Genomic DNA, 209,365 nt, shown 5'->3' on the forward strand with positions numbered 1-209,365 from the left:
TTGAGATTAGTGGCATACTTCACATCAGCAGATCCAGGAGACGTTGGCACCATAGAAAACGCAAACTTACAGAAAAGCAATAAAAGAGAAATTAACTTATTTGAGCCCTCTCCCACCTCTGAGACAGATAGATCAATAAAGTGCTGTAGTGCCGAAACCTTGACGACCGAGCTGTTGCGGAGGAAACTGGCAATAGGGAATTGTCATACTTCCCCCCGCCCTTCCCACGGCTCTGATTTTTCCCAGCACAAAGAGCGTTGGGTGCTAAAAGGATCTCACACTGATGAAGGTTCAAATTTATCGCGGGTAATTCATTCAGTCATCCCTTATTCAAAGAAGCACAAGACCTCAAACAGCAGAGAAATACAGTGAGAGTCCAGCCAATAAAGATTTTATTTGGATTGTCGAATGTGGGTATTACGCGGCATTGCAAATGTCTGTTCCTTGCCATTACTGCATGTTTAATTGAGCTGTGCGTGAGCGAGATGCTGCCAGAGGTTCCCTGCTCACTGACTTTCCGCTTCTGTCCCGAGGCTTTCAGGCATGTAGAGCAACACTGACTCAGTTGTTCAGCCGCATCGCCAACTGGGAATCCCTTTTGTTAGCGTCTGCGAGTTTGGTCTCTGGCTTGTGTTAGCCACACAGGGAGCCGTCAATGTAATAATCGCGGCATTAAAAGATTATTTTTGTAATTGGGTGGGAGGGCTACAGCTTTGTAGATCGCAGGTGCTGTACAGCAGACAGTCTTGTGTGGGGCAAATGGTTGCAATTCCCCACTAGCTTAATAACTGAGCAGTGTTGAGAGGCTATAAATGTTAGGGTCAGGGTGTCCTAGTAGTTGCCCCCATGTTAAACCACCCATTCCAGGTTCTTAGTAATGTATTTGAAAAATGGGTTTGAAACCCACCCCAAAATAAATTAATAAATTTTGGTTACTGATCAAGCATGTAGCAAAAATGACAAACTTGAACCCCCCCCCCCCCCCAGAAATTTTGCTTCAGCACCCCCGATCAGCTAAATTTACCTACCGCAGTGGCTGCAGGCTTGATCCATCCATCCATCCATCTTCTAACCCCTTTTTCTGGTCACAGCTATGAGGCAGCCTGGAGTTTCAAGCAGCACAATATACACACACGTCCACTCACTAACTCACACAAAAAAAAATCCAATTGTCCAGACCCAGAAAGCTCACTCTAATGATATATGTAGTTTATTAGACTTAATGGGGAATGGTCTAAGATAATTTTGCAGAATGACGCCACAGACTATGGGTGGCACGGTGGTGCAGTTGTTAGTACTATCACCTCATACTTCAGGAACCAGGGTTTGAGTCCCCATGTGTGTAGAATTTGCATGTTCTCCTTGTGTTATCATGTGGATTCCTCAAGGTACTCTGGTTCCCCCCACAGCCCAAAAACACGCTTAAATTGAATTTCCCGTTACCAGTTTATCCGAAGCTGTGAATGGTGTGTGAGTGTGCACTGCAATGGGTTGGTGCCCCATCCTGGGTTATTCCTTGCCTTGTCCTTGTAGCCCCCAGGATAGGCCCTGGACCCCCACAGCTCTGTATAGAATAAGCAGGTCCAGAAAATGGATGGATGGAGGTTGCTGAGCATGCTGGGAAATCTGAAGGTAGACTGATTGGCCCAGTGACATCTGAGTGAGCATAGTGCTGGGAGGCTGAATATATGCTTACATTTGCCAAAGCCTTTACAGTATCAATCTTTTTAGAAGAAGAAACAGAAATTGTAAGTTTTCAGCTATAATTCATGTAAAAATAGTCTTTTAGCACCACAGATTTTTTTGTATGATATAGAAAATTTAATAGAGACTAATAGATATCAAACAAAATAACTGCAAGATTAAAATTAATTGCATGATTTACATATTATTTTGTTGTAAGTTTTTTGTTAGTTTATAGGGTCTAAATAAGTGGCCTTGAATGTTGAAATGCTGATTCTTAAGATCTGTTTGAATCAGAAACATTTTGGAAATTTAACAAAAGTTCTTTGTTGAATAACAAAAGGATTGAGTGAGATTCAGTTTCCAAAACTGTAGTATATGACATATGACTGTGTAGAATACGCAAGATATGAATGACTTTAAGTCATCTCAAAAACAACAAGATGAACTGAGTGACTTTTGGAAATTTGCTCTTCAATTAGCAGTGCTAAAGAAAGGGCAGAATTAGTCATTTGATTGTCATGGATGAGAATCCAAACTCCCGTTATTAATATTGATGTTAGATCTCATTCTCATAGACATCAAAATAGTACAAACATAACGCAACTCAGAAGTTTCATCTCCATATAATGACCTGAACAGATGTGGTCTCCCGCAGTGTTAATACACTCACAGGCATTTCTTTGTCACAGCAGAAGTGCCATATTTTATTCTGGACAAATTTCCAGATGAGACCCGAGTTGCCTAGCTAATGTGCACGTTCACTTGTTGATTCAGCTATTCTAGTGATCCCATCGCCGTGGCCTCCAGCCTGGTCGCTCCTCCAGTTCCCAGGGCTCCGTGCTCTCGGGGTCAACGGCCGCGCTTTCCGGAGCCTGTGTGTTAACAAAGGCAGTTGGAGTGATTCCCAGGACCATTTAAAAAGTGGGCAAGTCAAGGCAAATGAGAGTAGGGGCAAGAATCCAACCAGAGGCACGCACACACAGATCCTGCCGGGTGGGGGGGGCGGGGGTACTCAACAATACAGCCGTTTGGTTCGACACACTTAACCTCCCCTTCATAAAACCCCCACATGCTCTAAAGCACCACTTAAAGACTAAACCACCTTGTTTTACACATGCCCTCAGTCACTTCTGTCTTGCTGGATGAAAGGCATGGGAAATGCCACTGGAATGGACTCGTCTGTCCACAGCACATGAGAAGACGGTGTTGTGTGTGCAAACAAAGTCTCTAAGGAGAGGTGACACAATTTAAAGCATCAGTGAGGCGAATGACATGAACCAAACTAAACCAAGAGAATCCCAAGAGGGGCTTTGTTACTGTTAGCATGAGTGTGGTACCGTAGGAAAGCAGTGACCATGCAGCATTCAGCCGCCTATATGTAACGGCGCGTAAGCCGTTGTGAATCAGCATGGTGAGCAACCATCGCCAACATACCGTTCATTGGCGCCGCCCTCCTCATTCACGCAGCCTAGGAATGACTTCACGCCATTTTTTAATGGACAAAGGAAAGTGTTTATTACAATCACCATTTATAGGTAAGGCTCAACACATTGTTTTGACCAAGTTTGCAGCTTGTTAGAAAACAGCCTACTGCTGAGGAACAAAATGGCCGACTTTATGCATTAAACTGTGTTAAAACTGCTCTTCAGTCCCACAAGTCAGCAAAGGTCACTACATTCTATGACATTATTCCAGTAGCAAGGCTTTGCAAAACTGAACAAAACTGAGCTTATACGAAATGCAAAGCTTTCACTTGCTTTAGGCTTCTGAAAACCCAACTTCTCAAAAACGAAGAACTAAAAATGAAACAAAGACTGTTTATGTGGAGCTGGACCCACTTTTGTTTTAGCTGTATTAATGTTCTAGCTTTATAAGAGTGAACCTGCTATGTTTCCAGCGTTGATCCATCACATGATGAACAGGACGTATAGCTCGACAATCAGCCTTCTGTGTTTTTAGCATAGGCAAGGTAAGGGACCTGTGTGGTCAGCTCTCGGAGGAAGTTAATTATCTGCAAAGTGCTACCATCCTCCTTGCTAGCCTAAGTCACATTTAGGTGTGTTCCCTTCTATCTACCACTTCAAATGTCAGATTATTGGAATCCTAATGCTTAGGACCACATTTAAGTACGTAAGTAATGAAACGCAGGCAAGCAATCTTGGTCATGTGACGTACATCAATGGAATTACAATATATATCAACCAGCATTTTACATTTACATCCACACTGTCGCAAAGCTTTACAGTAGCATTCATAGTGGTAATGACAAATAGGAAGACTCAGCTTCTTACAGTCGGACATTCATCAAAGACATTCATGACTCTTTCCTGCTACGACTGTTATACATCCACGTGGATGACTGAGTGAAGGGACATGTTAGTCCAGTAGCTGCACTGGTTATACTGGTGCCCTATAATTAATAATGCAGTGGAATATTGTTTTATATCATGAAGCCTTGGAACAAAGGAATTCTAATCGCTCTCTTTCACATTCACAAAATTCTCAAAATATCACATTGTGAAGAAACGCAAGACAGTTCTGTCCCAGTTCTCTAGACTTGCTCTTCGATTTTACGTGAAATTCTCGAGAACATTAAACACAAGAATTCAATGGTAGACACATCGTTCATTCCCATTGAAAATATTACACTGTTTCTCTGTGTTGTTTCTCTGTTGTACACAGTAAAGCTATTTCATTACCACGCTCTTCTAGTTAATACGCTAAATACTTTCCAGAGTAAAATACAGGCAACATTATTTTTGCATGGTGATTTTCAGCAAAGTTCAGCACTTACTTGCAATGTGCATGATGCATAAACTGTCTACGGGAATCATGTTTCTTAATTACAGTTTCTTACATATAACGTTTTTTTGTCATTTCTATTATAATCTAATATAATCCATTTCAGGGTCATACTTGGACTGTCCCAGGAAGTACAGGGCACAAGGCTGGCTGTCCGTCCTTTCCTTGGATGGAATTTCAGTCCATCACAGGGAGTACACTCACACACAAACAAACACACACACAATATGTGCAATTCAGCCAAACCATGTGTTTTTGGATTGGTGCAGGATACTTGAGGAAACCCACTTAAGCACATAACAGACTCTGCCCGCACGAAGTGCCAGTCACTGAGGAATGGCTTCGCTGAGAACTTCATTTCATTTTAATATACAGTAGAAACACAGCAGAGTAATACAGACCCACACCAACACGCCTAAGTACTGTACCCTGTGACCGTGTTTACTGCAGTATAAAGACATGCGTCTCGCATGGGCCTTGTTAAGCCATTCCAATCAACACCATCAGATCATTCCAGGTCACATGACTCTCAGTTCTCAGTGTTGGAATTTTCTGATGGCAAAGAGCGAGGTAAAGTATGGCAGGACCGAGTACCTTAACAGAGCCAGAGCCCATTTCTCTCATTGTCCAGTGTCCACAAGTGGTAGCAAATATTTGGACAAGGCTTGAAAGCACAGGCTGCTTTCTCGGGCCAAACTTCTTAGTGCCTTATGACATATTGCACAATTTTTGCAGAAAGCAAAACAGAAGGTTTATCTTTGCAATTCTAAGACAACGCAGAGTAGTATTTCAAAGGGCAGGGAAGTCACGTTCTGTTCCACTGTGTTCCTCCTTTGCCCAGAACCTCTAGTTTATGAGGAAGGATTTCAGCTGCGGTGGCAGAGAGCTGGGACCCCTGTTTCCTTAAACCCACAGTGGAAATTCACTGGACCGCTTCCCAGCAGAACTGGCGTTTTCTTTGAATATGAGCAACAGGAGCAAGAGCTTAACAATTGAGGAACATCAGATAAAGTCTATAACGTGGCATAGTCTAAGATGCATTGTTGGTTCTCCCTGGTCCTCGTAACATGCATGAGGGGTCTGGAGTGTGGTCATAGCCATTATTTTGCAAATGAGGGTTTTATAAACCATGGTCTGTTCGGTCACCTCCAGTCATATACTTAAAAAAAAAAAAAAAAAGTTTCTCAAAGCTACTTCAGAATTTACAACAGAAATGCTGGTCCTCAAGTGAAGAGCTCCTGCAGTCCTCCCTGCACGCAGGAACTACTCAGGCTGTTCGCCCTGTGCTTATCCATGATCTGGAGCACGTCATCCAGGATGGAGGGCCCCAGGTCTAGATGAAGGGAGAGCAGGGAGCTGGTGTGAGATAAGTAGGGCTGTTCTAAGGGATTGTCGAGGTCTTGGAGGTCGTTGTCTTGGTTTACTGAAGCCCAGGAGGTGGGTGAAGCAAGGGGGGCTGCTATAGTGGACGAGGCAGAGGGCAGCGAGGGATCCTGAGTAGGCAGTGGAGCTTTGTCATCTAGATGTAGCCTGGGAGGTTTTGGAGGCGGTGCCTGGGAGGATGTTTGGGGCTGCTCATGGGGGGGAGCAGGGGCTGAGGCGGGCAGCGTGAGAGCCTGCACCCCACCAATGACGGGCAGGGAGATGGCGTTCTTGAGCAGGGGCGAGTTCTCAGAGGGAGGCGGGTGGCTGCACACGCTGGCGGTGCGTGTGAACTGAAAGGGCTCACTGCAGTCACTCCCAGGCTGGCTCTGTCCGGGCAGTAGGTGGAACTTGCCCTGCAGGAAGGACAGGTCGCCGAACAAGTCGGTCTCACCACCACCGCTGCCGATGTGGATGGTGTGGCGGAAATCCCCCAGCGGGGGGCTGATCATGTCCGAGGACAGGATGTCCCTCAGCCTCTCCTTCTTCCCTTTGCGGCTGCTACGCTTCAGGTAGATAGGCGCCTTGGCGGACATGTTCGGAATCTGCCCGGGCCAGAAGGGGGCAGCGTCCTCGGCGGGCGGGCGTATCTAAGCAACACCAGGGCACCTCGATTCAGCCTGGGCCCGTTTTTGCCTCTTGGTTAAAGTCCACAGAAGGATGAGGACAGATGGAGGCTTGAATTCAAAGGGCAGGCTGTACCATTGCGCCTGCCATACAGTACAAGGAACAACGATAAGGCTGCAGCGGGAAAGCGTCAAACTTTCAGTAGAACTCAGGCATCCAGTAAGGAGAATTTAAGTTCAGACAGCCATAGAGCTGTAGAAGGTAACTTCTGCAGACAGTAGAATGGTGTTGTGAGCAAACTGCTTGGTCTTCTGTGGAGAATTAATGACAAGGCTGCATGACATGGTTAGCCTTCCCTCCCTTCATACCAGGGGAACTTCCTAAAAGAAGAAAACAACAAAAAAACACTTCACTTTAGCAACAGATTATAATTTTGCTGCAAAAATCCTGAACTGGATGCAGAAAAGAGCTAAACTAATAGAAAGGACAAACAGTTTGGATCTTTATATAGTTATTGGTTGCATTCCTGCAGTGAATTACTTGAATTCATTGTGCCAAAGTGCAACACAAACTTACATTGCAACACGACTAATTCTTCATCACAGGTTCCTTCGCTCCCTGGGCCCTGATGAAAATGTGCATAGTCATCATGCCCACTGAACAACAAGCCCGCTTCTGTCTCTTTGCCCTTCACTATTCCTGTGAAAACACCATCCGCCCCACCAAGACTACCAGGAAAAGATGCACAACTGCCAGTCTGTGGTCTAACAGCCAAACGGATACACAGACACACCCCTCTAGCTTCTCCCAGCCAATAGGAGCGACTACCTCAGATCCATGTTACACAGTGGCATCAGCTCAGGTGTCAGACAGCGCACGGCAGTTACTCAACCCCGCTACCTGTCCTGCTTCTGAACTCTTGGCCTCGGGAGGTACACATTACTCAATGGGAACTCAAGAAGCCTCAGAGAGAGACAGAGAAACAGAGAGAGGGGGGATGGAGAGCAGAAACACAACCCCCACCATGAACAGAATGTATCAATCTGGAGTGGGGCAGCTATAATAGGCTAAATGCTGCAGCGGTGCCCGGTGTTTATACCCAGATTAATGCACCAGGAATCAACAGGCATACCAGACAGGCAGAAAACCACAGAAACACTGAATACATTTGTCACATTCCTCATTGATTACATCACACCCCATCACACCCTTGCCAAGACAAAACCAGCCTGAGGGAGGGTCTAGCTGGAAAGTGATTCTTTTTGTCCGATTAGTTTGTTCGTGGAGAGCTCAGTCACGCACACACAATTCTCAGGAAAAACGTCTCAAGCCAACGCAGAGCCCTTTCTAGTAAAAATGAAGAGCTGGGGTGTGTGTTCACTGGAAGGGAGGTCATGTACGGGCGTGAGTGACTGTTTGTATGATACGCAGGGTCCGCTGTCCTACAGCCTAAAGCAGCCGCCCGGCTTATCTGACTTCGCGAGGAATGTGGCGAAGCCGAGAACGGCTGCTTGATGCCTCACACGACAGATTAAGGCAACATTGTGGCTACAGAGGCAGCGACATCCATAACGCGCCACTTTAGTGGAGTCATCAGGCGGAACAGATAACTGTTATTGATGGGTAATAACCTCAGTGACACTCCGGCATGACCAGGGTAGCTTAATTATGAGCGCTGCGTCCGTCAGGAGCCCGTAGGGGGCGCTGCCAGAGGCCTGGTTATAAAATGATGCCTTTACGCACCGTGGCGTGTTCTGTCTGACACAGCCCGGCATTATCTCTCTTTCCCCTCACACAAGGACAGATTCCGTGCATTCCAACGGTTTGCTAAGAAGTAATAATTATGTCAAGTTACATACCCGAAATGAAAGATTTTACTGCTGCTCTGCAACTTGTTTCCAGCTCAGATGGAACTTTGGGCCAGAGTCTGGGTGGTTGGTCTCGATCAGCCCTGTTACCAGGAACCATCCCAAATGCACTGGGTTCTGACCCACTGGCAGTTATAGGATCCCAGCCTAGATACCATACCTATGAATTATTATATATTATATATTCACTTCAAATATCCTCTGTAAGTTATTTGGCTACATATTGCAGATGAAATAGTAGAAACAAGTATTTATTTAAAAAATATGATTACTCTGTTAATCAATATCTTCTATCCATCCATCCATCCATCCATCCATCCATCGATTTTCTAACCCCTTATCGTTTCCCAGGCAGCATACAGCACAAACCTGGACAGGATGTCAGTCCATCGCAGGACACATACAAGCACACACTCAAACTGTAAGGATACCAGATTCCAATTAACTGCATGTTACAGATACATATTGAATAAACATCTATCATTTAGTTTTTTACTATATGTTGAAGCAGACCCTTATAAATTGTGTCACACAAAGTTAAACAGTAACTCAGTCAGCACCCCAATTAAACTTCATTAATTAAAACTAATACAAAATACACCATCATCGCTTAAATTTATTTCAATTTGCAGAAAAGGGAAGGCTGCATGTTCATTTTTCATTTTTTGCTGCTTAATTTCCACACTCGAAAGTGCCATCAATAACCAAGCCATCGCAACATGGAAGTAGAAACAAGACATTAAGCCGTCTGACCTCCCTACGGGGCGTCGTCACAAACCGAGAAGGGAGGCTGCCCCAAATGACCCTGAAAATGGCTGTTTACTTGTAACTTATCCAAACAAAGCTTAATTAAATCTCCATTATTTACTACGTGAAATAAAACTAACGGTATTGGCTGTATTGCTCCGGTCTATCATGCCATGATGCAGTTGTTAAAGAATGCAGGGTTTCACAGATGCTAACCCGGACATATCGCTTTTCCTTTGAAAAAGCTCTGCACTCTTCTTAGCACGACATTCCCCGTGGGTGGTGAGTTATGTGTATTTTATGTTAGATAGTGTTGAAATTTAATTACTAGGAAAGAGAAGATGCTCTATTTTGATCCCAGAATTATTCTGCCCTGAAAATGCAGCGGTGCACTTTTGGAATCCCCTGAACATCTCTGGGGATTTACTCTTTTTTTCCTGAGATATAGGCATCTGTTATTTTTCTGCAATAAATGCCTGAAGTGAATGTTCTGTTCAGGCACAAATAAGCATAAAAACGTAATTAGATCTGGAATGAAAGTCAGGGTGATGAAGACAACGGCATACAGCAGATACGCTACAAATCTGAAACAAACTGAAAAAGTACAGGCCTACCGAGTCTCCATAACGAATCCTCTCACAGAAAGCCAAGCATGACGTTAGATTAAACTGACTTTGAATGGTAAACAGGCGTGCAAGGGCACAGATTTGTGTATGGACAGTAGGGACAGATCCCTATCGATATTATGGGAGCAGCAAGTGTGTTCAGGTGGGCCGGGGGTCTGAAGCTGATTTACCAATGCTGAAACCAAACCTATGCCCTTGCATTAAGCGCACTGCCTTTGCAGCACTATAAACAGACGGAGAAAGCGTGTGGTGTCACTATCGATTAAGTGGCACTGGATGCTCTTGCAGAATCCAGAAAAAAATGTGGGAAATGGGATGACGTGCACTATCGTTTTTTTTTGTGGATTTTAGGGTGTCTTCAAAGCAATTAAAGTAGATAAATCCAAGAGTTTCTATGCTGGTTATTGCAACCAAAACACAAAGTCATGGACAAGTGGCCCCCTGAGCCATAACCTGAGTGTCTGCATCACAAAAATCCCTGCAAGTCAAAATAACCGAGATCTGAAAGTAAGGAGACGTAGCATCCCGTTGAAACTACACAGGGCGGCTTGTAATCCAGTGTAGATTTATACCAGAAGGAGGGTGCGACGATGAACAGCAGGCATGTCCAGCAGTGTATTCACGGTACGGCTTAGTTGAATTGTTAAATGAAGAATAAGTGAAAGCCAATGAACACTTCAACCGGCCTACTTAAAGGAAACGGTTTCGAAAGAGACAAAAAGACAAAACACCTTTCCACAATAATACAATAACGATCATAATTAAAAATTGTGACACTAGATGGCAGCCTCCTTCCCCTTCCAAACCGTAGAAGTTTTGCTAGTTAAGAACTATTTAAGCGAAGTTTAAACACGCGATAATAGATGATTAGAATCAGACAGAAACGGTCGTACTAATCACAAAAAGTTGTTTTATGCTAGCTAGTTTCATTTGCTTTTAAAGAATTGTGATTATTCACTCGGTAATGAAAATTCCAGTTAATGCACGAAACACGTGCACGGGATTTTTTGCATGCTTGGCACCACAGAGATCGCTGGATGAGGTCTGGGAATGTCATTGTCAGGACAGCACGGGCTGCGACAGTGAGCCGGGAACAATGCGCTTACTGTCATCATTCAAGCCTCCCTATCAAAAGCTGTGAGAAACGTAACGTCCCCGACCGTGGCCGCCACCCAGGCACAATGAGACATGAAACTAGTGTACTATTTTAATAGAGCGTCTTGAAACTGTGGCCAACTTACCGAAGACATTTAGAATATTATTTGCCTTATGTATGAATCCTAGTAGATAAAATCAAATTAGTTGCACAGATAGATAGATAGATAGATAGATAGATAGATAGATAGATAGATAGATAGAAAGATGGATAGACTGATCATTTGACACTCAATCTTCAGCACAAATTTTTGATCTTTGACGGTCTAGAGTCATTTGTCATTTAAGCAATGGAAAACTTATTATACACCAGAATGAGATCACATGTCCATTTACTGTTCATAGGTCTCATAGAGGGCTGGCCCCCCATCCTGGATTGTTCTCTGCCTCGTGCCCATTGCTTCCGGGATAGACTCCGGACCCCCCGCGACCCAGTAGGATAAGCGGTTTGGAGAATGGATGGATCGATGAAGTCTCATAGATCTAATAAACAGTCATAACTAATCAACAGTCAACTAATCGGAAGAATATCATCTTTTCAGGGCTCGACGCTTTACGGCATTCTACATAAACATTTTAGGACAGTATTTCTGAATTGTAGGAAAAAAGGACTCTTGCGGCTATCAATCCAATGTGGTGAATATATAACTTGGAATTTTATGACAACTTGAGGTCTTGGTAAAGCTTTATGTGTAAAGTGCTGAAATACAGTTTTGCTTGCGCCCCTTTGCTACAGCTCCTTTGTTACTGTCCGATTTAGGTTTCCCATCAATTACCGTTTAATTTATTTATACCCGAATATCACATCACTTTCTATGCTAAAAGCAGATTATAATATTTTAAAGGACTCGTTTACCTTTGTACTCCTACAGTAGTATTCCTGAGTTGAAAGTCGAGGTTTGACTCCATATGTTGTATGAGGCACTCCATACGCTGACGCGAGCGTTATAAAAACGTTTCTTTCAATTTGACACCATAGCACACTGAACAAATGATGATACAGTTGAATTGGATACCTGACTCAAACTCCTCTCTCCTTCGTGGTTTTAAAGTATGCAGCGCATACTAAGGCAGCATATAAACTGCGGCATCTGACTGTGGAATTCTTTCGTCTACATCTGGATGAGGCATCAAGGGGTATTTATATTTTTCACAATATGTTTAATATATGTTTCTTTTTCCTTCGGGTTTCCTTTTATTTACATCAGCCCCTCTTGCATTTCAGAAATGCTGCTTTAGATTAAACGAAAACTGAATGACGTACTCAGACTTAAAATAGCGATAATTATCATGCTGTTCCTTTTATAAGATACCAGAGCTTTTTTTAGTTGGGGTGCAAATGTGTAGGCAATATTGATAAGCACAAGTTTGCACTTTACATACTATTGGATTTGCTTTCCCATTCCGGATCCTTACACTCCACACCGCATTTTCCTACTTTCTCGCAGCACCCGAAAACGCTTCCTTGATGCTGGAAATTCCAGCAGCGACGTATAGCGGCAAGTCGCGTGTCGTTTGTCGCACGCGCGGGCGCAGCGTATCGTCGCACTGGGCTCTCTGCTCGTGTACCAGTTGCGTGCCGTTTCTACACCGTTACTTGGCGTCTCGCACTCGTCTTTGGGTAAGTAGTCGCACATGTAACCTTTGAATTCAACAACTAACCAGCCCATCTCTAACTTAGTTCTATGGTGTGTTAATATGTACAGGTAAGCTACTGTATGGATTTCCATCCATCCATCTATCCATCCATTTTCCAAACCGCTTATCCTACTGGGTCGTGGGGGTCCGGAGCCTATCCCGGAAGCAATGGGCCTGTATGGATTTATTTTTTATTTTTCTGGTAATACAATGTAGTTACCGCGCTGTTTTGAACTACGACACAAGAAGAGAGAAGTAGGCTTATTTACCGGTGTAAAAGATTTGGCATACATGCAGACACTGGTAAAACGTACAGTCTGATGCATGAGAATTTCTAGGCCCCCAGACAAAATACACCCCCCGCCCGTCAAATTTTACATATAATTTTATGTATTCAAGGGTCCTCAGTGGAAGTGCTGGCTCCCCTGAATTCGCCAGGGTATCCATGCCCCCATGCAGTGTTTAGAACCGCATTCGACCCGTTATCTGGCCGCAGCACGAATGTAATTCCGTACCCGGCCCGACTCGTAACAAATAGATTCCGAGGCCCGAATCGAATCTGAATAAAATGTTATGTGATGTCTTGGAGGGCGCCCGTGGGAATAGCTTACAAAATTTAAAAGAAGCATTTATTATCCATTTGAAATGTAGGCCTACGGCTCTCTCTCTCTCTCTTTCTCTGTGTGTGTGTATGTATATATATATATATATATATATATATATATATATATATATAGATATATATATATATATATATATATATATATATATATATATATATAGATAAATAGATAGAGGGGCGGCATGGTGCCGCAGTGGTTAGCATTATTGCCTCATACTTCTGGGACCCAGGTTCGAGTCTCCACCTGGTCACATATGTGCAAAGTTTGCATGTTCTCCCCATGTCATTGTGGGGTTTCCCCCCACAGTCCAAAAATATGCTAATTGGAGTTGCTAAATTGTCCGTAGGTGTGCATGTGTGAGTGACTGGTGTGTGAGTGTGCCCTGTGATGGGCTGGCCTCCCATCCTGGGTTGTTCCCTGCCTCATGCCCATTTCTTCCGGGATAGGCTACGGACCCCCTGCGACCCAGTAGGATAAGCGGTTTGGAAAATGGATGGATGGATGGATGTTAAAAGCTGTTTTCAGTATATGATCTATTAATAACCATGAACAATTTACTCATTCAGAGCATTACATGGTAATGGTTGGTACATAGCCAATCCCTACCAGTCATCCAACTGTCCAAATAGTGACTTTCACATCCTCATGTTTTTTAAAATCTAAATTAGGCTACAGGTCTCTTGAATGTCAAAAATACTATTCTCCCATTGGGATATCAAAATTAACGCATTTGGCAATACAAAGAAAGTAAGACACATTAACAAGTTAACTTTGACAGCGCTACATGCATTTTTTAATAGCAATAAGACTAATGTCCATCTTAGTAATTACCAACACCCACCCATTATCTTCTGAGGGGGTGCCGACTTAGCAACTGCCACCCACCACCCTCACTCCAGAAGATATATGCTTCAGAAAAAAAAATTACATTTATTTTCTATTTGACAAGTACAGACACACTATCAGAAAAAAGTCCCAAGTTGTACCTTTGAAGGTACAATTACTTGTCACTGGGGATGGACCCTTAAGGCTCTGCCAGTTGTTCCCTTGCTGTAGGTAAATGTACCTTTTAGTTTACTTTAAGGTGAAGAAATGGACTCTGAGGAACACTGTTGTGCCATTAGGGCAGTGGTTCTCAAACTTGGTCCTCAGGACCCACTACCCTGCTTATTTTCCTGCTATCCCTGCCCTACACACTGCTGATTACCTGGATCAGGTGTGTTCAGTCAGTCAGAAGCTGAAAGACAGCTGGGACCTGTGTGGGGGCAGGGATAACACGAAAACAAGCAGGGCAGTAGGGCCCGAGGACCGACTTTGACAACCACTGCATTAGGGATACATTAATGTTGTTTGTACCAAAACTCTACCAGGGCTACACCCTTTTTTCTGACAGTGTACATTGAAATCATTTAGAATCAGAATCAGGTTTATTGGCCAAGTGAGTGTGTGGCTCACACAAGGAATTTGTTTCTGGCAGTTGGTGTCTCTCTGGTACATTACAATACAATAGATCGGTTTAGTTCCCACATTTCCCATCTTGCTTTCTTTGTAAGACAGACACACAAATAAAAATGAAAACAAGGCTTCGTGTCGAAGTGCAGGATTAGCCACTTATCAAGCATCCCTGGAATATTTTTCATAGATTATGGGCCTTTCTCAGGGGCCCAGTGGCTATGGAACTGTCCTGCCAGCCATAAAACCTGAACCAGCGACCTTCCCATCACGTGCAAAATGGTTGGCAGAGGTGGGAATTTGAACCGACATCTCCAAAAAGTCTGGAGTCTTAATCCAGCACCTAAGACCGCTCAGACACACTACCACTGTATACCAGTAAAGTGTCACATTTAATAATGTTTGATACTCAAGCATGCAGCTGGTCAGTTTCACTATGATAACAGACACACTGATGAAGATCTGCATTCACAACACTGGTACAGACTGCACAGTATACCTACACACTGAATGAAGAACAGGGTGTGCCCATTACATGCCTGCTCAGCAAAAACAAACAAGAAAATGATTGGTATTCCTTCTGAAATGCTGAATGGTCACTGGTAATCCAAATGAAGAGCCAAAAAACAGACCTAACAACATAACTATGCACTTTAAACTCTGACTTTATTGGCAAAATGAAGAAGTTAGATTCAGCACTGACCTCACGTCAACAGGCAACACAACTGGCCTTCCTGACTTGCATGAACTATCTACAGGGATAACTAATGTCCATAAATGCGAATGGTCCAATTATTTGTGTCCTACAAGAACAACATAATGATGACAAACGCATAATAAAAACAACCCTCTTCGTTGTGCAACATCCGTTATCTATATGATTACACCCCCTCAAGATCTATATTTAGCTCATAACTTTCATGCCAGCACAGGCAGATTGTTGCTAAAGTTTCTTAAACTACATAATTCTGTCAATTGAGAACCATGTGTAGAAATAAATATCGCATGTTAGCTAGAGTAGGCTGGATTAGGGGCTGGTATGAGGTAACCTTGGGGGAAAGGTCTTCTGTGTCCCTGATTGAAGCCAAAAAATTTCCGGAGTAAGGTTTTTCCTTCCAGGCTCCTAATAAAATGCAGATGACTGCTGTAATACCTCAGTTCCAAGTTTGCTATGGATATAGCGCTTAACTAAAAAGCCTGAAAATAACCCTGAGTCCCAGCTGCAATGTGCTGCGCTGACTCATGGAAATGAAATGTAATAACCATGCTATGACATACATGAATACAGATGTACAAAGAACCCACATCTGGCATACAATTAAAGACAAAAAAAAACACGAAAATATTAAACAAGTACAGTATTCTCATTCAACATGCACATAAGGGAAAGCCTATGTTATTTACGGAATGGTAACAGTTACATTGTGACTGAGAAAAATGTGCTGTAAGGGTATTGGGGATCATTTAAAATGTACGTTATTTCAGATTTAGACTTTTCCAACCTGAAGAGTATAACAATTTAAATGCCTATAGCTTTAGAAAACAGAATGATACAACCTTAATATACTTGTTTTCAGGTCAGTTAAAATAACTCAAATTTGCAGATTCTACTGAAGAATGCCTGCAAGATATTTGAAAATTTTCAAATATTGTGATATTTTTTAAGCAAAAAAAGCAGTTCAAAATGTAACCAAAATAAACTATGGCCAAACAGTTTGTATGGAATACAAAATATTTCCAAAAAGCAAAAGATTTGATGATCAATTCTTGTTTGCTTTTCTCCTCACTAATTTGTTTTATCGCTAAGATAAAACTGCAATAGTGATGCTTTCGAAAATACTGTCAAAATACCATATATCACAGTATAATGTCCAGACAGTATGATAGTAAGAAAATTAGAGGTAACACCTTACTTACGCGGGCACATATAATGTAGTAGCACACTCAGTATTAGTTACATACTGATCCCAAGTTCCCATCATTATTTTAAAGTATTTTAATTATCATTATTTATCAGTATTTTAAATTCCTCCTCTTATATTGTATTTTTTTTATAACTTGTAATATGCTGGTGTACTGCTGCTGGAAACTAGAATTTCCCAGAGGAACCTTCCCGAGGGATTAATAAAGTTCTATCATCCATCCATCCATCCATCCATCCATCCATCTATCTATCTATCTATCTATCTATCTGTCCATCTATCTATCTATCTTAATCAGTTATAATGGTTCAAGTATTTCATGCAGGAACTATATCAGCTATATCATTTGTTCTTGAGTAGTAACTGAGGAACTAAGCTGTTTGTGCCACCCAAACCTAATTTAAAATCAGCTGACTGTCGTGGTTCTTGCAATGTGACATTTATATTTGCATAACATGCATTGGCGATATTAATATTGCACATCTTGCAGGCCTGCACTGTCCACTGCACTGTGATTCTGCAGTGCGTGACAGGAAATCCATGACTGTGGCACCATAATACATAATAGATTACAAAAATTACACTTTATGGACATTTCCTTCGTACGGCATTTGGAACTGGATAATAAGGTTGTAAAAACGTTAAGCTTAGTTGTGATAAATTCCGTCTGTATATGGTTTGGAATATACTGCACTGCTTGAAACACAGCAGGAAGTGAGAACTGGAAAAAACACTCAAGCACACTTTTATATTGTGCTGTCAGCCATAGATTCTGTGATGTTCAAGTTTACCAGAGTACCATTGTGGGATTCAACATGTGGCATGTAAATAGTCTGGAATATGTATGTGTTCCTCCACCTCCCCAGTGGGCCCCCGAAATATGTATACTTTGAAACCGATTTTAAAAATACAACCTCTGTGTCTAAAGAGTTCAGTTAATTAGAGTAGGGCTGTTAATTTGCATTTCATATTTTAAACACCAGTCTGCATGTAGTAAAAAAGTTACATTTATCTTTTAAACAGAACATAAAGTCAGAATTTGAAATAAGGTTCCTGAATTTCAAAACAAACCACATGACTAATTAAAATTACTTAATGTAGAACTCAGTTAATTCTGGCAGTAATGTAACTCCATTGTGTGGTAATTGGCCAGATCCCTTCTGGAAACACCCAGCTTATTCATATGAAATGTTTACCGAAATACTGTGGTATGAAACTTATTAAAGTTCACGGTCTCGTCTCACGCCTACTGTGTTTATTACTCAGGTCAGTGCTATGTGAAAAGAAACACCAGATTTACTGGGCAGCTCTGCCAGTTCTCATCTGAGATTTCAACAATGTCTTGAGTACAAGCCTGGGGCACAACTTTCAATCCATGGATAGAAATGACAAGTAAACAGAACTGAACTCTCAGCTCTGTCTTGTAAAATTGGACATTTCTATTGTTTTCAAGGTGACGTTAGAGTTTGTATTCATATGCTTTTGTGAATCTTTGCATTAATTTAATGTACAGCATAATTTCTGGTTCTCAGTTTTATCTTGAAGGCGACTGCCAGACTGGGGGTTTGAATCCCACCCACAGTCTGTGTGCGTGGAGTTTGTGTGTTCCTATCACGTCTTATCTTGTGTGTCCCTTATCAAATGAGCTTCCTACCACATTCCAAAAAAACAGATAGGTCAGCTGCAGTTTCTAAATTGTACACAGCTGATATGCGTGAGTGACCTGCGATGGAGTGCCATCACATCCAGTCTGTCTCTGTCTCAGTGCTCCAGCTTCTCTCTAACCCTGTTCAGGATAAGCAGTTTGAAGATGGATGGGTTTTTCATATATCATTAAGATCAATGACATGCAAAATGTTTCATCTGGGATACTCCAGCCCCGCATCCAAAAACATGCTCGGGTTGATTGGAGTTGCCAAATTGCCTGTAGGTGTGTATGCGTGAGTGAATGGTGTGTGAGTGTGCCCTGTGATGGGTTGGCACCTTGTCCTGGGTTGTTCCCTTCCTTGTGCCCTTTGGTCCCCGAGAAAGGCTATGGACCCCCAGCAACCCTGGATAGGATAAGCCGCTACAGAAGATGGATGGATCGATGGACAAATAAAATATTTCAATAGCTTTTCCACTGAAGTCATCGAAAGGATTAAGGTGATTGTAAAATATATTTACGATAAGTGGAGTGCATGTGTGAGTGAGTGAGTGAGTGAGTGGTGTGTGAGTGTGCCCTGCGATGGCTTGATACCTCATCCAGGGTTATTCCCTGCCTTGGGAATATGCTCCAGACCCCGTGCAACTCTGAATTTGACAAGTTGTTACAGAACATGGATGGATGTAATTACAGGGATCAGAAACTTAATTTACTAAATTCCCTTGTTGAGAGCAATACTAATTTTTATTACTAATAGGCCTATAGGACCAGAACACCTCTAATTTAGATTATATGTTTTAAAACAAAAACTTAATAAGATTCACGCGACAAGGAAGAGAATATGCTTAACCCTACTTACAGGAATCATAATAAAGGTTATAGAAATTATCCAGCAAAAAAATATTGGAGTGTTAAGTAATTATAGTAATTGAGAAATAAGGAAGTATGTTACCTTATTAGCTCACGGCAGTGAGTAACATCATGTATTTCAAAATTCGGATTCCGAGCAAACTCAAATAGATTAATTGGCGCCCTTGTCGATTAATCAGTTGATCGGCAATACTGGGGCAAAACGAGTTTCTCCACAGACGTACATGCAGATGGTACAGTATTGTTAGGGGACAAGGTATTCCATACTGGTGTTCACAGAGTTTTGATACATTATAACCAAATAATAGATATCTGACTTTGCCAAATTATAAAAAAAAACAACAGGTGCACTTTGGACCGAGCTTTTTAAGACGCTTAGAAGCTTCAAAATGAATGCGTCTTATAATATGAACTGAGTTAACATAATTTTAAAACGTAGTGCGAAACTGAAAAGCAGTCCTGGCTACAGTAAAGGCGGCTTAATTACAATCTCCTCCCCGAAGCCTTTCCCTGGAACTTTCCCAGGACGTTTTGGCCACAGCGCTCGTTCACGCTCTAACTTTTGCGCTGGACTGGGCGCAGTATCTGCGTGCTGCTGCATCAGTCACAGCGATGACGCATGCGGGCAGGGAAAGGCGAGAAGCGCGAGCCGCCGCGGTCATTTCGCGGCACCCACGCCTCTATATTTCAGTAAAACAGGCTACAGGATTTTCCTCCCAGGCGAGTAAATAAAAGCACGTCGGGCGATCCCTAGGGATCGTCAACCTGTCTATACATGGCAAACGTGTCCATGGGAAGACTAGTCTGTGTCCGTGGCCAAAAAAATTGTTTTGAGAAAAAACTACGTAGGTTACGTTTTTAAATACTACGTCCGTGGTATAAATTGCATTATAATCACATGTCCGTTAGAATTCGCAATGGTGTTGACCCCTGGCAATCCTAATTTAAAACAAATGCAAAATAAACGAATAAAGACAATTTATGTTAGGCATACTGGCTAAAACGTTTTTCTCATAAAAGATTATACGAGTTTCCAGCCTAGTCAGAATGTCAATGTTCTGCATTTATTTCGCGTTAGCCATTTAAACCTCCGCATTTTAATGTTTACCGTGATGTATTAGTCATGGAAACTTGCAAAAAGAAAGTTTGCTGCTGTCCGAAAAGAACTCAGACTTTGCGGTTCATATAAATATAACATTAGGACAACACTCACCTTTCATTTTACTTCTCTCCATAGTGCACTCTTGCATGCTGCTTGTTCCCGACTACTATCCCGTCTGGGAACCTGATGAATGCGACAGTTCGAGGAGCGTCTAGTCCCCCCGCCCAGTCTTCCCTCCAAGCGCGTTTAAACGGTCGCTTAGTAACAGTCTATTGTTAATAAGCTTTGGGCATAGAGAACGAAGATCAATAGCTTTGTCTAAACTGCCACGATTGCACCGATGGCAGTGCGGGCTGGGACCGCTTTTATTAATGCAAACAATTCGCTACGTGAATAGTAAATGTAATTCGTTTTCTTGGTGTCCAACATGCGCTTGTTTATACTTTACACATTATTCAATGGATGTGTCAAAAGATATACCAATGCACAGTTCAGCCTTTTTTTAGTTGTGTCTGAATAAACCCTCCGGACAAGAGAAACTATAGACAGCCAAGTGTGACCTAATCGTTTTAATTTTCCACCCGCCTTTTTTTGTCACTAAAAGAGAAATAACTTCAGAGTCCAACAAAACAACTGAGCGAACTTATTAAAAACAGAACCGAAACCGAACAGGAACATTCTAAAAGGACCAACTTTAACTTTTGTGAATGGTTAAGGAGTGTAAAATTATTTTTCTTATTTCCTGGCGATTGGCTAATAGATGACGGCCAAATGTTGGAGCAGCCTGCAGAATAGGCAGTGTCCACTCCCAGGGACCTGACCTCACTTCACAGGACAACACTTCTGACAGATCTCCTCCCAATCCCCCTGCTCCAACACGCAAGATTTAATACATTAGAAATGTCCCAAATGCAGAATTTCTTCACAGCTAAGGAATGAACAGTTCAGCGTTAATTGAAGATCAGTAATGCATATCAGACTGAAGTCTTCAATATGACTGGACATTGTTGTTGTATGACGATTTCAGTTAAATCTAAGAAACTACTAACCTCCATGTTTCATCATTGTAATACTAAGCGAATGGTATTTTTTCCACAACTAACTATCGCTATGAATTTAGTGATGGGAAATGTAGACGCGCCGTACATGCGATGGTCCAGTTCACTTGGCTTCTAAGTTTTTGGTTAAATCTGTTCGTCCACAAGATCTAAGTTTTTTTCAGGGCACATGAGTACTTTGGCCCTGCGATGGGCTGCCCACCCCCATCCTGGGTTGTTCTCTGCCTCATGCCCATTGCTCCCGGGATAGGCTCCGGACCCCCACGACCCAGTAGGATAAGCGGTTTGGAAAATGGATGGATGGATGGGTACTTTAATCATAGAAGAAAAAGAAACATATACAGTTAAGTTTTGGTATATATACACTTATTCTGTGTTGTCTAGGGTATGACTTGCTTACCATAAAAATTTGCATTTCGAAGAGGTTACCTGTTCATTAGCTGCAAATTTCATCAAGGACTTCATTTTCAAGGCACCAACCAAACGTAAAATCAAAGTAGGGAAATCACTTGCATAAAAAAATATGCAAAATAGGAAAATAATTTATTGAATAAGCTACAGAATTACAAAATATCCTAAATATGGATATCTTTTTACAATATCGTGCCATTATAGAACTAAATTTAAGACACTTTATCTGGTGTGCCAATGGGCTTCAAGTACATTTGCCAACATTGTTTACCAGCACTGCTGGAAGTTTAGTAAATTACACCAACACATGCTTCACATGGACCACAGATAGCAATGTTAACATGAGCACACAGTCTTTTTCAAGGACGAAAGATCACTTTGATTAATGAGAGAATGCAGATCAGATCTTCACCACCTGACAGGCCAAACAGGGACTCTGCCTCTTCCCATCAGCGAGCGGAGGACAACGTTTTATGAGCAGCCTTCCATAAGTCCCACCCACCTGTCCCTTAGTCAGTCGGCCGGGATTGATACACACACAGCCAATCACATCCTGAAGAACAGACAAGAGGAATGGTTAACTCAGAGCAACTTTGTAATACTATTTTGTGCTTTAAGGGATGGATTAACTTAAATTTCGCAACAAAAAAGTGAAAACTAAGCCCAAATGCAGCATGTACTACAGCTAATATCTTTTGGGAAAGCATCATTCAAGCAAGTTTGAGAGTCATACCTTAACAAAGTAGCGCAACTCAGAGGGTACAACCAACACATCAGGCGTGAGAGGCAACTGGCCATAATACTGGAACTTTTCATAGTCCAGGTTGACCTCCTCTGCTGGAGGGTACAAGGGGTAATAGCTGGAGAAAGAGTGCAGAAGATGACATAACTGACTCAAGAAGTAATGAGAAACAAGGCCATGAACTACTCATCCTGAGAGATGAGGCCGTTGTCCCTCCACACATGTCCTGCTCACCTTCTCTGTGTCAGCATGTGCTTTAGGATGCGTGTGAAGCGGTCGGAGCCAGACACGCTGAAAAGCACAGGTTGGGGGTGAGTATTTGGGTTTCAATTCGTCTGGGAAGATAATTAAAAAACAGGGCTGGTGTGGCCCAAATCCTCCCCAGGCCTCATACCTGCTGATCTCCTCAGCCCCCATGTGGAAGAGAATGTCCGTGGATGTGAGGCTGAAGGTCACGCCCTCCACGAGCACCGTGCAGGGGTCAGACACCAGGGAGACGCGCTAAAGGCCAAACACATACACACACAGACAATGCAGATGAGCTCACTCCTGTCACCTCCAATAAACATACACAGCCAAAACATCAGTGTTAATAAGCCATAAGCCAGCGGCTGTCCAGTCGGGTACCACCTATCCTGTCAACATTATTCCTAAATTGCTGGCATTGCTCTGCTGACTTTCTCATGCCATACTGCACCACTGGAGCAGACACACACAAAGGCAGCACTGGAAAGGTCCTCTTTGCCTAGGAGCTGCTGGGACTCACCTCCATGTCCTCCTTGCTGAGATTAGACGAGGTGAAAGGCGGCTGGGGGTAAACAAACAGGTGGTGGACATCTCTCTGGGATGGCACGAAGACAAAATGGCACCTCAGACTGCGGGGTTATGGAGGGAGAGAGAGGGGAGAAAAGAAGAATGAAAAAGGATTACAAGCAAAACTTAAGCAGATGGAGGAAATTTATTTTTTGGCACTAGTGCACTTGATGCTGCTTAAAGACTCAATTTAAGTATGAACTTAAGCATAAACCTACCCTCTCGTTCCCTCTAATATACTCTTCATACATCTGGAGAATAAATTTTCAAATGTCTCTGTCAGTTGGAATTTCTGTAAGTGAGAAAGAGAAAAAAAATGCTACTATTATTCCTTTAAAACATTTTAGAATAGTTATGGTTCAGGTCTATGCCTTTCATTTTAAAATACTTTTAATAATGTTTTATTGCAGTGCAATAACTTTTGTTTATTCAGATCTATTTAGTTAATTGAGTTCACGCCATGTATGCAGCTGGGGCTATACTCACGGGGAAGCAGAGGTTATCATTTAAAAGCAAACAAACGAACAAAAGCTGAGACATGAAAACCTCAAAATACATAAACAGTAAGATTCCATACAAAGTATAAAATTCTAAACAAGGTGCGTTACGGTGGATGTAGTTAAAAACTCCAGAACTGCCCCTAGGTTTAACCATAATAAAAACATCCTATTTTGGGATAACAGCATTAAAAGATCCATGAACACGTGCCTAACTGACAAAGAGCACTGACATGTGGGCCACAGAGGGGAGGATTCCTCACCCATATGTAGAAACATGAGCGCGAGTCGGCTATGCGACGCCTGCTGCAAATGATCAGATGGCAAACTTACTTTAAACCTGACAGTTGCTCTGTTTGCAACAACAGGGTTGCTTATTCCAGTGTTTCCCCAACTTGGTCCTCGGTAAACCCCAGACAGTCCACGTTTTCCAAAAAGCGTCGACTGTCTGAGGGCCCTGGAAGACCAGGTTGGGAAGCATAGGCTTATTCTGATCTCATCGTGTCTATTTGAACATTAAACCCATGGGCAGGGAGATGAGGTGAAGGAAGCAAATCTGCCATTTTTATGATTCAGCAGATGTTGAAAATATGCCACCCATCCATATTAGATAACTGCTTATCCAGTACTGAGACTGAACACCCTGGTTGGGCTGCAGGTCAATCCACAAGGAAAATATTCACATCCGAATTTACGTAGCTGTTTGTGCTTGGTTGTGAGTGTGCCCTGTAGTTCATACCGGGGTTTCATTTCAACCAACCAGCCCAGTATTTTATCACTCTTTATGTTCAACTGGTCGGTTGAAACAAAATCCCAGTCTGGACTTTTACTCTCTGGACCTGAATTACCCTACTCTGGGTATGTCTGCCAAAGGAGTACAAGATGCGATAAGTGACAAGAAGCATTCCAGGGTCTCTCCATCACTTATTTTCTATACCCACTTGTGCAAATGGCAAGTGATGTATCATTCAATAATAATTCAGTATTGACGCTGGGCAATCAGGTCCCTTCCGCTGAGATTGTGTGGCCTACCACTTCATAACTGAATCTGTTCCCAGATGTTCTGACCTACATAATCCCCTTCACTTACTGTTGACCAGAGCAGCAATGTGGTCAAACTAACATACTGAAAAGACATTTTTATGATGGTGCAAAGAGGAAAGCCACTACGCTGTTCTGTATGATGATCCATTCCGCTGCTAATGTTTGTTGCAGGAGATTGAGTAACTGTGATTCATACAAGTAGCACAGGAAGTGACAGGAAGACATAGGTGTCACCACTGCAAAGCCTACAGTTCAACGGATTTTCCGTTTTGGATGTTTCTGATCATGTGAAAACGTAAAATAGCACCAGGTACCAACACCTAGCAGAAAATCACAATTCAGCCATAAAGTACAAGCTACATGTCTACAACGAAACAGCCACTAAACTAGAGTCAGACAGCGTCTTCTCACATCTGGAAGGGCTCTTACCTCGATCTGCTCATGTTTAGAGTCCACAAAGGGGCCAAACTGCAGGAGAACAAGAGCAGGGAAGAGGTGAGAAGAATTCAGGCAGAAACGCTAAGACGCACAGAAGGGGTGCACACATTTGGAGCAGTCCGCCACCCGCAGGATGCTCACCAGGATGCACATGTCTGGCTGGTCCCGGACAATGATGCTGATGAGGTCGATCAGGGGGTCATAGCTCAGGCTGTCAGAAGGTGTGTATGGTCCGCAAGCGACCATGACCATCATGGGGTCACACTCTGAAGTGAGCGAAGACAACCAGTTAGTTCACCTAGCAACATGAGTCATGCCAAACCATCCTGTAAGAACCAGAGGGTTTGTAGCTGCAGTTCAAGATCCACAGTCCTACATTGTCCAAAAAATCCATCCTGTATTTCCAAGTTCATATTATTAAGTCCATAACCATGGTAAAAAGAAATAAGCACTTACACAAGATAACGATGCTAAATCCATAATAAATAACATACAACCACTTTACTAGGTAAACATGCTGATTTAAGCTAACAGCTTGCTCCTCTGAACAGTGGCTTCAACTGAGCACATAAAGCATGCAGAAACAGGGTCAGTCACCATCCCATAAGCAGCTGCTGTTAAGGAGAGAGCTCAGAAGGGAATAGCTAGACTCCTTACAGCCAAGAGGGCGGCTACAAGTGCAAACACATCAGAAATCCAGAAGAGAAGTTTCCAGAACCTTGTTGAATCCATGCCAAGTATTCAGATTGCTGTGCAGGCAAAAAGGGGTCCAACTCAGCACGAGGCAGGTATACCTAATAAAGTGGCCACTAAGTGAACATATATATATATATATATTCAGCTGTATTTTGGTCCAAAACATCTGATAAGGCACGCAACAGGTGCACAAAACCGTACAAAAAAAACTATACACTGTACTTTAATATGCTGCACCTTCCAAAAAGTGAAAAGTTTTATTGAAATACTAATTTCTTTCCTATACCACAGTTAAAATCCATCTATCGTCCAACTGCTTATCCTGGTCAGGGTCACAGGGCACCTTGAGCCAGCCCCAAACAGTGAAGGGCACAAGGCTGGGGTTTACCCTAGACCAGGGGTAGGGAACCTGATCCATGGAGAGCCGGTGTGGGTTTTTGGGATGACCTCTCAGGCAGCCAATAATACAGCAGCGATTCTCAACTCCAGTCCCTGGAATCCACTGTTATTGGCTGATTGAGAGGCCGTCCCAAAAACCCTCACCCACACCGGCTCTCCAGGGATCAGGTTCCCTACCCCTGCCCTAGACAGTATGCCAGTCCATCACAGGGCACATGCACAAGCACATACAGTGGGAAATGAATACCAACTATTAGCAACTGCATGCCTCTGGACTGCAAAAGGAAACCACCGCGACACAGGGAGAACTTGCAAACTCTGCACACACTAAAACTAGACAAAAATGCAGTCGGAGAACCATACATACACAAAATATGGGGAAACGCAATCTCTCTGCTGCCTCACCTTCTGACATGTCCTGCTTCTCTTCATCCACAGAATAGAAGGGCAGGGGCACCCCCTGCAGACCAAGCCGAGACAAAACAAAAGTCATACACAAACGCAACTACAATGGGGGCCCTGCATTACTATCAGGGAATGGAGGAATGGAACCTGCCTCATACAGTTTGGTGGGAACCAGTCGGTTTCCTGCAGTGTTCATCGCATCCATGATGAGCACCTGAAGAAAGAAGACCTCAGTCACCATCGAGCAGCACCTAAGTGATGCAGCCTACATGTGACAAAGACCGTCCTATACTTCATATTTGGCACAGCACCGCAAACAATTCTGGTACATTCACATATACCGGCAATAAAGCAAGTTCTGATTCGGACTTTGACTCTTCTAAACCAAAGATCTCAAACACAGGTCATCAAACCTCTTACACGCTTTATGAACTACAGCTATAATACATATATAATAAATATTTTAATGATAATGAAGACTACTGAAGAAATACACCATATGACCAAAAGTATATGATGCAACGGCAGCCATTCTGCACCAGTACGCTCACCACACAGCAGCTAAGGTGGTGAAGGGGCTGGAGAGAACTCCAGGCTGATCATAGGGGATGATCAGGAGGATGATAGGGGCACAATGGGAAATTTTAGCCTGGACATCGGGGTACCACCCATATTCTTTCGAAAGATGCCCAGGGATCTTTTATGACCTCAGTGAGTCAGGACCCTCAGTTTTATGTCTCATCCAAAGGGCAGCACTATTACAGCATAGTGTCCCCATCACTGCACTGGGGCATTGGGATCTACACAAACCTGCTATTAATGCTTTTGGCAGGAAATTGTGTAGTTGTATGCTTAATTATACCTGCTGCAAAGTTTGAGCCTTAATTAATCAACTCCTGTAATTAATAAGGGTCTCCGTATACACTGATTACACTAAGACCTAAAGTATCATTTATTTCATATATGTACGTATGACATATGCCAGCATTTTAGCAGGAAGTGAACAGAGTTTAGCATTTGATGACCTTGCATGTCAGTATTTCCCAAAGATCAGTACAATTCCTTCTGCAAGCTGCTCCCTCTAGATCTTAACAGTTTAGTACCTTATCCTCTGCCATAACCGAGAGGTCTGTGGATCAGTTAACAGATCATCATTACCCAAGGCTTCTCACCTGCCCTGGGAACAGCGAGTACTCCTTGAGCTCGGACAGGTCCACAGGCACCGGTCGCCCTCCTCTCTCCTGCCCTGGCTCCAGCTGCACGGATTGGGCGTTGAGCTTCCCGTTGCTGTCACAGCACACCCGCCCCAGGATGGTCAGTGTGTCCTGCAGACAGCCAAAAGAAGGCACAACCTTAGCTAGACACTATTACTCCATTAAAAACACACAAAAAGAAAAATTAGGTATCCGATGGACGTCTTTTAAAAAACTGGAGTGATCATTTTAGCTCTGACCTGGTGTGGCTGAGGCTTACTTGGAGTGTATGTGTGTGTGTGTGTGTGTGTGTGTGTGTGTGTGTGGGGGGGGGGGGGGGGACAGATGACCATTTATAAACTAAACAGGATCAAGAGTCTTTAAGGACCACGGAAATTAAGTGACATAAGATCTATCACTCTGGAATACAGCAAAAGAACTGGGACAGGAAAATACCTGTGTAGGTACTGAGACCGAGGAGAACTCTTCAATACTGAAGTGGGACTTCAGTTCTTCTCCTAGTTCTTCAACCTTGTCACTCAGGACTGAGGGGAAATATGTGCACATGCAAACATTAGATTCCAAATTGTCTGAGAACAACTGCCAGAGAAGACCGAGTCAAAGCACCATAAACCACAAACATGTAGCAGCCAGCATTGATCTCCAGGGCCACAGAATCCATTCAGGACCAAACAGCATGTCTGACAAGAAGGGAACTTGCACGCCGATGAAAATGTCCATGGGACTAAGATGTTAAAGGATCTTCTTCATGCAGAGGATCAGATTTTCTGCTTGAAAGCTTCACCGGCTTCTATAGACACACGAGGCCCAATTTAAAACAGCGACTGACCGGTACGGATGTCTCGAAGGTTCTGGAACATGAACTTGTAGCTGTTCCTTAGCAAGTTCTCCTGTCCCTCCAGCAGCTCCACCCGTAGCGGCTCCTTCCTCTTCTGGCCAGTCCAGCGGGTGCCCTGAACCACACCAAATGTGGAGACCACCTCTCCGCGAGCCGCGCGTGAGCTGTACTTCTGAGAGGGGGTTACACTAAGTGGGGGGAGGGAGGGGGTAGAGAGAGGGAGAGACCAACTGTAGAACAGAGGGTACCAGCAGAAGCATGTAGGAGAGATGGGAGAGAGAATATCGGAAGGTGGAGGGGGGGCGGGTACCTGGGAGAGAAACTGGCGGGTGAGAGGAGCGTTCGGGGGCTGGTCATCAGTGCTGCACTCCTCTTTGAACGAGGATGCTCTGGGGTTGTCAGGGCGCGTTTCTGAGACCCCTGAAAAACACGCAAATCGACACATGCATGTCATCACACGCTACATCTCTCCATTACGTCACAGCGTCGGGGCTCTGTGTTGATGTAAATCCTCAAAGTCTGTTCAAATTACAAGCACAAAATTAACAGCATGACTAAGTAGACGTCAAGCACAATTGAGCTGGGCTATTTAATCATCCCCACAGTTATGCCAAGCAGCCTGGTGCTGGCTGAGTGACGTGCAGCTCGGAGTGTTTACAGAAGCTGAGGGGGCCTGAGTTGGCAGGAGCGTTCTGGATGGGTGCATTCCTAAGGCACCTGGGAACACTAGTGCGAGAGGCACAGTGGAAAGCCTGTCTGGAAGTGAACAGCTGAAGCAGAAGGCTGAAAACTGATGGTATATACACACACAACATTACATCAACATATCTGTGTTTGCCGCTTCAATGTTAAATCTGTTTTTCGACACTTAATTCCGAGTTAAAGAAGGCATTAGCACGTTAACGTTCCATAAGGAGATGGAACTACCCTGCAATGGTGTCAGAGCAAAACAAATGCAAAGCAACAGTGACACCTACTGACTATACATAAAGATTGTTACTCAAATGATTATTACTCAGCCATCCGTTTATGCCAGACTTTGCACAACTTAAAGTTAAAACTTTTTAAAACCTTAAGATCATTATGATTGCAGGTCAACACCCATTTCACATTCATACTGGCAATAAAGTATGAAGGATTTGAAGGAAAATTCAGAGTTCCAATTTAAAACAATTTTAAATGAATTACTGTGCTCTGATAAAATTCTGACCAGGCTACACCATTTGCAGTTAATGGTTAGCGGGTATTGGTTTCATATTGGTTTTGTTTTACAGTTCTGTCAAAGCATAATTAATATGTTTTTCCCAAAATACATTTAAAAGTGAGACTTAAATTAATGCAACTTTATAAATATACAGTAGCCCCCATATACATGGGTGATACGTCCCAAGACAACGGACAACCTAAACCATAGGTAACAGCAAACCATCCGCAGACCCCATGTATAGCCTGATTTTCATGCACATACATATGGTTTAATTGATAAATTATGCATAGTAAGACATTGCCAACATTAAATACAGTAAAGTACATTGTACATTATTTTCTAATACTGTACAATGCTGCACTCCCTCAAATGATGGGGATTCTGATGTTTTAGTCTAATTCGCAAGAGAACAAGGCACAATTACATCGCTACAAAGGTCTGCATGTTCGCAAAATCCTGCAGCGGATGGTTACGAAGTATACAGTGAGCAAAACCTATCCAAGGTTTGATGTTTGAATCCTGCCTCCGGGTCTGTGCAAGGAATTTGCATGGTTCCATTCACCGGCTGAAAGGTTGCACATTCCCTCTGGTGTGCGTGCCAGAAGATGGACTAGTACCAATTACGTAAAGAGGCATGTATTGAACTGTTAGTGCATGGTACCAAAAATGAAACTCATGCTTGTAGCAACTGCACAAATAAACTTTCCTAAAAAAAAAAAACACTTTTGGGCGTGCAGAGGACCTCACCTTGGCTGGGGTGGAGTACGAGTCCAGTAGGTTTTCATCTTCTTCCTCAGCTTCAATCCTAATGATGAGGAGTTAAGGAAGTTTTGTACCTACATTCATCCACTTTCGACTCAGGGACTAACGACCTAAAAGAGGTTTGGGTGGCAGTATGCCGTGGTTGGCCATTTAATAATGTCATTCCAAACTGTACCCATGGCTACACCCTATCCAGTTAGTTTATTTTGATACTGTTCTCTAAGAAAACACTTCAAAGGGAAGTACAGTAACCAAAGAGGATACAGATCTTGAAGTGAGTTTACATCTCGGATTATGTTCTTCGGTTCTGCCTTCTTAGATGTGTTCTGCTTTTTTGTTCTCTTTCTGAGTACCTGCAAAGCAAAACAAAAACACACCAAATCTTTTTTACATGATTTTGTATAATAATACTGGTTCATAAAACATTCCCAAAACACTGAATACCAATCACAATTTCTGTCAAGTGCATACCGCGATGCACACTCTCACACTCGTTTTGCCTATACCATAACCACAGCCGGCTCACCTCGTGCTCAAACTGCTCCAGCGCATCCAGGTTGAGATTCACTTTTCCCCTGGTGGTGCTATACGCTATCCACTCTGCGGTGATCTCGCTGATCTGCAGTCCATGGCAGAGACACTGCTCTTGCACTGAGGAGGAGACATGGAGGCAGTAATGGACAGCAGATGAGAATAATAGTGTTACGGTCGTTTGAAGTATTTCTTAAACGAGGTGCCATTTGTTTATACTAGATTAAGCTATATCGAATCTTCATGCGAGACTGGGTACATAAATCATTACGTTATTCTTAAGAATAGCCCATATGAAAAACTTAAATCTCAGTGAAAAAGACTTACTATGTGTATAGACATTTTCACTTTTCCCGTTGTTTTTCCTCACCCATTCCGAAATAATACGGTTTTTAAAGCAATCATATCCCCCAGCCATAAATACGTTCAGCCATGTTATTTACGTGTTGATGCAAACCATATAGTTACCTATTTTTTTCGAAATATACAATGGGATTAACTCCATATGTTTGCATAGTGACAAGATAATTCTGCCCATTTGGAGAACTTTAACTACTTAGAGATACATTTACGTGACATGTAAGATACGGAACTTGCACTTACTTCGCTCCAGTACCGCCTCATCCGAAATCGCAATACCGAAAAGGTCTAACTCCTCCTTGAGACTTTCCACATTGACCGCTTCCATCCCTTTACACCAAAATAACTAGCGAACTATCAAAGTAGTCAGGCTCTTATGAGAATCCAGAAACACTTGCTGGTAGCTTTTACTAGTAATATTCATCAACTGTCCGATCTTCGGTACACGAGCTGCTAGCTAAGTATACTCCAAATTTAGAGCAATCGTCAAGCAATGTGTTTAATTGGAAAACACCAAAACGAGGATGTTAACCACACAAACAACGTGTAACTATGTATCTTAGTTAACACTCTATAAAATAAACAGAATATAAATATACAATTACAATTCCCTTCTGTCCCTGCTGTCGCTAGAAAAAAAATCCCGCCATCGCTTTACGGCAGGGGCCTGACAACCAATCAAAAACGCCCTCGTGCTTAAAGAAACGCCCCCAAATGAATATCATTTTAGTTCATATGTAGAAGAAGAATATACAGTGTACAGCCGGTTTTTAAAGATATTTTTAAGTTTAATAAACTAATACATACTTTGTAATAGTTCTGATACACACAAATCAGGAAATACTGTTGTTAACATTGATAGTTAACTAATAGTGAACTGAACAATGCAGACACAGGTTATGGAGAAGGCCTTTGTTAAACGACCAAATTCCTTGCAGCATGCTAGTCTCAGAGCAGTCTCCCAGAACGCAACATGCTAGCAGTCCCAGTCAAACATGTGCAACCAGACTTGGTCCTCCTGTGGTAATGAAACAGAATGGGTGAAACTCAAAAAACACCACAGACAGCTAAAGTGTTACATACAGAAATGCCATTTATAACAGAAATAAGGCTTTTAAAAACACAATGCAATTAATCTAAACATTCTAGTCTCAGGGGGCGGCATGGTGGTGCAGTGGTTAGCACTGTCGCCTTACACCTCTGGGACCTGGGTTCTAGTCTCCGCCTGGGTCACGTGTGTGTGGAGTTTGCATGTTCTTCCCATGTCGTCGTGGGGTTTCCTCCGGGTACTCCGGTTTCCCCCCACAGTCCAAAAACATGCTGAGGCTGATTGGAGTCGCTAAATTGCCCATAGGTGTGCATGTGTGAGTGAATGGTGTATGAGTGTGCCCTGCGATGGGCTGGCCCCCCATCCTGGGTTGTTCCCTGCCTCGTGCCCATTGCTTTCGGGATAGGCTCCGTGCACCACGCGACCCGGAAGGATAAGCGGTTTGGAAAATGGATGGATGGATGGATGGATTCTAGTCTCATACAATGCAATCACCAGGTTAGGGGGTCAGATAGAGTGTTGACTGGGTTAGTGCAGGTGATCCATGACAGCTGCAATGCACCTCGTGGTTGTCTTGACCCAGAGAACGAGGCACAGGGTCGCTGCACGCTGTGTGGGCCGTGGCAGTGGGCTGAGGTATGTCATGCTGGGCTGTCTTCCAGGGATCCGTGTATGTCTGCTTGTGAGCTAAGGGGTGTGTGCTGACCCCGGCAACTCGTGGCTTCTTCCCAGTAGTGGACTCACCACCAGTCTGGCTGTGTGAGGCTTCCAGATCTAACTCTGCTCAACAACACAGTAACCAAAGCACAGCATGGATGCCCAGCAACAACACAGAGCTCGCTTTTAGCTGTGTCATGTTCATTAGTATTAATCTGCCACTGTTATACTTGTAAATTCAAATGTTTCTCATTGCAGAGTTACCCTGGACGGAATGCCAGAACATCACAGGGTATATGCACGCACACTCTGGGCAATTCACAGATGCCACATAGGTCTACGGACTGCCAGAGGAGACCCATCCGAGACCCACCCAATGGAAGAACATGGAAAATTCACACATACATAGTGTGGAAGTTGGATTCAAACCCCCACCTATGGAGGTGTGATGTCAGAGTCACAAAGGGATATCGCAACACAGTCATTTAAAGGGAAATTTTAATGGAACATGTTAAAAACAATATAATTTTTTTCACATTCAGTCAGTTCATATTCCCTGTAAAATTGATATTGTTTCCTCCCCCTCATTCTTATTCATCCGTTGTATATTTTTTTACATTTATTTCATACTGCTGTCTCTAGGCATAATATTTATTCTCTTTTGTCATTCAGTTAACACCATGCATCTGTATTGGTTTTTCTCCACTGATCTGTCTGGGTAGTTTGTGCCATTGCACCTAATCCAGTTTTCTCATTTTTCTTATTCATATACATATTATGTTGCTGGTTGTTAATGTGTGAATAAAGTTGATTCAGAGTGTAATACGTTCCTATTGTGACTTTAACCAAGTGTGCGAATGTCAAAACTTGTATAGAGTTTGTGATGTATAAAGAACAGTGAACCTCTATTGCCTCATATCCAGTGCTCACCTTTGTGGTCAAGAGCACCAATCAAACTCCCTGAACTGTCCTCCTGCGTCAGTGCTGCATGTTTATGGTCAGAACTGTCCACATCACCGTCTCCTGATTCCCTCCGCAAACACTGGTATAAACACATAATTCATAGTACCCAATCAGACATGATTCGTTTATATTTAAAACGTGTAGGATAACTAATCTTTCATGGATTTTTTTTGACAGCTTTTAAATTTTATTTAACAGGAAAGTCCCTGAAGACTTTGTTGATTGATTTGCTCCAACAGGTAGAGCATTCAATGCCACGCAGGGATGTTATACATAACTGTCTTTGAAGAAAGCAGTTTACCTTATTGTTACATTTGCGGCTAGGCATGAATCGGTTCTGTGTGACATCCAGGAGAGCCTGCTTCAGGGTGATACCCAGCTCCTTAGTGTCCTGCACCTATAGACCAGTATCAAGACACAGGCACACAGATACACTAGATCACACAAAAAGGCAGAGACTCCAATCCATTTAAACCTCCATAAGGTTACGTGATGAAATAATTGGATGAACAGAGGAATTTGACTGAGACTGTACTGGCACTTTTGTGATTTGTTCAAACTCTCCCAAAGCTTTTCATCAGCCCTGAAGACTCTCCCAAACTTTACCACTGTACTTGCTCATTGGTTGCTCTGTAAAAGTACCTTCATGCTGTTCAGACAGGTGGTCCTGAAAGCCAGGCTGCTACTGCTGCTCACCACACTGGACAGCGAGCTAAGGATGACGGGGATGGCAGCCTGCATCTTTGCCTGAGCCTGGGACACCAGACAACCTTCATTTTGAAGTTCAAACCATCTCCAAACTTTCCTGCTTGTGTGTCTCAGTGGGTTTGCCCACCTATGTGTGAGCAGCGGACACATCATGATGACATAGACACTGTGGCAGACTTGCCTTTTGTCTCTTTAAAGAACCACTCAGTGTGCGCTGGAGAAGAGAGTGTAGCGCTGACTTCACCGTCTCCCGGTTGTGCTGAAGAATCCGGTCCAGATTTTGCACTAGAAGCTCCTCACTGGCTAGTAGGGATTTTAAAAACAACAAACAGGTTCAACTTTATAAAGGGAAAACAGTGAGTCTAGATTATGTACTCATGTCAACTGCCCTTGATAAATTTCTTGAAAAAAGACACTATAACACAGTGGATGGTTTGACACACATGCAATTACTAAAGAGAGCAGGTGTGGAGACAGCAATCCATAAAAATCAGGCTCTCAATCATATGTAGAAAACCCAGTCCATAAATACAGTGTATAAACACCAGACCCCCAGTTCAGATGTGGGCACACCAGTCTTATATAGCAGGTGGCTGTCTCACCAACAAAATCAGAGAGCTGTGAGCAGAAGGGGTCGCTGTGCTGGAGAAAGAGGAAGAGGAGGAGAGTCTGGCCCACAGCTGCACTTCGCTCGCTCCCCTCCACAGTGTAGATCATCTCAGAGAGCAAACAGCCTGCAAAACACAAAAGACGGTGCTGCAGAATCAGCACTATCAAGGCCAACTGGTGTGGTACAGCTGCAAAATTAGAAACCTAAACTTCATGTTACACATTCATGTTGAGAACCATTATGCTACAAATTACTGACAGCTTCATTGACAGTGCAACTGTAGTTAATAATGATTTGATTAATTCAGTTATTGATTCATAAATCAAGATAAGAAAGCACCCCATCAATATGTCATTTGATTCCCACTCTGGCAGTATACATTTGTACCTTCTGCAGAGTTTTCTGAGCATCGTACTCCAGAGAGACCAAACTCGTTCCAGGACAGTAAATGTGTGAGATCACGTAGGAAGCTCAAGGGATGCTCTTCAGCATCACACAACAGGGGCAGATTGGAGGGACCGTAAAGAAAAATGTGGATATGATTAAGGAACATGACACATTATGTACAGTAGCTATAAAGCGGTGATTGGTCTAGCTGTCACTATTTATAATAATAAAGCCAAATATTCTATTCGAAAAGAAGGTCTTTTCGTGCTTTTAGAAGCTGTACTCAGAAACCATTGTTAATCAATCAATCAATCAATTAATAAATCATTAACTGATTAATTAATTTCAATACAGGGATACAGAAAAGGCTAAGAACACACATGCATGCCCAGAAACATGGGCAAAGTGCCAGGAGAAGGATATGCGTATGTCAACAAGTTGGGCTGGCCAGTTAGGATTCTGAGCCACGCAGGGGCTGAGCGCCGCGGCAGGAAGGAGGCTGGTGGTGCCACACAGACCCATCTCAACCAGAGAGTGAGGAAGCAGCAGGGGGGAGGCCTCACCCAGAACAGGGTGCAGCTGGGTGCACTGACCACTAGGGCCAGCAGGGGGCGCAGGCCTGCAAGCCACACTGAGCCTTAGCCTTAGCTTTACTCGCTGATTGAAGTAAACAATGTTTTTACCTCCAAAATAAATAAAAATCATTTCAATTATTTGAATCCTGTACATAGCACGTGTAACTGCTATAGTTAAGCAGCAGCTTACTCCTGTTGGATATGTGGTCTATATGTGAATAAATGCTAATAATAGCACAATAATACCAACCCTAACCCTAACCCTAATGGCAACCCAAAGACAATACCACCAAATATTACAAAATAGCCAGATGAACTACCTTAAAACTTTAAAAATTAATCAATTTTTAAGAAATTAAGCAGCAAAAGAGATATGCAAGCCTCACTGTGTTTGTTTATTCTGATAATGAACCGGGATAGGCTCTCGACCCCCCGCGACCCAGTAGGATAAGTGGTTTGGAAAATGGATGGATGGATGGATGGATGGATGGATGGATAATGAACACTGCCAGCGAGGCACTCACAGCAGATAGAGGGCGCTGTCCGTGCCTATGCAGCGGCTCAATAGTACAAACCTCCTGTCCGCCCTGCAGCTGTGGTAAGGGAATCAGGTTAAGCAGAAAACATTATTAGACATGTGCATTTTACTCTTTTATTTTATATATATATATATATATATATATATATATATATATATATATATATGTTTATATAAACATATATAATTTTATTTACTTTATCTTCTACTCAGACCAATGTTTAGTTTACCCCTCCTAGCTCTCATTTCAGATGTAGACACACACACATATAGGCATTTAAGACGAAAGCTTGGGGTTCATATGCAGGGCCAGTCGATTCATCCGCTGCCTCTGGAGTGTTATGGGGGTTAAGGGCCTTGCTCAGTGGCCTAACGTTCATGAAAATCAGAAAATAGACAACAACTTACCGATAGATTTTCTGGTATATGGCTTCATTTAGTTTGAAACTGAAGTAAATTTCCACCTAAGAAAAACACTAATCCCGATAAGTCATGCAAATGTGTAAGACTGTCAAGCAGAGGTAAATATTATTTTACATTTGGCTTTAATGTTTAATAGCTGTTGTAACAGTTGTATAACTGGAATCTTACTTGTGCATGGACAAGGCTGAGTCGGTGTAACAATTGTTCTGTCTTCAGACAGTCTCCTTCGGAAACCTGACTCCTTCCATTCACCTGGAAGATCATAAACATACCAGACATGTGGATGTGAAATTATGCTATATGCTAATTAACAATTTAAAGCACTGGTCTTGTTACAACCGGGTAGTGAGATTTACTCAATGCAGCAAGAACAACGAGACTAAAATTACACATTCTACAGTACATTCCACAGTAAAAATACCTACAGAACTGTGACTGAGTCACTATGTCCACAAGAGGGCACCACACTCTACCTGTAAGCAGTTCTTTCCATTTTTGAACTGCATATCCAGTAAAAGTTCACAGTGACAGTGGAATCTCAGAATAACACACAATAGAGAATTTAGAGATGCCAGTTAGCCTAACTGCATGTTCTCACACTGCAAGAAAAAACCCACAAATCATAAGGAGAACATGCACATTCCAGAAAGACTGTGCAGAGGCAAGATTAAAACCCTCAACCCTCAAGGAGGAGGGTGACAGTGCTTGTAAACTGGTGCACATAGATCTCATAACAGCACAGTGGACAATTTGAGGAAGAAATAACCTCAAAATTAACTGCGAAGAATATGTGAGTCATAGTTAAAAAAAGATTCCTAGTATTTTCCCCCTAAACAGCCCAAATCATCAGGTATAATGAATTGAATGAGAAAACTAGTCTTAAGCAGACAATTTTATAATTATTCATAGGGAATAACTTAATATTTTACATGAAATTATAGGTCCATAGAAAATGTTGTAAAATGTATCACATAAGCGCGGTGATGTGGTGTTGGTATCACACTGCACATCATCCAGTAGGGATGAATATATACATTTCTAAATGGAGTGAATGTGTCGCACCAGACAAGCCAATTCCCCATAAAAATTTAAGCTTGTAATAATCCATTCAGGGGGTGTCCATTGATCTCATGAAAATTGTAAAACAATATGATGCAAAAAACCATATCACTGTTGAGTATATAATTGTGTTTGTACTAGTGGTTAATACAGGTAGCACTAACTTTGGTTTAGTGACTAATAAAATTAGCATTTTTCCATTGTTTTCTAGTGTTTGATGTAGGCAGTTATATGTTATTGCCAGGGACCACTTCACCATAATCTTTTAATATCGTAATATTAATATTTTTTACCACAAGAATTCATGATAAAACTAATTTGACAATGGAATTCATGTATAAAATGAAATCTTTAAACTTTGATCAACATGAACATGAACATCGGGCTTTCAATTTACATTACTAATTAAGAAACCTCATAGGTAAATTACTGATTTTTGTGTAATTTGTGTGACAATCCATTTCAGGTCCGCATTGCAGCTGGGACTTTATGAAGAAAATCAGCTGAACGAGAGAAAAGAGGCAGACATGGCAGAAGGATCTCACTGGAAGACAGCAGGTTCTCTCTAAGCAGTTTGGTTCAAACATACCTGGAAAGAGATGTGGAAACGAAGAGGTCCACATATGTCTAAGAATTCACTAAGCTGCTCTGGGTCAGCAGGGGAGCCTATGCAGATGGATGAATCTAAATTCTGCGTCACCTCTGGTACACAAAGAAAGAACAGTGCAAAGACACTATGGAATAATGTATAATGCACCAAAAAGCACTTTCATACTTAGACTTTTTTTCACCTACTCCATGAACGTTCAGCATTCCTGAATCCAAAATCCTGTCCATTTACCAATACTTTTCAGTTAACCCACTTTGAATGTCATATAACTTTGACGTTGTTGAAAAAGAAACTTTCATACCACTTACCATCATGACAATTTGCTTCATACAAGATATACAGTATATAAGAATTCCACCATCGTAATCTTTTGAGATTAAGGCTTACCACGCTGAACATCTTCAAATGTGCATCCTGAGCACCAGTGACCTGCCGCTGCAACTGAAAACCATAAACGAAAACAAAACTGAATCCAATCCAGTTCTGTCATATAACAATAAAGGTTGCCTAGTGCTTTCGCTTTAGTTAGATGGACAGATATTTCACCATAAATCACCAGCTTCTTCTTGTACCTGTGCCACAGACATGGTCAGAGGGAGATCCGCTGGTCTCTGCTGACACCGAAACCAAAAGACCTCCTTTCACATTTCCTGATGCCTTCTGCTTCTTCTGGGCATGATGTACCGTAACCATCAGTAGCCTGATGACCTGATAAACAGGCAGACCTTCATGGTGAGCTGGCAAGGCTAACAAATCCTGTTAAACGTATAATTAGTTCTCAAAATCTCTCTCTAAATCTCTACAAAATATACCCGTATTAGTCACTTTAGTATGTTAAGGTAATTACTTTTTGAAGTTCATTAATTTAAGAGAATCTTCGGGAGAATACATATTCCATGGATTAATGGCGCCCAAAATCGACCGACATGTCAGCCGAAACTTAAATACGTTTCATATCAACTGCCCTTTACATAGGAAACGAGCTACTTAGACACCAGAGTCAAGTAGGTCAACCAGAGGCTCCTTAATCTGTCTTTTGTTGTAAAACTATTTACCTAAATGTAATTATATCGAACGGTCGGATGAAGTCTGAAAAACTAGTAATCGATAATGGCCGTCACCTCAAAACAATAACAAAAATGTTATCATGCCACTCTAACTACCTGCATACCTGCTTCATCAGGGTTAACATGGTTTACTATTTTTAAATTCAGGCTGTAAGTTTAATATTCTTCCTCCAAATACGCAATGAGAGAGAAGAGACTTGGTAATGAAACAGGTTACCGGCGGGCTGTTTGACGGAAGCCCCGCTTAGCGGGACCTTTCCGCCGCACTGGCGGTGCTCATATCCCGCGAACCTTTTATCCACTATAGGAATCTACAAATATTAATACTTGTCTTAAATTTCCATACACGTGAATCCACTTGTGGAACGTTCGCTAGACTGAAATTGCTCAGACATAAATGTACTTTAATGACAGGACATGCGCTCTCACTCCAACCTTAACCCACGCTTTGTACTGCTAAACATGAAAAATTAAGTACGTTTACCCCCCACTGACAAAACATTAACACACGCCTCACGCATGTCTTGTCATTAAAGTACATTTATACATATAATGACCTACCAATAGAAAATAATACTACACGGAAACGAAAGAGCTTAGAACAGCAACTTCTAGGACACCTTGCATACACCATATATTTTTTGCGTTAGGAAGTATTAAGCGTAATTTTCAGTGTGCTGTCACCTATATGCAGTCCATTATTGTGATCTTAATATGTTCCTGGTTGTCAGACAGCTATATTTAAAAGGTAAAAAGTGACCCATTATCTGCTATTTAGCTGTAATTAACCAACAAACCCTAAACCACTGGATCTCCCCTTCCTGGTTTAAAACAGAATATATTTAATGGCACAGTATAGTCTGCTCATAGAGCTGCATTTCACTATATACCCTGTTAACGTGACAAATCCCTTTACTTGACTCATAGGTTGATGCTGGCCTCGATAAAGCCGTCTGTGAAGGCGGTGTTCAATTCAATTCAGATGTTCATTCAAATAAACTAAACTGTTCACTGACTAATGCTTTGAATAGCATTAATTGGTCAAAAACACTGAAAGAAAACTAAATCAAGTTTGCTAAAACATATCAGTTAGTGATGTGTAGAATTGTTTGTAGTCACAGCCCAAATATATTACACGGCTATGGTAACCTAAATGACAGGGAAGGCTTACAAAAAAAAGACAGGTGACAGATTTCTAAGACAGCCTAAACTAGATCCTGTCGGAACAACAACAGCATATTCCCCAGACAGCCCCGTTACCCCCACCCCACATCTAATCCTTTCTCCACCCACATCCCGCAACCTCTATCTCACTAAGATAAGTGTGTGTGGCAGCAGACCATTCACAAAACCATATGTATTCTCAGTCCTGAGAATACAATGATAAGAAAGTTTAGGAATACATTGACATACTAATACAAATTTCAGTGATAGTTAAAACCCAAATTAGAGGCAGAACATAGAGCATGGGACATCCATCCATTTTCCAAACCGCTTATCCTACTGTGTCGGGGGGGTCCGGAGCCTATCCCGGAAGCAATGGGCACGAGGCAGGGAACAACCCAGGATGGGGGGCCAGCCCATCGCATGGCACACACACCATTCACTCATGCATGCACACCTACGGGCAATTTAGTAACTCCAATTAGCCTCAGCATGTTTTTAGACTGTGGAGGGAAACCGGAGTACCCGGAGGAAACCCCACGACAGCATGGGGAGAACATGCAAACTCCACACACATGTGACCCAAGCAGAGACTCGAACCCAGGTCCCAGAGGTGTGAGGCAACAGTGCTAACCACTGCACCACCATGTCGTCCCAGCATGGGACATAGCTTAGCAAAATGTTTAAGAAAAGAAAGGAGATTCACACTCATATTTAAAAATTTATTAGACTATATATATATTAGCCATTGAGACGTGTAAGTCCAGTGGTTTGCTCCAGTACTGTAGCTGAGTCATTAACTGGGACTGCAGGGTCTTCTTGGTGGAAGGTTCACACTGGAGGGACATGGCGTGCAGGATGTCCTTGTTTGTGTCCAGTGATAGGTGGTACTGCTGGGTGCGCCTGGCCATCTGAGTGTCTTTGTAAAGTGTCTTGGCACTGATGAAGGAGCTCCAGCGAATGTGCTTCTTGTGGCCTCCCATCTACAACACGTCCAGCACCAAGTCTTGGATGGTCCTGTTTTGCTTAGAATATTAGCTATTTCAAGTCAGGATGGTCTAGAATGATTAATGATATTTGTGTATAAATGCTTTTATGTTTGTTTTATCATTTGTTGTGTACAGTGCCCTTGAGTGTCTTGAAAGGCGCTTTTAAATAAAAAAAAAATGTATTATTATGTGAATATTTCCTTTGCATGTCCATTAGAGTGCCTTGGGACCTGTGATCTTATTGGCCATGTTTTCTGTTCATTGACGGGCAGTGGGCTGGCCAGCTGGGTGGTGCTCTACATTCATTTGGTGAGAGTTGGGGACCAGCAGAGACAGCAGCGGAACAGGGACCTGCACAGGTAGTGGGCAGCTTTGCGCTTAGCCAAGATGAAGAAGACCGTGTTCATGATGCTGTTGCTCATGACGATGCACTCAACCAGGTAGTAGAGAGAGATGGAGTGAGTGACACGCAACAGCAACCTGGGAAAGAAATCCCGGATGATGGTGTAGCTGCAGTAGGGTGCCATATAAAGTTTATATATATTTTGAAGGGGATTCCACAAGGCAGTTTTTTTTAATACAAATCTGATTCCTCCATGCTCCATTACCCCCATGCTGAAATTAATCTTATTATTTAAAGTACTGACATCTCTTGCCGATAATAATCCTTCGTACACTGCAGAACACAGCTTTGTCGTGTGTGAGTATGGGATCACCTGGATAAACACTTTAAACATTAACATCAAAACATTATTTAGAAACTGTGGTCATGATGACCTGCACATCCTGCCGTAAATGAAAACACTTACAGAGATAATGAGGAATCAACTTAAATTGGGATCAATAAATTGCAGAACCGAAATGCAAATTAAAGTAGATAAGCAGTAATGGATACAATATTTCCAGATGAACCCTCAGAGGAGACAGAATGAAATCACACATCCCTCTGTGCATAGAAAACTGAATTATTAATTGTATTCGTTAAAATATTATGTCACAGAACTTCTGCAAATTTGCATGATCTGGGTTTGACAGTAGGCAGGGAGACAGCTGCGGACCACCAGTGCACCAGTGTTTTTCAGATATTTGTCATCAGATCCTGGATCGCAATGTAACAGCAGGGACACTGAGTTCTATTTACAAAGGGCTTCTTCTGCCTGGTTATTCCCCCATATATTAATCCACAGATGCAGGCTTTTAATAAGACGCTGCCAATAACCTTGCTTTCCACCACCCAAAGGATCCACACTTTCTGCCACAAATATACTTAGATAAATCCATAGTTATTTAAGGGTGATTGGCAACACACATCGACCATGTCAAAAAGAGCCATCCATACAATTTCCAAACCGGCTTATCTGATGCAAGGTTGCTGTAAGAGGCCTAGACCAGGAAACACAGGACACAGGGTGTGTTCTGGATGGGATGGCAGTACGTCACAGGGCACAAGTTAAAACAATAAAAAGAATAATCTTACCCTTTAGAAAGAAAGTCACCCAATAGGGTAAACTGATAGTTGAAGGCTGGATCACGGTTATAAAAAAGCTTTTGTACAAAATACAGTGGATGCATTGACCTATGGTGCTGTAGGGCAGCGTGCAACATAACAGTAACAGCAATATGTAGAAGACGTTGCATAAGTGAGACTAGGACAGGCTGCCAAACTATATAAACCCTGGATGCCTTCACTGTTAATAGTGAGGGGAAGAAACTGGTCCAGTCAACATACCTTCAATGACAATGGGCGTCATATAGGTTAATTGACTTTACAATTATATCATTATGTATGATATTTCATAAATTTTTGGATTAAATTTATAATTGAAAGTGAAGCTGAGAACTGAAAACAACCCATTTCTCCATTTCAATTGCATGTGAAATTCAAGTAGCTTTTAATTATTGAAAGACATCCATCTTTCACTCGCTTATGCAGCACAGGGAGCCTGTCCCAGGCAACACAAGGTACAAGGCTGGGAATCACCCTGGACAGGAAGCCAGTCCATCACACACACACACGCATAAGCCCACACATTATGGGTATTTTGGAAACACCAATTTGCATGCCTTTGGACTGAGGAAAGAAAACAGCAACCAGAGGAACAACACAAGGGACTGGGAGTCACATCACCAACCCTGGAAAGGCAGCAGTGCTACCCTCTGTAGCACCTTGACAGCTCTGTTTTGAGGAGATAAAACTGAAGAATGAAATGTGAGAGTAACTTAAACAAATGCATTTAATTTTGTTCAAAGTGCTAGGGTATGAGTGTCCTGGGACACAAGACATTTAAAGTATGATTTGCACTACAGTGTGTTGACGTATAATCCAGCTACAAGATTCAGAACTGCAAAAACGCAACAATCTGGACTACCACACAGACCTGTTTACCACTGTCCTAAGCTACATACTGCATTTATTTTCAGCCAAACTCAATAATAAGAAATTATCCAGCTATATAATTGCAACTGCAAATCACACAGGTCTGTAGATGGCAGTTTCTTTCCATATTTTGTCATTACACACCAGTTAATGGAACTGCTTTATATACTGTTTCATAAGAAAAAAAGTAGGTTTAAAGGATTTTAAAAATATAATCTCATTATGAAAATACTTCTATACATTTTTAATAGCTAGATTTTTTATTACCATATTATGGTGACGGCAAAATAGTTTTGGGATATAGGCTAGGAACTGAGAAAGGTCATGCAGAACATTCTCATGAGAAATATATTGAACATTTTGGCTAAATCACTTTTAAGACTATTTTTGAAACAGAATTGCTTAGCATGTTCAATACTTTATAACAGATGATTCATAAATGTGAGTAAAAATATAATTCCTACATAAATGAATTCACCTGTCCAACCAGGCAGGCATGCACTCTCAATGGGATGTCATCATGTTATATAGAATTCTGAAATCTCACTCACACACACACACACACACGATTCAAGCCCAGTCTGAACATCCATAGATGGCAACTTACTGCAGATCCGGGGTGTTGTTAGGCCTATTTTAGGGGGGGCTTTAGCCAGCCGCCCCCGCCCCCAAATAACTGTATTTATTGGTTTAAGTAAAGAATAGTTTGCCATCAGCCGCCCATCCATATCTAACTACACCCCCGCTGCCGCAGGCATTTAAAAGCATTCAAAGCAACACCCAGAGTAAATCTAATCACACAATGCGCGAAAGACAAGGGGAGCTGCTCAAGCTTCCATTTATTTTGTCCAATTTGATATAAGTATACAAGTAGACAGTGGAAATGCTACATAGCACACTGACATATCGTGAGGTCTGACATTACCAATGTATCTACAAACAGTAGTCTTTGAAATATATAACTAGCAGTAGTAGCAATAACTAACTAGTAGTAGAAACAATAACAAATTGTAGCAGTGGCAGTGACTCAGGGTAAGTAAATTAACAACAGAACTTAGATGACCATACTTTTATTCAACATTTTTTTGTAAGAGGTTGTCTTGTTATGATATAAAATATCAAAGCAGATTTTCAGTTGAAAACTCAAGACATTTTCCAAACATAAGACCTTTATATATTGCTTAAATACAGTAATTTTTCTTTAGTTTCACACTTATCTCAGGAATAACAAAAGTGTTTATCTTAATAGTTCATGAGTTAGGATAATATTTTCACACTACTATTGCAAAACATTCCCTGGATCTCCCAATCTATGGTAAGTTCTCATTCTTCTCCAATCAGAACACAACAGAACATACATCAATCTCCCAACATCTTAATCCTGAGCAGGGTACTAGGGGCAAATCTCGTCAGGTGCACGGGCAGCAAAGCATCCATAAAGTCACATTATTCCTGAACAATCAAGCTGTTAATTTTATGCCTGTTAGTAAAATCAGCCATGCTTGACTCAACAGCTTTCTCATCCAGGATGAAGGGATTCTTCTCCGACCACGTAGAATGCTCATGCTCATTTCTAGCATGAGTTAGGCATTTATGTCGAAACCTAGCCAACAAGCTAATAAGTAAATATTCCAAATGCTAGAAAAATGACATTATAAGCAGACTGAGAGCGCGAAGCAGGAACTGATGGATGGTGAACATCTGTGTTTGAAGGCCCCTTCCCCGGAAGCTCAACATCTCACTGAAGCCAAACCTCATGAGCTCAGTCTCTCCGGACAGACTGATGAGGAAGCACGGCTCATGCTTTTGCTACGGAGAATGGAAGCTGTGGCCGGCCTTTACCATGACAGACTGAGTACTATCAAATTACTGGTTGAAGGCCAGGTACACTTAGAGCACCGAACCCCCACCATTGGTAGCACAACGGATGAAGCTGAAGCTTTTAGCGGGGATTCTACACTTTCATTCTCAATGTTTTGCCTTGAGAGCTAGATTTCCTAGATACCTCCTGTTTGATGTATGATTTGTATAGTGCATATGTACGTGCTGTTGTCTTTGCATCAGATTTCTAGTTCACCCCCGCCCTCATATTTCTCTTAGCTCAATTAGAAAAAACATATGACGCATGAATTATAAAATTAAGGGCATTGAGGAATGTGTGGCAGCCTGATGCTGGATGACACTCTACCTGGTCCATCTTCCCAGGCTTCATAGCATCATCCCATTTTGCTTCTGGAATCTAGAGGGACACACACGCATCAGGAAGAGTCTGGCCAGTGAGAATTCATGAATAGGCGTGCGATCATTCCACACAAGGAAGACAAAGAGGGCATCTTGCAGGGTTCAGCAGTTATGTCCCTTAGACAGACCAACCATCTCTATACCCGTATCCACAAGGGCTTGCCCAGACATCTCAACCTCCAAAGAAGGGACACAAAAAAAATGTCTACAGACAGTACTGCACCTCAGCCGCTGTTATGCTATATTCCTGGCACTGACGTGCGTTTTAAAATGAAAGATTAACTATAGCTAAATCTTTACGAATTATTTGTTGTAAAAACCATCCACTGAAAATGAGCCATGATCTGCGCAAATGTTTTTCCAAACCAAACGTTAGATCCCAAAAATAAATTCCCAATGGATTCCTTCCCTGGGACAGTACTTTTCATCATTATACATTTTTAGGACAAATTTTCATTATTTTTTTTTTATTTTTAGTGTTTAACAGAATTAACTCCCTGAAAGACAGCTGAAAAAATAGCCAACATTTTTACATAAGGAAATGAAAGCGTTTCAAATCAGACACCAGAATCACCCCATATCATTACTATTTTTGCAATAAGAAGGGTAGTTTTCTCAAACAGACCCACAAAATTAACAAGCCAATAACTGCTTCAGTACTAGAATTTCTAATTTGTTAAGTGGAGGCGGGACAATTATATGAAATACAAAAGGATAAAATACAATAAAATTACATTTCCGCTGTTTTTACCAAACCCGACACTGAATATTCTCCATTCCTGTCATTTTTAATGTTGTTCTTCAATAAAAACAAACAAAACCTGAACAAACTCAGAAAATGTACCGGCGACCTACATGTATTTCTGAAGTTCGGTAAAGTTTCACCAGCATCTCCCCAGACTTACGAACATTTTCTTAAAATTAGCAAAAAAAAAAAAAAAAAAAGTAAATAATATTTATAATTTTAATCGAAAGAAACAATCTCCTTCAGACAATTTTGTGACGAGAACACCGGAACAGGGCCATGAGCACAGGAGCTCACCATCAGGCTGATTATATTTAGAAGTTTAGCTGAAGACACCCTAAAACTAAACCTCTTATACAACTTGAGTAAAGTTGTCATTGGTTGGTTGCTTGTTAACATCTGGCCAATGACGGTTAACGCTACGGCTGTGCTAATGGATAAGACAACAAAATGGATCTGTATGTGTTTCCACCGAGTTCACTCTTGGCCTTACTGGTAGTTATTCTACACCTCTTGATTTCTCCCCTGATGAAGCTCACCCATATAAAGCTGTGCCCTGACTGTTGACCTTTTACATAGTAATAAGACGAACAGAACCCAGACTATTAAATCTTACAGGTCCAATGAAGACCATACAGATAGAAGGAGTATGGATTGGGTGTTATGGTGAGAGGATCCTGTGGACAGAGACCATGAGGAATCTCATCATGTTTCAGAGCCAAACGTTCTCTTTCTCTGTTGAGCTCCTCGCCTGAAGTGTGTTTGGTCTCTACTTCTTCTTGCCGAAGAAGCTGAAGCGCTTCTCGCGATCCCGCTCCTTGCCGTCCTTGTTGCGCATGGTAACGCTGCCGGCTTCCGCAGAGGTGGGGGAAATGGGGGGCATGGTCATGGCTCGGGTGAGGACCTTCGGGCCCATGGGGGACTGGTCTCTGGGTGCCTCTGTTGCCGTAGTGGACGATGAGATGGACTGGATCCAGGAGCTCATCTCAGCCTGAGTTGAAGGAGAAGGAAATATGAGGAGCATCCTCACTACCACCCTACTCTCACACACAGTACGTCATCAACACTGCCATATATACAATTATATGAACGACAGATGAATAACAGAAAACCAACAATACAGAAGTAACCCGTCACACACTCGAGGGTGTGGCCAAGGCTGAACTGGCTATCCAACCAAACATCTTCTCGGTGGTCCCATGGGTATATGGGCCAGGGACCCCCAGGTTGACAAAATTTATCGTGAGGGACCCCAAAATCCAGGGCCGGTTTTTAATCCAAGTCCAATCAAAGACAAAAATGGCTCATATTACAGGGAGCAAACACTTCAATATACAGGTAGTGTAGTTAGCTACAGTATGTGAATCTATGCTTTGGGTTGAATGATGATTGCAGAAGCCTGATTTAGTAATTAATCTCCAGGTCGCCGGATGCCAGGTCGCACAGAGCATATGTGGGGTTATCCTGAGACATGCTCACAGCAGTAAACTGTACCTCTATTTAAGGGAGGCGAATTCCACAAATTACCTCCGCTGCCTGATGCCTATAGATTCTGATAGCTCACAGTCGCCCAAAAGATTGACAAGTTATGTTTTGTTAATCTCATATTTTTCATTGATACCTATAAATCATTTAGCAATATTTACCTCGTCTTTAGCCTGGAACAGGTACTCCTTTCCATCTGCAATCCTGTGGTCAGAGAGAGGGAGAAATGTAATGCCAAGAAGTTTATGCATATTTCTGATGCACCAACATGGCAACATGAGTAGTTTAATACACCACTAGGCGGCCTGTGCTGGACTCAAGCCCAAAGGAAATGTTAACGTTAAATGTTAACCAAACTGAAGCTGGGTAGGCTACTTCATATGACATCGAGAAGTACATACGTAACTTAATACATACTTTTGAATTCTGTAAGACTCAATAGTATTACCAGGAAATGCATACTCATGTCTAATTAAAGAAATGTGTCTACAGTTATTTAGCAGACACCTTTATCCAAAAAGTCCTAGAGTAACTGGGGGTTAAGGGCGTTGCTCAGGGGCCCAACAGCAAAATTGCACTGCTGATCCTGAGATTTGAACCGGCAACCTTCTGATCACAGGCACAGCATCCGAACCCACTGAGCCACACACTGCACATCTGTCTCTCTGTCTGTCAACCAATCAATGTTATTTGTTTGCTTGTGTAATAATGCAGAAGATCAAAATGTACTCCCTTGTTGGATCAATGACGTTCTACCTGATCTCATTTTCATGTTAATCTGGAGTAAAAGTGTGTCCTCTCTGCTCACCGCAGCTTGAAGACATTCTTCCTCTTCTTATAGTCATGCGCCACCTCACAGCTGGCGTGTGTCAGGCTCACGGGCTCCTCCCCGTGGTACACTACCCCGCTGGATGCACTCTTGCTGTCCTTGTAGAAGCCCAGCCTGCCCTTGCGCAGCGTACAGTAAACGTTTTGCCAGGACCTGTCCATGATGAAACAATTAATATGCAAGTGGCCTGCTGGGAAACATGTAACCGTTAGACATATCCACATCCTGCTGAATCGCTGCCTGTTCAAACGCTTTACATCTGCACATACAGAGCAGTATTCTGTACTGATGGCCAAAGGAACCATTTTCTGTATTCTCTGACCCTAATAGGTAACACACTTGGTTTGCTTTGGGCCATGCATTGAGCATTTTTTGAGTAAAAAGCACCATCTAGTGGTGTCAGAAACTACAGCAGATGGTTCATTAAGCTTAATTTGGCCATCACTATTCAATTCAATTCAATTCAATTTCTATAGCGCTTTTAACAACAGCCATTGTCACAAAGCAAAGTGGACTTAACCGGCCCGACCCTATGAAGCAAGCCTGAGGTGACAGTGGCAAGGAAAAACTCCCTCTAGCAGGAAGAAATCTTGAGAGGAACCTAGTCTTGGAAGGGGACCCCATCCTCCTCTGGGCGCCCGGGGAGCATGAAACTGTATTTACATTGACATTAATTTTAGTCCATATAGTTTTAAAAGTCCCAGTTGGTTTCATTTAATTACTAGTATTCTGAATGGCCTGTCAGAGCCCAGCACAAGGCTCTGTGACTAACAGCTCATAAAGTGCCCTACAATTCAGGCCCTGCTAGGGAGAGAGTGTCTTTTCTCACCTGTTTGCGGCCTTCTTGTTATGTGACTCCATCTCCTGTTTGCGACACAGCATGCCTTCGATGCCCCCTGGGCTGCCTGCCTCCGCGGGGCTCCTGCTGGGCTCCGCCATGGGGACGAGGGCTTCCTGGCGGATGGGGGACGCTCGCCCGCCATCGTGGCCAGGCCCATTGACAGAGTCCATCTCCGATCCCTGCAAATCCACGAACACATGCCAGCCACATTCACTGGATTTATTCACTGTAACTGAGCCCGAGTCCCCTTTCTAATCCACAGTACCTTCTGCCTGTTGTTCATTATGATAATTACGCCCAATGACAGGCAAAGAAACAAACTCAAACGGATGCATAAATATATGGGGGGCGGGCCAAAGGGGTTTGGCTATTTTTACTTGAAATAAAATTTCTCAAATTATTAGCAAAGTAAACATGACCTCCTTTGATGACATGGTCAGTAAAAGCAGCTCAAAGGAATCAGAGCTCAGGACCATGGGGAAGCTCAGTTATTCCAGTCTGAAGATCCACTGGATTTACCGGGGCATCTACTCAATGACCAAGACTGTAATCTCCATAGACTGGCTACTAAAAAGCTCCCCACAGTCCCCCTTAGCCAAGAAAGGGTTTCTCATTTCAGTTCAGGTCACCACAGTTATAATGACACTAGTTGGCAAGCTGAAGAATGCAGAATGACCACTAAGAACCTTCAAACAAATAAGGGTCAGCTGTGAAATCTGGATTAAAAGCAGATTGAAAGTGGACTGACCTAAAACAGAATCTGAATTGAGAAACACCACTGTGTCTGAAAAGCATCAAACCTCCCCTGTGGTGAACCTCTGTAAACCTACACAGAGGTACAGTTCAATACAAACCAAAAGGTGGTTTTACAATTGACATTTCCCAGGATAATTAGAGCAAGGTTTGTAATTGTAGACAGTAATCACCACAGAGAGAAGATTGATTCAGCTCGGCATCAAAATCATCCAGCAGAACTATTTCACTAACCACAGCCTAGTCAAATCAACAAGCATATATCAACAATCCATTTAAGAAAGCTATGCTAGCAGCAGTGTAAAAAGAAAAAGTGAAACCAGGGTTTTCAAAAAGACCTCAGCAATGAAGCCACTAAACTGAAAAATAAGCAAGGCCAACATGTCACACATGCTTTGTAAAACAATAATGCAGCGGTAACCAAGGTATACTGCCCCCTCGCAGGTCACAGAATGGTAGTGCAGCCAATTAAGCACCCTATGCAATGGGGGAGGGGCTTAAGCAGGCTTATGGCTAAGTACTCACAGGCTCACGAGGCCCTGGTTTAAAGTCAGCTGTCTTGGGCAGTGACAACGACTGCAGGCAAAAACACAGACTATATCACAGACAATAACAGCGATGTCTGTGAACACATGTAAGCAGAGTTCTGCTGACCATTAGTCGATCATGACGGTTCATGTATTTCATACATTTCATATATTTGCTCATGGTTCGATCTTGGGCTGTAACTGAGTAGCTTATGCTATTTGCGGTTCCTCATGTGAAGTGCGCTCAAAAATAAAAAGATATATTGTCGAAAATTTGTAATGGATAACCGAAAAACTAAATTGTGCTAAGGTGTCCCAGAAATATCTTTCTAAATGGAATGCGAAGCCAGAAACCTTCGAGCTTAAAATGTGTGAAAATCTGTCTGAGAAAGAGAAAGAAAAAAAAAACTTTGCAGTGACAAATGGATCAAAGGTTAAATTATTCCGAAAAACACTGAGTCACAGATTCAGGAGTCATTTTTACCGCCCACAGCGTCTTGCTTTCGGGCTTAAAGGGGTTAAATGTGTCAGAGACAGAAACACAGCATAGTGTCGTTTTACAGCCTGGCCTGTGGTGATTCGAGTGATTTTACGTTAAGGCCCAAAGCAAGAAAGGCAGCAGTCGTGAGACAGGATCATGCTCCGCCTTCACAGCGCTTACCAGGGATGTGTCTTGATCGCTGTAGACACCATTCACAGGCACAGACTGGTTCAGAGTGGTCTGGTCCAAACTAGTTCTGCAGTGGGATATTAATGCAAAAGTGAAGCGACGAGTTAAAATCTAGTCCTTCATAGATATAGGTATCAAGTGAAGATTATGACCGCCCCCCTCCCCAATTTTATTTTGGAACAATCCTCACCTCGCAGCAGACAGGTGCTCCATGCTATCCTCAGACTGTACCACTTCCTCCGCAGGTGGTGGTGTGGGAGGTCGCCTCGCTCTTTCCTCTTCCTCTTTCCGTCTCTGTAGTTCCCGCTCCTCAAGCTTGTTTAAACAACACACACAAAGTCAATAAGTCAAGAAAATCCTGCTTGCATTTACCTAAAAAAGAACAGCGGCATGATAAAGTTATATGTTGTCCCATTCATTGCATTCATGGCCTGTTTATCAGCAGTGTGGTTTATATTAAATTCTGAGTGTTTTTTTGGGATGGGGGGGGTGGTGGCTAGTGGGCGCCGTCTGTTTTTCTCTGAATGGTCTGCATGCCTGCAGAGTCGCTCCCCCAGCCTACCGTAGTGAGTTTCTCCAGCTGCACGAAGCGCTCCTCCCAGCCGGCGGCCAGCTTCTCGAAGGCCTCGTGCCGCTTGAGGAGGCTCTCCACCTCGTCCACGTTGGAGCCCAGCTCAGCTGCCCGCACCAGCGGCTCCTGTCCTGCCAGCCAGGACTCGGCCACTGAGGAGTCACGCCCGAACTGCAGCACCTCCAGCACTGTGGTGAGGGGGAGGGAGTGGGGGTCATTAGTGTGCAACGAGGAAGGAGGGGTACTGGGTCCTCAAGGTAGGGGACACCGGAGGGGGGGTGACAAAGCTATTAATGGACTTAACAAGCTTGCTATCACACAAGCACAAGCACACACACACACTTGTATTTATGTTTTGCAGGGACTCTCCATTCATTTCTATGGGAAAAAATCATAATCCCAACAATAACATCCTTAACTCCAACCCAGCCCTAACCTTATCCACAAGTAACTATACAAAATACGAGACTTTTGGCATTTTTTAGTTTTTTGATTGCAGTCACAGATTTTTATAAAATTGAGTTTCCCATTGTGGGGACCGAAAAAGATGTCCCCACAAGGTCAAAATAACAGGTTTTTATTACTACATTGTGGGCACATTTGTTCCCCATAACGTAATACACACACACACACACACACACACACACACACACACACACACACACACACACACACACACACAAGCATGTTGCTCACCAATCTGAAGGTAGTCCATCTTCTCCTGCCACTTGTTGTTGATTTCATCTCGTTTCTCCTGCAGCTGGTCCAGTTTCTCCTGCACCTACAGCAGGACAAAGATGACGGTCCTCTTACTCCTCAGCAAAAGGTGCCTACTACCCATCCACTGAGAGGTGCCCAAAACAAAGCTTAACCACAGTGTTTGAAAGTAATGAAACTCTTTTCGGCCAATGTGTTATTTAAAATAAAACACCCTAAGCATTTCGACAACAAGAATCAAGGAACAACGCGGCCAATTCTTGTTAAAATGAGGACACGGCATTAACCCCGAAGCGGTGCCACTAATGTTTTAAACTAGAAATAATTCTCTTTAACATAAATGTACTGTTCTTAATACACTGCTTAATACAGTACAATGTATGTGAATAAACTAGACAATAAGTTTTAGGGTTGAATTTATGTGTTTTGACATAATGTGGCGTCGATTTGTCGACTACGGAGTCTTATTTGTGATACTATAAAATAATCTTTCTAATTTAAATAAAAGTTCATCTCTAACACCACATTCCTGATGTTTCGTTACATTTACATAAATTTAGCTACATTTGGCTAATCCATGGAATAAAGTACTATGACTTAAACGGTGTACGACAAAATAGTATACATTTTTAAACCAATAAAGTTTAAGGAATAAAACAATTAAACTGTATTTTGTTAGTTTATTTTAAATAGGTTGTACCGGTTTATTTAATTACATTTAATAACTGTAGGAACTAGTGAGCAACATTTAGCAACAAGTATCAAAACATTTGTAAAAACTTTGGTAGAATAATGCCTTAGTTATTTTAATAAACAGGTACCTTCAGTACCATATTTACACAGGCTCCTTATCAGCGGTGGATCTATGGGATGGCCAGAGGAGGCCATGGCCAGGCCTAATAAATATGTGGCCACCCCTGTTGACACCCCATATCAAAACAATAGAAACAAAATGTGGATTATTTCATTTTCTAAGCGGTACCAAAGAAGAGAAATGGTGTGGCCCGGCCACCCCCTTAAATATAACTGCCTCATCATGGCCACCACAATCGGAATTTTTTCAGCAGGCCCATCGCTTGCTATGTAACAGCGTGTGTTTTTACTATGCAAACAAATGCTATTAAACTACAAGTAACACCACAGAAGTAGAGAAGCGAGTTTTTCAAATTGAAGGTTACCGTGGTAACCATGACGTCAACATTCCGAAGGTGATGTAAGCAGAGTTCTGCTTCAGAACAAATCGGTCATCGAACAAGACGAAGCTAAATATGAAGCTGTCCTTCTTAAACTGCTTTAGGCCCCCAGTGGTGGCAGAGGAGGTGGCAACGTTGGAGGAGATAGATGAGACAAAAAACAAAATCAAGGAGATGGAGGCTACCATTGGGGCATTTTGGATGTGCCTTGAGGTGGAACTGAGAGTGCAGTAGATGGAGGCAGACCTGAAGGCGGTGGTGGTGGAGGTGGTGATCAAGGCAATGGAGGAGATTACGGAGCATGACATTAAGACAGCAGTGGAGGACAATGAACATAATTGTTCAGTCAGTAATACTTATTGTTTATTAATAAAATGTACATAGAAAATAAGGAGAGTGTGGCATTTTAATTTGGATTGTTTCATCATATGATGTCAGTAATTTTTAAATGTCTAATAAATGAGATTACATACACATTCTACACTGGAAGGACACTGCCAAATCCAGATTCTGGGTTAACTGAAATCGTGAGGTTTTTACAGTTAAGGAGCAAGATAGGCTTCTTGGTTTTAATGTTATGGACTCTATTTGCTTTCTGGGACTTTCGGGTAGTACAGTTCACGTGGGACAGAACATTAAAATCCTGACAGAACTAAATGGAAAAGAAGCAGGTTAACAGAGAATCATGTTCAGAACGGGGATCAAGCCTTCAAGTCAGGTCAAGTCAAAACGTAGAGAAATATTTCTTCTAAATAGAAACATAAACCAAAAGACTTGCATCTTACAAATACTCATCCTGGTCAGAGTCACCTGTATCATAGTCCAAGGAGCTTAGGCCACAAGTTAGGAAGAAAACTCCATGGATGGTACACCAGCCTGATGTGGAGAACATGCACGCGCACCAACACTATAGGTAAGTTAAAGATGCTACTTAACCTTACTCAATGGTTTCCCTCATGTCCCTTAAATGTATCCAGAACCTGTTGCCCAACCCCATAAGACAGGTTAAGTGGTACCAAAGGCGGGACTTAAAAGCCTCCCTCCTATGATGTCATCACTTATGATTGACAGGTCCAGCTACCAGCCACCCCCCTTCCTTCCAATCCCCCTCCTTCACTACAACCCTAGCTAAAATTAAAAAATTAAAGCTTGTATTAAAACAATGGTTAGATTTGTTAATGTGATATTTCGAGGGTTTATAATTTATGCTATAATAGCATTTAGGGCTGTGCAGCACTTTTAACATTTTTAAGCTAAAGTTCATTTATTTTTGAAAGAAAGAAAAGCCAGAAAACATGGCCGAACGACACAATGTCAGAAGAGCAAATGCTAAGTTTAAACAGCCACAAATATTTTAAGACAAGTTTTAAAAAATGCAAAAGCCGTTATCAGTTTAACAATTTATTTCAACTTAAATAAAAAAAGTATTTCACCAAACGCGAAGATCCACTGCCCGACTAACGGCATCCAAGCAGGCCCGTGGCTCTGGGTTCCGTCGATGCCGCACTAACAACGCCCAAGGCAGCCATTATTCTACAACGGAGCACCCAACAAGCGTCCTCCCAGTTCGAACTACGTGCGAGGACGGATACACGCGCATGCGCACTGAGAACACGCCCACTCACATTTCAAAATGGTGACACCGACGGGGACACATGTGGCCCTGTTATTTCAAATAAGACCCATTAATGAGCAGGAGTACTTCTTGGCTGGATGAAAATGTGGGCGGGGCCACTGCTGCCCTATCACAGGGGGGCTTATAACTTAAACAGCCTCAGTAGGAGCGGGGTTACTGGCTTATCGGGGTAACTTGTCGGATTTAAGGTACCACAGTTTAAAAGGACTTCATATTCGTTCACTTACATTTTGCCAGACTACCTTAAATCCGACAAGTTACCCCGATAAGCCAGTAACCCTGCTTCTTACTACAGGCCACAGGGCTAAATCGGAAAGGGATACGGAAAGCAGGAACTGAATGGCTGCATAAAAGAGGAGCAATTTCAGTCACTTGGGCTGAAGTTTTCTATAAAAAAGCCAAGCAGGCAGAACCATAGAAGAAACCTCATGAAATAACTTTATGTAAAACAAATTGAATTTGTTTCTCAAATTCAGAAAAGATCTCTTGCCATTTACAGCTAATCACATTTACAGCTCTCTCACATAAGAATATTCAACACTGTTTTTGTGCTACCTCTTTGTTATTGATACCTAAATATACAGTCGTTTTCATAACTTTCACTCCACTCTTCATGTACGGTTTAGATAGTTGGAAATGAAAAATTTCTAATAGACCAAAATACTTCAATACCACTCACACACACACATATGTGCCCATAATTCAGTAACTGGAAGATGATCCTACATAATCTACATAATTACACGACCTATATGACATTGCAGGAGGCAGTCAGGTGGGGGCGCCATACAGGATATCGACAGGGCGACGTCGTACCTCGTCAGAAGCGTAGTGTTTATTTTTGATGAGCATGCTGCCCATCTCATGGCATGCGGCAAAGCTGTCGGATCGGGCCTCCATCTCAGACTTTATGTCCTGATGGTTGGCGATGACCAGGCCAGCTGATGAGACATCCCTGGGATGGCAGTAGGGAGGGAGACAAGAGCATTCAAACCTCACTGAACGCGTGTATTTCGGGTTCTCTGTAGGGCGGCCAGACCCGTGAGAGCCTTGTTACCTGGGGCTGTCATGGGCATCGATCTGCAGGTTGACGCCGTCCATCCAGAGCATGAGGTCGCGTACCATGTTTAAGAAGCGGAACTTCTCCACCGTGTCCAGCAGGAGGAGCCGGCGAGCCTGGCTGGCTGCCTGCAGGGCCTCCCAGGCCTCTGCCACGGCACGCTCATGCTTCTCAATGTCCTCCGCCTTCTCTCCGGCGTATGCCTTCTGCAGCCGCTCTGCATCTTCCTGCACCTGCCGGACCTGTAGGAGGCGCCGTGGAGTTTGTAAGCACGTGTCGTGTCTATACTATTCATTCCTTTCTGAGCTGGCCTGGCCTCCTGATACCCATGTTGATCCCTCAGTCGACAGTCATCGATTCTGATATGCCAGAATATATATTATAAATATTACTTAATACAAATATTCATAAACATTAATCCAGTACAAGATCACTGCGAGCCCAGCATGTCCCAGGAGAAACAGGGCATGAGGCCGGGGTCACCCAAGAAGAGACAGTCTCACACCCACATACATACTGACAATCACACACTTCTGGCAGCATAGTATGCCAATTCGTCTAGCTGTATGCATTTAGACTGTGGGAACAAACATGGGGGATTCCAACCCCCATCCCTGGAGGCCACACTGCCACCCAGTGTTCCTCCATGACGCCCAATATATTAATCAGTGGCAGCTAAAGAAGGCAAGAAGATAATACATTTTATATTACAATAGTGCATTTTTCCAAAAAAAAAAGAGAGAATACGACTTTTCATGGCAATTTTGCAGTTACTAGTTTTATAATTTAATATAAAAAAGGAGGTACTATCTCCTCTACTCCTATGGACTAGTCAACTTTGATATACTACATATTGTTATAGCAATAATAATAATAATTTCAACAAATAATATTGATGTTCTAATTTAAACATTATATTGATTTAAAATACAGTATTTTCTTACATTTCTCACCAAATTTCCCACAAGCAACAATGTTATGTGAGGTCAAAGGTTATATTGGGCCAAAGGTGTGTTAGTCAGGTGATGGCAGGTAAAGTAAGCGGGAGACGGACCTGTCCGCTGAGGGCCTGGATGTCGTGCTCGGAGGCGGTGTGCTGCCGGTGCAGATGCTGCACGGAGTTGAGGTCACGGCCCAAATCGGAGGGTAGCGCCTCGTGCTTCTCTCGCACGCGGCCCAGGGCCTCGCGGGCGTCCTGGTGGAAGCGGTGCAGCTCGTAGGAGGCGGCCAGCATCTGCGTGCGCGTGTCCATCAGCTCCAGGAGATCAGCCCAGGAGTCGTTCATGCTGTCCTTCCACTCAGCCACACTGGCGTTCTCTGGGTGGCCTGACTCAATGAGCTCGTCTGCCAGGGCATTGACACTGTCCACACGCTCCTGTCCGATGGTGCTCGTGTCACGGGCAAACTCACGGAATTTGTCCCGCAGCATCTGAATGAAGGGAATTGGGAGGATGGGTGGAGTCATGGATCTGAAGAAGACGCCTCAACGTATTTTGAACGACTGTTTGCAAGGCAAAACAGGTTAGAAATCGAAGGAAGGTGGAGCAAAAGTCATAAGTCAGAGTCAAGTGAAAGTATCTTTATTGTCATTGTAGCTCTGTGATGCCTGCATCATACACTGAGATGAAATATTGCTCCTCACTGGTCATAATGAAGGAAAGGAATGAATTGTATAGAATGGAAAAATGCAAAACATATAAAGAGGGCTCAAAATTGAGCTGGCCACTCGCCTGGCTGGCTAATAAAATACTGCATGCTGGACTACATTTTTTAATTTATTAAAAATTTTTTTTTTTTTTTTACAGTTTTTCTTAGATATAAGAAAAAAAACACTGATTGGGTGGAAAGAGTGTGCAAATGGCCAGTGGACCTATGAGATGTAACTATGAGTAAAAGTCAGTCTGTTTAGCAGAGGGGTGACGGTACCGTGACGTGCTCGTAGTCCTGGCCCAGCTCGTGGGAACCGGCCACCACCTCCCGCTCGGCGATCCACTGCTCCAGGTCGTCCACTTCCCGCTTGAGCTGCATGAGCCGCAGGCGGTCCTGCAGGCGGGCGCGGCGCTCCTCTGCCAGGTCCTTCAGACCGGCGTACAGCTTGTCCACCTGAGCTTGTCGGAGCGTGATCCGCTCACTGAGTGGGGACAAAAGCGGAGGGATGAACCGTGGGAATGGTTATAGAAACAGCGATCAGAGGTCATACCGGGGCGGGGCCATATGGGCACAAAGTCCAGCTGAGAGCTGACTGGCCCCCAGAGGACCCCTTCCCTGTCACTCACAAATTCAAAGCATATCAATGGTTCACCACTTTGTATCCTATAATCGCCCCTGGGTCATAGTGATTCAATGACTTCAACCTAGACTGAACGTCCCACAGTTGATTATAATAGTGAATTTGTAAGCAGGAATGAGAAGACAACAAATCCGACACACACACCTCTCAGGGTGCTCGCTGGTCACCATGAGCCGGCTGCTATTAGCCAGCTGGTGGATGGTCTGGGCATAGTCCTCCAAGGCCTGCTCCAAGACCTGGTGCTTCTTCACCATCGCCAGGGCGCTCTGCTCATCCTACAAGTGCAGGAACATCCAATTAGCAGCGGTACACTGAGCAGCAGCCCAGAATAACTTTGCGTTTGGCCCTTTGGCCCCAAAAGCCGGACAGCGGACACTTGATAAGAGAGCCCTTCATGAGCCTGACCTCCCAAACGCTACCCAAAGCAATTAAAATCCAATTCCTGGATATACGGAGTCTCTCGAGTACAAGACTGGAGTCATTCAGAAAGGCTTGTAGAACCTTGCGACATGGGATCAAAACGGGAGGCTTAATTAAAACTCTTGGGATTTAACAGACTGGGAAAGTTGCTGGCTCACATTAGCCATTTTGGATTCGCCGAGGGGCCGAACGACAGGGAGAATAAGAGAGCTGGAATGCACACAGCATGTCGCCTGTCTGCTCTCACACCCTCGCTCCAAAACATCAAAAAAAGCCAATTAATGTACCTCCCAAATCTCATCTTTAGCCACAACACTTCATTCATTTAAGCAAAATGAGCTGAAACTGAAGTATTTGCTCATTTTAACCGAATTTAAAGGTATTTAAAGGTCCATGGAATGGAAGTCTTGAGTGCAATTGTTTTAACTCGGCATAAATTTTACTGTATTTGAACTTGGCTATACGAACAGTATTAAAAAACACTTACACAACCAAGAGCTCTTTGGCAGACATAACAGCACATTGCACGATGTTAACAAAGATTGTAGCATTAGCAAGAAGGTCATCCAGGTTTACAGGACAGCTTCCTTTTCTCGATCTTGTTTTCCGGCTTGCAGGGCTTTTCACACGGACACTAACCCACCCACCCGGGACCGGGGGTGCGTTTCCCAAAAGCTCCCTTTAGGGACTTACATGGTTGGAACTGTTCAGTTGCATTGTTCCCAGAATGACCAACTTTGCTCAGCTGGCTGGAGTGAGATGTAACACTTTTATTGCCTTGGAAACAGTCTGTAGGGTATTTAAACTGCCCCAATGCTTGTTGTGTCGCTTAAGTGCCCCAAGTAAGTTGCTAAAGTTTGCAACTCTGCTTTTGGGAAACGTAGCCCGGAATGATCCGAAGCCTCCAGGCGCTCACCTTGGCCTTCTCCTCTGACATCATGTGCAGTTCCTGTTCCCCCATCCAGGCCTCCGCCTCGGCGGCGTCCGCGTAGAACTGTTGGGCATTCTGGGCTTCTGCCAGCCGGCCATGCCGCTTCTCCGTCTCGGAGATCAGCGTCGCCCAGGAGTCGCGCAGTTCGGCCAAGCGCTCCTCCAGGTCAGTCTGGCCCTTCTCGGCGAGAGTCATGGAGTGCCCGTGGGCCTGGATGTCATCAATGCGGGGCTTATGGCCTTGGATCTCCTTCTGCAGGGTCTGGAGAGGAAGAGAGAATATTGACCCTCTACCATGATTAAAAAGAACCTTATTCATTTTGGGGGCGTCTGCTTGTTTTCCCGCAACATGTCTACATTAACTGGCTCTCGCCATAACGAGACTGAACCTCTTACCTGGTTTTTCTTCATGAGAAGCTGCACACTTGGTAGGTCTCGTCCATGATCTGTAGAGGTTGCCAAAGGCATCCTTTCTTTGACCCACAGCTAAAAGGAGGAGGAAACAGTGATCCTTCAGGCATTAATCACACTGGTATTTAAGCAACTGGGCCAAAAGTACAGTTCTGTGTTGCTCACAATCTCGTCTTCCAGGTCACGGTTGAACTGGTGGGCCTCCTTGGAGGCCAGGAGGAGCTGCCGTCGTTGTCTGATGGGTTCAGCCAACTGGGCAAAACTCTCGGCCACCTGCATCCGCTGGCTGTCGACCTCCACCACGCCGGCCTCCTCCTGGGACATGGCCTGTGCCTGGGCCTGCAGCGACTGCACCTCTTTCTCTCGCACCTCCATCTGGTGCTCCAACATCTGCAGAGGTCAGGAGCAGATATAACCGTGGAGTTAAGATCCATTAAAACTGTAAGCCCCACAGTTCCCACTGAACCGCAGTTATGACTGTAGTTATATTTAGACAATTCCGCTTCAAAGCCCTGCCCTGTTGTGGTCCACACACCTGTTGCTTCTTCAGGAGGATGTTGACGCTGGTCAGATCTTTGCCAAAGTCGTCGCTCTGCACCTGGGAGGACAGGTTCTTCAGCCATGAGTCCAGGGCTGAGCAGCTCTGTGTCAGGAGCTCTGTCCTGTTAGCATCAAAGAGGCACTGCGCCTTGGTGCGGGTGGTAGCCTCCAGCTCCTCCCACTGCTGCTGGAGTCCTGCCAGGGTCTGATTCACCTCTGGCTCCAGTTCTGGCTTCTCGCGCACCAATGTCTGTCCTTCCTGGAGACATTAAGGCAAAAAGGGGATGTGCTGAACAGTACCGAGTTACCTACAGAATAAGTAACAATTAAGATACAGACAGGGTACCCTGTCGATCTTGTCCAGCCAGTCCTTGTTGGAAGCCAACTCAGCCATGAAAGCCTGGTGCTTCTGCCACTTGCTGTGGAGGTTCCTGGCTTCATCATAGGACATATCCTGGGCCGTGAGCATCTTCTCGTTTATCCAGAGACTCAGCTACATAGGAAACAAGGTTGTCATGCATTTTCAAATGCATTTATTTTGCTTACGAAAGCTTCAATTAATCTTCACCTTAATCCTTTTTCATGGTATTGATCTTAATCTTTTATTAATGGTAAAAGAATACTCTGGAAGGTTTTAGTACAGCACCGCCTGCCCCTAAAGTGACAAATCATGAGCCCTCTTCCTCTAGTTACCTCTTGACCATCCTCCAAGAAGTGCTGAAGCTCACGATTGTCCTTCAGCTTTGCCAGAAGCTCACTGGCATCTTTTTTGTTCTTTGCATACCTGAGAAAGGACAAAAAGAAAGGTCTCCGCTAAAGATGGAGATCACTCAGTCCTTCCCCGGTTCTGTCCTGTTCTTTCGTTTGCTACCTGGCCTTCACACATCGTTCTCACCTGGCTTGGATGGAATCCACCTTCTCTTGGATCTTGTCCGTATTGGCGTTGCCCGTGTTGACCAAGTGCAGCCCAGTGTCTACAACACTCATAATCTTCTCCTCGTTGACCTCCATTGTGTTCATAAAGCCCTCGTGCCTTTTGATGGCATTCTCTGCTGCCTGTAGACTTGAGGGTGTTTCTATGTGGGACAAAGTATATTCCTGGGGGAGTAAAGGATTTATGATCTTAATATTTTACCAGAAACCAGAATGACACATAAAATCCTCAATGTGAACCAACTGCATGCTTTAAATTCACTCTCTGAATTCATTTCTCACGATACTACTTGAATCTCCCTAAGGAGATCCCCTTGCTAAACGGCCACCTTTCCCATGCTTTCCATATCTGTCACTCCCACCTCCCGCCACAGCCCTCTGACCTGTCGGTTCAGGAAACCCTCAGCCTGCTTGGCATCCCTCAAGAAAGTCTGGAAGTCAGAAGCCTGGGTCAACAGATTCTGACGATTCTCCCACATGCGGTGCAACTCATGCCAGCCGGTGTCCAGTGCCTGTAGCCTCTGGGCCAGGAAAATGTGCTGGGCATCCGTCTGGCCCTGGGTAACCTCCTCACCCAAGGCCTGCATCTTTTCATAGTCCTCTTTGTAGTTGTCCACCTCGTTCTTGATGGTCTTGTGTTGCGCCAGAAGGCGTTCAGCCTCAGCCAGAGAGGTGGGACTGTCCTCAGACGCCACGGCTGTCTGGGTATGGGACAACCAAGCCTGGAAGTCATCCAGGTCCCGCAGGAAGCCTTGCAGCTTACTGGCCTCACCCAGGCTCTCCTCACGTCCTTTCATGGTGCCATTCAGCTCTTTCCACACATCCTGGATCTCCAGCAGCCTGGCTTGGATCTCGTCACCTTGGTCAGGATGTTCTTCGGCCAATTTCTGCGCCTCTTGACACAGGTCATCCAGTTTGCCCTAAAATAAAAATCAATATTATCGCTATTATTTTGATGATCCAAACACGCCAAATATCATGCTAATGCTCTAACTATAAATGCTAAATGTTAATTCAGGTTTAACAGTTCACCATGGATGGATGAGCCTACCTGGATGGCCTCTAGATCTCGCTCCATGCCCGTGAGCTTCCGCTGCAGGGCCATGACACCAGCCAGATCATTACCCAGACCTTGGGTGGACTCGATAACTTTAGTCTTCTCCTTCATCCAGCTCTGGATCTCATTGCACTCCAGATGATAGTTCTGGATGTTGAGAGCAGAGTCTAGCGCCTGTTTCCTCTGGTCAGCAAGCTGTTGGAAGTCCTTCCACCTGTCCATGGTAGGTAAGGAAAGAGGAAGACCAGGTGTGACAGAGGAAGACAGAATGCGAGCAGCATATGTGATGCATGTGCGAGTGCGCCACCTGGTGTTGAGCTGGTCCTGGGTCTGGTGGATCTGGTCTTTGCTGCAGTGGTCTGAGTTCAGAAGCTGCTGTGCCACCTGGTTTACATCATCGATGCGTGTCGCTATATTATTCATCTCCGGCTCCAAAGTCTCAAACCTGCAACTCACACACAGGAGGAAATGAAGTCCTATGTCATATCATTTATCTCTTTACTATTCGTTGATGAAGATAAATCCAATCCAGTATCCCAACAAAAGAAAACATGAAAGCAATCAAGTTACTGCTGAATTTTAGTGGTGAAGCTAAATGGCTTGGCTCTGGAATCAGAATCCGTCCTATGCTGCCTGGAATGGCAATAACTTCCACTGAATCATTCTCTTTGCCTTGCTCTCACCTCTGCTGCACCACCTCCAAGTCCTCCAGCTTGCTGGGAATCTCCATGCTGTCCAGCCACTGTTCCTTCTCCCCGATCCAGAGTTGGCAGGCGCCCGCTTCATTGAACATACGGTACAGGGCCAGCTCACCCTCCAGGGCCTTACGTCTCGCGGCCGACAGGGCCTCCAGTTCCTCGTAGCGCTGCTCGATGGCTGGCAGCCGGCCCTCCACCTGGGAGGGGGTGGGGACAGGCGGTAGGAGAACAATCTATGAATATTCTCTCTTCAGATTTGGCAGAACAGAGGAGAAGCCAGGAGAACGATACATATGCAACCGCTCCTAGTTTAGCAACTGAGTTTCGTTTCAATGATCGTATCCTTAAGAGAAATGGTCATTAAGTGAAAATTACGATGCCCTAGTCATACTTCAGCCTTCCATACTCAATTTCGTTGCGTGTGCGTTATCAGATGTAAAAAATTTGGAAAATGCACCCATTGTTTGGTAAATGAATTTTTTTTTTATTAACCTCATATTTGCAAATGGTCGTTAACTGTGGTAGTCGCTAAATAAAGAGTGGTTGCACAAAATGTCACATGCTAAAATGAAGAACATCAGCTCTGTGGGAACAAATTATTGAAATAACAGGGCTATTGTTGGTTGTGGTTTTCAGTTGTGACTGCAAAAGCTCTCAGCTATGGCTGCTTAGCCTGTTAGCTCTTAGCTTAGCACTTAGCTTGCCTCTTGGTCGCACTTGGCTTACTCACAGTCCCTGGCATGCTAGCATGTTGGCTTGCGGCGGTGCTAACCTGCGGTGAGTTGGCATGGGCGGGGGGCAGGGCTGCCGCCTGCTCGTGCAGCGAGTCGATGAGTGTGCGGTGGCTCTGGATCTCCTCCTCCACCTCACGCTGCTTGCGCGCCAGCGTCTGCGTGGAGAACTCGTCGTGGCCCACCTCCGTGCTGGACACCCGCCGCAACGTCTCCAGGATCCAGGCCTCCATGTCATTGGCGTCCGTCTGGAACTGGTGCAGGGCCACGGCCTCCTGGAGGAGCGTGTGCCGCCGCTGGGACGCCTGGAGGGAAGAAGAGATATGAACCATCCAATCAAGACACATGCAAGTTATTAAAGGTTAGGAAAACCCCTGTGCTAAAGAAGATAAGTGTTATAAAAGAACTGCGGTCTCATCTATCACAAGATACTGTGGATTCTGGTAAAAGATAATTTACCATGCTCAATCACTAAATATATTCCATTCTTACCTGCTCCAAGTGGGCCCATTGTTCTCGAATGTCCTTTATCCTCTCCTCAACCTTCGGGGCTTCAAAGTGTCCCTCCTGCACCATCATTTATTTATTACTCTATGCAGTACTAGATGCTCAAAGCTAGTCACAGTCATGGCGAAAATTCCGTTCTCTGAATGGGTTTCCATAACTACCTGCACCAGGGCCTCCCCGGCGGCGATGCTGTTGCTGAGTGGCCCGTAGCGGGCGGCCATCTCGTCGCGGAAGGCCTCGTGCTTGCTGAGCAGGTGCCGGGCCGAGGTGAGGTCGCGGCCGCAGTCGGCGCCCGCCAGGATCTGCTCCTGCTCGCGCATCCAGGCCGCCTCCTCGCCCAGCTCCCACAGCACCTGCCAGAGGCGACGCGAATCCTCCAGGCGACTCCGGCGCTCCGCCGCCAGCTGGACCAGCTGCTCGTAGGCCTGGCCCAGCTGGGACACCTTCTCGCTGACCAGCGCCGGCTCGCATGGCTTGTAGGCTGCGGAAACATTTCCGCGCATGTTCACATACACAGAGAGCAATCGTGCATGCCCCTATGCTTCCTGTGTCATGCACGTTTCATGACACAGCCCAAGATTTTTGGATGAGTGGGACTAATATTGGCAGGCAGATTGACCTCCTCATGTCACTTACCAGGATAAAAAGTTGGACTGATGGTGGTTAAGGGCCGAAAGCACTGATATTGTCCCCAGTGTGACTGACCTCTAGGTTTAACCCATTCAGTGACAGAGAGCTGGCACTTGTTAGATGGTCTGTTTGAGGAGAGCTACACAAGGTCAGCAAGGCTTCTCCATATTTTGACCTTCTTCTAGTATTTTGAGAGTTTTCATTCAGCGTTTGAGATTGTGTTTTCTTTTGCTCTGCCTAAAGGACCTTGTCCCCTGTTTGCCTGTTGCTTTATAAAGCCTCCTGTCCCCGTAGCCTGCTGTACATTGACCTGCATTTTATCTGCACTGCAGGTCACTACACCCACAGAGGGTGACCCTGACTGGGCAGCTGGATGAGTGTGCGGGGAGGGCGTGTGACCGCAGGACGTCGGCTGGTGCTCACTGGGCTCGCTGCTGGTGAAGCGCTGGGCCGCGGCCTGCACGGCCCGCACCCTGTCCGCCTGGGCCGAGATGTCTGCCTCCACCAGTGTGTGGGTCTGCAGCAGGTCCTCCACGTCATACAGGTGCTTCCCGGTGTCCTGGGACTGTAGGCGCCCCTGGAGAAGGGCAAGGAAGGCACTGTTAAGGACACATTTCCAATGTGTTCCTGAAATACTCTAAAGCATTGTTTACTCAACATGCCAGTCCTCGAGAACCTCCTGACAGTCCATTTTTGCTCCCTCCCTGCTCCCTGCACACCTGCGCCAAGTATGCGGTGTCCTTGATCGGCTAGGAGCTGAAAGGGGGCAAAAATGTGGACTGTCTGGGGGTCCCCGCAGGACTAGGTCAAGAAACGCTGCTTCAAAGGGTGTGGAAAAACTGTTGGGGAAACTCAATTCACAAACCATATTATTTCCAGCAACCATACAACACACCCATGTATTTTGTGACCTGACCACTAGCCAACCTCATATATCTATTCAATATCTCGTTCACTTTTTTAACTAATTAAGTTAATTAATTAAGCGAGCTGGTGGTGAAATTTAATAAATACATAGAATGGTTCGGGTGCCATTGAAGAGAGGTTTGGGAACTGAAGTGGTGTTCATCTTGCTATCTAAGTAGATATCAGTAACTTTTTGGAGAACAGAAGACATTTTTACTAGTTTTTATTGTGTTACTCGTAATCTTCATATGTTCTTATGTTAAATTAGATTTTTTTATTCTAAGAAAATGTGCACCTACTACCCAGATAAATAGCGTTAAACATTTCTTTTGAGTGCCTAAGACTTTTGCACAGTACTGTACGTCTTGTCAGCTCTTCAACAGCACATGTGTTTGAAGTATGCCGCAAAACTGAAAACTGAAATCTCAAAAGAAACTAATAGAACTCAACAAATGTATAAACTGACAAGGCATTCGAGGCATTCTTATATTCAGATATTACATTGCAGTTTTTTATAATTCACTTTTTTGGGGAGGCATTGGAAGACACCAAATTTGGGCGGGGATGTACAGGTCAGATCGCATATCAAAATCCCCATTTTATCTACTACAAAACACAAAAAGACTTTAGTCTGGTGTAGATTTCTCTTGCAGTCAAAGTAAGGTGCCCCACCAGGAAGTGATAGAGTTTCAGTAGATTTGTTTAAAAGCACTTCCTGTTTAAACCCCTTGTTCCCGCCCACTTCCTGATCCCACTCGTGGCGGTTCTGTTACCTTCATGTCGGCCATCCAGTCCATGACGTAGCTCATCTCCTGCAGCAGCCTCTGTAGGTCGCGGTGGGCCAGCAGCCTCTCGCGGCGCGCGGCCAGCAGCTCACGCAGATACTCCCAGAGCCGCAGTACGTTGTCACGCCGGGCCAGCACGCGCCGCACGTCGTGGTAGCTCTCTGCCTCCAGCTCGCGCGCCACTGCCTCCACGGCGGCCACACGCTCGCCGTACGCCATGATGTCTGTCTCGATGGCCTCGTGTTTCCTCGTGGCTGCCTCCACCGCGCCTAGGTCCACACCAAAGTTATCCTGGCAGAAAGGACCAAACATGACAAAGGACTGAGCTTTTAATGAGGCTTCAGACAGTTAAGGAAATACCACTAGCTAATTTCACTGCATCTAGCATATCTCTATATCATATTACTTTTGAATGTTAAATATACCGTCTGATTATTATCCACAGAGATGTGCATTATCCTCCAGTTTCCAATCCTGCCCCTAAACCTAACCTCAACCTTTCATCTAACCCCGAGCCTAACCCTAACCCTCCAGTTATCTACCCTAACCCTAAAACCAAGCCGTGATTTATCTACCCAAAACCCAGGGTCATAATTAGAGATGAATGGAGTCTTTACAGGGCGATGGCAGACTAGTCATGACTTAAGCCGTTAAATACACATATTATTTAGTGGGTCTAAAATCATTTTAGGGTTGTTAAAGCCCCCCTAAAACAGGCCTGATGAAGCCTCTGCCAAAACCTAACCTTAACCCCTAAAGTTACCAACCCTAAATCTAACCCACCCATCACCCACCCTAACCCAACCCTAACCCTCTTATGCCTAAGCCTAACCCTACTGTCTTATTCCTCCAGCTACCCTGCCCATAAACTTGCATCTGCTTTGTCCTTCCAGTTGCTATAAGGAATGACCTTGTTTACTGTAAAGATGTTTTGCTAATGGCATTTACCTGGGACACCAGGCGCTGGTTCTCACTCAGCCAGGTCTCCCTCAAGGCTGCCTTGCGATCAAAACGGGCCGCCAGCATCTCCAGCTTCTCCTGGCGAATCAGCTCATTGCGAAGCGCCAGCTCCCGCTCATGCTCCGCCTTCTCCAGCCGCTCCCATGCCTGGCAGCCAATAATGGACATGGTCTCAGGACCCTGGCTACCTCCAGGCCAATCAGAGCACAGATCTGTGTGTGTGCTCTTTATCATACCAGCCACACTGTAGATTACGATAACTGCTGATACCTTGTTGATGTCAGAGATTAGCTTGCCCTCCTTTGGCATGTAGACCTTTTGGTTGTTGGCTCTCATCTTGCTCTGGATGGTGAAAAGCAGGACCTCCAGGTTTCCCTTCTCTGTGAACCTGTCACACAGGTCCATCATAAAGATCTTATTCAGATCTTCTGCAGATCTCAGCTGAGATCCGGACACTTAATGAGTGAAATGATCAAAATCTCCACGTCCCCCCCATATATATTTTTTTCAGCAAATGTGGGTTAATGTGCCTTTTTTGCAGCTGCACTTACTTGGGGGGCTTCTCCACAGTGCGGTAGGTGTTGAAGGCTTGCAGCTGGTTCTGCACACCGGTCAGGGAGTTGGCCAGTTTCCGGTCATTCAGGGTGTGGATGGTCTGCTCGATCCACTGCAGCAGCTCCGATGCCAGAGTCTCGTATTTCTCCACCAGCTGGTCGGCCTCAATGGCGTAGTCCAGCACCTGGAAGGCACATTACCCAATGAACTGACCCTCAAAAACCCATATTCACATGCATCCATCCATTTTCCAAACCGCTTATCCTACTGGGTCGCGGTGGGTCTGGAGCCTATCCCGGAAGCAATGGGCAAGAGGCAGGGAATAACCCAGGATGGGGGGCCAGCCCATCGCAGGGCACACTCACACACCAGTCACTCACACATCCACACCTATGGGCAATTCAGCAACTGCAATTAGCCTCAGCATGTTTTTGGACTGTGGGGGGAAACCAGAGTACCCGGAGGAAACCACAAGACGACATGGGGAGAACATGGAAACTCCGCACACATGTGACCCAGGCGGAGACTCGAACCCGGGTCCCAGAGGTGTGAGGCAACAGTGCTAACCACTGCACCACCATGCCGCCCCCCCATATTCACATATACACATATAAATGGAACCTAGGTGGAATAAAGCAGGTTGTTGGTTCAACGCAATCAATAATGCGATTGACTTGAACTCAAGGCTTTCATTACCCCCCAAGAGCAGAAAATAAAAAGGCTCACCTTGCCAATCCTTTTGCCCTCCACCGCCAAGGCCTTCATCTTAGAGAAGTAGTGGTAATAAGTGGCCACATAAGTGATGATGGACTTCTCATCTGGCTGGTCCACGTTGACATCTGTGCATGAAGAAGGACTTTAACTTAACACATGCTCCCGTCTTGTGCTTTTGCAAAGTATGTGGGGAAAACCAATCGCACTCCAAAACACCAGCTCCAGCCTTGTACGGTATCGGGTTTTCCTTAGTCTATTCCGACTCTGAGGGATATTTACAACATATGGCACTAAGAAATGTCTTAGAGACTCTATACTTCATCTTCTGGGGACATTTTTTCAGTCCCCACAAGAATAACCTAAATTTTATAAAAGCCTTGAATGCAACTGAAAAACCAAAATAGGCAAAAGTCTTGTATTTTGGTTGGTTACTTATGGTTAAAGTTAGGGCTGAGTAGGGGTTAAGGGTGTCGTGATTGGGATTAAGGTTTTTCCCATAGAAATGAATAGACAGTCCCCTTTTAGATAGGCAGACCAACTTGTCTGTGTCTGTGTGTGTGTGTGTGTGTGTGTGTGTGTGTGAGCGGGTACACTTATCCTTATGGGGACACAATGTCCCCAAAACGTGATAAATATCTGTTTTTTTCCAGGAAAAACTTATGGGAAACTGGTCCCAATAAGGGAAAAGACTATTTAATAAAAATCGGTGACTGCTATGAAAAAACAAAAAAATACCAAAACCCATGTATTTCGCTTGGTTACTTATGGTTAGGGCAGGGTCGGGGTTAAGGTTGTCATAGTTAGCGTTAGCATTATTCCCATAGAAGTGAATGAGCAGGTCCCATAAGGATAGGTATACCCTACATGTGTGTGTGTGTGTGTGTGTGTGTGTGTGTGTAGGTCAGAGGTAAGAAGCCAGACTGACCCTCGGGATCCAGCAGTTTAGTCAAGCCCAGCTCCTTGTCCGCCAGGTTGAACGCGTTCTGCAGGTTGTGGTGTGCATTCGACTTCTTCAGTGTGTCGAACTCTATCAGGTCTGGCCTGGGGGGTGAACAAGCACGTCTCTTTAATGCAAACCTCTTTATTCTACAGCTTCTCCGATCTCAGACATCCAGTTCAATTCTATTCAACTGTATTTATGTTGCACTTTTAAAAAGGAGCATCATTTTTTTTAGCAAGTACTTTAGCAGCATCCCCAGAAGGTGCTTTCCCACCAAAAGTTCAGGATCCTACCTCCTAGGCCATCTTGACCAGGAACTTTTGTAGTTCCGGGCCACACTCCTGTCTCGCTTTCCCACAAACAGGAACTTACAGACTACATTAAATGCATTAATGAATACCCTAATTAATTCTGCATGGGAAAATCTGATCAAAAACGGCCCACTTTATGCTAAACGAGTATGGGAGATACATGGATTGTGCTGTACCTGCCAAGGGGAATCAAGAAATCAAAAAAGCGGCGATGGCGTGTGACGTCATTCACGTAACAAAACTGCAGACATGACAACCTGATGCCTTTATTTTGATATCAAGGGGATTTCAACCACGTGACCCTGCATATCTTTCAAGCGCAGTATTTACCACATTTCTCATCATAATCACCCACCTATTAATTTATCTATCACCTCCAGATGTCATAGTTATTCTCATACAGAGATTGTTGTATGTGGTTCTGTATACTGTCTATCTTTGTCTTCTTGTGTGGTTGTATAATGTGCAGCCTAAGAAACAAATTTACTTTGGGATAATTGTCTTCTGATTCGGATTCTGAAATACAAAACTGCAATCATACCAGTAACCAGTAGGGGGAGTCTAGCCAATACTTCTTTCCTCACATTATGTCTTGTGTCTTTAATTTTTTAGGCCTCTCCCCACACAGGTCATACGGCAGCCAGACAGGCGTTACGCATGGGGGCAGACTCAGAGGCCGAGTGATCACAACTACTCCAGCTGGCACCTGGATGAGGTAAGGCACTCGCAAACACTAATCCACACCACACACAGATCGATTTCTGTTACATCATCTCAGAATGCTGGTGGCCAAATCTGAACCTGGCAAAAAAGGCCCTTTCTGGCAACAGTGGGAGAAATATGAAACTGTAAACCTGTATTCCTGTAACTGTAAGCATATAAAGGAATTTAACCTCTGTAAAGTAAAGAGGAGGAGGTTGGATCACCTGTGTTTGTGAACAATAGCGTTGAAAGCCAGGCCATCCCTCCAGCTGGTGGTGAAGTTATGGATGTTGACATTGGGGTACCTGCAAGCAAGGGGATCACGTTGTGAATAAAACCCTAGAACTTTAAAAAAAAAATCATTTTAAATAAAAATAATCGAATATCGCAGGACTGGGAACCAGGACTGGCACCTAGCCTGAATGAACGTCACGCAAAATAAAGCTATGCTTAGTCACAATGCATTTAGTTTGAAAAGAAGAGTTTTGCTCTTGAAAATAATCATTTGAACAAAAAGATTCACAAATATGTAAGGAAAAGTTAAGACAGCGATATCATCATCATCTAGTCTAGCCAGTCCAGGATGCTGCACGTTCATCGTTCAAGTGCACGTTGCCATTTCAAAATAAATTGCTATGTTATGCACATTAAAACGCAAACAAGAAAAACTAATAGTGCAGTACAAAGAGCTTGCATGCTTGTTCGTCCTGCGGCATGCGGGCTTCTTCCCGCACTCCAAAAACATGCAGATAGGAAACCTGGCATCTCTGCATTTCAGGGTGTGACTGTGTGTGAGAGTGCGTGTCCTGTGATGGACTGGTATCCCATTCTGAGTGTCCCCAGCCTTGTGCCCTGTGAATTCTGGGATAGGTTCCAGGATCACATGACCCTCGACTAGAAGAAGTGATTACTGACGCTGGATAGATGGGGAAAAAAAAAGATCTCCACTTTCGTACCCTGCAGTTTTCATCTGACACCACAGCAGAAGAGCATCTTTGGCTGATTTCTTCTCCTTATTGTCCTCGGTCTCCACACTAATGTCCTGAATCTGAAAACAATTATTTGGAGAATTAAAATCCCTATTAAAAGTGCCAGATGAGCAATATAAACATATCACATGCCTTGAAAAGGTTGTCTTTGGGTCAGCTGGTGGCTGGGTATGTTTGCTGGTTTGAGAACATTAAGTTTGATTGTTCTCATCAGACACCCACCTGCAGAAATGTCTATGAACTGCAAATTGCCATGGATAAAAATGCCAGATAAGCTAAATAAATGTAGCTCCCATTCTTTTGAGAATTTAAATAAGCAGAAAGTAGGATTTATTTGCTGATCATGAGAATGGCCAGCTACCTGAAAGCGGAGAATGATGGTCCAGATCAGGCCCAGGGTGAGCCGGTGGTTGCCGTCTACGATGTCGTGGGAGCCCATGTTCTCCAGGTGGACCTTCTGCTCCTTGAGGAACTGCAGCGCCTTGTCCACGTTCTCCAGGCAGTGGATGCGCATGCGGCCCTTCGTGGGCCGGGGCTGAGGACCACAGGGAAGTAGAAAGAGGGCCTCATGGAGACCTCAGACGGTTTTGCCACTCAATTTACACACTCATTTTTTTTTTTTTTTACATCACATAGTCTGCAGATCTACGGCCAAAATGGCAAACGTGGCTTAAAAAGACACAAATGGGGCATGGCTCCCTTATTCTTGGGCTAAAAGACATAGTGATCAAACAGCAAAAGTGATGCCTGTGCTATCACTCATGCTGAAAAATATGTAGACACTGATCACATGACACTGAAAAAGATAGAAAGTGAGAGTAAGAGAACAAACGGATCAAACAAATGGAGAAACACTGAGCATCAGATAAGAAGCCACAAGCATTAAACATCAGATAAGCATAAGCAGATGCATGGAGAGGGAGATACTGACCAGCTGCTCATTGGACAGCACCTCCAGCAGGCGGATGAGCATGCGGCCATCGCGGAGGTCGGTGTAGAGGTCGCCGATGCGGCAGGTGACACGGGACAGGTGGGAGTTCACCCATTTGGTGAAAGTCTTCTTTTGAACGGCCTCACGCTCATCTGGGTATGAGGAACATGAGCGGGTCAGCTGGTCTCTGTACACTATGTGTACTGCTAATGAACATGCATGAACATTACCACCGCAAGAACATTATAAACGCCTGAGAACAAATGCGCATGAAAATCCCAAATGTGGGTGAACATTAAAAATACCCATAAACACTACAAAAGTCCATGAACATCAACTAGACATGAACATTACAAACGTGCGTGAACATTAAACGTGCATGAAGATTCCAAATGTGGGTGAAGATTACAAATAAACATGATTACAAATGTATATGGAGATTACAAACGCAACTGAACTTTACAAAGGCTTATGATCACAACTACAGTAACATTTTAGTGCTGCATTAGTGCATTTTTGTGTCGCAGCTAGAGGGACACTCCAGCCTCTGCTTTTCATGACCTATTCATGACGACTGACGACATGTGCAATCACTGTCGCAATCAAAACGCACACTAGCAATTCATTACATTTCCACCACAGTGCCCTGTTCCCTGAGGTGCCCCCATGGCAGGTGGGCTTCTGCTCTTCTCTGAGTTCTATAAAGCTTCTGGGTTTATCACCACATACCCCCCCCGCCCCACCCTCATTCACCGAATGCAGAAACCTGTCAGATTTCCAAACCACGGCCAGGAAACATTTCAGGATATTACCAGGGAATTACTGGTAGGGTTGAGCTGCATTCCATGTGGATGTGATCATGACACTCACATCAGGGTCACACGCACATCAGGAAGCTACACGGCGCCCCCAGTAGGACAACCGATGTTAGCAAAGCCTGTGTTAACAGACGCCCACATTCTCCCCCTCAAAGGGGCGCTAATCCTTGCCTGACTTATGGTTCCACGGGGAGGATTAAATAGCCACTTGAAGAATTATGGAGCGCTTGACGACGGAGCGGCTTCTCCCAGTCACACAGTGACGGGGCTGACTGGAGTGGAAGAGGCCAGGGGTACCATGAAGGTATCCAGGGAGAAGGTTTCTGCAGCTGCCCACCCCCACAACTTGTAATTCACGCCAAGAGGCAGCCAGAAAAGATGCAGCCAAAGGCCCCCAAGGGACCCTGCTCCGGGGTGAGGGGGGGATTGGCAATTTAATTCACAACCAGGGCACATCCTTTGCTGGGGCATGCCAAAACTCCCCACCCCCCATGCATGCATGAGAACCCACGCGTATAAACGTAAATCCTCACGGTGAACGAAAAGTGCTGGCACCTTATTTATTTATTTGTATTTTAAGCAGATTAAGTCATGAGAAAATGCCTTTTTGTTCAATGTCATCATTGCAGAGAACCGTCATAAAATCAGGAGAACAAAAGGCATCCAGACACACGCCCATGTCATACAGAGAAGTCAGATCCTACTGTAGGCTACAGATTAGTCAGCTGTTGATGATGATTTATTCGCTGCCTCAGAAGATGGCTTATGCTAAAATCAATGGTCCTGCTAACTGTTAATACATTGAATAAATCAACAGATTAAAATGTCCGATTTATCTGCCGAGCAGCATTAGAGCAGAAATTTTGTATGTGGAGTTCGCAGGTTCCTCCTGTTCTGTGGGTTTCCTATTTGATGCCTGTAAATTGCCCATACGGTGTATAAGTCCGCTAATGGACTGGCTTCCCATACAGGATGTAGCCCTTACTTGTACCCAATAAGAAGTTCAAAGATGGATTGAAACAGGGTTCAAAATCTGGGAGTCAAGTGTCAAAATGGTTTGCATACCACCATCTAAAAAAAAAAAAAAAAACAATATTATCTGAATCCACCATCCAAGAATTGTTGCATATTTCATGCCCTCATCTCCGTTCTGCCTGGACTGTTGCATCATTAGATTAAATCCACAGTATATTGTACTAGAGTATCACATGACTGCAGTATCATCTTCGAGAACATTCAAAACCTGTTTTGCAGGAAAACGCCTGCAGCGAAATATGTCAGTTATGTTGCGTGATCTGTGACGACCCCCTCCCCCACCCCGGCCACTGCCCGGAGACTCCCTACATAGCTATTAACCCAACAAACACTTGACAGGGTGTCAAAGCCGTTCATTACCCCACAAATACATTTTGGGGTAGAGGAATGTCTCTCTACGGTGAACAGTGTTGTTCGCGTAACCTCCGGACATTCACATAAAGAATGCAAAAGCTTGCTTTCCTTTCGCACACAAATCGCCATTTGCGCAAACTGATCCAGCTACTTAAACCTCATCTTAAACCCCTAGCCAGAACCTCTAATCCCGACCCCTAGATGACTGCCATTTATCTGTAGGAATGTATCTTCAGTCTCAATTGCACACATTCTCATCATAAGCAGACAAGGAGCCACTTGAGCAAGACGTAGAGAAAGACAAGCACAAACAGAACTGAAGGAATTTCATTTGGCATCCACAACCAACGCAGAGCAGGGCGGGTTTTGTCTTAAGCAATTTTTTCCCCTATTTCAAAGAAAGAAAAAAAACACGCTTGCTCTGCTCAGAGTCGAGGCCATGTGTGCGCCGGTCATGGGCAGGCAGAAGGGCCAACATCGCAGTCAAATAATTGTGCACAGAGATGGTTTAAGGTCAGCAGCAAGGTGGCAGACGATGAATAAGAAACCAAACTCTTTTGTAGGACAGGGGACCCTTATCCGATTTTCTGAAGTGATAACAATGAAAACAGAAATACGGCCATTTAAAAATAGTCAGACGAAGAACGTAAGTTTAAAGCAGGCTGTAGAACAAAGTGAAAAAAAAAACACAGTAAAGACAAGTGTACCCGAGTACAAAGCTAGGGGAGATTCCTAAAAATCGACAGTGCAGTATTAGTGCTTAGCAAATTTTAACAACATGAGAAAAATCAGCACCTTCATATTTTGGGAGATGTCTGCTAAATATCGAAACCAAAGGGGACACATAGAGTGTGTCTGGGAATGGCAGTCAGGGCTCCATGAAAGTTGTGTGGAATCAGCAGATAACAGCACGAGTGTCCACCCCTAAACGCAGATGTGCAAAGCCAGCTGATTTAAACCCTCTAGGCAAAGCGTGCCCAGTGATTACGCTCCATCACAAACTCCTTTGCCACATGGTAATTATCCAGTCTTGTAGAGAGAGAGGGTTTAAAAAAAAAAAAAAAAAAGAAAAACACCTGAATAATGGTCACCTGACTCATAGTGCCAAGACACTATGATGATAATGCCTCTTCCCAGTTTTCCCACAATAGCAGATTATTAAACTGTTCCCAGATTTAACCCTTTATCTGATCCTCTGCTGAGTGGAGCGGAAGGTGAAGTGGTAAAATCATGGTTCCTGCAGCTGTGTAAATTCTTGGGGGTACAGCTGGGGCAAGGCAGAAAGACAATAGCGATCTTTGATTCAATCGCTCCTGTAGCTGGACTCCCTGGTGGCAAAGGCAGGTTACAGAGCTGTGTAACAGGCACCTAGGATACGCCTTGACTGGTAAAACTGGTTCCACACACACACACACACACACACACACACACACACACACACACACACACACACACACACACACACACACACACAAATAAGCGGCATAGGTGTCATTTGCCTCTCTTGCTATGGCATGACACTAAGATTAAGAGAAAATACTTTAGAAAGATTAAAAACTGAGTGCAGTATGAGAAGCACATAGTGCCCCACGTCATCTAAAGCGTCAGGATAGATGTTAAAACCATGATGCAGTTTCCCTGAGGTGAAATCCCATGACAGCGTGTGCTTTACCTGTGACATCAGAGTCTAGACGAGGCTCGTCCTCTGTGAGGGAGACTGCCTAAAGACGAAGACCCTGGCTCAAAAAACACGACCGGGGGCTGAAGAAAGCAGTTGTGGTTTGAACTAAATAAAGACTAGTGGTTTTGGGAGTCATTCAGTTTCAAAACGAGATTATTCACTCTGAGACCTGCGCTGAGGTTCAGAGAAAGGTAATGTGTGCCCCCAGCTCATTTATCAACAGATACAGCGGATGACGACATCATCAGAAAAGGCGCTGGGAGAGTCTATGCTTCAGCCACCTGTAACCGGAACCAAGCCCAGAACTGCCGTCAATGTTATGCCTGAACACACTAAATGAGCGCCATTCATTGAATGTGCCCATATTTTATGGTCGACGGTGAACTGAACAAATCAGGTTGCAATGGATGAATGTGAACGTTGGCATTGTTCGCTCTGGCAAGACTGAACAACACGCCCAGCAGAAGTAGCAATAATAGGCTAAAATTTTACTTTTACATTGTAAGTTTTAAGGATGCACTACAGGCACGAGGAATGCACTAGGGATGCACTACAGGCACGAGGAATGCACTAGGGATGCACTACCGGCACGAGGAATGCACTAGGGATGCACTACCGGCACGAGGAATGCACTAGGGATGCACTACCGGCACGAGGAATGCACTAGGGATGCACTACCGGCACGAGGAATGCACTAGGGATGCACTACAGGCACGAGGAATGCACACAAGGACTACAGGTACAAGGAATGCTCTAGGAACGTAGTATAGTCAGGAGGAGCACACAGTAGTACAGTACCAGGCAAACGTCTGGACACACCTACTGGAAATCATTTATTTTTTTAAACAAGATAACGACCCTAAGCAGATCTCGAGGTTATTTTTAAGAGTCTAAAATTTGAGAAAACTTATTGCTGAATACTTCTCTGGGTCATTGCAATATGTGTTATGTATTACTTCATTGCCTCAAGGACAGGTGAAAGGTTTAGGTTCAGAAAGCATAAACCCACACCAAGATTTTGTTTCAACCAGCCAGTATAGACTCTCATTCACAGAGTACTCAGTTGGTTGGCTGAAACAAAATCTGGGTCTGGATTTTTACTTTCTGGACCTAAACTTTCAACCTCTGACCTCATGGCCATTTACAATAAGGTGAATAACCTTAAACAAACGCATTAAAAACAGGCATGTCCAGACTTTCAACTGGTACTGTAACAGAACAGTAGCAAGTACAGGTAGCAGTAAGAGAAATATAAAAACAATTAGATATTTTATGGGACAAGTTCTGTCAAACATCTGTACATTTTATAATGGGGAATTACCTTGTATTAATTAGATGCAAGAAAAAGAGTGGGGCTAATATACACCCTCTGACATCACTAGGAAATAATGTTCCAATTTGTACTGGAATTCCATGAAAAGTAAAATTATTATGGACTGAGTAGATAAATCACTGCCTGTTAGACTTCACTTTCTGAGTTCTGTGTTCAGGAAACGGTTCCACACTCAGTACTGACTCATGTCACGATTACAGTAGATCTCACCCATCCATTCTCCAAACCAGTGTTTCTAAATCCAGCTTGAGGTCCTGCAGTAAGGCCGCATTTTTGCTTCCTTCCAGTTCTCAGTAAGGAGCAAAAATGTGGACTGTCTGGCAGGGAGCTAGGAGGAAGCAAAAACATCTGTGGGTCCCCGAGGACCGGGCTGGGCTCCAAACGCTTATCAGTGCAGAGTCACTGGGGGAAATTAAAAGCTTAAGATGCCTCCAATGCTGATAACCATGTTCGGCAGATCTCCCGGCATGGTTTCTATCACACCGTAGCTAAAACCCTTTGTGCTTTCCTGCTTCATGCAGCCGCCGTTCCTCCCAGGCTTAATGGAGGCTGGCACCAAGCGCACGCGCAGCCCTGCAATTCGAGCGTCCGCTGAGAAAAGACGGAGCCCTCTCACACAACTAAACGGCAACATCTGAAGTGGATCGCACTATTATGAACCTGCCTGGGGGGGGGGACTGCCTTCATGTCAAGATGAACAATTGGACCATTCCAGCTGGGGCTGGTTGTGTCGTGACAGAACCAGGCCTCGGGGCACAGCAGGAGGTAGCAACATGACTGCAGGATACTCCCTCCTAATCCAGCTCACCAAGGGAAGATCATTGGCTAGAAGCTGCAGAAAGTCCCGCCCACAGTGTGGCACGTACCAAAATGGGAAGGACCTGCGGATGATCAGACCCGAGCGACTCAGCTGCTGCTGCGGTATATAACACCCGCGAGGCGCTGACTTTACAAAGACGCCCACGCGTCATGCCTGACCTGATTCCAGCAGAGCGAAATGCAGTCGTCAGAGGAGAGCCGTTACGAACCTGGACTGAGCTGTTGGGAAGCCTGCCGACTGCCAGAACTTCTCCGTCTGGATCTTCAGTCTGGTTTATTCCCCACTTTAACAAAAGCCACTGCAATATATTCAGGATGACGAAGCATGTGATTACGTGGTACCACAGTTAAAGTGCTGTTCGCCGATGGGCATAGCTGGACGCTGTGGGGCTCAGCGGGCTTAGCCTCTGGGCCTGCGATCAGCAGGTTGCTGGTTCGTGCCTCGGCAGAACAGTCACATGTCTGTGGGCCCAGGAGTGAGGCCCTTAACCCCCAACTCCAGGAGCACTGTACACTGGCTGACCCTGTACATGTTTGTGTGTCTCAAGGTCAAGCAAGATGGAGTAGATGAAGAGAAGCATTCCAATATACTTGAGCTCATATAAAGAATCATTTCAGTTTAAGAATAGTTCAACAAAGGTCACCCTCCTGAGAAAAAAAAAAACAGACCCTCATAGGTGATGGGTGTGTCTGAGGTTCAACTTTGTTGAAACCCCAACAAAGCTGAACATAAGTGTTGACACTTAAACAGAGCTGCCCACTGCCTCCACACCCCCAGGACTTCATTCAGCCCAGACAAGCCACTTGCCAGAAGCCGATTTACAAGGGTGCCACAGAGGTCCAGGCTGAAGATCCGGGCCAAAGACAGTGCTCAGTTTGTTTCCCGGATGAGAAACTCACCTCGCTGAGCTACTGGGGGAGGGGGTGTCACAGCTCGTTGGGTACGAAAAACCGTCTCTAAATGAACCATGACTTAGTCAAAGGGTTATGGGAGTGCATATGTAGAAGTGTTCCTCGTTAAAAAAGAAAAAAAAAAAGTAATTTACATTTAAAGCGACAGGACAAATTAGACAGACGTCTGTAATCCTTCAGAGTCATGAGGTCGTCACACCTCACGGTGCCATGGCGTGCAAACCGGAAAACTTTCCTAAACGAGCCGCATTCCTTGACCATGAGGGTCTGTCATGGCTTAGTGGGCGGGGCTGTCTGGATGATATTGGTGGCTGGTGGGGGGGGGCACAGGGCCCTGAATGAGGCCATCTGTCTTAGGGCCAAAAGACAACGGTAATTCATTATAATTATACCGGATGGTGTCAGGATGGACAGGTGAGAAAGGGCCAGGGGTGTGAGCGAGGCCAGGGCGGGGCCATTCCAGCCGTAAATTTCCCTAGGGGTGGGGCTGCCGCAAACAGGAAATAGACCGGAAACGCAGGTGCAGACAGACTGCAATAATCTGCAAGTTTTTCCGCAACGCTTCGCTGCAGACCCAGTGTTGTGTCGCATGGCCGACCGCCCCGCCCCAAACAACCACAAAGGTTAGAGTTACTATGGCGATGCACACAAAGACAGAACGCGCGGCGATAAGGCCCAACGTCATAATGGACGCAAATATCTTCATGGCAGATGCGACAGGCTTGGCTGGTGCCATGCCAAGGTGAACCAGAGGAACAGGATGGCAATTAAACTACGGCAAAGTGAAGCCTATAAAATTCATCTTGTTTGCTTTTTTTATCTATTGAAGAAAACGTCACATTAAATTAAAAATAGAAAGGTAAAAGGTAAAATGGATGCTTGGAGGAAGAAGGCAGGTCTGCTGATCTATAACAAAAACCACATCACTCCAGTCTACCGAAAACCAAACTAGCGTAGAGTCCTGCTTTCACAATCGCTGAGAGGCGGCTCAGGATATGCTGAGATACAATTAAAATGAACGGAATGCAAACGGGGCATCTTGTTTGTTTAGCTTTCATGTCATGGAAACCATTTTTCAGTAGGGCCTTCTGGAGCACACCTATAATTGAGCCATAATCTCATCTGGAAGCTCTTTTCTTCAAATAGACTTCCTGCAACAACTGTTATTACTGACTCCGGCAATGACACTTATCACTGTAAAAACACACATACACACACATGCATATTAGTATTCATATTTTTGTGGGGACTCTCCATTCATTTCTACGGGCAGAACCCTAATCCCAGCAATGACGACCCTAACCCTTATCCAGCCTTAACCTTAACCATAATTAACCAAGCCAAACAAGTCTTTTGGGTATTTTACTTTTTTGATTCCATTTAGGGGCACATTATTGGGGGGTGGCATGGTGGTGCAGTGGTTAGCACTGTTGCCTCACACCTCTGGGACCCAGGTTCGAGTCTCCGCCTGGTTCACATGTGTGTGGAGTTTGCATGTTCTCCCCATGTTGTCGTGGGGTTTCCTCCGGGTACTCTGGTTTCCCCCCCACAGTCCAAAAACCTGCTGAGGCTAATTGACTTGCCAAATTGCCCGTAGGTGTGCATGCGCAAGTGAATGGTGTGTGAGTGTGCCCTGCGATGGGCTGGCCCCCCATCCTGGGTTGTTCCCTGCCTCTTGCCCATTGTTTTCAGGATAGGCTCCGGACCCCCTGTGATCCAGTTGGAAAATGGATGGATGATTCCATTGACAGATTTTTATAAAATTGAGTTTCCTCTTTTTCCCCACAAAGTAAAAAGTATCAAGTTTTTTACTGCACTGTGGGGACATTGGGTCCCCGCAACGTAATATATAGAAAACCACACACTCACAGAAATGCTAACTGAACACTCCATGTAGGGTTAGGGTTTCAAAAACATCCAATTCCTATGGAAAGTGATCCTAATTTATGACATCACACAGGTCCCAATCACACCCTCTCCGCAACAAGCAAAAAGCCTCTTTTCTTGCCGCCCACCCCGCGACCCCCACAGCTCAGATCTCGCCCCGCAGCACCTGGCATGTGAGGAACAAAACAATTCCCAGGGGCCGATTTCACACCCCGCCCAGGCCCTCCAGTCTCGGAAAGAGACGAACACGGAGAAGTATTCGGTCATAGGAGAGCACACCTTCTTTCAGCTTGAGATCATGCAGCGGAGTAAAACAATCCTTCATGAAATGGAAGCATCAGCAGCAAGATTTCACTGTAACCATATACAAACACGCCGGCCTCATTAGCTTTGCCTGTTGACTTTTAGACCATTTCTGAAATACTCAGGGGTAGAATGTGTGTGTGTGTGTGTGGGCGCGCTGAAGGGTGCTTACAATCTCCATGTCTGTGGTCTTCACTAAAATAGCAGTGCTTCTTCCTCCAGCCCTAGCGGTTAGTGTACAGATAAGACAGCAACCTTTAAAGCACAGCGATGGCGAAAGGCGCTATATCCAGGCCTTTTCACAGACCATTCCATGCCCGTTAGGCTACATGCAGTGGGTGAAACGCGCCAACGCCGGCTTGTGATCAAACAGACACCAGGAAACCAGAAAGAGGGCAAAACACCAGATGCCTTTAATGAGGACGAACAATGGCGAGGCTGAAACACAGTGAACAACCAGTAAATGAGATTATAAAACTACTGGCTGTTTCAGTGTTTCTGCAGGTTTCAACAAGTTAAATTTAAGACTTTTTAAGATCATTATGATTGCAATTTAAGACCTATTTCAGGTCCAAACTGGCAATAAAGTATGAAGGATATAAAAGAAAGTCAAAGGACGAGAAAAACTTCCAAAGTGAATTATATAACTTTTTTTGGTGAGAGGACAGAGCCATGATAGCCTACATGCCACATTGGGGTGTGCTCCCATAAAATTCTAATCAGGCTACATGTCTTGCACTTAATGGTTAGCGGGTATTGGTTATATTTCGGCTTCTTTTTGTAGTTTTGTTAAAGCGTGATCAATACAGATTTTTCCAAAAACACATTTAAAAGAGAGACTTAATGCAACTTTATAAAAGTAACGTTGACTTCATAATCTAGCCAATTTCTAAAACCTGTCAAAATTGTATTTCAAAAATCTTAAGGCTTAAAATGCAGATTGTTGGATTTTTGTCTTTTGAAGGAGCTGCGGAAACCCTGTGTTTATCACCAAAAAGTTCCTTACACCCTCATCACACGCTGCTCCGCTGGGCATTAGGATGCAGGCAGTAAGTGGCAGGCAGACGAGCTCTTGGGACCCATTGACACACGCCATCAGACCAGCGGTGATGCCAGGTATTAATTACATATGTGATCTGAGACATCGTGAAGAAGTATAGACCAGGCTGTAAAGGGCTCTGTGGAGATGATTTCTATTAAATGATACTGCTATTCAAAAAGAGTACAAATATGGACCTTCAATGAAATATTTATATTTGCGTTTTTCGGGAGGGTCCAGTGACTCTCTGATGAATCGCTATTAGATACTTCAGTTTCCTCCCACAGTCTAAGGCCAGTCAGGCTAACTGGTGTGTTGAAATTGCCCAGTCTGTGAGTGTATGTGCCCTGAAGTGGACTGGCCTCCGGTCCAGATATCTTATGATATATTTATGCTTATTAAATTCAGTTAGCGGAACACGCCACATGCGACTGTGTGGGTAAATCCTGGCAGCGATAAGCTGGGGGTGAGGAAAGAGACAGCTCAGCAACCACGACGTCTTTTGAAAGAGCAGATATTGTGGATAAACAAGGTAGAAAGATGTGGGTGGTGTGGTGGAGCTTTTTCCAATTTAAAGTCAGACATTTATTAAATATAAAGACATCTTATCTATACAGATTGCTAACTTTGGGTGTCATAACACACCTGTCATTAAAATTTTAGGGACGCTACAAATCTGTTTATCAATTTATGGGCCTTAATAAATGTTCATATGGCATCGAAAAGCCGGTGTCCAGACAGAGCATTACGCCCGTCATCTGAAGCCCTAGTGATTACTGCGTATACGCCATATAATCACGATGTGAGAGCGTGTGGCCTTAGTCCAGGGCGTACCCCAGCCCTGCGCTGCCCCCCCCAAACCAGATCCAGGATCAGAAACAGAAGAAAGGATAAGAACTCAAACACAACTCCATCCCTTTATGAAAAGCCGCGTTCATGTGGACAAGAGTGCGCCCAGCAGAGCGGGTGGTTCTCTGCTTATCGCGCACTGCAACCCGCCGCGTCACCAACGCCAGCGCTGCAGGGAAAAGCACGTATTTACCACTGTCCCGTGGGGCGTGACAAAAGGTAAATGGTGACATTCACCAGGGAAAGCAGAGAGCGTCACCCAACAGCTTCAAATCCCTAAACTAACAGCAAGGGTCAAATGGGGCGAGGGTGTTGAGCCACACTGTGGATGCAGGCAGCGGAAGGGCACGAGAGGACGAGGTAGGCCCCAGGCTGCGAAAGAGTCCACCCCGTGCTGAGTCAGGCCCACCGGAGAGCTGAGTTTTGCCCCTGTACTCCTGGCTTATCTCCCCCCCCCCGCTGATATTGGAGAGGACTGCTTGCGTGGGGGTCAGACAGGAAGCCCGAGCAGAGATCGCCCTGCTGCTGAACCCGCCGGTGTCGCAACATCCCCACCATGAGGCCCAGACAGCAGGAGCCACAGGAAGGCAGAGCAGCATCTAGTTATCGGAGGGGGGGTCCAGGGACATACAAGAGCACTGTAGCACGTTACCGCTCATAATTTCTGTGGAACTCAGTTACTGAGCAGGGGGGAGGGGGGGTTTGATCCACATAAAGCACATGGGAACTGGGCAGTGAGCGAACACTTCTGATTTAATATCATAAGCCAACAAACAAACAAAAGTTGATCGCCGACCCTAAGAAGGATAAGTACTTAGAGGATGAATGGATAATTATTATAGTGACTAGGTAGCATATTCACTGTCATCTCATACCTCCAGGGATGGGGGGGGGGCATGCAGTGTGTGTGCAGTTTGCATCTTCCCCGTGTGCTGAGCAGGTTTCCTCTGGCCACTCGCGTTCCCTCTCACATCCGGAATTACGCAGAAAGGAAACCTGCCATTTCTACTTTTCCCACAACAGTGTAACTGTTTGCGTCTTTCCAACAAGGACTGAGCCCCAAGCTCACCGTGACCCTGTGCTGCATAACTGCTTATAACACTGCTTCCCAACCCAGTTCTTGGGGACGGACAGTAGGTCCATGTTTTTGCTCCTTCCGACCTCCCTACCAGAGAGCTGGGGGAGGTTCTGTGGGTCTCCAGGACCAGATTGGGCAACACTGGCTTATAAAACAAGCATGATTCCATAACCACTTATCCAATACAGGTAAAAGGTGAACAATAATAATAAGCAGTAATCAGATGACTATAATTACCATAGTTATCGCCTGACCTTTGCTGACTGCATCCAACTCTAATGAAACTGTCTGTTCAACTTTCTCCAACCTCACACTCTCGCCTATGTTGGGGGTCATTCACCCATTGGCCTGCCGCATTTAATCACGAGTATGAAGAGCTGACCCGAGGCCTGTGTTCCCCAAAAGGTGCAAAGTCCACATCTGGAAAATGACCAGATCTTCTGCTGATCCCTAAAAGCATCCGGCTAGAAAGCTTTTGGGAACCACTTCAAAACAGTGCATTCAAGTGAAACTGAAATCGATCGTTCTGAGCAGGGGAGTCACAGCAGTCAATAAAACAGGCATGCTGGACATAAGTCTGCTAATGAGGTCACTGCCCCCCCCCCTCAGAAAAGCAGTAGATGTAGTCATCTGTAGTTAGTATTTACAGCACCCTCCACAATTATTGGCACCCCTTGTAAAACCATTTGTGAAAAGGGTTAGAAAAAAAAAATCTACCTTTCAGTGCTGTAGCTTCATCTCACATTGAAATTTTTTGAAAACCTCTCTTTGAAATGAATTTATTCAAAAGAAAAACAAATCCTTCATCAAGACATAACTATTTTTAACAATAACACCCAATAACAATAACCACGATTATTGGCACACCTGGGAATTATAGTGAACACAATGTAACTGAAGCACGTTTTTCCTGTAAATTGAACATCTTTGAGTTGACTGTTGGAGTGAAAAGGAACCTCCAAGCTGTCATCCATGACTTCCTGATTAACTGGGGTACAAACATGAGGTGACACAGAGGCCAAATTCCCTTAGTCATCCATAAACATGGCAAAGATAAGAGAACATACGAAACTAATGAGGGAGAAGTGTGTTGACCTTCATAAGTCAGGGAATAGGTATGAAAAATAGCTACTCGCCTGAAAATGCCCATTTCTACTGTTAGGGAAATAATAAAAAAGTGGACAACAACTGGAACTGTTACAAACCTGCCTGGAAGAGGACACAAGTTTATTTTTCCTCCACATACAGTAAAGAAGATCGTAAGAGAGGCAAAAAATCCCCAAGGATCACTGGTGGCGAATTACAAGACAAAGTAAAATCTTGGGGTCACCTTCATGCTAACAGATTATTTGGATGGTATGCCAGACAAAAAGCTTTTTTGTCAGTTAACCACAAACACCTGGAGTTTGCGAAACACTATTACAACTTTGACTGGAACCAAAATTCAATGGTCTGATGAAATAAAAATTGAGCTTGTTGGTAAAAAAACATTCAAGGTGGGTTTTGGTGTAAAAAGAAGGATGGCTGTAGTAAAAAGAACCTTATCCCAACTGAAATATAGTGGAGGTTCTGTGATGTGGGGCTGATTTTCCTCCAAAGACCCTGGAAACCTTGTTAGGGTACATGGCATTATGGGCTCCATGAAATGACAGGACATTTAAATTCAAAATTTTGCTGCCTGCGCCAGGAAAGTGCAACTGGGCCTCATTGGATCTTCCAGCAGGACGGTGATCCTGAGCACATGTCCAAATCAACACAAAAATGGGTAGCTGACTGCAGAATCAAGCTTCTGCCATGGCCATCTCAGTCCCCTGACCTGAACCCCACTGAAAACCTGTGGGCTGAGCTGAAGAGGAGAGTGCACAAGAGAGGGCCGAGGACCCTGGGTGATCTGGAGAGATTCTCTAAAGAGGAATGGTCTCAGATGCCCTGCTCTGTATTCTCCAACCTTATAAAATCTTATAGGAGAAGATTCAGTGCTGTTATACTGGCAAAGGGTGGTTTTACAAAGCATTAAATGCAGGGGTGCCAACAATTGTGGCACATGTATTTTTAATAAAAAAAATATTATTTCTTGATGAAGGATTTCTGTTTATTTCAATAAATTGAATTCAAATGAAAGGTTGGATTATTCTCATTTTTTGTGTGAGATAAAACTACTTCACTCGAAGGTAGATTTTTTTCTAACCCCTTTTACAAATCTTTGCAAGGGGTGCCAATAATCGTGGAAGGTGCTGTATATCAGCATGGTCATTGGGAGCAGGGAGGAATATGGAGTGACATTTGCCTGAAGTGTAAAATGACATGTTAAATTATTAATAATAATAATAATAATAATAAAAAATCGATACTTTATTGTCCCCGTAGGGAAATTGTCTTTACACAGCTTGCTCTTTTTTCATAGAGGAAGTTGTCTGCGAAGGGCTGCCACCCGTAGCGGCGCCCAGGGAGCTGGGGGTTAAGGGCCTTGCTCAAGAACCCACAGTCTGAGGCGGGGTTTGAACCTGCGACCTTCTGATTACAGGCACACAGGCTTTAGCCCACAGAGCCACACGCTGCTCCCCTAGCCGATTTCACAATTGGGCTCTTAAAGAAAGAGCCCTTTCCCACTGTGACGCGTACTGTACTTTTGGTACTTCAAGATAGTACCAAAGTATGTTACTTCAAGGTGTTGGTTTTCCACTGGTGTAGAAACTGGTACTGGTTCTGAATGACATCACAACACGAGGCTGGTATTTTGTACTGAATTTGAAAAATGGATGTAGTATATTATAGGGTTGGATGTGCATTATTGACACCATCATTTCATGTTATACATGTGCGATTCGTAGATCGCTAGTCAGCTAGATTAAGATCAGGCGTTTTCTTACTTTCAGATCAGTACGGATTTTATAGTGCAGGGAAGTTTCGCTAAAACATTTTTAGTCTGTCATGGGGCAAAAAAAAAAAAAAACTTGGCAAGTTTAGCAATTTCAATGATTATCCCTTATCATGATTATGTAGTATACATATTTTTTTTAAATATAACATTAAAGTTCACCTGCACTGCGTTTGCATGAGCGCTGCATGCATTCTCTGAGACAATCACAACCATTTTCATCCTTGCTGGTGTAAATCACTCCTAGAGGTTTGTGAGAAATCCATGTTTGACTTCTCTTTTGCTTTATAAATTCCCCAATATTTATTACAACAAAATCACTTTGCAACAGTTGATCTTGTCGTCTTTGTTCTTCCGACCAATTAAGTTTAATTTCACAATCTGAGCTTGAATCTCTTCATTTGTCCACACATCCATTATTATTACTTCTATTATTTTTTTTCCTGCGTTTATCATTGCTTTCTGTGTTCGTAACTTGTTTCAAGATGCTGCTTGTATTGTGTTTTTGAATTATGCTATTTGCATAACCAAAATCGACAAAGAAAGTGTTTGGAATTCTCACCCCAAAGTACCGAAGTACCAAAAAGTACCCTGGATGGTTTGATACTTCAGGTATCGGAACCTTCGCCATTCATCCTTTTCCACTGACTTCCAGACAAGCACTGAAAGCACTGTGCCGAAAAGTATACCTGGTGTGATGGGGAAGTGCCCAAAAGTGAAAGTGTGAGTCTGACCACCAACTGTATAGGGAGAGGACAGCTCAGGAGCGACAGGCCTGTTTCATGGTGTGCAAGGGGAGACACGATTCGCCACCACTGCACACACACCCAAAGCACACACTCCTCAACATGGCACCCGGAGATGAGGAATCGGCTTGAGGAGGCTGAACGTGAGTGCACAGGGGCTTGGTCAGGGAGAGGGGCTCCTCAGAGCGCGATTCTGCGATTCGCTGTCGTCGATACGGTCCTACAGTTATGGCAGGGGGCTGCAGCCCTCCAAGCAAACACCCCCCCCCATCGTAAAAGGACGCTTGACAGAAAGAAGAAGTTACAACATCGCTGAAGCACTTCAAAGCTTCGCAAGACAGATAAATCTATCATTTCTGCCAAAGACACTATCCTTTGCGACCGGAGGTAAGAAACGACCGCAGAAGAATTACACTGCAAATTACTTTCTGGTATGCTGCCCCCCCCAATCCCCCACCCCCTGACAGAGACTGCAAATATTTTTCAGTGAACACGACACGCAGTTTCATCACCCAGTACTGCTGCCCTTTGACCTGCCCTATAACTAACCAGAGTGGTCACAGGGGAACCCAAACGCTGCGCTCAGCGGCCTGCCGTCAGGAGAAACATATGCAGCCATTAAGCTGAATTTAATGAACAGAAACTCATCATTAAACATATTAAAATCGGTCTAATCTGACTCAAAAGCCCCAGGCGATCAATGTTTGCTGAAGACAAGACTCTCTTTTAAAAAATCTGCCTTTGACAAAAGTCACAATAAGAACTGGTGTGCGTGTAAATATATAATAAAGCTTATAGCCATACAAGAGATCCAATGGATAGAGAAGCTAAATCCAAATTCAGATAAATGCATTGTTTGAAAGTGCGTATAAAGTGACTGTGACAAAGGTTAATTTACAGCACAACCTGGGCAGACGGCTTTCAATGTGCCGGTTTCTTTTTTTTTTCCGAAACACTGCTTGGACAGGCCTCAACCCAACACCGGGGTTCAGATCAAACTCTAACCAGTCTGCAAACACCCACTTGAAAAGAAAAAATAAGACACACACACACACACACACACACACACACACACACACACACACACACCCCGTTGGTGTGACTCACCCCGCCAAACGACACGGCCAATGTGGCCTGTTTACAACATTGAGAAAATACCACCGATATTGCCCCTGACTGCCCAAAACGTGCCCAAAAATTCATTCTGCACACAAGTATGAGGGTTTACTAAAAACAAATCAGTATAGTGGGTGAAACAATACAGTCAGAGTACAAGGACAGGGGCGATAAGGTGTAATGCGAGTGGTTTCCGTGCTCGGCCTCTGGGCGAAAGCTTTATCTTTCTTTTGCTAAAACCTCAGTGTCTTCCTGCTTCGGCTGATAAAACTCACGACGACTCAACCCCGCGGTCCAAGATCAATCCCGCCCCCCAAATCAAACAGTCCACCTCCATCCTCCTGTGGATTCCGCGCACGCTCTCCGGACCCGGCCGAACACTCACCCTGCAGCTGCTTGAACCTGCCCTCCAGGATGTTGGAGTACTGCGCCTGGTTGATGAAGGCGGCAGGCGACAGGCAGGACTCGCTCGGCTTCCGCTCCAACTCCATCTCCTCTTTCCCCCGTCAACCAGTCGCTGCGCCACACCTTCGTCTGCTACTTTCCCTTCTTCTTTAAGCTTGTTTTTCTTTTTGGTTTCCCTCCCAAAGATCTACAGGTGTAGGACGGCCCTCTGTACACTGCAGATCCCGAATGCACAGCTCTGCATGCCTCCGCGGGCAGCGACTGAGGCCCCTGAGGTCAACGCGTTACCTTCTCCATGCGGTCTGGATGCAATGCTCTGCTTCGGCCGCAACTGTGTCGGCGGCCGCCCCCACCACGTGGAGGAGCGCAACTCCACCAGATATCAGATCTCCAGTGCCTGCGAAATGGCAAACATGACCGAACCCTCCCTCCTTCAGAAACGTCCTCCCTCCTATCCTTTGCTGGTCTTTTCTTCTCTTTTTTTTTATTATTTTTTTTATTTTATTATTATTTTTTTTAAAAGTGCTGCTCAATCCCTGGAGGGAAAATCCAAAAATTCCAGGAGGAATGCCTCCCTCTCCTTCTCCTCTCTCAAACCCCCCTCCGCCACGAAAGCCACGAGCTCCTTCGCCCTCTCGGTCTGCTCGGAAAAACACGCGCGCACACACAGAGATGCACGCACGCGCGCACACCTTGTTTGAATACGCAGAGAGGCCGTCCCAGTTCAGCTCAGGCAGCCGGCTGCACAAACCACACCCCTCCATGTCTATTCGAGCTGACCCATTAGCATAAGGTGAGCCTGGGGGAGAGTCGGGGGCAGGGTTGGGAGGGGCCATTCCGAAAGGTGTCACGCCACAAACCAAGGGGCTGGTTCTGCAAGCAACTCTAAAGCCGAGGCATTGAGCTGTGTACGGAAAGAAAGAAAAAAGAAAACACGTTTTTTTTCTCTCTCTCCGACTTCCGCCCCCCTCTGTGGGACATCAAAGAGTTTTGCTGGGGTAGGAAGGAAGTCTTTGCAGATGGCACGAGGGCTTCAGCACCAGCTCAGAAGCAGCTCTGGAGGCCAGGGCCCCACTGCAATGGCAGACATACCATCTCCAGCTCAAACTGGGAGTCAGCAAGGCACAAAGACTGTCGCCATTAAAGGCATGTAAAGACCCCTGAATGGCTGTAACCTTTGTTATTCGATTGGCTCATCCACAAGCAATTAAAGTAAATAGTCAGAGTAAATACCTCCCCCACATATCCAGACAGACAGACTCTGGCAGACCGCCCCCCCCCCCCCCCCCCCCCACACACACACACACACACACACACACACACACACACACACACAAGCTAGAGATGATAGGCATGGACTGGATTCCCTGACAAGACTCGGAACACGTGCAGCAACAGGATGTGCACAAGTGGCCATGGGCCAAAGGCCGACTCAGAGGACACCTAGTGTCTGTCGCAAGAACTGCGGCTTTCAGATTCACACATTCCTGCTAATCCTCCATGAGGAATCACCCCCGGGACACGACGGCGCAGCATTGCACACCAGTGCTCTGAAGTACAGATATTCAGGGTGCGGCTCTCACCGTGGCCCAAACTTAATTAAAGCAGCTACACCACTATTTACCAAGTGCGCTCTTGTTTAATGACACGCTACACGATCAGTTAACAGCAAATAAGGCCAAGATTCACACAAACTGAGAACAATGCCATGCTGTGCATTCTGTGTCCATTCTGATCCCATCGCGTGTGTAAAATGCATTTTGAATCTATGCAAACACATGGTTTTGCAATGAAACAAATCAGCGACTTCATCGGCTAGCAGACAAATTTTGCTAAGCGCTAAAATTAGTAAGAATTCTACAATTAAGTTAACTGTTGCTTTCTGTGCAGCCTACGGACGAAGGAAGGAAATAACATAATGTGTCTTTTACTGTCTCTGCCCTGATTAAGCGTATTTTCTTGGTTCTTTTGAAGCAGTGCGGGCTGTTCACTAGCCTTAGAGGCAGCATTCTCACTAGCTAGGCTACCTCATCATAACCTCATCCTCGCCATTTCATTTTAAGCGGTTATTCATAGATCTGCAGCTTCCACTGCACTTAACCGAATCTTCCCTCCTTCTGATACCTTGGACTTCCTTTTATCTCTTCTCATTTTAGCTTCTCTTAGCAAGCTTGCGGTTGTAGCTTCCGAATCCCCCAGAGCTTAGCCTAATACTTCTGTAATACGGTACTTCGGGAAAAGTGCATAAATGTTCAGCTTTTCATATCTGCAGTGGAGTGGTGCAGTGCCAGTGATAGGAAGTTGGTCGCTTCAAATCCTAAGGTTGGCACAGTGATTTCCTCACTGCTCCAGGGACTATCTGGCCCTGGTTTTGCAAAAAAATGTCCGTCACTTGGGAAAAAATCGTGTGCTAAATAAATAAATGTAATCACAGGAAACGTGACTGAAGCTGCAAACTGGTGCCTCTGAACTGGGCCTTGAGGTTTCAGCAGTTTCCAGTTAATGAGCATTATTTACTATGCTGAATGCTGCTTAGTGGCAGAGGGTTAGAACTGCGTTACGACGAGAACAGGTCTTCCTTAAAGAGTGCAACACAACCAGGAACACAACAGCAGTCATATTTCAGCTCAGGTAAGCAGGGATGGGAGGATATGGATGAGATGACAGCGAAGAGACAAAAGCATGAAATCAGGGGGGGAAAATGATCAAATTATGCGGTTTAGGGTAACCGAGTAGGGGGTGGGGGGCTCAAAGTGAGGGCCCAGTTACAGGAAAGTCCGGAATGGTGCGAGCGAGTGAAAGATTTCCCAGCATTCCCAAAACTCCCACATAGCTCCTCACTGTGGGAGCGAGATGTTTGGGACGTTCTCAAACCCAGCAAACCATCCGTTTCATGGAAACTCCAACAGAGCCCCCGCCTTCAGCCAGTGAATGGACGGCCCTAAGGAGGCCGAACGTGATTAATGGCAGCGCACACACTGCGAGCGAGCATGAAGCTGTCCTTCTCGTTACAGCTGGTTTTTAATAACAATAATAATAATAATAATAATAATGTTATTATTCAAAGGAGCTTCACAGCTCGATCCTCCACAATCTGGGTCGTGCTCAAAAGTACAACCGCAGAGCCATCGCTGAAATGCTCAGGACTGGACTGGGGTACAGCAAGTTTCCGAGTTAAGAATGTCAGACTTACGGACAAAATGTACTTACGATTGTGCTGCCATAAAGCCTATTATATTAAATATCTAAGTTAAAGAGAATGGTTCACTACTTTGTCACATCATGTTCTTCTGCATAATGGAGGAGAAAATGAAAGTCTGCAATAAAATATTATATATATATTATATATTATAATACAACTTCACGAAAGCCTCTTCAAGTATGCAAAACATCTTTTTTTTTTTACACAGTACTATGTACCTGCACAGATTCTCTCTCTTCAGCACAGCTCTGTATGTCGTTATTTATTATTACTGTATTTTTATGAACTGTATTATGTTTTACAGGCTTTGTGTAAGTGTATTTGGAAGTGTTTTATATGCACAGAAAGGTAAAATATATACTACATACTGAGATAATTATTGCAGTAATTGATGCTAAATAAAAACCGTATGTACTTGTTCACACAAATTCTACTTAAAGACAGATTCTGGGACCGGATCTGGTTTGTAAGCCAGGCACTGCCTGTATTCATACTTAACCCCCCATCCAGCCCTAACCCTAACCCCCCCCCCCAAGCACTCTCACGCACACACATGAACCAGGTGTGTCAAAGCATCCATGTGTGGAAATTCCTCTCTGATGGGTCGTACTTCTAATAAACTGTTGCGCTCACACTTTAAGGCCGGCGTTAATGCCTCCCCCCCGGGGGGCTCTGCCCTGATCCATTGTGCCCCCTGACCTCATAAACGAGGCCCCAGAGTGGAGAACAAGAACAGGCACAACAAACCAAAATCCCACCACCCCCCCCAACGGCTGAGGAGGTCTGCTAAGAGATGGTGCCATTACCGAAAGAACGAGTCCAACGAGGAGATAAATGCTTATCTTTGAGGGGCCGATGAGTCTGAGCATGCAGCAGAGAATGGAGCCTTTCTGAGAGCGAGATCGCCTTTGGGGCCAAACGGACGGCAAATGAAAAGGGGAAGAAAGCAGAGGAACGAGAGAAGAGCGGAGGTAATGAAAGTGTAGCCGCTCGCCCGAGGACACGCTGTGGGGGGGAATGGGAGAGGGTGGGGCGTTATCCTAGGGAAGGGTGACGGGCGGGAGAGCGGGAAAAGGCTGAGGATGCATGGCGTGAAAGGAGAAGCGGCAGCGGGAGGCTCCGTCAACAGGCCCAGGCCGCGGCACAAAAAAAAAAACAATCTGCCCTTCAAGCCTCAGCCTGTCCGCGGGTCATACCATCCCAGAGAGAGTACGGGGGGGGGAAGGTCTCTCACGGCAGGGCTTGTTTTGCTGCTGGGATGGTTGAATTTTTGCTAAAACGGATGGATGTGTCAGTTTAGATGTCAGGAGTGCCAACAGATGACTATGAGGGACCTTCCTGACTAGTAAGTTCAGGCATTCAGCCATCAAACCCTCCCAAGACTTCACCTCCTACCCCATTCAGGACCAGTACTTAATCCGGTCTTATTATATATATATATATATGACTAATTTGTCATTACATTGTTTGTGCCAGAATATGTTTATTTTGTATTGTCGTTTAGCTGCCATTTTTAAGCAAAAGACACACACATATAGAGCTGAAAACTTCACTCAGTCTATGTAGATGAGGCCCTTTATCCCGAAAACTATTCTGGGGGGGGGGGGGTGCAGATAAATGCTGCAGATAAAAAGCGCAACAGTTTATTAGAAGTACGACCCACATATATATATACACATATATATATACATACATACATATATATATATATATATATATGCGCGTCTCTAAAGGAGGGAGATGGTGGTTTAACCATGCTGTTAAACATGTGACCAAAACACACAAACCCTAATATGCGAAATACAGTTCAGCCCAAAATTCCATAAGTATAACATGCTCACAGAGTCGCCCCCACAGCCCAACTAACACAGGCAGGAGGCTGTACGTAGTAAGTGGCACAGGAAGGAGATGGGAGTTGGGTGACCACCTAATGTCAGCGAGGACACTATGACTTTACAAAGTACTTTGAAACTGAAAGACTCCCATGCTTGGCTAAACAGTTTCATTCTTGTGTTTTAACAGGTTTGTTTCCTGGATAGATTCATCCATTAACACATTAATATTAGTGACACATACATGATCATAGCAGACTGACCAATCAGCACACAGCAAGAACCTTTGATTGAAATGGTAGTTTACAAATCCTGTCCCAGCTCAAAGTGTCCTCCCTAACAAGGATTTTGTGGTAAAGCTTATTTGAGAGACGGAAACCAACAAGCAAACCACACAACTCAACCACATTTACAAAAGATAAAGGGGGCAGGTTTGCAACATCATCTCATCGTTGACTACAAACACATTCATTCATAAGGTCAGAAGAGGAACCGACTAGTGTACTTTGTTCATTCTGCAGTCAAATCTATCCCTGACATCTACCTCTATTATCTAATATGCAGTCAATGCACAGTATGAACTGTACCATGAAAAATTTTACCATGTTGAAAACACCGCAGAATATCTAACTGCAGTGATGGCAAAATGAAGCCTCATGAACCATTTGCTGTATTTTTTGACCCCACTAGATGGTGCTCTTGGTTTGCGTTGGGGCATGCACTGAACCTGAATAGAGGTATAGAGAGCACCATCTAGTGGTGTCAGAAAACACAGCAGATGGTTCATGAAGATTCATTCGGCCATCACTACTTAACTGATTAAAGATATGATTGGCAGTAGCAAGTCCTTTAGATATTACTTTTAAAAGTCGTCTATTTTACTTAATGCATTGCATAACTGAATGATTCTACTGCCTACGCACTGACTGACCCACATTCCAAGTTAACTTAAGAGCTGATTTGGCAAGCTACAAAAAAACAAGAATTGTTAAACTGCTCATTACAAGGAATATGAATCATCACTAAAATATATCAGGAAATACTGTGGTATAATTTTAGTCTGTACTGCCGGAGCCCCTTTTAAATATAATCCTGCTAAATCATCAATACAGCCTCCATTTTTTGTCATTTATAAAGGGGCAAATATTTAATGGTTTGTCTCCCTCTGCTGGAAGTTAAAAGGAACTACAACCCAATGTGTCTAACCATTCGGTGTCATCTATAAGGTTAAAATATAATTTATTCAGACCCACTTAAAAAATTTATATCCAACATATAATTATGAAGGTTTTAATAAAAGTCATATTTTTTTACTGAGCTCTTGCAAACGACCAACTGGTTTTACCAAGCTAAAGGCTGCTAATAGTTATGTTCGCTGAAATTCCACGCTACAAGGAATTCGACAAGGACAAAAACACCAGCATGTGTGAAAGAAACTGGGCGGTCGTTTGTATGGAAGAGGGGGGGGATGAGCTTTCGCCACCCAGCTGTCGTGGGGCGTGTCTCTCTAAATCAGCTGTTACTCCACAGGACAGACATGATGCATGTGATATCGAACGCGGGTTTTCTTAGAAATGTATTATTATTGTTACATTGTATTATTATTGTTACGTGTTGATACACCACCAACGCCCCAACCGTCTTCGAGGTTGCATCATACCGCTAAAAGAATTATACGAATTATTACAAGAAAGTATCGGGAAGCAAGGGTGGGCTTGACTGTGTCCTGTGGTCGTTTCTTTGTTCAAAAACAGACATTGTCCTCTAGCACATGGGTGCCCAAACGTTTCAGCCCACATTGCCAAAAACAAGTGCCAGACACTCGTCATTTTGCCGGCGGGGGGTGGGGGGGGGTTGGTGTTTGGGGTTTCCCCTTGGTACATTTTGCTGACCAGGACAAGGTCCCCCTCAGTAGATTTATTGTAAATTGACCCGTTATGATTAATATGCAAAATTTCCCCCACATTTTTCAGTTTTTATAAACATACTCTGGAAATCATTTTTCGACCCCTTCCCCCAATATTTTTTGTTTAAATGACGCATTGTAATGTCTCAGTATTTAGGTCCTTAAACTGCAATAACAGTCATTGCACATAAAGCTGCTTGGCTGCTCATAACTGTCCTGTGAGGGTGAATGTGAACAAAATGGTGCCGGGGGTGGGGGGTGGCAGGGTGAGTACCTGCCAGGGCCTTGATCCGCGAGCGCTCGAAGAGGCGGGCCGAGCTGTTCTCGTTGTCCCAGTCGGCCTCCGATGCCAGGTCCCAGCGGTTGTTGATGTCATTATACTGCTGCTGGATTTCCAGGCTGTCGAAGTCGGTGGGCGAGATGGTGCTCATGGTGTCCGGTGTGGGGGGGGAACAGTCATCCACTCTGGGGAAACAGATCATTTCATTCTTCTAGCTCTTTATAAAATACACACTTTTCTACATGCGACATTTACATTTATTTAAATGAGGCAGATGACAAATCACGAGCATTCGGTTGTCAATTTAGGCTGCTGCTTTTCAGCCCCCAGCCCCAAAATAACATCGCTAGAGACTCGTGACCCCCACCTTGGGAGCCCCTGGGCCCAGTCACCAGTGACCGGCCAAAAATGTGTGCTGGATGTACAAAAAACGCTTTTAGGCAGCCTGAAATCATGCCCAGCTCTGAAGGACACGCATGCAGACAGCTCACAGACACTTTCAGTCAGTAACGATGTCATTCAGGAACATTCAGCCCAAATAAACCTATGGCCAAACCCTAATGATGCGCTCATTTCAAACTGAATGAAGAAGCCTACATACTGAACCTGTCGCTGAACCCAGAAAGAGACAACGATAAAATCCCAAGACGACACATCACTACCTCCTATGGGAATAAAGCCAATTACATTCAAAGAACAACATTCAAAGAACAAAGGTGACCACATTCGCAAACGCAAGGAGGATGACATTATGCCAGAATACGCGACATTCGTTTAGTTTCATTACTCAACCTTCTTTATTGCCGCGCTCGGTGTGATTAAGAGACAGGCCTGGTCAGCCAGGAAAGCAGGCCTTCACGCCCGCGAGCATCCCGGCGCCGCATCACCGCGTGTGTGAAAGTGTTATGGTGTGAATGTCTGCTCCTGTTCAGAGGACAGACGGGGGAGAGGAGGGAAGAGAGGGGAGTTGCAGCCCAGCCTGGTGGAGGGGGGGAGGGCATGGGCCTCAGGAGTTGGCAGGTCCCCATGGAGATTCCCGGCATCCATCCCGCTGGTCTTTAGTAAACCCTTAGAATTAGGCCTAACACACGGAGTATCAAACCTTATGCATCCTCGACAGGTGCTGCCCCCTGGCTAATCCCCTGCCCTCCCTGCCTCCCCCACACATCTGCTCGCACACCCTGGCGGCTGTGACAGTCACTCATAATCACAGGCAGACGTGGCACAGAGTACCACTGATGTATAATAAACAGCCAATTCTGAGTCTAACTTCCCCCCCCCCCCAGACTGTGACTCTTCCCCCTAAGGAGAACCAAGCGTAACTTGGCTGGGATAACTGCTACATGAAATGTGAAAAGTCCTAAGCCAGACCTTTGGCATCTTAGCAACATGAATTAACTAGACTGATAAATCTTCCTGATCATTAGATCGTCAGTTTAAATCCCCGGGTTGGTATATTAACTTCAGTGTCGGGCCCCTGAGCAACAGTTGCCTTGGCGATTCGGACCCTCAAAAAATGCACATCGCTTTGGATAAAAACACTGGGTAAAAATATGTAAAACTGGATTTCTAGGTGTGTTTTTATGAGAATTTCTGTTTCGAAACACAATATCCTCAGTGGAAGGATGTTACTTTAGAATAACACACCAATTTAAGTAATTTTTGGTGCATTTTCCCTGAACCTAAAATGAAATGCATCCTTTCTTTAAATAAATCGTATTATATCTTATAAACTCTTCTGCCAATTTCCCCATTCCTAGTTTCCCTCTGGCGATCAATAAAAGTACCTTGACATTTCATTTCAATTTGCATTTTTTTGGCAGTAAAAGCCAAGGCGTTCTGATTCTATGATTTTACAATATCAGTAAAATATTGAACGGAACCAGTGGAACTTCGCAGATTGAAAGCACGCGATTGGAGGCAGAAGGTTTTGGGAGGCGGAGCCTGAAAGCCTTGCCCCTCCAGCTGTGCATGGACCCTCCCACATTCCAAGGCTGTCCAGACACGTCGCTCAGGTGAAATGTTGACAGGAAGCTGCCCTAAGCATCTGAGCGTGTGTTTGTGCGTCCCCCCCCCACCCCGAACTCCTGATTCCCACACCCCACGAACAAACAAGGTTAGGTCACGCTGTAAACAGCTGGCAGGACCACTGAAACGTGACGAAGTGGATCACTAATGATGTTTGTTTAGGGAGTATAAAGGTTACTGACACAGACTGCATTCACAAATGTGTTTATACACACACATACACTCTCGGCACCACATACAAATCCATTTTAAACACAGATTACTACAGGCCAGGTTATCTTCAAGGTCTGGAGGCCATATAAATGCCAGGATTCTGCAATTCCTACTTAACTTTTTTTCTAGACCCAAAATGACCAGCTCATCCCTGCAGGAGGATGAGAAAGTAAACGAAAAACAGCCGAAATTCCCGATCCTCACTTTCGTCGCCAACATTCACATGGCCTCCCCAAATCAAGTCAAATCAAATCAGGAAAGCCCACCCAGGGGAACCTAGAGATGGCCAGAGCAGAGACAGAGGTAGAGAAGAAAAGGGCTGCGTGCTAACAGAGAGCGAGGGAGAGAGAGCGAGGGAGCAAGGGAGGTGCTATAAGAAGGAGTGAGACGGAGCTGAAGGCTCACAGTAAAGTTCATAGATCACAGTGGGATGTGGGACATCTCACAGGAAAGGAGGAGAAGGAAGAGGAGGAACCACAGCGACACCTTGAGGAGGAACCACATGTTGGAGGTATCAACATGAATGTACGCCGTCAGGAAAAAGTACCAATTTGAGGGTACAATTATTTGTCACTGGAGCTGTAGTCTGAAAATCGTACCTTTGCTGGGAGTACGTGTATCTTTGTTTCCTGGTCTAATTTAAGGTACAGAAATGGACTCTGAGGAACATTTCAATACCATTGGGGATACATTAGGGTTGTTTATGCCTTGGGGAACAAAACTGTACCAGGGCTGTACCTTTTTTTCTGACAGGGTAGAGAAATCAAAAAGGCATGGACTGCAGAGATGCCCCCACCTGAACCACGTCACCGAGTGCGACGTTTGAGAGGTTCCCAGACACACAGCATCTTCTCACTAAAGGAAAGGCAGCCATTAGCTAACAGAGAAGTGGCCTTCGGAGGAAGAGAAGATGCACCATGAATAAATTACACAGATCGTGCTCGAACGGGACGACGGCGATGCAGAGAGAGATGAGAAAACAGGAGGAGGGAGAAACTGAGCCAGAGGAGAGGCAACATTGGAACGGCTGTATTTACAGCTGCCGGAATCAGGTCAGGAATCGGGTCACAAAGAACATGAGGAAGGAGCGGCCGGCACCGCTAGTCCGCTGCCCCACGTTAATCACCCAGCTCAGCACCCCCCCCCCCCCCCCTCACCGGTTCCCTTAATGGACAGGTAATATGAGAAGTGGGGGGAGGATATCAATTTTAAAAGATTAGCGTTGTGCTACAGTGTAGCTTCAGGGCCAGATTAGGCACAGAAGTGGTTCGAGTGATACAGACACCTTTAAATCGGAAAGGTGACCCCCGGCGTGTTTATCACACCCTGCCTTGTCAAGCCGTCCTTGGCCGACGCACCTCTGACCCCCAAAACAAACCAAAAAACCGGCCCTGCTCTACCGTAGCCACTGGCGTCATATGACAGCAGACATTTCTGCATCATCATACCCGAACCCAGCTCTGTTACAGAGGGATCCCAGTCCTATGACTGGCGAGCGGCGTGACTTTAGATCCGTAATCAGGCTGCTGTCTACCCTCAGCTCAGTCCCTGTCTGCTACTTCCAAGCAAACGTTTCTGCTTGCAGCTAAATGTCACAGAGGAAAAATTAGAGATCACTGCAGAAGGACACAGAGAAGTCATGACTTTGGCCCGTGCTGGGGAGTCCTCAGTGCTCTTTGCGGTGTTCCGCCTTTTCCTCTTAAAACATCACAGAGGACAGAACTCTGCAGAAACGGCCAGATTTCTGACAGAAGGGCCAATTCCCCAAACTCCCAGCTGGGCTGCTTCAGAATAAAAGCTGCCTCCCCTTTACCTCCAAAGGATACGACGTCACGCAAACACACCCATCACATACAACCGTCAGGATTCATATATACAATTTCCGCCTCAGTACACACACCACTAACCATTTTACATTTTATTTATTTAGCAGAAGCTTTTATCCAAAGTGATGTATATTTTTGAGAAGGCGGGGTCAGCCGGTCCCTGGAACAGGTTAAGGAGCCCAATGGTGCCCAATGGTGAAATCACTTTGCTGACTCTGGGATATGAACTAGTGACCTTCTGGTCACAGGCACAGCTTCTCCTTTCACTTCCCTGCATGCTTCAAAGATACAATCTGCATCCACCTTGCCTTCCAACCTATTCAATTGTTCCGTGTGCCGAGATGGGCCACTGCAGATCAGTGTCCCGAAGCAGAACGTTACCCATCTACACTCAAGATTTTAAGGTCCAGACACCTCTGTCATCAAATGTGGTCCTCACCGCATTTCAAGCCATGCTGCAGCTACCAGAACCGGCCCAGAATGCATCTGGGACCAGCCGCTGAGAATTTGCATTCCTGATATGTGCCAGCAGCGGGTATTTCAAGTTACACAGTCCCCTCATTTGCTGTGACCTATTGGCATGACCTCTACAGGTTTCAAGGCTATCAGCCAAAATTTCTCCTCTACCAGATCCTGCACCTTTAGAACTTTCCTCAACCTGCAGCCCATCTTCCTCCTTGGTGCTGTTGTGCAACACAATTCCACGGCTGCCCCTTTTATTAAACATTTCCGTAAATGATCATGGAAGCTCCCAATCTCATTCACATCAGTGCTACAGGACAACATGTGCACACATGAAGGCTCTGTTTGTGTGTGGGTGGAGCATCAATCTTGAGAATCAATAACTGAGAGTCCAAACGTACTTCAAACAATGTGGAATACTTCATAATTCATACAAAGCTAATACTAAAACAAAGAGATACTACAAGGCTTTTCCCCCAAAAAACTACAAGCCTTAATAAAGTGTATTAAGAGTATGTGGTATGGAGTTTGGAGCAACTTCCGAAAGTTCAAACAGAACAAAGGAGAACCATAAGCAGTGAGACTCTGCTGACTAAAAATGTCTTCAGGCTAAACATTAGAATGCATCCTTTTGATATTTATTTGCCACATTTTGGGTGACAAGCCTCACAAGCGCACACTCAGGGGACACTCCAGAGAGACACAGATAATCAAAAATCTGGACTCAGCTGCATTCAGTAGTGATGGTCAAATGAAGCTTCATGAACCATTTGCTTTATTTTCTGATCCTACTAGCTGGTGCACTCTGTTCAAAAAAAGGGCTCAAGGCCATGCCTGAAAGAAAACCAAAAGCACCATCTAGTGGTCAAAAAAAATACAGCAAATGGTTCATGAAGCTTAATTTAGCCATCATTAGTATTCATTGATTCAGCCACTAATGTCGCACCTTCGGCCGGGAACAGAACACTTAGGGTAGGCCTTTTGTAAGCAGCAGTGAGAGCGCCACTTCTGAGTCTCACGTATCGTTGGGAGGAGTGTCACATGTTGGCGGCAGACAGCCTGCAGTATTGCATTCATGGGATGCCTGAGCGCCCACTGGACCTTTGCACACACAGACACACACAAAGGCCCTCTCACAAAAGACCCCAATTTGCTCACATACACATGTTAACATTAACTGTAATAAGCAGCTGCCACTTGAGTTCTTGGAAATTGTAACATGCTGTGCTTAATAAAAGCATAAAAGCTTTGCCTGCTTAAGAATTTAACATAACACAAACTAAACTTAGCAAGTGTTTTGAGCCCATCGAATCAAGAAACCAGCACACAAGTACTATCATTGAGACCTCCTGTGTTTCAGTCAAGGATTCTGAAGGCTATGGTACTCTACTAGTGCATCTCCCCCTGTTTACACACTGACCATGCAAGCCCTCAATGCATCTGCTGATCATAAAAATCCTCTCCTTTACTGGGACACTCCCCCCACAAGATAAGCAGTTGTAAGATGAATGAATGTATAGTCTGGTAATTACAGGGAGTCTGGGTCTGCCATCCCCTCCAGTCCCACACTTATTTTGTTCTGCTTGTACTTTTGTTCCTAGTCTTTTCCTAGTGTTGTTAGCCTCTGTGTTTGGTAATGTTTCCTAGTTCCTCTGCTAGTTAATTGTGATGTATTCCCCCTGTTTGTTGTTATCGCATGCCCATTATGATTGGTTGATTTTGTAATGGTCCACACCTGCCCCTTGTTAACCTTGTTGTCCGTGTTGATTTAAAATCTGTTAGTAGCTGTGGTTATCTCCCAGTCTGTTAATTTTTGGTTACTATTTAGTTAAAATTTATATACAGAAATCGATAGCCTCCCCAGTACCTACTGTATACCGCTGTTCCAAACCCCTTGATCTGCATATATCTGTAACAGTAATTGCTTTTCTGCTAGACTGTGTTGCAATTCAGGCTGTTAATATGGTCAAATAATCCATGGTGCAATATAAAGGGGATTATGAATCTTATTGCAGTCTGACAGTGGACTCCAGTCCCACCAAGAAACAATTAGGTGTCTATTGTCAGACTTGCCATTACTCACTGTGTCTGGGGGGCTGAGTCACCCATCGCTTGTACTGGGAGTTTTATAAATTGCTGTCTACCCCCCCACCCCCAGCAAACCCAGAGCCAGAAATCAGTGCCACCCCAAGAGCATCTAACACGTCTGTCTGAGGTTACACTCCTTTATTCTCGCATCCCGCAAAAATACCTTCAGGTTTTTTACATATGGTTTGTTGCAATCCTGTCCACCCCCTGCCCGCCCCCGTGCCCTGTTACCCAACGCTTGACCAGCCACCTGGGTCTGCCAAAAAATAGCCCACCAGTTAAATAAAACAGGGGTATCATCGGAACCCCCAAAAGGAACAGGGAAATCTGGCAGACAATGCACTGAATAAGAAACAAATATAGTGTGAACAGGAGCGTCTGGGAGGCTCAAAGGAGCAAGATAACGTGCAACGTCTAATGAAATAAAGCTTCTCCTTCGTTCATATTCATTTGCTGTACACTGACCCCCCCCCCCCCCCCCCCCCCCAGGGGTGTGCGAGTGTGGGGAGGGGTCCAACTCCAATGTAAACAGCTACAGCACGACTCGATAGTAAGAGGACTACACTCGGGCAGGTGCTGTATCGTGGGATGAATCTCCTACCACACCGGAGGCACGAAGCAGGAGGGAAGAACACAAGATGTTTCCCCGTCTACAGAAACAAGACATCTGTGTGGATCACAGTGAAACACTAAGCTCCGAAAAGGACCACTTTGTGGGTTGTGGGAAAATACTGTGCTCCGATCCCTACACCCCAACCAGGAGCGCCAAATGAGGCACAGCTAAGCACTGCTTCGATCCCACCAGAAGAGAACCACCGTATGGACCACAATGAAACTGCCATCTAGCATGCTCTCAGCCCCCTGTTGTACCGCAAATGAATGAATCACAGTCCGTACCCCTCCTGAGGCAGCACACCTCAACAGACGTCTGCAGACAGCCTGAGAGAGCAGCAAAAACCCTCCGCAGAAGCAGGGCCTCACCAGAAGGCTGCTTAATAATTAACAGCATCCGTTTTCGACACAAATATCAGACGAGCTACATGTTTTATTAAATATTAGTTGAACAACTTAAAAAAACAAAAGAACATGGCACCACTGGATTAAAAAAAAGAAATCCCTAAAATAATTAGTGAGAGGGTTACGAAATACAGCCAAAATTTTTAATTTTGAAACCTATATAAAAAAAAAAAAAAAAAAAACACATTTGAAAAATGACGGTGGTAAAAGTATACAGCTTCTGCAAATGCTTCAGCGGAACATTTGAGTCATTACATGTACTGTTTATTCTGTACAATCATTTTCGCTCAATCTCGTGGAGCCAATAATACTTGAGTTAACTGTTAGCTTAAAATTCAAAGCTGAAAAGTCCAGAGAAGCACTAACATTACATCAGAAAGCTGTTCTTACACGCTCCTTGAACACATATGTATAAAAGACCACTATATAGGATATACATGCACACAACACAAATGAGTGACCTGCTACACTGGGCCTAAACCTAACCCACTACCTGCCTGCCATCTATTGTAAATTATGTGCATTAACTAAAGTTTCCCATTGAATTGCCCTGAATTACTCACCACTACCACTAAAACAAATAAGGAAGGTGTAAAGGCACAACCACTAGATTGAAAACTCCGCTGAATTATATTTTACAGTTTGTTTATTTAGCAAACACCAAAAGTGATGTTCGTTAAGAGAATGCAGCTTCAGCCAATCTCTGGCATAAGGGACTTGCTCATGGGCCCAATAGCGAAATCACTCTGCAGACCCAGGGTGACCTTCTGATCACCAGCACAGCATCCTAAACCACTTTGCCACACACAGCCTCCTTGAATGTTAATCTACAGCAGTGTTTCTCAAACCGGTCTTCGGGAACCCGCAGACAGTCCAGGTTTTTGATCTCTCAGAATTCCCCGGGACCTGGGAGGGAACAAAACCACGAACCATCTGGGGGTCCCCGAGGAAGGGTTTGAGAAACACTGATCTACAGCACTGTATTAATACCTGTTCATTTTAAGACTGTAATACAAGAGTTCTTGAGAAGGAACCCTCCATCGCTGCCACGACTGCCTACAAACACACTGTGGGCATTCATCGACCTGCCTCTCTCCGGGGCAAGAGCATTAGTGTATCTTACATCTCCCACGATGGGCCAGAGTCTCCATTTTCATCACCACCGGCCTCTGGCGCCCCATGCAATGATAATGTCTGCCGCCCCCCCCAACCCCCACCCCACAGATGACATCTCCTTTCTTAGTCATTTACACAACTATGCTGCTGTGATGTGCTACCAAACTATCCCTAATTGAAGTGTTTCTGCTTTCCCACAGTACAGCACTCATCTAGGCTAAACTACACAACTGTACGATCATTCTTCCAGTAGTTCAACAACAAATCCAGCTACTCAGATCCTCAGTGGACCACATCCGTCTGGCATATTCCCTGAAAGACCGAGACTCCTATCCAGGGTTCAGAGAACCATGATGACATGATAGCAAACACACACACTGGCCACCAGCCGTAAAACAAACAAACTAGAACATACCTCTGCCGAAGTGTGATCCTTCCTTAACTACGACGTTCCACAGAAACCCACAGGCCTCAGTCAAACACAGACATACTTTCTGGAGCAGATTAGCTGATGCGCTACATTGTTGCAAATAACTAGAACTGCAGCTAACACAGCACCGGGAGAATTATCCTTCTTCACCAGTTTTGACCTACTGTATGCAAATGGAAAGGTAGCTGAGTTTGAGGGAACACATTTAAATACCAAGTTTCATCAAATGGATTTTATCCTTAACAGAAAAAAATGTGTTTCAAGGGTAGATTTGTTTTCTATAAAGCTTCTGAACCACAGAGATCTGTTATCTCCTTTTTCTTGTCCACAGCTATAGAATGTCTCCGGTCACCTTGTTTCTCAATTTCCCTCCAAGATGTATTTCAGTAAAGTTAGAAGCTGCATCGTTACATTTGTCTATAATATTGGCACCACAAAACGATATAGAAAATCCTCATCTTAGGCAAAACAGCAGCTCCCACAGTTAAAAAAATGGTACAGCCCTGGTACAGTTTTGTTCTCCAAGGTACAAACAACACTAATGGTACAAAAATGTTCCTCAGAGTCCATGTCTGTACCTTAAAAGGTGCATTTACCTTCAGCTAAGGGTACAATTGCCACAGCCTTTAGGGTAAAGCCCCCCTGTAAACTTATTGTACCTCAAAAGATTAATACAAATTAGTACTTTTTTCTGACAGTGCAGTAGACTAACAGACACATCATCAGATAACATAAGGGCCTCTACAAACATGCAGCCCTCAAAAGAAGTTTTGATTTGATGCCATGACCCCAGACAATAATGAAAATACATTAAATGTAATGCAATGGAATGAATATCCTTCAACACAACAATTGTACTAATTGTGTCAGGCTCAAAACTAATTTGGTTAGTATATTAAACTCTTGGCGAAAAGGTCTCCACAGAGCAGCGTATCACTAAGTCCATAACACTACGCTACCCCATTTCTCTTTGCCTAAGATCTGCCAAGCTCTAAACTAATTATGGTGCTGTTACTTTCAAATACAGATTGCCTAAAATAGTAAGAAAGAGAAGGCAAGTCCTTAAGCGCCCTGAAGAATGAGTGTGTCCATGGATCCACTATCTACTAAGGACAAGCTGCTTATAAAGATTTGGCTCGGATATGTTTCCGAAGCAGCTGAAACAGACCATAACTCTTGTCAAAAAAGTAACCATGATATCCATTCAATCACATCTACCACAAATGGTAAATGAATATGTTAACAAAATTACATAAAGGCTTGGCGTAGATGTGTGCCCTAGTGCAATATTTTACTTAATAAATCTGTAATAGTGCACAGTGCTACGGTTTTAAAACAAAGCTTTGGTTCCATATAAAGTAGTTTTGTGCAATCTTATCAAACAATAACTTTCATATAAGCTAACACATAATTTGACACTTTAACAGGATCCAGGTGCAAGAGGGGCTGAAAATATATTAAGTTAAGACGTATACCAGCTTGCCATTCCGAAATATTTTGTGTAGTATCTTTCAATGAATGTGCTAATTCCGTGTTTTAAATAACTTAAGTTTTAAGTAACTTTCAATGAAATTGCGGCAATTCTGTCTTTTAAGTTATACAGACAAATAACCTTCAAGTATTCACCGACACCATGAAGGACTTCGCTACTACACCCTGAACAAGCGGATGAAAACAATGCAGGATACTAAAAAGGAAAGAAATTATCGGTCTGTAGTAAAAGAAGCGTATCATTCTGTCCCATCTAATGGAAACCGTACCTTACTGAAAAAAGACATCACAATAAAATATCGTCTTATAAGTAACCTCGACGCAGCCTAATATTCAGATTCCACTAAAATTAACTGCGCAGGTACTTTAGTAACAAGTTTAAAAGCACCCTGTATGCTGATGTTAAATCAAAGACCCCCAAATGAAGCAATCTGCACAGATACCTCACTACAATGCATGTTAAACACCGTACAGGAATCAATGTACAATTAATACACATCTTCAGAAATCAGCAATCCGCATACTTGTTATCTGGTCAGTTAAGATGATGGTCATCAACTGACACAAACTAAAGGCATTATGCATCTGCTTTACTAGGTCATTCACATAAAAGTGTTAATCTGTATTTTAAAACTTGGGTATTCTATCGAATATGTACTAAAAATTTGACTAATTAACGTGCAATTAAGTCCATTAGTCCACACAAATAACAGTCCGAGATGTGACTCTAACCACTTCAACTAGTAGCCATATCGGGCGATTTTACCATACTGCGCCGCTAACCAGTTAGCCGTTTGGCTACCGAGCACTGTAATGATCTACAAAGGGACAGATGGATGGACGATCCGCCAAGCGGGCGGGCACGGGGTGGCAAAGCAATCTGGTTATTGCAATGATGATTTCCATATCTGTTAGGTGCATTTCAGAGCTGGCTTGATGCCGCCCTAACGGGAGGATTATAAACGTTACCGGCACCGAAGCCGCGCGCTCCAGGGCTCGGGCCAGCTGTTCGCGGCTGCCCGTGAGACTGAATGGGGGCTCCGTCTCCACACCTTCGGGCAAACAAAGCATGCATGGAGGCACGGTGCGCTACCCACACCGGCTATTACAGTGCCACTGGGTAAATGGGAAAATGACGGGGGGTGGGATAAAAAGTACATGATGCACGCTGCACATTTGCGATTGAGACCAGTTATATGGGGATCAGGAATCAGCCTACCTCCGATCCACCTACCGCACGATTCCGCGGCTCTTTTTGGGGGTCGCTTGGGTAGCTAGCCTATTAGCAAACTAGCAGGAGCTAGAGAAACAATAAAAAAATCCTTTCGTCTTTTGTCGCAAAAAAATAAAACATTGGTAATAAAAAATTAAATCTTGCGAAAAGAAATTCGGACGAAATCGTCGACTCTTCTCAGTTAATGCATCCTTTTCACATGGCAGGCGACGCAACAAGGCACGTTCCCAAACATTCATCCATCGATCTCAATGCAAGGCAATAAAGCGGCGGCAGCCTGGCCGATCGAGCCCCCGCCTCTTCCCGATCAATCGGCGAGGTCTCCTTTTAGCAAACGGGCTGCTTGCTCCCCTCTGCTCGGACGGGAAAGGGGAATGGAAGGGTGTGAAAGAGCACTTAGCGTGGAACGGAGAGGCTGACTTCCCTCCGCACTCAGCAGGCTGCTGTTTGTGGGCGTGCGGCTGGGACCCGCTCTCCTATCCAACTGCACGTACTTAATACTTCGGGTCTTATTTGTCATCCGACTGTGTTCACACCAATAATGTGCGCCTTATACTACGGTAAATAATCTGCAGCATTGATGATATTACGGGGGAGATAGTGAGGCATTACTGCCATTAATATAACACAGAACATTTAACTTTGTATTTTTATTTGTTTTATTTTTCCTTTCCCCATTTACACATTCTAATTCTACAAATTGTTTTGCTGTGTTTTATTAGTACCAGATTAATATGATTGCCTGCGCTTTCCAAAATTAGTGTATGCTTTCATATGTTTGGTTATTTAAGTGCTATATATATTATTAAAGTAAATGTGACTGTCCTAACGCTGGATTTGTTCTATGCGCAATTCTTTTGCTACTTATCTATCCATTCACAATACTTTAGGGGAGACGAAACAAAGGGCGATCATGTATTTTAGAGGATGGGGTGCACAGTGTGCATAAATTAATGGGTGAAATCAGTCACGACCTGTGATTAGATTATGATTTAAGAAGAAATGAAACGTGCTTCCCAAGCGTTTCAGGTATTTATAGAAGATACCAGAAATTAAGTTAAGAAAGGATAATTTGCGAACTAACAACTGAAAAGTGTAGCAGAGAGGAACATCATTCATATTCCATGCATTTTTGGCGCAATAATTTTCATTCGTATGCATTTATTTATGAGGATATGCCTTTAACGTATTTAAAGAAAGCTTGCATTTAAGCTTTGCGTTAACTCCAACGCAAAAATGCATTTTTGTAAGGTGTACATTAATAAAAGGTAATTTTGTGGTATCGTTCAGTAACCTGTACCAACATAATATTTTCTTCTGATGTGGATACATGCAGCAGAGCACTGTATAGAGGAAGACCATTTTGCAGTTTTTTTAGTGACGCTCTTCATCTGGGCTTCTTCATACACCCCCAGAGCTGCTTGTCAAGGTGTGAACACAGTGTCACTCCAAGATATCGTGATTCACTCAGTCTTTTCCTCAGTCATATCAGATGGACTTGCCAGCGTTTTCTCACCACCTACACAATCTAGTGCCTGTCTGCCCCCCATAGAGGACTCTAGTTCAACAACAATTTCTTATGCTGTTTTCTGTTTAACCGCAAATTGTTTATCTCTTACTACTTCAAAAGTTCAACCATTCATTTACATTATAAAGATATATCCACAAACAGCCATTTCCTAAAGCCCTTGGGTAGGTCACACATTTTGATGCCTACCCACTTCATCAGCCCCCCTCCCCCAACCCAAATTACCAGGCACATAATTCACTTACCAACTTTACAACGCACAAAGATTGGGGAAGGATTTGCTCTGTCCCTGACCATTGCAACAACAACTACTTTCATCCAAGATGCAAACAAAATCCAACCAACCCTCTACTGCTCATTTGCATATTCTGCTCCCACTTGCTGTACCGTGGCTTGAAATATATATTCACACACATCTATTTATACCAGTATGAACAATGAAGGCATCCTTCTCTATACTGCCCCCTCCAAGTGGCTCAGTCCCCAACATCTACTCAGCCATAATCCCATATATGGGGTTAGACCAGTGTAAGTGCTCCACTGCTGACTTAAATCTCAATAGTCCTTGTCTGCTGCTATGACTGAGTGCTAGGGATCTCCAGTAGACTGACATGACCCAGATACAGGGCGAGATGGTGGTGATGTAGCGCTACATGTTGCTGGCGTGTGAGAAGAGGAGCCCTATGTCTGGTCCCGGCACATTAAGGACCGCTTCCTAAATTGGTACCGTACTTTAGCAATGGTGCAGTGGGGCACGAGACCAACCAGAGGAGTCATGTTTGCTCGGTGCAGCTTCGACCTTTTGGAGAAGGTTCATTATGCTGACGAAGCCCCCAGTAGAACCCCAGTGTATGGGTGACCTCATAATGCCCTGGACCTTCTGCACAATGGACCAGCTGTAGGACTGTGTGGGGAGAGCTGGTCACTCTCTCTCTTTTACTCACCTCAGTGCTGCCTGCTCCTCTAGGTATTCCAGTAGATGACATCGAAGCTCTCTGAGTGGAAGATCGTAACAAAGTTTGACTCCAGAATAGGGAGGAGATAAATCTAGTCTTAAAGGGCACCTCTTAATCCTAACACACACATGACTGCAACCCTTCTTTTGAGGTTTGCAGCCCTAAAATTTATCAGTGGCTGCAATGGATACGCAGATTAGAGTAATCACTGCTCTCAGTCATCTTCTTTAAGATACAGTACTGTGCAAAAGTCTTAGGCACTCAAAAGGAATTATTTAACGCTCTTTATTTGGGTAGTAAGTGCACATTCTTGGAACAAAAAATATAATTTAACATAAGAACATATGAAAATTGGGGGTAACATAATAAAAACTAGTAAAAATGTCTTCTGTTCTCCAAAAAGTTACTGATATCTACTTGGACGGCTAGATGAACACCACTTCAGTTCCCAAACTTCTCCTCAGTGGCACCCGAACCATTCTATGTATTTATTAAATTTCACCACCAGCTTGCTTAATTAATTAACTTAATTAGTTAAAAAAGTGAACGAGACATTGGATAGATATATGAGGTGGGCTAGAGGTCAGGTCAAAAAATACACGGGTGTATTGTATAGTTGCTGGAAATAACAGGGTTATTTTAGCAGAGGGTTTGAAATGGCGAAGCTGACACACTTTGTTAGGCGTAACAGCATAGTTTTACACCAACATGACAGTTATTTAAACATAATTTTTTTTGGCTGCCTAAGACTTTTGCACTTCGGTACTGTAGAAGGTCACTATTTCAGTATTCAGAACATCAATATGGAATGTGGTGCTTACGGTCACTATCACATAATTTGCGGTGTAAAAATAAATAAATATCACCTGAGATGCACTTTAAAGGGTTGGAGGAACATCTGCAGAGTCTCTTCAGAAACTGGAACCTGACACTCTTAATGCAACTTCGTGACTGATGTATAGAAAGGCTGTGTCTGGCTGAACAAAACCATAAGAATACCAGACAGGCAGCAATATAACTGAAAGCTATAAGTCATTACCTTGGCTATGTAATTTCACATAATTTTTCATTCATTGGAAGCTCAGTTTAGCTGCACTTACAATGTACTATCTGCATCATTTTTACATCACTTTGGACAAAAGCTCCTGCTAAATAAATAAATGCGAATGTCACTCTTGCAACTCGAAGACCATTTCAATAAAGAAGCACACAGCATTTCTGTTTTTATTTTATTGGTTTCAAATAACACATTATGCAATAGTTCTAGAGTAATATCACTGCTGTTGAAGTGAGGTTTTCAGAATGGCACGCTTTGTTATAACAGTAATCTCAAGCATATATGGCATTGCCTTTTCTCCTGCTTTCTAGCCTGTGACTCCATAATCCTGTTAGTCAGTCAGTGATTTACTTCACAAAGCCATCAGACGGTGCCGCCTCAACACTCAGGACCGCTGGGGCTGGTGTGCAGTGGTGAAAACACGTCAGTATCTAGTGGTAAAGGAGGTGAACTGCAGTGCAGGGATAGCGTGCTCGTTAGCGAACGTGGCTTTGTCGATGCGCGACATGGGACTCCCAGTATTCCTCAACCAGTCCTTCCTGCAAACACAGAGAGGAAGGCAGAAGATGGATTTCACTGACCATATGCTTCTGGCACATATTACACAAATATCCTGAAATGTCACAATCACATGGGTTTAACACTTGGCGTACTGTGGGTACAAATAGTATCGGTGAAAGCCCATGTGGCACCCTAGGCAAGCTTCACTGCCGGTGCCCCCATCAGCAAACTTTACCGCTCCATTTAACTTTGTCTCAGACATCAGCAAATGCAGCTGCCTATATTGTCTAATAGATCGACCAGCATTGAGCACGAATCAATCAACTGCTACAGAGAGAACTTCACGTTCTTGGCCGAGACAGATAATTTATGAAGGATGTATTTTTAACTGATTGCCAAGAAAAAACGTCACTTTTTCCCCTAATTGATTCAATCTATTAATTTCACACCCAAGAATCAACACATGCACATGACCACCAATGTCAGCAAAAACCTACTTGACATCTCTGCCATCGTCCGGGGGGCGGGCGTTCTTCAACTCATGACCTACTAAGGATATTTATATTTCTCCCCTGTTTTTTTTTGCCGACCATCTCTCTTGGATGACCTATTTGTGTGTGCACCCCCCCCACGCACACACCCCAGTCTCCCTCTGTTTCTTTTCCTCCTTGATGGGACTCTCAGGGACACTGCCTGCTCCAGTTTGAACTTCGCAAACACTCAGGAGTAAAAACCAGGACAGTGAAGGTGGGGCTTTGAGAGGAGCCCTCCACAGCCATTGGACAGGAGAGCGATGCAGCTTGACGGCGATGAATCGTGGTGAGGGGAGACGGCCTATGTTAGCGAGAGCCCTGAGAACCTCTGAGGCTGTCTACTCGACGTCTGCTTGAATTTATCCAATTGTTCTCAAAAATATGTCACTTGTACCGCACTTCCTCTTGCCAGGTTCTTGCAGCAAGGTAGCATCGCATTAGCATTAAACAAAAATTACACATGTAATAAAATACTCTAATTTAGAATTACAACTTAACTTAAGTCACTTTTAAGTCAGAAGGCATCTGCCCAATTCAGAAGTTTCAGGGTTACACCAGGCCTGCCGCCAGAAATACATTTTATGGGGCATTGTTCAACTCTAGCAATAGTTGAGGGTGGGGGGATAGCCTTCCCCCATAGAGGGAGGTTCTTGCTCATATACAGCTTACGGCAAACCTTAACTATTGCTGTAAATAAAAAGATATACATTTCTCTAGCTAGCAAGTGTTTAATTCAATGCAGTGGTGGAACAATTTAGCTTTTTATGTCAGTGCAAAGTTTGTTAGCAAATTTAGGAAACATTTAAAAAATAGGGAAATACATGATTCAGGAATAGGAAGGGTTGCCACCCATCCAGGAGTTTCTGAGACCACACCGGATTTTGGTCATCTGCCCAGGAAAAAACGAATTTCATTCCGGGACAAGGAATGTCCCAATCAATTTCCCCATCAAACCCACCTAAACAAACCTTTGGAATGGTGTTGCTGTGTGCACTACTTTTGGTCAATGACTGGCTGTCCAGGATTTTACGGGACTGAGGTGGCAGCCCAAGGAAGAGGATACGGGTGCCCTGTATTAGTTTCCTTTCAACTCAATTAAACAATTATTTTGGAGATGTGGCTCCCTCTAGTGGAAAAAACAAAAAACAGCATTTTAATTTTCCTGATAATGCAGTACCAATCACATGTCAGATTTCTGTTAAAGAAACGTGGCTCCAGCCTGCTATTACATTAAAACCTATGTGCATACTGTCATCTAACTGTACTGTACCTAATCATAATACATAGCTATTTACTTGATTAACACAATCAAAAGAATAAACGAATACTCACATCTTTTCCACAGTTTCCTTCGGACCTTGGATCTGACCCTCCACAGTGTCCTGGTTGGTGTTTCGCACCCAGCCGACCAGCTGCAGTCTTTTTCCTTCTTGCTCTGTATACTTGTTTAATTTAAAGGGGATGTGTTTTTTTTTTTTTTGGGGGGGGGGGGGGGGGGGGGGTAATCAAGGACATAGAGTACATGGGTATAACAAACAGCTGAAAGAAATATCGATTCAGTTTTTTCCCCTAATTATTGCTACCATTACACACTAATGTTTATCTCTCCAAATAAGCCACTGACGACAAAACAAAAACAAACAAACAAAAAACAAAACAAAAGAGAGTGAGAGACGAGTACCTTTCGGAAGAAAACACCTGCGAAAAGCACAGATATGAAGAACCATAAGCTTTGTATGTAAGGCCTTTGTGTTCTGTCAGTATACAAAGTCACATCTGTTCAGTTAAGCTGAAATGTTCTCCTAATATTTACAACCGCTACTCAGGACCCCATATACCAAGCATTAATATATATTTTTCCCTTTCGCTGAAAGGTCAAGGTTATTTATGTGTGATTCACTTTGTGATGTTTCCCACGTTGAATGAATTAAGTGCCTTATTCTCATTCCGCCTATCATCTGAGCCTGGGTGGCAGTCAGAATGGGCATATTAAGTTGCATCACACATTAAAGGGCAGATAAAGGCAACCTGTACACTGACATTTTCTTGGGGTTGTGTGCACAATAGACTTATATAATAAAACGACAGCCAAAAAAATCTAAGTATTTGAAAATGATAGCAATACATAATATTACCAATATTACTGCAACTGCAAAACATCTGATCACGAATTGTTTCCAAACTTCTATTCTGAATCATGTTATTTTGGTGCGTCATTTTGTATAAACGCTAAAAACTGCATATATTAATGGGTACATATCCATAAACATACTATATGACTGGTCCATTAACTGGAATCCCATCCGGATAGTACCTCACCCATGTGCCCAGTACTACCTGCGACAGGCTCCAGGCCCCACTGCAAGTCTGACACGGATAAGTAGTTGAAAAATGGATGGATATCTGGTTTTGACTGCAGAACTTTATTATGCGGGTATGGGCATTTACTTTTAAAATATTATATATAAGACATTACATCTATTTATGTGCCTTGCGCTCGTAGCCTCCGGGATAGGCTCCGGACCCCCCGCAGTCCTTAACAGGGTAAGTGGTTTCAGAAAATGGATGAATGGATCTATTTATGTATATTATGCAAATAAATTCTTTGGCAAAATCAATACTGGGAATACAACTGTAATATCGTAATGTATGTGCCTGTTGGTAATAAGCTTTCGACTTTCTGTAACGTTTACAAGCAAGAATCAAATGACAAATTGTGGCCACATTCCTATTAAGGAATGATTTTTGGGGCCATGAATGATGTGACATGATACTCCGTAGTCTTTCCATGCTATGTCTACGTATACGTAGGTTTCCTATTCAAATGTTGCGGTTACGGCTGCAAAAAATACAATGCGTAAACCATGTAACTTTTTTTAGTTTCAGTGTAGCTGCTCTCAGTACAATTTAACATTGGACGTGGAACATTTTCCCAGAATAACTGATTCCGTCATTCGGGTTTCTACTGATATTAACAAACTGCGGGAAACTAAATTAGGCAGTAAACATTAACAGTAAACGCCTTACCTTGCACTTCCCCGAACACCTCGTAGTCCACGGAGATCAGTTCCGACATTGCAGTCTGCGTTGAATGAATGGAACTGCGTATTGATAATGGTACACGTGCGATGCCTTTCACGGCCAGAGGAGGCAGCTGCAGGATTCCTCCCTTGAACAATACACCGTACAGAACGCGGCCTATAATCTGCGTAGCCGCGACCATTGGAGCCACAATGGCGACTTTTGTTTATGTCCCGCCTCTTCCGGGTATGACTCCGATAGTGCCCAATCCTGATGAAGCAATAACATCGGAGGGGATTGTTCAGTGACAGTCAGCGTTCCAGTTTAGATAGTTCAGTGTAGGAGTTTGGCGCAGTAGTATTCGTTAGTACATCCGTCAGTTTTCTAAACCCGCTTGATTGAACATGAATTTAGGATTGCACAGTGCCAATTTTTCTACAGTATTAGATTTTTTTTTCAGTGGCAGTTTCCTAACGTATTTCCTAAAAATAAGGAGTTGTACCATATTGTAGATTTTACATTCCCTCATTTTAGACCAGATGGTAGCAAAGCTCGGTGTTGTTAAAAATACAATCCACGGAATCAGGAACCAGGCTGATGCTGAGTAACTTTTGAATGAGTTCTGAAGAGGTGTGAAATACATTATTTATAACATTTATGTAGCAGACGTGTTCTAGGGTTCGTGGGCCTTACAAACAGTGAAATTACTGCCAACCACTCGATTTGAGCCGGTGACCTGATCAGAAGCACAGCATCCTAACCCACCGAGCCACACACTGACATGTGACAGGAAGCAGAGTTACTATGCTGAGGCACATACACAAAGTAGTTACGAACGAGCAGTTTACTATTACAGCTTCAACTGGGAGGAAAACATTACATTTATTGTGAACCCGTAATTATGTGAACAATCACATTCTATATCCTCACTTTAAAGTCCAAACTTTTTAATATAGGTTGGTTTTATTGTTATTCAAAAATAATATTTTTGAGTATTATACAAGAAAGTGCCATTAATTAATAGTATACATCAGAGTGACAATCCAAAACAGTGACAATATTACAACGAACAAGGCTCTCTAAAAGAAAAGGCAGCATTTTGAATAGGGACACGGCGTTATTGCTCCTACTAGTCACACAGCTAGTGAACTTAGATCTTCTACTGTTAATAGTACAACCTGAAAAGGAAGCATAAAATACACTTATAATACGCATATAATATTCTCACGTATAAAGTATAGAAAATATACGTGTCAACCACAAATGTTTAACTCTAAACTGCAAATAGGCCTACCGGACTGCAGAATAATATGATCAATACACTAATTATTACAAGATTGGTATGCAAATTATACAGCAATATACAAAACCCGCAGAGGCAAACGCTTGTTCCCTTACAATAATGGCAGGTGAGTTTATACCTCTGCGTGGCTGGGATCCGGGTAGTCGCATACGCCCTTTGGGAACACCGTGCGTATCAGCCCTTTCACCTCCTGCGGATACACGTACGTGGGACGATTCCGATGGCTTTTACCACAGCCTACTTTATGCTTGAACTGAATGACAGGGAGGGTTAAAATGCAGTCTTTCCGGCTTAAAGGCAAAGGTTATCGTGTCAAACAAAGGTGATTAGGAAAGAGGGAGCGCGTCTTCCCGTACTAGTTCGTGGTGGATGAGTTTATAGGTCTTCTTCCGCCGGGCTTTGTCGCTCTTTAGCCGCGACGCAGCGCACAGCAGTGAGGCCACCCACCCTGGGACACTGAGAAAGGAGCAGACTAGCATTATTACTATTATTATTATAAGAACGGTTAAGGGGAAAGAAAATTCAACGTATTTCCTTCATACAGCTAATAACGTGAAATGTAGCAAAAACGACAACATACCTGACAAATAAATATAAACAGATTAAACATAACTTGAACGATATCATCTTAATAGTACAAACTGTAATAAATTCTACAAACAAAGTTTACGCAATTAACTTTTCCGCAATAACTAAACCAGAAATGATACATTGAGTATATATAAGAATATAAAATAAAGGAATATTTTTTTTCTAGACTGAATTGTTTATAAGGTATCGTCCTTGGTTTTTTTTTGCCCACATGTATCATGAAAATTTCGGGAGTATAACTACAAATTAGTTGTTTCTACTCGAATGTACCCGAACGCCCTGCAACACTCCGCATAAAATTCCATATCGCTGATGTCTTCCGCCGCCTTCGCAGCCATGTCCTCTCGTTACTGGGGGGGGGGGACACTTACGCTCTATTATTATAACGGAGTCGGGATTTGAATGTTGCGCGCGCTTACCCACTTTGATACAGTATCATAAGGGTAGGCTGTTCGCGCCGGTGGGGGATTTTAACTGAAACATAAAAGTCGCAGTGCTAAAGCAAATTTATAAAGCATTAAAAGATATAATATATTCTTTCTGCAAAATATGTGTGCTACACAGAAACATAAGATGAGAGATATGATATTCCTGATCCAACTGAAAAATTCTGTAATTATAAACAGCCCAGCACTGGCCTGTAGGCCAGCATGCATAAAAAACTCATTAACCGGGTTATTGCACAGAATTTGCCGAATCTATAACCTCTCTTTACAGGTACAGCACAACAGTTAAGTAACAGTTAAATATTAATTTTATTTGTATTTACATTGTTCAAACTGAAACATTTTGTAACTGGCGGCAGGTAGCGTGTATATATAGTACCTGGACTTGGCAAACGGCACTTTCAGACGGGTTTGGCGTGAATGTTCAGGCATACCAGAAGTATTCGAGGTTTTGCCGAGTCTTGTCAAAATCACCGCTGTCTTTGATAGCCATCGCGTCACCATCAGGTACGAAAACATTCAAATGTATGCTCGTTTATTAGCAAGTATCCTGTTTATTACACTACAACCATCATGAAATACTGTTAGCATTTTATGTAACCCAATAAACTCCAGTTGATTATATCTGCTTATCATACCCGTTTCCGCAACGCGTCTGCATTTTGCGTTACTTAACTTTGTGTATTTGTAACTCTCTTCTGATTTTCATACTTTTATATAGACTTTTGCGTTTGGTAAGTATTCAATACATATTTAATATATAGGCTATGTTTTTCTTATGTATAGACAGAAGGTGACTTTCCATTAGCTGGGAATAACTGGGGCGGTACTTTAAAACAGGAAGCGTGTCGAATTGAAACTTGGTAGCTGGTAGCCTACAGCATAATAGTCATCCTGATGCAGACATATTCTTATGCTTATTCGAGCTTCAAGTGCAGTCTTTAACTGAAGATACCGCATTCACAACCTCCAATGGATAAAAAAGGTATTCCTCATTCTTCTGACACACCATCTGTAATCGTGTTTTAGTTTGCAAACATGATCCCTAACATCCGGCGTTATGTACCAGCAGATTTTGATACTAAGCTTAAAATTTGATACCTGCAAAGTTGTAACCATACATACTGAATGATATAAAAAACTCAGATTTGCGATCAGGCATAATTCGGAATTCTATAACTATAGAATATTTTTTTGACTATTCGCCGATAAATTAGAACGTTTATTAACATAATATTTCGTGTTAAATTGTATTTTTATGTGTTATTCTGTAAAGGACTATTAACGCGGAATCACGAAATAAAAAACGACTTAGAAATATCGTGTTACAAATTACTTTGTTGCTCAGCAACTACGTTTCCCTTGCTGTTGTCTGTTTTAGTTTTATCTGATGTGACGTGAAAGCACGCGTCACGTGGTACGAGTTGCATAGGCAAATATAGAAGTGCAGTATTTTGAATTGCACGTAATAAACTATTTGTTTCACAGAGATCTCACACAGTGAGCTCAAAGCCCTCATAGGGAAGAGTCCAGATTTATTGTTGATTGACGTCCGCACCAAAGAGGAGGTGGATAAAGGAAAAATTCCAGGATCTATCCACATGCCAGGTGAGTTGTTATTACTATTATCGATTTATTCGATGCATTTCAACGAAATGGTAATGAGTTTGTGTTCCCCCCCACAGTGGACTCTTTAGAACGTGATCTAGCCCTGGACCCAGCAGCCTTCCAGAACAAATTTGGGGTTCAGAAACCATCCCTAGATGCCCCACAGCTGGTTTTTCACTGTCAGTTGGGCCGCCGTGGGGCCATGGCTGTGGAGAAGGCACATGCCCTTGGGTTCACAAAGTAAATCTTCATTTTACTACTAATATATGACATAAAAATTTTCATGTTCATAATACCTTGATTCCTGTGCACTTTTCATATTATTTCATATACAGTTCATACATGTAATAGATCCAATCATCCATCCACCCATCCTCCACAACCGCTTATCCAGGACAGCATCACGGTCATATGAGATGTAATCTAGTAATCATAGCGCTGATCATTTCTGCTTATCGTCTTTTCAGGGCTCGTAACTACGCAGGAGGGTACAAAGAATGGTCTGAGAGAGAGAGAAAGTGATTGAATCAGAACGCGGAAGCACTGCTGCCTTTTCACGGAAAGCAGCCCGACAGTTTGCATCGTTAAGTCTCTGCTTTTTGTAGAAGAATGGCAATTTCAGTTTTATTTGTACTGTGAAGATGTACTGCTATGGTAGATGTTTACAATAAAACATTCTCAGGGTCGGGCAGTGTCTCTCTTTGCTTATTCCTGTGTATGTTATATATGAAATAAATGAATGGCTTTCTCTTGTTTATTGCTCAGTTTCATTCTGGGAATGATGCATCTAGTTTTGCACACTGCTCCAACAAACAGTGGTCATCTCATTAACCTGTTGATAGGAAACCAAGGCTGAAGGATGCTGTCTCTTTGAAGTATGCATCACCTTAACCTGTTAGTGGCCAAAATCTGATTTTCATGGTATATTCCTTAGTATGACAGAACAGGTGTTTTCAGGCAATGCTTATCTGAAATGTGCAGAGATGTCTGTCTCCATGTTATACCGTCTGCTTTATCAGCTGCTTCGTAAAAATAGTTATGACATTCAAACATTTAGGGTAACTTGTCAGTTATATATCATGCATTTTTTCTGGAGGATTCAAATCCTAATTTGTAATTTTTGTAGTTAAAAGTTTATAATAAAATCACATGGACATCATGCCTAATTGCCCTAATGAATTTTCAGCAGTACAGTACATCACTACCATACTGCTGCTGTGTTCCTTGAAAGACTAATACCAAAGTATCAAGGATACTTAGAAGTCAAAACCAGAGTGACTCTCTTTAGGTGATGGTGATGCATAATGTTGTCATGAGTTAAGTTGCTAAGCGACTTCATAATGAGTACAAACTGCCATATGGGAAATATGCAAGTCATTGTAGGTATATGAAAAGTTAAATGATGTAAATCATAAAGGCATACAGGGATTTTACTGAATATCAAGACACCATTGGTGTAACTAATGCTGGAATTGTTATTATAGGAATTATGAATGTTATTTCCTCTGATGACCCATAACACATTTGGGTATTGGGTCTTAGGTCTGTTATAGTTGCATTTATCCTCTGTAGAATATGGTGAAATAGTTACATTTCTGGGAATATTCTACACTGTATCTGGTTAATCCTACTTCTGAATAACATCTTTGTTAACACAGTACTTTTCCCGGTCCTGTCCTGGGCCTGCCACTTGGGGCCACTCTGCCCCAAAGCTAAAAGGTAATCAAGTATCGGGCAGCCATGCTGAAATAACGTCTGGAAAATGTTTCTGAGATATCCAGCGTACTGACATTCAATTACTTTAATCCACTTATAGTTCCTTGCCTCCAAAACCTGCACCATCATTACTGCACACCACAGTCTTCCAAAACAAAGCACTTTAAACTTTAACTGTGTTTCTCATTTGTACTTTTATAGGCACTATATTTCAGGAGTAATACGATTACGTCCTATCCAGGACTTTGTTTTCAAAACATTGCCATTCTGCACTTTCCCTGATCTCTGATAAATAGTTTCTATCTAGTACATTAAGTAAACTTTCACAGACTCATTCACTGATTACTTTAAGGTCCGGCCAAAACCTTTTCCTTCATTCTGGCAGACAGATGGCAAAGATGTGAATGCTATAACCAGAGAAGCCAGGCTAGTTTTCAGTCTAGACAATGTCCTTTTGGTCATTATGACCGATGGCTCCAAGCTGCAAGAAAGTTGTTATTCACAGGAAGGTATGAAACTGGCAGGTTTTTCTGGCTGACTGCCTCTGCGTAGCCCAACTGAACCATCAGGACTTACGAGTTACAAACCAGACAACTTTAGTGTGAAAAGATAGCAGGGAACCATGTGCCAAGGAAACATATATTCACATGGAACAAAAGGGTCATTATGGTATGTTGCGGTAGCTAAGATGACAAAATAGTAAGTTCTGCCTGATTGTAGAAAGATGAAAGCAGCATGGAATATTGCCTTGGTTAAGTGTTGGTTTCTTTTGAAGCAGAAAGGAAATTTTCTTTACGATGCTTTAAATTCTTAGGGGAAAAAAAAAAAAAACACAAAAGCGTCCAATTTGAAAGTCGAAATGTTTTCATTTATTTTCTGTTCCTCAAAGCTTCTTGTGTCTGGTTCTTGATTTCTCCGTCCTTGATTCACACAAAGTCAACTGAGGACCTACCAAGTTTACTTTAACTGCTACAGTAATTCCCAGCCCTGAACCAATTTGGTTATTTCCAAACACACAAATCTTCAGCGATTCCCATACATAACTCCGTCGGATCATTCACCTGACTCAGAAGCTTATGCTTTCTTTAAAATTAAAGCTGTTTTTTAGAGTCAGGTGGATAATCAATATTGTTATATCAAGATTTTCCCATTTAACATTCTTTTAAACTTTTTAACATTACAGCAATCACATTTATAGCAGTGCTTATAATAAAAAAAACTGAATTTTATGAGGACGAGATGTTAAATGTAAACAGAGAATGACTAGACTGGGAATAGTGGGAGTTTTCTGTTCAATCAGATCGGGTACCTGCTCTGTTGATAAGGGATCTTATGGTTTAAGGAGTTGCTGATGCAGAGCTTTAGATTGGAATGGGCAGGGACGAAGTTCCCAGTTGGATGAAAGTATCTTATGCACAACTTAAAAGATGAAAGTCACGAGATGAAAAGAGAAACACCGGCATTCAGAGAGAGGTACCTTTTCCCTGAAAATGGTGGGGGGGGGGTACCTGTATGTCTAATATCTTGGGTATCTCACCATCCAGTACAGGCCAGTCAGGGTGAATGTGTTGTAACATGAGACATACTGACATGTTTCAGATTGGTTAATAGGTGAAGCGACTCAGGCAAAGGTGAAATTGCAAGGAGTTGCCATGCTGCAGGTTATCCCACTGATCTGGGAAGGAAGAACGTGATTAAAAAACAGGAGGAGAAGAGACTGAAGGAAGAGGAAAGAAAACTAGCATTGATGGGCCATATTGGTCATTGGACTTTATCTTATTAATGAGTAAGGCCAAACATATCTCATGATAAACTTTTATATTGAGGAATATAAGATTAAACTCAAAAGGGGACTTAATTTGAAAACCAAGGCTGGATTTAAGGTCACGTCGCAGATGGCAGAAAGCGAGGGAAGAGAGAAAACGGAAAAGTCCACAGAAAAGGACAGTGTAGGCTAGACAACGCGGGGCAGGGGAGTGTGCCCCATGTTACGACGCGTGCGGACGGACACAAATGTTGGGTCTGCGGGCCGGAACGAAGCCAGACTTGCAGAGGCACTTGAAGGAGCCCACAGTGTTGACACAGCGGGCGTTCTTGCAGGAGTTGCGGAGGCCCAGTTCGACACACTCATCGATATCTGCGAGGAAGAAAGCTGGATGTGAACTGGACCACGGGTCCATGTGTATTGATTCTTACTATTCACACCAACGAACTAGAGCATTTTATATCATTTACATTTACACACGGAAGCAATAATATGTAGAAAACAACAACAAAAAAAAAAACAGCACATGAATGTTAATTTAGACACACTATGCTTTACTTCCAGATCAATTATTTTTATTATCTATTTTATATATGGTCTGCATTTTTTCATGCACTTGAAGCCAACACTTTGGGACCTCCAAATCCTGGTAAACAACGGGAGTCTCGCGGGTATAACCGTGACAACGGGAGTCTCGCGGGTATAACCGTGACAACGGGAGTCTCAACCAGGGACGGATTATGGGTTGTGTGGGCCCCTGGGCAAAACGTTCACGAGGGCCCCCCCCCCACCACCACCACCAGCACCACCACCACAATTCAAGGGCCCTTGGCAGCCAAACGCCCTCCCTATAGGGTCAGGGGCCCTTGTAGGCAGAGGATCAAAGAATGTAGGCCCTCTAAAATAGACAAACGAAAATACATTGTTGATAAGCGTTGCAAATTGTTTTGGGCTAGGGGCCCCATGGGCCCCCTGTACCCCAAGGGCCCCTGGGCAGCGGCCCCGCTGGCCTGGTCCGTAATCCGTCCCTGGTCTCAACATGTAGTCAAACCATGAGACTTGACACTTGTGCAGTTGGAAGGAAAAGTATCACACACTGTGGCCTATGCTAATGCTAACTTGCCTGCGCATCGCGTCCTGGAGTGGTCCAGCCGGAAGCCAGGGTTACACTCACACATGGTGCCCAGGTAGGAGCGTACACAGCGACCGTTGGCACAGCTGCACTCATCCGAGTCCTCCTCTGAGCTGTCACCTTTTCAGCAATGGTATTGTGTCATTTCATTTATTTTAATAGCCAACAGTGAACAGTGAGGTCAACAGTGAAATGCAGCGGTTAACATATCTGAAGACACCCCTTCGCAGCTAATGCGTTTGACATGACAAACCTTTACCTGGCTTGTAGTTGGAGAAAGCCGCCAGGAAGTCCCCTTCACCATCAGAGTCCGTTTCTAGATGCATCTCACAGAGGCGACTGAAGATGACTGAGGAGAGGCACAGAACCAGACGTCACATGGCAGGGAACTTGTAGGCTTTGGGTTTCTCCTTAAGCCAAGACTTCATACTCAATCCCAACTAACAAAATGGAAGCTGAAGGAATGGCCAACTGATATGATACTAACAGTGAGATGTGCTTATAATTATGGTTCTGCTAGAACCCTACATATCACTGAATCACTTTATTAGGCAGATAACATTTTGCCAACGATGCCTACATAAACTTTTGTTTTGTCTGGGGGCACTGGATTGTGTGAGGATTCCTCTGGGCAGGACAGCATAGAGAACCATGTGGAGGAAGAACATGAGCAATATGGATCTTATTTGGGTATGGAAGTAGAGATCGGTTTCGAGGAACTGTAGTGAAGCAAAAGCACAAAAATCTCAGCATTAGCATGGGGGGAAACTCAAGATAACAAAATGGATATAGGGTCTTAAAAACTGCTACAGTGAGGTGGGGGGTTGTTTGCAGATGCAGTTGCAAAAAAAACTCAGTCTTATGTGTTTGGGTACAAGCAGGGCCGAATTTACGAGTGTTGGGGCTCTTGGGCTAAAGTCATTGTTGGGTTTCAACCTAACTGTACCTAACGATGTCTGCTGTAATCAGAAAAAAACTGGGGTCCCCTGTAATTTGGGGCCCTGGGTTACAGCCCAGGTTAGCCTGTGCTTAACTCCCACCTTGGGTATGAGGGGCACAAGTGAATGAAGGTGCTCCTCGACTGATGCGCAGTGACAGAAGGCAGTAATGAAATCAGGATGGCAAGTACAGGCAGTAGAACGTCTGATTTACGTGGAACTCGTACTTATGGATGGATTCCCATAAAAGATTATTATGTTAAAACTTCGCGTTAAATGCAATAGTTGGTAATAATAAATGCACTCACTGCTTTGTGATGCTCCAGAAAAAATTGCGTGGCTTCAGCGGTTCTCAGGGTCAATGTACAGTACAGCACCATTGCGTATATCGTTACTTTTATTATTACTCAATATTATGTGCTTTATTTTTATTTTTTTCAAGTTGCCTACAAATTCGACTTCAAAGACAGCAGTAGGAAATGAAACTTGTTAGTAACCTGGGGATTGCCTGTACCAACATAATATAACTACCTTCACTGCCATCTGTTAGGTGCATGTCTCTCAACGGGCAGGTAAACGTGAAGCAGCTACGCAGGAACCATGATTTGCTGCAGGAGTGTTATTGGGAGGGGGGATGAGGTAAGAATGTCACAAATGTGGTGGGGACCTGAGTTCCTCTGGGGGCAGATCCGGCACTCGGGGCCCCAGCCACGGCCGTAGTGGCAACAGCACTCGGAGTAGGTCACCATGAGCCCGTTCTGCGGCATGCTGCAGATGAGGTCCTCGTCCACCTGAAGGAAACACACGTCCTTGTGGGCGGCAGTGCGGTCTGGGGGAGAGAGAGAGGGAGAGAGAGAGAGAAATCAGACGGTCGGCCTCAGGCTCAGCAATCACTTGCGGGCCCAGAAAGCACTACCACAAGGGGGCGGTGTCTGACACCTTGAACCTTATCTACCAGCTGCCACTCCGAAAAGAAACGAGTTAATATAGCGCCTTTCAAAATTAAATAGCCAGACCAGGTGGTTAAATTCCTCGTGCATGGTTGGACACAAACCAGAAATCAGACCACCTACTACCAGATGACAGAAGTAAAAAAAAAAAAACATTGGGCCCAGATAGTAGAATGGGAGACTTCAGAAAAGCCTACGGTACAGATTTGAACACAGTTTACACATATTGAGGGTGATGAATGCATATATGGGCTGTGTCCAAATTCAGGGGCTACATCCTTCTAAGGTAGAGGTTCTAAAATGTCACAGTGGCGTGACAAGGCTGTCCCATTTCTAAGGCTCCCTAAAATTCAGCCTAGAAATGCATCCTTCTGCCTGCTGGATCCTTCACAGCCCAAGCTATCCCAAGATTCACTGTGTGGACCTTCAAAAGGACACAGCCTACAAAGGCTACATAGACCGCATCCATCGAAGGGTGCAGCCCCTGATTTCGGTCACAGTCACAGACTGCATTAGGTGAGCATGGTAGCTGAGTGGGTAACACTGTTGGCTCCCAGTTCAAACCCCACCCGTATTGTGTGTGTGTGGAGTTTGAATGAAATTCTGTCCTGGGTGTACCCCAGCTGTGTGCCCTATGCTACCTGCCATAGGCTTCAGGCTCCAGGTGACCCTGATCAGGATAAACAGCTGGAGAATGGATGGACGACAATAACCCTTGACAGACAGACATTCTACTGTTACTTTAATAGAAGTATTAGAACAGGCCTCAAAGCAGAGGGCGGGACTGCTGTGTACCGTCATTGGCTGGTTTATCATAATGAAATCCAACATTAACCAATGGGAAATGGTTTAAACCAGTTGGAAACTGACAGCACTGACAGCAGACTTTTCTTCATCTTTTCCCTCTTACCCTAACAAACTAGGTGTTAATCTGTACTGTTTTATTCATTTTATCTTTCTTTTCATTTCATCCCAGTCTGGACTTTTACTCTCTCGACCTGAAATACCCAACAATATACAAATACTTGTATGTATGTATGTATGTATGTATATACAGCATCACTAAAATCACTATATAAAAAGCCCATTGAAGATAGCCCTTGGTTTCACTAACTGTAAAAAGTTGTTTAACCCCAATTTAGGCCATAGGTTGCCTTTAGTGGATTCTCTGGTCTTAAATACAGCATATTTCTATGAGCAATAAGGGGGGAATATGTAGGTAAAAATAGTTCATGTACATTTCTATCCTGACCTAAAAATACAAATGGTGGGTTGCTTTTAAAAACTGAACGCATCACATTAAATATGTGGCTCGTCTTACTTGGCTAGTGTACCTGTCAAACAGAGAAGCATTAACAGTGTTTTGGCACATTTACAATCGGTTAAAAAAATGAGATAAATATATAGTACTGTGCAAAAGCCTTGAAAATGTTTAAAGCTATTTATTTTGGTAGAGAGTGTACATTTGCTAAGAAAACAAAATGACAATTTAACATAATGTATGTAAACTAACAGTAATACAATAAAATCAAGAATTTCTTTCTGTTCTCCAAAACATTTATGATATTTTGCTGGGTGGCTAGATGAACACAGAACTACGAGGAGCTCTAGTGGTCAAGTCAAGAAGTACTTGTAGTGTTCAATGGTTGCTGCAGATCCTCGGAGACTTTAGGAGAGGTTTTGAATTGACAGAGTGTGTCATAATTTTACACAAACATAGAAATCACAATTTTTTAACCGCTTAAAACCTTTGCACAGCACTGTATTTTCCCTTCCTTCTTGAATACAAGGTGAAAACAGCTCAACACAATAGGAGAAAAACTTGCTCACATTTATCTGGCCAAAATCTCACACGCACACACTCGCACGCATGCACACGCACACACACATCCATTGAGGGACGGCAGCAAGGAATCTGCTACTTCCTGTTGCTCTGCAGGCCACTCAGACTAACGCGTCACAGTTCCGCATAAAGCCGACGGCCTCCTATTCCCACCCCCCAAAACAGCCTCACTCCACTCCAGTCCATTTCTAGATTATCATTAGCAATCCGATGACCTGCCAGTTAAGTCCTGCCGAGCGTCTCAAGATATACCGCTGCCAGAGCCAAAAAGCCAGGAGAAACTGTAAGCGGTCGTTACATTCCAAATCCAGAAACCGCGACAGAGGAGAGAGGGGCTTTGTCACGTCCCGGCGGATGGATCGCATGCAGTTACTACTTGAATTCTAAGACCGAGAGATGCTGAGCAGCGATTGGTCATACCCACCGTCATAGACGCACTGTCTGAGCGCCGCACTGAAGGTGAGGGGCTGCGTGCAAATACAGTGAAAGGAGCCAGGCGTGTTGAGACACACTCCATTCTTACAGTACGATGGGTCCTGGCATTCATTCACATCTGCAAGGATCACCACAGAAACGGGTTACAAAATAGTCAACAAAGCCCCCTGAGCAAATCCAAGCCTCGCCAAAAGCCACATCATGGGACAACAAGGCTGGGAAGTGACCAAAGACAAGTCACTTGCAGAGTACTACTATGTTTGCACTTCGCTATCAACCCAACTAGTTTGATGCATGTTGAAGCCAACGTCCAGGAGATTGATGGGAGGGGCAGATGAGCCAGCAAGGGTTTAATTCTGCATGACGTATCCACATTTCCTAATGCAGTCCAAGGAATGCTCATGATTCTCGAACCTGCAGCCACTTTGCACGATCACCGTCAGTCACTGTCAGTCACCGACAACGGAGCTTAGCGTCCATCCTAATGTTTTATTACTCAAGTCAAAGATCCCTTTCCTTGCAAATTTCCATAACCAAGTTCCAAGACAAATCCTGACTGGATGTTATGGACGCTAATACAATGGCAAATGTCGTTACATTCTGCTGCCATATGTGCTGGAGAACATTGTCCAAGATTGGGTCTGTAAGGCTGTTCCCCATCTTCCTTTCACCAGACTTCCAATTGAGATCATTAGGCTCATGTTATCTTCTGCTGGCCTGCATATGTAACTGCAAATCAAGGACGAGTGTAAATGCTTTCTAAGAATTTCATCAGGTATTTGAAGATGCAGCCCTTTAGACAAAAGAAGGTGATCACCTTGAGCCAAAACCTATTTTCCATCAGTTAATGCCGGACAGTTTAAAGAGATCAATCAGGGAAAATGTGTTCAAAACATATCAAACAAAGGGCTGATTCAAACCATGTAATTTTCTACTATACTGATGCTTGTTGGATCCACAGGAATGACAACAGCCATAGCGCAAGGGAGCTCTCACACTGACCCAAAGCGGTTGCTCATACTATTGATCCAGAGAGTTCAATGACCTCCCCACCTGCCTGAATTTTGGACTTACCCCCTTGCTCCTCCGGGGGGATGCAGCTGTTGCGGTTAGTGGCCAGGGTCCAGGGTGGAGTACAGATGCAGTAGTAGGACGCCAACGTGTTCACACATCGCCCGTTTCTGCAGTTGGCCGGATCCTGGCACTCATCCACACCTAAGCCACCACAAACCCTGTAAGTAAGCTCCTCATGGCTGGTGTTGTAAGGCATCATTCTAGACGGGACACTGCACGGTTAAAGAGGGTCAAGCATGTAGAAGTATGACTTTCAATGGATCCATAGCCGAATAAGTGGTCTTGCAGCATCTGTATGCAAATATCCACCCTGAATCAAATTGCGTGGCTGTTTTAGATTTACTAGAAGGACCTGTTCAAGTTGAGTTTTTAATAGTAATTTCGCTCACCACACAGACAAAAATCCCATCAGAGAGATAAACTGCATCATAAACTATTAACCAAGAAATTCATAGCAGAAAACACTCTGCAGAAAATAATACCTTGTCCTTGAGCTGTTTGTAACTAGCATGGGACCCAAAAGCCTACAAAACTCACTTAGTGCGCCAACAGCAATCCGAGCAGGTCCTCCGAGAGGCCCCATACCAAGCTGTGCCAGGTGTTTCCTTTAAGCACTTCAGTATCATGCAACATTGCCCGTGAGAGGTAGTGCTGATCAGAAAGTCATTTGGAGATCGAGATATTGAGCGTAAACAATTGAATAGACCTAGGCAAATGAGGTTTCTCAGAACCTAAAGCAGTAATATGCGTATGAGTACATTCTTTTCCAATGTTTCCAAAAATTACTGATAAGCTGGTGATTTTAACAACATGTAAAGGCAGCAGAATGTTTTTTCTTCCATTGCTGTAGAATAGGGGTGGCCAATTTTATCCGCAAAAGGTCGGTGTGTATGCAGGTTCTCACTGCAACTCCCTAATTAGGTCACTAATTAGAGGACTGATTGGCTGATTAGTCCTCACACATGAGTCTGAACAGCTGACCTAAAGGTTATGCCAAAAATCTGCACACACACACCAGCCTTTTGCGGATACGATATGCCACCCCCGCTGTAGAAAGTAGGCCCTTTTTCTTCATTGGTTAAACCTGTGTTTTAGTCTATGATTGATCATAATTCAGGGTACAGGTGACAGCCATCAAGAGACACACTGCTAGGATTGCTGGTCAATGGGGAATACAGTTGGGCAATGCAAGCGGTGCTACAGGCAGTGAAGACAATGGGCGGCAGAGGGAAAGCCTCTCTACAGTTCTGAGGTTGCCAGGTGCTCAGAAAGTCCCCAGACAAACTGACCTGTGAAAACAGGCACTACACACTTCTTGTTGGAGGTATCGGGTATGGAGGGGGGGTTGCACGAACAGTAGAAGGAGCCTGGGGTGTTCATACACCGTCCATTGGTGCAGTGAGACTTGTCGTGGCATTCGTCCACATCTAGTTGAGGGGGAGTAAGGGACCAGATGAAAAACGCAGACTCAAGAATGTGACTTCTTGACATTTCAGTCATCTAATAGTCTAACTCTTACTAACAGCAACATGAAATAAAACACAAAACATTGTGTATCACAACTATATCTCATTGGTAAATACTGGAGTGTTTAGAATCTAAATGACAAAGTGACCCAAATGACTACGAGGATCCAGACCTTTGTCCTTTAAAATAATAAACGTATTCGGCCCCTCATGCTGGCCTTGAAATGTGTGATCTTTGGTGCTGTGGTAAGAGGTTCTGCAATGGCACAGACCTTCAGTTGTAACCATAATGTTACAATCGCTACATCTATGTGGCTGACTTAGTTAAGTAATGATACACTTAATGTCCAGAACAGAAAGGGAGACATTCCGATTTTAACATCACATTGGTACATTGTGACGAATATAGGACGACGGTAATGAATGTAACTGCAAACCGTTGATGTTTCGTGATTTACCGATGCACTCCAGCAGGTTGCTGTCATAGTAAAAGCCTTGCTGACAGTAGCACTCGTATCCAGGCTGGGTGTTCATGCATCGGCCCTCTTTACAGATCTCATTGGCAAAGAGGACACACTCGTCAATATCTGGGGAAGGACACATGAGTGTGTGGAATGGACATCAGGTTGATCACGGAGACATATTTCAATGGGGTTATAGCCATTACCTGATCTGGGTCCTATTACTATTTAGTATCTGAGGTTAGCCCCGCCCCTTCTCTTGCTGAGATGTAAATGACAAGCTCAGTTCTGACAACCAGGAACACAGAGGCACCTCACTGCCATCAACGGAACCATCCTCAAATGTCATAATCATTAAATTACAGTGTTTTGGGAAGATTCACTTTTTCAGGTCATACCTCGATGGCCGGGCAAGCCGTACGTCATGCTGTTCTCATGGTAGAAGCCTTTTCCAACAGGACACAGAGAAATGAACTCCGCTACACAAAAACACAAGGGAAAGGTCGAGAAAGAAGCAGGTAAGATGCCAAAGTGAAGCAACAAAAGACCATTCTGTCTTTTTTACGCATTTACGTTTGGGTCACTATCAATTACTCTAATAGAGTTTCATGGTTAAATCACACAGGAAGGTCTGGGGGAGCAAAGAAGGGGTCCCAACTGCGACAGGCATGGGTGCAGAGCAAGGTCCAGAACCTAAGGGTGCATTTCATGAATTTGAGGGGACCCATGTAAGCCTGGGTCTGTGTGGTGACCTGCATGCTATGTACAACATGACAATCGCAGCAGGAACCACAACCGCTCAGGGCTTGGGACCATGTGGTGATGCGCAGGGCCGGGCTAGACAGGTATGAGTGGTGGTACCAGAGTTGTGAACAGGACAGGGGTAGATCTCGCACTGGTCACCCCAACCCATGCCGATAGAGCAGCAGCACTCCTGCTTGGTGATGTTGGTTGCTAGGACACTATCGCAGAAGACCGTGTCATCCAGGTCCAGGTAGCACTCTCTCTTTTCTTCGACATCAACCGCAATCTCTGCAGCAGAAAGGGTGGGCGGAGATAACACAGAAGCATTAAATACTACCATTCTTCTAAATTTGGGCACAAAAACAGTACTAGATGTTCTTTTCAGAAGTACCTGATAGCTCAGATGAAGAAAAGAGTACTGTTGACAGAGAACTCTGGGGACGAAGAACGGGAACACAGAATGCAGAACACACAGTACGAACACAGAAGTAGAACAAGAAACCAATCCGCAGAACAACAAGGAGGAAAAATCGGTACTAGAACAGAGCCACCAGGTGACAGTAGAGCGGTTCCACATACTCTCGCAGCTGTGTTCGTCTTCGGAGCTGATGTAGCCCTCGTTGCACACGCAGATGTACTTGCCCTGCAAGTTCTCGCACACGCCGTGAGGCTGGCACAACCCTCTGTCCTCCGCACACTCATCGATGTCTGTCGGAGGAGAAATGCAGACTGGTTAAGCATCCGGCACACAGCGATTGTACGACCTTCAGATGGTAACCTACTGCAGCATATGCTCCTTATAACGCGCCCCAATGCACAATGATTTTTGGAGGATGCTGACACAAACAAAGCCTCTGACCCTTAGCGGTTAAATACATCTTTGCGAAATATCATTAAGGTACACAAAGTGCACTATTATAACCTTGACGTAAAAAATGAAGAACTGGACACTCAGACCATGAAGGTTTGCCAGCTGGGTTACAGAATATACATAGTCAGCTCTTCCACATGAAATTCACTAAAATCGTGTACTAAAATACATATAATGAATGGGAAAAATAGGGTTAAGGGAATATCACTCCAAAACTTATCAACTTACGGTTTTTCAGGAACATATTAGTCGCATTGTAGCAAGACTGACTGTATATATGAACTGCCTTTTTGGGAAAGTAATATCACTGCACTAGTCCACCCTATAAGCTTGCTAGTTACCGCGTTGACCATTACGGCTATGGCTGTGAGGGCATTGACATACAATAAAGAACAAGTAAATAGAGAACAGATTGGCAGAAACATTCCATTAAGAATTAAATGACTGCACCTCTGGCAGGAGGTACTGAAGAGAAGGAAGTTTACCTTCACAGCGCCTGCTGTTGATCAGCTGTAAGCCGTTGGGACACTCGCAGCGGAAAGAGCCCATGGTGTTGATGCACTGTCCTCTCAGGCAAAAGTTATGCCTTTCACATTCATTTGTATCTAAAGAAAAAACATTCACATGCTAAACTATGGCTTTGAGGTTCACATTTAATTTCTGTGGCTGATGTCGACAGACCTGCTAATAAGTAGGGATGCATCAACACTGATAGCGGCACTGGGTATTGGGCCGATACTGTGTTCATTCGCTCATACTCGCAAAAGTTGTCAGATACCAAGAACTGATACCACTTAATTGCAACATTACATTAAAACTCAAAGCCACTGCATTTTTGCTGCCTGACCAGATTTTGGCATCTAGTGATAGGGTTGTCAATAAGAAGGGTAAATGCAGGGAAGACCGGCATTGGCAAATTGAGAGTATATGTGGAGGATGTCGGCAATTTGGACAAATGTTAAGAAAAGGGATGATGTCAGAAGTCAAGCAGACTGTAAGCTCTGTTCCGCTAAAATGTCAAGAGGAGGAAGGGACAGCACGTCATATAACAAGCAATTTGATCAAACATCTAAAGGAAAACCAGAGTGCAGAGAACATGGAGTTTGCTAATGCTAGCAGAGAAAGGTGGCAAGAAACTTTAGCGCAAATCCGGGAGAAGCAAGAGAAAATTAACCTGAAGCGCTATTTATAATCTAACATTAAGTAATTAAATAAGTTATTTAATATTACATATAACTAATGCTTCAGGTTCAGTCAGCAATGTAAGCACGCTTTCCTTACTCCTATAAAAAAAAAAAAAAAAAAAACCCGCTACCAAGTGGACCAATCAGAGCTCTTGCGGTCTGAATCGCTGTGACATGTGGTTACTTTTCTGGGAAGGTGCATGCGAGGCTACGGCATAGAGTCCACGGCTACATCGTACGTCGATTCGAACCAGAAGTATAAACCAGCCTTTACAGTCACACGTTAAATGAAACGCATGCATCTATAAGGTATAAGTTAAGCCTGATGTTGACTTGCATGTCAAAGAATGATCACAGTCTCTTCCACAAAGCGAGGCAAAAGCCTCGAAATTGGTACTCGGCCTCGGCTGATACCCAAAGCCCAGGTATTGGTATTGGGACAGATAAAGTGGGATTGGTGTGTTTCACAAGGGGGCAGTATGTGGGTCAGTGGGTCAGCACTCAATGCCTTTGATCAGGAGGTCAGAAGTTCAAGGCAGATTTCAATATTGAGCCCTTAAGCAAGGTCCTTAATGCCATTTGCTCCTGGGGGTAAGTGACCCCACATTCTCAACTGCATGATGCTTTAGATAAGAGAGTTAATTAAATAAAAGTTTGTAGGATAAGAAAACTGGACCAAACACTAGAAGGAACTCCTTCATGCATTCCCAAAAGCTTGACACAAATGTTCCGCTCAGTTGCTTCTTCGATGCACGGTTTAATGGACAAATGAACCTCCATGCCACTAAAAGCAGGACCAAGTTGCTAAGTGGCATTAAATGTTCATTTCGAATACCGATACTAGCTGGAATGGAATCTGGGAAAACTGTTTGCCCCCCCCCGTGTTAACAGCAGCAGACGAGCTTGGGAGACCTTCACAATGGCTGCCCTCCTGAGTTGGCTGGTACCCCAGGTGACACTGGCACAGGAAGGAGCCCTCTGTGTTCACACAGTGTCCGTTAGCGCACAGCCTGCTGTCCTCGCACTCGACGATGTCTGTGGAGCAGAGAGGCAAGGTCATGAGCGTGCAGAACACCATCAGAGCAGAGTTTCTAGCAGGAAAACCTGTCTTCCAACCTGCTGCATTTTTGTTGGATGGGTGTCATGGCTACGAGGTGGAGCAGTAATAAATCAATCTTTAACCAACAGCAGTCAAAGCTATATAGGGGAGCTGCGTGTATTAAGGCTTTAATATTTTAAGGAACAAAGATGGCTCTTCTTCAGCTGGAAATCAGGTGACGTACCCCTGCAACCCTTGCTGTCGGTCTCAGGGACGAAGCCTTCATTGCATAGGCAGCGGTACGTGCCCTGCAGGTTCTCACACCGCCCGTGGGGGCAAATGCCCCACTTCTGGCACTCGTCGACATCTGCGGGTGTCACAAACACCACAATCAACAAGTAGAGATTCAAGCTGAAATAACACAGGCCACACATACAGAAATGGGGATTTCGCTCAAGATCTTTGGAGGTTCAAAACAGACTGTTGTGAGGGTATATTGCTATCTGTGTCTCAAATCCTAGTACTCAATGGCCCCCCATCTACTTAATTTGATGCTACCCTAAATGATCGATTTCCTATTAAATTTACCCTTCAGAAATCAGTTTCTTCCGATTGGTAAAACATGGAAATGTCTAACTTGAGATTTTTTTTTAATTACCCTTCCGCTGTCTTTCTCATCTGCTGTTTTCAGTGGCTGTTTGTCAGCTTGCAGATTTAGATCATCTGAATATGGTACCAGGAAAAGCTGACTGGATATGGGCTCTTTAGAACCAGGCCAGGACACCCCTGAACCAAGTAGCCAGTGGGAACAGGAATCCACAGTGTTGACACACCCCTTCATTACCGACACGAGCATCTTCAAAATGTGCATCAAAACAATCTGGGGCATGATTGAAATTTGAGAGGCTGATTTCTGACAATCGGGCGGAGCATACAGATCTACTCTGGGGATGTGAATTCAAAAGAACAAAGCCACCGCTGATTCAGATATAAAATGACCTCGATTCTCCCACACATGGTATTAGCAAGGCCATGAGCTCCGTGTACAAGGGGCCCGAGTTAAAACAGGAATGCAGTTTTTCTTCCTGCATCCACCAGATCAAATTGCAATTCCAAACTTCTGACCGCGTACTAAGATGACCAACCCACCCGGACTGTTTAACTGATTCAGATAAAAATCAGTTCATATTTCCATTTTTTCTTGTCACTGAAAGAAAAACAGAACTGCATTACTGTACTGTACAATCATGTTTTACCATGACTGACTAATTTTGTTTTAACCCTATAGAGGCTTGGGGTGAGTGGAGGTACATATTTTTGCAAGCTAACAGCACCATGCAAGTCTTAAAATATAAAGATGTTGAGTGTCAGATACCATGATTCCACAGCTGATACACAAAACACAGATACTGAAGATGGTCATGTGTTTACAGTCTGAAAGGAACAGATGACTCAGATAAAAACAGGCTGGATTTATACTGGGGACAGACGGAGACGGTAAGTATGATGGATTTAGTGAACACATAGGTGCGACGGATAGGGATGCAGAATGGAGCGAAAGAAGAAATCAATGAAAGGACACTGGAAGGAGACAGACAGTGACATAACAGTCTTTCTTGGAGATTTTAAATGATCAACATGTTGCCAAAACAATTTCAAAAGTAAACATGTAGGAATTAATGTACTAGGTAATTCAGAGTAAGAATTAGAACTGAGAGTGACAGGAACTAGAATCGAGGCCAGCTGCCAAGGAGCTGGAACGGAGGAAGGAAAGAAATGTGATGAACCTGAAAGATCTGTTTCCTTGCCCATCACAGCTGCCAGCTATGAGCTGATGTAGCAGAGGAAAGATGCTACTGTCTCATTTCTAATGCACTATATCTACACTGGTAGGACGCTTGGCATCAATTAACCTAACGTCACTCAATTCAGACGAGACTGTTTAGCTACAGGTAATGCCCGTTTTTGTCTTTCTGGACAGTCCAGTACTCTGCAGTCTGCAATCACAAGCATTTTCCACCAGGATAACAGAAGTGTTCTGGTTCAGATTCACTGTACTGGGGTCAGTAGGAGCCCCGGACCCACCGAAGCAGATGCCATCTCGAGCCTGGTGTCCCGGCAGGCAGGGCACACACTCGTACGAGCCAGGCGTGTTCTCGCACTGCTCATTAGGGCACGTGTTGGGGTTCAGGCACTCGTCAATGTCTGCAATGAGACCGTGTTAGGGAAGAGCAAAATTGACACACGTCCGGAGCTATTCCAGGGTCTTTCGGGCAGAGTTGGGGTGGGGGGGACAAAGGCAGGTGACAAGTCCACTCATTTGGTATACCTATGCACCGTGCCCCATCGTTTATATCAGCGTTCCTCACCCCAGATCCCAGGGCCCCCCCCACAGTCCACATCTTTGCTCCCTCCCAGCTTCTGACACAGTTGTACTTTTTCTGTGACCAAATTTTTAGTGAAGGAGAAGGTAAGAACATGAACAAGCATTTAACACAGAACACAAACACCCCCCTACCCACCTGAAACAGCATCCTAAATAAAAACAGATATAAAAATCCGTCACCAGAATAAAACGCCGACACACCCTGCCCCAGAGAGACTGCAGCTGAAGGCCGAAGGAGAAAATTACAATAGTAGAAATTGTGAAAAGCAAACAAAGTCAGACAGAGAAGATCAAGAGAGACTCAGTATACAGCGTTCTTGTTTGCTTGATTGATTGATTGAGCTGGGAAGGAACAAAATTGTGGGCTGTCTGGGGGTCCCAGAGGACTGGGTTGAGAAATACTGCTTCATATAAGACTCTCTTTTGTCTTGCCCCAGAAAGTCTCATTACGGAATCCCTTTATTTTTCCTTGTGCTGATACCAAAGCAGTGGAACTTCATTGCAGTTCCTATGTCACACGTAAGGTAAGCAGTCCCCAGTGCCGTCGCCCAATCCACAAAACCACAGGTAATTCCCCTGACTCCCTCTCCCAGCCCCGGGCTCTGCTCAGCGTGACCCCCATCTTTACCTTCACAGGCTGGCTGCTGCGGGGACTTGTTCGTGTAGCCTTCCAGGCACTGGCATTTGTAGGACCCTGGCAGGTTAATGCAGTGCCCGCCCTCTCGGCACATCTGGGGATGGTCGCACTCGTTGATGTCTGACAGACGCACAGCCGGATCATTCCGGGGGGGTCACAAGGGTTAGGGCTCACAAACTACTGTGCGAGCTACAATAGCTTCAGAACACAAAGCTACTCCTCTGCGGTCGGAATCTTTGAAAACCAAAAAAGTCTTTGAAAATCAAAAGGGTATTTTACTTGCACTGCTCATTCTGACATTCTGTTATGCTAGAAACCAGTTACTTTTCCTGTAACAGTCACCACAAAAACCACAAAACCAAACAAAACAAAAAACGATCTGTCTGTTTATATTAACATGAGAATGAATAACCTAGCTGAACATTGGCAGTTTCAGCAATAAAATCGAAATCCTCATATGTTATGGTTTCATTTATACTTGGGTTTCATTAAAACCCACAATCATTAGTAATACAGGGTTTTTCCATGACGACAATATCAATTCATTCATCTCATTGATGTCGCACTGATATTTACATTTTCAGCTAGAGTCCTTGTGCTTCCATGCTACAGCAGCACGATACCACATTGGAATGCAATCGCAATTATATGGTTGATGGGCAATAATTACCAGGGACTTAGATGGGGGACGAAACATTTGTCTGGACACAGGCTTTTCGGTACTATGCGAACGTATACGTACGCCCACAATTTGGAAAGCAGATTAGTAACACACCTAAAATATTAATGAGATGTGCTTTGTGATGCCCAAAAGTTAATAATCTGCATAAATTCAGTGTATCCTTATTAAATTCCGTTAGCGGAGCACGCCACATGTCCCCGTTCTAGTAAATCATGGAAGCGATAAGCATTGAAGCGGCGGTGAAGAAAGGGACAGTTCAGCAGCCACAACATCCTTTAAAGAAAGGAGATATTGTGGATAAACAAAGTAAAATCATGTCGGTGTTGTGGCGCCACTTTTAGCAATTTTCAGTCCGTCATTTTTATTAAACGTAGCAAAATTATACAGATTATTAACTTTTTGGCGTCACAATACACCTCCCATATTTTAGGCACCCTACTAATCTGCTTACCAAACTGTCGGTGTAAGTAAACAACTGTATAGTACCGAAAAGCTGGCATCCGGACAAATGTTTCAACCGTCTAAAGCCCTGGTGATTATTTTACCTGCGCCATATAATCACAATGTGATATTATGCAGCCCCACTCCACGCTCTGGTATCACAGCCCATCTAGAGATGCTACTGAGTCAGAGGCTGTCTGAAGAAGAGATATGACCCATGGTAGCAATCCATGACTCAAATGCACCTCGAAGACCAATGGAAGCCTTTAGCCAGGGAAAGCTTAGTTCAGTGTTTTCCCAACCCAGTCCACAGGGAACCCCGGACAGTCCACATTTTTGCACCTCCCAGCACAAATGTAATCAAGAAATGAAGAATCCCATATACTTGGTATAGGTGTGTTGGAAGCTGGGAGGGAGTGACAAGTTGGACTGTCTGGGGTCCTCAATGACTGGATTGATAAACACTGTTGTAGCCACTGAAAGTCTCAACCAAGAAGAACCTCATATGGTCATTTCACAATTAATGATCATGCATATCATTATAAGCGTCATTAAATGGCATTACTATGGTACAGCGAAATCATAAATAATAAAAATGACCAAATAATACCAAATAGCATGCCATTTGTGAATAAGCAGTCCTGTAAAACTCTGATGCAGACAAAAATTAGCCACGCTGTAGCTACACAGGAACAAGTTACTGTCCTGCAGCTACAACAGCTCCACAAAGGAATACATTTAATGGATCGATAACGTTACTATTTCTAGTGCAGCGGTGAGAAACCAAGATGCAATGAGGCCCCAAGGACTGGTCAAACTCAGCCATCTAGGACCCAAGTTCACCTGGTGCTTCAGCTGCAGAAATATAACATAAGAAGCTGCAGGCACACTGGGCCTCCATGATAAATACAACAATATTAAGCTAAAGATTTCCAGGCCAGGCAAGAAACAGCCACAGGGTGACCTGGTTTTTCAATGCTTCAGTTTTTAATGACTGAACCAGCAGGATTGGCACGTCTGAGCCCCAGTCTAGCTGGAAGCCCTGGTGGGCTACCAGCCAGGTCGTCACTCACCAACACAAGTGATCTTCCCCTGGTGGATCATCACCTTGTAGCCTTTGTTACAGCGGCATCTGTAGGAGCCTATATTGTTGATGCACTGCCCCCTTCCTGGACCACATGGGCCTGATTCGCATTCATCTTCATCTGGAGGGGCAGAGGAGGCCAAGCTAAAGCTGGACCACCAATAACATTAGCAGCATGCAGCACAACAGCATGGCTTTGTTATGGAAAACCGAGAAACCAAACAAGTCTGTGCATCATAACAATTATAGTCTTGCACGAATGTTAACTCATTATTGCACCAAGACAGTAAAATGTAAGGTCTTTCCACAGCATTCATTATTATATGCTAACCACCTGGCTGTAACTAACAAAAGACTCTTTCATTAAAGAAGCCACTAACAGCGAGGGTAAATGTAGCCTGTGGTTAGCATCTTATGGGTACTAGCCAACGACAATATATTAATTATGTACCATCAGGATACAGAATTTTTAGCACTGTGGAAGGTTCAGAGGTGCAGGACAGTAGGGTTCAAACACACAAAAGGACTTTATTACACAAAAAAGGGACAACTGTTTAAAAAGGAGAAACGGTAAAAGTAACTAAATAAAAACCTCATAAAGTACATAGAAACTGAGCAATAAAACTCCAAGATAACTCAAGCCACTGTTGGGCCTTCCTCAGGGAGTGCTGGATGCCAGGCCAACTCAGCTGTCCTTATTTAGGAGCCTCACAGATCACTGAGGCTAACGAGGGGCAGCTGGGCTCCTCCATCTGCTTTACCTGTAGGCACAGGGCTGGCGCTCATGGTAACAAAGGCAGGTCCAGCTGGAAGGCATTACTCTACCGCCTGCCGTCTCACATCTCTCTCTCTCTCACACACACTTTTAAATATCTTCAAGCTACACATTTTAATACATGTAAATCGATTTTTCGTAAAACGTGAAAAATCAGAACCACATTTTTCCTCTCTTACGCACAATTTTAGTTTAATAAAAAGCAGTTTTCCAATATAAATGCAACTTATTAATGGGAGGGGCGAGTGGATCAGCAGGCTAAATGTCTATGATCAGAAGATTCCCAGTTGGAGCCCCGCCCTCAACAGAACAGTCTCATGTCTGTGGGCCCTTGAGCAAGGCCCTTAACCCCCAGCTCCAGGGGGACTGCAAATTAGCTAACCCTGTGTTGTGACCCCCCCAAGCTATGGAGAGCAAGATGAGGTCAGCAAAGAGAAGCATTACAAAGTGCTCTACTTGTGCAAATGGCAAATAAAGTATGGTTGTTAATAAAAAGCAATATTTGATTGCAATTTCCATCTAGGAGATAATTATGGTCTTTTTTTGATTTAAGTGCTTCATCTTGCTTGATTTCAAGCAAATGTCCTCCAACCTGCATAAAGTCACAGATTTACACACACAACAGAAAAAGAAAATATCCCAATACATGTATGATTATGGCGTGAAGAAAAGCAGTGTTATTGTAAAATGACTGGTTTTCTTCACACCATTTTCATGTAGGCATGTAGATTTTTCTTTTCTGAATTATAGTCAAAAAAGGCCATAATTACCCCCTAGATGGCAACTGTAATCAAATATTATTTTTTGCCCTGTCTCTCACTCACACCGCAATCCAACTCTTACCCACGCAGTTCTTCCTCTGGCTGTGGGGCCGGAAGCCAGTGTAGCAGTGACAGCTGAAGCCAGCCAGCGTGTTGACGCACTCCCCTTGGCCGCAGATGTTTCTGTTCTGCCGGCACTCATCGGTCTCTGCGTGGAGAATGAGATCAGGTGAGAGGTCAGGTCACATGACCCAATGTGTGGTCACCTGACCCTGCTGCGGCCGGCCCGCCTTTCTCCCAGAGTCTGCGACACTCACGTGGCAGCTGTGTCTGCACGGCCTCCAGGGGGCTGGTATCCCTCTCGGGGGGGACCTCCACAATGGGAGGGGGTGTGGGTTTGGCCCTGATTACTGTTGGAGTGGAAAGATGGGAGACGTTTTGCTCAGAAGAAAAGTCACAGCCAGCTTTACTCCCAGCAGAGAACTAGCATGTAGGACTGGATCAGTGTACAGCCAGGAAAAATAATAATTTTCTCTAAAAAAGAGCAGCCAATCACCCTCTTTCTCATGGGTATTCTGTTCGCTGATAACCAGCAAACCCCTCAGACACCTACTTGGAACAGACCTCTACCATATTTCTCCATGTGACTCAGGCAGCTGACAGCGGACATGAGTGCAGAGCGGTGAGCTAACCCCCCCAACGGGGCCGATCTTGCAATCCCTGGCCCTTCTTGCAGCACACTGGGGATTGGGCCCAGACCCCAGTATGTCGGTCTCATGCACCACCACAAACAAGCAACAACACCTCAACACCCAGATAAGCAGAGTCGGGGGTGTACGGTCTTATTACATCACAGTGCAGGATAATGGGGCTTTTTAAACCATCCATCCGCTTTCTATACCCTCTTGTCCTATGCTAATAAATCTAATACTAATAAAACTATTTTGTGGCCTATCATATTTTATCTAAAATATTTCAAAAGTAAGTCTTTTTGATGATGCCAAATCACAGTCCAATTCACACTAATTAAATGTCTACACAACACAAACTACTGTACAAATGCAAAGCCCTACTGCTGCGCTAAATAGTTCAATTTTCCATGTGCTTTTTTTTTTCTTTGATTGAAAGATGCATCCAGCTGTTTCACATTAACATTAGTGACACATGCATGATTATAGGAGATTGACCAATCAGCAGACAGTACGATCTCAGTGCTGAAGTGGAATCCAGGTCCTTTTAATTGAAATAGTAGTTTACAAATCCTATCCTAGCTCAATGTGTCCTCCCTGACATGGATTATCTGGTCACCCTACTAATCTGAGAGCAAGTCTATATTGTGTCTTTGCAGGATGTGAGTGATTTAGGATCTAACTACACCAATTGAAAATAAACGAGATAAACACTACAGACAAAAAACAGAAAGAGAGAGATGAGGTAAACCACCAAAGATTTTTGGGAACAAGATGCCTCACAAAATTCATATCAGATATAGGTTTGCAGCAAATGGGAATCATGGCTGGGGGGTGCGGGGGTCTGTACCTGGGATACGGGGTCCCGGGGGACTGGCTGTGAGGGGCTGCACAGGTGTGGTCATCTCTACAGCTTCAGGGGGGAGCTGTGGAGAATCAGCGCACAGATCTTTATAAAGGTGATGTGACACGGCCCACAGACCAAACCAATACAGACTCCACATCAGAGGTGGATAGTTCAGGTACAGGAAGAACATCTAGACTGTGACTCTTTATACTCAACCAGTTGGTTGAACCAAAACCTTGGTCTGGATTTTTATTTTCTGGAACTGAACTATCTAACTAAAACAAACAAACAAACAAAAAAAATCTAAAAAAAAAAACTCAAAACACAAGAAAAAGAATAACTACTTACTTTTAATTGGTAATACTAGTACTAAAAGATTATAAAAATTAAAGCATGAATAACATGCGGAAGCTTTACTGATAAATAAGTAAGTAAATAAGTTCTTGCAAGTAACTATCCCAGATGAGACGCTGGTCCTGGCAGGAATCACTGCTTGTACAAGCTTGACTGCTGAAACCATAATGTGCTTGGAGCTCCGACAGGTGAACGTTCCATATGGCACTTCCAGGACAACCATGTGCTATAATATCAATCCAACTTACTGGTGGAAACTTGACTTCTGCAAGAGAGGCAAGACAGGGGAGAGAATAAAAAAAGTCATTTTCCACACTTAATTTGCAACACTGTACTATTCTCACAACGCAGTGCTCAGTGCTGTAGGAAACGTGAAGTACGGATCGATTAGGACCAGAGAAAGTTGTTCCTAAGCAGCAGTCAAATATTTTGTGGGCTCTGCAACCGCGTGGCTTTGAATTGGACCATGCCAGAAGTCCCTGGTCCAATCCAAACGAAATTCTTTGCCTACGACTGTAGGAGGCTGGAAGGTATACATGCTAGTTTTGACATTCTTTGACCTATGAGTGCAAATCACCTCACCATGAAACGCCAACTGGAATAAACATGAGAAAAACAGGCATGCTAAATGGCCCACTGTGACCAAGAGGTTTTTTATTGTAGGTGGATATCATTACACCTCTGGTGGAAATTTACAGACACGAGTCGCCATTTCGTTCTGCCAGAGAACGAAGCTTACATTAATCCTCTGACCTCCTTTCCCAACTACATAATTCTGTGGTGAGACTCACATGTCAACAGTCTCTGCTTCTAACCTGTACTGTCACCGGTTTCATCTCCCTTTGTATGTGGGGGAGTCTACAGTGCATTTTATGATAAATTCAACAGGTTATTAATTAAAAGGTCAGATTCGGTACATGTGTATAAATCCACAAGTTTATAATAAACTTTTTTTAAAAACGCCTTTCAAAGTTTCCACAATGTTTCAAATCGTCCCAGAATGCAACTGTGTTCGGGTCGGTCTGAGGGACCATGTGACCTGAGAGGGCCCCGCCCACCTGGGTGTTCCAGGGCAGGGGGCATTGGCTGTGGCTGGAAGGACAGCGTCTCCCAGTAGCTCTGCACTGTGTAGCCCTTCCCTGCAGGGCAGATCTTTTTGAAGAGGGCTGGGGAGAGGAGGGGGGTATTTTACTGCATATTCATCACATTTTCATGGATGTTTCCTTATTTTTAACCTCTTAATTTATTGGCTGTAATAATCAAATAGAGACAAAAAACCGATTATTGAGCAAATTTGACAGAAGCTCCTAAGGAGCGAGGAAGCGAAACTCCATCACAAGCTGCAAGTGGCGATGTGATGACACCCCGAGGCCAAGGAGATAACTGCCCACCGACCTGTGCCATCCTGTGGGCACCTTCCGCAGTCGCTGCCCCAGGCCTTGCCCACAGTGCAGCAGCACATCTCCTGGGAAATCATAGTAGGCAGGGCGTGCTTGCACTGGCCCTCCTCGTTCACCATGCGAAAACAGGGACCCGACTTGGCAGGGGGCTCTGCACATGTGGGGGGGCGGGGGGGGGGGAATTCACGATGTGTGGAAAGGAAATTTAGAAAATAATAAATGTGACAGCAGAAGTGCTTAAATCTCAATGTGGCCAAAATAGATGGACTTTGCATGGGAAAAAGAGAAAGTGAAGGCTACACAAGACACTGCAGCCAGACGCAGAGCCGCCTCGCCACTAATGAGATGCACACATGGCAGCGGAGCGTCGTCACGGCGACTCCTCTGCAGCCATTCCTCACCTACACAGCGCGTGCGGTCCAGGACGTAGCCCGGCTTGCAGGCACACAGGAAGCTGCCCTGCGTGTTCAGGCACTCGGCGTTGGGGCAGACCCCCTGCATGGTGCACTCGTTGATGTCTGTGGGAAGTCAGGAAAGACAGAGAGAGAGAGAGGGAGAGAGAGAAGGAGAGAGAGGGAGGGATGGTGAAATACACTAAATAACAGACATAACTATTTGATTTCCTCACGGAACCTAAACTGGTGTACAGCACGTTACCATGGCAGTGAGTGCTGTTGAGTCTCTTGTAGCCGTGCGGACAAGCGGAGCCATAGTCCTCGATGATGGACAGCTTATGGACTGCAGTGTCTGGAGGAGTTTTGAAGGAGAGGACCTGAGACAGTGGGTCGTACAGAACCAGCTTGGGAATTTAAAAAATTCTTACTTTTTTGCCATCTGCCCCCCAAAAAAGAAAGACATCAATAACAAAAGCCACGGGAGATTTTCGATAAAATGGCATGGCTGAGCTGCACGCGTGTGTAACCAGCTGCATTTTTCTGACTTTGAAACAAGTTAGGAACAAAGAAATGTGGGAAGGGGGCTTATCTAAGATGAAGGCCAAGTTTCCAGCTGGGACAAGGCCTCAATCCAAGGGATATTTCTTAATTTTTTTGCCTAAATGCAAACATTATACACCGCACAGAAATTCAATTTCCAGGCCGTGCCGGCACTACCCTGGGGAGCGTGGAGAGGAAGCCAAACTACATCAGGGTAAGAAGGCCGTCACTCATCCTTCCCGGAATCTGGAGAGGCAGACTTTCCAATGTCTTTACGCACTGACGACTCATAAATTATGTAAGTATCACTGCGCCTTTTCAAGCTGGTAAATGAGTTCCAGGCATAGGTCTGGCTATGTTCTGACTATGTTTAGGTGGGTGGCCAGTCATGCCCTATATGGGCTGTACCACTTACTCCCCAGGCACGGGGAGAGGTATTTAAACATTTTTCAATAAAAACAAAACCCCAGAAAGGCCAAAATACTTCTCCTTTTCCTCTGTGGATAAAAACAGGCAAGTTAATGATTAACACATCAATTAGGAATTCACCCCCTGGGTAATGTTTACATGAAGACAGTTTAGCCTGGGGCATGATTTGGTAGGTTGGGGAGGGTAATATAAGTCAGGAAATAAGGGCCGCTACTCACAAGGCAGCTTGGGGCACTTATGACATTTGTTTTGCCCCCAGGACTTTCCCACGCTTCCACAACAGTCCTCCTGATTGGTCAGCCCAGGCAGGGGGTTACTGCTGCACTGAAACACATGAGGCAGGGAAAGCCAGCAAAGCAGTAATTAGCTCGTTTCATTTTGAGAGAAAACAGTATTTTGCTTGTTAACATACGAGCAATAAAAAAAGAGGAAATGCAGTCTTTAAAAGCATATGCAATTTTACATCCATCCATCTTCCAACCGCTTATCGTGGGCGGGGTTCACTGGGGGGGGGGGAGCTGGGGCTGCTCCTAGGCATGGACAGGATTCCAGGGTGCAGAAACACACAAACACACACACGCACACACACACACACGCACACACACACACGCACCTACACACAGACACTACAGGCAGTTTCAAGATATCAATTCCCCTAACGCATGTTTTTGGACTACAGGACGAAACCAAAAGGGCAGAAGAAGCCCCATGTGACACAGGGAGAGCATAAATACTCCACAGACGCAGGGCAGGGCAGGATACCAACCCTCACCCTGGAGGCGTAAAGCAGCAGCATACTTTTATTTTTGCATCACAACCGAAATAGAAACTGAGTATCAGCCTCATTAACAAGAGCAAAAACTATTCTTTTCCCGAGTTTTGTGCTGTTAATTTTGCATGAAGTGATCACCAATTTACCAGAGATATAGTCCTACTTTTACTCAAAAACACATCTTTAAAGAATATATATTTAGAATACAACAGTTCTTTTGCTACAACATACAACTTTCATAAAGTTGCAGATATGTTTTTGACAGAAAACATTAACTACATTATGCTGTAAAATACATTAATACCCTTTGTGGAAGTTAAGTCCCTCATATGTTACAAAGTATTTTTGTGAATATTAAAAACAACATTCTGCCTGTAATGGAAAACAACGCTACAGGTTGTGAAATCCAGAAAACCAGAGCTAGATTGTGTAATAGCGTCAGAGTCAAGCAGTAAAACAAAGCTGCATGCAGATGCTGTGATGCTACAAACCAGAACACATACCGTCAAAAAAAATGTTTAAAAAGTCACATTCACTCACTCACTGTACTCACAGCCTGCTTGGGCGTGGTCTCCTGGAAGCACCGCCCCCGGGGCTTGTGGGTCTGTGGCAATTGGCGGGGTCCCTGCTTCCGTGTGTTCTTGGCCTCCGATTGGTCCAAAGGATGGATGAGGACAGAAGTGTCCGGATCATGGTGCACGCGCACATTAAACTGCACTGGAAAAACAAAGGGAGATGAAGGGGGACAGGGACAGGAAAACAGCTAAATCAAAGAGAGCAGAGGAACGTGGACACTTTGTGAGGGTCAGGAACATGACAGGTCATCAATGAATACACACTATATGGACAATATATGGTATTGGGATACCTGGCCATTACACCTACAGGAACTTTTATGACATCTTCTAAATCCATAGGCATCAATATGGAGTTGGTTTCCCTTTGCAGCTATAACAGCTGCCACTCTTCTGGGAAGCCTTTCTGCAAGATTTTAGAATTTTTGCCCATTCATCCAAAAGAGCATTTGTGAGGTCAAGCACTGATGTTGGGCATGAAGGCCTGGTTTGCAATCTGCATTCTAGGTGTTTGATGAGGATGAGGTCAGGACTCTGTGCAAACCAGTCAAGTTCTTCCAAACCAGACTCACCCAACTATGTCCTTGATTTGTACTCCAGGACACAGTCATGCTGGAACAGAAAACTGCCTTCCTTCCCCAAACTGTTCCCCCAAAGTTGGAAGCATAGACTGTCCAAAATGTCTTTGTAGGCAGAAGCATTAAGAGTTCCCTTCACTGGAAGTAAGGGGCCTCGCCCAACCCCTAAAAAACAACCAATCTTTGCAGCTGGCAAAATGAAATCAGGTAGGTAATGTTCTCCTGGTATCTGCCAAACCCAGACGTGTCCGTCAAACTGCCACACAGAGAAGCGTAATTCATCACTTGTAAGACCACGTTTCCACTGCTCCATAGTCCAGTAGCGGCATGCTTTCCACCTCTCCATCCAACGCTTGGCATTGCACTTGGTGATGTGAGACTTGCATGCAGCTGCTTGGCCATGGAAGCCCATTCCATGAAGCTCCCAGTGCAGAGGAAGTCTGGAACTCTGTAGTTATTGAGCTAACAGAGCATTGGTGACTTTGACACACTATGTACCTCAGCACTCGGTGACCCCGCTCTGTTACTTTATGTGGTCTGTCACTTCATGGCTGAGTTTCTGTTGTTCCTAAACACTTCCACTTCTGGATGACTACCTTACAGGAATATCAAATATGCCAACAAACTAAACTGGGACTACTGTAAGTGGACTTTGTCTAATCATTGATGTGGACTCTTACTGGATCTTTTGAAAGTAATGCAGTGATGCTTGCTGCACTGTTATGGTCTTTTCTAATCATTGATAAAGATGTGATGCATTGATACAAGGTGATGTCACCGATATGGATTTTATAATCATTGACATGCACTTTATTACTGATACAGACTTGTAAGATGTGACGTGTTGGTATGTTATAATGTCACTGATATGAGAATAACTTCACCTCACATGGCCTTTTTCTTTTTTTTTTACTTACGCCATTTCAGACTGCTAAGTTCATTGGTTTAAACTGATTTTCATTGTATACTACCACACAATGACAAGAAATTATCTAATATAATCTAACCTAATCTAATCCAATCTAATCTAGATTAGATCGAATCAAATCTAATCTAATCTAATTTATAGCTGACCGTGGAATATCTACCAGGAAAGAAATTTCACAAACGGACTTATTGCAAAGGTGGCATCCTATGACAGCACCATGCTTGAATTCACTGAGCTCTTCAGAATGATCCATTCTTTCACAAATATATAACCTATATATATATAACCTGACTGCATGGCTAGATCCTTGATTTTGTGCACCTGTGGCAAAGGGCCTGAGTGAAACACCTGAGTTTGCTGATGATTCAGAGGTATGTCCCAATACTTTTGTCCATATAGTGTATATAGTGTATGATCAGACAGGTCAGACAAAACAGTCAAAGCAATACATGCAAGTAGAAATAAAACAGGATTTTATTCTATAAGTGGCTACAAGATAAATGGATGGACGGATGGATGGATGGATGGATGGATGGATGGATGGACGGATGGATGGATGTGCTCCACCCTGATAAGTTATTATGACACCGAACACCAACAGTAAGGAGTTTTTTTTAGCCATTTTTTGATTTTGATTCGGTCCAGTGAACGTTAAAAATATTCTTTATGGTCCTGAAGAAGTAGGCAAACTACTGCCATACTTAGGTAACACCTGGTCCTGCTCTGCCTTTTTATGAAACGGCAGAACAAAAGGAACCTTCCAGAACAGTTAAGCTCCCTCGGAAAGAGTAGCATGCGCGCTGCCACTAGGGACCACCTCTTTGCCGGGCAAAATGAAGACGTCCTCCATGACTCCCTCCCTTGGCAATGGGGGTTGTTTTGTTTAGTAAAATCTTTTCAGACTGTGGTGGGGGGGGGGAGAGTCCCGTTTTTTTTCCCTTTTTTTTAATGGGTCTGAAACAGAAGATCTAGATAAAGATCAAGGCAGCTGCATTTATCTGACAATTTAACAATGGTCATTTAGGCCATTTAATAAAACCAAAAAAACAAGGTTCATTAGCTTTAATTGGTTAACTACTAATTAGCTGGTGTTTATACTGCATGGTTTGCAATAACAAAATCAGGTAAGCATAGAAATCTTAGATAAAAATAAAAATATTTGTAATCAATGAAAGAACTTGTGTACATTAATCAGCTCTATAAAAATATCTGAAATACATGCATAAATGTGCAATAATTTTGGTTTTGGAATTTGTCTACATATTTAAAAACCATTTTGTATGTAACACAAGCTATCATCAGTCTTTTTTTGACAGTCAGGTATATTGTAATTCCCAGCATGCACTTTGCTACGATCCAGGCTTCTCTCAGCCGCTACATAATGCCAAGCATGCAAGGCAATTGGGAGGTTATAAGGAAGGTAGGACCACCTCCTCTGCTTTAACGTAAACACCACAATATCAGGCGTTTGCTAATATACTCAAAATGATTGAAACTGCTAAATGTGTAAATGCTCCATAGACTTGCAAGACAAATCAGAGCAGAAAACAAGCACCTGTTTCCGAATCAGTTTATTAACTGTGCAGTGATGTGCAACATGAATTCACCAGGTTTTTGGTGGAATTAGCTGTCATGTAAATTAAAACTGCATCTTGGGAGTACCTTCGGAAGAGTGATGCCCCGCCCCCTGGGGGAGGGGCAGGGTGAAGACTGAGTGCGTCTGGGCCATGGGACGTACGGGGCCAGACTGCTCAGCACCGCTGGGGGAGTCGGGCAGGACCTGCAGGGTGTAGGTGGGCAGCTGACTGCCCTGTGCCCCCTGCACTTTGGGAGTCTGAGCCAGGGGGGTCTGACAGAGGCGGCCTGTAAATCCGGGGGGGCACAGGCAGTGGCTGCGGGAGCTGCAGACACCCCCGTTCATGCAGTGGTGTGGGCACACCACTGGGGGGGGGGGGGAGAAGAGGTAAGTGCATCTGAAAACATCACATTGTTCCTCACCAGTACCTCAAAATATCTTAAGCATATTTAATAATAATAATCTATTACACATCTCGACTTACGATGGGGACACATTCGGAAGAATCCATCGTAAAGGGAAAAAAAATTGTAAGTCAAGTAGAAATATGATATGATTTATATAGCAAATAACTACTGTCACCGAATAAGTAAATAAATAACTAACTAAATACCAGTAATTGAAAAGCAAACACATGAATACAAGTTAATTCAGTTAATAATAAAAAAAAAACATCGTAAAGTCAAAGTATCTTAAGTCAAGCAAAGCGAAGTGCATCTATATATAGATTCAATTACTATTACTAATTACTAAAATTACTCAGTGTTTGAGATGCTTTGATTTATGGCATCGGGTGTCTGTTGAACTAGCAAGAAAACTACTGATGCTAAAAATGAATAAGATTAGTATAAGTTTAGAAAAGAGTCCAGCATGAGGTTACTGGGTTCAGTGTTAAAGTGGCGTTTCAGATGTTAGGCTCCCTTACAGACCCCCCATAAATATATGGGGGTAAAAATGAATCTCTGTGTGTGACCCGGGCAGCGGAAACCAGAACATCATGTCATTTTCTACACCACACACTGTCCACAAGCGGCAGCTATCATCAAAGGGGAAGTCTGGGGTGAGATGGGGCTGCTTTCACATTCTGGAAGGCAGTTTGAGGCTGGAAAGGCCTGGGTGTATCTGCTTACTGAGCCTCTGTTTGCTGTAACAGTGACAGGAAGGACAAAAACTGAGTGTGCCTATGCAGGCCTATCAAACAGCTCCGTAGGGTCAGGATCACTGAGAGTAATTCATCAGTGTTAAGCCCTCAAGTTATGTCCTCAACCTGATGCTAAATGTATATATTGGGGTCACAGTAAATGTTAGCGTTGTTAGACAGCTTTAGACGAGTCACCTGTATCTAATTGGGAACAGTAATATATATGAGTTTAGAGGTTGAAGGAAATTAAGTGGGTTTGTATCTTAATCGAGATGCTCTGATCCACAGACTGATTTTGAAGGCAAACTGGAACAGTTCAATTGTGTAGAACAAAAGACATTTTTAGGTAGTTGTGGGGTTGTGGGGTTAATGTGTACGTTTCTGTTGGAAGGTCATTGGTTCGAATCCCGTCGGTGGTGGTGATGCTTTGAACAAGGCCCTTAGCCCTGTGAAATGCCCCATGGGTGATAAATAAGTGGCCTGACCCTGTGTTTGGACCCCAAATTTTGCTCTCAACTGTGTATGAGCAAGATGGCATATGTGAAACATTCCTGTGTACCTGTCTGGTACACAGGAATAAACAAATAAATAAATAAATAAATAAATAAATAAAGCATCATTTCAACTAGATTTCAAATTGATGATTATGTCCACCCTCACAACCATGCTGAGTAACTGAGGTACCTGTTAAGCCGTCTCACTCAGAAGGTAACAAATACACTCGTTCCCCTGGAAAGTGTGTCCGCAATAAAACATTGACACTGCGTACATTTTACAGGATGATATCACGCTAGGTACTGTAATCCCACCGTGAATCTATCTTTCTTAATTAGTAGATGCTTTTACCCAAAACATTATTTTTTCAAAAAGGCAAGGTCAGCCAATTCCCGAAGCGGTTAGGATTAAGGGCCTTGCTCAGGGGCCCAATGGTGAAATCATTCTGTTGACCCTGGGACTGGAACCAACGACCTTCCTATCACTGACACAGCATCCTAATCACTAAGCCCCACAGCGCCCCCATCATCCTTAATATTCAGTTGTAAGCACCACAACCATATCAGCCCCATTCAGCATAAACGTGTTTTCATATTACTTAGCAACCAGTGAAAAACCATTTTACCATCGATATAAGTGAGTGGCTGCCCTCTGCAGCTGTACTAGTGACAGGGGGTGAGGCTCTGCCTTAACGGAGCTCCCCGGGACACACAGAGGACAATGAGCGTCCTGATGAAACGGGGCAAGACCGCAGAGAGCGGCAGCCAAGCCAGCATTTTGCTTCCCTTCCCGTGAGGAACGCCGACCACAGACCTGATGGGTGGGTCTCTGGCAGTTACCACCGGGAGCAAAAGGGCCACTGTTTGTGGAGGAAGAGGCATGGTGCCTTATGGGAAGGGAGAATGAGGAGAAGATGGGGAGCAAGGAAGTGCGGGGAAGAGCTTAATGAGGAAGGAGGAAAAACTGATGGGCGAGGGAAGGAAAGAGCCATGTAAGGAAGGTATAAAGAAACAATAAGGTAAAGTATGATAAATAAAGAAGATGCTTGTGGTTAAAGCATGAGGAATGCAGGAGGGGGGGGGAAATGGGTATAAACAATATTACTAAGAGGAATTAGCCCCCTTGTCCTTCCTCCCTCACAGCAGGGAAACAGCAAGACTTTGCATAATATCTGCCTTGGGGGCGTGTCTGTGTAAAAGCTGACTCCCCCCCCCCCCTTAAAGGCACAGTGCCCTGTATTTGTGCTTCAAACTGCCCTTACGTGCAAAGCACCAGCGATCGTCATACAACCACCATCTGACTGACTCCACAGTGCTTCTCCTTTAAGGCCAAGATGGAGCATTTGAACACAATACATAGGTAATCCCTGCACTCCCAATGCATAAAACTGCTAAGAGATATTGCAAGGAAGTAAACATCCTGATTGTCACTTCCAGGTTCTTAAAGAACAGATATTCACCTCTACAGGGCCAGACATCTGGAGCCCAGTGAGACAAACACTTCAACCCCTGAGCCTTGTTCAATCACCATCAGTCTCCACTATCTGGACCAAAAGCAGAAATCCAACGGACAGTGATTGGATTTCTCCATCGTCCAATCACACGCCATGGCCGGCATCCAATCAGTGTGCTGCTCTCTATTACTGGTACACAGACAATACTGTCAGGGCTTGGGAGCATGGATATGGGGGGACAATGAAGTCATGTACTGTACACATGTCTGTCTGGTTTTGAAACTCAGATATAACCTTTCAAATATATATATAATTTAGGCTTATATTAATAAAGCTTTTTGATCTGCATTAATTATGTGTGGGCCATTTTTTGTGATTGTTCATTACATCATTCATAATGATGTTACAAGAGTTACCGGGGCACGGGGGTAGGTGCCCCCCCACCTCAGTTCCACAGGCCATGCCTGGGAAGGAAAGGATTATGACAAAATGAGGAGCTACAGAGAGCTGGAAAGGTCTCCAGATGACTGACTGCTGCTGAAAGCCCATCATAGACGATTTATAAAACACTTCCTGGCAAAGTTGTATTTTTTCCTTTTTATTGTTTGAATTTATATTTGCAAAAAAAATCAATAAAAAAAAATATATATTTTTTAAATCCTTGGTCCAACATCTGAAAAAATCATGACAGTAAGGAACGGGAAGATGAAGATAATTAATTATGCAAATTCTTACAAAAGCTGCGTCACGCCACTGCATGAGATACGTCCCGTGATTTAACAGCTGCAGGTAACCCTGAAAGGCCGCACTTCTCAGAGACGGCCACACTGCTAACAGCTGGAAATAAAAAGCTTTCCAGTGCTGTAAAAAGCAGAGGGCTACGATCAGACAGAGGCCCCCCAGTGCACTCCGCATCACGGGCAGCCAGGAACTACATTCCCACTATGTCAAGTATTTATCAGTGAAGGATGCAAACGGGAAGGGAGCCTCCAACAGCTAGAGAGGTGAAATGGCTGAATGAAGAAGAAAAACACCCAAGCAGGGACACTACAAAGGGGGGGTGATGACAAGAGTTTAGTCCCTGCTAGCTGGTAACCCTTTTCCCAGAAAGGGAAGAGCTTCGAGTGTGTTTTGTTCTTCAGCCTCTGATGAATGTAGCATCAACAGACAAACAGGAACATAAAGGAAATACCTACAGCCTGCAGACTAACGGGCTGATAGGGACAAAGCCAGATGTGCCGGTGACCACCCCAGTTATAAGAAGCAATAATGGACTCACTGTACATTCAAAGTGACAAACGTCTTTGATAAATCAAGGACAGACAATCTCCGGACCAACTGGGAGAGGTCAATGATCTTTTACAGTCAGTCAACATTGGGATTCAACCCCACGACCTTCTGATCACTGGCAGTGTCCTAACCCACTGGTTCACACACTGTCCCATTTTCTAGTGATTTTTCTTTATATATAAATAACAACAGTTTGCTCGTCTATACACAAAAAAACCCAATAAAACAGCTGACTAAAATTCCTGAACATAAATTCCTCTCTTTGCAGATTTGCACTCAGCATGAGGCTGGAAAAAGGCCCTCTTAAGACGCCCCCCAGACCCCAACCCTTCCCCACAGTACAATTCCCTCATGAACGATGCCTCCACTGCAGTTTTAATGATACCCGTAAACATGCCACATCTTGAGCCGGCCAGTACTGTACATACAGTTCGACACTCATTTTCAATGAGCCCACATTTTTTCCCACCATTGCATAATTACTCCCTGCCAGCCTTCCAATTACAGCCGGCGGTTCTCCACATTGTCACTGTGCACTATGGAACATTTAAGAAGCTGTGTACAGTGAGGCGTGACCCCCCCCCCCCCCTCCCCCCACTGGTAAAGTCGCTCAGCAAATACAGCCGCTGTGGTGGATGCGGCAGACTGGGGCCAAGAACTTGGCTCGCTGACCACCACCCCCCACCTCCCCCCCCCAAAAAAGAGGGCTAATGTCAATTCATCATGTTGGCTGCCTGGAGATAAGTAGCTAAGGAGCGAAAGGTGAAATTTCAGCATCCCGGTAAGAGTTGGCAGGTTCTGCGCCGTCATACTCAGGAACGGGTGTCGGAATGGGTTTCTCTGCCAGATGTTACAGAATGACAGCACAGCTTTTACCGCAATAATGTTGAGCAGCCCCCGGGGGGGCGTAGCCCAAGTACACGGTACACCTGCACCACCAGCCGCTGCTCCTGACCGGAATGCAGGAGCCGTGTACCAGACGTGAACAGCAGGCACTTCTTGGAAACTTCACATTCTCCAGCATTCCCAGGATCCTTGAGCAGCACGGTATTCCATCTTAAAATAGGCAAGCGGCAGCTACGTCTGGCTGCTCTCCTCGCCCCCCGCCCCCCACACCCCACCCTTCCAAACCCCCTCCCTTGCACTCTGCTTTGATTAGTCAGAATGGGATAATAACTATGATCAGAGTTATCCCGGCCCCCTCACTGCCTCGACTTGCTGGGTGGTGTTTACTACGCCTCTCTCTCCCCCTCCCTCTCTTTGCCCCCACTCGAGTGCTGATTGCAGCACACCAGGGAATGCGCCGTTGCCACGGCATTGGCGCGAGGCACAGACTGGTCGTCAGGCACCCGGGCGGCATCTGCACAGGCCCAGCCTTCTTAACGAGCCGAGAGTTTCCGAGGACATGCTGCGATTATACTGGGCCCGTATAAAGCGTGTGCATCAAGCAGGCTTCACTCACCATGGAAACTCACTGCCACATTCACTGATTAGATGGGCAGCGCAGGAATGGAGATGACAGTCTCTGATTACAGACGTGAGCACAGACAGCTTCTGTTTACCATCTGGGATGAAGATCAGACGGTTTGCGGTTCCGTAATGCTTCACATACTGTCATCCTACATAAAGGTTAACATTATATTCTTGCATTTGTATTTCGTTAGCATTTATCCAAAGTGACATACAACCGAGCGTCACACAGTCCCTGGGGTAATGGGGTTAATGACCTCACTCAAGGGCCCAACAGTGACATCACTCTGCCAACCCTGGGACTCGAACTAGCAACCTTCCGATTAAAGATACAACATGCTAACTTGTCGAGCAATACACCACCCCCATGTAGGTCACCCTTGTGAAGTTGAGAGGCCTGTACGAGTTCCCAAACGACCAAGCTAAAATGGCAAACACATGCAATGGATGGGATCCTCTACGCCTCTCCACCGCTGGATAAGATCTAGAGATCCCTGCCTCAGGGGTCTCTCCCCTCCCTGCCCCCCCATGCAGTCATCCGTCTGGCAGGAGCCAGCGCTTACATTGATGTCGCTCCAGACTCTCCACGCTAAACCCAGCAACCGCCTTTTATAGTTGCCTTCCTGAAATTCCGCTACAATGGAATGTGAAATTACACGCCTTCTCAGAAAGACTCCTCTCCTTCTCTCTTTTTTTCACTACAGATTCGATAACAAATGCTTCCAACATGAATGCAGTGAGATGGCAGCAGTTATTAAACACGCAAATCATACTTTTAAGCACTCGCACCCGTCACAGTCCTTTTTAATAATGAATAAGCAAAATATTAATTTCTATGTTAGCGAGGTGCCACAGAACTCTGGACTGATTTGATAGATTATGCTCACCTACCATTACGGCGTCTATATACATATATATATAGACACGTTGTAAAACTTAATGCCAACACTGTAACACCTACTGTCAACAATGCAATAGTCTAATGTGGATATTTCACTGATTTAACACTAGATATTTCACACTATACTATGGAACCTTCTGTCCAGTTAATCGTAATTAAATTTGTCCGCAGAGAGTTGAGTGTTTAAATTAGCCCTGTCCTCGCTGGCTCGCGCCAACGCAACCCTTCCTGTGCCGCTGCTGCGCGTGTCGGCAGACGGATTTCCTTCTCGCTGACTGATTGGCCTAAATTGCCTGCTGGCGCCCCCATATCCTCAGCCGGCATTAAAGCCTCATACACCACCTGTGTAAACACTGAGGTGTAAGCCCACATCCACCGTACAGCGCTCACAAATAAGGCGAGATGTGTGAACTAGTCTATACAAGAAGCTCTGGAGGGAAAAAGAAAACCAAGCACGCTACAAGCCCCCACATAAAAAAGTTTGTGCGAGGGTACAAGAGGAGCGATTACCTGATGCGTTACGGTAATTTAAAACACTGAATTTTTGTGTATTGAACTATATCTGCAGAAAACCGTCGTTTGACAGACTGCTTCATGTTATAATGCTGATACTTTTGCTGTTAAGAAATGACAACTGGCCATAACTGAAAAACTAAAGGCTGATAGTTTGCAATTCATGACATATCAAAAAAAAAACAAAGAGTGCCCATCACTTTAGAACCAAGAATGCTGCATTACAGCAAGACAACAATCTCAAGACCTGTTTTCGAGTCGATATATCGGGAGAGAATTTGCAGTGCTGAATGTCTTAAGCAAGTGGGAGTACAGCGAACGTCCTGTGATGTTCAACAGGACACAAATGCCACAGAAAAGGGCAGCAGACAGGGAAGCGCAGAACGAAGAACCGGAAGACATGAGGGAATGAATGACACCACGTTCCACAGACACAGGGTGAAGATCAGCTCATAGCGAAGGAACAGCAGGGGGAAACTGTGCGTGTGGATTTCTATGCTGGACATCTGATCCAGGAGCAGTATTCCCCAAGATCTGGCCCTATTCAGCTAGAAAAGACACATATACATTCACTGCGACTCTTCGGTTGCCAGTGCAGAGGGTCACTGCTTAGACCTGCTGATCTGGTACAGAGACCGTCACCAACGACCAACCAGAGACACCAAACCATCCATAATGTTGACCTCTCAAACAAGAGCAAATTTAAAGTGTGATGTTTGTTGTTTAACTAAAATACCTTTTAGTGGGATTAACTAAAACACCACTATATGGCTCATGCCACTATCATCCCCCTGGATAGTACATGTACGGCGTCTCAGCATTTTCTCCAGTGAAGGAACTCATTCTGTCAACATCATTGATGCTTTATCGGTGGGTTTATTGGCCGATTTCATTGGCTGATAAATACGTCAGTCATGCCCAATCACCTATCAGAGTCTGGAGGCCTGCTCCTCAGATCCACAGAGAACTAACATAAGGTCCAACTTCTCCGCTGCAGCCAATCTAAGGGATGTGTGAGAAAGATAACATGAAAGCCCCATTTGGCTCACAGTGGCAAGCCGACAGGCTGTGCCGAGCACCCAATGACATCACGCTCATGGACTGCCAGCGATAATGCCAAAATTCTCTGAGGAACACACAGAGAACGTCACATATTATCAATCAAAACAATAATTAAACTGCAACAAGAAACAAGTGTAGGAACAAAGAGAACTCATTTGACATAAGGCAGCAGTTATGGTATCTGTGAGTCATTTAAGCAAACAAAAAGAAGGGCATGTGCTCTCCAGAACCACAGAACAAGACCTTGCTAATGCCCAGCAATTTTCGCTCCGCATCTGTGCCTTTTCTGCCTTGCCCCCATCATAACGGGGCCCCTACCCCTGTACGGCGGGTTGTGGAGAATCAGGATCGCTGCCCCCCCCCGCGCGCGCGCCGGCTCTAACAGCACGATGTTTGTCCCCTTCGCAGAAACATCTGGGCAGGACAAATGAGGGCGTTTGTTGGCCCGAGTCACAATTACCGCGTCTCCGGGGCGACACACCGCACTGCTGCAGGAACAAGCAGAGATCTGAGCCACGACGGATGTGAGTGCCCTGCACGACGCCCGACCCATCCAGAGAGGAGAACCCGCTTAAAACTGAGGTATGAATATCGCAAATCAATATGTAAAAAACCCAGCAAGATAGCAAACTAAAAGAGAAACCCAGCATACTGTATATATGAGTTGCGAGCCCCAGTACTTTCACCTTTAGTTACTATTCAGAGGATGTATTAGAAGCACTATACAAATACACAGCACTACACTAGTGTAAGGATGTGGAGATACATCAAAAAGACGATGACTCACTATCTTCCCAGAAGTATGGGGGGGGTGGCAGGGGGGAGGAGGCTGAAAACATGCCAGGGGCTCCTGGCGTCATGGCACTGAACCCATAAGTGACCACCACACTGGAAGCTGTGTGAGTTACAGTAACGACCTGGAAAGACATACAGACACGAAACTACGAAAAACTTTGACACATGACCCATACAGCCGTACGCCATGCTGGAAATGTCTGCACACTGTGTAGACTCCTTACTAATGTACAGCTCTACTGCAAGCGACAAGTCTGGACTCTGCTTCTGCATCAACTTTGTAGAGGAAGGCATCACAATTAATGCATCACTGTGGTCGCAATTTGGTTCAGAAAGCAGCCGGGGGACAATTAAGTGACAAAATACTAAAAATTACACCGATTATGCATCTGTGGATAAAAGTAAGCTGAACGAAGGCTGGAAATCAGTCTGTTAAATGGTCTTCTGATTTACAGATATCCGTTTGCAGTAACCAAGGTGCGTTGTTCCCATAGCAATGCAATGCAGTCCATGTTGGCAGGTAGATGAAAACCTCAAACCAGGTTTAATTCAAATCTGTCATCCTTCGTCTTCATGGTGGTGAAAAGCTTCGCAGGTACATCACTCTGAAGCACAGCTGTCTGGGGACAGACACAATCAGATCTGCGATTTTAAAGAACCTGTCAGCCATCTTTGACACGAGAGGTCACCGCGGCGTGAAGACACAGGAGGAACCAAAGAGAGGCTGGTTAGTAGCACGTTAACTTCTTGGTTACAAGACCTCGCTTACACTTTCCATTCATAGGACCAGTGCTTGGGAGGGGGCTGGACTTTTGTGGAGTTTTACCACAAAAAAAACCATAAGGGGGATGAATTAAAGGCAGAATTGGCAGATGCAGAGCAGGTTTTCTGACAGCAGTGTGTCTGCCCAGCATTTTTAGACAACATTACATTAATTTCTTCAGAAGATGCTTTTTTCCAAAGCAACAAAGGTGAAGAGAGTCAGGGGTCAGCCAGAGTCCCTGAAGCGATTGAGGCTAAGGCCCTTCCTTGAGGGCCCAGTGGTCATGTGGTTATTCTCCCAGCTGTGGTGTTTGAGCCTATAACAGGGGCACCAATCCCACACCCACTGAGTAACATGCTACCCCACGTAGTTATTGCAAACTTTTGAGTTTTGCTGTTGGTCTTTAGATATTCTTATGTACGACAACACAGGCATTTAAATTCTTAAATTCTTTAATATGTACATCGCAAAAGTTAGCAAAGAGAATGTGATCCGTGCTGAGAGCCAGTTTACTCCCAGCACTGATGTCATCTACGTCCAAGACCACAGTTTGCAAAGTGGGCAAGTAGCTTGCAGCATGACTCAGCTGGGGGCCGTAATCGCCGAACACGCCAGGAAGCAGACATCTCTGATCTCACGCACGCAGGATCAGAGAGACGCGAGCAGAAAACCTCATTAAACAAGGCAAATGAACAGCAAGCATCAAAAAGACCTCACTCTGCTGTCCCTGTGGAACAAATCCACACAACTGGATGTAAGCCCAGTTAGATTCACCCCACAGAGTTGCGGAGACTTCACATGCAGACCCCCATTACAGCTATTGGACTCACTCTGTACCGTACATCATGTACAACTTACAGACAAACAAAACCTTCTAGTCAAATAACAAAAAAGCAGAATTAAAGCAACTCCTTGGATTATTTTAGTAACTGTTTAGTAACTGGTTTTTCATAAGGAGAATGAAGGGGCAGAATATGTTTACTGGTTGCCACAAATATACAATATATGGACAAAAGTATTGGGACACACCTCTTAATCATTGAATCCAGGTGTTTCATTCAGACTCATTGCCATAGGTGTATATAATCAGGCATCTAGCCATGCGGTCAGGTATATAAACATTTGTGACAGAATGGGTCATTCTGAAGAGGTCAGTGAATTTAAGCATGGTGCTGTCATAGGATGCCACCTTTGCAATAAAGTCATTTTGTGAAATTTCTTCCCTGCTGGACAGTCAACTGTAAGTGGCATTATTGCAAAGTGGAAGCGTTTAGGAACAACAGAAACTCAGCCATGAAGTGACAGACCACATAAAGTAACAGAGCGGGGTCACCGAGTGCTGAGGTACATAGTGCGTCAAAGTCGCCAACGTTCTGTTAACTCAATAACTACAGAGTTCCAAACTTACTCTGGCATTAACCCCAGCACAATAACTGTTGGAAACTTCATAGAATGGGCTTCCATGGCCGAGCAGCTGCATGCAGGACACTCATCACCAAGTGCAATGCCAAGCGTCAGATGTTTGGCAGTCTGATGGATGAGTCTTGGTTTAGCAGATACCAGGAGAATGTTACCTGCCTGACTGCATTGTGCCAACTGCAAAATTTGGTGGAGGAGGGATAATGGTATGGGGTTGTTTTTCAGGGGTTGGGCTCATCCCCTTAGTTCCAGTGAAGGGAATCTTAATGCTTCAGCATACAAAGACATTTTAGACAATTATATGCTTCCAACTTTGTGGGAAGTTTGTGGAAGGAAGGCCCTTTTCTGTTCCAGCATGACTATGCCCCAGTGCACAAAGCAAGGTCCGTTAAGACAAGGATGGGTGAGTTTGGTTTGGAAGAACTTTGGAAGAACTGGCTCACACAGAGGCCTGACCTCAACCCCATCGAACACCTTTAGGATGAACTAGAACAGAGATTGAGAGGCAGGCCTTCATGTCCAACATTAGTGTCTGACCTCACAAATGCTCTTTTGGATGAATGGGCAAAAATTCCCACAGACAAACTCCAATATCTTGCGAAAAACCTTCTCAGAAGAGTGGCAGTTATAGCTGCAAAGGGGGAATCAACTCCATATTAGTGCCTATGGATTTAGAGTGGAATGTCATAAACGTTCCTGCAGGTGTCCCAATACTTTTGTTCATATAGTGTAGGTCACTTGCACAGGGCATGTAGAAATTAAGACTTTCACACCAGTCATTATGACTGGACTGATCTTCACTGTATTTTGGATGAGACCAAACATTTTCACCAGCCAGGAGATGGAGCTTCCGTCAGCTGAGCATGACAAACCCAACCCTGGCCATCATCGAGGCAAGCTTCCCTGCACATTTCCCCGCTAGCTGTTTCATCTTATAAATAAACTTCCTTTCATTTTCTTTGCCATGACACTCTAGTTTATTTTTGCACAATTTCTACAGCGAAGTCGAGTACGTCCACAACATAATTAAGAACTCGAAAAGAAAATATCTCGAGACTCCTTTATGTGGGGGGAAACAGGACCAAATAAGGAATCAATAACAAATAAAAAAAACAGATACTTTTATCACAAAATATTTTTCACGGCTCATCATATCCAAGCGAGTGGGGGGGGGGGGGGGGGGGTTACGATTAAAGCACCAGTCAGCTCTCAGTCCCGGGCAAAAGCCGCTGCAGTGCCCTCGGTGAACAGGCGACCGCGTGGCACGATTCCGCGCTGCACGCCGTCCCACACAAGGCCAGGGTGGGGCCATGCTAGACTGACAATCTGCTGAACAAGCAGAACCAATGTGTCACTGTGTCTCTGTGGTGGGCATGGAGGAGGGACTGCATTTTGACCCAGTCAGATTTAGACTTTCATTAACAAAAACCAGGTCAAATTAAGTGCAGCATAAAAAGTATAAAAAATAAGAACCCTGGCGTGCGTTTCAGTTTTCCGTTTTCCTTAGAACAGTCCAGTACTCCATCACAGCCCTAATAAAATAAATTAAATTATGAAATATTAATTGAGGACTCACTGTACAACTAACTGCACTCTAAACATTAAACAACTAATCCTACACAAGAACATTTCTTGAAATACATAATCATCACAGAAACTGCTTAAAAATGTTTAAACTGTGCCCCATTCATTTCATTAGAAAATGGCAAACCTGAATACACCTAAAATTCATAAATGTAATCAATCTGCAACGTATTTCAGTTAAATCGATTTAATATATTTGGCAGATATATTTGGTTTTTAAGAACCCAGCTTTCGGGATGAATATTAAAAAATGTCAACAAATTTTATAAATGAGCAAATTATTATATAACGGATTGTAAATTTAATGCATGCAATCTTGCCTATTATAGTGATACCGGTCGACAATCGGATAACTGTCAGTGTCCTTAACTGAAGCGTGTAATGAGCTTATTGATTTGACAATATTTCATATTTCGTGAGTTTCCAGTTAAGAAAAGCATTTATTTCAAAAAGCGAAAGCATGACCACAAAATAAAAACATCATTTCAAGTCTGCTCTACGCCAAGACCTGCAGTACAATTACAAGATAAAAAGTAGTTACGATTTTTGATGAGGTATAACAATTTAATTAGAACCATAATCAGACCAGTGCATTTTGCTTTAAAATGCGACACCTTGGATCCCAGTTATATTAAACCTTTCCTGGTGCAAAAAAAATGTAAATGTTTTTTCCCATTTGTTTTATTATATTTGTAATATTTATGTCACTTTAAAGATTAAAGTTTTATTACAGCAAAACAGAGCGCCCCCGTGCCCGCAGCGCGCCCCGTGCTTTACGCACCCACTCTGAAGCCGGGCCCGGTCAGCGTGTCCGTGGAGCGGCCGTTCTCGCCGATCAGCGTCGTGTTGTTGCCCTGCTCGCAGGTGTACTGGCACTGTCCCTTCAGGCACGTCCGCTTGCAAATCAGCGGAGCGATGACCACCTTGAAGCGCTCCAGACCCGCGGGGCGCTCCGCGCCGCACGCCAGCCTCTGGACACCCAGCCAGATGAGAAAGAGATGGGAGATGGTCAGAGGGGGCATGCTGGCATCCTTATCGACTCCGCGGGGCCGCGGCAGAGTGAAGGGGAGGCAGCGCACGGAGCCTGAAAGGTGCCCAGCAAAGACGTTTTCTACCCGGCGCCGATCACCTCTTTTCGCCTTTTCTCCCCAGTTAAAATTCGCTGCGCCACGGCGGAAAAAGGAGCAGCCAATTCGCTCAACTCGCCTCTTAAAAGGTCGAGTAGGAAAACAAAGTTTGCTTTTTTTCTCCTCCCCTTCAAAAAAACACAAACTCTAAGTTGCGTCTTTACGAATAACAATGCTTCGACGCTTAAAAAGCATTAAGATATATAAAAGTGATCCGAAGAAGTAGAAGTGAATCATCTAAAGTTAAATGGCCCTTCTTTGGTCGTTATTTTTTCAGCGTCTTATTCTGCTGCCCGGGATGGCTGGAATGAGCGTATCTGAGAGTTTGGCAAAAAGGGAGAGAAGAAGGAGAGAGAAAGCGAGGGAGCGCCGGCGCTGCGCCGCGGTTCGGGGGGACTGGCGACGAGCCAGGCAGCGGGAGTTTAGCTAGAAGTGGTCCTGTTGTTGGAGGGATTCGGGGTCTCCGGCCGCCTTCCCCTCCCACATCAGCAAACGATAGTGACACAGCTGTGCCTGTCACTCTACGATGCTGATTTACCGTCATCACCACCTTTAAGCGGCCATTCCTGGAAAAAGGGGTTTATGCTGCTTCCTGAGCGAACCCAAACTGACCTGCTTGGGACGCATAACATTATTTCACATACTTTAAAATTCATTACTTTTTTTTGTGGAAACAGTACACTTTGGTGGAAAAGTACAGTAGGCCTGTGCATCTTAATTGCAGAGACATATTAAATTATTATTATTATTATGCATTTTGAGAATTCGTGGTTGCATTAATATTCATTCAAAGTGCTTCATGAAATTGAAATAGGTGAAAACATTCACTTATTTACAGTATGCAGGAATTTAGGTGGGGAGGTCAGTTTATTAAACCCAGGAATAACACAGAATGCAAAGGTTGAGTCACTTCCTCCATGAAAGTGAGAATGTTTGTTTTCAGTCGCTAAGGAAATGACAGAGCGGTTCTGGAAAGACTTCACAGGCTGTTCTTACATTCTCTGCGTTTTCTAGAGAGCTGTCCGCTGCCAAATCCCTTTCTCCCTTGCATGCTCACGCACGTGCGCTTACACACACATACACTCTCACAGGCTTGTTTCCCTTGGCTGCTGTTTCAGCCAGAATTGTCAATCAATCCTCGACATTTAAAGTCTTCAGTGGTGTGTAGAAGCACCACACTGATGTGGGAATTATGAATCCCCCAGTGAAGCCAGACACCACGGCTATAATACCAGTCACTGCACTGCACAAAAAATAATCACTATAGAAAAAAAATGCTTTGTGGGAGAAATGAGAATTACAATTGTGATTGGTTTGTCATTAATTACACTTTAATATGTTGGTCAAATTTCCTTTGTTCTCCATGATGTAACATGCAAACTCCACGCATGTGTGTGCACGCTGACAATGCTCATCGCTGGCTAATCTGCACGATTGCAGTTTTATCATGCAGCAAATGTCATGTCGAAAACCAGTTTTCATTGCTTGTGTAAAATGAGAAGTTTTGGACTTAGGATAACTACAGTGTATAAGCCCTTTGTTTGCGTGAACTTGGCTGCACTGTGAGGGTCGTGGTAAATGTGTGATGTCATCACCGTGATGCAGAACAGTTGAGTGTGACTGACCTGAACCCAAAGGGCAAACAGCAGAACGGCTCAGCTGACCGCAGTGAGTGAGTCAGAGCAGGAGGGGTCAGCGACTGTTTGCTTTGCGTCCCGTAAAAGGCCGTTTCGGAGACCTGATGGACTCGCTTCTGTTCTGTCAGTTATTCCCAAACAGAGTCACCCTCAGGAACAGCCTTGCAGCCATGACTCAGCTGCGAGGTGTCGCTGTCTAAGAGGCTGCCTCTGACGGGTCATAGGTTCCAGCTTTTACAAAACTCTGTAATCCATGTCGTGGCCTCCCTTACCAACACAGGGGCAGGAGAGACAGATCTTGCACTCAAAAGTATTGAAAACTGGATGGACGGACAGACGAACTAATGGACGGACTGATGGATGGATGGATGGATGGATGGATCATAATTGAGACTGGTGATGACAGAGGCTGTAATCGATCAGCAATTTAATCTACAGTCACCTTTTATTTTTATCATATAATGAGCAGCAGTAGAGTAGCCTTATGGATTGAAAGACGAAGCGGATTCTGAGCTTTGTGATTTGGGGTCTAATGTTCTCTCTGTGTTTGTGTGGTTCTCCTCAGGGTTCTCATGTTTCACCCTACGGACTAAAAACAGGAACTTAGGCAGTTGGTGTCTCTAAATTGCACAGTGTGTGTGTGGCCTGTGGTGGACCAGCATCCGTTCCAGGGTGTCCTCTGCCTTCTGAACTGTGGTGTCTGCACTGGGCTTCAGACGAAGTGTGACCCAGTACTGGGGTCCAGCTGGATGGATTGGCACTGTGCTACTTCCTTACTTTCCTAATCATGGATCTACCTGCCAGTTGTGAAGAGGAACAGACTAATCTATCACAACACAAACGCACGTTTAAATCTGATCTTCTCATCACCAGGGGACATAAAGTCCTCTACATTTTATGTTATCAGTCACAATGCAGACACCATGGAGTTGAACTCTCATAGTTTCCACAGTGGTAATGTAATATATTAAGTTACAGCTGTATTACAACTCATGACAATGATGCTTGTCATTATGCCGTTTACAGCTAAGACATTCTCCCTGGTGCCATCATTGAGGAACAGTACCATTATGATACAGTGCTAGACAGTCTTGGTATAGCTGTTTATGTAACTTCAGGTTCTATGACACATGCTCCAGCTCAAATAAGTATGTACCCAAAACTATCTATCTATCTATCTATCTATCTATCTATCTATCTATCTATCTATCTATCTATCTATCTATCTATCTATCTATCTATCTATCCATCCATCCATCCATCCATCCATCCATCCATCCATCCATCCACTCATAGACCCATCCATCTATCTGTTTGTCCATCCATCCATATTCCAACCACTTATCCATTACAGGGTTCTTGTTCTAATCTTAGACTAATGTAGATATCACACCATGTAGACTCTGTATGAACTTCCAGAGCTTCTCCATAGAACAAATTTCATACCTCAGACAACCTTTTCGAACTATTGTCACCAAAAAAAGCATATCGAAAACACCTTCAGAAAGTTCAGATGCAGGAATTTGCCAATGTCTGACATACGGGATTGCAGTTCATCACCATCTGTTTAATCTTAAGTTTTCACTACAACACACTACAATGCTATAATATAGAACGTACATGTTGCAAAGGAATTTCATTTCTGCTCATTTTAAGTTTCTCTGATACCAGCCAATGTACAAATCTCAAAGCCTATTCCATTCATATTGCATATCCTCTATGGCCAGTTATATTCACAGTGTTTCATATATGAGGAATCTTGTATGTCTTGTTACGCTGCTGTCTTACTGCTCAGTAAATCAGATTTTTACATAACATCTCAGTTCCAAGCCCCAGAAAAACTGGCAGTGACTTAAATTACCTCCCTATTACAGAGCATCCAGGAACTCCTGTCTGTAGTACTTCTGTTTAGTTAATGAAAGGTTCGATTCACGCCTGGTTTCTACATGATCAGATTTCATTAGACCAGAGTTCAGCTCATAATCCAGTTGTTTACATCTCAAGGAGCAAAAAGACCAAACAAAATTTTACCTGATAAACCAGGGTTGCTAGCTTGGTGTTGGTGCCGCTGCTAAAATTGTTAGTTTTATACATTATACATTTGTACAGAATTTCAAATAGTAAAAAACTCTACATCCTTCCATATCCTCGTCATCACTCACAGATGCAGGGGTTGTATTAAACCGGTGATAATACTGAAATACTGAAGGCAGTAATTGTATGTCCAAAAGCGGCAGTGAATCAAGAATTATATATTCAACATATTTAAGATATCAGTAATTCTGCCATCAGTTGTATGGGGAAACTTAGAGATTCTGAGGGCATTAGACTATGTAATGCTATGAAAACATTTGAAGAATATTCATTCAAAGAGTTTTGTGACAAAAATGTCACAATCAAGGGCAAAGATAAAAATTGAGTTTGGAGGTTCATGGACCCCTGAGTATGAACATATTACTGTATAGGAGCTTCTGGGAGCTGGCAGTTGACCACCAGCTGAGGCTTTGTGATGGTCTTAGGGCCTACCTGGTCTGAGGTATCATGTTCAGTGTCCATACATACTTTGGCTGAACTTCTTATTGTAACAGTTGGCACTGACTTCCCAGTCTTGTATAGTAAGAGTGTTTTGAAGAGAAATCTCTGGATTAGGGAATCATATGTCGTGCAGAACAATCGACTCTTTTGCTGGATAGAAGAGAAGCTTGTAAGTCATCTTTGTACAGCCTCGCTCAATTGGAGAATGAGGCAGAAAAGACTACTTTCCAGATGCCACCGTGGACCTCTGGAAGAATCACAATGGGGACGAGTCTGTATTTCACACTGTTCCGTGCCCAACAAATCAAGTCCAATTTTAAATGAGAGGGTGAAAGTCCCAGACTGAACCCTCTGAGAATTATGGTTTTGTTTCTGGCTGGAAATTTTCTAAAATATTTGTGCAGTTGTAATGATATTTTGTCTGGTGTTAAATGACATGAGTGAACCTACTTTTACTCCTCTGGTTACCAACGAGGATGACAGATTGTGAGAGAGTAAATCACGGTCTATTTCACTTCATGCAATATTCTGTTTTCATACCATGAAAAAGGTGTTTTCATCCTTTGTAGTCTGAGGCACTGGGGTTAAGTTTCGGGCTATTTTTGTGCTGGCAAAACCAGAATTCAATGCTCCATTTATTACGTCGCAGACGAAACGTGGGTTCATTGTTAAAATTCCATTTTTATAGTGACATTTACTCTGATATCTACCTCTGTCCTTTCTTTAGAATATTAAACTCTTTATAGAATCCCTCAAAGTAATTGCTTCATGATTTCTCCAAGGATGAAACACCATTTAAAGGTTACCACTCATTATTATGGATAACACTTATAGTAATGTTTTCAAGTTCGATGCTAATCATTCGGGTATCCCTACCATGCTGTTATTGTACAGCTCCAGTTAAATGTTTATTTTTCACAAAGGAACGAACACTTACCACCACAGCACCAATGAACCTGCAATCCCGTCAGCCCTTTCCTATAACCCGAAGGATATCTGCGACTTATCCTGCTACGTAAAGAACTGCGACCTCGGCTTCCCTAAATGTCTGGCTGTTTCAGAGTAAATATGAAAAAAAGCTGTTGCGGGCTCCCTCTAGCGGACATTGAGTGGAAAGACGGGGAAAACTAAAGCAACTAGTAGCACAACTGCAAAATACCAATTAAAGCGTGTAAATTAACAGAATGTAACTGCTGTATCACAAAAAAAATGCAGCAGTTTTAACATAGATCACTGTAATATCATGATAATGAAAAGCTTTTTAATATCAAATATACGGACAAAGGGGTGGCATGGTGGTGCAGAGGTTAGCACTATTGCCTCACACTTCTGGGACCCCGGTTCGAGTCTCCGCCTGGGTCACATGTGTGTGGAGTTTGCATGTTCTCCCCATGTCGTTGTGGGGTTTTCTCCGGGTACTCCGATTTCCCCCCACAGTCCAAAAACATGCTGAGGCTAATTGGACTTGCTAAATTGCCCATAGGTGTGCATGTGTGAGTGGCTGGTGTATGAGTGTGCCCTGCGATGGGCTGGCCCCCCATCCTGGGTTGTTCCCTGCCTCGTGCCCATTGCTTCTGGGATAGGCTCTGGACCCCCCGCGACCCAGTAGGATAAGCAGTTTGGAAAATGGATGGATGGATGGATATACGGACAAATTAAGTAGGTTTTTACATATATAATGACAGCAAAATTCTTCTTGTGTACATCCATCCATCCATTTTCTCCATCCAACCCAGAATGAGGGGCCAGCCCATCACAGGGCACACTCACACACCATGCACTCCTACGGGCAATTTAGCAAGTCCAATTAGCCTCAACGTCTTTGGACCGTGGGGGGAAACCGGAGAACCCAGAGAAAACCCCACGACGACATGGGGAGAACATGCAAACTCTGCACACATGTGACCCAGGTGGAGACTTGAACCTGGAACCCAGAGGTGTGAGGCAACAGTGCTAACCACTGCACTACCATGCCGCCCCCTCTTGTGTACATAAACGTACAAATGCTCAGCTACCAATAAAATACAATGCATTTTGTTGTATTGGTAGCATACTGATAAAAAAATTACATGTTTTTGGGGAGGGGGCGGCATGGTGGTGCAGTGGTTAGCACTGTCGCCTCACACCTCTGGGACCCGGGTTCAAGTCTCCGCCTGGGTCACATGTGTGCGGAGTTTGCATGTTCTCCCCATGTCATCGTGGGGTTTCCTCCAGGTACTCCGGTTTCCCCCCACAGTCCAAAAACATGCTGAGGCTAATTGGAGTTGCTGAATTGCCCGTAGGTGTGCATGTGTGAGTGAATGGTGTGTGAGTGTGCCCTGCAATGGGCTGGCCCCCCATCCTGGGTTGTTCCCTGCCTCGTGCCCATTGATTCCGGGATAGGCTCCGGACCCCCCGCGACCCAATAGGATAAGCGGTTTGGAAAATGGATGGATGGATGGATGTTTTTGGGGAAATGAATGACACATTACACAGATATTCAGTTACATCCGGTTTATTAACAACTTTCAAAAACATTAAAAATGACATTAACTGTCTTCAAATGTGTTAACACATTTTAACATTTAAATAAAGTACTCACATAAAAATGCTCACATAAACAAGCTCAAAAACACCAAGCACAGAAACATACTTACATGAACTGGCAAAAGCCTTGTGCAGAACAAAAGAAGTATAATCACTTTTGTTATTTACAATGTTCAGAGATCGGATTGTGAGGGCAACTTATGTTGCTCCCTCCACTCAAAGTGAGCTATTTTTGAAATAAGAGACAGAACATTTGAATTCACAGCTTGTCCTTTTGCTCCTTTCTCCACCTTGAAGCCCCTTTCTGGGTTAATTTGGTGATTTACGTATCTTTTTAAGGATGTAAATGCACTGTCGCAAAAATGGCACTTGAATGCTGCAAACTTGACATCTCAAAATGTTGAAGGAACAGTTGCTCATTTCATTGAACTTACTTCAGACAAGATGGTCAATATGGTATCTGATGGAATCCGAGTATCTGAGCGGGGAAAAAAATCGAAATCAGAAACCAAATGCAGAAATCACCATTTTGTAATGCGTAATTAGCAACTATGAATATATATTTTGTAACAGGGTAATGGTAGACACGTTCTTAAAAATATTTACATAATGTTAGATGTTTATGTTAATATTACAAATGATATGCTAGTATTTCACGTTAGCTAATTATAACATGTTTAACATTAGCTATGTCTACAATAGTCTTAATATAATATTATCTGCTAAATAAAACAACGCAACCAACCGTTAATACAAAGGAATAAACTATATCTTGCACTCACCAGTTTTCCCCGGTCCTTATCTGACCTGTGAGTTTAGCTGTGCTTTTATTATTTGGCGAATTATCTAATCCATTCAAATCTAAAACTTCTATGACTTCCAACGGTCTGTTCGTTTGCAATCGGTGCATACGCGAAATGTGCCTGGTGGCAACACTGTCAAACAAAGCATATATTTTAAAAAGTCTAAACATACATACCTTAATATGTGTCTTAGTCCTTCTCTGACTTCGTAGCGCTTTCTTGTATCAATTCTCAGATGATCCCATCAGTTCTGATCTGCAAACCTTTTATTTCTTTAAACAGATAAATAGAGCCTTCCACTGACCTCTGCGTATGCGCACAAGTTTGAAACTAGTTCCGACCGGAAGCGTCCGGTCCATCACAGTATAGACTTTTTGTGAATGAAGAAGTTATAAATCTCTTTAAGTCCAATATAAACGCTCCTGATTGTTCATGTTAAGATAAACACGCTATAAACTGAGCTATGACAATCAACTTTTATCTACTTGCCGACTCGGAATTAAGCATTCGATGAGTAATATAATTACACTAAATACCAATTCGGTGACTCGTACATTCCCCATAATATCTAGTTTTTAATTATTTTTTGTAATGTTTATAACCTTAACTCTACACAAACCATTTAATATATATACAACAACACAGTACAATTGTGGTGGATATATGTTTAAGAATGAAATGTGCAACAGGTTTTAGAACGGTTAACCAATGTAGATTTTATATACATTGAATGCAAAATTAAAGTTAATGAAAAAAAATTCACAAAAAAGTGCTGTTGCCCTTTAATAAAACAACTGCACTTGTTGGTACAGTAAAAACATTTTGGTACGTTTATGCAATGTAGTTTTAATACATTTTTTCTGTCATTTAACATAACAGGAAAAAACCGTGAATTACAGTCAAATTGACTGATATAAAACAGTTTAAAATTCTGAAAAAAATGTCTTTTTTTACAGTGCAGTAAAAAGGCACCCAATGGCCCAGCTCCTCAGACATCTAGGGGATGTTCATTCCACCACATAGGAGCCAAAACAGAGAAGAGTCTCAATGCATCTCTTCCTTGTGCCTTGATGCTCCAGATGCATTTTGGGATTGAATTTAAAATACCAATATTTGTTTACAAATCCCTTAATGGCTTTGTTCCCACTTATCTGTTGGAGCCTTTAAATCCGTATGTTCCGAATAGGACTTTGAGATCCGTAGACCAAAGCCTGTTGCTGATCCCAAAATTTAGGCTGAAGCTTAAGGGGGAAATTGTGCATTCGCGATTGCAAGCCCATCTTTGTGGAACAATTTGCCCCTGCAGATTCGACGGGCGGCAACATTGTCCACGTTTAAAGCTTGGTTAAAAATACATTTTTACTCTTGGCTTTTAATTCAGTATAGGTGACTAGTGTCATGATTTTGTATGTGTTTGTCGTCTTTGCTTTTATGATTTGTACAGCACTTTGTGCCAACCTTGATTGTCTGAAATGTAGTATAGAGATAAACTGAACTGAGCTGAGATGATGGGATCAGTCGAGTGGTGCTGGAGGATCAGAGGGAGCGTGGTGCATTGCGGGGGTGTTGTAAGTACTTTTAGGTAGCGGGGGTACTGGGCCATTTTTGGCTTTGTCGGCGAGCATCAACATTTTGAATCTGATGCGGGCAGCTACAGGAAGCAGTGGAGGGAGCATAGTAATAGTGTGGTGTGGGAGACATTAAGAAGGTTGAAAACGAGTCGGGCAGCTGCATTCTGGATCAGTTGTAGAGGACGAAAGGCACTCAAAGGCAGACTGGTAGGAGTGAGTTACAGTAGTCTAGTCTCAAAATGACAAGAGATTGAACAAGTACCTGAGTGGCCTGTGTGGAAAGATATGGATGAACCCTTCTGATGTTGAAGAGGAAAAATAAACATGATCAGGAAAGATCAGCAACATGAGAGGAAAAGGACAGGTGATTGTCCATGGTAACCCCAAGGTTGCATGCAGTGAATGAAGGACAGATCAGAGAGTTATCCAGGGAGATCGCAAGATCCTGGTGTGGGGATCAATCAACTGGGGTGAAAAGCAATTCAGTTTTGCTGGAGCTGAGTTTCAGATGATGACTTATCATCCATGATGAGATGTCTACCAGACTTTTATAGTCCTGTGTTTGTGCTGATTGTTTAGGTCTGTTATGATATTGTGTAGAGATAGGATGTGCACCCTCTTGTTTTGAGATATGAACAATTTTGTCATGCATTAATTTGCCTTCATCGTTAAAGAAGAGCTATCCTTTCATTAGAAAATGAAAAAACTAACGGAGAAGCTGTAAATGAAATGGAACACAACTAGCTTTGTTATTGTTCCAGAATTACTTACAATGTGAACAAAATGTATCCTTGTCATAAGCTGTCAGAATTAGTCCTTACTTTGTCTGTTATTTGTTTTTTGGCCAGCAGGTGTTGCTGTCCATCCTGTTGCTTTTTGTGTTTCGTCTCTTTCACAGTCCATATTGTGTTCTTCTGCTCCCCAGGCCACCATGTGGCTGAGAACCGAGCTCCCGTACAGTCATGGATTGGAGGCTGGCCAGAGGCCTCAGCTCTGCTGGACATTTTGAGTTTTGTTTTGCCTTGTTATCTCTGCATATACATGTCTGCCCTTCCCCTGCTCCACAGTCAGTCATCGCGTTTGTTCATGCGTGTTTCCTGCATGTGTTTTTTGCCTGCATTTCTGGATCCTATGGATGCTAGTTTTCCCTCAAGTTCAGTTCCAGTCATTTCAGTCTTTATTCTACATACCTGCCTTCGTTAGACCCTTCATGATCCCCCTTGTTTCTGGTTTATTTTGTATTCGGTTCATATTAAAATCCCCTTGCTGGGTCTAAACTGCTAAGTGGATCATCATTTATCATGCGCTGGTGCTGTAACAGCGAAAAATCTGAATTAGCATCTACAGTGGGTAAACATCTTTATTAAACAGTGCAGCCCCAAACTGGCAATTCTGTGCCGCTTCTTAACAAAAAGGGACATGTTTCCCAAAACAGCTTGAAATTTGTTATTTGTCTAATAATTTGTTTAATAGTTCATAGCAGGGATCGTAATTTGTGTAGATCAGAATTTCTATAGGTATGTCTTCTTGCCATGGTACTTCAGTGAGTTATTCGTGATGCACTCTCAACACATAGGGGACCGGGTTCAAAGCTATTCCACCTCTATGTGGATTCTGGGTAAATCCAACGCTTCCTTTTCTCTTCCATCAGGTACAGGTACCAGTACAAAAAAGAGTGAAAAACCTTTCAAACAGCTACTAGATTTATTGTTGAAAGGACTAAGCAAAAAATCTGCATAAGCTGAAAGTAAATATCAAAAGGCACGAATTAAGCTCATCATTCATGTATTAATATGAATATGAATGTAAAACATTATCTGGTAAATGGCTCCCGACACCGATGAATAAAATCTGCATGTAACAGGCATGCGTAATTACAGCTCTGAAAAAGCATAGTTGAACCAGCACCCTGATTATCGGCGATCATGCTTTGAGTTACCCCCCCCCCCCCGCCCCTGATGCGGCATAACCAGCATGGGTGGGGGGAGGGCTGGATGGGGTTATTTTGGCTGGTCACATAAGCCGAAACAGCATTTGAAAAAAATCATGGAAGTTTTTATGGGTGGTTTCGGTGAGAATCCACTGCCCCCCCCAACTCCCACAGTTTGCAAGTCTGCAATCACTTCCCCTTTCTGCACTGTGAGAATAAATCTGAAAAATAGAGCAGAATAATGGACGCGGGATGGATCAGATAAACCGTCCTAATGAGCTGATGAAGTTCTCCCACTGTACAGTTTTCAGTCTAAAGAGAGAAACACTAGGGCCCCTTCATTATAATTTGTAAAGCCCCACATTTTTTTAGTTTTTATTAAAAAGTTCATTAAATATTAAGAAAACACATTGGTACTTCTATACTAACATCAGACTTTCCAGTTTAAAAATAAATGTTATTGCAGTCAAAACTAAATTAAAAATCTACAAAAATTTAGCAGTTTAGCAGCAAATAATCTTGTCAGATTTCAGTTGTGAGTAATAGAAAGCAGTTCAGCCAGTGTAACCTTCGATTGTCTGCTTCCTGACCAGTTTTTTCCACTGTTACCTTCCTTCGGGACTTAGAATAAACTGGTTTCTTTCTTGGCTGTCCCACAAAAAAAATAAAAAAAAACAGACCCAACTCTGCTGAACCACTTTATTTCATTAGTAGACTAACAGAGGGAAACTCGTATACTGATGCCTTTCCGTTCTGACCTTGGTCACCTGATCTTAAGGTTCCTACAGCATTGAGGTTCCACTATAAGTGTGCTACAGCCTTACAACATCCTGACACCGAACCACTGCTTCTGTCTGCTCCCCTTCATCGTACCTTCAGTTGGACGCAGAGTACCAATCACACTCAAAGCATTTCACTAGGTATTTGTTTGTGCCATGAAAGGCACAACACACTATATAGTAGCGAGGGCCAAATGAAGCTTCATGAACCACTAGATGGTTCTCTCTGTTCAAAAAAGGGCTCAAAGCATGGCCCAAAGTAAACCAAGAGCACCATCTAGTGGGGTCAGAAAATATAGCAAGTGGTTCATGAAGCTTCATTTAGCCATCACTACTCCGGAGATACCAGACTATTCACAAACACCCATACATATGAATACAGTGTATCACAATTATGGCCAGTTAAGTCACAGTGCACTCTGGCAGAGGAATTTTCCTGCTGTCTATATTCTGCCAGCAGGACATGCCTCATATAAAATGCATCATGTTTTAATGTCTTTGTCCCTGCCTCCAGAAGGTATCACAAAGCACTGAGTCTAGTGCCCTCCAGTGGTCACAGGGTTCCTTCAGTGCTAAAAGATGGGTTCCCCAGACCCACGCTACCGCTCCCCTCTTTGTGCAACTTGCGCCTCCATAGCAGGAAGGCCACCACAGAGAGGAGCAGTAGGAGGATCAGGCCTCCTGCAATGAGCCCGGCTTTCAGGGCCAGGTTGTCAGTCCCCTTGGGCTCATACCGGGTACATGAGTACTTTGAAGGGTTGCTGATGCCAGCCCTGTTGATCGCCTCCACACACACTTTGGTCCCTGGCACCAGATTCCCCAGAGAGCCTTTTCTGGAAATCTCCTCAAACAGCTGAAATATGCCCGGCTCCACTGTGACCCGGTACTGCTGCACTTCAGAGGCCGGAGCGCACCACCGGGCCACCACCTCAGAGCCCTCACGGTGCACGCTCTTCAGATGCGGGGCCTGGGGCAGGACATTGGGCCCGCTGAGCCCTGGGCACAGGCATCCACTTTCGAATGACAGCTGGGTGCAGGGCGTCTGCTGGTCCCTGCAGGGGTCGTAGTCACAGAGTTCAGCCAACACAGCCGGCCGCGAGCTCGCCCGCGCCATGGGCGTCTCCGGCTCCTCGGGCTCTGCCACAAAGATGATTCGCCTATGGGTCACGGGAGGCTGACTGGTCGTGTAGCTTCTGTTTTGGCTCGACACGGTGTTGGCAACAGAGTCATGGATAAGCACCAGGATGAGGAGCAGTGGGGGCAGAGCCGCATTCCTATTGGCAGACATGCTATCTGTGGGCATTTAAATGAGACACGAGGATCATGGTAAAAACAGTTGTGGGCCAAAAATTTCAACTATTAGCACCGTAGCACACAGGATCACACGTACAAGGACGACTCTCCATCTGAGCAGCTCCTTCCCCCTGGCCATTGCCCTCCTAACCGGGCTCCCAAGGCAAGCACACCGCCACCTATGCAACACTGCATTTTAAACTCCTGTTGACTGTAATTGCAGACACCCCACACGGTTTGTATCCATCTCATCCATCTATCTTCATTCTGTTTTGTGTATTTTTGTCTTGACTTTATCTCAAAACTGTATTATGTACCACCATCTGCACCAAAATGAATTTCACTTTTTGTACATAGTGCATAAAAGTGTTCTGATATTTGACTCTTTCTGTGATTTGCCTCTAATTTCTAACAAAAATGTAAGACTTTCAAATAGCGATTAATAGCATTCTGTTTGCTCAATATAATTTTAAGAAACCCCTGACAAAATCTGTATTTAAAATAATCCCTTTTCTTTTCTCTGTCATATGTGATGGAAGACATTTTCTAAACAGTGATTGTGTGACAACTGTGTGTTTTGTTCATAATATTTCTTCATATAGGACTTGCCTTCAATTTTCAACTTTATAACTATTACGGTGGCTGTTAACAGGAAAATTTGCACCCCCGCCCCCCACTGAGTACCAAGAAAAATGACCAGAATTTTGCCTTGGACAAACTTAAACAGAATCTCTCCTCCTCGCCCCATGCCCCACCTGTTAGAGGTAAGTGAAGACGTCATACTGTGCATTAATGTCACAGAAGCAGTTGGCGTGGCGACATTGATAACACAGTGAGTGCAGTTCTATCTTATAAAATGAACATTAAGCATGAACTGCGTTGATAGTCTAGTCATGCACTCCCCAACCTCATCGTCATAGCAACCAAAAAAACCAAGACACAAAATAATCATCAAAATGTAAATAAAAACAGACTGTTACCTGAACAATGTGATTTTTAGTCTCCTTTAGGCTGTACACCGTCCCGGTTTTTGATAATTTTGATTTCCCTGTTCTTTTCTTTTAAGCACGTTTCTCCTCTGACTCTTCTCCCTGCTGCTGCCTTTTAAAGACTCTCCCAGACTCCCCCCTCCTACTTTCCACATTCCCCTATTTTCATTCTTGGCCACCCCCCACAATCCCTTTCTGCCCCCCTCCCTCCCTTTTGCCAAGTTTGGTAATGCACTCACTAAGGAGAGCTTCTGAGTGCATGCACACTTTTGTGGAGGTACATCTGTATCTACTGCCAGCTGTGGTACAGGGGGCCTGTTGGAACTCGTCGGTGAGTTTAAGCGAGCCTTTCGGTGGTAGATAATGAGGAGGTGTTTATTCTACAGCTCACAAATCAGAATTACATTTCGCTTACTCATGTAGGTGTTTTCCGCTGAGGGGGTCATTGCTGGCAGCCTTAAAGTCTTCATTGATTCATTTGTAGATATTTCCATGTGCACAGTTTCCGATGTGACAAGGTTAGTCACGGTTCATGTATCATAATCAGTCCAAGCGTTTAAGCTTTGGAGCAGTGTTTCCCAACCTGGTCCACGTTTTTCTGGGAGGAAGCAAAAATGTGGACTGTCTGGCAGGGAACTGAGAGGGAGCAAAAACATGACAAGTCCACAAAAACTGGATTTGGAAGCACTGCTGTGGTAGTGTTACGCACTTGATAATGCTTTGGGACACAATCAGGTACAGTAAAGGTGGGAGGGGTAACTGCTCTGGGTATATCAACCTGCCATGGTATAGGTGAACCTGCCAAGCCAGCCAAGTGGTTGCAGGCTACTGGCTTCCCTCAGCTTCTATTGAGATCCATAAGACCCCTCCCCCCATTCTGCATTTGGAAATTATGTGCCAATTATAATCATTTATCAAGATAACTCAAAAAAGTTGCAATTGAGAATTGACTTATTCAGGGACCTAGAATAGAGAAATTGGCTGTAGATGGATCAATGCATCAGAGCTGGTGGATGGGAAGGAAATAGAGACCAAACAAACATAGAAAAGAACTCAGAAGGCAGTGGGAATAAAAGTACGGTGATGTTTATGGTGCTTGGGTGGCATGAATCAGAGCAGCATGAATACCATGGAATTCACTCCTGAGCTTGTCACCCCCTAATATCTCATGGCATTAAAACTAAAGCTGCACTGTGAATGAGTGTGAGCAACGATACCTGCAAAGGCATAATACACAGACAAAAAGAGTGAGTTAGCTATGATTTATTAACTGGCACAATGGATGTGTTCTGCCACTTTCTCACCATCCTTCCCTGCCTCGCTCATTTAGCCTCCTCTTGTCAGAACATGCTTTAGCAACTGCCCACATCTTCCTCTGCTGGCTTTGGTATAGACTGTACAAAGTCTTAGGCAATCAAAAGAAATGTTTAACGATATTCATCTGGGTACTTAGTGCAATTTCACCCAGAACAAAAAAAAAACACAATTTAGCATTAGAACATATGCAATTTAAGAGTAACTCAATAAAAACTAGTAAAAAATTTTCGTCTTAGGCAATCAAAAGAAATGTTTAACGATATTTATCTGGGTACTTAGTGCAATTTCACTCAGAACAAAAAAAAAAAAAAACACAATTTAGCATTAGAACATACGCAAATTAAGAGTAACCCAATAAAAACTAGTAAAAAATTCTCGTGTTCTTCAAAAAGTTACTGATGTCTTTTTGGATGGCTAGATGATCACCGCTTCAGTTCCCAAACCTCTCCTCAGGAGCACCCCAGCCGTTCCATGTATTATTAAATTATACCACAAGCTCAATTAATGAATTTAATTAGTTTAAAAAAGTCAGTGAGATGTTCATCAGCTATACGAGGTGGGCTAGTGGTTAAGTCAAAAACTACAGTACATGGGTTTACTGGATGGTTGCTGGAAACACTGGGGAGACTTTAGCAGAGGTTTTGAAATGGCTAAGCTACGCGTAACACACTTTGACAGGCATCGTAGTTTTACACGAACATGAAGATCGTTTAAACATCATTTCCTTTGGCTGTCTCAGACTGTTGCACTGTACTATATATCGTGCAACAACCATCTTCTTGACTGCCTCCATGCAAGTTACATAAGCTTCGCTTCGTCCACTTCCCCTTCTGTGACTTTTTCAGCTCACCACATGAGGTCAGCAGATTCCCGCGGGGGTCGTTCTTCATCCTCTGCATCCCCGCAGTTCACTGCTTATGGGAACAGGATCGCTTGTGGCGGATTGTGGGCAGATTCATGGCCGGGGGACCCATAAATCACTCTCAGAGTGAGTAAGTCAGCAAACCAGTGGCCCCTCATGTGATTGCCTTCATCGCCGTTGTGGTATTTTGACTTGACAAGGCTGCTTATGGACAGTTGCATAAATGTCATCAGTGGTAAAGACGGTACAAAGATAGTGGTTCTCAGACTTTCTCAGAACCTCTTTTTTCAGATTTTTACAAATCTGTTTAACAGTGCAGTCGGGGGTGTGTGTGTGTGGGGGGGGGGGGCAGTTAGAATGTTCCCAAGGTCTGCAGAGTGACAGGGGACATAAAAAATTTAGGGCTGCAGTGGTCAGTAAACATATATACTCCATGACGGCGACGCTGAAAATGTCTCAATGTCATTATTTTTAAATCGACGCATTGGTTTTTAAAAATTATTTAAATAAAATGACCGTTATGGTTTCTATAACGCTTCAAATCATTATAACCAGTGTTTTCATTTAATAGCACTATGTAATTATGGGAGTAGTTCAAATTATCACAAAACAAAACTGTGCAAAGTTTCGATGGCATACCGTGGGAGTGGCGAAGCATGAGGCACAGGTGCTGTACGTTCCAGATGATGGACTGCTTAGAAAAGGCAAAACCGTCGTAAGTGCTGGCTAGGTTTTTGAAATTAGCATTAATATGGATAGATTTTAATATCTATTGTCCTTGTAGCTGCTAAATACACTCCATTGAACAGGTGTTCGAGAAAATGTTTAGGCTAAAATCAGGGCTTGTCCTACGTTTAGTGACGGTGCCAGTGTGTGTGTTTGTGAGCGTTGGGCTTGTTGGAACCAGGGCTGTTATTGTAAACTAAAACTGAAAGGAAAACGGTCAGTAAGTAAAAAAAAATAATAAACTAAAATAAAAAACATGAAAACTATACTTATTATCAAAAAAAGTGTCGGACTTTAATTTGCAAAAAACACCTCCACACCACCTACGTCTTTTTACCTAGTTTAACCACAATATCTTCCCTTTTAAAATATGTGGTTGCTATGCTGTCGAACTCTTAAGAACACACACTGTTCCAGGAAGAGGCGATTTTACAGGGAGTGCAGTAAGTGCAATTGGACCCCTGCTTGTCAGATGAAAATGCTTTGATTTGAAAATACTCAATATTCAAAAAAAGTTCAATAAAATCTAATTATATTGTAAAGTTATATTTGAAAATGTGGCTTGTGTTCATCATATTAATGTGTGACTATTTATTATAAATGTATTTACTTTTTTTACGAATTTAATTATTTGAATGAAAAAAAAATACATATATGTACAGTATGTGTGTGTGTGTGTGTTTTATAATATATGCTCCAGCTTAATTAAATTGGCTAACTGGTACAGTAATTATTGGAAAATATGGGTTCAAAGTAAGTTTCAGAATTGCTGTCTTTATATATAGCGTCTTTACCATAGATGACAGTTATGCAAACTGTTTGGGGTTTCGCGACTTGCACCCCCTGGGAGGAAAGCCAAGAGTCGCCTATGACTCTAGTGAATATATGCAGTCGTATGCACCATTAAAACTATAAGTCACTCAGATAACGCTGTGAGCTCTGCGGATTAATGCAAACATCACGGTCTGGTCATCTTTAATCTACCTGGTTCATCGCAGACTGTTTTGGGGAGTAGATGAAAAAGCCAGACAATAGGGGTGAAGCGTGATTCCTGTACTGTCTGGGAAGAGGTGGGTGAACTAAAATACGTAAAAGCCGCAGATCACAATCAGTGCAATTGGAGCAGAAATAAAACAGACGGTCCAGGCTGAAAGCAAGAACTTCCCAGCTGCCTGCATGTGCGATTTGCAGGTACAGTTTAGGACACCTGACTGCAAATGAAAATAATGGAAATATATATTTCTTCACCATTACTGGTACTGATTACCCCTTATGATGTAAGCATCTATAAACACTATATATAAAAAAATCACACACCTTTTTATCCTGTTAATGAGAAGTCCGGTACAGACTGACTTTTTAAAAATTGTTCAAAATTTTTACGTTATTAATCAATGCTAAAACTATCAACTGCGAAACCTGCCCCAGATTTACTAACTGGGTAGCTGAACCTGTTCTGGGCTGGGTTCAGTTGGGGCTCACACTTACTTAAGGAGAGCCGCGCTGACTGTTTGGTCATCAGCATTTCTCTTTGAGGAGAGAGCTCCGCAGTGACCTTGTCAGTTTGGTGGTTGGGGCTGGTCTGTGTTGTTTTGTTTTCTCAGTGTCTGTCAGTGTAGCTTTTCTGTGTTTCTCAGCAGCCAGGCTTGGTGCTGTGGGTTGCCTGGGCTTCAAGGTCCTTATTGACCAAAAGTCTTTAGACTTCTAGTTGGCTGGATTCTGTGTCAAGGGCTTCATGATCTCAGATGGTTATAATTGTGTAGCTGGTGTGGACTGCAGACATCCAGGGCCTGTCCATCCAGCCAGCAGCCCAAATCCCCGTGGTTCTCTGTTTCCAGCAGGGCTGGGCCTGTTGGTCTCAGGGCCCGGGGGGGGGGTAGGCAGATGGATGGACAGCCCAAGTAGAGATTCTGTCACAGATCTGGCTTTATGAAGGCATCAGCATCATAACAGCACCTGATGCATCTGTTCTGACAGTTTTAAAGCGTTTTTTTTTTTTGCTTAAGTGATAACAACCTTAATTTGCAGGGTGGGGAGGTGAGGGGATAATCCTGGACAGGGCACTGACCCTTTGAGGAGAATGTTAATTGTAATAAATGATAAGAAAAAGTTTCACCATTCATAACAATCCAGCAACCTCAGTGGGCTCTTTGATTTTTTATTGAATTATCAGTGAATCTACAGAATAACACAAGACAGAATGTGAACTTAGATATTTAGAATATAGATATTTGTCATGGCTGCTGAATATATTTAAACTGCGGGTTAATGGGCGAATAAAGAGTTTAATGAATACAGCCGTGCGAATTCATTCATTGTGTATTTATTCATTTTGCTAATGAATTGTTTCTGATGACCAAAAATGTCCACAGTGGTTCAAGATTATTTGAAGTATCTTACTCCATCTTCAGACTGCTTAACAAGAGCCTGGAACCTATAAAAGCAGGACATGGTACAAGACTGTCCATCACCAATCCATCTCAGGACACCTTCAGAATCAGCAGTGATATAAATCTGGACCTGAGTGGGTTTGGAATTTCTTGGACATATGATACGCGCAAGAGATACCAATTAGCTTAACTGCGAGAGGAAGTCAAGGCAAACTTCAGACTCACCAGAGCAGAGGGAGGATTTGAACCCCCGACCATGGGGGCCCCTGGTGGCCGCTGGGCTCTAAGCAGTTGCTTGAAGAAAAAAAAGTGGATCGACACAAAGTTAAACATGCACTGCTTCGTTACTTCATCCATCCATTTGCCAAACCGCTTATCCTACTGGGTCGTGGGGGGTTCAGAGCCTATCATGGAAGCAATGGGTATGAGGCAGGGAACAACCCAGGATGGGGGGCCAGCCCATCGCAGGGCACACTCACACACCATTCAGTAACTCCAATTAGCCTCAGTATGTTTTTGGACTGTGGGGGGAAACCGGAGTACCCGGAGGAAACCCCACGACGACATGGGGAGAACATGCAAACTCCACACACATGTAACCCAGGTGGAGACTTGAACCTGGGTCCCAGAGGTATAAGGCAACAGTGCTAACCACTGTACCACCATGCTGCCCCCCATTATTTCATTATACATCTTAATCCCATTCCTGGTGCCACGTGAATGCCAGGAAGAGCAGAATAGCTGCTGCCTTTCTCATCTACACAGCACCTTAGAAGAGGGTTTATTTCAGGTCTGAGCAGAATCGTGTTCAGAAACCCACTGGCAGCTGATGACCATCTGGCCGGGCACTGGGGGGCATTTACAGGTGACAAATACATCCTACGTAACGCTCCCTAATACTGCTGCCGTCTGTCCTTGCAAGGCTTTACCAATTTAATGCAGAGACGTTGAAATTTTTTTTTACATTTTTGTTTCAGATACAATTGCTTTGTATATGCTAGCCTACTCTGTCGAACACAGCGTAAAAAATTATCAGACGTAGCTAATAGCGGGACCATTATTTATGTATTTTATACAATTGATTATGCATTTTTATTTCTGTAGGGTTTTAAAGGTTTTAATACGTTTGGAGCTCCATTTTTACTTATCAGCTGCAGTTCAAAATGGTAACCACTGGGTGTTGCTGTAAAGCAAAATATGAATCACCGAAAGTTTAAAGTATCCGAGAGCATCGTTGCAGCATCTTCCTTCCTTCCTTCTTTCCTTCCTTCCTTCCTTTCATCCATCCAGGTTCTAACCGCTTATCCTGCTCAGAGCCGGGGATGAGCTTTGTTTTTTAGTCTAGATTGTCTGTAAAAGTAGTAAAAGCATTTCTACTGCGGAAACAGAAGAAATAATACAGCATATATAAAACACTCGTTCAGTTCAGTTATATAGTTATAATTATCTGCTAGCAATATAAGTAATGCAAACTGTACAGCATTGAACTTGTGTTTGGAAATTTGACAATAAGACTCCAGTTCGGCTTGATGACAAGGGGAAAAAACTTTTTTGTTTCTCTCACATAAGAACAGTACATATTTGAAAGCTCGCGTTGCGCCAAGCTCACCACTCTCAGCTCATGACTCCCACGTTGCAAAACTTCAGACAATAATCGCAGTTGCTATGGCAAACGTCTGCCCATTCATTGTCACGCAGAGTGTTCCTAAAATGTATCACATGAAAAATCCAGCTATCTCCATAGCGGGCTAGCAAGACAAGCAGCGGCATTTCTTCCTTATTAAATTTACCCGCGACCACTTCCAGTCACACTTAAGTAGGTTGTCATATCTATATAAATACCGCCACTTTGAAGTAAACAATTACACTGGCAAGCATTTATGTATTCAAATACAAGGGGCACTAAAAGAGACAATATCAGCGATGCGTTACTTCCACTAAATATACTGCACGATGTGCATCGTGATTTATAGCTTACTATATTCAATTAAACCCTTTTCCATTACAGATAGAAGGAATACTGGGCGTTTTTAATATATTGCTGATTTAAAAGCATATACCACATTTCTTCTCGCCATTCTTTAACCCTTATAAATACTTTTCAAAATAACGAACTTGCAGTTATACATTTAATTAACTAATTTATAATCAGCCTTGTCCTATTTTTATCTTCCCACTTAAGAAGTCCAGATGCAGGCTACTGCCTTTCACAAATTTAATAAATGAAAGACAGAAAAGATGCACAAATACATGCAAGAAACATCCTGTGGATTAGCTCCTTTAGCTGGTCCAAGTCCCAGACTGTTTACCCCTCTAGTGCACAGTGGTTTCTGTGGAAATGTGGCCAAGTGGCAGGAAGTGTTTTCCCAGCCAAAACAGATAAATTAGCCATGTGCTGGGTCTATGATCAAAGCGTTTGCAGGATAAGAGACATAAGCTGGTTCTTTGACAAACGGTTTCAACCTCAGACAGGCAGTTTTCGCCTCAGACGTCTTTTATATAAAACATATGAAGCAACCAGAAACAACAATGGAGGGAACATGAAGGGTTCAACATTAAGTTCTGGCAGTACCACGGACAGCATATTCCTCTAATTAAGACCTTTCGCTACAGGGCACAGTAAGTATATACCGTGTTATTTGCAGAAAGAAAAATAAATGATTCAGGAGCTGGACTTTCTGAGTTCCAAGCAGAGCATTTTACCTGAACGGAGACGGTGTGCGGCTCAGTGGGTGCAGAGGCTGTGCCTGTGAGTGGAAGGTTGTCGGGTCGATTCCTGGGGTCGGCAGAATGATTTCGCCGTTCACCTCTGAGCAAGACTCTTAACCCCAATTGCTTCAGCGACCGTCTGATATCGCTTTCTCAATTGTATGTCACTTTGGATAAACGCGCCTGCCAAATAAATGAAATGTAACTGTGTCATATTATAAAAATCCAGCATTATAAACTGGGACTGTCGACAAAATCCTGCATAAATAATTGCGGTGCATTCTCTCAGCAGATATGAACTTCAATGCCGTATCAACTAACATACATGGTAGTATCGTTTTAGTGTAAAGTGTTTATATATCTGAACTAGTAGTGTATACACGGTTCTATAAATTAAAAAACCGGGGATCTCTATCCTGAAGGTGTCTTTTCCCCAAACCATTCCATCATAACACCTACAGTTATATGCCGCAGTGCCGCATGTCTATTTCGGTCAACGATGGGTGGCATTTACGGCCTGAGAGCGTATCGCATTATCACGCGTTTGTGGTGATGCTGGTGTGAAAAACCTACTGCTCTGCCACTCGTGTAAAAGTATAGCACATACAATTATGTACAGTGGAAGCCCATTCCATGAAGCTCCCGGTGCACAGTTTTTGTGCTGGGGTTAATGCCTGAGACTTTTACAGAATTTTTTTTACAGTTTCAAATATTATTTTTTTTCCAGTTTCAATTTATTTTTCCACATTCAAAAAAAAAACACATTAAAACACTGAATATATCCTTTAGTTTACAGAAAGGCCCTCATTGGTTTTCCATTGAGACACATGGCATATGGCTTCTGCAGAAATCAAATAAATACAACAAAATTTACGTAGATTTGTGGAAGTGAATACACCAACACACACACACACACACACACACACACATAGAGCGTCACTGGTTTATTTCCTGTGTAGTTCAGTATAAACCAATATGGGTTGGAATTTCTTTCCTGCTGGATTTCAGCTACTATAATTATTTATGCATATATTAGTTAGATGGATTATATGAAGCAGAAGTGTAAAAGCTGTCACATATATTTGCATTATTTCATGGTATCAATACAGTCAAGGCATGTTTATTAAAAATGCTGTTCATTTGTAATGCTGTTCATTTGTAATGCTGATCATTTGTAATGCTGATCATTTTCCTTTACACCCAGATTGCCTGTAATGACTGTGACAAATTGTTTAATTTGTCTTGCGCTGGAAAGCCACTGATAGACCAGGATTTCTCCTGTGTACAATGGTCCTCATTTATGAAACGAGTGTATGACAGAAAGCTGGGCGTACGGTCATTCCCAGGGAAAGCTTGGCATTTATCTCCCGCATGCCCTGCTGCTGTACCATTGTTCGTTCTGCCATCAGAAGCAGCAGCAGCACCTCTGTGCCATTACCTCCCTGCCTCCCGCTTTAAGACTCAAATCCTAAAATTTGGACAATGTGAATTGGGACTTTGCCATCTTCCTCCTTTGACTTCCTCTGTTGTCCCCTGGAGGGCTGGAGGATGGGCTCCCTCTTTGAGTCTAGTTCCTTCCAAGGTTTTTCCTTCTAGGGAGTGTTTCCTTGCCACTGTCGCCTCTGGCTTGCTCATTGGGGGTTTTGGGCAGCGATAATATAAAGCAGTTTAAGACAATGTAATGCTGTCAAAATGTGCTATGCAAATAAAATTGAATTGAATGGAGTTATCAATGTCAAATCTCACATCAAGTCACACCTCATTTATGCAAGTTTTCAATACATCGTGGTCTGGCATGCAGTATACTGTAACAAATCGAGTCAGAGATTTATCATATTATCAGACTTTAAAATACGTAGCCTATGGCAAAATATATTTTGTAAAGCCTGCATTGACTGTATGTCATATATAACGTAAATAGGTATTCTGACATTGATTGCAGTTACCGGGGTTAAGTTTTCGGTGTATAATTAATTTCTCTTTCCTTTTTAGATTTTAGCTACTGGTGACAATTACAACAAATTAAAATTATGCAATTAAAGGCAAGTTTAAGAGATTTGCAATGTGATCGCTTAGATGATATTTCAGTCACCTATTCAGTCACAAGTACTTTGACAGTCATTAGACCTCAGCAATGGTAGACATGCCTCTTCTAAATGGCCTCTGTGCATCGTTAGATGCAAGAGGGTATTTCGAGACGCACAGATTTTTTTATGGAGAGTGAGGAGTGGTTAATAAGTTGGGTTCATCTCCCAAGGCATCACCTTCTAGTACTATGCCACATTTTAGAACGTCTCTTAAGAAGAGAATCCCGACATTCGAATGCCAGACCTTATGCCATTGCAGTTGCTCCCCACATGGGGGGGTCTTTGGCTATCGGGACCTTTCAGCAGGAGGTTGGGGATTGGTCCAGCATATCACAGCCCACAATTAGGAGATCAACGCCAGCAGTATTGGAGGCTACTGTATGAAGTTCCTTTCTCATCAGTACATCCAATTTCCCTACAATGATACCCAGCAAACTGCGATTAAGAGAGAATTTTATGAGATTACTGGGTTTCCTAATGTATTTGGTGCTATTGACTGTACCCATGTGTCTGAAGCCACCCTTCATAAATGATTATGCATTCATCGATCGCAAAAAGTATCACTCCATAGGTTCAAGTCATTTCTGATGCCAAACTCTCTCTCCTAAACATGGTGGAGGAACGCGTGACTCTTTCATTTTCCAAAAGAGTGGTACTGGGACACGGCTACAGGAGGGTGTACTGCATAGCTGGAGTCATTTCCTCAATGAGTAATTACTGCATTACATTACTCTTGTAAAAGTATATCCCTGGCTAACATATCGTTGCGGTTCATGTATTAGGTGACAACGGTTATCTCCTCGCAGGATATCTGATAAGGTTTCGGCAAATTTTATTTATGTGATGAACATTCCATGTTTTCGTTGATTTCATTTAAAGCGCCATCGATTGCCAATAGTGAATAGTCAAGAGCCAATAGTTTCTCTGCCATTACCACGGGGGGGGGGGGGGGGGGGGCTGCCTCTATACTGGTTTGTCCAGCTGAAGACAGAACATTAATACTGCTTGGCTCAGCTTGATCTGAAATAATGAAAAAGAATAAAACTCTAATTGTATAATGCACAGCGTACAGAAATACTACATATACATTTAAACTTAAATGCAGCTCTGGAAAAAATTATGAGACCACTCCATGTTTTTAAGAATCTGCATTGTTACATCCTGGTTTAATCCTGGTTCTGCTGACAGAAGGCTATACTGAGCAGCAGGTTGCTTACAGGCTCAAAATTTCTAAGACACAAGAACAAGGTGAAGCAGGAGACACTGGGGTGGATCAGAAACCAGCCAGGTAAAGGGCAGAAGCATTTTCCTAATGCCAGAGATGACCGTCAACTTATCCGACAGTTTCTTATGAATCGGAGGATGACATCAAGTGACCTTCAGAAAGAATGGGGAACATTAACAGCAGGTGTGAAAAGCACTGCTAGGACAGTTCATATCAGGATCATAGAAGCAGGAATGAAGTCCCATAAAGCAAGGAAGAAGCCCTTCGTCAATGAGAAACAGAGAAGAATCAGACTGCAATATACAAAAAATATATGTATTATTGACAGACACATACCCATCAATTGAGACATGACTGAGACATGCTGTGGTGTCTCAATTTTTTTCCAAAGCTGTATGATAAATGTTCAGTATTCATATGTTTGCTATATTATTGTTTATAATAATAAAATTATAAATGATTTAGGATTGGTTCTTGGTGATTTTTGATCATTTAGCACCGTGAACCTTATATCTAGAAAGTCAAGACGGGTTTTCCTCCTCATTTCTGGCCACAGAAGGCTGGAGGATGACAAAGTAAGAAAAAAAACATGTAAAAAGTCTTTTACAAGAGTTTCATGTCCTTGACCTGCTGAATGTCTATTTTAGCAGATGGGACCTACATAAGCTGGCTTTCAGGAGATAAGGTTCCCCTCTCATATTTGGGCAAAGAAATTTGCGAGACGGCTGAGAGTCATTTAGATACATAATTATGTGCAAAAAGACTTTCATGATATGTTTTGTGTCCTTGATCTGCATTATGATATGTGAATAACCACTATAATGAGTATCAGAGTTTAGAGTAGCAGTATGCTTATATTTCCAGGTTAACCAGGACATCCTGCCATATTGCTCCCTCTCATTCCTGACCACAGAAGGCAGGGGAACAGACAGGAGTCATTTAGGTACATAATTACATATGTATTATTATCAGTATGGGTTCTAGAGTTGTTCTAGGGTTCTAGGTCTATTTAAGCCAGAGGAACCATATATTCTAGCCTAAACTACTAATGTTCCCCCTTTATATCGATGCACAAACGTATGATTTATCCCTGAAAAAGCCATTCATCTATGCTTTTTATAAACAGATTTGCATCACCTGTGAGGAGTTCTATCATTTTTGTATGTGTTAGCATACAGAACAATGCACCACGATGTCTTAATAGAATTGTATTATGTTTGAATGGGTACAAAGATGTCATTGTCAGCATTGGTTTATGTAATTAGTAAGAGGCCTACAAGCGAGATATAATTAAAATTATATTGATCATCACACATATTATAGGTGAAGTCCTGCAAACAATAGTTTTTCTTCTGTATTTGCCCGGCAAATATGTATTACCAGTGACCTACAGTAAAGTGTTTCAGTTACCTTTAAAAAATATGCAATTATCAGAAAGACAGCCAGTGTCGATACCAAGACTGGACAAGAGTGCTGCAGCATTGTTTTGTGACAGAATGGAACTTGGAAAATTGGGACTCTTTTCTGGGTCATTAGCTTATCACTAAAGATATGCAATCAAGATCATAACTAATTGTGTAACTTCTTCTGTTCTTGCCTCTCCCTTAGCAGGAAAGGGAGCTCTGAGCCTATTAGTAAAACCAAATGTCAGGCCTGCACCAGACAATGGAACTACTCTTGTCAGTCAGTGCTGACAGGACAGCGATGTCGTTGCATAAAAATGCTCAGACAGCAGACAGTAGCTGCATGATTACTGTATTACTGTACATGATTATTGGCTTTTTTCAGGATCATGGTGAACCAGGAAGCAAAGGGCATGCACTCACACCACAGGTGATTTAGAGTAATGTTTTAGAGCAGTGTTTTCCAGACAGTCCATGTTTTTCAAGAATATAGGCGGTCTGCCAGGGAGCAAAAAATGTAGACCATGTGGGGGACACAGAGGACCAGCTTGAGAAACACTGATTTCAGACACCTATCCACATAACATCACATGTTTTTGAACTGTGGGAGGAAATTGGAGCATGAAGAGGAAACCCATATGGATGCAGTGAGAACATAACCCCCCCCCCCTCCATACATAGAGACTGGCAGGCAGTCAAAGCTGCAGGCCTGCAGCTGTACGAGTGCAGTGCTACTCACTCTGGCACTGCCATCCTTATTACTATATGCAATCTGCAATTATGAAAAATAGACTTTTGAAATCCTTAAATGAGTCATTGAAAAAGTGCTGTAATGTTTAATTGAACATTCTTGGGATTATTTTTATGAGAACAGGATCTGTTTTGATCAGCATTTCCTCTGAATGCGATCTCAGAAGCCGAGGCTCTCAGTGAGATATGAATACTGATGTCTTGCTGATATCTAAACGGCCTTTTTGTATTCCTGGTACCACAGTCCATTTTACCTGAAGGGCCATTTAAAATGTACACTAGAAACCATTAGCTTTTTACACTGAAAAATTGCTTCTGTTTGTTTGGCTCTAATTTGGTCATGAGGTCTTCATTGTTCATGCTTAGACCGACTGCCTACTGTTACAGAAAGAGCATATTCACTGAAATGAATAGTAATAACGAAGTCGATCTTTTCAGAACTCAATTCAGCTTAAGCCTGTGATCCTGACCCAATGATATATCCAAGCACTTAACTTTTGTTGTAACTCTAAAACAGATTAAATATTAACTGCAAATGTCTCCCTCTAGAACTCCTGTGTGGACATTAATACCAATAAGTATCACATACACATTGGATTCTGTTTCTTGTAGCAAGATCCTTAAACATACATGATAATTTAAAAATGAACTGTATTGGTCAAGGTATTACAATACCTGACACAAATGACTTAGCATTATTGTTCTAAAGGATTTCATATCCCCGGCATTAGGTGGAAGGATCAAATATTATTCTTGAATCACTTAAAAAAGTCTATTGTTAACAATCTTTTTAAGTCGTGGCTCAGGGGCAGTATTCAAAAGTACCTCAAAGCAATTAAAGCGAAATGGTTGCTGTTAATACAACACAATACTCAGACACAAAGATTAGCGAATGACCTAACCTGGCTACATACAGTAAACACAAGTCAGAGTTAAAAAACAATCAGAGAACAATCGCACTGTGCATACTGAACCTCAGGAGAACAATCACAAAAGCTTCAACCCAAACCTTGCAAGAACTTTTCCACAATCACCAAATGACCTTTATACCATATAAATATCATATAGCATTTTAAAGCCTTTGGCCAAACGGAAATTATTAGTCAGACAGGATTCCCACAACCTTCAGACAACCTTCAAGTAACAATCAGTTGAAATCCCTTTTAATTTCATTAAGAAAGCATGAAACCTATAGAGAATATGAAAAATAAGCTGTCAGTCCATGACTGACATATATATTTTTTCAAAATCATTATAAATCTGTCATAAAACCATCAAGAAAGCTTCAGCCAGTCCCACGATTCAATTGTCACAACTGTCACATAATCTTTAGGGAACCAAACAAGTACCACGCAGCCTTTGGCTACTTGACAATATCCGCATAACTCAGCCTACCATGCATGTATCACTGAAACTCTCAGACCAACTAGAAGTAAAGCTGACTATTTAGGGATATCACCACAACTATTATCACCAAAGAACCTTCAATCAACTTCCTGAAACTTGCAAAAAGCCATCATCAAACTGTCACACAGTCAACAAAAAAACCGGGGACTAACTCTGATGACAAACTGCACGACGGCCATCACATGACTTTCAGACAACCTCCAGCTAGCTGACGTCATGCGCAAAATTAGACAATCTTTGGCATGCTGTTATTAATGTAATTAATGGGTCGGTGAAAGCCTATATAGCACCCTAGGCAAGCATCACCACTGGCGCCCTCAATGGGTTCGTTTAAATCAGATTTTAAAAAATGTATCATTTGACAGCTCTATTAATAATCTGATAGCTTCTTCATTTTGAAAAATTCTTCTTCTTCTTGCTATTTCACTCACAATACTTTTGGCCACATCCTGCTCACCTAACATCGTTTTTCACACCATTCAGTGCATCACTAATCCACCAACACGATGTGTAATTCAGCGCCCCTTCAGAAGATGGCGCCCTGTGCAGCCACCTACGTCGCATAATGGGTTGACCGGCTTTGCTGTACAGCCACACACTGTCACTGGAAATTAGCAGATACAAAGAAGCTTCTGCAAAGCTTAATCACAATCATTATCGCTGCCATATACATTTTACATTTGTAGTAATAACTGGTGATTACTACACTTTGGTCAAGACATATATGCATTTGGACTGGGGGGGGGGTGGGTGATGGTCACCGATATTATTAATTATTTTAATTATTATATTTCATGGGGGGGGGGGGGCGGCATGGGGGTGCAGTGGTTAGCACTGTTGCCTCACACCTCTGGGACTCGGGTTCGAGTCTCCGCCTGGGTTACATGTGTGTGGAGTTTGCATGTTCTCCCCATGTCGTCATGGGGTTTCCTCCGGGTACTCCGGTTTCCCCCCACAGTCCAAAAACATGCTGAGGCTAATTGGAGTTGCTAAATTGCCCGTAGGTGTGCATGTGTGAGTGAATGGTGTGTGAGTGTGCCCTGCGATGGGCTGACCCCCCATCCTGGGTTGTTCCCTGCCTCGTGCCCATTGCTTCCAGGATAGGCTCTGGACCCCCCGCGACCCAGTAGGATAAGCGGTTTGGAAAATGGATGGATGGATATTTCATAGGGTTGCAGATTTGACAGGGCAGCATTACACACAGATCCCACAAATGCCACATTTAGGCAAATATATGTATTAATTCCTGTATTAAATCATAACAGCGTGACATGGGTGTAGCTCAGATGAAGCAGGAAGATCTTGGCTGCATTCAGGTTGACAGCTTAAAATATGATCCCCGGAAGAAACTTTTACTCTTTCACTAGCTGTGGATGGGAATTAGCTCTCAGCAAAGGGACATAGTATCAGTAGATGGAGGTGTCTTTCCAAAACAGACACCAGTTAACAAGCGTGGCTACAGAACAAAGCGAAATCTCATTACATCACACAACTGACTCATGAAACTGATTCATTGCTACCCCTGGCAAACGAGCTCCCCTCCCACACATACTCATACATACGTACACAAACACAAGACTTGAACACATTTTGTTTGCATTTTAACATTTTGAACGGCAACAGAACATTAAATAGCAAGAATATAATATGTTATATTATGCTGCTGACATTGAATTCATTTTGTTGCGTTTAGCAAATGTCCCTTAGTCTTTTAACTTCAGAAAAGATGAATAACATTCTACAGTGTAAAAAAACTTGTCAACACTAACAATTGAGTGTTATGCTATTTGGTTTTATATGACGTTAGCGTTGGCTCCATGAGTCGCACTCACTGAGCCTTACATTAACAGGACTGAACTGGTATGCAGCATTCTCTCTCTCTAGCCAGGTACACAGTGCTGTCCGTAAACCTATAATGGTTAAACAGCTGGAAAAATATTGGTGGACATTTCTAGCATCAGGGCGGCATGGTGGTGTAGTGGTTAGCACTGTTGCCTCACACCTCTGGGACCCGGGTTTGAGTCTCCGCCTGGGTCACATGTGTGTGGAGTTTGCATGTTCTCCCCATGTCGTTGTGGGGTTTCCTCCGGGTACTCCGGTTTCCCCCCACAGTCAAAAAACATGCTGAGGCTAATTGGAGTTGCTAAATTGCCCGTAGGTGTGCATGTGTGAGTGGCTGGTGTGTGAGTGTGCCCTGCGATGGGCTGGCCCCCCATCCTGGGTTGTTCCCTGCCTCATGCCCATTACTTCCGGGATAGGCTCCGAGCCCCCCACGACCCAGTAGGATAAGCGGTTTGGAAAATGGATGGATGGATGGATTTCTAGCATCACTTAGCCTTGACATCTCCATCCTTGTGGACCTGATTCCCATGCCCTGCTCTGCGCACGCACTACGCATATTCTTTCTGCATTCTGGGTTTCTTCCTGCAGTCCAATAATGTTTGTTTAGGTTGACTGGCCTCTGTAAACTACCTATGTGAGTGTGTGGCTAGCCTTGTGTCTAGGGGGTCCCTGCCGTAAGTGCTGTGTTTCCCAGGATAGGCTCCAGGCTCAACATAACCTGTACAGAATAACTGGGTACAGAAGACAGATGGGTGATATTTTAAATGTAACACAGGGCAAAAATATAGTACTTCACCTACTTTAGCCATGTGAGGTCTGTGTTCTTTCATTTTTTGCTTCTTTATGGTTTTCAACACAAAGTGAAGGAATCTAAAAGGAATATTTCAACATTAAAAAATGAGAAGTGGCTTAAAATACACACATCTTATTGGATCAATGATATGGTTTGGAAATTTCCATTTAATGCGAATTTATTTTTAAAAAAGATTTAGGTTAGCTCATAGATTGATTAAAAGATGGAGTGATATGTAGGGCAGAAAGTGTAAAAGGATTCTAAGCTCTTTCAGGAAAATGAGCATTGTAACCACGGTTACCAGAGGGTCTGCTTGATAGTGTCATGGAGGCCAAAATGGAGTTCAGGACTCAAGGCAGACAAGTATAAAATCGCACAGTCCGCCCACTGGTCTGCCGGAACATCTGTGAACACAGCTTCTCTGAGAATGGAACAGAAATATATTTTTCCTCATTACTCTGGCTTAGTCAATCAGCAGGGAGTAATGTTATTCACTACAAATTAAATAATTTATTTTGCACTCTATTTAGGTGCACACTGTAATTACAGACTTAACTCTAAAAATGATTAAAGGAAAAACTACTCACGCCGTTTTGAAGGGACCTGGTCATGTTAATATTGATTAATATTAATATTGACTGTCCAGCATCAATGAGAAGAATAAGAGGTGTTAGAATGAGGGTTAGGGTTAGAGTCACACGCCCTCTAAGGCAACATGACACAGAAGTATTACCCACCTGAAGCGACTTGCTCTCACAGCGCAAACAAATGTACTGATGCAACCTCATGGGCAGAGAAGGAAATGCAAAGGAAACATGGACCATTTTAAGCATAGAAATGCTGTCCCAGATATAGCTAGAAATTACATACAAAGAAACTTCTATATATTTAAATACATACAGTATATGCATATTTTTATATATGTTAATATATATCTGGTTGGCTGGGATCCTGTCCATGGTGTAGTTCCCGCTTTGGATACGCCGCAACCCCCCATCCTGGAACAAAAATAAGCAGCCATAAGAATAAAAATATCCGTCTGTCCATTTTCAAATGACTTACACCAGTGAGGGTCCACAGGGAGACAGATAATATACTAATGGTATATGTAATATAATAGACATACGGATGTCACAGAACAGTAAAAAAAAAAAAAACATAAAATCATAAAGAGAAGAAGAGAAAGTCACAGTATGGGGGGGTTGAGGGCTGAGATATTTCAAGCCTGACGCAATACACACACACTGCACCAAAACTGTCACTAAAAACACACAAGCGATACGTCCTTTAGTCAGAATGAAGCCCTTCGACTGCAGGTCCACATGTGGTGAAGCACGCAGCAGCTCCGGGCAAATATGTGGATGGTGGACGTAGGCCTGGCAGAAAACAAATCGGGTCATGCTGCATCTTCTGAGAGGTGACCAAGAGAAGACCGGCGCGAGCGAGTAGGTGGGTCATGAAATCCATCGAGTGATCAACATCTGCTCCGTTGCCTTCCCCATAAAGTGTTATCTCTCATTGGTCCCTGAGCTGCGGATCAGCTGCTTGGCTTCTTCTGAAAAATGACCCAAGGGTGATACTGTATCTTACCTAGTTCTCTGTACAGACCAACTTCAGATCATAAATCTTAGATCCCAATCATACCAGAAGGCAACAGTATTTCTCCAAATTGAACATTAATGAACAATTTTTATTTCTATGAAATCTCTTAAAATAGCATATTAGAGACAGAACAAGAACACTGTACATCCAGTACTTGTGATAAACAGTTTTTTTTTTTTTTTAAACAGAGTAAGTTCCATCAATTTACAATAATATCCACTTATACTCTGCCGAGGCGCAGTGAGCCTGCAATCCATGCCAGAAACTGAACGGCTGACAAAGAAAAGGCTGCAAATGCACTGCAGACACAAAGCAGGCTCACGGCGCTGGAGGTTCTGGGCCATCAAACGACCCTCTGTACCACCCTACTTACCTATTTAGCAAGCTGCAGCTTATAATTTATTGTTTTTTTTTTTTTAAACACCCAGATGGCCATTTCCCTCCAAATGACAAGGGGTGCTCTTGTCATAAAGCTTTCCATCCAGACCATGCAAATTTAAGGGAGCAGATAGCTTTAGGTCTACAGGAAAAGATCATCAAAATTGATCATGAAAACAGAGAGGAACAAAGAAGTGGAATGTTTCCTTATGAAGAGATATTTCCTTTTTTATTCAACCACATTGTGACAAAAGCTATCTGAACATCATCAACAGGGGAACTGATCCACTGGACTGGGCTGGTGCAGATGAAGACAGTCCTTGTATTAAGTCTTAGCCCCTCAGTATCACACACATTTATAGGGGCCAGCTAAGACCTTTTGGGATGGGAGAGCTTTATTGAGCTGTCTTTGAAGAGCCCCTTCTGAGAGCTGGAGCCTGTAGATGTGGTTGGTTTTTCAGAGACAGGCTTTGAGTTTTCTGATTCATGATCACAACCTTCTCTGGATGGAGATGATGGTCGACAGGCACCGGAGTCAGATTAAACCTGCCAGCAAACGGTGGAACATGTGCTCGTCTGGTGGCATCTGTCCTCCGTGTGAAGCCACAGCCTGACCGGCAGAATCACATGGCTGCTTATGCATATTGCTCATGGCTCCTCCTGGCCCCAGCATAGGATGGTCAACTGTTCCCAAGCCTGTGAGCCAGTGTCAATAAAATATTTCTACAATATTTTCCATCACATATACTAGCACAGTCACCATCACTGGATAACAACTTAAATTTCATGATAGTAACATGAGTATAAAAGAGAAACTGCAGTAGATGCACTAAAATATATGCAATGCTCTAAATTCACAGAGCTAATTTCCGCTGATGTGATTGTGAAGGTTTGCTGTAAGACTAGAACATCGAGTATAAGCAGTTCTGGTCCGACCCCATGTGGCGCCCTGAGTGAGCATCACCACCAGAGCCCCTCGTCCGAGGCGAAGTGAAATTAGCGGGCAAGTCGCCTCCCCCCCCCGAAGTCGGTGCCCTAGGCGGCCGCCTATGTCACCTATAGGATCGACCAGGCCTGGGTACAAGAAGTGATACACATCGAGGGTGGATACAGCACAATCGGAAAGAAATTAAAAGATAAAACAGGTATACTGTCACCCTGTCATATATATATATATATATATATATATATATATATATATATATATATACACACACATTTTTTTGTTTCACTCATTTCTCAATTGATGGGAGTGTGTCCATGAATAATACATATATTTTTTGTATATTGCAGTCTGGTTCTTCTCTGTTTCTCATTGACGAAGGGCTTCTTCCTTGCTTTATGGGACTTCAGTCCTGCATCTAGAAGCCTTATATGAACTGTCCTAGCAGTGCACTTCACACCTGCTCTTAATGTTCCCCATTCTTTCTGAAGGTCACTTGATGTCATCCTCCGATTCATAAGAAACTGTCGGATAAGTTGACGGTCATCTCTGGCATTAGGAAAATGCTTCTGCCCTTTACCTGGCTGGTTTCTGGTCGTTCCCAGTGTCTCCTGTTTCACATTGTTATTGTGTCCTGTAATTTTGAGGCTAGAAGTAACCTGTGTAGCCTCCCGCCAGCAGATCTAGGATTAAACCGGGATTTATCAATGCGGATTCTTAAAAAATGTGTGTCTTTGTTTTTTCCATATATACATATATACACAGACACACACACACACGCACACGCACACGCACACGCACACGCACACACAAAGGTTTTATCAGATCTGTATGATCCTAAAATCAAATTTTGGATGGTATGAGAACATTAATGAGCTAATAAAATAAATCATCATGAATTCGGGAGAAACAAACAGATTAGTGCTGAGGAAGGACTGTTTAACTCTATGGGTTCACAATGACTCAGAGAAGCTGGCAGAGGTTTTCCACCATCCGTGTGCCACTGTGGCGTCCGATGAAGCTGCTGAAGAGAGAGAGACCTGTGGATGCATCCCAGGGGCTGGAAATCCAGTGTCCTCCCAGTGGAAAAGCTCCTTGTGTTTTCATATCCCAGAAAATTTGACATGTTTTTTGCCATAAATACCAGCACCAATAGGTTTAGTTCCTTATTGCTTTGATGAAATACTTTTAAAGCAATTGACTTTTCAGCACAGACCCCCGACAATTGGTTTGCGCATTAAAATTGCACGTGATTTTTGTGTTTTGTCTGCATTGTACTACTGTAATACACACAATGTACAGTATTGCTCACATACCTAATTTTGTATGTTGTGTCTAGTATTATGGGGGATTTCCCTAGTTAATTTGTAGTTATTTAATTGTGTTCATTTATAGCTTTCTTTCTGTCCTTGCTACTCGCTCATCTCATACTTACTCTCACCAAGGCTGTCTGACCCCTGGCTCCTGGAGTCTGCATGAAGACCAGAGATAAAGGGCTGTTTCCCTCAGTGGGGGCAGAGACAGACACAGACAGACACTGAACCGGCTGTGTGAAACATCTTCTGTAACATCTTCATTCTGTCTTAATACACTGCTTAAGCTTAAGGAACCTGCCTCATCATTCAACTAAAGGAACCTGAGGTCGCACTAAAGAAATCTATCAATTAATTCTCTGTCTGTGTTATGCTCTGATTGTTAGTTATCTGTTGTTGTAGGTGATTTTACCATGGGTGCAGAGGGTAAATGTAGTTTATTTTTTAATGAAAACTTATATGGATCAGACACATGGGGGGCACCTGCCCCCCCCCCCCCCTTTTAAGGTGCTGACTGCCCTTTTTTATCACCAAAGATTATGCATTTACTGAGGGGATGCATATATTATACAGTATATATATATATATAAAGCAAAATGCCAGGTTATACACTTCAGCTACATACTTCACCTTAATTGCTCCACTTAAAAGAAATGCATTGGAGCCAAATTATAAACTGGTACAGTTTGTGAACTGGAGTCGTTCCAGTTCTCGGGAAGTCCTGGGGCTATGGAATCATGGCTGGCGGTGCCCTGACGAAGAGGACACTCCACTCGTGTGACATTAGCAGGACACAGAAGCTCCGCACAGGCTAAATATACCTTGCAGACAGGCAGAAAAGGTACAAGCGCCCCCATGAGGAAACGCAAAGCGGAGCATAATCATTGCGCTATTACAAGTTCATTTTCACATAGATTGGGGCAAAGAAAGAACATCTGGAAATCTTAGACGCGGTTGAACTTCCAGGATTTCGGCTTGCTTTACGAAGACATTTCTTTGCCTTTTTGATAAACTACATGCGTCTGGTTAAAATCGAAAATTCACTCAAAGGGGCATTTTCTCTCAAGGACAGATATAAAAGTCAGGTTTAGATGGTGGCCTTGTAGTAATGAGGGACCAGGCCTCATGACTGAAAAGGAGATCTGAATAATACTTTAATATCCTCAAGCAAGGTCTCCCAAGGTCTTATTGCAGCACCGAGCCAGTTAATCAGTTGAGCAAATAAAATCTTTTAAATAGACATTACTTAAAAAAACAGCATTTTATTCCATTAATTAAAAAACTCATATTCCAGCATGTGGAGTTGATCTCCAAAAGTCTTCATAACACAGCGTTTCTCAAACCGGTCCACAGAGACCACCAGGTTTTTGCTACCTCCCAGCTCCCAGTAGGAGCAAAAATGTGGACTGTCTGGCAGGGAGCTGGAAGGAAGCAAAAACGTGGATTGTCTGGGAGTCCTAGAGGACCAAGTTGAGAAACAGTGCAGTGACATGACAGCTAACATTCAAAGTCCTTCAGAATCTTGACGGCTCCTACCTGACTGATCTTCTGCAGACCTACTTTCCCTCCTGCCCCCTCCCATCCTCATCAGCAGGTCTAGTCCCAGGCGGCCCCCTCTTCACCACGGCTCCTAGATCCTTTCCCACATCAAACTCCGAACTCTCACCCCCCCTTGCATTCTTTATACTGGACTCTATAACACAATTTTAAACTGCTGTGACAACTCAAGTTCTTCATCTAAGGCCAGCATGTTCACTTTGAAACCGCCACTTCAGAGGTTTTGTTTGGTTTTATTTGATTTAGTTTGATTTCACTGGATTCTATTGCCGTTATTGTATTGTTGTTTTTATTTTTTTTATTGTTTTATTCTTTGAATGTCGAATTTAAGCAATATATTATTATTGCTTTTCTTGCACAGTTCAGAAACATGTAGTCTAGTTGAATTTGTATCTCTAAATTGCCTGTAGTCTATGGCTGTGTTCTGCAATAGATTGGCATCTGATTGAAGGCTCTGCCTTGCCTCATGCTCTGTGTTTCCTGGGACAGTCTCACTCTGACCCAGTGCTAGATAATCGATAGAGGAAACTGGATGACTGAGTGGATGGACCGTCTTAATCTCTACTATGCCTGTGAGTCATCATTTTCACATAATCCTTGGTTAAAAGTCAGAACCGATTTATATTCTACTTAACTGCACACTGAAGCCTCCATTCTCTGATGCATGGATGCTTCACAGAGTGGCTGCATTGAGATGACAGGTGGCATTTAAATGGCTCAGCCTGAACCACAAAGACAAGGCCAAAGAACATCCTCCAGCCTCACTGCCGGTGGAGACACAAAGGACGCCTGATCTTTGGTTTATAGCTGTCTAACTTAACTGCCTGTCAGAAATGTCGGCGGTTAAGGTGCTGGTGGCAGGGTTGAGGGGGTGGTGGCAGGGTTGAGGGGGTGGTGGCAGGGTTGAGGGGGTGGTGGCAGGGTTGAGGGGGTGGGGCCTGAAAGTCCCGTCTCTAACTGGTAATGTTTTGCATTCTTGTGGTATTTCGGGCCTCTTCTCCCTTCGGGTGCATGTCGGGGTCTGTCTGGTTCTTCCTGGGTCACGCCACTACATTTCACATTCTAAATAATAGTATTTCAGCAGACACTGACGGTATATGGGTGCTCTGACAGGGGCTTAATACACTGTGGATCGGGTGACTCAGAGAAAACCCCATCGGGGGCAAATGGGATGCTCACCAGATCCACCCTCACGACTTGAAACCCGCATACTATCCTGCAGGTTAAAATTCAGGACAACACAAGGGACAGAACAGCACCGATTCTTAAAGTCCTCTCAGTCTGGTCCACCTAGGACTACACTTAAAGATCACCGAGATTATGTAGAGTATTTCCAGGCAGACTTAAATCCAGCATTGTTTCAAATCACGATAAAGAAACCATAAATAATGCAGTCCAGTAAGGACAATAAGAAGCCTATTATATTAACAATGCTTGTTTTATATATTTGTAAAATGAATTCCTTCTGTGTGAATGAGAGCGATGTCCACATTTATCTCTAAAATCTCTGGCATGTCCAGAATCTTTTATGGGTACCAGAAAGGTCTACAATTCAAAGAAATCTGGGATCATGGACCCGAGGGGAGATTGTATTATATATATATATATATATATATGGAAATCAGATTCAAAGTAGTTTGTGATACACAGATATATGTCTTTTTCTTTTTTTTTTGGGGGGGGGGTGGCTCAGATTGAGTCCATAGTATCACCAAGGGCTGAAATTCAGGTGAGTTATATCACCTTGTTTGCATCTCCGAAACAAGTAAAGGTGACTTGCACAGATGATAAGTGGCCAGATAAATGACCCTGTTAATAGCCAGCAGGCCTCGCGGACATGCAAGGCTGGGACTCCTGTGATTGCAGTTGTGCACCAGTGGTTTTTAAATCCTCGCCCTTGCGGGTTGAGGACAGTCAGGTTTTTGCACAATTTCAGGTCATTGCCTTTACTTATTTGGACATTATGTTGTCATATAAAGTTCGTCATGGGATCATGGCCAAGAAACCATGATTCATATTTTTTAGTGCCATGGAGCTTGAAGCCTTCGGAGATTCAGCGCATAGTTTCTGGCTTGCAGGATTCAGGTGGACCAGCATCCTCTGTCTCACCTCACTGTACTCCCAGGACAGCATGTCCACCGCTTGGACAGGCACACTGTGTCCTCACTCAGCACAAATGTTCATTAGGCCTGGGAGGGTTTGTTAGCCTGCTAAATGAGAGGCTAACACTATAAAACAAATATGTGCAACCGGCCCTAAAATGGAACATCGACTGTAATTATGATGAGTCAACTCCATCGGTTGCTCCTTTGGTTTACCACTTTATTATGCAGATAGTACAGCTTAATCTACAGCTTATTGCTATTAAAGGGGCAGACTTGTGTTTCAGTACATATTGGCTGAATTGTGGCCTACATCTGCTAAGACAAGCAAGGAACATTTAATTCACATTTTCTTCAAGTTCATGAACATAATTCCCCTTGTGGAATTATAAAGTCTCATTCAAACTGTCAAATTCGCTAAAAAACACAGAGTGAGAATACAGAAAGCAGACAATCTGACGGTCTAACTTTATTTAAAAACATGTACATTTTTCTCCAGCTGTATAGAGGCAGCCGCAGTCTTGAAGGAATGAAACCGTTCCTGCTTTGGTTGTTTTTCAGAATAATGAATGTCTCTAATTAGGGACACCATCTCGGCTACTTGAACGTGCTGTACGAAACAGGGGAGAAGGCCAGAGATCCTCCGGTCTGAGTAGAGCAGTAGTTCTGCAAGGCAGCTTGGGCACCTGGTCTTTGGTTCCTGTGATATTGCCTTCCAGTACTGTCCTTCAAACCCAATTCTCAGTGGGAAGAAAAAAAAAAAAAAATTTCCACAAATGGGGTTAACTACCTGTGTGAAGAGAAAGTGTGTTATACAGGTTAGTCTACGTATCTGATGAAGTCTGCACTAATAGCTGCTTCTCAAGTGATTTTTTACTTGCAATCAATATCAGTTCATAATATAGCATAGATAAACAGATGGGGGCAGTGTGTGGCTAAGCCTGTGTGCCTGTAATAAGAAGGTCGCAGGTTCAAACCCAGCCTCAACCTGTGGCTCCTTGAGCAAGGCCCTTAACCCCCGGGGTGCCGCTACGGGCTGGCAGCCCTTTGCAGACAACTTCCTCTATGAAAAAAGAGCAAGCTGTGGGAGGCGTAAAGACAATTTCCCTACGGGGATCAATACAGTATCTATTGTTATTATAAATAGGCAAAAAACAAGCCTGTTTTGAAGCAGAGACAGACAGGCAGTCTGTATAATGTAGAAGAGCTGGGAATTGTTGCTATTGGGGCAGGAGCAACAATAGAATCATAAGCACAAAGACCCTGCTTTCGGACCAAGCGACTTACCCAGAAATACCTTTTTTACTTCAATTAATATCCATGCGAGGGGAAGGAACGTCTGTGCCAAGACATTTTGGATGAGCAAAGAGAAGATGGTAACGAAAAAGACAAAAAGCGACAAGGAGATCACATGGAAGGTACCTTAGCTGTGACGGAAGACACTGGAAGACGCACGGTCACATGGACACCTTCCTTCAGGCAGGATGCCAGGTAAATCCCCACCTCCCAAGTTTAACCATAGTCACAATATAAATCGGCCCACTTCCTTTTATGGCCAAGCACATTTGCAG

At 43.6% G+C, this 209,365-nt stretch overlaps 8 protein-coding genes and 1 long non-coding RNA gene across 25 annotated transcripts; 2 read left to right on the forward strand and 7 right to left on the reverse strand.

The window, feature by feature from the left end:
- Nucleotides 1-1,897: 1,897 nt before the first annotated feature.
- Nucleotides 1,898-20,553, reverse strand: LOC125750520 (cdc42 effector protein 2-like). Of its 5 annotated transcripts, none has more exons than XM_049028424.1 (3): nucleotides 20,237-20,540; nucleotides 7,054-7,102; nucleotides 3,175-6,857 (listed from the first exon to the last, which is right to left on the reverse strand). In XM_049028424.1, exon 3 carries the CDS (start codon nucleotides 6,444-6,446, stop codon nucleotides 5,712-5,714), a length of 735 nt encoding a protein of 244 aa, XP_048884381.1. In that variant the 5' UTR covers nucleotides 6,447-6,857; nucleotides 7,054-7,102; nucleotides 20,237-20,540; the 3' UTR covers nucleotides 3,175-5,711. The 5 variants fall into 5 exon arrangements, 4 of the variants coding, with proteins under 4 accessions (XP_048884381.1, XP_048884383.1, XP_048884379.1 ...); XM_049028426.1 differs by lacking the exon at nucleotides 20,237-20,540 and adding an exon at nucleotides 11,730-12,373; XR_007400361.1 differs by lacking the exons at nucleotides 3,175-6,857; nucleotides 7,054-7,102 and adding an exon at nucleotides 1,898-2,558 and having other exon boundaries at nucleotides 20,237-20,553.
- On the forward strand, nucleotides 12,370-26,996 carry LOC125750522 (uncharacterized). Its single transcript, XR_007400362.1, has 2 exons — nucleotides 12,370-12,494; nucleotides 26,662-26,996. It is a non-coding gene; the product is annotated as an uncharacterized LOC125750522 (long non-coding RNA).
- Nucleotides 21,481-32,182, reverse strand: pola2 (polymerase (DNA directed), alpha 2). Its single transcript, XM_049028421.1, has 18 exons — nucleotides 31,784-32,182; nucleotides 31,176-31,300; nucleotides 30,914-31,002; nucleotides 30,635-30,692; nucleotides 28,991-29,100; nucleotides 28,672-28,868; nucleotides 28,278-28,366; nucleotides 27,801-27,953; nucleotides 26,780-26,842; nucleotides 26,629-26,683; nucleotides 25,270-25,394; nucleotides 25,120-25,158; nucleotides 23,368-23,441; nucleotides 23,103-23,211; nucleotides 22,731-22,837; nucleotides 22,571-22,627; nucleotides 22,328-22,454; nucleotides 21,481-22,147 (listed from the first exon to the last, which is right to left on the reverse strand). Exons 1-18 carry the CDS (start codon nucleotides 31,866-31,868, stop codon nucleotides 21,995-21,997), a joined length of 1,815 nt encoding a protein of 604 aa, XP_048884378.1. The 5' UTR covers nucleotides 31,869-32,182; the 3' UTR covers nucleotides 21,481-21,994.
- Nucleotides 32,183-32,381: 199 nt separating this feature from the next.
- Nucleotides 32,382-40,481, reverse strand: zgc:195212 (DUF4554 domain-containing protein). The gene is made up of 16 exons (XM_049028427.1): nucleotides 40,290-40,481; nucleotides 39,691-39,826; nucleotides 39,506-39,559; nucleotides 39,098-39,210; nucleotides 37,618-37,701; nucleotides 37,435-37,490; nucleotides 37,013-37,081; nucleotides 36,337-36,532; nucleotides 35,914-36,058; nucleotides 35,519-35,650; nucleotides 35,098-35,219; nucleotides 34,851-34,961; nucleotides 34,510-34,605; nucleotides 34,176-34,287; nucleotides 33,151-33,368; nucleotides 32,382-32,558 (listed from the first exon to the last, which is right to left on the reverse strand). The coding sequence occupies exons 1-16, from the start codon at nucleotides 40,308-40,310 to the stop codon at nucleotides 32,517-32,519; spliced, it is 1,707 nt and encodes a 568-aa protein (XP_048884384.1). The 5' UTR covers nucleotides 40,311-40,481; the 3' UTR covers nucleotides 32,382-32,516.
- Nucleotides 40,482-45,537: 5,056 nt separating this feature from the next.
- LOC125750168 (spectrin beta chain, non-erythrocytic 1-like) lies at nucleotides 45,538-111,713 on the reverse strand. 5 transcript variants are annotated; one of them, XM_049027590.1, is made up of 41 exons: nucleotides 111,287-111,713; nucleotides 99,391-99,581; nucleotides 74,924-75,075; nucleotides 74,354-74,527; nucleotides 73,960-74,051; nucleotides 73,228-73,308; nucleotides 71,976-72,091; nucleotides 71,063-71,175; nucleotides 70,333-70,520; nucleotides 70,052-70,169; nucleotides 69,770-69,928; nucleotides 68,810-69,112; nucleotides 67,554-67,707; nucleotides 66,662-66,981; nucleotides 66,486-66,560; nucleotides 66,035-66,298; nucleotides 65,248-65,459; nucleotides 64,872-65,009; nucleotides 64,559-64,778; nucleotides 63,891-64,427; nucleotides 63,470-63,672; nucleotides 63,268-63,358; nucleotides 62,921-63,067; nucleotides 62,570-62,833; nucleotides 62,200-62,424; nucleotides 62,020-62,109; nucleotides 61,610-61,885; nucleotides 60,418-60,548; nucleotides 59,910-60,114; nucleotides 59,038-59,412; nucleotides 57,981-58,225; nucleotides 57,740-57,878; nucleotides 54,074-54,158; nucleotides 53,369-53,565; nucleotides 52,997-53,121; nucleotides 52,798-52,873; nucleotides 52,135-52,185; nucleotides 50,845-51,035; nucleotides 49,995-50,168; nucleotides 49,348-49,390; nucleotides 45,538-48,692 (listed from the first exon to the last, which is right to left on the reverse strand). In XM_049027590.1, the coding sequence occupies exons 2-41, from the start codon at nucleotides 99,545-99,547 to the stop codon at nucleotides 48,471-48,473; spliced, it is 7,128 nt and encodes a 2,375-aa protein (XP_048883547.1). In that variant the 5' UTR covers nucleotides 99,548-99,581; nucleotides 111,287-111,713; the 3' UTR covers nucleotides 45,538-48,470. The 5 variants fall into 5 exon arrangements, with proteins under 5 accessions (XP_048883547.1, XP_048883551.1, XP_048883548.1 ...); XM_049027594.1 differs by lacking the exon at nucleotides 52,135-52,185 and adding an exon at nucleotides 92,157-92,267; XM_049027591.1 differs by lacking the exon at nucleotides 52,135-52,185 and having other exon boundaries at nucleotides 111,287-111,712.
- A 3,287-nt stretch (nucleotides 111,714-115,000) lies between these two features.
- Nucleotides 115,001-121,819, reverse strand: LOC125750413 (acylphosphatase-2-like). Of its 7 annotated transcripts, none has more exons than XR_007400335.1 (7): nucleotides 120,781-121,382; nucleotides 120,319-120,656; nucleotides 118,904-119,167; nucleotides 117,558-117,574; nucleotides 117,209-117,318; nucleotides 116,845-117,002; nucleotides 115,001-115,381 (listed from the first exon to the last, which is right to left on the reverse strand). XR_007400335.1 is itself a non-coding variant. In XM_049028213.1 (7 exons), the coding sequence occupies exons 4-7, from the start codon at nucleotides 119,097-119,099 to the stop codon at nucleotides 115,267-115,269; spliced, it is 438 nt and encodes a 145-aa protein (XP_048884170.1). In that variant the 5' UTR covers nucleotides 119,100-119,167; nucleotides 120,319-120,453; nucleotides 120,557-120,656; nucleotides 121,062-121,153; the 3' UTR covers nucleotides 115,001-115,266. The 7 variants fall into 7 exon arrangements, 5 of the variants coding, with proteins under 5 accessions (XP_048884170.1, XP_048884171.1, XP_048884172.1 ...); XR_007400334.1 differs by having other exon boundaries at nucleotides 116,835-117,002; XM_049028213.1 differs by lacking the exon at nucleotides 116,845-117,002 and having other exon boundaries at nucleotides 120,319-120,453; nucleotides 120,557-120,656; nucleotides 121,062-121,153.
- A 247-nt stretch (nucleotides 121,820-122,066) lies between these two features.
- tstd1 (thiosulfate sulfurtransferase like domain containing 1) lies at nucleotides 122,067-123,530 on the forward strand. The gene is made up of 4 exons (XM_049028218.1): nucleotides 122,067-122,222; nucleotides 122,726-122,845; nucleotides 122,923-123,085; nucleotides 123,313-123,530. The coding sequence occupies exons 1-4, from the start codon at nucleotides 122,210-122,212 to the stop codon at nucleotides 123,365-123,367; spliced, it is 351 nt and encodes a 116-aa protein (XP_048884175.1). The 5' UTR covers nucleotides 122,067-122,209; the 3' UTR covers nucleotides 123,368-123,530.
- Nucleotides 123,531-125,407: 1,877 nt separating this feature from the next.
- LOC125750412 (latent-transforming growth factor beta-binding protein 3-like) lies at nucleotides 125,408-173,538 on the reverse strand. 3 transcript variants are annotated; one of them, XM_049028212.1, is made up of 30 exons: nucleotides 173,435-173,538; nucleotides 167,980-168,169; nucleotides 154,399-154,677; nucleotides 151,209-151,372; nucleotides 150,102-150,207; nucleotides 149,177-149,266; nucleotides 148,921-149,037; nucleotides 148,515-148,670; nucleotides 148,178-148,285; nucleotides 147,368-147,384; nucleotides 146,769-146,844; nucleotides 145,547-145,639; nucleotides 145,312-145,437; nucleotides 143,683-143,814; nucleotides 141,478-141,606; nucleotides 140,549-140,668; nucleotides 138,708-138,830; nucleotides 138,337-138,459; nucleotides 136,726-136,845; nucleotides 135,949-136,077; nucleotides 135,487-135,657; nucleotides 135,024-135,104; nucleotides 134,623-134,751; nucleotides 133,988-134,125; nucleotides 132,699-132,839; nucleotides 131,614-131,742; nucleotides 129,064-129,225; nucleotides 127,718-127,807; nucleotides 127,450-127,578; nucleotides 125,408-126,698 (listed from the first exon to the last, which is right to left on the reverse strand). In XM_049028212.1, exons 3-30 carry the CDS (start codon nucleotides 154,655-154,657, stop codon nucleotides 126,550-126,552), a joined length of 3,507 nt encoding a protein of 1,168 aa, XP_048884169.1. In that variant the 5' UTR covers nucleotides 154,658-154,677; nucleotides 167,980-168,169; nucleotides 173,435-173,538; the 3' UTR covers nucleotides 125,408-126,549. The 3 variants fall into 3 exon arrangements, with proteins under 3 accessions (XP_048884169.1, XP_048884167.1, XP_048884168.1); XM_049028210.1 differs by lacking the exon at nucleotides 173,435-173,538 and having other exon boundaries at nucleotides 167,980-168,813; XM_049028211.1 differs by lacking the exons at nucleotides 131,614-131,742; nucleotides 173,435-173,538 and having other exon boundaries at nucleotides 167,980-168,813.
- A 6,473-nt stretch (nucleotides 173,539-180,011) lies between these two features.
- Nucleotides 180,012-182,516, reverse strand: si:ch1073-303k11.2 (leucine-rich repeat neuronal protein 4). The gene is made up of 2 exons (XM_049029812.1): nucleotides 182,380-182,516; nucleotides 180,012-181,399 (listed from the first exon to the last, which is right to left on the reverse strand). The coding sequence occupies exon 2, from the start codon at nucleotides 181,392-181,394 to the stop codon at nucleotides 180,660-180,662; it is 735 nt and encodes a 244-aa protein (XP_048885769.1). The 5' UTR covers nucleotides 181,395-181,399; nucleotides 182,380-182,516; the 3' UTR covers nucleotides 180,012-180,659.
- Between the last annotated feature and the right edge of the window lie 26,849 nt (nucleotides 182,517-209,365).

The sequence above is a fragment of the Brienomyrus brachyistius genome, chromosome 10 (assembly GCF_023856365.1).
Source record: "Brienomyrus brachyistius isolate T26 chromosome 10, BBRACH_0.4, whole genome shotgun sequence".
Lineage (NCBI taxonomy): Eukaryota > Metazoa > Chordata > Actinopteri > Osteoglossiformes > Mormyridae > Brienomyrus > Brienomyrus brachyistius.

Excerpts from the sequence above, each read along its gene's own strand:
- LOC125750520 (XM_049028422.1), bottom strand. The coding sequence starts at position 6,446 with ATGTCCGCCAAGGCGCCTATCTACCTGAAGCGTAGCAGCCGCAAAGGG.
- pola2 (XM_049028421.1), bottom strand. The coding sequence starts at position 31,868 with ATGGAAGCGGTCAATGTGGAAAGTCTCAAGGAGGAGTTAGACCTTTTC. Across the intron at positions 31,301-31,783 it reads TGAGGCGGTACTGGAGCGAA|TGCAAGAGCAGTGTCTCTGC; the intron begins GTAAGTGCAAGT and ends TCTCCTCCTCAG. Across the intron at positions 30,693-30,913 it reads GTAAACTCACTTCAAGATCT|GATTGAAGCTGAGGAAGAAG; the intron begins GTATCCTCTTTG and ends CCTCATCATTAG.
- zgc:195212 (XM_049028427.1), bottom strand. The coding sequence starts at position 40,310 with ATGTTAACCCTGATGAAGCAG. Across the intron at positions 39,560-39,690 it reads TGACCATGTCTGTGGCACAG|TTGCAGCGGCAGGTCACTGG; the intron begins GTACAAGAAGAA and ends TATGGTTTTCAG. Across the intron at positions 34,606-34,850 it reads CCTGTCTGAACAGCATGAAG|GTGCAGGACACTAAGGAGCT; the intron begins GTACTTTTACAG and ends ACTGGTCTATAG.
- LOC125750168 (XM_049027594.1), bottom strand. The coding sequence starts at position 99,547 with ATGAGCACCATCTCGCCCACCGACTTCGACAGCCTGGAAATCCAGCAG. Across the intron at positions 71,176-71,975 it reads TAAACTGCTGGATCCCGAGG|ATGTCAACGTGGACCAGCCA; the intron begins GTCAGTCTGGCT and ends CTTCATGCACAG. Across the intron at positions 52,874-52,996 it reads GAGCACCTGTCTGCTGCGAG|AACTAGTTTGGACCAGACCA; the intron begins GTGAGGATTGTT and ends ATCCCACTGCAG.
- LOC125750413 (XM_049028213.1), bottom strand. The coding sequence starts at position 119,099 with ATGGTCGCGGCTACGCAGATTATAGGCCGCGTTCTGTACGGTGTATTG. Across the intron at positions 115,382-117,208 it reads AAGGAAACTGTGGAAAAGAT|GAAGGACTGGTTGAGGAATA; the intron begins GTGAGTATTCGT and ends CTGTGTTTGCAG.
- tstd1 (XM_049028218.1), top strand. Across the intron at positions 122,846-122,922 it reads AGGATCTATCCACATGCCAG|TGGACTCTTTAGAACGTGAT; the intron begins GTGAGTTGTTAT and ends TCCCCCCCACAG. Across the intron at positions 123,086-123,312 it reads CATGCCCTTGGGTTCACAAA|GGCTCGTAACTACGCAGGAG; the intron begins GTAAATCTTCAT and ends TCGTCTTTTCAG.
- LOC125750412 (XM_049028210.1), bottom strand. The coding sequence starts at position 168,220 with ATGCCCCCTCTGACCATCTCCCATCTCTTTCTCATCTGGCTGGGTGTC. Across the intron at positions 138,831-140,548 it reads TCGAGATGGCATCTGCTTCG|ATGTCGACGAGTGCCAGAAG; the intron begins GTGGGTCCGGGG and ends TGACACCCGCAG. Across the intron at positions 126,699-127,449 it reads CTCCAGGACGCGATGCGCAG|ATATCGATGAGTGTGTCGAA; the intron begins GCAAGTTAGCAT and ends TCTTCCTCGCAG.
- si:ch1073-303k11.2 (XM_049029812.1), bottom strand. The coding sequence starts at position 181,394 with ATGTCTGCCAATAGGAATGCGGCTCTGCCCCCACTGCTCCTCATCCTG.